Source organism: Camelus bactrianus, chromosome 16, assembly GCF_048773025.1.
Source record: "Camelus bactrianus isolate YW-2024 breed Bactrian camel chromosome 16, ASM4877302v1, whole genome shotgun sequence".
NCBI lineage: Eukaryota > Metazoa > Chordata > Mammalia > Artiodactyla > Camelidae > Camelus > Camelus bactrianus.
In genome coordinates, this window is record NC_133554.1 from 679,650 (window position 1) to 938,160 (window position 258,511).

Genomic DNA, 258,511 nt, shown 5'->3' on the forward strand with positions numbered 1-258,511 from the left:
TCCCCTCCTCCATCTCCCCTTCCCCCACCCTTCCTCCCTCTCCAGCGCCAGCCGCACCCTGCCCTTCCCCGCAGCTCCCTTACTCTTGCCCCTCCTGCACGCCTCCCCCGCCGCATTCTCTGCCACTTTGGTTCTGCAGCGGTGCCCTCCTTCCCACCCCTGACAACGCTGACCGCGGTCCAGTGGCCCTCAGCACCCATTGCCTCCTCTTCTCTGCCTCCCCAGACAGTGAGGCCGGGAAGCTGAGAACACGCTCCCGGTCCCTGGCCACTAGGTCCTGGGCATCCAGTGCGCAGGCCCTCTGAGGGAGGGGTTCCTCTCTGCCTGGACTCTGTTTGGCTGCTGCAGCCGCCTGGGCCCCAGGCTCCGGCTTCGAGAGTGTGGAGAGGCTGCTGTGGTGATGGCAGCTCCTGGCCTGGCTTGGGGAGCCCCTGCTTCCCCACTGTCTGGACTGTGGCAGAGCCGGAGGGTCCGTTCTGGAGCCTGGTTCCGCAGGCCAAGCGGCAGTGCTGCTGCCGTGGCTGTGTCAGTGAGGACCGGCGGGGTTCTGCTGTGGTGGCAAGCAGTCCCCGCAGCTCAGTGACCCTCAGCCCTGAAAGGCTCAGTAGTGGCGTTTCAGATGCAACGCCAGATCAGATCCCTCAGAGGGGGAATCAGTGGTTGCGCTGCATTAAAATTTAAAAGCTCTGCTCCTTGAAGACACTGTCAAGACAGTGAGAAGGGCAGAGAGGGAAAAAAGAAAGGAACGATTTCTCGCTCACACTGCACATCTGACCCAAGGGGCAGGGAGACACCGTGCATCAGAGCCACTCCAGGGCCCAGGCTAACCGGCTCAGTCTGAATGCAGGCGAGTGGGTCTGGGCAAAGGGAGAGGGAGGAATTGCAATGAACTCTTGCAGGTGCTTCCTGGAGGTGGTGTCCTCGCTTCTGCTCATATTTCGTTGGCCAGAGCAGGTCACCTGCCACCCCTGACTTCAAAGCGAGTGGGATGTTCTCACCACCTTGCCTAACGTCAGGAGGGGAACCAGAAACCCCATGATGGCCGCAGATGCCACATGGAACCCGGCCACACACACATGCACATGCGCACACACACGCCCCCTCAGCACACCCAACAGACTTGCCGGGCTGTTCCTCAGCTGTTGGGGACAAGGGCCCTCAATCTGGGGAGGGAATAATTTCCAAACCCATCAAATACTTTCTGAGAAACTACCCTGCTCGTAGGGCCAGGTTACAGCCCAGGCAGCCAGACTGAACCAAGCGGAAGGTATGCGTCTCCAGACCTCCCTCCCCGAGCTCCAGCGAAGGGTGGGGACTCGGCAGCCCCAGGCTTTGTGACCAGGTAAAAGCGGTGTAACTTACATACAGATTCATCAGCTTCTAGTGCAAGATTCTGTGAGTTTTGACAAATGTATGAAACCATGTAGCTACTACCCCTGTTATGACATACAACACTCACATCACCCCCAAAATGTTCCTCCATGCCTCCTTGGCTCCGCCTTCCCCCACCCCCGGTCCCTGGCAGCCGCTGGCTGGCTCTCTGCCGCTATGGTTTCAGCCCTCCGAGCACATCATGTAAGCAGAAGCACGGCGTGTAGCTGCGTGACGCAGCTCCTTTCCCTCGGGGCCGTGCGGCTGGGAGTCGCAGGAGCTTTGCGCATGGCCGTCACTGATTCCTTTTTACTGCTGAATACTATTTCATTGTAGGGGTGCATCACGTTCTGCTCCTCTGCTCATCAGTTGACGAGCATTTGGGTTGTTTTCAGTTTGGGGCAATTACGAATAAAACCACCACAAGCATATGTGCAGACATATGTTTCCATCTCTCGTGGGTAAACACCTAGGAGCGGAGCGACGGGATCGTATGGTAAGTGTATATTTAACTGTGCAAGGAACTGCCAGACTGTTTTCCAAAGTGACTGCACATTTCACATTCTCACAGCCACGTACGCGAGTCCCCGTTGTCCAAGGTCCCGTGTCCTCACCGGAAAGTGGTGTGACCCGTGTTTCAGCTCGTGGCCGCCCGGGGGCTGTGGCATCTGTCTGTCTGTTGGCTGGCCCTTCCCTGGTGCTGGGCATCATCCCGTGTGCTGGCCGCCCCTCCGTGCTTCTGCCTGGGGGACGTGTCTGCTCAGATCTTTGACTTCCCTTGATTAGGGTGTCTCCCAGCTGTGAGGTTTCTGGGCTCGTTTTGCCAAGCAGAGCATGTGGGCTGGTGGGGGGAGGAGGAGCAGAGCCACTGCGGACGGAGGGCAGGGGCACTGTCTGTTACCCACACCCTTTGTGACCCAGCTCTTGGGCCCCGTGCCTCCCCCACACCAGTCCCCAGGCTCGCTAGGCCTTTCCAGTGTGAAGATCTGTCGAGACGTCCTCGGCCTTGAGTACACCCCTTCCATCACCAGGCCGCGCGTCCAAGCCCTGGCCCACCTGGCCCCTGTGGACAGTCCTTGTCCCTCTTCCCCTTCCCATCACCAGCTGTGACCTGACAGCCCCCTCGCCTGGATCCCACACTGGGATCTGCCCCATGGAACCTGGGCCCCGGCTCAGGGCCTTTGCACGTGCCACGTGTTCCTCCCATGACTGTCCCTCCTTCCTCTGGCCTCTGCTCACAGGCCTCTCCCTGACCACCCATCGCGCTGGGCCCTGGACTCACTGTGCTCTTATCGGCTGACTTGTCCATCTCCCATCAGAGAAGGAGCCTCGATCACTGTGTGTCCCCAGGGCCTGGCCCACCATCAGCCCCCAATAAATATGTGTTGAGTGAAGAACTTTGCCGACCCGAGATTCGCATGAGGCTTACACAGATACCGGGAGTGACTGCCTTCACAGCCTGCTGTGTCCGCGGACGAGGAAGCTGCAGCTCAGGAAGGGGCACCCACCCAGGGCCGAGGTCAGCGCGGTAGACACCTGAGCCACACCCCGCCCACCCTGCCACAGGGCCAGCGACCCAGAGACACACGCAGCCCACAGCCGTTCACACGGTCACCACGGCATAGACTCACACACAGGATTCCATTCACACGCCCATGTGCACAGACGCAAGGTCCTGCACACCCAGGGATTCTGTCACACGCAGGGGCATAAACCACTCACACCCGCATCCCACACCCATAAGCCGATGCACCCACAGCCCAGGCCAAGGTGATTGACTGCTCAGGCCGCCAATGGCCCTCCATCACCATGGCAACAGACCGCTCCAGCTCGGCTGTGCACCACGGCGGGAAGGATGCAAGCAGTGTGCGTGGTGGCTGTGGCAGAGGCTTCCCAGAGCAGGAGCAGCCCAGCGTCCTTACAGATCCCTGGCACCAGCCCTTCCTGGGCACAGAGCAGCCCCCACAGCCATGTGTGGGTTCTGCACCTGTCATCCCCCTCAGGGACATGGCTCCTGCTCCCCAGGGTCTGTGTCGGGCATGGCATGGCCAGGAACTTCACACATGTTTCTCCCCCCAAGTCCTCGGTGTCCTCCCTGGATAAGTGCCGCCAGCGAACCCATTCTGCAGGCGACAAACTGAGGCTCAGAGAAGGAACGTCTCCAGCTCAGGGTCACACAGCAGAAGGCCAGCAGGGAGGAGAAGAGGACCACTGCCCTGGCTCTACCTCGGCCAGCTCGGCCTCCCCAGCAGCAGCCTGCTGTCCCCTCATCCCACCTCTGTGGCCAGGGTGAGTCTGCCCTTGTGGGCACTCTTGGAAGTGAGAGCCCCATCATGAGTGGCATTCAAACAGGAGCTATCAGAGTTGCTATGGAAAAGGACCAGGAATCCTGGGGAAAGGGTTTGGATGAGATGGCCTCCCATTACTCTATGAGTTGCAAATAACATAAAGTTATTTGGTGAACATAACTGGAAAGAAACTAGCTTTAGGAACAGCTGAATCCAGCTCTCAGACATTGCCAGAGCCTTGCTCTAGGTTTCCTTTTCTGTTGGGTTTGGGGTATTCTCAGCTCAGCTTTCCCCGGCCTGGGAGGCCCCCACAGCTCCAGGTTTATATCACACAAGCTTAGCGGCCCCCAGGAGCAAGCTCCATAAGTGTTTGTCAAGTGAATGCTAAAGCACGGGTAAGGTTTGAGTCCCAGCCTCGTCTCTGGGAGAGCGGCCCCTGCACCTGTGGGCGGGTCCTCTGCGTGGAACGAAGGCATCTCTGAAATGTCAGACAGTGGACGTGACATCTTCTACGCACCAGCTGTGTCCTGAGCGCTTTCCCAGCAGCCAGCTGGGTGGGGGCTTAGAACAGGATTTAAGTTGCTTTAAAGAAAGGAAGGAAGCAGGCTGTTTCTGGTGCACCTGGGGTTTCAGCGGGGTCTACACCGGGTACACACACCTGCTCCCCACCAAGGCAGGAGGGCTGCACACCTGTGGCCACGTCCCAGCACACGTGCACGCACACACGTGTGTGGACGCCCAGGCAGCCCTGCTCTGTGGGCTTTCTCCTCCCAGGCTCCCAGCAAGCGTTGGCGGTAACCACTTCCTGTTCCCTCTGGTCTAGGCCAGAGGGAACCTTGGCCTTCTCCAGGGACAGGGTCAGCTCCACCCCTACCATAGAGGAGCTGTGGAGAGGACGGCAGAGCCAGCAGCCCAGGCCAGGGCCGAGGGTCCAGCAGCTCTGGGCCTGGCTACCTCCCTCCCCTCTACCTGCCCCTGAGGGCCTGCAGGAGTGAACAGCACCCCTACACACTCACCCCCAGCTCTGGATGGGCAGTGGGCAGGGAGGGGGCCATAGCCCTGGCTGCGCCTCTCCCTCTGGAGGCTCCAGGCAGTGCCCGCGACCCCCTCTTCCCACAGCTGCCGCCTCCTGGCCGAGCTGCATCTCCCCATCTCTGCCCCCGTGTCACGTGGCCTCTCCCTGAGGGTGATGTCCCCTCTGCTCTCTCACAAGGACACTAGTGATGGCATCTTGGGCCCACCTGCACCACCCAGGACAACCTCCCCATCTCAGCGGGGAAAGACCCTTTTGCTGTTTATGTAAGTGACATCTGGGTTCCGGGGGTTGGGATGCAAGTGTCTCTGGGGGCAGTTTTCAGCCTGCCACTGCCAGCCATGTGGGATCCAAGCTGGACCCTGACACTCCATTTCCAGCTCCTGAAGCCGGCCCCGGCCTGGACCCGCCGTGTGACCGAGGGGGGCTGGCGCAGCGACAGGCCTTGGCTCACAGGACCTGGCTCGCAGAGGTGGACACAAGGGGACTGGGCCCAGGTCACCCAGCACCGGGCGGCAGAAGCAGGCCAAGCAGGTCCCTCTGGTGACTCAATCACCCATGTTCTTGGCGTCTCACCAGGGTCCCTGAAGCCAGGCTTTGAGCTGGGCCTGGAGGATGGACAGGATCTGGGGAGGAGGAGGAGGGCGGGTGGGTTCTGAGAGTTGAATGGACTGGTCGGACTCTTCCCAACTTCCTGAAGGAGGTGTTCTGGGGGGTGGGGGCCTACTGGGCAGATCCCTCCCCTGGGGCCCCAGCCCCTCTCAGCCATTTGGCCCAGACTCACTACAGCCAGGAGAGGGAGGGAGGCCGCCCATGTGCACCTGCTGCATTGAGCAAAGGGGAGACTGAGGTGGGGGTCAGGCTGACGACATGGCTCCCAGCCCCTCCCTGGGCAGGGGTCACCTCCTATCTGACACCGCGGGCCAGGAGTGAGCAGTCACCACGCTCTCCCGCCCACCAGGCCCCCAGCCCCATCTTGGCTGGAGGAGCTTATCACTGATGACTTTCCAGACAGAAATCGATAGAAAACGTTTTATCTCCTTCCCCAGGGGCAGCAGGCCTGAGAGCAGAGCCCGCTCTGTTACTATGACGACCCTCCCGGCAGTCCCCCTCCCTCCCCCTCCTTTGGCTTCCACTCCCTCCCCCCTCCCCCTGTTCCCCCTACTCCCCCAACCCCCCCACAGCTCTGGACAAGCATTCCCTCCCACCCTGAGCCTGGTGGCTGCAGTATTGCCAAATTGTGGGCCTGAGAGGGAGAGGTCTGGGGGCTCCCACACCTGACCTGGGGACCCTCAGCTTCCACGCCGTCTGGAGCCCAGCTTGGGCCTCGTCCCTGAGCCAGGCGCTGTCCTCAGTGTCTGTGGCCGCTCTCTGTCACGAAGCTCAGTTTCCCCACTGGACCATCCAAGGGAGACCAGATCCTCCCTGGCAGGCCCTGCGGGGTGCAGAGTGAGCCTGGACAGAGGTGAGGGAACAGCCTGTGAGGGGCTCAGAAAAGTAAGGGACCTGCACGGATGGAGTTGGGAAGGGGATGGATGGCCCTGGGATACGTGGGGGGTTAATACAAGCCAGGGAGGGACACGGGAAGGGAGCAACTGCTGAAACCAGGGCCAGGAGACAAGTTACAGAGGCTGCGACCGAGGGAGGGGCAAAGGGTCAGCTGGGCAGGACTCCACGACCCCCGGACCAGGGGGAGAGCGGGGGAGGGGGAGGGGGCTGCCCCACTGAGGGTGATGAGCCCAGGAAAGTCACCGTCACCAGCGCCGTAACTGAGCACTCGCCGCCTGCCAGGGTCTGGGTGCCCAGGGCTCGCTGCGCCGCGTCTCAGGCTCAGTCCTCCGGCCCTGAAGTTCTCATCACCCACGGTGGGGGGGGGGGGGGGAGGCGGAGCCCATACACAGAACCAGAACCGGGAGGTGGTGGGCAGGGGGCGGGTGTGGAACTGCTTTTATATAAACAAGGTAGAAACTGTTTGGGGACAGCTTTTGTGATACTTTTTTACTACTAAAAAGAAAAAAGGAAAGAAGATACATGTTCTATTAGTAGCTAAGCACTTTTATTTTCAGCACTGGTAATAACAAAAAACCTGGAAGGCCTGAAAGGGTGGCGAGTCTACCCCCCTGTTTAGGAAAGACGGGTGAACTGCAGACCCCTCCGGACGGAGCTCGCGCACTGAGAGCTCAGAGCTGGAAGGGCCTGTGACCCAGGGCTCGGCTGTACCGGTGAGGTTTGTATGCAGGGTGATCACTGAATTTTTTTAGTTGGGGTGGAGGTATTTAGGTTTATTCATTTATCTGGTTAATGGAGGTACCAGGGATTGAATTGCCCGGGACCTGAATCTCTTTTGTACCTTCTTGACCATGTTAAGTGCTTCGCCGTTAAAAATCGGGAGTCACTGGTCCTCCCCACCGTCCGCTAAAGCTGGCCTGAAGCACCAAGTCACATTCATCCACATACAGGGATCACTGCCCTGCAGCCAGCCCGAGTCCCCTCCAGCACATCCTGCCTCTGTCCCCACAGCCCCAAGGAGGGGAGCCTCCTCTCCCTTGAGGTGGTCCGAGTCTCTGAACTGCTCTAATGGTGGGAAAGTTCTTCCTCATCAAGAGCCAGAATGCTGGGGGGGAGGGGCGCAGAGCACAGCGGTAGAGCACAGGCTTGGCATGCACAAGGTCCTGGGTTCAATCCCCAGTTCCTCTATTAACAAATAAATTAATAAATAAACCTAATTACCTTCCCCCCACCAAAAAAAAAAAAAAAAAAAAAAAAAAGAGCCCCAGTGCTGCACCGGGTCCTGCCACCTGGAAACACACAACCAGCATGTTAGCACACAAGGCCAGGGTAGCCCTACAGATCTGTGAAGAAGTCATGCCCCTGCTCTCCTCATCCTAATTTCTCTTCTCCAGGTAAAGCAGCTTCAGTTCTCTTTGACACAAGTGACAGAAAACAAACTTAGACTGGTTTTTGCAAACAGGTCAATTTATTGGCTTGTGTGTAATTGAAAGTCCAGAGTGTCTGAGCTTCAGGCATAGCTGGATCCAGGTGCCCAGCTGGAGTCTCTGTGTGCGGTTCTGCACTGCTTTCCTATAAGACTGACTTTATTCTCAGGTCCACAACTAACCAGCTTAGCACCCCCTGGAGGTTCCAGCAATGCTCAAGGCTTCTAGCAAAACTGCCAGAGGGCTTGGATCATGTGGCCATCCTTGGACCCGTCACTGTGGCCAGGTAAATGAGGCACTTTGATTGATTAAACCAGAATCACACGAGCATCTCTGCAACCCAGAGGTCGTGTTGGTGGAGGCTGAACCACATGGGCTGAAAGTGGGAAGGAACAGCCCCCCTCCCCAGGAAAACCAAGGTGTTATTACCACCAAAAGCCAAAGTGTCTGAGGTGGAACAAAGGCTCTGTAACGGAGACACACAATGGCTGAGACGAGTGGAAATCCGCCCTTCCCTAACGTAACTCTGATGCAACCAGTCCTGGGCTGATCCAGCTAATTCTGACAACGGGGCCCCAGCAGCCGCACACTGGTTGTCCGTGTTGGCAGTAAAAGCTGTAAAAACACGACCACATTTGCTACTGTCCTGGCCACTTACAAACTTAGCTCCCGCTGCAACCTTCCCACCCAGTTTAGCGTCGGAATTTCTATCAGGTTCACTTACGCAAGTCGGCGACAGAGGCCTTCTTCACATCTTGCCAAAGTCGTAGAATTTCTCGAAGTTGCTGGGAGGGATGTCGGAGAACCCCTGGGTCCTGCACACGGCGGTGGACACGTCGAGGCCCTGTCCGGCTGCGTCAGTCCGCCTCAGGAACGAGAACCCCCAGCGTGAAGGACAACGTGGCGCTTCACAAAGTGACTGAACGTCCCCAGACTTAGCGGCCCGGAGAGCACAGGGCACATGGTGCAGACTGTGAGGAAGGAGTTAGTCCTCCAAGGTCCCAGGAAGGACGGTCAGAGGTTTCTGTGGGAAAACCATGCCGCCTCCAGTTAACTTTTCTGCATTCTAATTTATTAGCACGTTAACCTAAGAATTTGCCCATGAACCCATATTTTGTTGCCCGGAAAAATAAGAAGCAGGTACTTTCATAGCATCAGTGTCTTTTTTTTTTCAAAATCAAATTCCAGCTAAACTTGTTTCTTCAATGGCTTGATTCCCATTTGCAAGGGGATCTGTGGTCAAAGTGGCTTTTTTCTTGGGAGGATGAGGCCTCCAGCAGGGTTGGGAAGTCCACCCACGGAGGTGCAGCTAGAGACTCGCCAAGAAGCCCCTTTGCCTTCTGTTGGGTGAGGCCCCTGACAAGCCAGTCCCTGGGGTACAGGATTCTGTCTCCAGGTAGAGCACCCTTTCCCTGTCTTCCAGCCCGCGGGGCTCTCTCTGCCCCACCCCCTCCCGAGAAGGAGTCCTTGTCTCCTTTTGACCTATGAGAAAACCGAGGGGGAGTTCAAGGCCAAGGCTATTGATGCAGACACCTGGGGAGGTGGGGAGGATATCTCAAACTCCAATGCCTTGCGGGGGAGTCGGGTGATTCCACTATGAGCATAGCTAGCGGTGGGGCCGCAAAGATATGGATTCCTTAAAGGTATTTCAACTCCAAAATCTTTAAACACTATTCTGTGCTCCAGTCAAGGCAAGGCCGGCAGCCTGGATCATGGAGCTTCCAGTTTGGCCAACACTGTCTATTGGGTGTCCGTGTTGGGAGCAGGCCCACTCCCACCTTACCTCCTACCTGCATCCCGCCCAGGATGGCAAACAGGGTGTCAGCAAAAGTCTCCTGGCGGCCGGCTCTGCTGCCTGACCCCCGACTGTGGCCTGTCCTCCTCCGAGAAGCCCCTTGCCCGAAGCAGAGTGAGCACTTGCTCAGAAGCCTCCTCTGGCTATGTCTGGATATGCAGCCATCTGAAGAGGGCCCAGGATCACCCTCCAGAGCGCAGCTCACAGGCCACCTCCTCCAGGAAGCCTTCCCTGAATTCCTTGACAGGACTACGTCACTACACTTTGGGTTTGGGCTCCACAGTGTGTTTTTCAGAAATAGGTTTTACATCACAACCCAGAGCTTAACTCAGTGTCTGACCCACAGTGGCCACTCAATTCATATGCACGGGACAGAATAAACTCACCTGTTGTGTGACCTTGAGTGAGTGACTTACCTCTCTGAGCCTCGATTCTTTCATCTGTAAAATGAGTCATGATGAGGGAGCGTTAAGAGAAGGCATGGAGTGTGCTGCTGAACAATGGCTCACAAAGATATCCGGGTCCTCATCTCTAGAACCCATGAATGCTCCTTTATGTGGCAAAAAAAAAAAAAAAAAAAAGGAGGGGGCGGAGAGTCTTGCAGGTGTGATGAAATTAAGGCTCTTGAGATGGGAGAGTCTCCTGGATTCCAGGGGCCCTGAAGGAATCACAGGAACCTGTAAGAGAAGGCAAGAAGGTCAGGGAGGGAGCAGGGGATGTGACAACAGAAGCCATATTTCTTTGCCTTTTCTGGCTTCCAGAGGTCGCCAAGGGGTCACAAGGTACGAAATGCAGGTGGCCTCCAGAAGCTGGAACAGGCAGGACTCTCCCCGGGAGCCTTCAGAGGTGCAGCCCTGCTGACACCTTGACCTCAGCCCGTTGACGCTGGTTTGGGACATCCGACCACCAGAACTGTACAGAACAAATCCACGCTGCTGTAAGCCACTGAATCTGTGGTCACTTGTCACGGCTGCCCAAGGACGCCCATACACGCACACCGGCTGCTCCCAAAAGGCAGTTGTTAGTATCCTCCCCCAGGGAAGCCCCTCTTCTCGTGGCTGCTGAGGTGCCTGGTGCAGGTCTTGCCTAGGCCCTCCCCAGACACTGGACACGGCAGGGGCTAGAGGGCCCCAGATGTGTGAAGGGGACCGTCCCCACTCGTCTGGCCTGTGACCTGAAGCACCAACAGTATTCACAGCCTCCTGGCTCTGGGCTAAATGCTCCACACGCCTTTCCTCGTTCAGCCCTCGCGGAGACCCCAGGAAGGAGCTGCTATGATTACTCCCATCTTACAGACGGGACTGAAGCTTAGCAAGTGAACTGGTTTTTCCAAAGCCACCCAGCTGGGCACGGAGGAGCCGGACTTAGAAACCAGGTCTGTCTCCCCGAGAAGCTGTGCTTAAAACTAGCTTGAAACAATGCCGCTCACCCTCTGACCCCGCTTTTGTCTGGCCCTTAACATCACCCTGGGTGGTGGGTGGCTGAGCTGGTGGGAAGGGCTCTGGGTACAGGGCTCTATCATGTTAGCCTGAGACCCTGGACAGATGACCACCACTCTGTGCCTGTTTCCTCATGAACAAAATGTGACCGTCTGCCTCACAGAGGGGCTGTCAGGTCAAATGGACAATGTGTGGAGGGGTACAGTCCTGTCACAGAGCAAGGGCACCGTGTCCCCTGCACTGCCTTACCTTTCAGAGGAGGAAGCAGAGGTTCTGTAGGGGAACTTGCCCCCAGTCCAGGTCACCTGGGAGCTCTGACACCTTGACACCCCTCCTGCACTCATAGGACCAACAGACCCCAGAGGCTGGGTGGGAATGGGAGGCGTTCTGCCTGAGCTGTGCAGAGTGGAAGCCTTGGGGTGGCAGTTATCAGTGAGTCTGTAAGTTCACAGCAGGTTCATTCACTCATTCATTCAATATTCCTCTGCTTAAGCTCTGCCAACGGCCCTGGAATTGCATTCAGATTCCCCACCAGGCCCTGGAGCCCTGAAGACCTTGGCCCCCACATGGCTCTGCCCTCAGCATGTCCACTGCTCCACCAGTTGCTGGTTAGGCACCAAGCTCTCTCTTGCCTCAGGGCCTTTGCACTTGCTCTTGCCTTGGCCAGGAAGGGTCTTCCCAGCTCTACGTGGCAGGTTCCTTCCTGGCAGTCAGTTCCGCACTCACTGGGCCTCCTCCTCTCACACCCAGCTAAGTAGCCCCTATTCCTCACTTCACCTGCTAGTTTTCTTCCTAGCACTTATTACTCCCTGAAATTATCTTCTTTGTGTATGTAAGCGTTTGTTTGCTGCCTGTCTCTGCCCACCAGGATGCCAGCTCCATGACGGCAGGGACGACTTGTCTCTGCTGATTCTGCGCCCGGGAAGGGGCCAGTAAGTAAAGAAATCTATGCCCTTTGTGGTCGGCATGTTTCCCAGACTGTAAAGACGAGGTCACAGGGAGGGCTCGTGGTGGGTGAGGGTGGGAGCGTAGCCCAGGGACCCGGCCAGAGACTGCGAGGCCGTGGGGGCCGGTGCCAGTCCACGTCCTCCGCCAGAGGTTCCAGGCCCACCCCGACCTCGACCCGCGGCGTCCCCAAGCCCGCGAGTCCTTGGGGGCTCTCCGGGGTACCCCCCCCCCGGCAAAACCCCCTCCCCCAGGCTCGCGGGCGGGTGCGGGCCACCAGGGGGTGCTGTCGGGGCGCGCGGCCCACCTGGCGCCCGGGCGGCGAGCGAGCGCAGCCAGGCGGCCGGGAACTTTTCTCCTCGCGCTCTCGCTGCCTTCTCCCCCCGCGCGCCGCCCGCCGCCCGCTCTTCCTGCGCGGAGGGGACCGCATTTCTCCGCGGCCCCGCGACGCCAGCAGGCCCGGCGGTGCGCGGCCAGGGTCCGGTCCCCGCGCCCCGGGCGCCGCCCCCGCCCGCGGCTGCGCTCGCCAGGCGAGGTGCGGAGTGAGGCGCGGCCAGGGCGAGAGCGCGCGGAGCAGGCCTCCCTGCCCGCGGCCCGAGCGCCGGCGCGAGGAGGGGGCGCCGCGGCTCACCCTCCTTCCTGCCTGGCCGCGGGCCGGCCGGGCCGCCGCGCCCCGACCCCCATGGCCGCCCGGGCCTCCCGGCCGCGAAGTCGCAGCGCCAGACCCCGGGCTCCCGAGTGAGCGCGCGCCGAGGTGAGCAATGCGCGGCGGGGCGGGGGCGCGGGGGGCGCTGCCCGGGCGGGGCGGCGCGCGGCGGCCGGGGCGCGGGGGGCCGCGGGCAAGTCGCTTTGTGTGTAGGGTGCGCGAGGTCACCGGATGGGTGTCCGGGGAGCTGCGGGCTGGGGGCGCCCGGCGCGGCGGACGAAGGCCGAGGCGGGTGCGTGGCGTGGGGGCGCGAGGAGCCAGGCCCGCGCGCGCGGTGGCGCGGACCGTCGGCCGAGCGCGGGGTGGGGACGGGGGCATTCGCGCGGCGCTGGGGCCGGAGGCGAGCTTCGTGAGTGCGCCCCGGTGGAGGGCGGGGAGCCGACTTCTTCGTGGGGACTCGGGGCCTGGCGGGGCCGCGGCGTGGGAGCCAGGGCCTCGGGGGTCGGCGAGGGCCGTGCTGGGGGAGGGCGGCGCGCGGGTCTCTTGGACGTGCCCCCCGCGGTACCCTCACGCGGGCGGTGGCGCCCGGGCCTGTGCGCAGGCCGCGCGACCCGGCAGGAAGCGGTCCCGGAGGCCGGGGAGCTCCGGCGCGGACGGGCCTCGGGCGCGCGGGCCGCTCGGGGGTGACGTCACGGTGGGAGCTCCGGCCACGCGAGTCCGGTGTGCCCGGACAGCGGCGCGCCGGCCGGGGCCCTGGCCCCGCGCCCGGGAGGCAGGGGACCCGGGAGGAGGGCGCGGGGGCCGGGCGCAAGGCGGCGTCGCCAAGCGCGGCGGGGACGAGGGGGCGGCAGGACGCGGGGGTGACATTTGGAGACTTGGTCGCCGGGGGCGCCGAGGAGGGGCGGAGGGGAAGCGAAACACCAGTCAGGCCCGAGGCCGCGGAGGCCCCAGCTTCCTGGGGCGCCCGTTTTCCCAGTGCGCGGTTTCCCTTTTCGGGCTCTCGGTCTTCAAATCCACGCCGGGAGCCGGAGTGCGGCCCGAGCCGTGCCCTCCTCTGGGAGCTCCCGACTGGGGGGCGGGCTGGGGCTTCGGCCGAATGGAGACGCCGAGTGTAACAATGCGCTATTGGGGGGCTGGGGGGAGGGGAGGCCGCGCGCCTGAATGGCGACCCGGGCCCTGAGCTGCCCAGGGTTTCAGAGGCTCTGATTTAAGGACCCACGCAGGATCCGCACAGTTCCCTCCACCCAAAGTGCCACCTCCCCCCATTTGTCTTCCAACGCAGCAGCGTGTTGAGGCTTCAAGGGCATTACATCTGGTTGCAATCCAGTTTTCATGCCGCTGCTGGGCTGCTAAGATCTCGCGCTGACGTCAGAGCAGGGGAATTACTTCTTTTTATTTTATCTTTTTTTAGTTGTCTGCTGCCCTGGGAGGGGAGGTGGGGTGGGTGAGGCGGCTCTGATGTGGGGGCGCCAGCGCCAAGCTGGGGGCTCTGCTTCTGTCCCCTCAGCGCGCCGTCCCTTCAGACCTGGCTCTGCCCAGGGCCAGGCGCACCCCGGGGTAGGGGGTGGGGGCAGTCCTGCCGCAGACTCGGCGGAGGCCCCTCCCGACTGACCACACAGCTGTGTTTCCAGAGGCTTCCCTGGGACGTGGCCTCGGGATCTGGAAGTTGGAAGGAATCTTCTCGTTTCCCACCCCTCCCCCTCGACCACCGAGGGGAGTGTGGGCCCCAGGAGCGTCCAGGAGGGCATCCTCGGGAGAAGTGGCCTTTGGGGTAACACAGAGGAGTGGACACAGACATTCTGGTTTGGGGGAGGCTCAACCCTGAAACCCTGGCTAAGACTCTCACAAGCAAAAAGCCTTGAGGGACGGACAGTGTGTCTGGGGTGACCTGGGCCCCAGAAGCCTGGTGGAGGGACATTTCCCAACTGCCAGCTGCCCCTCTAACCTCCTGAGCAGAGGGAGGTCACCCGCTCTGAAACCATCTTTCTCTCCCTGGGGACCAGGAGGCCCCTGCAGGCGGGGGCCCCTGCTTATTCCTCCTTAGACCCTTAGACCCATGGCTTCCAAACTCTCACCTGTGACCGACGGTGAGAAATACACGTTAGGTCACAATTCCGTTCACGCCCAGGGTGTATAACTGAAACACTTGGTACACTTTAGTGAAATAACTTTTTACTGTTTTGTTCTCTCATCTGGCACTTTCTGTTCTAGTATGTTTGATTTTTTTTTTAATTGCTGGTTGTGACCCACTAAATTGGTTTGCTGTTCACTTACAGATACATGTGTCAAGTACACAAATACATGGTTTTACTTTGCCCCAGATGAGAACACACCTCAGGTCCCTCTTCCCTTTCCTGTTGCCTTGGCAAGGTCTACGGTGAGGTGCTCCCAGCTGACCTTGCTCTACTGTGTACCACCCTGTGCCTCAGTGTGCCTGTCTGTACAACAGGAGAACAGTGGGGCCTCATAAGACTGTGGTGTGGGTGTCATGTGTTAACCCACGCAGACCTGTGAAGCTGAGAGCAGTACTTATCCTGACACGTGCCAGCTGCCACTACCACCAGTTGTCACTGCTCTTTCCGTGGCAGTCCACATGTGCACCTCGTTGCTTTAACAGCGACCTGTGTCTTGCCTCCACTTCCGACTCGTGGCCCCACAGGCAGGGACCCAGTGGCGCTGTGCACGCAGGGCAGCATTCCCGTGGGAGTGGCCTGTGGCTCGCGGGCCCACCAGCTCTTTTCCAAGGGCCCACCGTTTCAAAGTCCTGTGCTTAATGCACCTGCCTCCAAGGTCACAGCCCAGTGGGGGACTGAGACCCTGGTGGTCCCCAGAGGGGACGAGTGGGAGCTCATGCCAGGTCTTGGCAAGATGCCGATCCTTGGGTGGAGGCCCTGGCTGGTGTTCGGGGGACCATGAGGGAAGGAGTGTCTGGCAGTGTCTTTGGCGAGACTTGTCCCCACGAAGAAGAGCAGAGGGAGACCAAGCTGGGGAGAAAGAGAGCCTGAGCTTTAGGACTCAGGGTTGAGTGTGTCCGGTCTTGGCCAGAGTTCCAGGCTTTGTGGAGATGGGGGCTTCATGGAAGAAGGCGCTTGGAGCAGGTGTTCAAGCCCAGGTGGGTAAGACTGAGGAGCGTTCCTGGCAGAGGGGACACGCCGGCGATTCTCTGGGAGCTGCAGTGGACATAGCCTGTGTCCCGTGTCCGAGGGGGAGGGATTGGCTGGGGAAGGTTGGTCGGGGGAGAGGCTGGTTGCTGCTGGGGCCTCCTCACTGGCCTCCCGGCCTCCATCGTGCCCCCTCCAGTATGGGCCACACTACAGAGTGATCTTTCTCAAGCACAGCAGTTACTTCCAGGAGCTCCTGCCGCCCTCGGAGTAAAGGTCCAGTCTGAAGTCCTTCCCATGCTGTGGGGGCCCTTTCTGGCCCTCCACCTGGTTTGCCCCCATGCAGGCCCCTTCCCCTCCAGCCACAGCAGAGCCTCCCTTCCCAGGATTCAGCCATGGGCCTTCCTGCCTCTGTGCATCTGCCTAAACTGTCCCTTCCACCTGGGATGCCCTTCCCTTCTCCCTGCCCCCTCCTCCTCTGATCTCCGTGGCAGAACTGAGTCATCTCCCTTTGTCTGTGGCTGAGGCAGAGCGTTTATCACGGAATTATCAGTAATTCTGTCGTATCTGTTCTCCACGGAGGCTCCAGCATCTCAGCCCCAGAGCTGCCTCCCTCCTGTCTGCAGCCCCAGCTCCGAGGGTGAGGCCTGGAGCACGGGGTGCTCAGAAGTCTTCCTGGCAGGAAGGGCCAGGCGAGGTGGGGCGGGCCAGCCCTGCGTTGTTTCTGGGGGCCCCTGTGGGATCTGGGCGGGTTCTTTGGGCGCTGCTGCTCCGGGATTTTGATCTGTCAGATCTTAGAGGAGACCAGTGAGGGGCCCAGCTCCCCCAGGCTCCTCCCGGGGGCGGATTGGGGGGAGTGGAGGAGAAACTGGCTGGTCCTGTTTCCCCGGGGATTGAGGCTGAGCTGTGCCCCGTGCCTGGGTGGGTCACTGGGATCCGAGACTGGAATGTGACACCAGGGTGGGTGCCAGGGGCGGGAGGCACAGACGGGGGCTCGGCTGCCAAAGGAGGGCTTTTGCTCTACTGGTTCTCGAATCGCTTGAGTAGTGTGTGTGGTGGTGGGACTGGGGGAGGGGGGGGGAGGGACGAGGAGGGGCAAGCTGGTGAAGAGAGAGACGTGGGAAAGAGGGAAAGTGAGCTGAGGAAGGACAGGCAGGAGGCGTCCAGGAGCACCAGGGCTCGGCTGTCCCCTCGCCCCACAGACACCCCCTTCCCGCTGTTTTCTTCCCTAGGCCCCAGGCTCACTGGGCCCCAGCGATGAGCGCATTTCGGCCTTCAGCTGCCTGCCAGGGGCCGGGTCCCCGAGCCCCACGGGTGAGGCCAACTCCCCTGGCAAGGTTAACTCTGCCTGGCACCAGGTGGGCATCAGACTTCAAGAAATAATTTCACCATCAACCGAAGCTGAGAAGGTTTTCTGATTGAGACCCTCAATTGCCAGAGGCCACCAGACCATGTTGGGGTGTCCTCAGGCAGGTACCCCAGCTCTCAGCCTGTTTATCATTTATCAGATAGTGAAGGTAACAGTACCTACTTCGCAGGTGACTTTTTAAGAGGATTTAATGAGACGATGCCTGTAAAGCACTCAGCTGTACTCGGTACATAGCGAAATGCTTAATAAATGTGCCTATTGGTAATAATGAGAATCTCAGAAAATGTAAATGGAAAGCTACCTGAAGGCTCTCCTATTGATGGGGAGGGCACAGCTCCTTAGAGATGTGAAGTTGTGGGCCTTCCATTAAGCCAGTGGGACAAAGAATTGCCACAGTGACTGGATAGACACCGAGGACCAGACAAGCTGAGCCACTGTAGCACAGTCACACAGCAGCGCAGGGCAGGGCGGGGGGAGCAGAGCTGGGTTTTAGTCAGGTGCTCTCCGATGCTTTGATGGTTCTCCCGGCAGCAAATGGTAACGTGGATCAGCACCGATACACAGCTGGGGTCACATGGGCCTGCCTTCTGGAAGCTTCTGGTCTGACAGGGAAAATGATATGTGTACATGATTACAATAAGAGGAAAAGAGGTCAAATAAAAACCACCTGTTCTGTTGGGGGGGTCATGTACTTGGGGGGCGATGCCAGGCCTCAGCAGTGGTTCTCAGTTGGGGGTGATGTTTGTCCCTCAGGGGACACTGGGCCTTGTCTGGAGTCATGTCTGGTTGTCTGCATGGGGGAGATGCACAGGACCCCCCCCCCCACCAAATATCTGGCCCCAGAGGTCAACAGTGCTGAGGGGGTTAAGCAGCCTCGCTCTGGAGAAACAGAGGTGGCCGCTAGGTCACCCTTTTGAAGCCTACAGTCTGGGAGGTGAGCAGACGGCAAAGAATGTGGACTTAATTGTGATTGTGTGAGGTGCAGCCAGAGGCGGCCTTGGGGGCGGTCTTCCAGGCGGGGGAGGGGGGCACAGCCCAAGCAAAAGCTCCGAAGCAGAAAGTCAGGTGTGGGGGGGTAAGGACAGACACCTGGTGTGTGTCTGTGGGGACAGCAGACAATGACCTGGCCTCACGGGCTTCCAGAGCCCAAGGCCGGAGGACCTCTCTGCTTTGCCTGGTTGGAGGGAACTGCAGCTCCCAGCATGCTCTCTCTGGGACTCTGAGCAGGGGTCCTGCCGAGGCCTGGGGGTGGGAGGGGGGTCCCAGCTCTGCCCCTCCTCTTATCTGTATCTGATAGGTGGGAAAGAGAAGCAGGAAAAAGATTGAGAAGAGGAAGAACAATATGTTCATTTCAAACACAGATGGGGGGGCGAGAGAAACCGCTTTTGGACACCTTTGAGAGGAGCACAGAAAATCCCCACCGTGGCCCGAAATAGCACTAGAAACAGACGTTTTGCCAAATCAGACTTAATTGAGTGGCTTTCTCTTCTTGAGTCCAGCAGGATGTGGATGGAGCTGGCTTTGTTCCCTTGGGGTGACACTGACCCCCAGGGCCCCCGCCCTGGCTAATTAAGCAGAGAGGCCCCGGTCTCCCGGGCAGGACGGGAGCCTGGGGAGCTCCGTCTGGCAGTCTTTGGCCTCAGCCTGAGCGTTCCAGAGGGCCAGAGATGGTGAGCGGGGGGTGCCTGGCAGCAGGGCCTGGTGGGTGAGAGCAGAGGTGGGAGAGGCCTGAGTCCTGGACTAAGTGAACGCCTGTCTCTCCGGTGCTGAGGGATGATGGAGAAAAGCCATCGTTTAATGAGTGCCTACTGTTGTGCTGGGTGCTGGGTGGTCCTCTCTAAGCCTTATTAATTAACTGTTGCATACAGATTATCAAGGAAACTGAAGCCCAGAGAGGTTAAGTGACCTGCTTGAGGTCACACAGCAACCAAGTGCAGAGCTGAGATTGGAAACCACCTCTTTTGGGCACCAGAGCCAGGCCCTGCCTGCTCCTCACTCACCTCACGTTGGTCAGTCATCAGTTCAGAGGATAATCTCTGGCCATGAAATGATAATGCAACCTGGTGGGAAGTTTTTACGGCTTGGAGTCAGAAGTGGACTTGAATTCTGTCTGACTGGGGGGCAGTTTTAGTCTCTGGAGCTTTCTCAATTGGCATCTTCTTTCTTCTGTTAAGTGGGCACAATCACACCTTTATCCGAGAGTTGCCATAAGGGTTAAACTCTGCGGTTGGGGACAGGAAGGCGAAGAGGGAAGAGGGAGCCCCAGGGAGGTTAGGACCTGCTCTGGGCCACCCAGCATGGCAGGGAGCAATAAAAGAGTCCTGGGTAGAGGGAACCAGGCCAGATTGTGGTATCTCTGTGCAGTATCAGTGTTGGGTTTCTTTGAACGGGGAGAGAGGTCAGCCCCCACTCTGCAGGTACAGAAGGTGGTGTGGAATGCGGGTGTTTATTTTTCTTTCCTTGTGAAAGCCCTGTTTCAGCTCAGGCTGATGGGGCTTTCAGAGGAACACTGCAGAGGTGTCTGCTATGGGAGAGGTCTGCCCAGCTGTCTGCCCCAGGTGGGCCCTGAGAGGGCATCTCCCAAGTAAGGCCCCCAGTGCAACCTGTAAGCCCTCATCCCAGAGACTGCCGTACCTGGGGCCCTCAGGAGTGAGGAGGGGTGAAGGCCATGAAACCAGGGCGTCCGTCTGCCTCCCCAAATTGTACCTTCCTGGCCCCATTCATCTGCTTACCTCCTGGCAGCCCGTGGGCTGCTGGGAAGTCAGGGGCAGCCTTCCTGATGAACAAAATAAGCCTTGCTCACAAAAGGAGAGGGGAGGTTGGCTGGACCTCTCTGGCTCTCTTCTCCCAGCCACTGGCTTTAGGCATCTCTCCTGCTCCACCAAGATGGCACCCCCCCCCCCCATCCTGAGAGGCAGTGAGGGGGCTGCAAAGCCCTTGTGGGCCACACCGCCCCAGCTGGGTGCCCCTGGCACTAAGGAGGTGAATTCAAGGATCGATGAGGTGGCCCAGAGGCAGGGAGTGCTGTGTGGCTGCCCCCTCCTTCCCTTCAGCAGGCTGGGAAGGCGGCTTAGAGAGGAAGCCAGGCCGGCAGGTAGCAGAGAAAGACATCGGATCCAGGGGGAGCAGCAGAGAAAGCAAACAAACAGGGCTTTGTGTGGCTGCAGATTGGCGGCTCAGAAGGGAAGCCGGCTGGGAGGGGAGGGGGAGGGGGAGGGGACCGGAGGCCCGGCCAGTGCTCTGGGCAGAGATAGGCGGCTGGACGAGCCCCGGCTGGGCGGCCAGGGAGCAAGGAGTGCCACTGTGTGTGGACAGGCGCCTGGAGTCAGCCTGGCCGAGTCCCAGCCCTGCCACTTCTCTCCTTCACACATCTGGGCGTTCTGGCCCACCTACTCGGGCAGAGCCACTCACACGCGGGACTGGGGAGACAGTCACCCCACCGACTGGCCCGGCCCCGTCAGTGCGAGCCCCCACCCCGCGGCGGAGGGCGCGGGCCAAGGAGGGGTCAGGGTCTGCCCGGGGAGCTGCCAGCTTGCGGGGGCCTGGGCAGCAGCCGAGCCGAGGGGTTCGCTCTGTCCAGCAGCAGACGGCTGGCGTGTGGGTGGGCAGAGGCCCCCTGCACTGGGGTGAAGAGGCCACCTTGCGGGGGTCAAATCCTGGAACCTAGCGGGGGAGCCCGGCTTCGGGGAGGGCTTGGTGGGAGCCGGCAGAGTAGACGTGCAGGCAGCTGCGTTATCGCCTGCGGGGCCATTTCCTCTTCTCCCTGACCTCAGGAGGGCAGACGCCCGCGCTTCCTGGCCTGCCCTCGCTCCCCGGCGGCGCCCCTACCTAGGCCGCGCCGGGGCCTCCGCGCGTCCGACAGGACGAGCCGACCGGGGCCGAGACCGCGGCGCGGGGAGGCCAGGGCGCGGGCGGGGCGGGCGCTGCGTCGCCATGGCAGCGCCCTCCCGGCGTGCTCCGCGCGGCGTGGAAGCCCAGCCCCTCGTAAAGCCTGCAGCTTCCGGGAACCGGGCGCGGGGCGGGGCTTCCGGGAGGGTCGGTCTCGGCCGGGTTCTTCTCCTCCGGGCCTCCCCACTCGAGGCTGCCTTCTCCCTCGGCTTTGCGGAGGGTCCGCCGCCTCTGCCGCTCCCGCTGGATCGGGCCGCTCGGTGCGGCGCTAGCCTGGGGGCTTGCGAGGGGCGGCTGTCCTCGGCCTTCCGCCGGCCTCGCCCGGGGCATGCGCACTGGGAGGGCGCCCCGCGGCAGCAGGAGGGACTCGGTCCTGAGCGTTTTGCTTTTAGTTAAGATCACCAGGTTATGAATGTGTTGATTTTAGGAAAACCTGAGGATAGCGGAAGACACGTAAAAAGCTGCTATAACTTCATCCTCAGGACATAGTCATTTTCAGCACTTTTTCTCTAAGCACGTGATAGACGTGATAAATGTAACAAGTATGAAATGTGGAGTCGCGCTGTAGGTTCGCTTTGCAAGGCACTTGGTGGTTTTAACAGCTTTTCCCCCTCACTATAAAAGGAGGACAGGCTTATTTTGGAAAATAAGACAGATTAAAGAAAAGCAATTCGCCCAAACTCCGTCTCCGGAGGCAGCCGCATTTGACCTGCCTTTGCCTCTGCCCCCTGTTGGTGAGGTGTTTCGCTTGTTTGGGGGCGCCACCGCTCCTGTGTATACCGCGTGATAGCCTGCTTTTCTCCCTTAATGTTGTGTGGCGTGCGCCTTCTTCCTGAGTCTGAGTCTGCAGAGAACTGGAACCGGTCCTGGGGAGAGCCTCAGAGGGAGGCGGCCTGGTGACTGCTTCCTAACTACGCTAGTCCCGTGGCCCATCTTCGGGTCTGTCTCCACGGCCTAGGAGCGGATTTCTGCTGCCCTGGGCTCCGTAGCCTCTCCCTGAGGGCGTGCGGGCCTGGTCCAGCACAACTGCCCTCTGCCCAGCTGCCTCTCAGGCCGAGCTGCCCTTGTCCCCGTTCGTCCCTGCTGCCAGGCCTTCTCTTCTCCCTCCTTCCTGCGCAGTTTGAGTCTAGCACATCCCAGCCCTGCGAGAAACAGGCTTTGGAAAATCACGGTTTCCAGGGACAGATTGGTGTTGAAAAGGCATCCAAAGCTTGGAGGAAAAAGCCCAAGAGGCCGGAGAGGGCAGGGCTCTGTCCCTGAGCAGCAGCTGGATTTAGTGCAGGGAAAATCACAGAATGCCCCTTTCCCTGGGAGTCACCCCCGGGCGGGGGGGCGGGGGAGGTACCAGACATCCTGCCCCGTGGGCCACCACCTGCCGCACCACCAAGTGCTCTCTGAAATGGAAAGATACAGGAGGGACCTGCTGCCAGCGGGCCTGTACATTGTATTCTCTTAGCAGGTTTATTCAATTATAAATTACTTAAGACCCGTTTCGCTTTACCTGGAGCAAGGAGGCCGCCAGGTGGGGCTGAGATTGATGCTCTGAACATGGTTTATTTATCATGGGGAATTTAACCAGGCAGCAAGGTGGGTCTGTGTCTGTGTGTGTCCGGGCTTGGGGGCCTGTGTGTATCCGACTTGTCTGTCCGTCTTAGGGGGGGTTCTGTACATGGAAGGGTGATGGTTTTTGCACGGCTGTTGTGTCCAGGCACGTGGGTGAGTCTTTGTGTGTGATGTGTGTGTGTCTGGGTTGGGGAGTGATTTGAGAGGTGGGTTTTGTGAGCACATCTTGGGTGCGCATATGTGTCATGGTATCCATGATGCAGGGAGAGGGGCACGCTCTCCTCTGTGTGTCTGCATTTGTGGGTGGGGACCTATGTGTGGCTGAGTGTCTGTTGTATGTATGTGGGTGTCCCGCGGTGCCAGGCCTATCTCCATGTGCATGTGGACTGTGGTGCAGGATTTTGTATGAGTGACAGAGGCAGTGGCCTCTTATCCCCGCAGCCCTGGGCACTAGGAGGAACTTTACGCTAGGTACATGTGAGTTCAGGGACCCCTGTGTGGCCGGGCCTCAGGCTCCAGGACGAACTGGCTTTGGGGACTGTCTTCCCACAGAACTGGGCCTTTCCTGCCCTGTGACTCAGACCAGAGGGAATGCTGGGGCCAAGGTGGCCCAGGCCCATGTTTCACGGATGGGAAACCGAGGTCCAAGGGCACATAGCCTGTTGGCGGCCAAGCCAGGACCCTGACACAGAGCGTGGCTCCGGCTCCAGGACTCTGCTCTGGGCCAGCCCCTCCCTGGGCCTCAGTTTCCTCTTTTGTTCCCAGCTACATTCCTCTCACACAGAGACCAGGGCACAGAGGAGGCAGGGGTTGGTCAGGGGTCACTCAGCAGGTTGAGTCTGGCTCAGAGGCAGGCAGGTGGCAGGAGCAGCAGGGGTGATGTGAAGACCCTGCTCTGGGCCTGAGTCCTGGCTCCAGGGCGACTCTGCACCCGGACATTGTCTCTGTCCCTTCCCTCGCTGCATCCCCTGAGCCCAGACCAGGGCAGGGGCATTTGGTTTTCCTCAGCCTTGTGACAGCCCTCAGCTCCCTCCCTGCAGCTAATTCGTCTGTCACTGCTTTCCTAATGAGGCTGCCGCCTGGCCCAGGACAGATGCCTTTGCAGGCCAGGGGGCAACTGAGGGGTGGGCTGGCCTCATGGTCAGGCTGGGAAGGGGGGCAAGCCCTCTGCTGCCTGCACCCCCAGCCATGGGGCCCTGGGGGCCACCCAGGCCCCTGAGCCCGCTGTGTGGGGCAGGGTGTGCCGGAGGCCATGGGGAGGCAGGAAAGCCCACAGCAGCACACGTTTTTCTTTGGCACTGAGATTATTTGTAGTAATTATACTTCGTCTGGCTGATAAGTATGCTTGCCGGCCTACTGTGTGCTGGGACGAGAACCCGCTACGATCTGGGTGTTTGTAGGCCCTGTCCTTGGGGAGCTGTGGCCACGGCAGGAAAGACGTGACAAGCTATTTGCGTCATGACACATTCATGTGTGAAATGCACGTTTATCGTGAGCCAAGACGAACTTGCAGAGTTTTTCTCGTGGAGAGTGGGGGTCCTGAGCCTAGGCAGTGGGCCACTCTGGGCTCTCGAAAGGCTCGCCCAGGACTTGAATGAGTCGGGAGACTCTGATTCTCACTGTGTGGCCCCAGGCCACTGCCCACCTTCTCTGGGCTCCTCCGAGGCTAGAAGTCTCCTTCTAGCTCCCTCACCTCTGAGTGGAACTCCGGCAGCCTGGGTCTCCTCTCAGGCTCTCTTGCCCTCCCTGCCAGGGCCCTCAAGACATCTGTCACCAACAACTTTGACTTTGGAATGCTGGAGGTGCGGCCCCGGGGGGCGCCAGGACCTGGTGCCCCCGCAGACCCCACCTGCCGTCTCCTCTCAGCCCTTTTGCTCTCACAGGAGGAAGCAGGGAAGAGGCAAGCAGAGCCTCGGGCCCTGCCCCCAGCAGAGGGAGGCGGGGGTCACCCTTCCCTCTGCCCTCCAGTGTGTCTGAGGCCTGGTGGCCACCAGGCGCTATGCTGTGCGTCGAACCAGCTGTCCTCCTGCGACCTCTGGTCCACAGACCCATTTTGAAGGCCTCACTCGGCCTCACCCTCGCCCTAGAGCGTGGTGACCAGTGTTTGGGGAAAAAATTAAAAAAAAAAAACTTTTCCTCGCTATAGGGCATTTATTGCCAGGGAGCAGTCCTGGGTAATTTCAGCCCAGCTCCAGTTTACAGCTCACCAGCATTATGGTCTGCCTCCCTCCAGGCCATGACTGGTGGCGCCTGAAGTCTCCCCCAGCCTCCTCCTAGTCATAGTCCCCACTCCTCCCTGCTGCCTCCCTGCCTGTCACACAGGGTGCTGTGGCTTCCTCGTTATGAGCCCGGCCTCTGGAGCCAGATGGCCCAGGTTCAAATTCTCCATGTCGTGACATTTCGGGTAAATCAGGTCTGTCTCCAAGACTCAGTTTCTTCCTCTGTAAAATGGGGAGCACCGTAGTAAGTACCCACTAGCCCCTGGAGTTGCCAGCGGGATCAAGTGAGAGAATACTGAAGTGCTTAGAACTGGCCTCAGTGTTGGCCGCTGCTGTGCCAGTGCTGAATAAATGAGCCACTGCAGGCTGAGGCCTGGCTCTGGCCCCCGTGCAGGGCCCTGTGTGAGTGACGTGCTCCTCCGGGCCTGTTTCCCCAGCTGTTTGTGGGAGAGAGACACCTGCCTTCTCTGTTAGACCAGACCCCAGCCCACCCCTCAGTCCCAGGTGGGCCCCCTGCGGCCAGGGCTTTTGTCATTGGGGTCCCCCACACCTGAGTCTGGGGGGACTCAGGTCTCAGCATCCCTGTGGGTCCTGCCGCCCTTGGAGCGCCTCCTCATTCTTAATGGTCGCAGACGTGGGTTCAGTTGTATCTGCCTGGCCGGGTGCTGTGGAAGCAGCTGCGCGTCCCCCGCCCAGCCTTAATTACCTGTCTCTGGTGCAGGGAAGTGGGGGGCCCCCTGAGCCTCTCCAGCTGCCCCGAGCTCCCGCTCACCCCCTCCCTTGAGTGCAGCGCTGGGTGTGGAGCCGGCGTGGAGGTTGGTGTCGTTGATTCACCGCACACCCAGCCTTCCAGCATGACCGGCCAGCTCTGGCTTGGCATTCAAGGCCCTGCAGGACCGCCTGCTGCCCATGGCCTGACCGGATGTCACCCTCTCTGCACCAGCAGTAAGGATGGTGGTCACTCACTGGGAGCACCTTCCACGTTGCCTCTCTGAGCCCATTGCCCTCTCTCTGCTCCACCTCCCTTGCCTTTCAGAAGCTCTTTCCTCCATCTGAACAAGGGCCTCAGGCCAGTTCTCTCTCTCCCACCCTTCCTGAAACCCATCCCTGCCCCTCCAGGGCTAGCCTCTGTCCTCCGTGGATGGTCTGGGCCCTCTGTTGGGGGTGGGGCAGCCCAGAGTGAGGGAGTTGGGGTGTGTCCCACCCCCAGACCCACAGTTCCTTGAGGCCAATCTGCTCCGACTGCCCTGCCCCTGCCTGGCACCTGGGGTGGCACTGGGGCCAGGCTGAGTGCTGCCCCACGCCCTCCGCTCTGGGTAGCCTTGAGGCTTAAGCTGTTCTCTGTAGGACCTGCCACTGCTCCTCCAGCCGGCTGCCAGGTGAGCCGCTGGGTGAGCCGCTGGGAGGGCCTGGTTAGAGGCCCACATCCCCTCTCCTGCAGAGAGAAGGAGAGGAGGGGAGAGGGAGGCTGGTCAGCAGTTTCTGCAAGACACCCTTCTCCCCCACCCCCCGACTTGCACCCTAGCCCCTCTGTTTGCGCTCTCCAGCCCCCTCCCCTCTGGTCTGCACCATCCACATCTCCTGGGGGGGTTCTAGCGTCCTTCCTCTGTGCCATCTCAGAGCCGGAAGCTCACAGGGTAATGCAGGGCCCTTCACAGACCCCCCACCCCGGCCCCGCCCTGTATGAGCAGGGCTGCAACAGGAGCAGGTCAGGCTGGGGCTCTGCCCTCCGATGTCACCTGTCTGGGTGGGTGGGCCTGGACAGGAGTACTTGGCTCTCATGTAAAAAGGGCCAATTGAGAGGAAGCAGGGAACATTTTTGAGCCCAGACGGGAAAGGTCAGGAGGGGCCGCTGTGCTCGGCCTGGAAGAAGGATGCAGTGAGCTAATCGGGCTGGGAACAGCCCTCCAGGCAGGGGACAGTTGGAGCAAAGGCCGGGGGCAGAATGTTGCCTGATTGTGGCGGGGAGTAAGGGACAGAAAGCGTGAGCTCACAGACCGTGTTGAGGCTGAGGCTGGAGGTGTGGGCAGAGGTCCCTGTGCCACCCAGCAACCTTCAGTGGCTCCCTGCTGCCCCGAGGGCCAGAACTGGTCCCTCTGAACTCAGCCCACATCATCTCAGGGCCTGGCCTGGCCTCCACCCCATCCCCTTTTCCAGCACAACCTTGGGCATTTATTGAGGGCCAACTGTGTGCGTGCAGCTGCCGGTGGCTCAGTGGCCATGGGGCCTGCTGGGTGGGCTTCTTCTGGTTTCCTGGGGTCCCAGCACACCTGGCCTGCAGCCAGAACTTGGCTCACTCCAGCCCGGTCCAGATGTCCTTGCAGACAAGATGGAGGGGAACGGGCAGGCGGCCAGGGGCGTCAGGCGGCATCCCAGCCAGGCGGACAGTCCTCCCTGATTGATGAGGTGGTGGAAGCCTGGAGGGAGGTCTCTAGCGGCGTGCCTCAGGGCTCTGCCCTGCCCATCTAGGGGAGGGATGAGGCCCCCATGGGTTGAGCACCTACTGTGTACCAGGCTCTGCGTGCAGCTCTTGGCGTCCGTAGCTTGTCGCTGCACCTCAGGTGGATGTGATGCCCACCTTGTCCTGCAGGTGGAGACGCAGAGGCTGGCGGGGTCATGCCATGTGCGAGGGTCACTCAGCCGCGGGAGGGGGTCTGTGCACCCTGCAAGCCTGAGTGTGTTCCCGCAGGCCTGGGCTGCTCCCACAAGGCAGGCGTGTTTCTACCAGACTGTGGGCTTGGGTGGGAGGTGGGCTGTGCCCTCTGCAGCTCTGTCTCTCGAGGTGGATGGCAGGTAGCAGGTGCTTAATAGATGCTTGTGGGCTGATGATTGGGGCAGGGAGCTATGCATAGGGTTCGTAGGTGATGGAAAATTCTGCCTCCTGTCTCCACCCCCAGCAGCTAGGGGGTGGGCAGCCATGGTTGGTGAAGGGACTTCTGGGCGGGGGGTGGGCTCAGAGGAGGCAGGGAAGGACGGCTGCCCTGGGCAGCTGGCCTGATGGGGCTGGCTGTGCTGTGAGCCGGGCATGCTCTTTGGGGCCTGGATGCTGGGGATCAGGTGCAGGTGGGGCTCTTTCTGACCAAGCTCCTGGCCGCGGGGCGTTTGGGAGGGACCACATGACAGACGCTCCTTCTCGTGACAGGCAGTGCCAGTCTGCACCCAGGACCTTTCTGGTGCGGGGACCCCTGTAACTCAGGAAATACATATCATGGTCTGGGGCTCAGGTTCCTGGGGGGTGGTGGGCAAAATAAATACCAGTAGCAATCATGACGGCCACCACATTTGTGTCAGGGGTCCCAGGACTCACCTGTGCTCCTCAGAACCCTGCTTTACAGATGAGCGAGTGGGGGCTCGGGGAGGTGAAGGTCACAGAGCAGAGCTGGATCTGACTCCTGGTGGGTCTGTTCTCAACACCACTGACCCCTTGTCTTTTGTTCCTCGACCCCCCTCCGCAGACACGCCATGTGGCTTCTCTGAAGGTCCTATGGTCTTGTTTTTTGAAGTCCTGGGGGTGGAACCTTGCAGTCGAGACTTACCTCCCTCCATCCCTGTTTGGCCTCCCTGATGGGGCTGCCCCCTGGGAACAGACAGTCTGCAGGTGTCGGCCACTCAGCTGGCTCCTCAGAGCCTGGCCCAGGCAGGCAGGGCCACAGGCTCACTGGCCAGGAACTGGACACTTCCTAGGTGGACCTGCCTGCAGGAATGCAGGGGTGTGCGACCACCCTCACTTCTCGAGGGCCCCGGTGGACACTGTGGATGCCTGGCACCCAGTGGGACAGTCAGGGCACAGTGGATAGACTTGTGATCTCATCATGGTCATGCACAGCCCCACGGTGTGGCCTTGGCCCCGTCACTCCGCCTTCTGGGCCTCAGTTTCTCTCTCAGTAAAAGCCGGGACTGTCCTCAAGGGTTCTGGCACTGGGGACATCTGGGGATGGGGCTTGGCAGAGCGAGGAAGCCCTTTCTGGTGGGGACCCCTCGGCCAGCCGCGAGGTGGGGAGCTGAGAGCCTGTGCCCACAGTGGGGTCCGCAGCAGGGTCCTTGAGGGCCTGGGGTCACACGACCTCAGTGTTGCTGCATCCAAGCCGTGTGGTCTTGGTGGGTTGCTTTCCTGGGCTTCATCGTCTGGAAGATGGGGGTGTTCGTAGCCTTGGCCCAGAACGATGCCATTAGCATTAGGTGAAATTCAACCTCAGGCCCTCAGCCCAGTGTCCAGGGCGCAGGAAGCACGAGGTCAGTGGCCTCTGCTGTTCGTGGTGGTGTTGGTGTCATCAGAGGTGGTGCTGGAGCTTTTGGCCCAGACCTCGTCCCCACAGGCCTGTGGCAGGGTCGGGCTTCCAGGATGGCTTGAGGTCGGGTGGGGCCGTGGGCCAGTGCTGGCCGTGGACGTGTCCCTCCCAGGCTGGGCACTGCGCTGCCGGGGCCGCCTGCCAGGCCTCCTTCCCTTGGCCCTGGTGTGACTGCTTGGTCAGCAGGACCTGCGGCGTGAACGAGAAGTAGACCTTTGTTGTTTTAAGCCCTTGAGACTTGGGGGTTTTGTTACAGCAGCGTAGCCTCGCCCACGCAGACTGATACAGCGTGGCTGTCATTGCCACGCTCCTCAGATGTGACCCCCACGGGGTTCCATGCAGGAGCTCCGTCAGCTGTGGAGGAGACCTGGCGAAGGACCCAGGACGCTACTGCTGACCTGTTTCCACAGTCGTTTTGCTTAGGCTCTCGCTCATGAATTCACCTTCTTGCTAACTGGTTTACATCATTCAGTCAGGAAGTGTCCCTTGAGCTCCTGTCTCCTTGGCCCGAGGGAGCCCGCAGAACGGTGGGGAGCTCAAGATCGTTCCGCAGAGCCCCAGCGCGCAGCCCAGACGGGACAGGCTGGCTCCCCTGAGGGCTCTGAGGGAGACGCGGAGAGGGACGCTGAGAGGGCGAGTGGGCATCAGATTTGCAGAGCTGGGCAACGGGTCCTGCTCCGGCAAAGGCTGAGAGGTGGCGAGAAGCCTGGGTAGCAGGGATGGGGCCAGGTAACAGCTGGAGGGAGGGAGGCCAGGCCGAGCATCCAGGTGGTCAAAGGCTAGACAGGGTCTGAGAAGGAAAGGCAGGCCCAGGGAGAGCCCAGGGCTGCATGGCCAGTGTCCTGGGGGAGCAGTGGGTGGATGGGGAGCGTTTGGGGGTCAACTTGGTCAGTACCTGAGCACGTCCAGGGGAGATGGCCAGGATGCAGGCTGGTCCGTGGATGGAAGGAAACTCAGGACCACCCTTCCCACCCAAGATCCAACTGCTGACTTGGGGGGAAACTGAGCTGGGACAGAGGGCCCGTGTTTCCTCCCTGTGCCGTCTCGGGGGGAAAAAGAATTGAAACTCCGGCAGGCAGACTGTCTTTAAAGGTTTCGCCCTTTGAGTGGGGCTTTCCTGTCTCAGGTAACAGATGTTTTATTTGTCGCTCACATTTTCTGAGCCTCTGCCTCAGGCCGGCGCTGTTCCGGGTGCACGTCAGTGAACACAGCAGAGGACCTGCCCCGGTAGAGCATCTGTTCCAGTGGGAGACAGTACCAGGGAGGAGGTTAGAAGGCGATACATGCAGTGAGAAAAAACAGTGCAGGGAAGGGGCTCAGGGGTCGGGGAGATGTTTGCAGTTTTAAACTGGGGAGTCAGGAAAGCCTCACCGAGGAGCTGACTAGAGGCAGTAGGTGGGCACTGGGGGTGTCTGGGCGAAGGGCACTGTAAGCGGGGGGGGGGGGGGGGGGGATGGCCGTGCAAAGGCCTTGAGGCAGGAATGTGCTTCACACATTGTAGAAACAGCTAAGGGGCTGGTGTGACTGGGCGGAGTGGGGGAGGGCGAAAGGCCGCCAGACCTGGGCAGGGCTTTGACCTACACTCTGAAGAGGGGTGGTGTTCCAGCTGCCCTGAGCACTTGAGGGGCCAGGCGGAGTGTGGATAGCAGGAGGAGGTTCCTGGAGTCTTCAAGCCCTGCCGCCTGACTCCGGCCTCGAAGCTGCAGCCCACCCATCTCCCAGAAGTAGAGGGGGGTGCCCTGCCCACTCAGGCCTTGCCCCCCTGCTGCCCCCTCCCCTCCCCCCAGCTTCCCTGCACCCTCTTTTCTGCTGCCTTTGCTCCGTCCCCCTAGGACCGCTCAGCCTGTGGATGTGGGTCCTCTCCGTGTGGAGGCTGGCCCCTCCGGGCAGAGAGCCCCTGATAAACTCTGGAAGGAAGCCAGGCCCCTGGTTTACAGCGGGAGTGCTCGCAGCCTGGATTGAAATGACACCACGTGGCTTTCACAGCCTCCTGCCCCCCCACCCCGGCTGCTCTCAGGGGCGAGGCCAGCGACCAGGTGGCATCCTGAACTCTGCGTGCTGCAGAGTGGGGTGTGGGCTTGGGTGGACGGGTCACCATCTCCCACATCTCGCACTATGTCTCCAGGCAGCTCTTTGCCTGTCATGCTCGAGACTCAGGGACATTCTGTGTCCCCACCTTTCAGTGGTGGCTGTCTCTACCCATGGTCCCCTCTTCATAACGGAGGGATTCCAGACGAGGTGAGGGCACAGCAGTGGCCAGTCTGGAGACCAGGCTCTGTCCGGGCTGGGCGCCAGCCAACTGATGGGAGCCAGTGGGGGTACGCCCACCGTTTCCCAGCTCTGCGGGGGGTGGAGGGGGGCCCTGCACTCCAGGCACTGAGGAGTGCTCCGGGCGGGCCGGAGCGCCCCTTATCCAGGTGGGAGACTGAGGCCCAGTGAGAAGGGACTCGCGTCAGGAGCGGAGCCGCAGCCTGCGGTCTCTCCCTGGGCCCCGCGGTGGCCCAGCGCCTGGCCCTGTGACGAGAGTGACCCTTTACAGACAGCCTGCGGGGCCAGCCCCTCCCCTCCGCCTGTGGGGGGCGGCGCGGGGGGGCGGGGTGCTGCTTTGGCCCGGGCTCCCTGCCTGGTTCTGTGTGGCACTTCCTCAGTCTCTCCCGCAGGCTCGGAAGCGCCCCTTCCCCGCCCCCAGGCGCCCGCCGCCCCCTCTGCTGCCTCCTCACCCAGGTCCCCAGGGGCTCTGGTTACCCTGCTCCGTGGCACCTCCCTCCCTTCCCGAGGCTGCCCAGCGTGCAGGCCGCTGTTGGGGGTTCCAGGCCTGGCCTGGAGCAGCGGCCACACACCCCTGGCTGCCCCCCAAGGTCTCCCTCCTGCACAGCCTGGGGTCTGCCCCCACCCCACTCCAGGCCCCTGGCCTCCCCTGGCCCTGGGCCCCCTCCTTTGGGCCAGGATGTGGCCTCCAGGCCTGACTGGGGAGATGGGCCCCTGCCCGAGCTCCGTGAACCCTAATGCCGGGTCCAAAGTGACATGTGTCAGCACACTGTCTGGGCAGCTGGCCTGGAGCTTTGCGCTGAACCTCAAGGGGCCCCCGAATAGCAGCCCCGTGCCTGGGACACACACACGTGTGGGTGCAGCTCCCCGGGGGTTGGAACCTGTTTATGGAGCCAGTGCCAGATCCTGGGGGAGTGGGGGCAGTTCTAAGAGCTGGTGTCTTAGGAGGAAATCCTCCCACCCCGTTCTCATCCCTGGACGCCAGCCCGCTGGGGCCGCACACACCCCCTCCACTGCTGCAGTCACGTCCACAGGCACCCACGCCCCTTCTCACACATACGGGCACGCCCTCCACCGTCAGCCTCCCCCCAAAACACAGAGCGGACCAGGGCACTGGGGCCACTGCACGTGCCACCACTCAGGCCCGGTGGCCACAGGAGGGCGACTCAGAGACCAGGTGTTCACTGACTCCTGGGGGGCTGTTCTGCTAACACTGTGCACAGAGACACAGACACCTATGCAGGGACACACGGGTGTGCGGGCACACAGCCGCAGCCAGGGGGTCCTCCCCGTTGCAGGGTGGGAATTTTTCCTCCTTGTCTCAGCGGCATCCTGTCCCCACCCTGAGAGCAAGAGTCTGCCCAGGGACCCTCCTCAGGGCCTGGCCCGGCTCTGTGAGTGAAGCCTGGCACTCCTGCCCGGGGAAGGCACAGCCCGCCTCTGTGCAGGAGGGAGGACTTCGGGTGGGAGGCCTGCTGGGCTGGCCCCGTCAGGGGTGGCTGGTGGCCTGTGATGGGCACAGCTTGCTCTGCCTGAGCCTCGGCCCCTGCCCGGCGAGACCTGGGAGCTGTGCCCTTGTCCCCTGTGCCTGCCAAGGACTTGTCCTCTTCTCACTTCGGAGGTGGGGAAACCAAGACAAGGAAGCAGGGAAGGGCTGCTTCAGGGACACGGCACACTTCCCCCAATGCCCTGCCTCATTTGAGGCAGACAGCCCCTTCAGAAGCCCATGATCCTGTAGGTGGAGGCCTTCAGGGCCATTTTCCACAGAGGCCCAGAGAGGGCAAGGGTCTTGCCCAAGGTCACACAGCAAGCCTGTGGCACAGCCAACCAGACTCCTACTCCAGAGCCCTGCCTGGGGGGGCCCCATGTGTGCGCGGGAGCGGGTGTTGAGGGGGGAGCAGGCGGGAGGCAAGGCTGGGTTTGCATCGAGCCTCCCGAGCCTCCCGTCTCCCCCTCCCCTACTCCCTTCTCTCCCTCACATGGGTTTGTTTGGAGAATGACTCACAGGAATGCAGCAAAATCCTGACGGATGAGAGAGCAGGGCTGCTGCACCCGGAAACCTCTCTCCTCTCCCCTCTTCTGGGTGGGGAGGTGGGGCTGGCGATCCGGGGAGCCCTGAGTGCAGATGGGGAGACTGAGGCCTGGGAGGACTCTGGACACTGCCCACTGAGCCCATCACTGGCGTGAAAACACACGCACGTGCACACACGCACACGCACACACACCCGGCTGCGGTAGCCCTTCCGGGCTCCAGCCTCTCCCCCTTGCCCCTCACCTCCCCCAGGTGTTCCATCTTGTGCTCCTGTGCAGCAGTACGTGTGATGCTGCACCTGGACCCCAGTGGACCGTTCCAGGCCCGAGTTGTTGTGGGTCCCTCCGGGGGGGGGCTGTTCACTCAGTCCCTTGATGACGCTTCCTGCTTCTCAGCGCCCTACTGTGTGCTGGGATCGGCCAGGGTTGGGGAGGCCTGGATGGAGGGGGTGCCCCCCAGCTCTGTCAGATGGGGGAGGTGAGTGTAGGGGGCCCAAGGGGGCAAGTGAGGCGCAGACCCTCTTTGCGGACGCAGTATGGAGGGGATGGAGGATGGAACTGGCAGGGTGATGGGGTGGGGGCTTGGTGAGCCTGGGGAGGAGCTGGCCTGAGCGCGAAGGGCGTGGGGTCAGCAGGGCCAGCGCAGGGAGTGGCCTCGGTGCCTGCTGACTTGGTCATGCGGCTGTGTGCTTCTCTGGAGGACCAGATCTGTTTCCAAGAGACGCCGGAATTTGAATTTGTCTGTGAACCTCTCGGCCCCGTGTGGTTGTCACCATGCGTGCCCACAGGCAGAGGGCCATCAGCTCACCACGTCTCCTCCTCTGCTCTGTGGGTGCTTGGATCTTGCGTTCGCTCCTTTTACGTTGCTAATTTTATTGGGAACAACCGAGATCCTCACTGAGCTGCAACTCTGTGCTAGGCTGTGCTAGGCTTGAGAGCAGGGCACCAAGTGACAGATGGAGCTGCCATTTTAGGGCAGGAGGAGCCAGGACAGAAAGGACGTCAGGTGACAAGTGTTCTGAAGAAGAAAGCAGAACCACAGGGAGAGAGTCAGGGGAAAAATCCAGCAGACACCTAGGAGCACGTTCTAGGTGGCAGGAACAGCCAGTGCAAAGGCCCTGTGGCAAGCCCAGGCTTGATGTGCGGTTGGAGCCGAGGGCGTGAGGGGGGTGGGTGGAGCTGAGGTCGAAGGTAGCAGAGGTCCAATTGCACTGGGGGTTGTGGGATGCGTAGAAGTGCGTGTAACTGTGAGGTGGAGCCATGGGGTGTTCTGAGGGCGTGTTGGGTGTGATCTGACTCGGGTTTTATGTAGCTGCTCCCTCTGGCTGCCTTAGGGCTAAGGGGGCAGAGGTGGGCACAGGGAGGCCAGGAAGAGGCAACTGCTCCACACAGCTGGCGAGCAGGCGACTGGGTGACTGCTGATGAGTCCTGGTTTCTTTTGGGGGGGGGTGACAACGTTCTGAAAATAGTGGCGATGGCTGCACCACTCTGTGTATACACCGACAAGTGCTACACAAGGGTGAATTTTACAGTGTATGGACTGTCTCTCCATCAAAAAGAAAATTCGGAGCATCCTAGGATTTCTGATCGAAACTGATGTACATAGAGAAGACCAGAAGGAAATGGTAGTGGTAGCTGTCCCAGGGCGAGGGGACCCTGGATTGTTTCCCTTTGTACTTTTTTTTTTTTTAATTGCTGCAAATGGCATTTTTTATTATTTTTTATGGCTGAGTAGTATTCTTCCTTTGTACTTTTGTGTGCTTTTCACTCTTTAAAATTAAAAGAAGGAATTTGCCCGTGCAAATTAAGTGCTTTGTGATAGGTGAGCAGGGGGAGGGAATCAACTGGAGGGCTGGGCACCTCTCTCCGGCCCCGTCGGGCACTGTCTGTAGGTCTGCAGGCTTTCACGTGGCGGCTCTGGTCTCCAGCTCTGACCTGGAGTTCCATGCCTGCTCACATGGCCTTGGTCAAGTCAAGCGACCGGGGATCTCCCCAGCCCTCCTCGGCCGCATCCAAGCTGCGCAAGCAGCATCTCCACCCAGAGACCCCTCTTCTGCTTGCACGCCCTCAGCCACGGGCTGCTCACCACCTCCTGGGCAGCTTGCACACTCCATTTCTGGGCAGCTGTGTCTGTGAGCAAGCTCTTCCTTATATGGAGGCGCAAACTCTGCCTTCCTGTTGCCTCTCCTCCTCCTCAGCTCCCTCTCTGAGCCCCAGGCCCTGGGCCTGTGGCGTGGGGCTCCCTGGGCTCCTCCCTGCCCCGCACTGGGCTCCTGGGAGGCTGTGACGGGCTTCAGGGCTAAGCAGCCCAGAGCTGGTGTCTGGGGCCATTCGGCTTTGGGAGGAAGTGTGGGTGGGCTTTGCCCCAGCAGTACAGCCACACAGAATTTCCAGATGCAATGTTCAGAGCATGGCCACGAGCTTGGAATTTGATACTGATCCCAGAGGTTGAAAGCTCAGCTCTCGGTAGACCAGGAGGGAACCATCGTCCCCAGAAGTAAAGCAGGCAGGTCCCACGCCGACTCCCAAGCACTGACTTCCCTGAGTCCACACAACCTGGGCCCTGCTGTTCTCCCACTTTAAAGGTGAAGAAACTGAGGCTGAGAAACGTGGCAGGAAGCAGGTGGGTGTGAGTCTCTGCCGTGGGTTTGGGGAGCGGCGTGGACTCGTCTGGGAGACCAGCAAACAGCCCCGCCAGCCCCCCCCAGAGCACTGCGGGGGGGCTGCCAGGGCACGTGCTGACCAAGGTGGTCGTCCAGTGAGGGGTCCTCACACCTGCCCCATCCGGGGGCTGTGTTGGGAGGGTGCTCCTGGTCTCCAGCTGTGAGCTCCTGGCTGGGCTCGGTGAGAGAGATCACAGCTGAGAAGCCTGTTTTCCAGCCCAGATCACCGCCCCGCCTCCCCGTGAGGTCAGCAGGAGCAGAGCACCATCCCTTTCCTCGGCTGTGGAAACCCGGCCCAGAGAGGCTGTGGAGCCGCCCAGGGACACACAGGCAGGCTGCGGCGGGGCTGGACTTGCACTGGGGGCAGGCAGGGGCAGCACCTTTCCTGGCTGCGGACGTGTGGGAGGGTGGGATGTGTGACTTCATCGCCCAGTAGCTCTCCAGGAGAGCCCATTAGGGCGTCTGAAGCCAGGGCTCGACTCCTCTGCCCTCCATACGTGAGCCCGGGCCAGACTGCTGAGTGGGGCCCTGGGCCTGACAGGTGGATAGGAGTGGCAGTGGTTCAGGCTGGACCCGAGGTCGCCTGGGCTGAGTGCCTTGCCCTCCTGCTCTCCAAGCCTCAGTTTTCACATCTCTAAGATGGGCTCAAGACACCCACCTCTAAGGATTGCTGTGGGGCGGGTTCCATGGGGATGTATCAGCCCCGGCTTGGCTCTGCGTGCCGTCCCCCAGCCCTATCACCTGGCTTCCATCCGGGAATTCTGGGATGAAGCCAAACCAGGAGGAGAAACACGAGACTGGTAACCTCCCCCTCCTCCCCCTCCCTTCCTCCCCCTCCCTTCCTCCCCTCTCCTTCCCTCCCCTCCTCCTCCCTCCTTCCCCCTCCCCCTCCCCGCTCCTTCTCCTCTTCCCTCCTTCTCCCCCACTCACAGCAGCTCCACAAACACCCCTCCCTGCCTTATGATCAGCAGTTTCTTCTCCATCCTTCCAGAAGTGATCTCTGCAGATTCGGGTACCCCTGAATTCAGGCTTCTGACTTCAGTGCTCCCCAGGCTTCACCTGCCCCAGGAGAAGCTGGGCACGTGTCTCTCTCATCCTGCAGCTGGGGCAGGGGACTGGGTCTCCCTTAGCAGGGAGGGAGTTGGCCACGTCATGCCAAAGACCAAGGGCACATCATAACCAGGCCAGGGCCAGGCAGGAGCTGCAGGGGACAAGGTCAGGAGGACTTCAGGGGTCCTCGCCTGCCTGGCTCTGGGGGCTGCAGGCCAGGAAGGTCTCTAGGGGCAGGATCCCTGGTGCCACCAAGCTGAGTGGGGGCAGAGGCCCTGGAGCTCTGAGCTGAGCTGGGAAGGGGCTGGAGGGGTCACTTGAGGAGTGGTTAGTCACCTTGAGGTAGAGATACCGATGAGCTTTGGAGTCAGGGGACAAATGACATGGAGGCAGGAGCCCGCCACCCAGGTGTGTGAGTCCGCGTGGCACCCCCCAGAGAGGGGTCTGTGCAGTGCCCTTGTGCACCTCCTCGGTGCACACACATGCACGCACGTGTCTGATTAGGGGTGTGTTTCCACATGTCCTGACCGCCTCCGACCTGCTGCGTGACGTGGCCAGGCCCTCTGTGAAATGGGGCACTGGCAGCTGCCCCGAGTTTGGGGGAGGGAGTAAGGCACACCCTCTTGCTGGGTTCCCTTGGTGGCAGGCAGAAGCAGCCCCTGGGGGCCCCGGGGAGGGCCAGGACGGCTTCACAGCCCCTCAAGAGAGGAGGTCTGCTGTTGCTCGTGGTGCCTGGCTGGGGGGCCCGGGGGCCCAGTGAGATGGGGCCGGGGTGGGGATAGTCTGGTGTGCACACATCTGCGTGCTGGCGTCTGCACCTTAGCATGCCAGGGTGTGTCTCTGCATGTCTATGTGCCCATGTCGGGGGCTGTGCCCTGGTGTCTGGCTGTGTGTGCTGCCCCAGGCCCGCCCCAGCCACCACAGGCCCTGAGACCCCAGGGTGGTCCACGGCGGGTTGACAGTGCTTCTTGCTGGGGCTGTGGGGTGTCCCTGAGCTGGGCTTTTCCTTCCTCCCCACATGGTCTCCGGAGGGTTGTGCCCACGAGAGGGGCCTCTGCCAGCATCAGGGTTCAGGCTCAGGCTGGGCCTGGGGTCAGAGGTCAGTCCACGGCAGGGCCAAATGTCAATCTTGGCTGGAGACTGTGGCTGGGGTCAGGAGTCCATTCACGGCAGAGGGCGGGGGTCAGCTTGGGGTGGGGTGCTCACACTGTGACTGGGCCGAGGGTCAGTTTGTGGCTGGTGCCAGGGGTCCATCTGCATTGGTGCGGAGGGCTGGTTAGCCCTCGGCCGCGCTGCCGCCCCCAGCCCCTAAGTGGGCCCTGCTGGGCGCCAGACAGGCAGGTGGCTGCCAGGAGCTGCTCCCACAGCCAAGTTAGGATCCTAGCCAGGCCAGAAGTGCCTGGAGAGGGTGGTCTTGGTCAGAGCAGGGAACCAAGGCACGTCCTCTGGACCCAGGGCCTCTCCGGAGAATGCGGAGCAGGAGAGGCTGCAGGCAGGCCCCTGCCCGCCCCTCTCCTCCCCTTCCCTCTGCTCCTGTATCTCCCCTCCTCCTTTTTCCGCCCCCGCCCTTCATCCCTCTTCCTGCCTGTCTGTCTGTCTTCCCTCTTCTTCCCATTCGTTCCCCACTGAGGTTTGCCTGCAGCCTCCAGCCCCTGCCTTCTGAATCCAGGGCCTTGTCCCTCCAAGCTCAGGGACACAGTCAGTGTCTTCAGGTGTGCTGGGCGCTGGGAAAGGAAGGTGATGTGAGGGTGGGGGTGCTTAGGGCTGCACTGGCCTGGGTCCCCCAGCAGATGAAGGCTGTGGGGGTTCCTGGCAGGGTGTGTGTGAGAGAGAGAGGTTAGAGACGTCTGGGCGAGGCCCCACACCCAGGGAAGGGGGTCCCCTAGCAGGTGGGTCAGCCCTGTCTGAGTCTGAAGCTATAGCTCCTTGCCTGCTGGCCTCCCACAGTCTGGAAAGGAAGGATGGACAGACAGATGGCAGAGAAACCACAGACAGCAGAGATCAGGGGTCATACAGGCCGAAGGCAGGCAGAGGAAGAACAGGGCTCGGCCTGACAGTCGGCAGGACTGGCGAGCGGACCCTGGCCCAGCCGTCCCCTGGGGCCACAGCCCAGCCCCGGCAGGAGAGGTGGACACTAGGCAGCCCCTCTGTCCCGGCTCTGCTGGAACCTAAATGGGGAGACCCCAGATCTTCCCACAGCCCTTGGGCCCTTGGGGTGGGTGGGGGTGCATACAAACTGAGAACGTGCCGAAAACGTAAGGGAACTCAGAGATTTATAATCCTGATCTCCCCGCACCACCCCCACCCCACTAAAACATTGAATTCTTTGCTTTCAGAGAAGAACACTTCTCGAGTGTTTTGCCCTCAGTCCGCATGGTGGCCCAGCTCTCGGGAAGTGCTGGGTGTGAGAGGTTTGGACGGGAACAGCAGGGCTGGAACGGTTGGCCCACGGGGCCTGGGGGCTGTTCTCTGCTGTCTCCCTGGGCCTCAAGGGGGGTTTCAGGCCCAGACGACCAAGGAGCGATGTGGGGGTGGGTCACGTTTGCTGGTCTACGAGAGCGGCAGGGGCCACGGGGACGGAAGTTCCGGGACCCTCGGAGGAGGCTGACCTGGACCCACTCGCTCATAAAAGGAAAACTGAGGCTCGGAGCAGGACCTTGACTTGTCCAGTCACCGGTGCACGACCCAGGCAGGCAGGGTGCCCGGCACGTCAGCCGAAAACGGCCTTTTCAGCAGCTGATGAACGGGATGGAGGTCACTACCTTGTCCCGGGGGCAGGGCCTTCTTTCCTGAGGTGCCCCCCCAGCCTGCCCCACGCGCTCACCTGGCTGAGGGGCCCCTCTCTCCTAGCTGCTCAGACCAAACATATCAGCTGATCCTGTTGGTGCTGCGTCCAAAATAAACCCAGAATCCAGTGCCTCCTTGGTGCTGCATGGGCTCCCCCCTGCCAGGCCACCCCACTCCCACCCTGGCCCCACCTGTGTTCTCTTCCCAGCAACCCGGGGGACGGTGGAGGGGCCTGAGGGCGGCCAGAGCACCGCAGGGACGCCTCACCTCACGCCTGGTGAAAGCTGTGGTCCTTACAAGGGGACAAGGGCTCGTGGGTGGCCCTGCCACTCCTCTGTCCCAGTCTCTTCCCACGCGCCCCGTTGCTCACTCCTCTCCTCGCCAGCCGCTGCACTCCGCCGTTCCTGGAAAGCTGACCCTGCTCCTGCCTCCAGGCCTTTGCTCCTGCTGGTCCCTCATTCCTCACGACTCTATCCCCAGAGCCGTGTGCGCACTCCCGCAGCCTTTCAGGTGCGGTTCCGTGACCTTCTGATGGGAAGACAGCCCTCCCACGACTGCTCCCAGCCCCCTCCCCGGCTTTATTTGCTTTGTCACAGCCCACCTTACCTACATGTCACGCACGATGTCACTCAGTTTCTTGACTGTCTCCGGACTGGAAGGAGTGGCAGCTCTGTCTCATCCCTTGCTCTGAATCCTCACACACAGAACAGTCCCTGGGACATAGCAGGTGCTCAGTAAACACTGGCCAAGCAGTTGGGCAAATACCTCTGCTGCATGCAGGCCGGGTGCTGGGGCCAGGTCAGCGGTCGACCTCAGTGAACCGGTCTGTGGAATGGGGAGGGTGACTGGTCTGAGGGAAAGATGGAAATTTGAAATTGCTGGCCCACTTCTGACCCCGGGCCTGGACACCTGCAGGCCTTCTGGCCTCTCCTCAGGAGAGCCATGGCACCCCAAGGCTAGGGGTTACCAGACCAGGGCTGAGCTTGAATGTGACTCTTGGGTCTCAGTGGCCCCCATCTGGCCTGGTTGGGGGTCCATGCCCCTCCTCTCTGCCTCTCGTACCCACCAGGGTGGAACCCCCTCTCTGGTGGCCTGTCAGTGAGCCCTGCTGACCACACTGCCTGCCTGGGGTCCCTGCCCTGGCTCCTGTTTATTATTTAACCCTGGGTGGCGTCTGGACACAGCCACCCTGCCCCAGGAAGCCTTGGCCCTTTGAGACCCTGAACCCCCCTCCCCTGGCCCACAGAACTCCCCCGCCAGGAGCCGGACTCACACGGTGGGCGGTAGAGTCAGACCCCTGGCTGGAGCAGGAGGTCTACAGACAGGCAGCCAGTCCCTCCGTGTGAATGGAAGGCCGGCTGGGCACTGGGTGCTGGGCGCTGCCGCCACCATCCCATGGAATCCTGCCACTAGGGTCTGATCTGATGGAACAAGCAAGGGGTTGGGGACCATGGAGGCCTGAGTCTCAATCTTGATGCTATCACTTTGCTTATTCATTTGCTAAGTGCATATCAGCGTTTCCTCCAGACCTGGCACTGAGACACACAGAGGGAGCAGGAACTTAGGTGGGGATCGTGTATGCTCAGAACCCGGCTTCTCTGAGCCCGGCAGATCCCGCCTTGGGGGCCGTGCAGCTCGGCGGTTGCTGTCCTCCTTTGGCAGATGTGAATCTGGATCCTCTGCCATGCCGAAAAAGGGCCCTGCTCCCCTTTGGGATATATCCCTCCACCACCTCGTTCCAGACTCTTAAGACGTGTGCTTGGAATCCAGAATCTACAAAGGGCCCTTGCTAAGTGACCTTGGATGAGTCATACACTCTGTCCTTGCCCTGCTGCTCTCACCGCCCCCCTCCATTGTTCTCCAGGGGGGCTGTGGGTGCAAAGAAGAGGAAGCCCTGGGCTGGCTGGGGTCAGGCTCACTCATTCACTCACAGATACTTACTAAATGTGTACCAGGCACCACTCCAGGGACGGAGGGTACGCCAGTGAGCAAACAGACAAAAACACCTACAAAAGAAGCACATCAGTGAGTTATATGGTGCATTAGATCATAAGGAAGAACACTCCAGGCAGAAGGACCAGTAAGTGCAAAGACCCTGAGGTGAGAACATAACTGGTGAATTGAAGGAACAGCCAGGAGACAGGTGGGGAGGGGCTGGGGGAGCTGACATTTTCCTTCTGATCTGGCTGAAACCAGGGAGGCCAGGGAGTCTGTGCCTGCCCCCTAGGGGAAGGAGGCACCCACTCCTGTCCTCGTTCTTCCACCTGCCACCTGGCCTTTGGGTGGCTGCCTGGAGGAGGTGGCCGAGTCAGGATGTGACAGGCACCATCTGAGGCTGAGGGTCAGGCAGCACTGTGACAGGGGTTATGAGTTCGTCTGTGGCCAGGTTGGTGGTCCCAGCAGGGACTGGGGCTCTTCGGTCGCATGGTGCGCACAGCGGGTGTCCCCTGGTCGACTCAGCAGCCTCAGGACAGAGTGCCCAAACTCCCAGGCCGGATAACTGAAGATAGATACTAAGCAGATGGAAAGCCTGGGGTCCACGGAGGAGCAGGGCTGCCCAGGGCCTGCTGGCTGAGAGTGGGTAGCTGCAGCTGGCCTCTCTTTTTGCCACATCCTTACCAGTGGAGCCCAGAGGGCAAGGTTAGGGTCCATTTCTGGGAGAGAGATCTGCTCTTGCCCCAGGTGGCCACACTCGGGCCTGGGCAGGCTGTAAGATGCTCTAGGCCGGCAGTTCCCAAGCCTGGCTGTGAGATGCTGATTCCGTGTGCAGAGGCTTGGGTGATTGGCTCGATGAGGTCTGGGCCCAAGCCCAGGGACCTGTTATTTGAGTCCCCAGTTGATACTTTACCAGTGGCAGATTTGGGAGTGACTGTTCTGGCCACTGGGGTCCTAGTGGCCTCCATGCCACCAGGTCCTGCACAGACTGCCCTCAGAGGCACAGCACCTGGAGGTACAGCGATCTTCTCGCAAGACCTCTTCTCACACCCCCTTCTTCCCCCATCCCACTGCTTGTAATCATGGCGGGGGTGGGGTGTAGGGTGTATGAAGACCGCAGTCTGGGGGTTAGTAGGTGGGGACAGGGGTCGGGCAGTCACTGAAGACTAAAACGGGAGTGACAGAGGTTGTGGGGGGCGCTCCTCCCCTCCTGCCAGAGGTGGGTGTGCCGAGGTGTGTGACATGGGCCGACTGGCGAGCCAGAGAAAGTGGACTGAGCCAACCCGGACACGTCAGCATGAGCCCTGGCGCGATAATCGGGTGGACGGACGATAGGCCAGGCACGTGTCTGGGTGGCAGGGTGGTGGAGGGAGAGGACGGATGAGTGAATGAATGGCTGCGTGGGCGGCGAGGGGCGGGCCAGCCGAGCGCTCAATCACAGCCCCAGGGCGCAGCGCCCGCCGGCTCCGCTCTGAGCCCCCCACCGTGGCCCGGCCCGGGGCGCGTAATTCCGCGTCCCCAGGACTCTGGGGCCGATCCGGCGGCGGCGCCGGGACTGGGGCGAGGAGGGGCCGCCCCTCGGCCGCCGGGGAACCGGAGGTGCGGTCCCGCCTCGAGGCCCCAGCCCCGCTCTTCTTTGTCTCGACCTGGTCCTCTGCTGTCTTCGGACCGCAACCCCCCTCTGCGGGCCGCCCTTGCCTCCCACCCTAGGCTGCTCCCGGATCTCCGAGTCTCAGTGCTCGCTGCCCCCAGCCCGTAGGCGTCTCCCCGGCCTGGCGGGGTCCTCTAGGACCGCGGGGCCGGCCAATGCCAGGATCTCCCAAGCCGCGTCTCTGGTGCGGAGGGGGCGCGGGATGCAGGCCCCCTGGTCTCCGCCTTCTCTCCTCCGCACCACCCGTCGCGCGGCGCCCCGACCCCAGCGCGGCCTGTTCGCGCCTCAAGCGGCTCTTCTGCGGCGGTGCGGTCCTCGACGCCACGCGGACCCCCCCCTCCAACGCCAGGCCCCGGCCCCGGCCCCGCCCCGGCCCCACACGCAGAACACAGCCCCCCCGCCGGCCCACAGCCCTTCATGGGCTCACCGCCCCTACAACCACAGCCCCACGCAAACGAGCCCCCGCAGAGTCCCGGCACCCCTCAGACACACTCAGGCCCACGCAGACACAATCCCATACGCACACACCCTCACGCAGACACAGCCCACACAGGCGCAGTCCCACAACCCCCTATAAACAATCTCACACAAACAACCCAACGCAGGCACCGCATCACTTGGTGCCTCCGAGCCCCAGAAACAACATTCACAAGCTCGCAGCAGACCCTCAAACCCCGTGACATTCACACAGAGGACAGGCTAGAAATACACAGCCACACTGATACACACACCGACCCATACGCGCAGCCAGGAGCTCACCCTCGGGCTCGTAAGTCACTGGGAAAATATTAAAGCGTTCCCTCCCTCCCCTTCCATCTCTGGCGCGCGCGCGCGCGCGCACGAAAACACTCACTGCCACCCGCCCCCCGCCCTGCAACCCCAGTCCCTAAGCGCCTCGGAGCCTCCTAGCCGGTGACCCCAAGCCCCTGCGGTGAGAGCCGCGGGAGCGTCTCCCGGGCGCCCCCTCCTCCCGCTCCCACTCCTCCCCCAGCCTCCTCCCTCCCTGCCCCCTCCGCCTCCTCCCCTCCCCCGCGTCTGGGGCGCGGGCTGCGCGCTGCCAAGCCCCCTCATCGCGCGCCCCTCCCCGCGCGCGCCCCGCGCCCGCATCGCGCTCGCCGAGTGGATGCGGCCACGGGGCGGTCTCTACCTCCTGTCCCCCGGCGGCCCGTGAATAATGGCTACTGAGGGCGCTCGTAGGGGCTGCTGAGAAGGAAACGCGGGGCACGAGAGACGCGGCGCGCGCGGGAGCGCGAGGGAGAAAGGAGCGAGCCCCCGGCCGCCGCGAGCGGCGGGAGGAGAGAAAGGAATCGTGCGAGCGCTCACATTTTTTTCTCCCAAGGATCTCATCCGGCCGCCGCGTTCTGGAAGAGAAGAGGGGAGAGCGCGCGCGAGCGAGAGAGGAGGAGGAGAGGCGGCGCGGGGAAGGGAGGCGGCGAGACGCGCAGCGCCGGCGCCCGGGAGACCCAGGAGGAGCCCGCAGGTATTGTTGGCGGCGGAGCTTTGTGTCTTCGGGGGCCGATCCGGGAGCTAGGGCTCCCGGTGCCGCCGGCGGGGGTCGCCGCCCGCCATCGGCACCCCTCCCGCCGCGCCGCGATCTTGGCTGGAGTTGCCGATCAGCCTGTTTGGGGTTTTCCACACCGGTTGAGGGAATCGGTCTCAGGAGAAGGAATTTCTTTCTTTTCTTTCTTTCTTTTTTTTTTTTTTTTTTTTGGTCGCAGTTTGGTTGTGCCAGGGATTCCCCCTCCCCTTTCCCCCACAATACATTGGTGAGGGGTCTTGGCGACACTGGCACTGGCAGAAGGCTGGGGGCTGAGATGGCGGGGCTAGTGGCCACGGACAGGAGGGGAGAGACGCCGGAGAAGGAAGGAGTTTTGCTCAAGTTCGCAGTCTGCGCCCCCGAGCTGGTCAGGCGGGGAGGGCCGCCCGCGCGCCCGGTCCTGCTCCGGGCAACCGGTGGGAAACTTCCCGAGAGCGCAGCCTCCCCGGGGACTCGGCGCCCCCGACGCCTCGGGCGCTTCCTCCGGCCGCCGCAGCCCCTCCTAGCAGCCCGCGAGCGCCGAGGTCGCGCTCTCCCCGCCCCCGCCTTCCTCCTCCCTCGGCGGCTTCCGGATCTGGACAGAGCAGGAGGAGCGGCTTCGAACACTTCCCCTGGAGACCCCTCCCCACTGGCCGCGACAGCCCCCCTGCCCTGCACCCCCGCCTCACGCGCGCCCCAGTGGCCAGGCTGACAATGAAACCTCGCGCCTGTGCGGTCGGCGGCCGAGGGCGGGGGGTCGTAGCTCGGTCTCTCAGGGGGTGCTGACCCGGGGCAGGGGGAGGGGGAGGGGGACTCCTTAGGGGGAGGGGCTTGTTTGGGTTAGAGACGTTGACGTCGGATGGGCTGGGCGCGGTGGAGGCCGGAGGCTTGGGTTCGGGGCCGGGGTCGTGGGTTCCAGCCTGTCTCGGGCTTGGTGATTGGCTGGGGACTCCAGGCACGTAGAGCCCCCCCCCCCGCAGCCTCCTCCCCTCCTGTACAATGCGGGCTTCAGAGGTGATCCGAGGGTGATGTGTGTGTGTGTGACGGAGTGTTTGTCTCCTGCGATCCACAGCAGACGCTGCTCCGTGACCCGGAGATCCGGACCCTCACTCCTCCCCTAGGGACTGGGGGAGGGGAGGAAGGTGGGTGGGAACTTCTCCTTTCCCGCCTGGACCCTGCGAGGGGAGTGCTAGCCCAGAGAATTTCTGAGGACCGCAGTCCTGAACTGGGGCTCAACTCAGTGGGGGCCACGGGGTCAGAGGTGTCTACACTTAGCACTGGCTCCCTTTGCTCCTTTTGGTGGGGAGGGGCGGAGCAGAAGGGGTCAAGGCTGGTTGGAATAGGGGGGAGAGACCGTGGAAATCTGCCTTAATTGGATTCCCAGGCAGCCACGGAGGGGGAGGTTGGGCGGCTAAAGGAGCTCCTGTCTCTTCCCCGGGTAGGGAGCCAGGCCCAGGGACCCCGAGGCAGCGCAGTCAGGTGAAGGAAATTCTACTTAAAGAGGGGGTGCCTGGGGGAGAGGGGGAAGCTGCTCTGTGGCTTGATCCAGGAGGAGGAAGAGTTAACCCTTCCCAGAAATCTGTCGGCCCCCACACAGCAGGACGCAGAGTGGACCCTTTGACGTGCTAACAGGGTGACGCTAGCTGATGGCACATTCTCACCCCACATGGCTCCCACCTGGCAGGGTAGTGCCTTATTCAGGCACCTGGGGAGGTGGAAATCTGAGCCTAGAGGTGCTGCAGCCAGGCAGTGGCCATGAGGCCCCAAGGGAAAAGGGGTTCCCTGCTAGAGCCTCGGGGGCTGGAAAGGGAAATGGCTGTGGCTGGGGGGGCACTTCTCCCCACTCCTCACCTGCAGCTGGAGGCCTGGGTGTTACGGGTGGGCTTCGGACCCATAGACTAGACTGAGGCCCTGGTGGCTGAGGGCAGGCCGGGATGAGGCTGCAGGGAGGCAGGGCTGAAACGGGCAGGGTTGATTTCCGCTCACTTGAGGGCCCATTAGGGCACGAGCCCCTTGGTGTAGTTACTGGTGGGGCTGCTTCCCTTCCCTGCGGTTTCCGTTTCCTGCAGGTGGGAGCTGTTCCCTGAGGACCTGGGGGCCTGGCACTCGGTGGGCGCTCAGCTTTGCCTGGACAGACATGGGAGTGAATGAATCAGTGATGAGTGAACACATAAATGAATGAAAGGGGAAAGTTTCTCAATTGGAGGCATTTAGTAATTTTTAATAGTCTTTTCAATGTATGTGTTTTAAAATAGGGTTAATGGAAAATCTGAAAAACAGAGAAAATTTTTTCTACTGCCAGCCTCGGCGGGCTGTGACAGTGTTAAGATTTTGCTGGCGTTCTCCGCAGTCTGCTTCGACTTGGTGGTTGGTTTGTGTGTTAGCGACCCCGGCGGCGGCATCCTCTATATTCAGACGTATATCCTGCTAACGGGAGCCTTTTCCTGTTTTGTAACCAACTCTTCATAATCACCGTGCTTAATGTTTTCAGGCTTTTCCAATTGGGTGGCTGCACCACCATTTACTTAAAATTCCCCTTTTGTTCCACGTTCTGGACGCCCCGGTGACAGCAAGGATGTGTCTGTGTAGGGGCTTGTTTGGGTGTTGAAGATGGTTTCCTTGGAATAGTGCTGCTCACGCCTGCAGTGGTTTTTTCCCTGATAAGTGGGACACTATTAGCCTTCCCCCCACAGTCTAGAACCTTCTATCAGAACTGAAAGTGCCTTGGCGATGAACCACCTGTCTGACCTAGCCCCCCTCCTTTGACAGAGAAGGAAACGGGAGCCCAGAGAGGGAAGTGAGTCCCGAGGTCACACAGCAGTCACTGGAAGCTGCTTGTAGCAGCCAGTAACAGACTGCTGGGCTGCCTTTTGGTTTCCACATCTGGGAAGAGCCCCCAGGGGTCTTTTGGGCTGACCTTGCCCGTTTCAGATGGGAGCTCTGAGACCTCAAAAGTGGACAGGCACACAGCTTGCCTCTAGTGTTACCACTGGAGTACCAGACCCTCGTGTGTCTGCACACAGGCCGTGTCCATGCTGTCCACGCCATCTGGGGCCACCCGAGAGGCTAGCCTGTGGTCGGCCAGCCACGGATTCCCTGTTGCCCCTCCTCACGACTCCCCCTTCTTCTTTGCCATCCCATTTTCCAGGAGGAAAAGCTGAGGAACCAAAGCAGGTGCAGAGGGTGGGATGGGACTGCAGATGTCAGAGGACCCCAGTGGGCCCCGGCCCCTGGGCCTCCACTGACTTACGCAGAGACCTAGCCCTGGGTCTGCTCAGGAGCTGGGGGCAGGTGCTGGAGCAGAAATCTGCCGTGGGGCGGTGGGGAAGGACCAGCCCCATCTCACACTCTCCCTCTGCTCTTAGCTTGACCCCAGGAGGCCCCTGGGGAGGAAGGGGAAAGAGGCAAGGGAAGGAGGAGAGGGGAGCAAAGGAAGGATGGGCCCAAAGACTGGGGGGGGGGACAGAGAGAGAAAGAAAGGGGTTAGTAGAGAGGGAGGGGAGGGCAGGAAGGAAGGAAGTGAGGAAAGGACCTGGTGGAAGTGAAAGGAGAGCAGCCCCACGCCCCTGGCCGCCCCGGCCTCGTGGGCACCCGGAGGGGGAGCTGGGGCATCGCTCCGGCGGGGGCGGGGCTGGGCATGGGCCTAGAGGCTCCAGACCAGGCGGGGGGAAGGGGGGGTGGACCTGGGTGGTGGCATCTCTGTTCAGGGGCTCCCCGTGTGGCAGGTGGCAGGGCACGCCCAGGTCAGAGGCCAGGGCCACGGGTGCGTGTTGGGGCCAAGTGACTGTGGCTCTGACTTCCCATCGCAAGAGAAGGACCTTCTGCTCCCCTCTCTGCCAGCACCCCGCTGGCCAGCAAGCTTGAGGGCAGCCCTCCGTGGGTGTGGCGTTTCTGTGGTGTCCCTGCGCTGGGACACACGTCTGTGTGTCTGGTCCTGTTTGAGTGTTCTTAGGGTCGGTGTGCCTGCCGGGCTGCTGCGTCTATGCTCACGGCTGTGTGCCCTGGCCCCATCTGTACTGTTTCTCGGGCCTGCGGGTGTGTGAACCTGTGTGTGCTGTGTCTTTGGGTCTCTGATCCCATGTGCGCGTTTCCCGGGGGAGAGCGTGCCCCCGAGTTGGGGCACGTGCATGTTTATCTGTGTGTGAGCACACTTCCCTCCTGATGGCCCCAGGAGGGATCCAGGCATCAGGCTTTTGTGCTGCTTTCAAGGTTGTGGCTGGGTGGGTGAAGGGGGGGCTGCCTTCAACTGGGGGGGGAGGCAAAAGAAAATCTTAAAAGACCGTCTTCCCTCTGGTCTCCAAGGAGATCAGCCTGTGAAATGATCCGCACGTTAATTAAAAACGATTATATCCTGATTGAGCCGTTCCTGCTCACATCCCCCAGCCAGGGTGAGGATGGGGCTGAGGCCAGAGGGTGCAGAATGGGGCAGGGTCCCTCTGCCAGGCACACCAGCTCAAGACCCAGCCCTCGGAAGGGAGCACACCTGGGGTGGGGGCAGGTGGTGAGGTGTTGGGGGTAGGTGCCCAAGGCAGATTTCAGCTTCTCCTTTGAGTTTTGCAGACACCCGGGCCCTGGTGGTGCTCTCTGAGGCTCCAGGAGGCTGAGGTCTGGAGCAGCCATCCTGTGAGCGTGGGCACTTCTGTGCTGCACCTCTGAGCCTTGGTGTGTGCATGTCTGGGTGGCAGCCGCCAGGCCCCATGGGTCCCCACGCATGTGCTGGGCGCTCAGCCTGTTTGCACAGATCCTGCGAGTCAGCATTTGTGGTTCTGGTTTTATGGAGACGTGATGTGCTTAAGGTCATGGAGCCAGAAGGTGGGGACCCCAGGCTGGACCCAGTCTCTGACCCCAAGTCTCAGACCCCCTTCCTAGCTCCCAGCTGCCTCTAGACTCCCATGATGAGGGGTCCTCCCTCTGTAGGACCCAAGGAGTCTCGGGCGCCCAAGGACTGGCCTTGTCACCCACACGGCACCCCTGAGGCTGTTCCTTCCACGGGTCAGAGCTGCACGGCCAGGAGGCTGTGCTGGCCATCCACATGCGTAGCGATGACACGCCAGCCTGGGGCAGCTCGGGTCCGAGTCGTGTTGTCTTCGTCAGCCTGGGCAGGGCCTGCTCCCTTCTCTCCCACTGTCCCCCAAGCTGGCTGATGACCACAGCAGACCAGCTACAGTGCCCTGTGGGGCCTGCTGGTCACTGTGTCCCCACACTCCTGGGTACATGAAGCAAGACCTTTCTGGGAAAGCCTGGGCCCCCGGTCAGCCCTGTGAGCCTGTAGTCATAGAACAGATAGTCACAACCATCAGGAACCAGTAACCCTCTGTCTACACCCTGGAATCGAGCATTGTTGTGGATACTCAGTGGGAGGTGCTCGCAAACCGGTTCACCTCGAGTTTGGGGCACCGACTGTCCAGAAGGTGGCCTGCTGCCCTGCCCCTTGTCCACACACTCAGTGACTGACGGGTTGTGTGCCCAGGCCAGCCCACCCAGGGGAGGGAGGGCAGCGGCCTCGAGCAGGGCTTCTCCGGCTTCCTTGAGCCCAGGTTCCCCTGCGTGCAGTGGGGAGCACAGCTTTCTCCTGACTGGGCTGTCGGGAAAGCAAGGAAAATCAGGGCAGGTTTGTTCAGACACCTGGCAGCTTCTGGGTGCACAGAGAGGCTCCTCAAGTGTTGGTCTGCACACCTGTCCGTTCGGGGCACCTGGGTTTGCTGGCTTCTGGGAGGGAGACACACTGTTCCCACTTCAGTGCTTTCGGGGAGATGGTCTGGGGTTGAGGGGACTGTTGTCTTGGTTGGAGCCTCCAGGGGACTAAGAAATTCATTGGACCCACCGGAAGCTACATTATCAAAGGTAGAGCGTCTGGGGAAAAGGAGGGGATATTCCTGCTGGACCAGGTCCCGCGTTCTTAGGGGAGCTTCTTAGGGGAGGGTTCTGGGGCCAGAAGTGGTGTCATGAGGTGTTAGAGGAGCTGATGGGACCAGAAGGTCCTTTGCCCGATCCCAGGGTCATCACTGGGAGAGAGAAAGGCCCTTTGCAGGGAAGCAGGCAGAGAGCCTGCCTGCCCCGGGGCTGCCAGACCCACATAGTATCTGACTTCCTGAAAACTACGACCTTCTTGCCTTTCCCAGGGCTTGAGGTGCCTCCTTTCTCCTCTGCTGAGGGCCGTAGCCCTGGAGGTCCTGGCTGCAGGGCGGGCTCGTGTCGGCACGAGGTGGGGTGGCCTGGCCTCGTGGGGGCAGCGGCCCCGCTCTGCTGGGGGCATGTGGGATGCAGCCTGGTTGCTGTCTCCCACCGTCTCAGGGACCAGGACTCAGATGTTTGCGTGACATCTTCTGGTTTGCATGTGTTGGCTCTTAATCCAGCAACCCACCAGGGGCCCCAGTTTGCAGCCTCCTGGCTTCATAGCAGTTACCCAGGGGTCCCTGTAACCGCCCTCTATGTCCGGCCTTGAACCTGGGTCTGCAAGCCCCCGTACCAGCCTCGTGCTTGTCTGCGCCCACCCCACCCTCGTTCGCCGTCTGAAAGGGGAGGGTGTGGGAGCAGAGGGCCCACACCCAGGCCTGCCCTACCCCCTGCACACTCACCAGCCGGGCTGGGTGGGCATCTGGTGGGCGCTGGGGTCACAGGTCAGGCCCATGTTCTTCAGATGTTTGCTGACAGGCCTGTGGGTCTGGCCCAGGGGAGGCACATCCAGGCCCTGCCCCCTGGAGAGTCAGGGTGGTCCTCCTGGAGGAGGGGAGGCATTTGGCAGCCGGAGGAAGCACCATGCAGCACACCTGGGGGCCTGGAGGCAGGAAAGGGCTAGGAGAGCTCTGGAGGTCAGACGGGGGAACAGGAGAGGCCCGGGTGGAGGCTGAAGCCGGTCTGGGCCTTGATTGCTGCAAAGGGTTTGTTCCGAAGATCCGGGCAGGGGAGGGTGCTCTCCTGCAGAGGCCCACAGGTGGCCCCCCGTGAGGAGAGACGCAGAACCCTGGTGTCCTTGGGCCGCCAGTTCTCCCTGCAGGGCCTGAGCTGGCTCGCGGAGAGCTCTGACCCCAACCCTAGCCCAGACATCCTGCCTCGCAGTCTCCCCGGCGCCCCCCCCACCCCCCACCCCGCGGAGCTGCTGTGTGGACCTGGGCGCCGCTCCCAGCTCCTGCTGAGCCAGGGGCGGATCACGCAGTCTCGCTGGGGAGGGAGGTGGTGGTCCTCGGGGACCAGTAATTAAAGCCCAGCAGATTGTAATTCCCTAAAAGAAAGCTCAGCACCGAGAGAGCGGAACGGGAGGGGCACCCAGAGCCCTGGGAGGGCAGGAGGAGGGGGCGGCAGGGTAGGGCCGGCAGGCAGAGGAAGGGGGCCTGGCGTCCTCCTGTTGCCAGCATCCTCTGCAAGATCTCCGGGCGCCCTGAGCGCTTAGTTATCCCCTGTCTTCAGACTTCCTTCGTGAGAGTCTCCTCTTATCCCCGTTTTACAGATGAAGAAACTGAGGCTTGGAGGAGTCGGGCCACGGTGGGTCAGGGCCCTCTGGGCGGGGATGACCCAGGGCGGTGTCCCAGGCGGGACAGGCCTTCCCACAGCACTCCTGACACTCCGGTGTTTGGGGTCCTCGGTCTGGGGAAGGGCAAGGGGAGCTGGACTCTGGGACCACACTGTGGTGACCAGGGGCATGTCGTTCACTGGCCCCCTTGCCGTGTGACGCCAGGTGGGCGTGGCCCCTCTCTGGGCATCGTCCCACCGTCCAGGGCTCAAGTTCTCTTGGGGTTGACCCATAGGGAAAATGACAGTGAGGGGAACTGACCTTGGGGACATGGTCCTCCCTCCTCCCCATCCTCCCTCATGCATCCTAGGGTCCCTCTGAGCCTCTCACGTGGGGATCTCTGCACTCACCCCCATCTGACAGCAGAGCACCCCAGCCTAGAAAGTCTCTTGAAAGTTAGACGTGCTTTCTGCAGTCCTGCCTTCACTCCCTGCCCCGCTTCACAGCCTCCCCATCTCTGAGCAGACCCCGTCCTGTCCTCCGTCCTCCCAGGAGGGGCTCGAGAACTCAGACCAGAGGCTGTCCGCCGATGAGGCCTTCAGATGGGCACTGTTTGGCCAGCACAGGGTTTTAAAATTAATACCGGATTTCACGTACAAATCCTGCTTTTTGCTTCTCCTAAAGCTGGCAGGTCACAGCGCAGGCAGAGCAGGGCGGGGTTCGGACAGGCCAGCCGCCGGGTTTGTCCCCCCACCTCCTCACACCTGGGTTCCCCTCCTGGCACCCCAGCTTTCGCTCATCTGGGCAGATCACGTCTTCGAAACTCATCTGTAAAGTGTCAAAGCTGAGGAACTCAGTCAAGCTGGGTCTTGAAGGTGTTTTCCAGAAATCCTCCAGGCAAGAAAAGAAAGGAAGGGTGCCCCAGGCAGGGCCTGCCTGGGGAGGAGGAGAGGTGCCCTCGACCCCTCGCTCCAGCCTCGCCCCCGCCCCCAGCCCCCGATGGAGGCCCCCGTGTTGTGGACGGGGCACTGGCCGCACAGAGGGGTGGGGGCGAGCGCCCTGGCGCCTGACTCTCAGTCCAGTGCCCGCTCGCATCTCAAAGACTGTAAAAGGGGCCGCTTTCCCTGTACGTTTGAAAAATGCCCTTTTAGTTAATATGCGGGAGGGATTTCCACGTTCTCGAACGTAACCTTTTGCTGAAGCGACAACATGCAATGAAGGGTCCCAGGAGAGTCGGTGTAATTTGGGCTGTGAGGGACAGAGAATACCAATGCAGAGGCCTCTCCAGAAAGCCTGCCGCCCCCGGCGAGCTGGGAGCCCGGGGCCCTGACGCCCGCGTCCCCCCCGTCTGCCACGGTTCATTCAGATGCCCCTTTGACTCTGGCTTTCCTCTCCTTCACCTTTTTGAGTGGGGGTCTGAGGTCCTAGAGGACAGGGCCTGCGTGGTGTCTCCAGGATGGGCAGGGTGGGGAGCCGGGGCTGGGGGTGGGGTGGGGAACAGGTGCCGAGGCCCCTTTTCTAGGCCAGGGCTGGCCAGTGGGCGTGGCAGACAACAAGGCCCACACGGAGGGAGGTTGAAGGGTGTGACCAAGGTCTTTTCGAGTCTGCCGTTGGCCCCAAAGGATCAGAAAAGGGGGCTTGGGAGGTTCCAGTTAATTGAGGCTGATTCTAAACCGAGAGGCTTAATAAATGGTAATTATCCCCTGTGGGAATGCGCCACAGCTAACCAGTGCCGCTGGGCCCCAGGACCATGGATCAGAGCCCCGAGCCCCTCCCACCCACCCAGGGGCTCTGAGAATGTCTGACCTGGTACTGTCGGCCACCCTCTGTGGGTCCAGGGCCTGGGGCTGCGTTGCACGCCCACCTGTGTGTCTGCACGTGGACCTGCACGGGGCACGTCTTTGTGCCTGTGTGTGCACACGTGACTGTGCTGGTACGGCCCACCCTGGCTCAGCGCCCTCCAGGCCCTTTCCCACAGAACAGCTGTCCCCTCACCTCTCACACCTGTCCAGGGACAGGGAGTACGGGATCTCGGTGTGAAGTCTCGGGACACTGGCTCTGTGGCTCCGGAGAGTCTTGTTGGGCGGTGTGAACAGAGGTGACTTAATAAAGTTTCAGTTCCACCCAAAGAGGAACTTTCTGTCATTGAGAAGCGGTCCGGAAGCAGCCAGGGCTGCTCTGCAGGAAGGGAGCACCCCGTCTCAGGAGGTATGCAAGCAGATCTCGAACGTGCGCCTTCCTCTCTTTTGTGGTCCCTTCTGAGCCCAGGGCCTGGCTGTGATTTCTCCAGTCGATGCACAGCAGTTACAGCCCGATTGGTTGGAGGGCCTGACAGAGGGCTTTTGCCCCTTGGTGTCCCCAACACCTGGCCTCTCTGGGCCCGGGAGCATGGGTGAGGGTGACAGTGTGTGTCCTGTGCACTGCGTGTGCGTGCGTGGCTCTGGGAGGTGGGAGGTGGGTGGGTGCTGCTGTGCGCTGTGCAGGTGTTGACTGAGGTGTGAGCACTGGGCTGGTGGACGTGTTTGCGGTGAGTTTGTGGTGTGGCTGTGTGTGTGTATGTGTGTGTGGAGGGGGTGGGTGTTGTGCCAAGGACCTTCCCACCTTTCCTGGTCCAGCCCTTCCCACCCAGGCCTCTCACTGCCCCTGCCCCCGGCAGCTCAGAGTTGCCCCAAATGCTGGCCATCCATGCTGCCCCTTCCAGGGACTGTGACACCTGCCAGCTCAGCTCTTATTTTATCCTTGCTCCTGGGACAGAGCAGGCCCTGCAGGTGGCTGAGAGGTCCCAGGGGGCCACAGGGACAGGGGAGGAAGTCGGGGAGCAAGGCTGCCTGGTCATGGCCCAGCCTCTCCCTGGGAGGTCCGGCAGGAAGTGGGTTCCTGAGTTTCTGCGGCGTCTGGGCCCGATAGGGAGACTTTGTGGATGTGCCCCGGGCATTTCCAGACACGAGCTGAGACGTTCCCAGAGGTGGCGTGCTTTTAGAAATGAAATGTGGCATTTCTGGAGACAGAAGGAGGATGTTTCTGGAGACGAGACGCAAAGCTCTTCGGAAGAAGGGGCATTTCTGAAGATGACGTGGGGGCACTTTGGGAGAGAGGGGAAGGCATGTTCTGCAGTAAGGAGGCGGCCTTTCTGGGTTCCAGACATGGTTGGAGATGAGCATTTCTGAAGATGGACTGTTTCTAGAGATAGACGGCAGCGCTTCTGGAAGTGGAGTGTTTGTGAAGATGATGCTGGAGTATTTCTGGACATAAAATAGGGCACTTCTGGATTCAAGGTATTTTTGGAGCCGAAATGGAACATCTCTGGAGATGGGTGTGATGTTTCTAGAAATGGCGCGTTTGGGGAGCTAAGGTGGGGCCTTTATAGAGAGCACGGACATTTCTGGAGGTGGATTATATTTGAAGATGAGAAGGGGATATTTCTGGACATAAGATGGAACACTCTGGATTAAACCCAGGATTTCTGGAGGGAAACGGGCCATTCTCAGAGAAGGGACATCTCTGGATGGGGGACGGGGCACTTCTGGAGACGGAGCTTTCTGGAGGCGAGGGCGGCGAGGCTGAGGCCGCCTGTGTGACGGTCTCTGAGGACGGGCCCAGGAGCATCTCCCACCTGTGACCCTTGTTTTGTGGGATGGGCCTGAGGCCCAGAGAGGGGGCTCCTGCCCAGGCCCACGCCTCCCTGAGGGAGGCCAGAGCCTTCCCGTCCTGCTCTTGGGGTCCCCAGCCCCCTCCAGTGGGGCCCCTGCGGCCTCCAGGCTCAGTGCAGAAACAGGCAGCGGCTGAACCGTCACACTGGATTTCATTCCGCTTCCTGGGAGTCGTCTGAGGCCTACTCCCCAGCCCCTCTGCAGGAGCCCCACCCTTTCTCATGCCCCCCAGGGACCCCCTACCTTGGAGCTGCCCTGAGGTTGACCAAGTTTCAGCAGAAGGTTTGGGTGTCCAAGGCTGAATATAGGGGAAGGCTGGGTCCCTGCTCCGGCTGGGCTGACTTCAGGGGTCCAGGGCCACCTCCCCCCAGGCCAGGGGAGCGGATTTTGAGGACTGCCACCACTTGAGCTGGCCTGGAGCCCTGGAGTAATTATTTCTCTTTCTTAATTGAAATTTCAGCCTCAGTGATCTGGCCTTGGGAGTGTGAGGCCGGCACCGAGACCCTGCGCCTGGCCGGGGTGGGGGTGGGCAGGGGGCCCCCACCCCCAGAAGGAGGGAGGCAGGCCTGGCTTCAGCCCCAGGGGGCAGATGGCTCCCCACACCCCCTGAATGCTGGTGGTGGGCAAGGGGCGGAGGGCTGCCGGTTGTGGGAAACTTCAGTGAAGGGGCTGAGCCCTTCACGCCAACAGTCTGGGGGAGGGTTGAGGGTGGAGGGGAGCTGGCCCGAAGCAGGTGTGGAATTGGGGCCACCTGTGCGGGGGGCTTCTGAGCCAGGGAGCAGGGTGAGTGGGCTGCCCAAGAACCCCACTCTGTGGGGTCTCAGGAACGCTGGCGGCTGTGACTCAGGCAGCATGCGACGATGGCCGGGGGCCCAGTTCCTGGTTCAAGGCTGGGTGAGGCGCTGGCCGGGTGGGGTGGGCTGGGGCTGTGGGGGGGGGGGGCGCGGTGTGCAGCTCAGGAGCCTGTTTTCCCAGCTGCGGTCCGGCTGGGCAGACACACGGACACACACACAAAAACACACACTCTCTCTCCACCTGGGTGGTCCCTGCTGCCTGGCAGGGCCTCCTGGGCCTGTTTGCTGGGGGGAACAGAGGACCCCAGGGGCCAGGAGGAAAGGGGGGGCAGGAAGCCATGGGCTCCAGACAGGGCTCCTTGGGAGGGGGCTCTGAGGTTCAGAGGCTGAATTTATTCAGACTCAGGCAGACTGGGGGAGCAGCCGTGGTCGGCCCAGCCCGGGTGCCTGCGGGCCCTCGTGGCCTCAGTCTTCTCCATCTGGGAAGTAGGGTGTGTGGCCAGTGTGGTGGGCGTTCCCAGGGTGGGGCTGCGGCTCCAGTGCCCCTCTCCATGAACACAGCAGCCCAGTGCCCTGCATGCAGTGGGGTGGTCAGTGTTATTTGGGGGCCGTTTTCCCAGCACCCAGAAATGCCATGCAGGGAGTTCTCGCCCCCCGGGTGGGCAGGTGCAGCACGGGAGGCCGGGGCCCATGGAGTGAGGGAGTGGCGGAGGCCAGGAGGCCACTGTGTCCTCCACTCACACCCGTGAAGTGCCCCCTGGAAGAGTCATTAGGACGACAGCCTTGCTCAGCAAGGCTCCCCTGACCCCGGCTCTAGAACCTCAGAGCCTGCCTTTGGGGGGTGCTGTGGCTGCCCTCCACTGGGGAGGGGACAGCGATGGCTGGACAGGAATGTTCAAGAAGGAGGTGCCAGTGGAAGTGCACCTTCCTGTGTGTTTGGGGAGGAGGGCAGGCTGGGAGCCAGGGGTGCAGAGAATCCAGGGGCTTTGGCCCCTCTGTTTGCAGAGCTGGGGGTGCTGCCCTGTCTCAGCCCCAGGCTGGCCTTCATCTCCCCCCCCCCCCGACCTCCAGCCGCCCCCCACAGCACCTCCCCTGCTCGGGGATTTTGAGGCCTTAAGCCACCACCTGCCCTGAGCTGGGCTCCTTCCTCCCTTCAGTGGGAGGCTGCCTGGGGTGGGCCCCAGGCGCCAGCCCGCCAGCCAGTCGACTGTTGAGCTGACCTCCTCACCTCGGGCCCAGACAGAGGGCAGCCCCTCCCTCAGCCACACAGAGCTGGCTGAGCAGACTCGACTCTCGCCCGCCATGGAGGGGGAGGGGAGCCTCCTGAAGCAGCCCCCAGGGGAGTCACGGGCTGAGCTGAAACCCCTTCCCAGGGGGCGGCCAGGGATCTGGCACCCATGCCCAGACGGCATGGGGACTGCTCCCCTGCAGGTCCGGGCCCCGTGCTGCGGGCTGGGACTCAGTGTGTCCGCCTGGAGCCTTGGGAGACCCTCCAGGACCTCCACACCGTGAGGGACTGTGCAGACACAGAACGCAGGCCTTCGGCGTCTGGGCCAGGGCCCCTGCCTGCCTTAGGCTGCTCCCATGGCCTCCTGGGGAGGATGCTGGCCAGGGGTCCCAGGTCCCTCTCCATCCAGAGAAACCCTGGGTCCTGGGGCTCAGCAACCTGCCCTCGTCCCCTGAACACTCCCAGGGCCCCTGGAGGACTAGAGTCACTGTCGCTCCTGTTTCTTGCCACACCGCTCCCCCATGGGAAAGTGGCTCCTTCACCGTCAGCTCTTGAGATGGCCAGATGGGGCACAGACCTGATACTGGGCCAGGGGTTTCCTACAGGTCATCGTGTAAGGCAGGCGAGCCAGGCAGGGAGTGAAAGAACTTGCCCCAGGCCACGTGGCCGCCAGGCTGGGATTCAAACAGCCTCTGCAGGTCAGAGCCGTTCTGGCTGGGCCTCCCTGGACCACCTGTCCCAGGTAGAGCGGTCCGGGCAGCACAGGCTGCGGGAGGGGCTGTTTTTTGTGTTTGTTTCTGACCCCATGCGGTCGCCCGCCCCAGCAGGCCCTGGGGTGAACCCCCATCTTGGTTTTCCCCAGAACAAAGCGGCCCTGCTAAACGTGCCACAGCGGAGGCTTCAATCAGAGCAGGTGGAAGGGAACTCCATCTGCCTTTTGTTACACGGGGAGGGAGTGAGGGGATGGATTTGCCCTTGAACAGGGAGAGAGGGACGGGGAGGGGCAGGGACGTGCGGGGGGCGGGGGCGGGGCAGACGTACCTGAGCCGACACCCACCCCTCCCCCACCCACATTAAGAGCGTGGTCACCATTTTAGCATTCAGCCCACACGCCTGCGCGCGCACGCGCGCGCGCGCTCACACACACGTCATTCCTGTCTTCCTCTACCGCCCTCTGAGGTCCCCTGTAAACCAGGAAGGTAGCCTCTGACCAGCAGGGAAAAAAGAAAGAGAAAAGGAGAGAGAGAGAAGGAGATTAGTGGAAGAAAATCCGACTCTGGAGTTACCTTAGTTACCAGCTCTAATGACTGGCGGGGCGGGCGCGGCCACCTTCCTGTGCAGGGGCCCCTCCCTCCCGGGCCCCTCCTTCACCCATTAACTAGACGGGGCCCTTGTTCCCGAGGTCCGCGGCAGACAGGGAGGACTCGGGGACTCTTCAACAAGAGAGAACTCCCTGGGCGGCTCTGAATGGTCGCTTTCTGTGTGACAGTGAGGGACCGTCCTCTCCCCTGCCCTGGCTTCCGCCTGGAGCCGCACGCCCGGGTCTCCAGATGGACGAGCTTGTTTCTCGGGAGCCCAGTCCCTTATTGTTCCTGCGTGCCCCCGACACCCTCAGCTGCTCAGAGGCCTCGGGTGCCTTTGCCTCTCGGGAAAGCAACAGTCTCCCCGAGATCATTCTAGAAAGGCATTATTAAACCTGGGGAGCGGGGCTCTGCACAGAGCCCCTGGTGCCTGCCTGTGCCCGGGAGCGGAGGCACGCTCTCCGTCCTGTCGGGGGTGCTGGGCCGGCCACCTTGGCCACAGCTCGTTGCCGTGGAGGGGCGTGGCAAGAGGGGGGCTGGCCACGGGGAGCTGACGGGAAAGGAGGCAGACGAGCAAACCCGTTTCATCAGACATTGCGTATCTTAGAAAAGCACATTTCAGCTCTTTTGGCTTTTGGCAAGCTGGTCCCAGCCTTTAATTTTCTAATAAAAAGGAATTACGTTTGCTGAAAAGGCAGTAACCAGCTCATGTCAGGGTCTCTCCTAGAGACCATAGTTCCCGTCCTGGGCGCCTGCCTGCTTGGGGTAGGCGGGGGGCTCCTGCGGCCATGGGCCACGCCGGACAGGGGCACGGGGCAGGGACGCTGGGCACATGGCCGGGGCAGGCAGTGCCTGTGCGCCCCAGCCTAGCTTCAGGCCAGCTCCAGGCACACCGCAGAGGCCCCAGGCCTCACAGCAGACGTTCAGTAAATATTTGTGGAATGAACGAATGAATGAGTTCTTGCTGGGGAGGCTGGCAGGCTCCTCTGAGGGGCAGACCTGGCTGAGCAGACGAGTGCACCTGCTCCTGCTCCCCAGAGTCTGAAGTCACCTCTCTGCAAGGACTTGCCAGCCCCGCACCCCCCACCCAAGCTCCTGGCACTGATTCACTAGAAATTTTGCCCTAAATCATATACTTAAAAAAAAAATGACGTGTATTTATTGTTTAAAACAAAAGACAAAATTGAAGTGTGAGAAGTGGGAAGCTCATGCTGCAGCCCCGTGCCGGAGTCCCCCGGAGTCACCCAGGCGGGGATGACCCTCGCTCTCCCTCCTGCAATCTGGCTGGGTTTCATTCCAGGGGACCCTTCCACACACACTGCTCCGCAGCCCCAAGGGCCCCCAGCACCGCCCCCATCTGCTGCCCAGCCTGGGGTGCCGGTAGCGCGGTCACTGCCTACGGAAGTGCCTATCTCTGCAGTGTGGGCACACGGACAGCTTCTCTGTTGCTTCGAGTACCTTCATTCCAGCCCCAGTTCTCAGCAGGCTCGTGTAGGCAGAGCCCTTGACACATGGTGGTCCTTGAGATTAGGAAGGAGTCTGCATTCAGTCCTGCGCCCCAGGCATTCCTTGTGTCCTTCTGCATGCCAGGCCTGAGGCCCAGGGACCGCACAGTTCCAGAGGGGCAAGGAGGCCCCAAGCAGCGTCCAGGAGCCCATCTGCACCGCCCCGCCCCGGCTCATCATGGCTGGGGCCCAGGCACCATCAGACTGGTTTATGGAACCAGAAGTGCCAGGGCATGTGGGCACAGGTCACACTGGGCCTTCCCTCGGGGCTGCTGCCTGAGCCCAGGTTGGACGCAGCCTCCCGCCCCACGTCCAGCGCCGGGTGCCAGGCCTCAGCTCCTCAGCCCCTGGACTCAGGAGCAGCCTGGGGCTTGTTTGTTTGGGCACTTGGGCAGAGACACACAAAAATGCCTGGCACACTGTCCCTGTCCTCAGCCAGCCTGAATCTGAGTCCCCAGGGTGGCCCTCAGGTCTGCTGACACCGACCAGGGCCCCGTCCACTCTGCAGTGCCCGGCTGGGCAGTGGGAGAGCCAGCGGGCTTGGTGCGGGGAGGGGAGATTGGACTGGGGAGGGACAGTGGGACCAGTTGCCCCTGTTCCCTGCACAGTTCTGGTCACGTGGTGTCTGAGAGACAGCGCACCTGCCTGAGTGACCGAGTGGACAGTGGCACTTGGACACAAGCTGACTCTGGGTCCCCTGTGCGCTGCAAGGCCGGTCCCTTTTTCTCCCTGACACCCAGCTTCGCTGGGGGAGGCCCAGGGGTGTCCCTGAGTTAAAATGCCCGCCCATCTGCCTGTTTCCAGCCTCCATCGGCTGCCCCGGGAGGTGGCCAAGCCGCTGGTAAACCCAGGGCACTGCACTGTAAGGCCAGAGCAGGCAATGGCCCCGGGGTGGCTGCAGCATGGTTTTCATTCAGAATGGTTTTTTTACTTTTAAAAGAAAGGGAATGATGGTTGTAAATAAAGAGGAAAAAGCAATAGAGGTAATAGGTCAGAGCCCCTCCCCCAGGCTTCCAGGGAGTCCTGGCCTTCAGTTTAATGCGGGGCTTTTGACTTTTGGCGTGGGGTGCGTTAGTATGGGTGTGTGCGCACACTCACCTACCTTGTGTGGACCCTGAGCATCTGGAGATGATGTGGACCTGGGGTGTGCCTTTAGGGGCGCCCTCGTCCTGCAGTGGGGACTGGTGGGAACTAGGGGGGAGCGGCTGTCTGTGATGGGGGCGGACTGCTCAGGCATGGGGGAACCTTGGGGAGTGAGGATCACAGAGGGGCACCTGAACGGGAGTCAGTTTGAGACCTGCAGACTCTAGGTCCCTGGAGGACTGCAGGGTCAGCCCCTCTGTGCCAAGCCCAGGAGAGCTCAGCCCTGGAGCTCGGTGAGGGCAGGCAGGCGATGTGGGCTCTGCTTTATTCTGAGTAATGGGAGCCTCAGCCAGTGTGAAGCAGGGCGGTGCCCAGGTCCATGTGGGTGAAAGCTGGGGCCAGCACAGCTGCAGGAAGGGGAGCGGCCTGGAGCCCCGAGGCGCCTGTGTGGGCCCGGGCAGACAGGCGGGGGGTTTGGGTGGCCTGGCCTGCGAGGCCTTCCTCCTGGGCTCGGCCGCTCTCAGCTCCCTGTCCCGGGCAGGATGCCCTCCACCTGTACCTGTCACCCCGCACGGTAGGGAGCAGCGGGTGAGGCCTTCGCACTGCCAAGTCGTCCTCCGGGGATGCTGGCGACGACTGAGCCTCCAGGTGTCCTGCCGGAGCCACTGCCCCCACCCGCCACCCTCTGACACTCAGCTGCTCCCCAGAAAGAAAGACCTTGTCACAAAGGGAGGGAGGGAGGGAGCGGACGCGCTTCCACGACAACGCAGCCCATCTGGGAGCCGTCTTTATTTTCCTGATTCAAGGAAACATCTGTTCCTGCCTCTCCTTTCAGAGCAAGGCAGGCGGCAGACCCAGGACCAGGGGCCCCGCCCGTCCCTGTGCTGGGCAGGAGGGCGGGGACCCTGGGCTGAGCCTGGAGCTCCGTTCTCTGCCTGACTCCCACCCACCCACCGCCGCCTGCTCGCCTGCTCTGACCCTCCGTGGACCTGCTCAGGTGCTCCTGCCACCCCCTTAAGATGTGTGTGGCTGTCACCGCCTCCCCAAGAATGGGCTCCTGGGCAAGCCCTGAGGCCGCCCCCAGGGTCACGTGTGTTAGTGACGGACCCCTCGCTATTCCTCACACACACACACAGGAGCCGTGGTTTTGAAAGATACGGCTGCCAAACAAGCTGCATTTATTACATAATGATTAATTCATCGCCCCATTTCTTATTAATCAAAGACATCCATAGCTGCCTGCCCAGGCTTTGGGCTGGGGGAGATGGCCAGCGGGGCCTCGGGCCGACAGCCTTCTGGCCCAGAGCAGGGCCCTGCTGGATTGGTGTCAGTGTGGCCTTGTTGGGGGCATTTACCCCTGAGGTTTCTAGAAGAAATGGAAACAGCTCAAGGACTGCCCCCCCATTGCCTCCAGAAGCCCCTGGGGCCACTTGGGATGTTTTATCTCCCCCTCTCCAGCCAGCCCTGAGCTCAGGATGGCCTCCTGGCACTTGGCCACTGGCTGACCGGCAGCTTGGCAGAGGATGAGGGAGTGGAGTGGGCCTGTCCCATCCCTGGAAGCTTCCATCCATGGCAGCCCAGGAAGGAGGGTGGGGGCCTGGGCTGAGGTCAGAGCTGCTCCAGGCACAGCTGGAGGGCAGCTGACAGGACTGCCTGGCAGACCAGTCCTGAGTACAGAGGCTGAGAATCTTGGGGTCCAGGGACATTTGAGATGCTTGTCCTCTCACCTCCCATGGGCAAGATAGATCAGGCCATCCACCCCTTCTTTCAATTTCTTTATCTGACACTGACTGTGTGGCTTTGCATCCACCAGGAAAGTCACACCCGAGTAGGGCTGGGGAAGATACACAGACAAGTCATTGCCGTCCCGTGTGGTGTCACGCCAGGGGTAGCCCAGGGAGTGAGGGACCAATAAGAAGGTGCTTAAGCCAAACCAGGGGATGTGGTCAGGGAAGGCTTCCTGGAGGAGGTGCTGCTGCAAGAAGATTGGTTGGTATTTTTTGGGTGGGGGTTACTTTTTAAATAACTACTTAGTGCCACGTGCCATTAGGTGCTTTTCACATAGGTTGTTTCGTTTGCACCAACAACCCTGTGAGGTAAGAAATAGCTTCCACGTGTTCTCAGTGAGTAAGCCACGGATCAGAGGGGAGGTTGCTTGGCCAGCTCACTCAGCCAGGTTTAGAATTCCAAGTGGTTCTTAAAAGATGATAGAAAAGATGTCACGGGATGGGAGGTGAGTCTGGCACGCCTGGCAGAAGAAACAGCGAATGCAAATGGTCTGAAGTGCTGGCGTGAGTAGAGGTGGGCTGGGGTCATGGAGAGCCCTGAATGCTGGCAGCAGAGCGCAAGGGAGCCAAGGCAGGTGTGTGAGTGAGGGAGTGATGTGGTCCCACTGCAAGTCACTGGGGCTCCAGCTCCCGGTCAGACCTCCCTGACCAGCACCCCCACCGCCTGGCCTCCTGGCGGCAGGCTCGCCTCCCAGATCTGGTGCCTCTTTTCCTGCTCCTCGCCTCAGGAGACAGCAGCCAGGCAGGCGTGGAGCATCAGGGACGTGCTTGTTACATCAGCCCCCGGGGACCTCCCAGACCTCCCCCAAAGCCTCCACTGCCCATCTCCCTGTCCAGAAGGAGGCTGAACGGTGGCCAGCGTCTGCCCGGCAGCAGAGTTCCCGCTCTTCACCAGCTTCCTGCGCTGCCTCCAGGGATGGCCTTGCCCGCCTCCCTGGAGAGCCAGCACTTCCGCTGCTGCCCCGTCACTCTCCTACCAGAGACGATGCTTCATGTCTAGCCCACGTGGCAGGAGCCCTGAGAGCAGCAGCTCTTCCTCCCCACCCCGGCCCCGGAGCCCCTGACGGCCTTGCTCACCTCCTGAGTCGATGTCCAGCTGCCCCCTCCCAAGTACCGTCGGGGACGAGAGGGCATCTGGGAGCACCACAGGTGGCGTTTTCTCCTCTGGGACCCAGAGAGGCCCTGTGGGAGGGGGCTGCTAGCGTCGCCTCCATTTTAAAGATGAGAAAACCGAGGCTCAGAGAGGGGAGGTGATGAACAGAGCCTACTGTGGCCCCATCTTTCCCTCTCTGGGTTCCAGGAAGTGGACCATGCCCCCTTGGGCTGAAGGACCGTTAGTAAACCCTGTGGCCTCCCCTTCTCTCTCCTGTCCTTCAGACCCCTTCCTGCCCCAGCCCTTGCCCTGAGCCTTGACTGAGGGCGGCCTTTGTTGACCCACAAGCTCCCCAAGGAAACCCCAGCACCCAGCACGGGGCAGGTGGATCCCAGAGGACCTCATGAGTGTCTACTGAAGAGTAAATGAGTGGATGGTAGGTGGGCCCCTGAGCTAGTTAAGGGAAGCTGGTTGCAGTAACAGACAAACCCTGACATTTCCACAAGTTTTAGTCAACACATGAGGCAGCAAGAGATTCTGGCCAGTGGGCAGCTTCTCCACTCAGTGATACGGCTCTCCTTCCCCTGTGACCGTGGCTTGGCCCCCATGCCCGGAGGGGTGCCTCACCACACTCACGTGACGTTGGCTAGAACTCAGTCATGTGACTACACCCAGTCTCAGGGAGGCTGAGAGATGCAGCCCAGCTGTGGCTCCAAGGCAAGGACAGTTTTGTTGACACCAAGCCTCCATCAGTGTAGTTTTCACAGCAACCTGAGAGGGGCATTACTACCACCCTTTTACAGACATGGCTGAGGCTCAGATGACCTGTTAGGGCCAGAGCTGACCCAGGGGCCCATGCTTCCTAAAGGCTGCCTGTCCAAAGTGTCCATGTAACACTCACCCACGTGGGCATTTAAAGAGGCAGGCCAGGGTGCAGAAGTGAAGTGTATCCAGGCTGAGCTACCGGTGCTGGCTTCCCTTCTTCCTGGTCTTGGGAGGGTTTGTCCTCAGGTGGGGGCGGGGGTACACCTCTGTCGTTTTAGCTGGCCATTTTTGGAGGGCTTCTGTTCCTCCCTACGCCACCCGCTCTGCCCGTGCCCGGCTGCTGTGCGTGGCAGGTAAGGCAGGACCGGCCCTCCCACACGGGGGCGCCCAAGTGCCCACTAACCATCGGCCCTCTAGTTCAGGTTGTGTCTTCCCTTCCCCTTGTGATTGACAAGTGCTTTCCTGCTCCCCTCTCTGCCACTTGGCAGCTGCCCCTTGCCCCTCACCCCATGGAGAGAAAGGACAGATGCCCCTGGGGAAGGCTGCAGGAGGGTGTGTGTCAGTGCTGTGACAAGGTAGCTCCAGGGAGTGGCGCTTCACCCAGCCAGGTAACAGGGCTTCCTGGAGGAGGTGACATCTGACTGGGCCTTTAAGGCTAAGGCAGAAGTCTGTCCGACAGAGATGGGAAGGGCTTGCCAGGCAGAGGGAACAGCTGGTGCAAAGACAGAGAGCCTGGCAACCTGGCTCTTGTCGCGGCCTCAGCGCCGCAGCACAGCCACACAGCTGATTGCTCTCCGCACATTAACCGTCCAAGTGTCATCTCCTGATGACGCCGGTTTAAAACTCCACACCCTGACCTTCCCCATTCTCCTTTCTCTTAGTCAGCTTCTACCGCCCTGCGGAATTCACTTAGGTTTTTGCGCACCCTCCCTGCCTCCCAGGGTAAGCCACCCGTGGGCAGGATTTTGTTTTGAATCTGTCCTGTTCCGTGGTGGATCCCAGCCGCTGAACACAGCAGGCGCTCAATAAATGTTGAATTAAGGAGCGAAGTCAGCCCTGGGCAAGATCTGACCCCATTTCTCAGTCGAGGGAGCGGGGGCGAGTGGGCTCTCCGGCCCCAGCTCTCCCGCCCGCGGGCGCGTCCCCGGCTGCGCGCGGGGCGGTGCGAGGGCGCGGGTAGTCATGGTTACGGCGCCGGCGACTGCGTGGGTTTCCGGCCTTTTGTGTTCGAGCGGGCCACGCCCCCGCCCGACAGCCGCTCCTGATTGGCCGGCGAGCTGCGGGGGCGGGGCGGTCTGGGCCAGGAAGTGGGCGGGGCGTGAGGACCCTCTGCGCGCGCGCGGCCGCGAGCAACCGGGCGCGTGCGCGGCTTGAAGGGGCGGGGCTTCTGGAAAGGCCGCTGAGGGGCGTGGTGGGGGCGGTGGGTGGCGCCCCGAACAAAGGCCTCCTCGGCCGGCAGCGGCTCTGGTAGTTTCTTCTGGTCTTCGGGGGTCTGGAAGTGAGAGGCCCGACTGGGCCAGCGGCCCCTAGTCCTGTTCCCCGCACTAGGTCACCCCTACCCCGCTGACCCCTCCCCGCCAGCCGGCTACCCCCTTCCTACCGCAGGGCTTTTGCACGTCCGTTCCTGGACACTCCCTTTCCTAGGACAATTCCTCACCCCTTCTCAAGAAACTTTCCGCACAGAGCGGCCTCTTGCAGTGGTACGCTATTTGTGCCTCCTCCCACAGAGGACTGAGCGCCATCGGGCAGGGTCCTCCTGTGGCCTGGCACACAGTAGGTGCTCAGTTTATATTGTTGAATGAACCGATTCATCATGTGGCCCCCAAGGACGCCTTGGCAGGCTGAGTGCTGGACTCTGGGACTTGGGAGAAAGGGAGACAGATGCCCCTTCACTCCCAGACACAGAAGAGCTTGTGTCCAAGGCCAGGCCGTGGGGTGAGTGTCTGGCCTGGACCCCAGGCCAGAGGAGCCTGGTCTGGTGTGTGCCGGTGGTGAATGGCCCACTGTGTTGGCCAGATGGGTAGCGCGGGCATGACACAGAAGTGGGCTGGCGAGGGCCACTCAGCAGGCGTCGGGGACAGAGACCCCGGGAGGCCTAGTGGCTCACTCGCTGTGCTCTTCCCTGGCTTGACAGAGTGGGGGTGACAAAACTCCACACCCCCTGTCCCCGCAGCACGCCCAGTTACACAGCTACACCGGGGTACACCTTTGGGGGCTTCAGTGGGCTTTGGGGGATATACACTGTTCCCCACCAACATCGAAAGAAAAAATGCACAGTAAAGCCAACAATAGCAAGGTATTAAATCAAAGCCTCGGGAGCTTTGGCGGGTGTGATAAACCACCCCAGGGTTTGCACCACAGCAGATTCCTGGGCTCCGGCCTCCATCAAGCCATGGGTCTTAAGGGATGCAACCCAGGAGTCTGCTTTTTTTCAAGCCTGTTTGGTTTTGATACTCAGAATTTTAAGTCCAGTTTTTGAGAAACAGAATGCCATATGTTTTTGCGTCCCCAGGCTCTAGTAAGACCCCTCTAGCATTCTCCATCCCAGACCCTGGGCCCAGATTCAGGTCTAGACTGCAGGGACTCTGCCCTGTGGGAACTGGGGAAGGGCTCTGCGCTCTCTGCAGAAAACTGCTTGTGCACACACTTTGCGTTTGATTTCAGGAGTTTCTCACACCTGGGCTGAGTGGTCTGAAAGGCAGAGTAGACCTGCTTGAGGAAAGGCTTCCATGCTGACACTCAGCTGAATCTAGGGACAAAGTGTACAGCTGTGCAGGTTGTACACTGCACAAGGGTTCCTGGCAGAAATCCTGTGCAGCCTGACACCTGGGATGTCTTTTCCTCTTTTGTGCAAAGGCATCATATGGCATGCCCCCAACCCCTGCCTTCATTTTCCCTCCTGGCTCTCAGGCCCACTCAAGTTAGTAGCATTAATGAAGTAACAGAGATCACGCACATCATTACTAATTAGCTGGTCTTCTGTAAAGTCCGTTTTTAAAGTCATGGATGACCCAGCAGCCCTCATCCACTAATGCTTTGTTCCTAGTGCTCCCAGACAGAGTCCTGGGTTTATACAGGCCTTGCTTGGGATTGGAAGATGGTCAGTGAAATTGAGCCTGTCTCAGCAGAGTGGGAGGAAGATGAATGGGGAGGGGTCGCACCTGCCGTGTAAATACAGATCCAGTTGACACGGGTCGGGTGATTCATTGAGTCCGTTTTATAGATCAGGAAAACTGAGCCTCTGAGAGGGCTGGTCATTTGGAGTGGACAAGGTCCGCCTGCCTGGGGTGACTTGATGAACAGAAGCTTTTGAGTGGGACAGGGAGGAGGCCAAGAAGGGGTGAGGGAGTAGCCACAGCCACACCCCACAATATGACCCATCGTGCAGCTGACACGTATGACCCACCTCCTGGTTAACCAGCTTTGGGATGGTTAGAGGCCTCCTCTGGGCTCACACAGCCTGGGCTTTCCTGTTTCGGTGCTGCCCCCCTGGTTTGGCAGGCCTGTGCCTGCATGGTCTCCCCCACGGCCTGGCAGCACCCCAGCACTGGACTGTGAGCCCTCCCCCCGGCGCCCAGCACCTGCTGTGACACAAAGCGATGTTGAGCAAACGAGTAATAAGCGACTGATTCAGTGGCTCGAGGACCCTGGCAGCGCTGCTCCTGGACCCACAGGTGATACCCTCAGGTGGGGCTGGGCTGGAGCAGAAGAAAGAACTGCAGGCCTGGGCAGCTGGCACTGGAGCCGCTTGGGGGGTGAGTCGGCGTTTCCTGTTCGCCAAGGCCCAGCCTGCTGGACCCACACCGACCTCCCGGCCGAGGGCCCAGCAGTCCAGCCGAAGGGCGGCAGCCGGACAGGGAGGCTCTGGGAGAACGGAGGCTGCAGGTGCCGGGCAGAGCTCTCCACGCTGGGGTCTCTTTCTGCCCGAGACCCTCAGACACTCAAAGGAGCGACGTCCTTGCCACCTACAGGCTGGGCACAGCCTCCTCAGGGAGCCCCGACTCTGGGGAATAAGGACATTGAGTACACCCGGGGCCCCTGACCCTTTAAAGCCCCCTGCAGGCTACTCTCTATGTTGCCATCAGCCAGGGTCCCCCACCAGGGGTGCCACCCCCAGGCCCCGGTCCCCTACTCAGCCATCCTGGCCTGGGCACAGCCCTCTGCCTCTTGGGCCCTGCACCCTTGGGTTAACTGAGCTGCTGTGGCACCTGGCGCCCAGCAGACCTGCTCCCCATGCTCTCATAAAGATACTAATTAGTGTGTCTCTTGGGGTGCCCCCCAGGCAGGGACCAGGTCCAATTCTGCAGTGTCCCCAGTATGTCCCCACAGGGCCTGGCTCAGAGGAGGGCCTTAGGGAGTGCCTGGCGACTGAATGAACAGATTTGTTCGTGTGCACGAGTGGGGACCTGGAGGAGCATTAGGGGGTTGGGGGGGGGGCGTCTGGCAGGGCAGTGCTCCTCCTCCAGCAGGCAGGGGGCCAGCCCCGCCCCAGAGGCCTCCTGGATGCCCGGGGCCTGGCAGCACAGGCCGGGGCTCCGCAGGCCCCAGGGCAGCAGCCCTCCACGCCCCCGTCCCTGCCAGGGCCGCCCTCCGTCTGGGGCACGCGTGGGCATTCCAGGGCCTGCTGGTGGGTCTGCGTGTCCTGGTCCCTTAAATGTCCAGCTCAGGGCCTGGCATAGGGGTTCCCAGGTGCCTGAGTACGGCGGCGGTGGTGCGAGCTGCTCGAGCAGGGGGGGAGGGTGGGGAGGGGGAGCCCACGACTACACCCATGCCGACCACCCCCGGTGACCCCTGCCCGAAGGCTGGTGGGGAGGGGCTCGGAGCACACCTACAGGGAGGATTCACTGCCTCGTTCCTCTGTCCATGCAGCTCCATACCCACTGATCGCCTACTGCGTGCTCAGGGCAGGGCGGTGATGGAGAGGGACAAGAACCTGCTAAGGAAGCAGGAGGGAGGGACCGGTGGGGGAGGTTGTGGAGGCCTCTCTCGGAGGAGGGGCTGCCCTCCCAGGCCTCAGTTTCCTCGCCTGTTGATAGGGGTGGTGTGCGCACGCGGTGAGTGCTGTTGTAACTGCTGTCACCCTTATAGCAGTGAGCCCACAGCCCTTGAGAGCCTGTGGCCCCAGAGCGTGTCGGTGGCGGGGCCGTCACTGTCCTGCCGACCCCATGGGTGCTTGTGGGGCCACACAGGCCGGTGCTGCATGCAGGGCCCCAGGAAACTTGGCCTGATCGCTGTCGCGGGACTAGGAGCGCAGGGAGGGCCCCACGTGCGTGGGGCGGGGGTCAGCCTGCCGCCCCGCTTCCTGCCCGGGTGCGGCCTGCTCTCCATGGAGGATCTTTCCCGGACTCAACAGCAACGGCCACTCGCAGCAGAAGGGAAGCGAGGACTTGCGTTTTGGCTCCCTCGAGCCTGTAATTGGCCCCACACAGCCCCCATCATGGGCACCCATCAGGGCCGCTTCCGGAGACTACTTGAGAGATGCCTGATCGCACTGAAGGGAGAAACAGGAATCCATCAAAACAACATGGGGTGGGGCAGGAGGGGCTCTCCCCCCTCAACCCGGACAGGGCAGCGTGGGCATCTTCAGTCCCCAGGGGCCTGGTGTCCTAGAGCCACGTGGCTCCACCACTCGGCCTTGGTTTCCCCATCTGGCCCAGGCGGCCGGGGATCAGCTCCCAGCTCACGCCTCTGGGCCTCCCCCTCGCCCCCACCCTCATCCTTCCCTTTCCAGAGACATTATAAATCAAACGGCTTAGAACGTAAGGCATCAAAAATTCTGAAACCTTCATCTATTATTAACGCTGACAGTAAATTCCCCTCCGAGCGTCTTACATAGCAACTGTTACCAAGACTTGCTGGTGGGGCTGCAGCTCCAGCCACCGCATCCCACAGCTCTGGGCAGGATGGCGGCCGGGGCCAAGCCTGTTCCCGGCCCGGCTGCCACCTGGGTGCCTGCCCGGCTCTCCCCGGGGTGGGAGGGAGCCCTTGACTGGGGAAGCAGTTGGCTTCCTGCTGAAAGGGGGTCCAGGCTGCTCCTGGGGAGCCTGTCCCAGGCTCCCGGCAAACCTCAGCTCCTGCTCGGGCAGAGGGAAGGGGCTCCAGGCCCTTCGGAGGCAGCGCCTGTGGTCAGGGATGGGATCCGGAGGCATGTGCTCCTTCCTGCCCCGGTGGAGGAGCCCCGTGGGACAGAGGACGGGAAAAGGCCTTGTAAACTGTAAAGGGCGGTGCAGATGTTGTTTACTGACTCGCCCACCTGTCAGCTAGACGCTCCTGAGTGCCTGTTTGTCTGCAGGCGGTATCTGGGCACTGGGGACTTAAAACAAAGACAAAAGGCCCAGTCCCTGTCGTGTCCGGTGCGGTAGGAGACAGATGCGTCAGCCCCTAATTGCATTGAGTGCAATAATCAGTGTGCGTATGAGGAGCAGGCTCGGGAAGGGGAGGGCGGAGAACAGGCCTGGGGGAGGCTGAGGGATCAGGAAGTCCTCTTCGCAGGGCCAGTGCCTGGGCAGGGGTTTGAGGGATGAATGGGGGCAGGTCTGCCTGTTGCAGACAGGGACTACCAGCGTGTGCAAAGGCCCAGGGGCATGAGGCAGCCCAGTGGGCAGATGGGCTGTAGGCTGACATGTTTTGTCAGGGGAGGGAACCTGCAGGTGGGAACAGGGGCCAGAAGGTATAAGGCCTTGGATACAAAGCTGGAGGGCGGTTGTCTCAGGACACTGAGGGGCCATGGCAGGTCTTAAACTGGGAGGAACAAAGTTGGGTTTGGATTTGCAGTAGAGCCACTGACATCATCTCTGATCCTAGTGTTTAGGGATCCTGGACTGGGGGGTAACAGACATCTACAAGCGCTGGTATCAGCCCTCATTGGCCTGGAGAGGGGAAGACACTTGCCCAGGTGGGAAGCAGGGGAGGGGAGGTGGCCGCTCTCTGCGAGCTGTTATTATGCACCTGCTGTGTGCCCAGCCCCATGTGGCATCCATGGACCTGCCCTGGGGACCTTGCCACCACGATGGGGGCCAGAGCCTACAGGGAACAGCATGGGCAGGGTGTGACCTCGGCTCCTGGGGCCACTGAGGGCAGGGTGTGGGTGGGGGTCTGCAGAAGCGATCAGGTCGCAGGGCCCACTCAAGAGGAGACCTGTCACTTGCTCTCTGCTGCCCAGGAAAGTGGGGCACAAACCGGGACGCGGAGTCAGCCAGCAAGTGGAAGAGTCGATTGGCAGACCTTCCCCCCGGTGACGAATCGTGTACGTTCACTGTGGGGAACTCAGCAAGTGGACAGCAGTCTCAGGAAAATACAGCCCGTGGGATCTCACCGGCTACCAACGACTGGGCCTCATTTTGCGTGCAGTTGTTCCGGAACCGGGCGAGGGCATACGTTGTTTTACTTAGCTTTTGGGGCGGGCTTGGGTGTGTGTACTCTCCCCCGTACACACTGTTTCAAGGCAGAAGCGGTGTGCTGTTCTTCCTCGTTCCCTTGGTGACCTGCATTTCTCGCTTAGTGCATTGGGAATAGCTCCTGTGTCCCCACACATCCAGGGGCACTCTGCCAAGGGCTGAACCACATGCAGGGGCCCGGCTGACCTAGAATGTCCAGCGCTTTTTCTCCGGCTGGAGGCCGTGGCTGTCCTGCTGCTGCCTGCGGCGCCCGGCACAGAGCTGGCACCCAGCAGGTGCTGCGGAAAGTGAGTGCTCCATCCCCCGAGGTGAGTGCGCAGAAGTGGGGTGGAACCCAGAGGGATGCCGTGATGTGGGTCTGGGTTGAGATCTGTGCTTACGAAGGGTGCCTGGTGATCAGGGTAGAGGGAGTAGGGTGTTCAGGGAGGGCTTCCTGGAGGAGGTGGTGGGAACATTACAGAAGGGGAATAATGCCTAACCTCCCAGCCAAAGAATATGGAGATTGACTCACGGGAGGAACAGTTTAGCAGCCAGGCAAGGCTGCAGATGGATGGCGATGGGGGGAGTTTGGGAGGGACGCCCGGCAGACAGCCCCCTTGCTGCAGCCCCCAAACCTCCTGGAGCTGCAAGCTCCAGGGAACACAGCTCCTTAAGGGTGAAGGGCACGTGTTTTGAAGTCAAACAGACCTGGGTTCACATCCCAACTCCTCTACTTCCTGGCTGTGTGACCTTGTTCTCTCTGTGCTCAGAGTCCTCATCTCTGCTTTGAAGATGGTAACAGCACTGGTGGTGTGTTGTGAGCTGAAGGAGACAACCCGCTTGCAGATGGCCTCAGCACGGCAGCACGGCGCCTGGCACACAGCGAGGACCCCGCTGCCGTGCTCACGCCACGGGGATGGCGCCAGAGTCCTCGCTGGTCTCTTAGGTCCCCCGGCTCATGTTGAGCCACCTGCTTCGGCCTCTGGAATCACACAGCACTGGTCCAGCCCACGTCAGTGGCTTTCCTGAGCACTTACTGTATGCCAGGCGCTGAGGCCGCGAGGTGGATCTGGAAGCTGCCAGCTCCCTGGGAGGCAGACAGCTGCAGATCCTGGTGGGCAGACTGATGGGCCGGGACAGTCGGCTGTTGGAAAGTCATGGAGAGAGAGAACCTGAAAGTAAGGCAGAGCGAGAGCGAGAGCTGGTAGGTGCAGATAGCTCCTGGCAGTTTACTGTTGCTGGGCGTGAGGTTTGGGAGCTGGGAGTTTGGGTGGGGGTCACCCCTGAATGCCAGGCTGGGAGATGGGAGACAGGCCACAGAGGGTGTCTGAGCAGGGGGCAGGGCTGGGAGTGAGGGAGGGGCAGGGGGTGGAGGAGGGTCCATGGGGCAGAGTGAGGAGACAGAGGGATGGCATGTGCAAAGGTCTGGCGGTTGGGCACAGCCTGTGGGAGAAGCCAGTGTGGGTGGAGTATGTGCAGGGACGGGGGCAGGGCCAGAGAGGATCGCCCTCACGTGGGTGGTGCAGGCCGAGCTCAGGGGCTCAGGCCGACCCGAGGGGGAGGTCTGCCCCTGGCAGTGGGGGTCCCCCCATCAAGGCGGAAGAGCGAGCCCCCAGCACGAGCATCCCTGTGTGACCTTGAGCAAGTCACCCACCCTCTCTGAGCTTCCAAGTTCTCCCACGCAGCACACAGAAGGTGAGATGCCTGCTCAGAGCCTTCCCAGCTGTGGCCACAGCCGTCACCTTTGCTCCCACACCTCTTGCTCTGGGTGGGGCCCTACGAGGGGCAGGTGGAGACGACGTGTGGAACCAAGAGCCCCCTGAACACAGGGTCCGTGGGGCCTGTGCTCCTTCAGCCCAGACCCCTGCCTGCGCTGCCCCGCTTCTGCCCTGTCCTGTCACCAGGGCTGGAAGCTAGACTGGGCGGAGGCTTCCCTAGGGCCCCCAGTGGTTGGCCACTCTGAAACCCTGCTGCCCTGGGAGGGCCCAGGGCCGTACTGAGCTGAGATCGTTCCTTCCTCACGTGGCCTCAAGCGGAGGCCTTTCTAGAAAAGATGTTCTTTCCCTGGGATTCCCATCTGTATCACCTAGAAAGGTTAGCTGGCGGCACCGTTTCTCCCGAGTGCCCCCAGATCCATCCTTGCACTCCCAAACTTCCCCAGTCATTAAGAGGCCCTTGGGGGGCGTGGCAGCCCTTAGAAACTAGGGAAGGGAGGATGGATGTAAGACAAACTGTGTTCTGAGCGTGCTGACCACTCTGCAGGTCTGGGAGGGTCCTAGAGATGGCCAGGTGTCCACAGCCTCCCAGGCTGCCCCTGGCTTTGTGGTCAAGGGCATGGGCTGCCTTTGAAGTCCCTCCCAAGCAGCTGGAGGTCAGTCCTGTGTGCCTTTACCCACCAGCATGTCCTGTGGGAGAGGACCATTGCCTGACTTCATGCCTGCCCGCGTGGAGCCTCTGACAGCAGGAGAGAGGATACAGGCTGGGGCTGTGGGGTCCACAGGAGGGAGAAGACAGCCCTGCCCAAGTGCCCAGGGAGCAGCAGGCGGCCGTCCTCCTGGGCAGGGCAGGGAGACGGATGCTGGGCAGAGGCACAAGGGCTCAGAACGTGAAGGAACCAGGTGCGTCTGAACAGTTGAGATGCTAACATGCCTGGAGCAGAGACTCCACGGAGCTCACGACCAGAGCTTGTCAGGGACCAGGCCATGGAGAGCCCTGAAAGCCCAGAGTAGGAGTCAGGACAGGCCGGGTGGGCTGCGTAACGGGCATCCCGGAAAGATCAGCACCTTGAAACAGGGCCTTTCCCTCACTGGTGCTGCCACAGGCCCCCTGGTAGCCGGCAGCAGCCTTCTGAGCACTGCCTGTCCCAGGGGGAGAGGGACAGAGGCACCCCGGCTCACTGAGCTTTTTCTTAAAGCAACACGTCTCTTTCACTCGGATTCCACTGACCGAAGCGGGCACGTGGCCATCCTGCCTTCTTGGGGTCGGGGGGACATGTGTGCCACCACTGACCGAGGAGAACAGGAATATTTGGAGGTGGGCTGACCTTGAACCCGTGGGCCATGGCTGGTTCCATCCTTCACTCGGAGCAGCGCGAGGAGCCTCAGGAGGCTGGAGTGGAGGAGGCTGAGGTCTCGTTGGCTTTACTTTGTAACTGTCCACGGATCGAGGGCAGAGAAGGGCAAGGGTCTTGGCTGCACAGCTGACAAGTCGCTGCAGGCTGGACACGCGTGAGTCTGACCAGCACACGCAGCCGCAGCCCCGTGTCCCCCGGCGTCCCTGGGTCCCCGAGGCCTTGCGCGTCAGCTTATGGACTTCATCCATGTGGTCTTGGGGGTCCAGCTCTCTGGCTCACCCGGGCCGTGTGTGGCCGGCATGGTCGTTTTCCTTGCCGTGTGGTTCACCCTCCACCTCTCAGGACGTCGGGGCAGCTTACAGTTTGAGGGCCCTACGACTGAGCCAGCGGGAGTGTCTGGGAACACCCAGGAATGCGGTGTGTCTGGAGGGGGAATTGCCGTGGTCTTGGGGGTATGAGACGGCCCCCTGGACACGGAGGGAGGCCTAGGCAGTGACCCAGGCAGGAGTGGGGAGGCGGAGGGTGGGCCAGGCCCTCAGCGCCCTCAGCCTCAGAAACGTCCCCAGTGCAGTCTCGTCTCCCCTGGGGCTTGGCCACATGTTGTCAGTGCTCCCAGAGTCCCGTAGAGCAGGGCCCAGGCAGGGGCTGCGTGTTCAGCCCCACACGGTGACACGCAGGCCTCACTGTGTGTGTCACACGGGGACAGCGCGGGCAGGAACGGTCATTGTCTTAATGCCTGGAGCTCATATCTGCTGGGTGCACGTGTGAGGGGCTCCCCGAGCGCACCTGAGTCGCGAGGAGACCTAGGCCCTTCAGGGGTCCACAGGAGGCTCCCTCACCCTGGGCATGGGGGACAAAGACATGGCCGGGGTCAGGGATCATGGGACCACCTCTTGGAGTGGCTTTATTTTTTAACTTAATGTTTTACTGAAGTGTTGTGTTCGTTTCTCGGGTGCAGTGTAGTGATTCAGTTACACGGATGTATCTTTTCGTACTCTTCTTCACCATAGGCTATTACAAGGTACCAGATACAAAACAGAGGAGCCAGGAGAGGGTGATTCTTTGCCAAAATGAAGCCAGGAGGACAGGGGGCTTCTGCTGTTGGAAATCTGGACTATTTGGGAACCTCACCTGGAGCCGACCCAGGCTCTGCGGCCGGCCCCTCACTCAGGACACCTTGGCGGGGCAGGGGCTGCGCCCTGGACCCCCTGCCGCGGGAAGGCCCAGCTCTCCGGCCGGGGCTGCAGTGCTGGTGGGTAACTCGCTCGGCACGGCCAGCCCTGGTCCTGCCAAAACCCCTTTACTCACCAGAGGGCCACAGCAATGCCCCCACTGAGACCTTCAGGCCCCCTGGTGCAGTGCACGGCCCCAGTCGCGAGCCCTAGCGGGTTGGTTGGTTTTAGGTTTTGTTTTCATAGACGTGGTTTGGGTCTTCTTTGGCTGGCCTCCCCAGCCCAGTGTCTGGGTAACCCAGGCACAGGGTGGTCCCCAAGACCCCCGCTCAGAGAAGCGGGCAAGGCGCCGAGGGAAGGGCATCTGGGGGAGCCAAGGGGGACGCTGGCCAGTCGTGGGAAGAAATGCATCTCTGTGGCAGACACATGTGGGGCTCTTTATGTAAACTGTCCCAGTGCCGCACAGGAAGAAGACAAATGAGGCTTTGATGTGAACTGCCGCCTCTCGGCCGCCGGGTGTGCTGTCACTCGGCCGGTTCTTAGTAAGCAGCTGTCAGCTCTTCTCAGGCCGCAGACTGGGGGCTCTCAGGCGGGAGGAGGCCAGCACTGTCTGCCAAAGGCCTGGCATCGGCCCGGGGTTGGGGGGCCTCAACCCAGCCCCACCTCCAAGGGGCTGAGGGGACCGTTGGCGGATTCCCTGGGCCTAGCACAGCGCCGGGACCTGCATTAGCCCGTGGGGTCTGCTGGGGCGACAGGCACGCGGATGGGCCCAGTGTGACGTGGTCCTGATCACTGCCCAGCAGCCACAGCGTGGCGGGGAACTGGGAGCGGCCGCCTGCCTTGGGCTGGGGAGCAGGTGCCAAGGAAGGTGCCCCAGGCAGGGAGTGCAGGGGCTTGGAGGCGGGAACTTTGGGTACTGGGAGATGGGGCCAGAAAGGGTGGCAGGGGCCAGCTGGGGGCCGGGGCATCCAGTGGGCTGTGAGCAGGAGAGGGTGGGGTGACTCGAGTTCCAGGGAGGCCTGGGGGACGTGGGAAGGACAGAGGGATGTGGGGACCAGTGGGGGCCAGGGTGGTGGTCCAGCAGGACAGCACTGCCAGTGGACACCAGCACCCGCTGGGACCTGCTTCCTAACCAGCCAGGGTGATGCCAAGCCTCCCGGAAGCCCTTCCCAGAGCCAGGCAGGGACGTCCTGAGCAGCCCTCCAACCCCTCAGCCACCCTGGGACTGGAGGCCCAGACCCGGCGCAGACCCGAGCTGTGGGCCTTGGGAAGGGATAAATCCCTGCGACGCCATTAACCAGAACTCAGTTCCACAGACCCTCGTTCCTCGTTCATCCCCGAAACTCCGAGCTGTCGGGCTTTTTAAAAACCTCACCCCACTGGAAAAAATAATAGAAAATAACACAGGATGTGGAAAAGAGAACAGAAGTTACCTCCAGGCCCCTTGGAGACACTGAGCTGGCGTCTTGTGTCTGCTAACTTTGCACTGCACCTTTTTATTACGCACCAGGTCTTGAACACTTGCCTGAGTCTTCGGAAACAGGGCTGCTGAGGGCTGGGATCTGGGGGTCCTGCTGTGCTGTGTGATCTCGCAGGCGTCGGGCACCCTCTCTGATCCTAGTTTCTGCACCTCTGTGGGTTCTCGGTGTCTTCCTGGCGTGTGGCTCAGCTGGAGCCCCCACCCCAGAGTCGCAGCCTGGACTGGGCATGCTCCTGCCCCCAGCCCTTTTCTGCCGCGCGATCCTCCTGGAGCCCCCCTTTCACTGCCTGTAGGGTCTGGTGGTGCTGACGGGTGGTTGACTTCATATGTACAAAGCACTCAGCACGGAGTGAGTGCTCAGGCGATAGGAACTATCCTCACTCTCACAGTCTTTGCGACCTGTGACCTCGTGGGTGTGACTTGCGGTCCCGGGCACGGAGTGGGGTGGGCCTGCACCCTGCGCGGCCACCCAAGCCTGCGCTCAGAGTGCCCGTGCTTGGTCGAATGCCGCTCTATTGCCGTCCCGAGACCAAGCTTTTGAGCAGGGGTCCCCATTTTCATTTTGCACTGGGCCCCTCAAATTCTGACGCTGGTGCTGCCCTAAACAGCAGGTCCGTCGGGTCGTCCGGCTCGCACGGGCACGTGGTTGTGCCGAGAGCCGCTGGTGAGGTGGAGGCGGGCCAGGACACCCCAGTCCCGGGAGATCAGTGTCCGGTGGGGCCAGTGCCCAGCCTAGGCTACGTGGAGGCTCAGCCAGGGGCTGTGTGCACGGTGGTTAAACCTGCCAGGGCAGAGGCCCTCTGAGTGGGATGCCAGCTGGGTGGGCAGGGCAGGGGGCTGCAGCCAGGCCCGCTGGGGAGACGCAGGACGACTGAGTGTGAGCCACAGGGCCGCAGCGCTGGCACCAGTGCCCCACGGGCGGCTTCCCTCCCGCCTCCTCAGGGCTCCAGTGCCCACCCACCCATGGGGGAGGTGGGGATCAGGCCACCTGACATCCAGAGGCTGGTCACAGGGCCAGGAGTGCTGACTCGGGGAAGGGTCCCCAGGACTTGGGCAGGCAGGCCGGGGCCTCTGGCTGCAAAGGCAGCTCAGCAGGAAGGAAAGGCGGAAATTTAAAAAGAGCAGAGAAGGAATGGCTCTGAGCCTTGGGGGCCGTGGGTCTCCCTGGAGGAGCAGGGCCTGGGGTCCAGGGGAGGCTCTGTCTTCCAAAGTCCTAGTCAGCATTGTGGGGTGACTCTGGCCTGGTGTAGGCCCCCGTCCCGGCCTGCCGCCCTGGGGACCCTGCCCCATGCTTTGAGGGGGAGTCGAGCCTCTGAGAGGCACCCGCCGTGGGCAGGTGCGCAGGAGGGACGGACTGTGGGTAAGGGGAAGAGCTGCTCTGGCCGAGGAGGTCAGGGGAGGCCCCCCGAGGTCCCCACTGCCTTGGATTTGACCCGCCTTGATGGGGAGGGCCCCCCAGAAGGTGCTAACCAGCCTGGGGCGGAGGAGGCAGCCCCTGCTGGGGCCACCTGAGTTCTGATCTGGACTGGAGAGGTGGGGGCGCGGGGCCTTGCAGAGGTCTGGCCGGATGGGGACTCAGGTAGGTGAAGGCAATGGGGAACCACTGAAGGCTTTTCAGCCGGGGAGCGCCTGGAGCAGAGCTTGGGAGAGGCTGTTACAGGCAGAGGCTGGGAGCCCAGCATGAGGTGACATGAAGCCAGATCCGGGCTGTGGTGGTGAGGACAGAGGGGGTGGTCAGAGAAAGGGGCCTGAGGCGGGAGGCCCTGAGGACTTGGGGGCTTCCTGCGAGACAGGCCACAGGGAAGCTAGGGCAGAGGGTGAGATCTGTGGAGAGGAGAGGGCCTCAGGGTGCCCTGGCTGCACTGGGCCCTCCGAGGCCCAGCGGGTGTGTCCTGTCTCCCCAGGGACAGGTGGGATGAGACTGGGATGGGATCGAGGGGGCTGGTGGCAGGGAGGCCATCCTGAGCCAGGGCTCTGGCCGAGGTCCTTGTCCACCTGCTGGGAGAGGACAGCCCTTCTCCCCAAGGGCGGTGGGGCTGCCAGGCCTCAAGGGCAAAGGCAGGCGGGGGCAGAGGAAGGAGCTATGGCTGGGAGCTTAATGGCCCCGAAAAAAAAACATAAAACTGGAGAATTATGGGGAGACATAAACAGAGCTGTCAGGCATTAGCTGCAGGGAGACGGCTCAGCCCGGGGAAGAGATGCCGGCGGCTGAGCTGGGATCCTTGCGTGAGCATAAAAAAGACAGAAGTTATAAAAGGAGGGAGATTAAGAAGACACTGCCTCCACGCTTGGGCTCCCCGGCCGACTCTTTTCTCACGCCCCAGCTAAGGCCCCAGCTGCACACTGACCCTGGGGCCTGGCCTGCGGGGCCTGGCGGGGCCGGGGCGGTGGGCGGCGGGGCAGGGGCCGGGGAGCCAGGCCCAAGGACGGAGGCGGCACCAGCGCTGACGATTTATGGGCGCTCACACACCCTGCCATCTTCGTTTTCTACATTGCTGCTGATGTCATTAGCTGAGCACTAATGGGCTTAAATTTCACCTTAAACCATCCCCACTGTCCTCACAGATGACAAACGTCCTGCTCTCTCCAGCGCTGCAGAGCTGCCAGGCGGGTTCAGCAGGCAGGCACCCCTCCCTCTTCACATGGCCCTGAGCCTGGGACACTTACAGGTCAGGGGGACTCCCAGGGGTCTGTGGGAGCCCCAAGTGGGAGCAGGGCCCAGGAAAGGGGGCTTCTGGTTGAGCTTTGGAGGCCCTGGAGGTCATGGCATGCGGAGACAGGAGCCGGGGTCCAGTGCCCCTGCCGTGCCCCAGTTTCCCAGCTCAGGCATCATAAGGGAGATAGCAGAGAGGCCCTGGAAATTACCTGCCTTATTCTTAGAAGGCTTGATAAGTCTTATGTTGGTCAGGCTGACAAAAGTAGCAGTGGCTTTGCTTGGGGCTGGAATTCCACCCAGCCAGCCAGCCATCCATCCACTCACTCATCCACCCATCCACTCACTCACCCACCCACCCATCCATTCACCACCCACCCACCCACCTATCCATTCACTCACCCACCCACTCACCCATCCACCTACCCACCCATCCATCCATCCATTTACTCACCCACTCATCCATCCATCCACTCACCCACCCACCCACCCAGCCATCCACTCACCCACCCACCCATCCATCCACCACCCACCCACCCACCTATCCATTCACTCACCCACCCACTCACCCATCCACCTACCCACCCACCTATCCATTCACTCACCTACCCACTCACCCATCCACCTACCCACCCATCCATCCATCCATTCACTCACCCACTCATCCATCCATCCACTCACCCACCCACCCGCTCATGCACCCACCCACCTCCCACTCACTCACCCACCCACCCCTCCACTCATCCACTCACTCACCCACCCCATCCACCCACCCACCCATCTACCCATTCACCCATCCATCCACCCATTCATCCATCCATCCTCCCACCCACTCACTCACCACCCACGCACCCAGCCATCCACTCACCCACCCACTCACCCATCCACCTACCCACCCATCCATTACTCACCCACTCATCCATCCATCCACTCACCCACCCACCCACCCAGCCATCCACTCACCCACCCACCCATCCATCCACCACCCACCCACCCACCTATCCATTCACTCACCCACCCACTCACCCATCCACCTACCCACCCATCCATTACTCACCCACTCATCCATCCATCCACTCACCCACCCACCCACCCAGCCATCCACTCAGCCACCCACCTATCCATTCACTCACCTACCCACTCACCCATCCACCTACCCACCCATCCATCCATCCATTCACTCACCCACTCATCCATCCATCCACTCACCCACTCATCCATCCATCCACTCACCTACCCACCCGCTCACGCACCCACCCACCCATCCACTCATCCACCCATTCATCCATCCATCCACTCACGCACCCATCCATCCACCACTCACCCATTTATTTGACAAATGTGAGGCCCACGACCCTGGGCTCACTCACATCCATCAAAGGCCCAATTAGCTACTCCTTTGCACCCCGTGAGAGAGAACAAGGGGTGATCTCTAAACGCAGCGTGTTTGGGAGACAGAATCCTCCTGTCGCTGGCTCTGCGGGTGGGCGGGGAAGTGACAGAGGAGCTCTGGGGGCCACGGGGGGTGTCGTGTGGACCCTGAGGATCAGGTTTACCTGGACATGAGGGGCCAAGAATGAAGACGGAGCTGCAGCAGGAGAAGTGCCAGGACGGGCTGCCTGGGGTTTCCCTCTAACGTCTGCCCGAGTCCCAGCCACGGCTCCACGGCCTCTGTTTCCAGGTGAGGGGCAGAGGGGCCGGCCAGGCCTTGTCCATCACCGAGGCTGGTCTGGGGGGCTGCGCTGGGGCCACCCCTCTCCCACGGGACTCTCACAGCTTCTCATCCCTTTGCTAGGAGCTGCATCCTACCCTCGCCCAGACAACAGTGCCAGGGAGGCCTCCACTGGGGGAGGCCACCGCTGCCCAGGCCTCAACGTCACACTGTCCCTGCAGTGAGACAGGGCGACGGAAGGCCTGAAGTAGGAGAGGGGAGGCTACAGACACAGGCCGGGGGAGTGGCCCTGAACCCGCATGCTCTGTGGCCCCCTTGCCCTTTCTGGGCCTCAGACGTGCTAAGGGCGTTGACCCCCCACCCAGCTCTGACATTCTGGGATCTCTGAACCAGACTCGGTGGTGGATGCACCTGGAGGCTCTGGTGAGGCAGGTCTGAAGGCAGTGGGTCAAGGCAGCACCTCCGGCCCGGGGTGGGTGGTGTCGCCAAGTGGGTTGGGAGCACGGCTCTGGAGAAACCCCAGCCGTGGGTGGGTTTGGGGCTGAGTCCCGCTGGTGCCCTGTCCTGGACACGTCAACTCTCACCCCTCCTGCTCGGCCCTCTGCCACCATGTTGTCTGGCTCATTCTTCTCTTTGGAGCAATCCTGCCCCCTCCTCGCTGGCCTCCTAGCCTCCACTCGTATGCCCTTCACCGATCCATTCCCCACCGCTGCAGGGCCTGGCCCTTCCTCACCCTCTGTGGCTCCCCGTTGCCCTCAGCACAAAGTCCATGTCGTCTTCAGGGCCCACGAGGCCTCACACCAGGTGGACCCTGTCCATTTGCCTTCTCTCGTCCCTCTTACTCAGCTTGCCAGCCAGGCCCACGTCCTCCTCGGCCTCTCTGCCGCTCGCCTGCCTCCGGGGGCCTCTCCTCTCTCCCTCACTAACTCTGGCGCCTCCCTTAGGTCTTTATGAAGGTGTTCCTCTGGGAAGCCCCCTCTGACCCCACGTTCCCACTCAGGTGTGCTTTAGGGCCCGTCCCCGTGCTTCGGCACTCCCCTACCTCCTCCAGGAGGCTCCGAAGCCCACGGCTGCCTCTGGCCGCCCCGTCCCTAGCACTTGGGGCGCACACAGCAGAGAATCGCAACTGCTTGGATGGTGGGTGGGTGGGTGGGTGTGAGGGCAGATGGGGGGCTGTGTGATCTGTGAGGGGAACCCATAGGCACCAGAAAGTGGGGCTCTGAACCCTGGGCAAGCCTGCCCCTCAGTGGGCCTCAATTTCTCTGTCTGTAAAATGGTCCACCCTGCCGGAGCAAAGGTGGAGGCCCAGAGGCAGTGGAATAGGTGCCCCAAGGACAGTGCGTGGGACAGAACAAGTTTTCCCCAGGGCCCTGCGGCCCTCCAAGACGCTTCTTCCCCGAGGGCACGCAGATGCCCACTGCTCTTGCTTGCGTCCAGGACCCATGCCCTAAGGAACAGACTTGGAGCCAGATGGGCTGAGTTCGAATCCAGGTGTTCGTGCGAACCAGAGATTCCCTTTGCCTCCAGGCCTTAACCGTGCTGTCTGTGACATGGGGGTGCTCATGTGATCCTTGGCAGTTTCTCTGGGGATTAAGAGGATGGGGCAGGAAAGAAGGCCCAGCACAAGGAGGGCACACAGGAAACAGGGGACTTGAAATCCCAGTGCCCGAGGGAGTTCCCTTTGCCCCGGTGCCTGCCACAAGAGTCACATCCAGCCACAGCCACGCACCCCTCCTGGAGTGTCCTAGCTGGGCCAGAGCTGCCTCCGGGAACTGAGTTTGAAGCTGGCCAGTCTTCACGGTAATAATATTGAGGCCTCCCATCATTTACCTGTCACCACACTTCTGCCCCTCATAAGCTGTGTGACTTTGGACAAGCACCTGACCTCTCTGTGCCTCTGCTGCCTCGTCTGTAAGAGAAGTTGAAGTTCATAGACTGCTTCTTAGAACAGGGCTGGGCACTGAGAATGAGCTGTGAGGGCGATGATGACAGAGCACTTTTATATCTGTCTTCTCATTGGCTGTTTGCTCAACCCTGTGAGCTGGGCACTTATCACTGGCCCTGTTATGGGTGAGGACATGGCGGCCCAGAGAGGTGGGGTGACACACCTGAGGTCACGCAGCGAGGCAGCAGCAACCTCGGTACTTGATGTTCTTTCCAAAGACAGAAGGTTCTGGTCTGAGCAGGGCAGCCCAGAGCAGGATGGACACAGGGGCCTTTCTGAGGCCTCCTTCCACGGGCCTGGGGCTGTGGGGGCCTCCAGACAGCTGGCCAAGTCTGCTCCGCCCAGCGTGCCGGCCACTGCCCGCCGGGCCCCTGTGCCAGGACGGCGTGTCCGCCCACCTGGGCAGGCACGAGCTGCTCGAGGCTGGCGCCGGGCCCCTGTCACTCCCAGGAGCTCCGCCCTCCCGGCCCCACTTCCGCAGCCAGCTCTGGGACCAGTCGGGGATTTTCCTGAACTTTCCCTCTGTTAGAAAAAACTATAAATATTTACCTTTTAGAAATAACAGTCTGCTTGTTAGGCCCTTCTTGGGCATTGTCCCTTGAAACACCACCTCCGAAGGGCGACTCTCACTCCTGTTCACGGCAGAGGAGTCAGGTCCATGAGCTGGAGGTGGTCCCCACCGGACGCGGCCCCAGTGTTCCCCGAGCCCTCCCTGTGGGCCACGCCCTCACAGCCCCGTCTCAGGGCACAGGGAAGCCCAGAGTGGCCTCGGCCTATAAATTCTATAACATGTGTTGCCTTTGTTCTGATGAGTGAAGGAAAGCACTGTGCTGGTAGAAATGCAGTGGGCAGTTGGGTGACCTACAGACCAGGAGCAGCCCCGGGGAGCCCTGGGCCCACCGTGTATGAAGGTCCCTGTCCCACCAGCTCAGGGCTTGACCCAGTCCTGGCTTGTGTATCCGACAGTGCTGTGCCGCAGGAGGTGAGGACACGGCCTCCACAGGCGTTCGGGTTTGGTCCCCCTACCTTGGGTGGGGCCTCAGTTTCGTCATCTGTAATAAGGGGGAGTGACCCCATCCCACCTACCGTCCATGGCAGGATGCAGTGGGGCTGGTCCTCGTCCCCTCCTCTTGATGGCCACTGGCCTTCTGCCGTCAGACAGCTGGAAAGTGGCCGTGCCAGATGGGCACCCGACACCAGGCGGCTCCTCACCCACCTGCAGAGCCCAGGGGGCGGAAATTCATCCAGACGGTTTAAGATCTTAAGTAGGTGGCACATGCTTGTCGGAGGGGGGGTGGGGGGGGGTGGAGGAGATCGAATACACTTTCCTCTTTTATACAGATACCTCTGCGCTGTCTGCACTGTGCTTTTCTCACCCAGCTTGGGGGCTGCACCCCATTAACAGCCAAAGCCCTTCCTGTCTCCTTCCCTGCTATACGGAGCCCCCAGATGTAGTCCCTCACCCCCGGGACGGACACCTGGGGGCTCCCTGCTCTTTCACGCCTGCAGGCGACGCTGCCGTTCACCCCCTTGTGCAGACGACCCCGGGCAGCAACGCTGGGGGCAGGGCTGCTGGGGCAGAGGGCACACCTAGTTTTTATTCAGGTCCGTGTGCCAAAAGCTCTCCAAGAGACTGTACTGGATTACCCGCCACCTCCCTGACCAGACCAGGGGCCGGCCAGGGAAACACAGCATGCTGTATCCACACCTGCCTCGGTGGTGCAGAAGCGGGCTGTTTCCTGAGGAGGTTTGCAGAGGCTGGGCGTATCTGCAGGCCCAGCCCCAGAGAACCAGAGTCCAGCCCTGCAGGCCCTGTGCCCCCGCCAAGGGTGTGACCCCAGGCGTCAGGTCTCCAGGTTCAGTGCTGTCATCTGTAAAAGGAGGGCAATCAGGGACCCACCCCCAGGACTGCTGTGAGGATGACGTTTGTAGGTGGAAGTGCTTATCAGGACAGCCCCTGGCCCGGGAGGCAGGAAGAGCTGTTTCCTGTTTGTATGGGTGAGCCCTCTGCCCCAGGACTGTGGCCCGTGCTTGGACCCCTGGAGGGGGTCGGGTCGGGGGGTGGAAGGGGTGGGAGCGGGAGGGCTGAGCCACAGCCTGGCCCTGGGTCTTGGACTGCCTTCCTCAGACAGGACAGGATGCGAACCCCCTCGCCGAGCCCGGCCTCTGGGACAAGGCAGGACCGGAGTCTCCGAGGGCTGAGTGCCTGCGGCCCAGTGTGGCCCACAGGCTGGCGGAGTCAGCCTCACCTGGGCGCTTGCTGGAAGTGCAGAAGCCCAGACCCTGTCCTGCACCCAGCAGGTCACACTCTCCATCTGAGACACCCACGGCAGTGGGTGAGAGACACCAAGGCTCCAGCCGGGAAGACAGCCCACCTGCCACGGGGGACAGGACGTGGTCCGTGGACAGACCTTAATCTCAGTCCCAGAAGCCCTCCCCTGCCCTGGGGGTGTCAGCCCTTATAAGGCCCTCCCTGAAGACCTCAGCTCACACTCAGCTCCCTGGGAGGCAGAGGCAGTGCAAGGGGTGGCCTTGTCCCGTCTGGACAGAACTGGAGCGCTGGGAGTTGCCACCTTTTAGGATGCCTCCCCCAGGCGCCAAGCACAGCATCTCCCACAGTCTCGTGGGAACCCTGTCAGTGTGGCCTTGGGAAGGGCAGGTTACAGGTAAGGACCATGAGGCTCAGAGATGGCAAGTGAATTGCCCAAGGCCACGCAGCAGATAGTGAGCAGAGCTGAGACTGGAACTCAGAGCTCTGGGGCATCAGGCCCCAGGTCTTTACATCAGGGTGGGGACGGGGTAGGGACCGGTGATAACTCCCTGTACCCCAGAGCTGCTTAGCCAGCCTCCACTGAGCCCTCACAATTGGCTGGCCTGGCCGGCGTGACACTGACATCTCTCTAGAACCCCCATCTCAGGGGCAGAAGATTGCCACTCTCCATGAGGTCACGGGCATCGCAGACCGACCAGGGGGTCTCCCCTGCAACTTTCCAGAACAGGGCTCTCCGGAGTCTGTAACGTGAGTTAGCTGTGTGCCGCTGGAAGAGGCTCTTCCCCTGATGCTGAGTGGTGGGAAGCCCAGGATGGGGGCCGAGGGGGAGGTCTGGAAGGGTCTGGTCTAGTTGGGAGGTGAGGCCCGAGGGGGCTGGGCCTGCAGCTGCAGGCAGAGAAAACAAGAGCCCAGAACACGGGCAGAAAGTACTCCATCCACCCTGGGAGGAAGCGTGCCGCTCAGACAGCTGGACACTGGGCTCAGACAGCTGCCCTCGCCTCGGTTCTGCTCTCAAGCACCTCCATGTTTCGTGGCTGTCTGGAGGAGGGGAAGTCGGCTGGGATGAGGCAGCAGCGGAAAACCAAAGGCAAATATTTTCCGTCCTGAGGAAAGTGGTCCCAGGCTGTCTCGGGATCAGCCGCTGGACCAGAACTCGTGGTCTGCTTTCCCTGAAGGCCAGTGCTGCTGGTCACCAGGCTACGTGTTTCGGGGGCTGGCCAGGACCCACCCCCACTCCCTCCCAGGGGAAGCTGGGGGCAGCGGGCGGTCCATCCCAGCCATGCCTGGAAACGGAAGCTCCCTTCCCAGCCGAGGGGCAGCAGGGGAGCCAGGTAGCCCCAGCTGTTCATCTGGAAGGGGTCCCCCCACCTGCCCAGAATCCAGCCTCAAGGTGGAGACCCTCTTTAATAACACAATAGGGGCCGTCTGTTGTTTGCTGGGGGCGGGGGGGGGGCTAGAATGGCCCGAAGCCACCAGGCCCTGAGTGAAGTGGCAATGTATTCATCACCCCAAGAGCTTCACACATTCAGAGAGTGCTGGTACAGGGCCCTGGGACATTACACTTGAGCTGCAGACGGGCCTTCAGGAGGGGCCTGGTACCTCGGGTGGCTGGGCCTTCGGGAGGAAGCTGGGGGCGAGGCTGGTGGTGGCGGCGGGCAGTGTGAGTTCTCTCTCCACCTCCCCGCCATGCCAACCCCTGTGCTTTTTTTTTCCTCCCGAAAAAAATCCAATTTTCTAAAACTTCCAAAGGAGCCAGTCAGGGCTTCACTGTCACCCATTGGCAGCTCATGCCCTTGAGCCTGGGGACACCTCCCCGGTGCCCAGCAGCTGGGAAGCAAAGCAAACATGCATGCACCACCCACAGGCCCACAGTGGAGAGGACTCCCACGGTGGCCCTGTCCCCACTCTGGAGCTCAGCTTCCACATCTGTGAAATGAGAGGTAATGTCACCTCCCAGAAGGGCAGTTTGAGGGCACCTTGGCCGTGGTAGGGCAGAGGGCAGGCTGTCCCATGCTGCTGCTGTTAGACCCACTCCAGCAGTCTGAGGGTCACTGGGAACTTCTGAGATGTGAGCAGGCCCAATGTATCTAGACTAGCTGGGGGCAGAAACCCCTGGAGAACCTCCCTCTGCTCTGCCAGGCCCTGCATGTGCTCAGGGCCCTCCTCCCCCCAAAGTGCCTTGCCTCCAGGCCAAGCTAGGCCCCCTGCTCCAGCCACTTGGCCCAAGGGTGTCACCAGACCAGCTGTCCTCACATCTGGATTACACCCCTCTCTCCCCCAGCCAGCCAGGCTTCTTACTTCTCTGTGGTAATTCTGGCCAGAGGCTGCTTCCTTGGGGTGGGGGCCCAGCCAACACCCACCGACACACACACACACACACACACACACACACACACACACACACACACACACACACACACACACACACACACACACACACACACACACACACACACACACACACACACACACACACACACACACACACACACACACACACACACACACACACACACACACACACACACACACACACACACACACACACACACACACACACACACACCCCCTACCCCTGCCCACCCTTCACCTAAGCTGGGGAGAGAAATCTGGCCCTGTTCCGGAACAGTCCATGTTCTTCGCTGCCACTGGGCTGGAAGGCCCTTTCCGGCTCTTCCCAGCCCAGTGCTCCCCCCAGGCCCCCCTGTTTTGCAGCGGTTTCTTTTGCCCCCGCGTCATTCAGGAGGGAGGTGGTCAGGGGTCTATGCCTGTGGGTCTCCAGGATTGGACCTGAGCAGAGTCTGGAAAATGTCAAGTGACTGAACCAGTCAAAGCCCCCAGGGGTTCCTGGGCTCAGCCAGCTCCTCTGCGCCCCCTCCTTTGGGGGGAAGGACAGGCTGGGGTTTGGGTGGGTGGCCTTTTGGAGGGCAGGATAATGGGAGTGGACGTGAACTTCCTGTGCCCCAGGCCCCTGAGGAAGGGGGCGGGGGTCGGAGCTGCTGGGCCTGTTGGGGAAGGGGCTGGGAGGGAGGGGTGGGGGAAGGGGCTGGGAGGGAGGGGTGGGTGAGGGGGCCCCAGGAGGGGGCCCCCGGTGCGCCCCTGGCCCAGGCACGGGCGGTTCTGCCTTGAAGTTGCTGGTGTGCAAGGCCGCTGCTGTTTAAATGGTGTGTTTGTTTGGAGTGGCTTAGGGAGGAGGCTGGGGATGGGGGAGGCAGCTCCCCACTTGGCGCCGCCGCTGCCGGAGGGTCCGTGTGTTAGAAGCTCCAGCTTCGTCGATGACTGAAGAAGGGTGGGCGTTGAAGAGAGAAGGGCGAGAACCAAAGGGGGGCTCGGAGCCCCGGCCGGGCCGCCCGGCGTTTGCGGAGGGAGAACCGAGCCGCCTCGCAGCCACGGCTAGCGCGGAGGGAGGCGAGGGGACGAGTGCGCCGGGCTCCCCGCCCCCACCCCAGCCGGTTCCAATATTTCGCAGAAAGGCACGCGGCTCCTAATCGGTCCTTTCCAGGCTGAGATTTAGCCGCGCGATGCCCGTGCAGGGGCGGGGGCCGCAGGCCGGGGGAGGCGCTCAGAGTCCGGAGCCGTCGAGCGAGGTAAGGAGCCCGCGTCCTCGGCTGCTGGGGAGGGCGGGCGGGCGCGCAAACCCGAGAGGCAGATACGGAAAGGGGGGCAGGTTAAAAATAACCCTCTCCGGCTGGGAAGCTCGCGCGCGCTCTCTCGCCTCGTTCGGTGCCAGAGGACTCCAGGGGAGGTGGCGTTGGGGAGAGCAGAGCGGGATTCCCCCTCCTCGGCGGGCGTAGTGCCCGCCTGCGCGCCGCGGCTGCACGTGTGCGGGGCCGCGCGCCCGACCCCCGCGCCGGCCCGGGGCGCCCCCTCCCCAGGACAGGGTGCAGCTGGCGGCGGCCCCGCCCGCACCCTCGCTCGGCGGAGGGAAGCGCTCCATTATTCATTATTTACGAGTGTTAATAGGTTTGAGGCGCGGGGAGGGGGCGCCCTGGCGCGGTGGGGGCTGAGGCACCGGAGCCTGGGGGTGGGCAGGGCCGGCGAGAGCCGAGCAGCCGGACAGCCGCGCCACCGCTAGGAGGGGTCTCCGCCTAGGCCCCGGTGCTCAGGGCGCACCTCTCCACCGGCGCTCGTGTAGCGCAGGGCGCCGGAAGGGGAGTGCGGGCCTTTGGTTTTGCCCGGCAGTGTCTGTCCTTCGCGTCCTCTCCCTTCCCAAGGCGCAGAGAAGGGGTGCGGGCGGTACGCCCCGCCTTGCGCGCCCCTCGTGGCCACCGCCGCGTCCCCGACGCAGCCCGGGCCTCATTTATCATCATCTTTGGTCAAGTGGAGTGTGCAAGGAACAGCTGCTTCACTCGGCTGACTTCCGAGGGCGGCTACAGCGGGAATCAGGGAGATGAATGATGGGGGCGGGGGGGGGCCCAGCCCCCGGGGTCCCAGCGCGGGCAGGAGGGAGGCGCTCAGCGTCCAGCACCGCCTCCGCCTCGTGGCGAGAAAAGCGCCCCTTCCTCGCTCCCGGCGCCTCCGATCGCGGGATCGTGGACCAGGGCGCCCCAGGAGGGACCGGCGCGGGAGGTGCCCCTCGCCGGCGGAGCACGGGCGGGCGCGCGGTTGGCGGAGCCCGAGGTCGCCGCGACCTTGCTGGGGTCAGCGGGTTGGGCGGCGGAGGCGGCGGCGCGGCGTCTTTGGTGGCGCTTTCCGGATTGGCGCAGAGGCCGGGAAACCGGGCGGGGGCGGGCAGGGGGAACTCAAATAGAAGGTGAAATTTTACCTGCCCCTGAGGGAGTCCTGCGGATTTTCTCCCGGCAGCGGCAGGCGCTCTGCCTTTGTCTTACACGGCTAAAACATCTGTTGCGGGGGCTGCGGGGGCGGGGGGCGGCGAGGCCGCAAACACCCTCGCACACCCTGCGCGGCTCCCCATCCCCCGCTCGGCCCGCGCCCAGCTCCCGCGCCGTGTTAACTCTGCTGGCACTGGGGCGCGCGCCCCCCAACCCCGCTCCTCGCGGTGCGTGGGATCCGCGGGGGCGGGGGCGAAAGGGTTAATGGCCTCGTCGCAGACCCTAATTGTCAGACCTGGGCCCCGCTTCGTTTCAATTACCCTAAGTAGAGACTGAATGCGCAATTAACGAAGTCAGCTTGCCAACTGGAAAGCCGGCCCGCTTTCACATTGAGCAGAATACTCCACCAGCTGACTCGGACTAAGCAATTTCCTCCTCTCTCCCCCTTTCTCTCTCTCTCCCTCTCTTCCAACCCCCTCCCTCTTTTTCTCTCTCCTTAATAATAAAATTATACCAAGCAGTTTGCGGTGTGGCAGGCGGCCAGAAAAGCGTTTCTTTAAACGCCGCCGTCTCACAATTAGGCAGCAAGAGGATTTGACACGCCGTGGCGGCCTGACAGGCGGCTTCCTCCCCTGGGGCTGGGGGGAGGGAGGGGGCGCCAATTCCCTGGCTCCCCGGGTGGAACGCATCTGGGAGGGGCTGTCAGGATGCTGCATGGACAGGGTGTCAGAGGCAGGGAAGGGAGGGGAGGTTCTGCCCAGGCTGGGAAGTGAGGGGGTCCCCTGACTCTTCTGGGAAGCTGGGTATCCAAGTGGAGGCCCTGGCCCCCCACTTTCGGTCCCCAGCTCCGGATTCATTTTCTGGTTGGCAGAGGGGTCCTCTGGGGTAGAGCTGCTGAGGGGTCTCAGCCCTGCTGGACCTCCTGGACAAGGTGCTGCCCTTTTCTGGGCTTCTGCAGGAGGAGGAGGCTTGACCTCCAGTGCGCTCTGCGGAAAGTGGCTTCTGGTGGCTCCCTGCCTGTAGCATCTGGCCCTGTTGGCCGGGAGGGGACAGAGTAGTGGCGTCCCCCATCAGAAACAAGCCAGAGACCCCTTCGAGCTTGGGCCACAGGCCAGTGAGCCCTGAGGAGTGGGGGAGAGTGGCCCTTCCCGAGAGCAGGATGCGGGCAGCTAACAAAAGGGGGTGACTTTGAAGGATGGCTGGGTATTGGCACCATGAGGACAGAAGGCATTTGACCCCTGGCTGCAGCTGCCAGGCCATCTGAGGTGGGGGAGGGGCAATGACCTTAGTCACCCCGCTTGCTCCGTCCTGCCTCCAGCCTCATGCAGGCTGCTCCTTCGTCTGATAGTTAGGTTCCCTCCTTCCAGCCTGCCCTGGCCCCCACCTCTCCCCACCTGGGTATCTCAGCACCGCAGTTGTCTGTGTGTCTGTCGGCCTCCGGAGGGCAAGAGCCATGCTGCTTTCTCCCCTGGACTCTCGGCCCCTGCGCAAACTGTAAGCGGAGTTTGACGGGCTCAGGCGCAAGAGGGACCGTGACCTGTGGGCAGTGGAGGGCTGAACATAAGCTTCCCTTCCTGGCTGGCTGTTGCATGTGTCCTGGCCTCACGGCCTGTCTCATCAACCTTGTCCCCAGGCTTTGCAGGTTAGGGCTGTGGTGAGGGTTGGGTAACGTGGCCTCACCCATCCCACCTGTCCGTCCATCCAGGCAGCATTTAATAGGCATCTGCTCAGGTCAGTTTCTAGGGTTAGGGCCTAGGACTCAACAAATGAAGCCCCTGCCCTCATCAGAGTGCATTCCAGTGAGGGAGCACTTGGAAACGGCTCATTAGACCATTAATTACGTAATTACTGCTGTGATGAGCGCCACTGGGGAGCCCTGCAGGGAATTGGCCAGTGGGGAGGTGGCAGGGCTTCATCCGTGCCTGGGGTAGAAGGTCTGGAGGAAGGGATGACCACTGCTGTGGGCCTCAGGCCTCCCGCCGCCCCATCTCTCTGCACCCTCTTCCCAAGGCTGCCGCACCCCACCTCCCTTAGGGCCCCCACTCGAGCCCACAGTCCTCATCCTTGGGCTTCACAGCTTAACTGGTTCATGCTGGTCCCAGGGCTTCTCCCAGAGGCCAGAGAAGGTTCTGGAAGCTCCTGTTCTCCTTCACCTGCCACAGCCGGGCCAAGGTCCATCTGCCCTGGACACCTGGGAGTTTGTGATCAAATACAGCCCACAGACCAGTTCTCTTGATCTCGGTGTTAAACTTTTTACTTGGTTGATAACACTTTTTAAATGAGAGGTTCCCTTTTCTGTAAAGTGCTCAGAGGCCCTGGTACCCTGGGCCCTCGTTCCCACAAGGCAGCACCTGCTGGAGTGGCTCACCTCCCTCTGTGTGTGCCTGCTGCCCAGTGTCTCACCTGCGGGGCCTAAGGGTGAGGAGGAGTTGCAGCCACGAGCCCCCCCCCCGCCCCCCGTTTGTGCTCTGTTCCTGCACCCACTATTCTGGGTATTTTCATAGGGTTGATGTGACATTTTATACATTCAAAGAGTGATTGTTCGGGGACTTGGAGGTATGGCTGTGAACAAAACAGGCAAAAGTCCCTGGTCTCATGGAACTTACTTTCTAAAGTGGAAGGGCCAGTAATAAAACCAGCTAGCTGTATATGGCTTATTACCTTGGAGCAGAAGTGGGGGTTGGGGGCAGAGTGAGTTTCAAACATACTGGTTAGTGACAGCTCTCTGAGAAGGTGACATAAGCAAAGGTTTGGAGCCCAGGGAGCCAGGGGAGCCATGTAGATTACCTGAGAATGGTATTCCCAGCAGAGGAAAGGCAGTGCAAAGGCCCTGAGGCTCAGGGAGGTGAAAGGCTTGCTTACTGCCACGAAGCGTGCGGCCAGCCACACCATCAGCTTGGCACCTTGGTGCACTTCCTCCTACTCAGGACGGCAAGGTGGGTGGAGCACACAGGGTGTCGAGGACAAGGCTGGGGTGAGAGGTTGGGCTCTCTTCTGGCCTTCTCTGCCTCCCCTCAAAGCCAGCAGACACTTACTGTGCAGTGGATGGGAACTTAGCACGTTACCCCACTCCAAGAAGTAGGGTCGCGGCTTCCTTCCTGGATGGGCACCTCAGGGAACTAGCACTGGTGCTCAGGTGGTGTCCCGGGCGGTGGTGCGGGCGGGGCGGGCCGTCCTTCTGTTGGGTTAGACCCTGGGGGGAGGCTTCCATTCCCGTGGCTCCTGAGGTCCCAGCTATCTCCACAGCGGGGTCCTTGGAGGAGGCTGCGTTGGTGAGCTTTGAGGGAAGGCTTTATAAACATCTGGAGAGTCCAGAAGCCTCACCCCCCATTCAGACATCCTCCCAGGAGCCCCAGGGCCCCTGCCTCACCTAGGCCTCACTTAGGAGCCTGGCTGTCCTCCTGCCCCTCTCACCCTACAGCTCGTCCCTTAACAGGCGGGGCCTCCAGCCTGTCCCCCAGGCCCTGCACAGGACAGTGTGTTGGACCTGTGGGGTTCTCCCGCTGGTGTCCGCGAGTAAGGACGGGTGTGCACCAAGTGTGTTGGGGGTGTTGCCCTTATGCGGCGGTCTTGGGAGGCCCCACTGCAGGGTGGTGGCTGCCTTGTTCTCTGGATGGTGCCCCTCTGCCCCACGCCAGCCTCTCCCTGTGCTTGGCCCGAGAACCCTACCCGTCCCAGAGGCCTGCGGGCACCCAGCTGTCTTGTCTGAGGGACTCCTTGGAAACCACCCCCCATTCAAGCCAGGCCCTTGAGACTCAAAGTAGACCCCACAGGACAGCAATAAATCTGACTCTTGATTTATCACTTTAATCAGAGTTTCCTAGTTATTATTCATCACCCACAGCAGATGGGGAGGCCCAAGGGGTCCCACCTTCTCCGCTCCTCCTGGGACACCCCCACCCCCAGCCTCCCAGTGCAGGTAACTTTCCCCTCCTTCCTTGTTCCCAGCCCTTGAGTGGGTTGGGTTTTTAAATTTTCTCCCTGCAGCTACAAATCAGGAAACCAGGTCATAAAACAACCTTGGGTAAGTGGGTGGGATGGAACCAGCGGCCCCAGAGCAGCTGCTGGGGAACAGAGCTTCCTCTCTGCCCCTCCCTCTCAGGCACCGCTTCCAGCCACAGCCTCCCAGCCTGGAGCCCTCAGGTTCCTGTGGGAGCTACTCGGCGCTGGCCCACGCTGGGCCCATCTCCCTGACCTCGGGGGCTGGAGAGGCTGGATGGGCCCCGATGACTGATCTCTGAGAAGGGGACAGCCCACAGCCAGGGACCACCGTGGCCCATGAGTAGACCCCCACGGTGGGTCTGACTCCTTGAATGGGGGACTAAGGTGGCTTCCCGTCTCCCAGGTGGTGGAGGGGAGCTGGGAGGTGCCCCGCTCCTTTCCTGCCAGAGTCTTCTTGCGGTCTTGCTCCAAGATGCCTTCTGAGGTGGGACTTCTGGGTGAGAAGATGTGGCCCCACGCGCATCAGAAGGAGCTTCCCTGTGGGCGGGCTCACACTCGGGTCCTGGTCCCCCTGAGCCGCCCCTCTCTCTGTCAGAGGGCAGAACAAGTGAGTCTGTGTGTGAACACGGTGGGAGCAGGCACCCCTGGCCACACTGCCTCTGCCCCCCCGGGGCCTGTGGCCCCTGCTGGGCTGGGGTGGGGAGCGCCGAGCAGAGCCGTGGGCCTCGCCTGCAGGAAGGGCTGGGCCCTGGTTCACCTGGGCTGCTGGCCTTGCAGGGGGTGTCTGGCTCATCACAGCCCCCCTTTCCGGTCCCCCCATTTCATGGCTGGGGGAGCAGTGAGACCCATCGCTGTGTAGGGATGTCCTGGGGCGTTGGATGTGCCGCCTGGACCCTGGCCCAGCCTTGTGCTGTTTCTCCCTGCCCCTGGCCTGCTCCCTGGCCCAGTGGCCTGGGAGGCCAGCTTCCAGGGGTCACCACAGGGGCACAGACGTCTCTGGCGCTTAGAGGACCGTGGAGACTGGCCTCTTCCTCCCTCCCTGCCGGTGGCCTTGACCAAGTGTCTGGGAGAAGGGGGAGGGGAAGCAGGGATGGGGAGGCCGGGCTGGACCGGGAGTCTTCTGAAGGTGTGTGAGCAGGTGTCTTCCCCTGACCCCCACCCCTTCTCCCTCCAGCAGAAGGCACAGAGGCCAAACCCTCAGCCTGGCCCCACCGCTGCTCCCTGCCCTCCACCTGGGTTCAAAGGTCGCCATCTCCCTGCCGAGGGTGCCCCTTTCTGCCCCCTTCCTGCCACTGCCCACCCCAGCTCTCTGCCTGCCTCCCTCCCTCCCTCCTGTCCTCTTTTAGTGGTCTTGGAAAGTAATCATAAGCATAGTAATTAATAACAACGGGGCCCATGGCAGGCCTGAGGCAGCTCCTAGAGAGGCAGAGCCCCACTGCCTCCTGGCAGAGCTGGTGGGCCGGGGCCTGGCTGGCTCCAGGAGGTGGTCGTGCCTTTGTGCCTGCACCCCCCCCACCTGGGGTTGGAGGGTGGTGCTGGGGTGAGCGTCTCTGCCTGCGTTCTTCGTCAGGCACTGGGCTTCTCGTGTTTTAATTGAACTGTCTTTTCTCAGAGATAGATGCCCTCAGCGCGTCCAGCTGCTCCTGTGTACTGGGAAGCCCGCTGTCATACGGCTCGGTGCAATTACAAGATGCAGCAGCTGGACTGATTAAACGGGGGGGGGGCAGTGGTCATAGCATTCTCTCTTCTTAAGTAATGTTTCTGGTAATGCATTTTGGAGAATGTGAAAAAAAATTTTTTTTAAGCTGTAGAAATGTTAATGATATCCACAGGACACTCAGCAGGAAATGAGAGCGGTCTGGGACTAATAAAAGCCGAAATGTAATTTGTGCAGATATACGAGGCGCAGCCTTCTGAACAGCCCCCAGTTTGTGAATCCCGGGCTCATAAACATGGCCGGGGAGGGCAGGGCAGGGCGCGGTGCCCTTGGGCTGGGGGCCTCTGCTGCCTTTGCCTTCCTGCAGGGGACACCTGAGCGGAGGTGGCCCCCACCTGCAGGACGGGGGCATGGGCACTGTGGGGGTGCCCGCGTGGGCCTGCCCGAGGTGGGAAGGGGGCCACCTGCCTGGGAGCCCCGAGCAGTCTGGCTTCCCTGCAGAGGTCACCTGGCAGGGAGCCACCGGGCCAGAGCCCAGAACCGAGCGCTGCCTCCAGCTCTGGGTCAGCGTGGCAGCAAGTACCTCATGTAGTTTGATCCAAGCCACCGGGATGGACTGAAGTGGGTCAGAAGGGCGGGCTCCTCCAAGCTGGGGTCCTGTGGTAAACTGGTCAGTCCCTCTCCGTGGACTGTGGTGCTTCCATCCCAGAGGCCGGGCCAGCTGACTTCCCCAGGCAGGGAGGTGGGCCTGGGCTGTGCTGCCAGGGCTCCTGGGGCTGGCCGACCGCCCCGGGCTGGCCCTGCACAGCTTGGTCCTCCTCCCTGGTCAGCACCCTGTCCCCCACCACAGGAGGAAGGCTTCAAGGTGCGATCGGGGTGAATGGGGGGCGGACCCCCTCCCTCCTCATGTGGCTCCTGTCCCCTCTCACGTCTGCAGGTCTGTCCTCCTTATCCCTGTCTCGTCCTCCTATAGCCCTGGAAGCTTGGACCCCATGGCTGGCCCCCCCATCCTCTTTGGGGTTGGGAACGGGCCCTGAAAAGGCCAGCTGTGTGTCCTCTTGGGGAGGTCTGGGAGGCGGTGTGAATCCTGCCACTCTGCCCCCGAAGGGCCCACCACCCCAGGGTCACTTCCTGACCCTGGATCCTGCTTTGGGGCAGGTTGGACCCCCACCTGGGCCCCTAAAATCATAAACAGATGGGCTCTCGGCCTGACTCTGGCCCTGCAGACTGGGGAGAGCCGAGCAGGAGGGCCGGGGCTGCCTCACGCGTGGAGAGTTTGCAGCTCCACCACCACCCCCACTCCCCTTAGCAGGCGCTGCCTCACTCTGGGCCACGTAGTCTGTTTACTCACCTACAATATCAAAAACCGGGGGCAGGTGCTGCCGTCCTGCGTTCCTGGGAGCCAGAGAAGCGGATGTTTTATCCCTGCAGTGGCTCGGCGGCCCCTAATCAAGGTCTGCTGGAAGGAACAGGTTCCAGGTGGCACGGCAGCGACAGAAAAGGTGCCTGCATGAGCGGCTCCTGGGGCGAGCCGTCCTCAGTCCGCAGCGCACCGGGTCACGCTTGAACACTGCCGCGCTGGGACTGGATTACAGGATCCAGCAGCCCCAGGGGACAGGGGAGCGGGAATTGCTCTGCTAAATGATTTGGAGCCTTGGGAAGGGGCCGAGGAGGGGGAGGAGCCAGTCGGGAGTGGGAGCAGCTCCCCAGTGACGGGGCAGCCAGGTGGCTCCTCCCTCCTAGGTGGCCGTCCGGGTCCCTGTCGGAGCTGGAATGGCAGAGCACACCTCCCTGACACAGGAGTTGTCAATGTGCACGGCCAGTGGGGAGGCTCAGGCTTAGGGGAGGGGGCCGGGCTGCAGGGAAGGAAATGGCCCGTCTCAATTGCTGTCCCTCTGCCCCTCCCCTCCCCGCCCGCCTGCCCGCCCTCTCCCCCTCTCTCTTCACAGATAACCCACCCGAGTCATGCAGTCTTTTCGAGAAAGGTGTGGTTTCCATGGCAAACAGCAGAACTACCAGCAGACCTCGCAGGAGCCGTCTCGCCTGGAGAACTGCAGGCAGCCGGGCCAGGCCGGGCTGAGCTGTGACCGGCAGCGGCTGCTGGCCAAGGACTATTACAGCCCGCAGCCCTACCCGGGCTACGAGGGCAGCGCAGGCACGCCCGCCAGCGCAGCCCGCGGCACCAAGGGCCTGCCCGCGCAGCAGGCCCTGCCCGGGCGGCCGGCCTTCCCGGGCTACAACGTGCAGGACAGCGGCCCCTTCCCCGGCCGCTACTCAGGCGAGGAGAGCTTGCAGGCCTGGGGGGCCCCCCAGCCGCCACCCCCCCAGCCACAGCCCCTGCCAGGTGGGGTGGGCAAGTATGACGAGAACCTGCTGAAAAAGACGGCGGTGCCGCCTGGCAGGCAGTACCCCGAGCAGGGCACCCAGCTGCCCTTCCGGACTCACTCCCTGCACGTCCAGCCGCAGCTGCCACAGCCCCTGGCCTATCCCAAGCTCCAGAGGCAGAAACTGCAGAACGATCTCGCCTCGCCTCTGCCCTTCCCCCAGGGCAGCCACTTTCCCCAGCACTCCCAGTCCTTTCCCACGTCCTCCACCTACTCCTCCCCCGGCCAGGCCGGGGGGCAGGGGTCCCATTCCTATAAGAGTTGCACAGCACCGTCCGCCCAGCCCCACGACAGGCCACTGACCGCCAGCTCCAGCCTGGCCCCAGGGCCGCGGGTCCAGAACCTTCATGCCTATCAGTCCGGCCGCCTCAGCTACGACCCGCAGAAGCAGCAGCAGCAAGCCCTGCAGAGCCGCCACCATGCCCAGGAGAGCCTGCACTACCAAACCCTCGCCAAGTACCAACACTACGGCCAGCAAGGCCCCGGCTTCTGCCAGCCGGACGCAGCGGTCAGGCCCCCGGAGCAGTACTACCAGACCTTTAGCCCCAGCTCTGGCCACTCGCCCGCGCGCTCCGTGGGCCGCTCCCCTTCCTACAGCTCCACCCCGTCGCCGCTCATGCCCAACCTGGAGAACTTCCCCTACAACCAGCAGCCGCTCAGCGCCGGGGCCTTCCCTGCTGGCCTCACCGACCACAGCCACTTCATGCCCCTGCTCAACCCCTCCCCGACAGACGCCGCCAGCTCCGTGGACGCCCAGGCCGGCAACTGCAAGGCCTTGCAGAAGGACAAGCTCCCTGAGACGCTCCTGTCAGATCTGAGCCTGCAGAGCCTCACGGCGCTGACCTCGCAGGTGGAGAGCATGTCCACCACGGTCCAGCAGCTGCTGCTCTCTCAGGCCACCGCGCCGCAGAAGAAGGGCGTCAAGCACCTGGCGTCCCGGACCCCGGAGCAGCACAAGAGCCAGCACTGCAGCCCCGAGGGCAGCGGCTACTCAGCCGAGCCGGTGGGCACGCCGCTGTCGGAGCCGCTGAGCAGCACGCCGCAGTCCAGCCACGCCGAGCCGCCCGAGACCGACTACCTGAGCGGCTCTGAGGACCCGCTGGAGCGCGGCTTCCTCTACTGCGGCCAGGCGCGCGGCAGCCCCGCCAGGGTCAACAGCAGCTGCAAGGCCAAGCCCGAGTCGGTGTCCACCTGCTCCGTGACCTCGCCCGACGACGTGTCCACCAAGTCCGACGACTCCCTCCAGAGTCTGCACAGCGGCCTGCCGCTCGGCAGCTTCTCCAGGCTCGTGGCCAGCGCACGGGACTGCCCGCGGCTGCTGCTCAGCGCCCTGGCGCAGGAGGACCTGGCCTCCGAGATCCTAGGGCTGCAGGAGGCCGTTGGCGAGAAGGCTGACAAGGTCTGGGCCGAGGCGCCCAGCCTGGCCAAGGATGCCTGCAAGCCACCCTTCTCGCTGGAGAACCACAGCGCCTGCCTGGACTCTGTGGCCAAGGCTGCATGGCCGAGGCCGGGGGAGCCAGAGGCCCTTCCTGGGTCCCTGCAGCTGGATAAGGGTGGGGGCGCCAAGGACTTCAGCCCGGGGCTGTTTGAAGACCCGTCTGTGGGCTTCGCCACCCCCGACCCCAAGAAGACCACCGGTCCCCTCTCCTTTGGCACCAAGCCCACCCTTGGGGCTGCCGCCTCCGACCCCACCACAGCGGCGTTTGACTGCTTTCCCGACACGACCACCGCCAGCTCGGCGGACAGCGCCAACCCCTTTGCCTGGCCCGAGGAGAACCTGGGGGACGCTTGTCCCCGGTGGGGGCTGCAGCCCGGTGAGCTCGCCAAGGGTCTGGAGCAGGGCGGGAAGGCCGCGGACGGCGTTGGCCAGGAGTCCGCCCATGAGGCTCCGGCCTGCCTGGGCTTCCAGGAGGAGGAGCCCCCGGGGGAGAAGGCCGTGGTGCCTCGGGACTCCAAGCAGGAGGAGGTGGGTGGGGTGAAGGAGGAGGCGGGCGGGCTGCTGCAGTGCCCCGAGGTGGGCAAGGCTGACCGGTGGCTGGAGGACAGCCGGCACTGCTGCTCCACTGCGGACTTCGGGGACCTCCCGCTGTTGCCGCCCACCGGCAGGAAGGAGGACCTGGAGGCGGAGGAGGAGTACTCCTCCCTGTGCGAGCTCCTGGGCAGCCCCGAGCGGAGGCCGGGCCTGCAGGACCCGCTGTCGCCCAAGGCCCCACTAATGTGCGGCAAGGAGGAGGTGGAGGAGGTGCTGGACCCCAAGGCCGGCTGGGGCTCCCCGTGCCCTCTCTCTGGGGACTCCGTCATCCTGCTGGGCCCCACTGTGGGCGCCGAATCCAAGGTCCAGAGCTGGTTTGAGTCCTCCCTGTCCCACATGAAGCCTGGGGAAGAAGGGCCTGATGGGGCGCTGGCTCCGGGGGCTTCCGCCACCCTGGCCCCCGACACCTCCCTGGCCCAGAAGCCAAACAAACCCGCTGTACCCGAGGCTCCCATCGCTAAGAAAGAGCCCGTGCCTCGTGGCAAAAGCTTGCGGAGCCGGCGGGTGCAGCGGGGGCTGCCTGAGGCTGAGGACTCCCCGTGCAGGGCGCCGGCGCTGCCCAAAGACCTGCTGCTCCCCGAGTCCTGCACGGGGCCCCCACAGGGACAGATGGAAGGGGCGGGAGCCCCAGGCCGAGGGGCCTCAGATGGACTCCCCAGGATGTGCACCCGCTCCTTCACGGCCCTGAGCGAGCCCCGCACACCCGGCCCCCCAGGCCTGCCCACTACCCCGGCACCCCCAGACAAACTGGGAGGCAAGCAGCGAGCCGCCTTCAAGTCGGGCAAGCGGGTGGGGAAGCCTTCTCCCAAGGCTGCATCCAGCCCCAGCAACCCAGCCGCCCTGCCTGTGGCCTCCGACAGCAGCCCCATGGGCTCTAAGACGAAGGAGACAGACTCGCCGGACACACCAGGCAAAGACCAGCGCCCCATGATCCTCCGGTCCCGCACGCGGACCCAGGAGGCCTTCCACTCCAAGCGGCGGCGGCCCTCGGAGAGCCGGCTCCCTGCCTGCCGCGCTGCCAAGAAGCTCCTGGCTAACAACCACCTGCCTGCCACGTTCAAGGCCGCCGGCAGCCCCCAGAAGGAAGGCAGGGTGGGCCAACGGGCCAGGGTCCCCAAGCCTGGAGCGGGCGGCAAGCTCTCTGATCGGCCCCTCCACACCCTCAAAAGGAAGTCGGCCTTCATGGCGCCCATTCCCACCAAGAAGCGGAACCTGGTCCTACGCAGCGGCGCTGGCAGCGACGGGAAGGAGGCGGGGGCCGAGGGCTCCCCCACCCTCTTCAAGAGGATGACCTCTCCCAAGAAGGCCAAGCCCACCAAGGGCGACGGTGAGCCCGCGGTGAAGCCGCTGCCCCCAGAGACCCCCGACGCCTGCCTGAAGCTGGCCTCGCGGGCGTCCTTCCAGGGGGCCATGAAGACCAAGGTGCTGCCGCCCCGGAAAGGCCGGGGCCTGAAGCTGGAGGCCATCGTGCAGAAGATCACCTCGCCCAGCCTGAAGAAGTTCGTGTGCAAAGCACCAGGGGCCCCACCCGGGAATCCTCTGAGTCCCTCCCTCCCTGAGAAGGGGCTCAAGAGTGCCGGGGGCAGCCCTCTGGGGGCAGAAGAAGGTCTCTTAAACGTGGGCACCGGGCAGAAGTTCCCGGCAACTTTGGGGGCTGACCTGTTATGCAGAAATCCGACCAACAGACCCTTAAAAGGCAAACTTGTGAACAGTAAGAAACTGTCCTCAACCGACTGTTTCAAAACTGAGGCCTTCATGTCCCCAGAGGCCCTGCTGCCTGGGGGCACTGCCCTGGCGCCTAAGAAGAGAAGCCGGAAAGGCCGGGCCGGAGCCCTCGGACCCCCCAAAGGCTCCCTGGAGAAGCGGCCCCATCTAGGCCCGGCTCTGCTCCTGACTCCCCGAGACAGAGCCAACGGCACGCCGGGTACCAGTGAGGACAGCTGTGGTGGAGGAGGCAAGAAGCCAAAGACAGAGGAGCTGGGCCTGGCCTCCCAGCCCCCCGAGGGCCGGCCCTGCCAGCCCCAGACGAGGGCGCAGAAGCAGCTGGGCCACGCCGGCTGCAGCGGCTATTCCAAGCGGAAGCGCCTGACGCGGGGCCGGGCCAAGAACGCCAGCTCCTCCCCCTGTAAGGGGCGTGCCAAGCGGCGGCGGCAGCAGCAAGTGCTGCCCCTGGATCCCGCAGAGCCTGAAATCCGCCTCAAGTACATTTCTTCCTGCAAGCGTCTGCGGGCAGACAGCCGCACCCCTGCCTTCTCGCCCTTCGTGCGGGTGGAGAAGCGGGACGCATTCACCACCGTGTGCACTGTTGTCAACTCCCCTGGAGAGGAGCCCAAACCCCACAGGAAGCCTTCCTCCTCCACTTCCTCTTCCTCATCCTCTTGCTCCTACTCCTTGGACGCGGCCGGGGCCTCCCTGGCCATGCTCCCTGGGGGCTCCGTCCTGCAGCCTCGGCCCTCCCTGCCCCTCTCCTCCACCATGCATCTGGGGCCCGTGGTTTCCAAGGCCCTGAGTACCTCTTGCCTTGTTTGCTGCCTCTGCCAAAACCCGGCCAACTTCAAGGACCTTGGGGACCTCTGTGGGCCCTACTATCCCGAACACTGCCTCCCCAAAAAGAAGCCAAAACTCAAGGAGAAGGTGCGGCCGGAGGGCACCTGCGAGGAGGCCTCGCTGCCTCTCGAGAGGACACTCAAAGGCCTCGAGTGCCCAGCTGCCACTGCTGCTGCCACCACCACTGGGAAGCCCCCCAGGCCTGACGGCCCGGCCGACCCAGCCAAGCAGGGCTCCCTGCGCACCAGCGCCCGGGGCCTGTCCCGGCGGCTGCAGAGTTGCTACTGCTGTGACGGTCGGGTGGATGGCGGCGAGGAGGCAGCCCTAGCCGACAAGAGCCGCAAGCATGAGTGCACCAAGGAGCCGCCGGCAGAACCTGGCGGGGACACCCAGGAGCACTGGGTGCACGAGGCCTGCGCCGTGTGGACGGGCGGGGTCTACCTGGTGGCCGGGAAGCTCTTTGGGCTGCAGGAGGCCATGAAGGTGGCCGTGGACATGGTAAGCAGCCAGCCCGGCTGGGTGGGGACCTCGGGTTCCGCAAGCAGGCAGTCCAGAGGCCGGCCGTCTCTGTAGCACTGTGGTTTTGGGCCAAACATACCTACAATCACAAATGAATATGGGGGAGGGAGGCATACCTCAGGCTGAGGTAAGACACACCCACCCACCCCTGTCCTGACCTCCCGCAGCAGCCCCCTCGCTGCCTGGCCAGCCCAGCACTCACCTTCCCCTCACCTGGCCCCTCTGCTCACGTCCTCAGCTGAGATACTGAGGCCCCAGAGGATGAGGGGCCCCAGAACTGAAGGTCCAGGCACCCACCAAGGCAGGTGTCCCCGCTCCGATGCCCACGGAGCACAGGGCCCTCAGCGGCAGGTGGTCCAGGACACTTTCCCGCAAGGCCCTAAAATGCACCCGGAGGAACTGCAGTGGCTGAGGTCTGAGCAGGAACTCGGGCCAGCTTCTTGGTTTGGATCCCAGCGCTGCCCCTGGATCACCGGTTTCCTCATCTCTAAAGTGGGCGTGACAGTCCCTGTGGAGGGGACTGGGGCTTAGGGGAGTGCACACCACACTGTTACAGCCAAGCCTGCCTGTCCAGTGCTCGACGGCCACCTGCCGGGACTGCGACAGTGGCCGCTAGACGGTGCTAGCCGTGTCGTCCCCAGCAGCGGGACTGTCACCCCATTACCACAGGGCTCTCCCCCCTCGGAGGTGTGCAGGGGCCAGAGTGAGCAGGCAGCCAGGAGGCCACTGCAGGCCCCTTGGTCCCAGCGGGAGGTGGTCAGCAGTGGGCGCCTGGGGCCGGGTGGGGGGACAGCCTCCTGGGGCTTGTGCTCCCACCCCCCAGACACACACTCAGGGCCACTGTGCGGCCCCACCAGGCTGCTGTGGAGTGATTCTGGGCACTGCGCAGCTCTCAGCCCACACCGCTCTGCGCCCACCCTGCCTGCACACCGGCTTCTCCTCCAGCCCCCGGCCTTGCTGACCAGCCCCAGGCCAGCAGGGGGGCCGCTGTGCCGCCCAGCCTTCTTCTCCCGCATCTGACTCTGCTGCCAGGACCTGGTTAGGGACCTCTCCATGCCCAGGTGCCCCTCCCCAGCCTCGCGGGACACCTGCCACTTCCATGCCCTCCCGGCCTGACTGCGGACCCCGGGCCCTGGAGCCCTCGCCCCCGTCCTCACTTACCTCTCCTGGCCTGCTGTCTCTGCCTCTCTCTCTCCCTCCCAGCAGGCTTGAAGCAGCTGCAGGTCTCTCTGGTCATTAAAGAATAACACCAATGCTCAGATCCGTTCAGGGGGCTGTTGCCCCAGTGCCATTCACCAGGAGGGGGGCTCCTATAAGCACCCAGGGTCTGCACCACATCCTCAGCTCCACACGCCCAGCTCTCAGCCAGCCCCCACCCCCATGCACACCCCAGCAGCATCCAGGCCCCCCGCCCCGCCGTCTGGGTAGGGGGCCAGCCTGGTCTTTCCCGAGCCGCCTACACAGCCTGTGTGGGGCTCTTTGATCTCCCGGACTACGAGGAAGTGGGGGTCCGGGTGACGCCTTGCTTTCCTGGGGTCACACAGCTGTTGCGCGCTGGAGCTGGCCCTCCGCTCGGTGCCCCGTCAGCCTGCTGTGCCGCTGCACCGTCCTCCCGAAATGGCGTAGCGGCCCCACGGCTGGGAGCACACCTGGGAAGGCCAGAACAGGGTAGGGGTGTTCACTGGTCCCCAGCGACACTTGGGTCAGAAGGGCCTCCCGGCCAGACTGGGCCAGCGCAGGGCCAGCAGCCCGGCAGGGCTCAGAGGGCCTGTGAAAGCAGTGCCACACCTGGAAGACGGCCTGAAGGACCGGCAGGGGCTGGGGCTCCCCAGGTCGTGGTTCAGTCCCTCCCCCCGACAGCCCAGGCCTCCCCCAGCCACCTGTCCCCACCGTGGCCCTTTCTGCCTTGGAGTTTGGTGGCAGCACACAGCCTCAGAGTCCCAGTTCCAATCCCAGCTCTGCTGAGGGTGTTCTGTGACCCCAGCAAGTCACTGCCTTCTGCACCTCAGGGCGCCCGGCTCAGCACCGTGGGGGTGCCTGGATGGCCTGACCCTGAACCCCTCCACGGTAGGGGCTGTGTCTGTACAGCCCCCCACCTCCCACCCTTCACACCTGCTCTCTGGAGGAGCAGAGCTGTGCAGGCCACAGGGGATACCCTCTTCCTTTTGTTTGCCCCACCTGGAAGCCCCCACACCACCTGCTGTCCCTGAGCCCTGCCGTCCCCAACTCCTGGAACTTCAGTCTGCCCAGAGTCTGCGTCCTCCCAGAACGACTGGGCCCCACCCCCATCTCACACCCAGGGGCAGCAGGGTGTCAGAAGGGCCTGAGGCCTCTCTCTGGCTCCGTCTCCATCCCTAAAATACCTGTGTCAGGGGTTTGGGAGCCTCAGTGCAGGCAGGCTGGCAAGAAGCCATCAGCGAGAGGAGCCCACTGTTTCTGTCACCATCAGAACACCTGAGGGCTGCCGCAGACTGGACACGTGGGTCCGGTCTGGGGGTGCCCTGCCTCACACCCTTTGTGGATCAGGAGGTGGGGACACTGGGCCGCAGATCCCCTAGAGCGCTCAGCCCCACCCAGAAGGCATCTTGTGAACACCTGGTGTTCTGGGATGTACCCTTGCCCCCAGCTTGCACTGCCCCACTCCAGCTGGTGCCAGGGGGCCCATTCCCAGCACTTCTCAGGCTAGCCCAGTAACGGGGGAGAAGTCTCACCCCTGGCCTCCCAGCTGCTGGGGGCAGTCCCCCTCGGTCCAGGGTCTGGGATGAAGCCCACCTGCACTCCAGCTGGGTTGCTGGGCTCAAAGCCCAGCCCAGCCACTAGGGGGCTGTGTGCCCTCAGGCGAGTTACTTGGCCTCTCTGAGCTCTCATTGCTAACCTGGGTAAAATAAACGCTAATGCCAACACCATAGGGTTGTTACGAGGTGGAGCCCCCCCCCCCACCGCGTGCCTGGCATGTCATGAGCTGTAGTAACTCGTGTCAGAGGCTCAGCCTCTGGGCGTGGGCCTGCCACCCTCTTGGCTTCCCTCCCTCACCTCACTCCCCACCGCACAGTGTGGCTGTGGTGCCGGGATCTGGGGGCCATCCTGTTCTCCGTCCACCTACAGACAGCTGGGCCCAACCTGGTGCAGCCCCCAAGCTCAGCAGACCACTGCGGGCGAGCTGCCGTGCCCTGTGGCCTGGGGCTTACGCGAGCGCTGTGTGCATGCCCCAGCTGTTGCCTCCTCCTGGGCCCTGGGTTGGGGGGGTCGGCCTGTCCCCAAGTCAAGCATCTGACTCTGGGTTCAGTGCTGCTTCTCACTCTGGCCTGGCGTGGGAGCCTTAGTTTCACTGTAAAGTGTGGTTCAGGAAAGCTACTCACCTCGAGGGCTGTAGGGGGAGCCACTGGGGGAGGGCAAGCTGGGCCCTGTGTACGGAAACCCCCGCGGCCATGGCTGCCAGCACCGCCAGGTGGAGGCTGGCCCGCAGTGCCTGTTACCTGCTGGGCACTGAGAGTTGCTCATTTAACCTTCATAAACGCTCAGTGAGGGAGGCGTGTCCCCACCATACAGACAAGGCAGGAAGACTGAGTCACGCAGTGCACGGCGTCCGAGCCGGGACGCACACACCCAGGTCTGAGACACCAAGACCCACATGCTTGTCCATGCAACGGTCACTTTCCCACCCCAGGAGAACCCCACCCAAGGTGCCAGCCCAGGGCTGCCATGGAAGCAGCCCTGCAGGCATGCACGTCCCACGCTGCACTTCCTTCCGCCACGTCTCTGGGCCCGTTTGGGAGGAAGGAGCAGGGGCAGAGCCAAGCGCCCAGCTGTAGACTCACTGGTCTTCCTTCTCTCCCAACCAGACTTGTTCCAGCTGCCAAGAAGCCGGGGCCACCATCGGGTGCTGCCACAAAGGATGCACCCACACATACCATTACCCGTGTGCCAGCGACGCAGGTAAGAGCCAGCCCGAGGGGTCAGGAAGGGTGGGGACTCTGGGTGCAGCTCCTCCAACTCAGCCCCCTTGGCCCCCGACTTCTACCTGCCGCTCCAGCAATTCCTCATCTTCCCATGTCTCTCTCAGCTGGGCCCTGTGCTGGGCAGTGCTGGTGATGTGGATGATCAGTGCCCAGCCACCCACTGGAGGGATGCCCAGAGGTGGGGGGGGGGTCTCAGGCCTCAGAGAGGAAGGGATACTGGGGCCGGGCCTTTGAAGCCTGAATAGGAGGTTCATTGGGCTGAGCAAAGGGGAAGGATATACTTCAGTAACAAAAACTGAGTGAGGTGGGAGGAGGTAAGATTCAAAGCAGACTCCTCCTGGCTACAGGGGAGAGCCACAGAAGGTTTTAAGCAGGGCGTTGTGTCTGGGGGCAGGAGCAGGCCTCCCCGTGTCTGCCCTCCTCTCCCCCGACTCACTCACTCACTCGTCCCACGGGCATTTATCAGGCACCTACCAGTACCAGGCACACAGAATACAGCTTCCCTGGGCCAGAGAGCCCGGAGCCCCACACCCTGGTGTGTGGGCTGGGCAGGTCCAGTCTGTCTCCACACTCAGTTCTCCACCTGTAAAACAGACGTTGTAATAATGTTTTCTTTCTGCAGCTGTTTGGAGCAAGAAGTGACATTCTGAACTCTACCCAGACAGTGCAGCCTGGTCCTATTTGGGGGCCGGCCCCTGTGACCTCTGCCCCCCACCCCCCGCCCTTACTCTCCCTTCTCTGGCCTGGAAGGGAGGTGAGGTTATCATAACCCCACCGCATGATGACAGAGCAGAGGCACCTCCCGGTGGGACCCCCACTCCCAGGGACCCCTCTGCTCAGCATCAGCCCCCACTGAGCTGCCCGCAGAAGCACACACGGGACTGAGTGATGACAGCACCTTGGCGAGGGCTGAGGTGCTGGCACCCTGCAGGGAGGGGGCAGTTGGAGCAGGATGCGGAGGTGCTCTCCAGTTCCATCTCCCACTCGGCAAGCAGTGTGAACCAGATTTTAACATGGACTTGGCCACTTCACCAGACACGTGGCCATACTCCCAGTAATAGCTGCCTCGAGCTGCCTCCTTCCTGCCGCAGTGATTACGTTGGTGCCCACTCTGCCAGCCCGGCCTCAGGCCCCTGTGCTGCCTCCAGGTGCTTCCTTACAGACAGGCTGCCTTACCTGCCACAGGGACAGAATAGAACCAGAGTGTGACTCCCTGTTAGGCGCCACATCTTGTGCTCCGTCCCCTCCAGTCTCCTGGGGGCTCATGTCTGAGTGAGACAGGCAGGAAAACCATGATCCTTGCCCAAAGTTACAGAGACCAGACAAGGAGGAGAGTGTGCTGTGGGAGAGATTCATCTTGAGTTGGGAGGGAATCCAGGAGGACTTCTAGGAGGAGGTGGCATTGGAGCCAGTCCTCAAGAAATCAGGGAGGTGGGCAGCCGCTAGTTTGTGGTGGGACATATACACCAGGCTTGGAGCAACAAGCTCTGCTTCCAGTGAAGGCTTTTAAGGACTCCCCATGTAACAGGGGCCTCTGTAGAGCCGCCGGGACTGGGACAGGGAGAGGGCCTAGAGCGGGGCACTGCAGTCATGGGAGAGAAGGTTGCTGGTGCATCCCAGAGGCTTCCAGGCCCCGGAAGCATGGGCTGTGATGTGAGGGATGAGAAGGACGTGCCCAGCTTCCCCTAGCGGAGGAGCAGGTCCGGGACCCAGCTCCCCCAGCGGAGGAGCAGGTCCAGGGCAGAATGCAGTGATAGTGTACTAGCAACTGGCCCTTCCAGGCTTAGACCCCAACCTCCATGATCTCTTCCAGGGGTGCAGGTCTGCTGTCAGCTCTGCTGAGCTGGGTGACCCAGGGCCCCGGCTGGGCCAGCTCCTCTCCGCTCAGTATGGTCTCTCCCCAACCAGCAGGCCCGGGCTCAGGACCAGCTGCACAGCTGGCCACACCGAGCCCTGCGTCCAGCCCAGATGGGCAGCGTGAGGGGCACAAGCTGGCTCCCTCCTTCTCGGGAGGGCCTGTGGAGCCACGTGGCACAGGACAGGGCTGTGCGGGGCCAGGGCAGGTAGTCCCACCGTGCGGCTCCCTCTGGGGTTGAACTTGAGGTGTCTGCCCAAGGGTTTGAGGAGGTACCACTGTGGGGAGTGGGTATGGGTGGGTGGAGCCCTGGGCACCCAAGGAACAGCAGCCACAAAAGGTGGGAGAACTGGGAAGCCCAGGGCCCAAGGTAGCGGTTGGCTATGGCCTGGGAGCAGAGAGGGGACAGGAAGAACCTAGGGAGTAGGCGGGGCTGGCCCCCTGTGGGCACCTTGCACCTGCCCAACCCGGGGTCTGGAAGCAGAGATCTGTGGGGGGCTGTACAGGTGTCTGGGCTGGGCCCTCAGGCCCCGGGTCACCAGACCTGCCCAGGCCCACTAACCCCCCCACACTGAAAGGCAGAGCCTCTCAGCCCTCAGGTCCCAGGGCCACTTTGTCAGCTGGGTCCCGGTTCCCCAGGTGCAGACATGGGGGGTGGGGGTTGCACTACCCACCCTTCCTCCCCACCTCCAGTGTGGATGCTGGGCTGCAGAGCAGGATGGTTCTGGAGCCACTCCTTCCCACCCTTCACTTCCGGAGCCCCTTGCCCTTGGCTGTGGGACCTGCAGGGGTGGGAGCATTGAGTGCACAGCGGGCTGGGGGGTTACGCCCAGTGCTGTTTGGAAAGTGTGAGCTCGACCCTGGAACCGCGTCTGACTCGCCTGAGCGGGCGAAAGGGAGCGCACGGTCTGCCTCAGAGACCCACCGGCAGTTCTCAGGCCTGAGCCCCAGCTCTGGCGGGAGGTGGGTAGCCAAGAGGGGAGACAGCTCTGGAGACTCCCCAGCCCTGCTCCCCTCCTGCTCTGCCTATGGCCACCGCTGCCCTGGTGCTGCGGACCACGGTGTGAGCAGGAGAAGGACTCAATTGGCTATTTGTGGGTTTCGAGTTTGTTCAGACCAGTGGCCAGCATCCCCTGGGGAGGCAGGGGATGAGCCCAGAAGGGGACCAGCGGGTGGTGTGTGGAGAGTCCAGGGGAAAGTCAGGGCCTCCCTAGGTGGCAGCAGGCAGGGGACTGAGCCATGAAGGCCCCCCACCCCCAGCCATCCTCTGCTCACCAGGTGGGCAGAACCCCGCGCACTCAGACTTGTGCTAACATTCGCTCAGACCTGGGACCTCCATCCCCTCCTTGCCCCTGCCTGCATGCTCAGGTCAGCCTGCCCCTTAGGGCCTCACAGGAACGACCTCACAACGCACGCACGCACGCACGCACACACCTGGGGCTGGAGTCTAGCCTGGGACTGCACCAGTCCGTCAACATGGGTTCATTGAGCACCCCTGGGTGTCAAGGCCTCCTTGGGGCTGGGCTGGGAGCTTGCCCTGCAGTGGGGCAGAGACCACTAGGAGGGAGTGACCAGTGTGGTCCAGCAAAGTGTGGCTCAGGAGGTTGGGGGTGGGGGGTGAGACTGCGGAGTCCGGGGAGGCCTCGTAAGGAAAAGGGGTGTTCCAGGGAGGAGGGGAGGCGAGAGCCAAGGACAATCAGGCCTGTGGGGCTGGAGGGCAGGTGGAGTTCGTATACTGTTGGATTTCAAGCAGGGTCTGACTTACTCTTCGGAAAGAACCCAGCAGCCTAGGGCCTGTGGGCGGTGGGCCCTCTTCCCAGCTGGATAGGACGCTGTCCTGACCGCTAAACTTCTCTTTGCTCACAGGTTGCATCTTCATCGAAGAGAACTTTTCTTTGAAATGCCCCAAACATAAGGTGGGTGATCACGAGCCTTCCCCCGGGGCGGGGGCCGGGCCGTCGGCCCGTGCGGGCCGGGACTACTTAAAGACCGGCAGGTGCTGGGGGCGGGGCCGTCCCAGGTGGGGGCCGGGAGGAAGGAAGAGCCGCCGACGGGGCGGGCCTGGAGGAGGGAGCCCCTCCTACTCCCACGCCATCCACAGCGGGCGGCCGCGGCTCTCCTCTTCCCTGCAGAGGCTGCCGTTGTAACCCACCCACCCCACGGCCGGAGAAGCCGCCGGAGCCCGCCCGCCACCGAGGAGCGGAGTCGCCTGCCCAGCCCCCGGGCCTTTGAGCTGCGCCCTGCGCGGGTCCAGAGCCGATCCCTGATCCGGACCCCGGATCTCGGATCTGGCCGCCTCGGGCTGCGGCGAGTGGTCCCGGCTTGGAAAGGAAACATGTTTCGGATCCGTCTGCTCCCGGAACCGGACAACACAGGGCTTTCTCGTCCCCATCCCCCGGCCCTGCTTGGAGAGGGGGAGCCGGGCCAGAGTGGGGGGTGGACGGCGTCTAGTCTGGGGACACGCTTCATCCCTGAAAATTCCGGGACGACGTGGTGCACATTCCACGTGGGTCGGTCGTGGCACGCAGCCGGGCACCCTGGGGTGGAGTGGGGTCCGAAGAACCAGGGAAGAGGCTGTTCCTCCTTGAACGAGGCTGGGGGCGGGGGCCGCCGAAGCCTCTCCGGAGAGGGCGAGGCCGGCGCAGGAGGGGCTGGAGGCTGTATGCCCTAACCGATCTGCCTCGGCCAGAACCTCCGTGCTGGTCGGGCAGGGCCGAGAGTCTGGGTCCCATGCTCAGGGGATGCAGGCTCCCCGGGCGTGGGCGGGACTGGCCCCTACTGGCTTGGTCGTCCCCCTTCCAGGCCGCCCCTTCCCCAGAGCGCAAGAGTCTCGACCAGAGTGCACCCCCGGCAGACGCGTTACCGTCCCTCTGCACGACCACCCGCCTCCAGGGACCGCAGCGTCACTCACACGGGAGTGGAGACAGCGCCAGATCCACGTACACACCTGTGTGCCCCTCTATATATATGTCACATAGAATGTATATATGTTGGGAACATGCTCGCTTCTCCGTGTGTCATGCGCCCCTCAGCAAGGGGCCCTGCGGAGAAGGGGGCTCCAGCGATGCCCCCTTCCCCACGCAGCCACCACCGCCCGGGCCACTGCCCGCCGGTTTGTCCGCCTGTCCGTCCGTGTCCTCAGCTCTGTCCACGCTTCGATAGGCCTGACGCAGCCCCAGCCCGGGGCCGCCCTAGCAACTTCCTGTACATATGACTGTAAAATGGTGAACGTGTGTATTATATCCAGCCTCGTTATACAGTGTATATATATGTATACATATACATATATATAATATATATGAAGACTGTAAATGTTAAGACGACTAGTGTTCTTATTAGTATATTGCTTCACACTGAAGATTGTGTGTATCGAGCTGTTTCTAAAAGATGTTTATTTTCCTTAAGAGTAAAAAAACAGTCATTGCATTCAGAAAAAAAAAGTCAATAAAGATACGACGATTGTTTTGGAATTCTGCAGCCAGTGGATTCTGACCAGATTGTCCTGGGGGGGGGCGGGGCTTCAGGGAAAGGGTGGGATGGAGGGTGGGGTTCTGGGGACAGGAATGGGGAGTCAGGGATTCTAAGTTACTGCAGGAACAGAACAGAAGCCCTGCTGCCCAGGCTATACCCACGTGGCCACAGGTGAGCAGAGACAGCTGCCCAGGGGACAGGGGTCTGGGAGGGGAGACTGACACCCCAGACACACAGGGAGACCCAGATTGTAGCTCCTCCTGTCAACAGATCCCCAAGAACACAGTGTCCCCCCATGCCACCCTGGGATCTGAAGGGGTAGAAGCTGGGAGAGGCAGCAAGAAGGAACAGCTGAGACCATCCGGGCCCTAGGAGTTACAATATGATACAGCCCAAATCTGTGGCCCAGTGATCAGTGGGGTCTGGGTCAACTAGAGGTCGAGCGGCCTGGCCTCCCATAACATCTCAAGGGGGGAAATTTTGTCCCATATAGCAGGCGGGCATGGGAAGCCTTTGTCTGGGTGCTGGGGGTAGGGAGGGCCCATAGGATCCCCTCTAGTCAGTACATAACCCCTTCTCAAAGGAGCAAAACCCAGATTATAAATAATTTCATGTTTTATTCTCTGTACAAAACTTCTCAACCTAAGAAAATAAAGTCTGCGAAAGGCAAAGTAATACTGCGCCCCTGAGGCCAGGAGGCTGGCGCGCCCCGACCTGCACTCTGCGCCGGTCTGTCTCCCCGTAAGGGAGAGAGGCGCGGGGGGGGGGGGCGCCCTGCTGGCGGGGAAGGCCAGATCCGGCCTTCGGCTCAGTGAAACGCACCCCTATCTTCGCTCTGCACGGAGCGGGAAAGCCTCGGAGCAGGTGACACCCAGCGGCGGCCCGGCAATCCCCCGTCCGGCCACCAGAGGCCAGCACCATCCTGGCCGCCGCTCGTCGAGTAGGGTCGCGGGCTGGGCAGGCTCCCACGTCAGGTGCGGAAGTCCCCGAGGGTCTCCATCCCCCGCCCTGGACCGTGCAGACCGCGGGCGAACCGTGGGCCTCGGGGTCTTCGGCGCTGCCCTCGGCCGTCGAGACGGGGCGCTGGCCGCCGGCAGGGGTCTAGCTGGACGTCACGGTGGTCCCGCCGCCCAGGCGCATGAGCATCTGCTGGCAGTCGTGCAGCAACCGGCGGTCGCCGAGCTTCTCGAGCGTGCGCGCCGCCTCGGCCAGCATGCCCACGCGCTGCCCCGGCGCCGACAGGAAGCCGGGCGGCAGGTAACAGGAGGCCAACAGCAAGGCCTCGGCGTGCTCCCGCCGCGTGGGCCGGGGCTCCAGCTCGGCTGCTGCGCCTGCGCACGCGCACAGGGGCACGTCAGGGGCGGGGCCGCGTCGGGGGTGGGGCTCGGCCCGGCCCCGCCCCCGTCAGCCTGACCTCTCCCGCCCCCCAGCAGAGCACAGACTGAGACCCGCGCGCACAGTCGCGTGTCCACTAAGGTCAGTGGTCTCCGGTGAGCCGTCCCATCCCTCCGTCCCCGTCTGTCTTACACAGCCTCCCTCTGCAGCCTTCAAGTGGCCTGGGGCCTTCCCCGCCTGGGCGGTCGGCCCTTCTCACCTCCTTTGCCGCAGGGGCCCGTCCTCCTCCTCAGACTGCGGTCCAGCAGCTGGTGTGTCCGCGCGGGGCTGGCCCCTGCCATCAGTCGGGCCGTGGCCTCGTGTAGGAACACCTGGGCAGGAGGAGCCAGGCGAGGTTCTGGCCAGGCCCCCACTCCTGCCTCACGCCTCCAGTCCCCACTGCAAGCCCAGGGGCCCCGGCACTCACCCTCCGCATGGCAGGCCGGAAGCTCTGCGCCAGACGCCTCAGGCCGCTCAAGTCCCGCTGGAAGCCGTGCAGCTCAAGGGTAGAGGCCTGGGCCCCACCGCCCGGGCCCTGCGAGGCCTGGGCAGGTGTGGGTGGCTTCTGCCTCTGCCACAGGCTGGTGCGCGCCACAAGGAGCAGGTCACACAGGAGCAGCTGCATGGCCTGGGGGTGACGGGCAGAGCAGGGCAGGGGTCAGGGGCTCCAGCTCAGGGAGGGAAGAGTGGGGGCCCGCGGTGCCAGGGGCCGGCCCCGGGCTGCACTGCCGAGGCACTGCACCCGCCTCACACGTGCAATGCAACAGCAATGCACCGCGGGGCCGCCCGCTCTCCAGGCCCCCACGCCCCCACCTGCCTAGGGAGCAGCCTCCAAGGAGGGCCCTGCCACTGCGCTCATCCCGACCCCACCAGGGTAGGGGCACCTGCTCCCCCCTGGGCTCGAACCTTAGCCAGCAAGCGAGGTCAGCTGGGTTCCCCGTTCTGTGCTGTTGGGCTGACCCTGCAGTCTGCAGCCCAAGGGGAACGACCAGCCAGGCCCCCAGCCCCACCCCTCACCTTGTCAATGGAGCTGCCGGCTGGTGTGGCAGCCAGGCTGTCCTGCAGGTAGCCACTGGCCTTCTCACACATGGCCAGGCTGGCTGGGCCAGACTCCACCTTCCCGCGGCCCAGGAGGGCCCGGGCAGCCTTGAAGGAATGCAGAGCCGCCCTGGGCAGGGGTCTCCTGTTGGGGCCAAGGCAGAGGTGTGGTGGTCAGACCAGACCTCCAGCCCTCACTAAGCTGCCTTTGTCCTCGTTGTGGCTTCGTGGGAAGAAAATGGTGGGGACCCCAACCACACCAAACAAAGACTGGCAGGAGCGGCACACTCACTCGGACTCCTGCAGGGCGCGGGGCAGGTGCTCCACCAGCGGGTACAGCCGCTCGGCCGCCTCTGCATCCCGCCGCAGCCAGTGGGTCACCACAGCTGTCAGTGAGGCCCACCACTTGGCCACTGGGTCTGTGCCTGCAGGGACAGGGGGTGGGAGGGGTCCCTGAAACTCGGCCACAGAGCACCCGAGGCCAAGCTACTGTGGAGCTGGGGCTGAGGGAGATTCACAGCCTTGGGGGCTGGGGGCTCACCGGTGGTGGTGGCGGGCATGCTGGAGCTGACGGAGAAGCTGCAGGAAGGGGCCTCAGCCGCATCGGAGCAGCTGTTCAACAGCTGCAGGTACCCGAGGGCATCCGAGAACTCCCTGTGGCAGGAGAGGACAGGTCCTCTTCAGGACACTGGCCCTCCTCACCTCCCCCCACAGCACAGCCTGACTTCCTGGCTCCACAAAGTGCTGCTGTCTCCCGCTGCTGGGCCAAGGGGGAAGCTGAGACCCAGAGAAGAACTGGGGTGCACCTGAGGCCACGCAGTGAGTGAACAGCAGCCCAGCTCTCGCCACCTACATGGGTGCCTGACAGAGCCTTTCCCCAATGCCAGGGTCAGGGCCTCTGGCCTAGTGAGGCACACAGGGCTGCTCACCTGTCCCCATCAGCCGATCCAGGGCCAGGGCTGGGCTGGGCCACACAATTCAGTGCTCGTTCCAAGAGATGTTCGCGAAATAGCTGAGTCACCTGAGCCAGGGGGTCCGCTGTGGGGAGGAGTGGGTGAGTGGGGCAGCGGGAAGGGGCCCTACCCCTCCTGGGCCCTTTCCTGGGCATGGGTGGGCTTGGCTCTGAGACAGATGAAAGCTGGTGGATTAATACTCCATCCCTGCCCTCGGACAGGATAGCTTGTCTTGGACACACACCCTTCCCTGACCCCATCACTGCACAGCTATATTGCCCGGGAGCACCTCCCAGTCCAACCACCTGCTCCCAAATCCCTGTCTTCCTGTTTGCCTCTGAAGAGCCCCAGCTGAGACAGAGCCAGGAAGGCCTCCCCATCCCTACAGCCCCCGTGGCAACAGCAGATGGCGGAGCTATAGACAGTGTGGGCAGGGGCAGCAGAGATTCAGGGGACCAGGGACTGGACAGGAATGGGACTGGGGGAGGAAGGATGGGGCCAAGGAAAGGGGAAGGGGGGCAGAGGGGGAGAAGGCACCTGGGTTCCCAGCCATGCTGTACAGGCTGTCCCGTGGGGCACTGCACACGGCCCAGTCCCCGTCCACGAAGAAACGGTGGCCCACGGGGTGGCAAAGCCACTGCATGGCAAGCGGCACCAAGCCCCTCTGTGCCAGGCAGGCCTGGCGGGCACTCCTCAGGAAGAGGCGCTGTGGGAGAAGGGTGGGCTGTCACACCAGGATGAACCCTGGGCTGAGACCCCCGCCGGAGGGCAGCCCTCCCTCGGACCAACTGCTTATCCTGGCAGCTCTTCGCTAGAGAGCCATCGGCCCTGTCCCTGCCAGCCCATCACCCACTCACAGTCAGAAAATGCAAGGCCCGTGGGAGGCTGGTCTTGACCCTCAGTGCGGCGGCCACGTAGATTTCAGCCAGCGTGGCCACGGACACGGCGTCCCCCGCACACTCCGCCAGGTTCAGGGCACTCAGCGCCAGGTGGGTGGCAGCAAGGTGCCCGCCTGGGTACTTCCCTGGAAGACAGGAGGGTGTGAGGCCCGGCAGGCGCAGCGGCGACGGGCGCCCTGGGCCCAGCCCTCACCCGCGTACCCACGGCGTGCAGCTGGTGCAGCTTGTGGTAGACCAAGGCGGCGTCGCGGGAGCTGGCACGGGCATCCGCCTGCAGAGCCCCGTCTCTCCGCAGGCCCCCGGCCCGGCTGGCCAGCCAGCGGCCCACCCAGAGACGCTGCAGCAGGTGGCGAACGAGGCTCCAGAGCAGGCTGCAGGCCAGGTCCAGGTGGGAGGTGGGCAGGGGCCGGCCGAGCGCCCGCAGGGCCAGCCACAGCTGCTGGGCAGCCTGGGCAAAGTCCCCCTGGGGATCAGGTTCTTGGGTTAGAAAGGTGGCGCCAGAGCCTCTCCACACATGCCACCCCTCCAGCCCTGAAGAGCACTCCACCTGGGGCTCTCCCTGTGACACCAGTGTCCCCGGAAGCGTGAGCTGGGCCCCAGGGGTCAGTGGGGGTCAGAGAAGTAGACTAGAATGGGTGGACGGGGCAGATGCATGCTGGGCCCAGCACCCCCCGACACACGGCCTGGGGTCCCTGCCCCGCCCACCCCCACCCCTGGGCGCAGCCACTTACCCGGGCCAGGTCCAGGTCTGCCTGCTTGCGGTGTCTCCAGAAGCGCACGGAGGGGCCCGAGTGGGGCCGCGTGACTGGCTCTCCATAGACAAAGAGAAGTGCCAAGGAGAGCAGCACCAGCAGCCCGTTCACCAGCCAAACCAGCGGGGGCAGCAGCCACAGGGCCCAGCCAGGGCCATCTGGGGGCAGACAGGGGCTGCAGACATGGCTCCCAGCAACCCCAGAGTCCTGAGCCCACAGGCCTAGGGTCTGCATCCCAAGACCCCTTCCCACCTTTCTCCCAGAGACGCCCCAGCTGGCTTTCCTACCTCTGCCCTCGGCGCCCAGCGTGCTGCGCCTCGGACCATGGGAGATGCCGGTGGCATCGGAGGGGCCAGGGGGTCCCCGGCTGCTCAGCAGGGAGGCCAAGGGGTTGCAGGAGAGGCAGAGGAAGACGAGGGCACACAGGGCCAGGCGGGAGCGGTCCAGCATGCCCTGGCTGTATGGGGACGGTGGCTGCTCAGGCTTCACCTGCTGGGGTGGGCAGAGCAGTGAGACCGGGGCTGGAGTGGCCCAGAGAGCTCGGCTCAGGGAAGGAGGGATCACGCTTCACCTGGCCTTACTGTGGGACCCCACACGGCTCCAGGCCTCAGTTTCTCTGTCTATAAACTGGGAGGTGGGACGTGTTAGGAGCCTGATCCAGTCCTGTGGCCCAGAGGATATCGCGGGGTGACAGGAAGGGGGCAACACTGTGGGACCCAACCTGGCTGTCCTCAATGACCGGGCTGTCAGGCTCTGAGTCACTGCTACTGCCACCACTGCTACTGCCCCTGCTGCCAAGGGACACGGGGCTGCTCTGGGAAGGTGAGCCGGCGTCTGAGGGTGGTGGGCTCAGAGTGTCCACCACCTCTGGCTTCATGCCCTCCATGGGCACGTCTGCGTGTCCTCCACTGCCACATGCCGACACCAGGTCCTTCAGAGATTCTGTAGACCAGAAAGGAGCAGGCTAAAAGCTACATGCTCTAGCACACCCCAAATCAGAGCTCAGGGCCTGGGGGCAGCTGGGAGTTGGCCTAGCTCCTGAAGGCCAGTTGAAGGCCAAAGAAGGGGTGAAAGGCCCTTGTAGGGTCAGAGGTTAAGGAGAGACCAGGGATGGGACAGGGCCGGAAGCAGGACCAGAGCCAAGGGAGCAGGGAAGCTGGGACTCACTGCTTTTGTGGGCAGCAGTGCGCAGACTCAGGTTCTCCTGCTTGAGTTTCTGGTTGCTCTGCTGCAGGAAGCGGATGTAGTCGATGGCCTTGCGCAAGATAGCAGATTTATTCAGCTGCAGGAGGAAGAGGGAGATAGCACAGGTGGCCAGTCAGGGCAGACAAGTGGGCACCTAAGCAAAAGGGGCAGGGCTGTTTTGCAACATGGCTGCCTCAGGACCTTTGCACCTGCTATTCCTTCCATGTGGAATGTTACTTCCCTAGTGGAACCTACCTCCCAGGAAGGGCATGAGGATTAATAGGTAAAACACAAAGAGCAGCACCTGGCTAACTGCTGTCCTCCTCGCCACCATCTCCGCACCTCACCTCCTGTGTTACGTCACCCATGTGGTGCCTTCCCTGACCACCCAAGTCAGATTTACAACTCTCACCATCCCTCGCTCTGCTTCACTTTCCTTCCTCCAGCGGGCACACCCTAATGCTTACCTGCCCTGACTGCTGGCACCCCTGGCACCCCCCCTGGAGCCACAGCAGGGTTTCTGTGTGTCTGCCACTGAACCCCCAGTGCCCAGAAGAGCCCATGGTGCACAGGGCCTTGACGAAGCCTGGCTGAACAAACGGGGCTCCCGGGCCAGAGAAGTCGGAAGGCGCAGGCCCTGCCTGTCCGGTTCAGCCCACCCTTCTCCTCCTTCCAGGGCTGCCAGGTGGGTGGCCCCGCCCGCACCTTGGCCTCTGTGCCCACCACCAGGTCCTTGAGCTCAGCGATCTTGTCGTTGATGGAAGAGCGGTAGCGCTTCTCAATTGCATTGTGTGCTGTGCGTTTCTCACCACGGCTCTGGGCCAAACCCTGGGCCTTGCCTCCGGCTGCCAGGCGGTTGATGGGCAGCTTGTCGGTATCCACTACCAGCGGCACTGTCGCCAGGATGGTTCCACCGCTCACGAGGGTCTGCAAGGCCAGACGCAGTTAGCAGGCAGGCATGCAGGCCTGCAGACCCCAGGCCCCCACCCTGCCCGGGCCGCCCACTTGCCGCCCACCTGAAGGGGTGCTGCCTGCATGGCTGTGCCGGGGGCCAGGGAGCCGATGCCCGCCGCCTTCACGGAGGCTCCCACGTCTGCTTTCATGGTCGTCAGGAGCAGTGAGTCTGCTTTGATGAAGTGAGGCTGCAGCAGGACCTAAGGATGGGTGAGGCCTCAGCAGTGGGCTGCGGGTCTGGGCCCAGGGCTGCCACCTCCCTGATGCCTGGCTAGACCTCCTCACCGGGACCTGCTGGATCTGTGAGGTCACCGTGGTGGTTCCTGGAGCCGCCATGGGCGTGGCTGTGGCTGTCAACATCTGCTGGGGGGCCGCACTCTGGACCTGGGTGTGCAAGGAGACAGGCGGGACTGCCGGAAGGGGAGCCAGCGGTGGACCAGGCAGCGGCTGCGAGGTACTCCCTGGAGGGGTCCCTGCAGAGGTAAAGCTGGGGCTGCGGACATCGGCCACCCTAACCTGCTTTTAACCCGCCCCTTGGGTCCTTACCACCACGGGACCTTGGGTGAGTCATTGCCCTCTGTGGCCTCCGATTCCCATCTGGACAGCCCCTGCCTGGGGCTCTGATGCAAGTGTGTAAGCCACCCCCGCCACCCCAGGAGAGTGGGAGGCAGTGCTTCACCCAGCAACTCGGGCGCTGGCACACACTCCTAGTAGGGCACCTCAGACAGCAGGGCAGAGACCCGGTTCTAAGGCCCGCACACTCCTCTACCGACCACCGCAGACCCTTCTCCCTGGATCCTGCTGCCCCCCTCCCTCCGCACGCCCCCTTACCTGTGGAGAAGCCTCCAGGAGGGCTGGGATAGCCCAGCACAGGGGCAGAGCTGAACTGCGGTGGGGCTGGGGCTGGAAGGCTCTGGGGCAGGAGGGCCGCAGGCAGGGGCTGTGGGGCGGAGGCCTGCAGGATGCTCAGCGGTAGTGGCTCCTCCTTGACCCCAGGCCCAGGGGAGAAGGCAGGCCCGGATGGGTACATCTTCAGTGGGGCGGGTGCAGGCTGGGGAGGGGACAAGGGCGGGGGTGTGGCCTGGGCCCCCACCAGGAAGCCTTCAAGAGGGGAGTTCATGGTGGAAGGAGGTGGGGACAGGCTGCCCAGGGAGCTGGCGTCGGGACTGGTAGAGTCTGTGCCCCCTGCGCCGCCTCCAGCATAGGGAGGGTCGAACAGGCCTGGGAAGTCGCTATCCTGGTTGTTGATGAGCTGGAGCATGTCTGAGGAGAGAGAAGCTGGGTGAGCAGCGGCCAAGAGGGTGGCCCAGCTGCACCCCGCCCTCGCCCCAACCACCCAGGGATACACGTGGGAGCAACATCATGAGCCCAAGCTTGGGCACTAGTGACACCGGAGCATTGCCTGGTGCCTCAGACAGCCTTGCAGCACTGGACAAGGTCAGCTCCAGGCAGGGGAGGCCCCCTGAGGCCTACCAATTTGCCCATTGCTGAGGCTAAGGCAGACCTGGGGCCCAGACCCACCACTGCCGACTTGGCAACTGCCTTCGCCAACCCATTTCTCTGTGGAATAGACCGAGGCTTGGGGCACAGCCAGGCACTGGCCACATGTGTGCCAAGCAGTGTGTCCCTGTGTGTTCTGGGCACAAGCCCAGATCCTGTCTGCAGCCAAGTGGCCTCGGGACTGACCATTCAGGCTTCGGTTTCCTCTCTACAAAAGCAAATGCTGTCTGTCCTGACTCTCTGCTCCTCGTACAGACTGGGACAAGCTCCCTGCTGCAGCCCCAGCCTGGCCACAGGCCCTCTCCCCCAGCTGGCGACTCACAGCCTGACTGGGTCAGCCTGGGGCCCTCTAACCCACTGAGGGAGCCACTCACTGGGTCAAAGTGCCCTGCAGGACCGGTGAGCAAACCTGCGGGACCCAGCCTGAGCTTCTGGCTCTGCCCACCCCGCCATGAGGAGCTCCCTCTCACTGGTCCTCAGTTTCCTCATCTGTACAACAAAAAAGGTTAGACCCTTCTTGGCAGGGCTGCTGGGCAGGCAGTGGCACGGACAGGGGATTCAGCATTGCTTGACTCCTTCCCACTGACAGGTGCCCAGGCAGGAAAGTTCCTGGAGGGGTCCTCCCTGTGGCCTCCAACAGCATGAGATCGGGGAACCAGGCTCAGCCCTGCTGGGTCCTTGAATAGAAACCCTTTGCGGGCCCTCCAGGTTCACACAGGGAGCACAGGCATAGAGGATTTCCACTTGCAGGACCTCCCTCAGCTCAGTGTTCATGAGCCCCCCTGACACATGGAGAGACTGAGGCTCCGAAAGAAAGACTGGCTGAACCCAGGGTTCCTGCTGTCTGTCTGGTAAGCCCAGGATGCGCCTCCAGAAGGGGGCCCCAGGAGACAGAGGACAACTGGCCCTCTTCCCTGCAGAGCAGAGGATGTGGGGAAGCCACCCCGTTACTCTGGAGGTTAAGGTGGGGGTAACTACTGAGGCTGGGGAGGGGTCCACCAGCTCCCCTGAGAGCCAGGAGCGGTTACACCTCCCCTCAGGAACTGGCCCTTTTCCTTTTTGGAGTTCCCAGGGGCACTGGGGATGGGGACCCCGCGGCGGAGATGGAAGCTCTGTGATAAAGGGGATCCTCCAAAAAAATACCTTCGAACGTGCAATCCATGGCTCCGCGGCCCGCGGCCCGCACCCCTCGGGGCGTCCAGGCGGCTGGTCTCCGCGCGCGGACTTCACCTGCCCAGCCCGCCGACTTCACCTGCCCGGCCCGCCGCGCTTTAAAGCCGCGGAGCGCCCGGAGCGCCCGCCGCCGGCCCCGCCCCCGCCCCGGCCCCGCCCCGCCGGCCGGCCACGCCCTCCAGGGGCCGCGGGCCGGGCATGGGGTGAGCGCGCGCGGCCAATCAGCGCCGCGCCACCGCCTCCTGGGGCCCCGCCTCAGCCCCGCCCCGCCCCCACGGCGAGAGGCTCGGGTTGCGCCCGCGACGCGGAATCGGACCGGGGTTACTCGCGGACGCCAGTCCTTAACCCGCTCCGCGCCGACGTCCGCTGGGGTTACTGGCGGTCACGTTCCCCCAGCTTCCCCCACCTCCGTTAGCACCTCCGAGAGGTGCGGCGGAGCGGGCGTGGGGCCGGGCCGGGCCGCCCCAGCACTCCGCAGCGAAATCAATGGCTCGCTGACACCCTGAGCGGGGCTCAACCGCGCTAAGCCTCAGTTCGCCCCCGGAAAATGGGATAAGCACATGTCCCTGGCATCCACGGGGACAAGAAAACGGGATAATGAGTGCGGCGCTCAGTGCCAGCAGGCGCTTCATTAAGCTCGGGGCTGCCTGGCTGTGGGTGTGGGGACCGTCCCCTCCTGGGGCAGCCCGGCATGGGGCCTTGCCCCACCCCATGGAACCGGCCAGCCGGGTAAGCAGGTAAGTGCCAGAGTGAGGTAGGGAAACCCCTAACCCGAAGTGCACAACCAGACAGTAACAACAAGAGTTGACTCCACACAGGTGTCCCTTTGCAGAGGGGGCTGGGTCTGGCATGGGGGGTCTGGCTTACTTTCTCACTGTAGAGGAGGGTAGGGGGAGGCCAAGAGGGAACCCAATTCCTGGGACAGAAGCTGAGGAAGCCCTGGGGTGACAGGCTCCGGGGGTCTTTGAAGGGGTACCTGGGCTTATCTCCCCTTCCGTGTAAGGTTAAAGTTGAACACCCAGACACAGATGAACAGAGCTTAGCCAGCAGCCCAGGTTGCCAACTTGGGCTTTTGTGGTCAAGCAAACTCCCAGACCCAGGCCAGCCTCCCTCTCCTGGTCTCCTGCAGCCTTGGTGGCCAACTGAGCAGGTGGTCTGGGGGAGCTGGAGACCCGGCCGGCCCCGGTGGCTCTCCTTCTCCAGGAGGCTGGACAGTGACCAACCTCCTCTTCCCCTGACACCCACTCCCCCTTTGCCTGAGTCCTTCTGTGGCCTTGCAGGTGTGCCAAGGGCAACAGACCTCTCCCCTGATATCACCACCTCCCTCTCCTCAGCCAGGGGTGCTCACGCCCTCCCTCACCCCCAAAAAACAAACACGGCATTGCTGTTGGAAAGGCCTTGACCTCATCTGTGTAACTTGAGACTGGAAGACACTGAGGCCCGAATTCAAACCTCATGGCAATGTCCCCTCCTCACTATGACCCCAGTGTTTAAGCCAGAACGCAGCAGGTCAGATCCCGCCTGAGACTGCAGGGCAGGGCCCAGGGCTGGCTGCCCCCTCCCCACCCATCCTTCTCTGCCCTTCTCTCCCCTCTTGCTCTTTTGTTTCTCATTTCTCACATCACTGTGCTCTGCCCCATCCTACCCAGACTGAGCAGGCAGGGGGTCAGGAAAGGCTTCCAGAGGAGGGCTGGCCTGAGAGACACAATCTAAGCTAAGAAACAGCAGGTAAGAGGTACCTGGAGGCATGTGGAGGGACCAGCCACCCCCTGACCTTCCTGACCGGCCCCCATGTCACTCTCCCCTGGAGCCAGATCTGCCCACCAATTTCTGCAGAAGCTGGGTGCCACGGCTAAGAGCTGGGGTGGCCAGTGGAGAGCCAGCCCCACAGCCAAGGGGATGGCCTTCCCTCCACCACCACTTGCTGTGTAATGCCAGGCAGGTCACTCCCGTTCTCTGAGCCTTCACCCCTGGCCTTGGAGTGTGGCATTTTAGGAGGTGAGAGAGGCGCCCAGAGTGCACAATTTAAGGATGCTCCCCTCCTGCCTCACCCCAGTCCCTGAGAGCCAAGACAGTGGGTCTGAAAGGCTGGCTGGGGCTCCCAAAGTGTGGCCCATTCTCTCAGCTTCCCGCACAAGGGAGACTCAGAAGGCCGGATGGCTCCTGTGTGCACGCTGTGAACACATGGAAGAACAGAGGCGCAGGCTCGGCCTCAGTGGGCCCCCTGGCCTCCCACCCCATCTCTCACCTCCCCTGCCCCTCCTCAGCCTGTCTTCCTTCTTTTCCTCTCCTGCCCTGATTCTATCAGGACCCTGACAGGAAACCTGAAACCTCCTCCTGCCTTCCCTGGCTCTGCCTTCAAACCTCCCTCCGAAGGCAGATGTGGGGCACCTTTTATTCTCTGGCCTGTTTATTCTGTAAGGCCCTGATGGAAATCCTGGGAGAGCCCCACACCAGGAACCTGCAGGAGCCCAGCTCTGACCATCACAGAAGCCTACGGCCCATCCAACCTTCATGAGGCCTCAAACCCCAACAAACTCTGCTTGCATGCCTCCTGGGACAGGGAGCTCACCACCTACCCTACACAGCCTGGTCCATGAAGCCCAGATCTGTTTCTCTGACAATATCTACTGCCCTTTCCTAAGTGTCTACTGTGTGTCAGGCCTGTGCCAGGCCCCGGGGTGCAGGAACATAGCATGGAGACCTCCCTCATGGAGCTTATGTTCCAGTGACAGAGACCAATGGTCTGCAAACACTTGGCGTGATGGAGGTGCAGTGGTGACGAGCACCATGAAGGAACTGAGGCAGTCAGGGCAGGCCTCTTTGAGGAGGTGACATCTGAGTATGAAATGAGGGCATGGGCCAGGAGGGAGGAAAGATGTCCTGGGCAGAAGGAAAAGCAAGTGCAAAGACCCTGAGGTAGGAGGATGCTTGGTGTAATGTTGGGACAGCAAGGAGGCCAGTGTGGCTGGAACAGAGGGAACCAAGCGGGTGGGAGTCGGAGAGGCAGCCAAGAGCTGGAATTCCAACCCACGTTTGTCTGTCTCCTGAGCCAAGGACACCAATTCTCAGGAAATGGGCAGGAAAGGGATTTCCAAAGTGTCCCATGCAAGCAGGTCACAAAATTTGCACAGCTGTGAAAACTGGCCAGCGGCGCGAAGCGGCAGCACGGCTCCGCCTCTGTCCCCCGGTGGAGGGCACAGGACAGCGAGGGGGAGCTGGGCTGCACCCAGCCTGCCACCCATCCCTGCTGCTCCCACTGGCACACCCTCAAGCCTCCCGAGGACCCAGGTTGCAGGTCCACATGTCCTCAGCCGGTGCTGTGAGCAACAGGGGCACAGGCTGCCCTCTGTGTGTGCAGGGCTACCCAGGGTGCGCGCAAGTACTGGCTCTTCTTGGAATGGGATGGCCCATGGCCGGGGCCCCAGGTGTACCTGGGCGTGAGCCCTCCGCATGGACAAGGACACTAAGGCTCAGAGGGCCCCACAGCTGCCAAGTGGAGAATCTGGGTCACAAACCCAGGCCTGCCAATGCCCGAGCCCATGCCCCTCGGCCCTGGCTCGAAGGCTCAGCCAGCAGCAGTCTCCCCTCAGAGGCCTTCCTAATCATCACTGTCAGGGGACTGTCAGGGCAGGGCCAAGGCCGGGGCCAGCTCTGTGACCACAGGGCCGAGCACAGAAGGGACCAGATGGAGGGGTGTACAGGCTGCCAGCCCCAGCCCTGCTGGTCTCTGCCACCTGAGTCCACTTTCAGAGCACTGCTCACTGCTGAATGTCGCCGCCACCCTGCCCTGTTCGCCTAGGAGGTTCCCTCTGCCAGGAAGTCCCTTCCCACTCTCTTTTGTCGACCTGCAAAGTCCTATTCCTCTCTTAAAACTTGCTCCAGTGTCACCTTCTCAGATGCTCCTCTCATCTTTACTAGTCCACACCCCAGCTCCCCCTCACACAGGCCAAGTGACCCTGAACATGGCCATTCAACAAAATGCTGGCCAGCACCACTTCCAACACGGTGTTCCCCCACGTGGGCTCGGGGCACATTCTCCTTCTGGCGTCTGAAAAACAACCCAGGGGCTTGAAGCAGTGGCAACGTGGGGGAGTCCGCTCCTGCCGAGCCCCATTCCTGGTCTAAACAGTGCTGTGCGTTTCTTTACACAAATACCTCTTTCCCCCTTTTGGATTGCTCCTCCGCAGCTGTTTTAAACCTGAAGTGTGTGTGTTGATTCAAAGGCAGCACGCTAGTTTAGAGCTGCCGGGCTGCTCTCTGGAAAAATAAGCCCCTTTACAACCTTTCCTGCAGCATGTCTCGTTTCCTGAGAGCAGCACCAGCACTGTGTTTTATTATTTTTATTTACCTTTGGTCGCTTTCCTTAGTTCTCACCACTGTGTGACTGGAACTTGAAAGGTGCTGTAATTTGCATTCCCAAGGCTGCCTGGAGGCATTTTGTGCAGCAAACCATCAGCTATGGCCAGAGACTGAGGAACACCTGCTCTGCTCTGACCCTGCTCCCCCAGCTAGAAACACCTTTTCCAGGAGGTTCTCTGCCTGAACAGCAGTCCCTGCCGGGCACCAGGGCCCCCACTGGCTTTACCCAGCCCCACCTTGTCTCCCATGCAGAGAATCACCAAATGGTGGATGCTCAGAACTTGGAACTGCAGCCCAGAACATCCCAGAAACTTCCCAACACAGGCTCTTCCAACACTGTCAACATCCGTTTAGCTAAACGTGTTGGGTAGCAGGTCCTGGTTAGGTGACGATGGTCCTAACTGCACTGGCTGAGGGCCTACTGTGTGTCCTGACCTAAATGAGCTCATCTGATGCCCACAATTCCAGGAAGCCAGTTCTACTATTACTCCAGGGACACGATGAGAACCTGAGGGTCAGAGAGGTTAAGCCACTCGTCCACGGTCACACAGCAGGGGCAGACCTGGAAGGCCCCTGGGCTCCAGCCTTCCAGCCGCAGGGGGGATGGGGACCCCAGAGCCCCAGGAGGGCAGGCCTAGGGTGTGACTGGGAGGGACAGGCTTGCTAGGAGAAACCTAGGAGTTAGCTGGGGGGGCCTAAACAGGGTTCCAGGTCAGAATTGGCCTCTCCAGGCCACACACTCTCCCGGGCGGGGAGGGGGATAGACCCCCAGGCCTGTCCCATCTCCCACCATGTCCTGAGCCCAGCAAGGCAGCCACACACCTGGAGCCAGCCTCAAAGAGCTCCTCCCTAGGAGCCCCACGCCCATTTTGAAGGCGCTCCCCTCCCCTGACACAATCCCCCTGTGGGGCCACATGAGACATGGGTCTCACAGCCCAGTCAGATCCCGGGGTCAGAGGGCACATCCACAGGCCTGTGGCTGGCAAGAGACACAGACTGAGACACTTCCTCTGGCTGGCACAGCCGTTCCCACCGGGCCGCACTTATCAGGGTGCAAAGTCCAGACCCCAGGCCTCTGCCTGGCGGTGACCCCTGCCTGGGGTTGATGAGGTCCCTCAGGATGTTTGTGTCCAGTGAGGTGACCATCGGGCAGGAGGTCACTCCCAGCCACCTGCCGCCTGCCTCCCCAGACCACTCCCAGCCCACTCCTCCCCGTCCCCCAAGAGGCGTGAGGGCCAAAAGGCAGCCAGTCTTACAGCCTCCATCTCCAAGTCTCCGCGTCCGGGGTGGCCTGCTGCCGATCAGAGAGGGCATTGCAGGGAGGGCCCTCTGCTTTTGGCTCCTGGGTCAGGCAGGCCAGTACCAAAAGGCAGGAAAAGGAGCGGAAACCGGGACATGTCCGCTGGAAGAGGCCTCTCTCAGGTTCTGCCCGAGGGCTTCCAGGAGGGGGCATGACACCAGGGCAGAGTGCGTCTGGGTGGGGAGGGCCTGTGCCGTGGGACCTGGGGGGGACCCTCACAGGAGGCAGGCTTGCTGAGATGAGGGGACTTTATCTTGGGGGCACTGGGGAACCATGGTGGTCAGGGGCCTGAGGAGCCACGTGCTGGAGCCGGGAGCTGGGCAGTAAGGAGTCAAGCTGTGTCTTCTAAAGACGACCGATGTTTTGTGGGACCAGGGAGAGATATGGGCATGAGAAACCATGGGGAGACGTGTGGCAGAATGTTGCTCCTCCGCAGCTGTTTTAAACCTGAAGTGTGTGTGTTGATTCAAAGGCAGCACGGGTGGCTGCCACCAGGGTGGCCTGGACGCTAGGAGGTAAGGCCTGTGGTTGATGCCAGAACCAGGGACATGGGCAGCTGTCTAGCTCGTCAGACACCTGGGGTGTGAAGACAGTGTGAACACCAGGAGCCCAGGCAGAGGAGATGCCAGCGGTGCTGCCACCAGAGCCCAGGGCCACCCCTCAGCCAGGCCTGCCCCATGGGGGATGTGGCCACTGTGACCAGCCTGCCACTGCCACTTGCCTCTTCCACACCAAGAAGCACATGCCAGATCTGATGAGCTAACCAGCAGGGAGGTGAAGACTGCCACAGAATTAACAATAAACCCAGACACTTGTGCAGGGCCACTCCCACATATCCTCCACCCACAGCCACGAGGGGCCTCAAAGCAAGAGCAAGAAAGGCGGCCGAGAGGAGACGGAGCTCACCAGAGGTCACAGTGCACTGGGGCCAGGCGAGGGCCTTCAGCCACCGAACCCAGGATTCCCGGTGAAAGCTCTGCCTGGAGATCTGGTCACCTGACAGAGGGTGTGGCTGAGAAAGACACATGGGCCTCGTGGGGCTCAAGGCCCTTGGCTGGCTCCCAGATGCCAGCCCTAAGTCTCATGACTCAAAGGCGCTGGGATGCGGAGGCAGCTACATGACCTCAACCCATCTATGCCACGCTCCCAGGCCCCCAGCATACTCCCACATGGGGGCATCCTGCTAGGTTCTCTGTTCTATTGTACATCCCTCCCCCCCACCCCTACACATACACATACAGTTTTAAGAGCCCAGTTAAGAGCTGTGGGCTCTGGAGTCCACAGCCTGGGTTTGAATTCTGGCTCTGCCGTGTTCTGGCTGTGTGACCTGGGGCAAGTCATTTAACCTCTCTGTGCCTCAAGACCTTCGTCTGTAAGATGAAAATCTTATATCTACATACTTGGGGTTGTTGGGCGGACTCAATGGTCAGCACAATGCCTGGCATACAGTAAGTGCTCAATTAGTGTTCCCTACTCATGCTGGGACCTTCCACCACAACAGCCAGAAGGACCTTCTGGCATGTAATTCAAGTATGGCACTGTCCTGCCCCACCCACCCTCTAGGATCCCCACTGCCTCCAGGATCCAGTCCAGCTCCCCATCCTGGCACTCCAGGTCTGCCTCACCCTCCTCTCAACCCTCATTCCTCCTGGGACCTGGAGACTCTTGGCCCCGCCAGCTGGGTTAATCTGCAAGGCTGCAGTAGGGCAGGAGTGGGTGGCTTAGATGGGTCTGTTTTGCTAACCCAAGGGTGGCCACAGGCTCCATGGACAAGTCCACCCCCATCCAGGTTGTGGGAGGTTTGACTCCCCTGCTCTTGGCCTGTTTCCCCACCAACCCAGTGTAACTGAGCCAGCGTTGCTGAAACTGGATAGCAACCATGGAGGCAAGTTGCTGGGGGCTTGGATTCCCCATCAACAAGTGGAGCAACAGCCTCCTAACAGGTCCCTGTTGCACAGTCGCCCCCAAATCCCTTCTCTATAGAACAACCGGAGTGGTGCTTCCACGATGTACGCCGGCCGGGCAGCTGCTCCCTCCGTTCCCTTGGCCAACAAGGGGTCCGCTTCCTCCTGCGCATCTCCAACTCCGCCAGGCCCTCTGCGGGGAGACAGCCTTCCCAGCAGGTTCTGGGGCTGACTCTCAGGTCTCACCCCACCGCTCTACCCGAAGTTGTCCCCCCCGCCCCCGCGCCGACACAAGATGTAACTAAATATCCGTGGGGTTTCCTAGGGATTTTTATGCTTCCAAGAAATGGGGAGCCCAGGTCTGTCGGTGAACCCCCAGTGCCTAGGACGGGGCCTGGTATTCAGTAGATGCTCAATAAATGTGTGCCAAAACGATACCCGGCGCGGGCTACGAAAACCGGACCCTGGAGGGCAGGGACTGGAGAACGCCCGGGCGCGTGCGCAAGAGCTCCTGCGCGGAGCTGAACTCTCGAGCCGGAGGGAATGACCGTGAGTAACCTCGGCTGACGTCACGGCTGGAGCAGGGGCGGGGACTCGGCGGCGCCCGGGTTCCAAGCTCTCGCCGCAGCCGCCGCCAGGCTGAGGACTTACTGGGCGCGGGGCGCGGGCCGAGACGCCCAAAGGGGCACGAGCCCGGCCCCGAGCCACCAAGGGCCCGGCGCGGCCCGAGACACCAGGGCGGGCGCGAGAGGCTCCGCGCAGACAGGACAGCGAGGCCCGCAGCGCCCGGCCCAGAGACGCGGGGCGCCCCGCGCACACAGCACGGAGCCCGCGCCCCGCTACTGCGCCCATCGCCCTTGTTCCGCGCCCGCACCCCGCGCCCCCGCGCCGCCTCGGGAGACAAAGGCCGGCGCCGCCTGTGCGCCCCACTCGTGCGGAGCCCAGCGGCCCTGACGCACCTTCGATGTCGGTCAGCAGCGCCGCGTCCAGCTCGCATGGCTCGGCCAGCGCCTGCTCCAAGGCCGCCTCGCTGAAGGGCGGCTCTTCCATGGCGCAGTCGCCTCCTCCGGGAGGTCCGCCGGGCCCGCCGCTGCCGCTCTGAGTGTCCGCTTCCCGCCCTGGCCTCGGTGGGGCCCGGCGCCCGCGAAAAGTTCCTCGGAAACTGGGTTCCCTTCCCTGGCGGCGGCTCTCCGGGGCGGGCGGGGCGGGCGGGGCGGGGCGGGGCCTTGGGGAGGCCCCGCCCCCGGGTGGACGGTCCCACCCCACCTGGAGAGAGCCGGGACCGGCTCCGGGTCTGGCTTGTACACCTTTCCGGCCGGCTCCTGCATCCGAGTGCCTCTCCAGCACCAAACAACGGGGCCGAGTGTTAGCCCCAGGAGTGGGTCCGTCCCACAGGTCTCTGACTTGGAGTGGGGGTGGGGGGTGAACAGACAAACCTCACTCCCGCGATGTGGCTCTTTAAAAGATGGACCGGTCCAAGTTATAGCTCTGAGGCCAGCTGTGTAGCCTCGGGCCAGTTACATCACCACTCTGTGCCTCAGTTTCCCCAGCTGTAACTGGGGCTTAATGCCTCTGCCTAGGCTGGCTGGGACATTACTGATCACCGCCGGGCTGGGCCTGTGAGATGGGCCTCCTCGGAGGGGATAGTCCAGGCGGAGCCTGGAGAAGGCTGACTTAATCTGGTTTCTTGGTTTCCACAGCTGAGTCTGGATCACAGAGGGGCTTGGGGGCCTAGTCCAGTTGCTGAGGGTGGGCCAACCTCCATACCCAGGAGCACAGGCGGACTCCACAGAGCCAACCTGCCACTCAGGGGCAACAACAGGGCCGACCCCAGGGCTGTCTGCCCCCCATCATGGTGCCGGTCCCTAGGAGCAGCTGGGATGAGGAAAAGGCAGACTGTGCTTCAGATCTGGGCTACCTAGCCTTGGATCATGTCAGGCTGGGTCCAGGTCAGAGGACGCAGCCAGGCTGGGGAGAGGTCCAGCCTGTCCAGCAACATTCAGGGACTGAAAGTGGTAAGGCAGTGAGCTCCCTGTCCCTGTCGGTATGCAAGCAGAGAGAGGCACCCTCGGTGGAGGGCAGCCAAGGAGACAGGCCTGGATCCCCAGACCTGCCTAGCCCGCCCCCTCACCCCTCAGTTAGTCCAGCCATCCTCAGCACTGCCTTGCTCAGACTCCAGATATAGCCTGTGTGGCCACGCCCTCTGAGGCAGTAAAATTAGTGGTGCACTTTGGAAGGGGGATGTCCAGGCCAAGAGATGCCTTGGAGGCCCAAGTCCCTGGGGCTCAGCCTGGACATGCAGGGCTCTTTGTTTCCCTCCTGGAAGTGGCTGCTGTGGAAAATTACCCAGAACAGGGGTGGCCAGGACCCAGGGTGGGGGTGGGAGTCTCCAAACCATATCTGCTCCCTAAATGGTCCTGCTTAGGGATCCCCCAGGGCCTGGCCCTTCAGATAAACTTTTGCTGGGGAACAGAGGGATCCCACTTCTCCTCAACCCCCCGACCAGGCCCCACCACCCCATGTAGGAGCCAAGCACCCAGGAGGCCTTGGGAATCTGGTGACCTCCCTGAAAATTCCAACATCCTTCCTGGGGAGAGGAAGCCTGAAGATCACTTTCTTCTAGTCAGGAGGCCAGTCCAGGTTTTCACCTGCTTGCTGTGTGACCTACAACCACTTACTTCACCTTTCTGAGTCTCTGTAAAATGAGAACACTCCTTCCTGCGGTCACTCTGCAGAGGCAGCAGTGTGTGTGTTGGAGTCATGGTCACAATAGACTTGCCTCACTGTCCTTTAGCGGAGTTTACCGCGTATGTCAAGAGCACTCTCAGTCAATATGCACGCATAACTGCGGGGGTGGGGGGGTGGGGGTGGTGAAGCCAGGACAACGGAGACCTGCAGCCCAGACTAGAAGCCAGCCAGGTCCAGTGAAGCCTGGCTGAAGCCCCCACCCCGGCCACCCCGCGTCGGGCACAGTCGTGGGAGCGGGGAGGGGGTCTTGGCCGCCAAAGACACAACACTTCGCTGCACAGCCTGAGACCAGAAGGGTATTCGTCCAGGTGAGGGTGGGGGGAGCAGGCTGGGGGCTGCTCTTCGATTCTTCGGTTCTGTTCCCCCGGGAAGCCGCTTCTCTTGGTGGCCCCTCCCCTCAAGGAGCCCCTCAAGGGTCCCGCCAGGGCCGGGCGCGTGCCACGTTAACCTCTTACTCCCCAAGAGGACAGCCGCCCCATTTCACAGGTAAGGAGAGCGAGGCCGTGAGGACGTGTGCGCGGTAGAGCAGCAGGCGCGCCGGGTGGGGCGTGGTGCGGACGAGTCCCGCCCCGGCCCGCGACGCAGCCAATGGGCGCGCTGCCCCGAGTGGGGTGACGCAGCGTCAGCGCCCAGCGCCCAGCGGCCGGGTCACGTGCGCCGCGGGACTGACCCGGGCGCCCCGCCCGGAGGCCTGGCCCGAGCCCGCGTTCCGCCAGGTTCCCGGCCGGCCTAGTCTCCTGTTCCGGCTGGGGGGCCCGGCTCGCATCTGCCTCTTCCCGCCCTGGGCGTCCAAAGGGCGTAGAGGCATCTTCTGTGGGTTCAGAGGCGTTTCAGGCAGATGTCCAGCGCGGTCATGTTCTCAATGCCTGAGCTCAGGGGTGGGTGGCGGGCCAGGCACGGGAGTTGCCAGGGCTGCCGGCACTGGGCATTGCCTAGCAAGCTGCTCAGCCCCCTCCCACTCCCGGAGCCCCCCTGCCACCCGCCTGGCCATTTGTCCTTCATTCTGCAGTAGCTCGTGGCTGAGGAGGCCAGGCAGCACAGAGCTGGGGGGGAGCAGTGGGTTCCCTCGACTTCTGTCTGGGCATCATGGAACCAGATGGCTGCTGACGTGGATGGTTCTGGTCCTGGGTGACCCTGTATTCTCATTCCCGTTTGATCTCTGCTGTGTGCTGGGCAAGCCGTTTCTAGCCCTCTCTGAGCCTCTCTGGTCAGCTGTTCCAATCAAGAGTCACTCAGTAGACCCTCCACAGAAGGTCTGCTGCACAATGAGAGTGGGGCTTCATCTGACACCTGCGGGCCAGATCCAGGTCTACACGGGTTCTGATTCTGAGTTCATTATCAAATGTAGATTTTTACCTGTAGGCTGGATTTCTGGCTTTTCTTGAAACATGGGACTTTTGAGCAGCAGTGAGTGACAGCCGGCAACAGCAGGAGCCTGTGAGCTTCCCAGTCCCTTCCGTTCCTGGGATCCACCCAGGCAGGCCCCTGGAGCCAGTGGGCTAACTCCCCATGACCCCATTTCACACATCAGGAGCTCAGGGACCTGCCCCAGGCCTGCAGCCCCAGGCAGGGGAGGGGTGGGGAGGCAACGGTGTGTCCCACAGAGTTGGATTTCTGAGTGCTGAGGGCCTGGGCCTGGAGCCCATTCAGACCCTCTGAAGGCCACTGTGCAAGAGCTGGAAGGGGTTCCTCTGCCGCAAATGGCACTTCTGGGTGAGTCATGCCTGGTTAAGGCCTCTGGTCTGCCCACCCCGGCCCGAGGACCCCAAAGAGACCCTCTCCTTGGAAAAGAGGCAGGTTGCAGAGACTTTTCTTCGGGTGTGTCATCAGGGAACTGGCAGGCAGGGGGCCGTGAGCCATGAGAGGGCCCACGGTGCTACCACTCTGCCCCACCACCCCCCTCTCTGGAAAACAGCCCCACTGGGCGCTACCGGAGGGAGGCGGCCCAGGGCTGGGGAGGGAGCACTGGAAGAGGGGTCCAGAAGCTTGTCTCTGTCCAAGCCTGTGCCCCAGGTGTGCCCATCCACACTGCAGTGACCAGCTACTGTGTGTGCCTCCCCGGCTCAGCTTCCTTGTGCTCACAGTCTGGTTTCCCAGGGCACGTTCTGGGACTTCTGGTGGAACCACTGGGAAAGCAGCAGCTCTCTGTGCTCGTAGGATGTCAGCCTGGGGCTGGTGGAAGAGGCAACCCAGAGGAAGAGAGGCAGATTCCTAACTGCGTCCCAGGCGCCTGGAGCCAGCGGTACCGGAACCTGCAACACCTGAACCTCCTTGGCTACGTAACCCAATAAATGCCTCTTCCTGATTAAATCAAACATCTTTCTGCCACAACCAAGGAAGTTCCAACAGGCATGCCCTCTCTAACTGAGGGGTCTGGGCCACAGACTACCCTTATCTTGAACAAAGAAGTCCTGACACTGCCTAACTACTCCAGCATTTCCCAAACTTCTTTCTCCACTGACCGGGCCTTTTTAGAAGTGGCTGTTCATGTATGAGAGAAATGCATCTTGGCAAGGGCCCACCAGGGACCTTGAGGCCCCTCCCCCATGGCTGTCCTGCCCGGAGTACTCTCCCAGCCCTGCTGGCCTTGAGCCAGAGGATGCAGGACAGCCAAATGGCGACAGGCAGGGGGTGGGGGGCTCCTAGGGCAGGGGCGGCTCAGCGCCTGGGCGTGGGGGAGGGAGTGAGCTGCCCGGCTGCTCCGTCCAGCAGGGCCCTCTCGGCCTCTGCTTAGAGAACTGGCATGCCCTGTGGACAGTCACAGCCCATGCAACAGAGATCACACAGGAACGGTCTGTTTGTTTGTTTATTGTGGAGTATTTCACATGCAGGGTCCCAAACTAGAGAGACACTATCTGGCAGCAGAGGCAGCGGATGGGCGGCCGCTCTGGTGCCGCTGACCCGCCCTCCAGACCGGCCCCGCCCGCAGAGACACAGGACAGTGACGGAGCGCTAGGCTGGGGGCGGCCGGACAGCAAACCTGAGAACCCTCACAAATTAAGTGCAAACTTGAGGAAATAAATATCCATCTCCCGTCCTCCAAGAGCGCCTGGAGCGGCGTGGTGACACTCCAGGTTGAAAGCTGTCCCTGGGCGCCCCAAGCACAGGAAGGGTGGGAGCTGGGCACCAGGAGAGGTGGGCACTGCGGGGGCGTCTTCTGGGCCCACACACACAGCCTGGGTGGTGAAGCTGGCTCTTCCCCCGTAGGGGACCCACAAAGGGACCAGAGTCCTGACAGCAGGCAGGGCAGAGACTCACAGGCCGGCGGAGGGCGCGGGGCTCCTGGAAGCTCTCCCTTGCTGGCTTGAGCCCCCTCCAACTATCCAGAAGGCTGTGCCTGACTGAGTTAGAAGTGTGCAGAGGCCAAGTGGGGGTGCAGTGGCAGGAAGGAGGAAGAGCCCGAGTGTGGGTACCCAGCCACCCAGCCCTCATCCCCACCCTCCTGCTGAGGCCCTGAGTGACAGCGCAGGCCCCACGCCTCCCTAGGCCCCCCTGCTCTGCACTCCTGGGTGAGGAGGGGATGGGTGGTGAGCCAGGGCCTGGTCCAGGGCAGACAGCACGGTCGCTCACACAGAGGGGCTGACAAACAGACTGACAGGAGGACAGACAATGGACGACAGTCCCCTTTCCCTCCAGCGTGGCCAGCAACACACCGCTCAGCTCTGCGGCCCCTTGTCCCGCCGACAAGGAGGTCAATCGGGTCTCGGCTGGGCCCAGCCCGCTCGGCCTGCTCGGTGCCTGGGGGCCCCGGCGGGGGCTGCTCTGGGGCAGGCTGGCCAAAGGCCCACCGGTGCCCCGAGTGGAACTGCACACAGTGCATCTGCTGCTGCCCACCGGCCAGAAAGGCAGACGGGAGATGATTAGTTTTCACACCTCAGCACACAAAGAACACAGAAAAGGTTAAACACATCCTCAAGAAAATATTTTGACAAAATAAATATTTTAACCTATAATCAGGTATAATTAGTGCTTATAAGGAATCCCAGCGATGATTTAGTGTAATTAAGAACACACTGTATCGGTGATCCCTAACACTGGAGGGGAGGCTGGTGGCTCTGAGGGTCTCCTTCTCCCAGGCGGGAGGCTCTGGCCAGGGGTCCGAGGCAGGCAGCCTCATGGCCACGCGCCCCAGACAGAAGGGAAGGGTACCAGCACGAGGGCCCAGGGCACCTATGGCCTCAGGACAGGAAGGGCTGAAGCACCTGTCAAGGGCATCTCAGCCTCCAGGTTGGGGCTTAGCCCTTCAAGGGGCAGCAGGCCGGCTCCTCCCTCAGTGGACGCCAGGCTTAGCTCAGGGGTGCCGCGGCTCTGCAGGACAGACCACCTGAGGCCCAGCTGCCTCCCCACAGGCTGGCAAGGTACCCGCTCGCACAGACACGCCCTCCAGACTGTGCCAAAGGGCTGGGCACACAGGCCATCCCAGCCCCTTTCTCTGCAGCCGGCATCAGGCCAGCCGACTTCAGACGTCTTAGCATCCAAGCTGGCCTCAGGGCCCTGCCCTTGGGAAATGCTGAGGAGGGAGGTGCAGGCTGACCAGGAGCAGGGCTGGGGATGGTGCAGGCCTGGCAGGTGCTGCCGGGGGCAGGGCTGGGGTCAGGCCACCTGAGCGCCAAGAAGAAGCTTTCTGGGCGTCCTCTGAGGACTAGAGAGTGAGGGTCCCAGCCAGACCCCGAGCGTCCCCTCTGGAGGAGTCTGCAAGGTGCCAGGCTGAGTGTGGGTTCTGGCGTGGGCAGGGCTGCACCCTCCACCGCAACTGCCCTGTTGGTGCCGCACACAGCCCTTCAGCCTCATCCTAAATGCTTCCCTGGAGCCTGCGTGTCAGGCCCAGCCTTGTCTGCCAGGTTGGGTCGCCAGGTAAGCAAGGCTGACCACACCACAGGCCAGGAACAGCCAGAGTCGGCTAAATTTTGCCCCTATGCTCGGGCGGCATGTGCTGAATGCTGACCCGGGGCCAGGGGCCCCCAGGCTGGAGTAAAGCAGCTGAGGCAGCCACTGCCCTGCCGGGCAACAGCACAGGGCCGGGGGGGGGGGGGGCTGGACCAGTGCCTGCCCCCGCCAGAGAGGGAGACGGTGACACAGTGAGGACCCAGGATGTGAGGGGGTGGGGCGGAGGTGATCAGGCTGTCAGGACAGCCTGCAGGGGAGGCTAAGGCCCACATGCAGGAGAGTGCAGGGGCCTTCTTCGAGAGAGGCCGCTAGGTCACTGGGATCTCTGCCTGGTGCAAACCCCCTGCCGCTGTGCCTGGGAGGCGGTGGCACAGAGGCTGACACAGGCCAGGCTGAAGCACATTCACAAACACAAAGCTCCCAAGCAGGCCAGAGCCAGCCCTCCCAGTGCCTGCCCCCCCATGGACTGGCCGACCGCACGGGGCCTGCAGTGTGGTCACCCAGGCAGAGCTGACCAGCCAGGGGCCCGCCAGCCAGAGTGACGCGCTGCCCTCCCACTCTCCTCACACCAGGAGCTTGCGGGCCCGGGGGGACCCCTTGGTCCCAGGCTCGGCTCCTGAGCCGGCTTGGACGTGGGCCTGGGCAAGCAGCTCAATGAGAGACCCCTCCCGAGAGCGCCCCCCAGAGCCTTCTAAAGTGCAACACTCTCCAGGGAACAGCAGTCCAGAGAGGGAGACCCACCCTTTCTGGGACAGAGGTGGGGTGGTGCAGGGGAGCTTCTAGGGTGGGGGAGCCGGGGGGAACTGCTGAGCCAAGCAGGGGCCTAGGGGTGAGGGAAGGGGCTGGGGTCTGACCCCTTTCTCTGGGCAGGTGGCAGAGGAAGGGCTCAGGAACAGTCCCAAAGGGACTCCCTTGCTGCCAGCTCTTCCTGGAAGGAAACACAGAGGGTGCTCCTGGGTGGGAGAGGCAGAGGGCGAGAGCGAGGGGCTGTGGCTGCACTGACACGGTCCCATCGCCCACAGAGAAGGTGGCTAAAGCTGGCCCTGACTGGTGGGAGGCCTGGGAGCAAACACAGTGGCGTTTCCATGGAGACACCAGGACCAAGTCGGGGGCTGGGGATGGGGGGGTGGGGCTGGTGGGGACAGGGAGCCAGAGGTGACCTGCCACCTGGGGAGCCCGACCACAGGACAGCTCACAGGGCGAAGAGGGCATCCTCTGAGCGCTCTGGCTTCTTCCTGCCGGAGGGGTTTGAGGCTGGGGCCGGGGCCTCCGCTGGGGGAGAGGGGAGGTTGGGAACCATTTCGGCAGCTTTAGCCCTTTCTTCAAGGAATTTATCGAACTCTGCAATACAAAATAAGGCCGGGCTGGGATTGGTCGGGGCTCGGCCCCATCGAGGGTACAACAGTCACCTCCCACCTGCTCCCCACAGAGGACCCAACCGCCCCGCTCCCCAGCCCGCCACTGCCAGGGAAACACAGAGTGGGCCACAAGCTAGTGGGGTGGGGTGGGACGGGGCAGTTATGATTCCTGCCCCACCACTGACCTGAAGCTCTTCCATGGTCCAGACCAGCACTGGGAGAGCTGGAGGGGTTGTTCCCCCTTAAACTTGGCAGGAAACATGCACCCACCCCCCTCACCCACCAAGCAGGTCTCTGTGCCCACATAGGGTCTGACCAGGTGGCCTGGCAGAGTTGGGGGGGCAATGGGAGGACAGAGGGGTGAGAGGAGGTGGGGTGGGGGGCCGTCCCAGGGACATCCCTCCCAGACCCATCTGCTGCCTCCACTGCTGACTGCATGGCACGTGTCTTGCAGGTAGACTGGGCATTCGGGGGCAGGGACAGACTGGCCAGGGGTGTAGGTCTGGGGTCATGCAGACCTGGGAGGGCAATCTGTACCCACTGTTCACCAGCCCTGTGACACCTCCGCCCTCAGCACAAGGCCTGGGTGGGACGGAGCCGAGGAGCCCTAGAGGGGAGGCCCACCCAGGCCGGCAGGGGACAGCCTGGAGACAGAGCAGCAAAATGAGGGGATGTTGGGGAGGCGCCGCTGCCAGGCCTACCTTCGCTGGTGACGCCCTCCTCCAGGTCATCGCCCCTCTGTGGGAGGAGCAGAGAGAGGGCATTAAGGCCCGCCCGCCCTGCTGCCTTCCCCGACAGCCAGCGGCACCCCCAGGGCGCGAAGCTTCCTGCTTCCTGTCCCCAGGGTTCTGTGTGAGCAGGCACTGTTCGACTTACTGGAGAAACAGAAACTTTGATTTGAAAAAACAAAAACAACAACAACAAAAAAGCAGCATAGGTTCTAGGTTTTGGTCCTCCAGAAGGGCCAGAAAGAAAAATCCAAAATGAGGTGCAGGCTGGTTGTCCGGCTGTGCCCAGGGCCCACCAGGTGCCCCTCCACTCAGCGTCCCCTCTCAGCCAGCCGGCAGCTGCAGGGCGCTGGGAGGTCACTGTCCGCACCAGCAGCTGGGAACCGCGTGAGGCCTGGAAGGGCCAGAGCTGTGGAGCCCACAGCACAGGGCCTGGCCCTGGTGGTGCTCGGGCACAGGAAGGAGGCCGTTCGGCCAGGGCCTCCTAGGAGCTGCACCGGCCTCCTCCTTGGCCCCGATTCTGTCACCCGGGAGGCTCTGGAATCTCTTAACAATGAGAGTGGATCAGACTGGATTTTGTTTGGGGAACGTGGGGGCCACTGGGAACTCTGCGGAGACGGTGTTGGGTAAGTGGACACTGCTCTGGGTGAGGCAAGGAGGTCGGGCTTCCTTCCTGGCTCTGCCACTGACTCGCTGTGTGGCCAGCTGGGAGATCTCTGCCCTGGACCGTGGGTCCCCTCTGTGAGGTGAGGGCCTTGGCCTCCCAGCCATGCTTCTGGGAGAGGAGCAGTTCCTTTTCAGACATTCCCTTGGGAAAGACACAATGGGGCACCTCTTCCCCCCGGCCGGGCACCGCGTGGCTGCTCACAGGGCAGTGTCTTCGGAAAGCCCGGCCTTCTGGGGAGCTAGCCTGGAGCAGCAGGAGGCCCTGACCGAGGTCTGCTGTCCTGGTGTGAGGTGAGGCTGTCAGCAGCCACGGCCAGCCAGGCCGACCCTGTGGTTAAGAGCTGCTCTGCTCTGGGGACAGGGACTCCAGGTCTCAGGGGGTCTGACCAGCCATGGCCTTGGACAGGCACTTCCCCTCCCAGAGCCATTTCCTCTCCAGCCCCGCCAACAGCCCAGTGGCCCCTGCACAGAGTGCTTTGTGGGGCACGGAGCGGGACCGGCCACTGCAGCCCTCCTCTCTCAGGACCCGCTGCCATTTGCAGATGCATGAGGTCCTAACCTTCCTGCCCATCTGTGGGGATAAAGACCATGGTCTCTGGGGCCATTAAATCCAAGGTATCAGGAGATGCTGGGGAGGGGGTGACAGTGAATTTAAACACACGTTCGCTCATCTCTGTGTGTATTTCACAATGAAAAGGAAAAAAAGGCTCTGTGTATGTTTCACAATCGAAAGAAAAACATCCCCAAAAACCCAAAATAAAACCAAAAAAAAAAAAAAAATCCACACACACACAAAACCAAAACCAAAACCAAAACCAAAATACAAAAAACTCAAAAATCAAAAAACAAAAAAACCCAAGCACACACCCCCGAGACTGTCGAGTAACGGGAGAAGTGCGCCGTGCAGGCAGCAGGACCGAGGCCCGAAGCCCAGCTCTGGGTCCCACCAGCCTCGTGGCGGGCAGCTCGGCGATGCCTGAGCAGGTGCTGACCACCTTGGAGGGCACCTGCCCGGCCCCCCTCCTCCGCCACCCGGGGAGTGGCCCCCGTGCCGACCCCTGAGGCCTGTCCTCAGAGGCGCCTCAGCCTCGCCACTCCCCACGCGAGATAGAAAAGTCGAGTCTCACCAGGTCCGTCCTGAGCCACACCTCAATGTCGTCCATGACAGAGGGCTGCGCCACGGGGACCTGCGCAGGCGGCAAGCGGCGGGCAGGCAGCCACAGCGGGCGGGGGAGACAGAACACCGACACGTCAGTCGTCAAGCAGCCCAGACGGAACCACAGGTACACAGAGCAGAGCAGGCGGGCAGAGCGGGCTGGGCGCACAGGCACGTGTGGGAGGGCAGGGCGGAGCGTGCTGGCTGCTAGAAGCAGGGCTGGCGGGGCGCTGGGGAGGGAGGCGCAGTACGCATTCTTCAAGTGGACAACTTTTTGACTCAGCCCGGGGCCACAGAGCAGCCTTCAGTCCAGGAACACGCTGCGCCTGCTGGCTGGCCCCGACGGGAGGGGTCTGCCCAGGGAGGGGTGGTGCCCAGGGGCCTGGGGCACTTCTGAGTGGGGAGAGCACCCAGGCCCGGTATGGCCTGGCCAACAGAGGCAGGCACCTTCTGCTACCAACAGACACACGGTGATATCAAGGCCTCTGGTGGCCAAAGGGACCGCAGGGCCTGGTGATCTCTGTGTCTCTCTAGTGGAACCATCAGGAAGCCGCCCTGAGTTCGGCAGCCTCCTCTCGCCCCAGCTTCCAACGCGCCAGCATCAAAGACCAGAAGTTCAACAGAAAGCCGGGGGAGCGGTTGGCGGGGTAACCGGCTTCTGAGCAAAGGAGGACGCCCTCGTGGTGGCTGGGCCCTGTCCACGCCTGGGCCACCCGCCCAGGGCCTGAGAACGCATCTGGCTAGAACAGTTCGGCTGCTGTCAGATGTAACGAGATAATAATGTGATAAGAATTAAAATAACCTTCAACCCCCTCAAAGCCCCATAAACGAAATGCTGGCTCCCAGCCTAGAGAAACGGGCTGACCATGCTTCGGCCAAGTGACCTGTGTCCTCACCTAGGCTGGGTCTGGGTAGTACCTCTGGGGGCTCACTCACAAGCCCACTCTTTCTAGAAAAATTGCCAGCATGTGTCTATAGCTGGCTCACCCAACACCACAATCTAGGGGAGGAATCAAGTTAAAATACACAGTGAGAAGACTGCCCTCGTGTTCGCCAAGTCTAGCAAGTAACAGGACCTCAGCCAGGAGAGCAGAGAGCTGGGGGCACAGCCCCGCCTGACGCAGCCTCCCTGGAGCAGGAACCTGACCCGAGGGTCTGGGCCAGCTGGGCGGGAGTCTACTAGCCAGGCCGCAGACCCCTCCTCTGCCCAGCGTGAGCACTCCACAGAGGTTCAAGCCAACCTCGATCAGATCAGGAAGAATCTACACTGCCTTTTTATTTCTTTGACCAACTGGGGACTTTACAATGTTGAAATGAAAACACATCAAGGAGTTCAAACCACCCTAAAACGACCCCTGGGCACAAGGGAAGTCAGTCCTCCCTCTGGAGGGCACACACGCCGCTGGGCAGCCCGACCCCATCAAACAGGAAGCAGCAGGCTCGCCGGGCACGATCTGCCAGGTTTAGGCTTGCTGGCAGGGCTTCTGCCCGACACGCTCCTGTGACAGGAAATGCCAACTTTCGTTATCTTGATGCTTCTAAGCCAGGGCGCTGGCCTCTGGGAGGGTGCCTGCCACGTCACCAAGTTCTCTGAACCAAGCGTGGAAAGTCAGTGCATCTCCGCAGAAGAACCGTGCCGACACCAGCTGCCAGAGCAGAGACCCCACGGCCATGGGCCTCAGCCCGCCTGGGAGGAACCCCCCCAGGGGTCCACGGCTACAAAGCTTTTGACAAAAGACACTAGGGCTCATGGGCCTTAAGCCTTCGGGTTCTACTCAGCACTCTTTGTTACTGTTCATATTAGGTCCCAGGGAGCTGCCCTGGCTTCCTCCTCCGGGTGAATCTTGAGAGCCAGCTTGCTCATAAATAAACACTGACATTCGAGAAGCTCCTCACCCCTCAGAGCACCCCCCAAGCTGGATGGCGGGAGCCCTCTGGTTCCCTCTCCTCTGCTTCTCCCAGAGAGCCGTGTGTCTGTGTGAGAGCGCGGCCCAGGGTCATGCTCAGGAACGCCGGGTGTGGGGCGGAGAGGGGGGCCTCAATCTCCTCTCCTGGGACACAGGGTGGTGGCACCCACTACTCATGACCCCGAATCCCTGCATTCCAGGGAAACCAGGGGTGTCAGAGCTACTGGAACTGACCCTGGACAGACTGCCAGAGGGCCTGACCTCAGGCGTGGATCACGTGGAGCTGGGCTGCGGGCAGCAGGAAGGCGCATGAGACACAGGGATGGGCTGGCCACAGTGACTGCCCTTAACCCCGGGGCTCCCAAGCCGCCTGCCTGATAATCAAAGCGGGACACCATACTAGGGCAAAGTTCCCACCACGGGGGCATCAGACGCACACCAGACACACACGCTGCCCGGGAAACAGGAGCCACGGAAACCGTGAGGGAGGAGGAAGCACCCAGGCCAGCTGACGGGAGGGGAGGGAGATGCCTGAATGAACAAGCCTCTCCCTGGAGGAGACGGCGCTGGACATTGTCACTCTGTCACTGCCCCCAGTCCTGGACATGTCCCCAGGCTCCGGAGAGGCCTCAGTGTTCTCAGCCGTCAGAGGAGGGCCGGCCCAGCTGACCCCTGAGAGGCCAGGTGAGCCCTGGTGTGAGCATCAACTTGGGCAAGGGGTCTGATGGAGAGCTTGAGTTGGAGCAAGGAGACGGAAAGGGGAAAAGATGCGAAGAGAGAAAAATGAAGGCAGCTGGTGTGGGGACGCCTGATGATGAAGACCCGTGCCTAGACTACCTCCCCTGAGCACAGGCTGGCGGGGCTGGCTGAGTGGGGGCCGTGGCCAGGAGCACGCAGGGGAAGCCAGCTGTGGCCGTGGCCGTGGCCATGGCCGGGCTGTCCACTGACCTGCACGGGCTGCAGGCGGGCAGCTCTACTTAGGGGGCAGTAGGGCCGCCTGCCCAAAGGGGAACGTGCTGCCACGGGGCCAGCCACAGCCGGTGCCCTCTGCAGCCTCAGGCTTGCTGTGTCTGGGGGTCTTCCAGGCCTGAGTAGGGGGCGCCCACCCCACCCCAAACCCGGGCACCGGTGGAAGCAGACTTTCACTAACCCACTTCTGTCCTGTTGGAATTAATGCTCGTTCATAGCAGGTTGTTTTCCCAGCTGCACCCTGCACGTGGGAGACAGCCTTCTCTGCCTGCCAGACAGGAGAGGCAAGCACAGCCAGGCGGCCCAGGCAGGCTGCTGGAGCAGTGCTCAGGGCCTCCTCCGCAGGAAAGGGGCCCAGGGCCGGACTCACCCCCCCCCCACTCCGCTTCTCCCACAAGGACACCTAGCTGTCTGTTTCCGGCGTGGCAGGAGCAAGTGCTGAGCTTGGGGTCCCGAGCCCCCCCTACAATGCTCCACCCTCCCCAACATGAGGGAGAATCTAAAAGCCCTGTGTTCTCACGCAACAGTCCAAAAAGTTTCCAAGTAAAGAATCTGTACATGGGAGACTTGGGGAGACAGGGTTTCTAGTTATGGGAAGTAAGGCAAAGCAATTAATATACACTGTTTAAAAGGGAGAAACGCTGCAGTCAGACAGGAGACACCAGGTTAGCTGTTAGTCGGCTTGATCCTGAAGCCGGGGACTGGAGCTCCGGGCGGGGCAGGGCGGGGGCGGGTGCCACCCCGCTGCCGAGCCCCACGCAGGGCGGTCGGTGGGCAGTATCCTGTTTTGCAGGATTAAGAGGCACAAGGACACATGGCTAGACCCTCCCAATTTGGACAGTGCAGGGGACACGGTCTCCAGGACTCCTGCTCTAAGGCCACCCACACACGTGGGCCAGAGCCCCCGTCTGTCCCTGAAGAAACAAACGCAGGGCCGGGCCAGCCTCGCCTCTGAACGGCCTTGGGGTCTGGGACAGCAAGTGCCAGGCTGCCTGCTGCCAGGGGGTGGGGGAGACGCCTCCCGCTACCGGGTGTGGCTGTGCGAGGTCACCAGTTCCAAGCTGGGCAGACACCTGGGCCCGTGGTTCTGGCGGCCCTGCGGCCCACATCCTTGAGCGCCGGCCACACCTAGTTTAGGCAGGTGACTCCTGTGCGGCCTGCAATCCTGTAACACCCTCCCCCTGGCCACAGCCCACGTGGTCCCTGGGGGTCAGTCGTGCTTCCTCCTCGTGTGTGCAGTGTCTCCCCCCATCCACCCAGAGGCCTACTCTGCACTGGTTTTATCTTTCCTTCTCTGCATCCTCGCCGCTCCAGCCCCGCCAGGCACACAGCCCTCTGGTCTCTAGGTCAGAGGCACTCAGCGAGGCTGTGGCTTCATCAGAGGGGAAATCCTCACTCCAGCGCAGGCAGCCTGGGACGAGTGACCCTCCCGGACACAGACTCAGGGCCACCTGATCACGAGGCAGGACAGACCCTCCCAGGGCTCTGAGCCGCGAAGGCTGTATGAGGCAACCGCGTTTATGATATCCAGCGCCCCTGGCTGGGTCATCTTCTTTTTCTGTTCCTATTGTGTTTGTGTGTTTCTTTAAGAGGTTTCAGATCCTTCTGGGGGACACAGTGGGTACAAATAATTACGTTATAAAACCCCATCAGCCTAGGACTGCCAAGGTCACAGGCTGGAGAGGACTTCTCCTCCCAAGCCAAAGCCACAATAACTTGTGCTCATCCTGGAAAAGTGAATACTTCCCAGAGCTCCAGAGACAGTAAAAGGGGGAGGGCCCTCCCCTCACTCCTGCAGCTGCCGGAACCTCGGCAGAAAGCTGGGGGTGGGAGGGTTCTGGAGCTGGAGTCCGTGGCTGAAGGAGACGGACAGGAGGGAGCGGCCTTGTACTGTCTGACTCGTGAGGGCTGAGTAGGCGACAGGGATGCACTGGGTGGACAGGGCCGGCGCAGCCAGCAACCTCTCACCATTCCGCGGGCCCGGAGCCAGCTGTCTAAGGGCTCCAGGTCAGAGTCCCCGTCTTCACCTTTCTTCTGGGCCGAGGGCAGAAAAGTCCCAGAAAGAAAAGTCAGGCCAGACCCGCGTGAAAGAAGGTCCGAGCACATGGTGGGGACAGGAGGGCCTCCGTCAGAGCCCGTCCCTTGTCACGTGAGAAGCCGCAACCCAGTGCCCCCCGCGCCGTCCCCTACCCCCACCCGGACAAAAGAAGAGCTCAGTGACCAGGAGTCCCAGAAGGGTGACACGCACTCACGCCAACATTTCCGCACTCTGGGACATCTCAGCCGGGTCCCAGGAGGCTGGTCCCAGGAGGCCGGCCCCGGCTGCTACTCAGGATCGGGGCTCTCGGGGTCACCAGAGGGTCGACTTCAGAGAACCAGCTTTTACAAAATCACGTCTACTTTCTTCTAACTTATTTCTGCCTTTTTCCCCTCTTCTTCCTCCTTCTCAGTTACCTGTGTGTTCTTTTTCCAAACTTTGAACTTCAGTGCTGGATTTGGGGATACTGCCCTTTTTTAAATGATGTGGGTATTTAAAGGTAAGACTATGGATCTGACGGTCCTGTGGAGATGTGGTTACACAACTTTTTCCCCTTTACTGTGTTCTTAGTCTCTCCCTTGGTCCAGTTTTCATTTCCAGGTCAGCGTGGTTCAGGATATGGAACATGATAACCTGAAGTCCAGGCCTGAGGACGCAGGTGAGTCAGTGGACATGCACACAGACACACGGACACACACACACACACACACACACACACACACACACACAGCCCACACTCACCCCCGCTCCCCAGATCACCCCCTTGAGCAGCCTGCCTCCTGTCAGGTGGAGACGCTGAAGACAGGCAGGTGGGCCAGGCCAGGCGCCCAGGGGTGAAGGCGGAAGTGGCCGCATTCCTGAGCCTGGAGCCCAGGCCTGTACGCAGGCAGCAGAGGTGCAGCAGAACACAGTGGGAGTGGCGGGAGGAGACCCTGCAGGCAGTGGGGGGGAGGGGCCGGCCTGGCACCCTCTCAGTTGGAGGGAGCGCGTCCCCAGTAATGGGGTCACATTACTGGACCAGACCAGGACCCCGGCCACCACGCAGGTTTGGGGGGCCGGGTCTCGGGAGTCGTGCGGAGGGCTGGCTCTTCCGTGCCCCCTGGTGGCCAGTGCAGACAAAGGGCCGCTTGGCCCTCACGCAGCCAGCTGAGCCACCAGGGCCCTGGGGACCAGGAGTCCCTCCCACAGGGCGAGGTTTCTCACAGGGACCAGACCGCAGCCCTGCTGCCCGCCCGGGCCAATTGGACAGGGGCCGGGAGGCCAAGGCCTGGCCTTCAGGACACCGACCCCTCTGGTGGACAGATGATCACTGCCCCTTTCTGTCTTGGGGAGGGGTGCAGGGGAGCTGGCAGCTGTTACAGGGCCAACATACATTCACTCACTCGCTGCCACACACGTTTCTCAGGCAAAGAGGGAACCATCTCAGGAGAAGCATTAAGGCACAAACCCTCTTCCTTCGGTGAGATGCAACCTCACAGATCCGTGACTGCGTTTTGGCTCCAACAAGCACCATCCACCACCTCCAAGCACCTCCACCTTCAGCGCGGCTCTTTCCAGACATGGAGCTTCCCAGAGCGCCCTCCCCACCACCACCTGTCCCTTCCACCCTCTGGCCCTGCTCCCCAAACCCGCCCAGACCATCAGCTACTTCTAATAGGGCCCTGCCTCGCCAGGCCCATGACAGAAGACTGGCAGGGGCCGGCAGGGACCACGCAGGATCCCGTCTGCGTCAGGGCCGTCCCTGCCAGGCACGGCCCACCCAGGGCGCCGCAGCCTTTGGGGAGAGGCCCTGCGCCCTGGGAACTCGGAGCCACCACAGGAGGAAGGGCAGGGACTCCCGGTCGCACCTCCTGGGGAAGCAGCCCTGCCTGCGGCCGCTCACCCAGTACCCCTAGCCTGACAGCCTCTGGGCCCAATTCCTCCTGGGTGTCATGGGAAAGCGGACACGGGCGTGTGGGGGTTGGCAAGGGCTGGATGAGCTAACACAGCTGTCATCCTGGTCTGCCCTCCCTGCACTCCAGCTTCTGCCTGACTATCCAGCCAGCTTCCCCCCACCCTGCAGGACTCCAGGCAGAAAAACAGATTAAAGACCTACCACTTCGGAGCTCTGTTTCCGACTGTCTAGTGCAGAGGCAAGTCCTCCGACAGCCTGGGGGTCCTCGTAGGTGGCCCTGGAGATGAAGCAGCACCGGCAGGAAGGTCACAGGGGACGGGCAGTGACTTGCAGTCACTTCCCGTCTACAGCCCCTTCCTCCTTCCTCACAAGCACTCAGCACAATGCTGCCCATGGCCTCAGTGTTTCAGCCGTAGCTGAAGCCAGAGGCCAGGGTTTGAGCACAGGTTCAGCCAGCCCTCCCTCCAGGGTCGGGACTCTGCACCTCACTGTCCCTCTTCTAAGTAACAGCACGGGCATCTCTACGGTGCAACGGCAGGATGGCAGAAGTGCCCTGACACTGCTTAGCGGGAGGGGCTAGACAGAGGAAAGGCGGTTTTAATCCTTGTTTTAAAAGCACAGCCTGAGCAACATCTGACAAGGAAGCTGGTCTCAGGGTCTGGGGTCGGGTCTGTTGTCTTCCGCTCCCCAACTTCCTCCGCTGGATCACTCTGAAAGCAGCTTTTGCTGAAGGGCGCATGAGGCCCTGGGTCTCTGGTCCACCGCTGAGTCCTGAGCACGGGGCTCAGAGACCTCCATGTGTCAAGACATTGGGTCCCTGGGGAGGTGGGGAACAGTGTCCCTCACCTGCCTTTAGGCTGGACAGAAAGCTCAAAGCAGGTTCCAGAGAGCTGCAGGGGCTGTGGATTCTGGATTCGACTCCCCCACGTCCACATGGCTCACGGTGCTCAGAGCTGCTGTCGGGGAAGCCCTGCCTGCACCCCCGGGGGCCCTGGCTCCCGGCAGACGAGGTCACGAGGCAGCAGAGAGAACAGCAGAGCCCCCTCCACTCCTGTGACTGGCGGGGGAGCCGCGACACATGCCCCACAGTGGAGTGCTGGCCCCCATTCCACGTCGCGCCTACCGACAAGTCCCAACAGCCAGAGTTTAGAGTTCTCAGAGGTCCTGGACCCGGCAAACAAAAGGCCTCTCGTGCTAGTGTGGGGCCAGACGGGGGTCAATCCCCCCCAGGGTCTCCCGAGAGCCTTCGACAGGGTCCCCACATACGTCTTGCGTTGCTCAGCCAAGGAGCTCCCTCTCGTCTGGGCAAACATGTCAAAGCTGTCCCGGGGGTCGCACTGCTGCAGGGAACTGAGGGTGCCGCTGACGCTCTCTGTCCCCAGGTCTGTGACAAGAGAACGGGGGTGGGGTGGGGTGGCAGGAACGAATGTGGATCTGATGTGGTGAAGGGCCACCCAGGCGGGGTGAAATTCTGGGGGGAGGGGGCAGAAGAGAGAGGGGAGAGCCATGGACCCCCAAGCCGCTCAGGAACCAGCGGGGGTAAGAAGGCAGGCCCACAGGCTCCGGCCTCCCCAGGGCACTCCGGGTGGCTGGTCACAGCTGAGGACGTGGTCGTTTATTTGTCAAGTATTCCACAGGCGCCTGTGCATTCAGAGCCTAACCCTGCCTGGACCAGAGTGAATCTGATGTGGCTCTCGGCCTCCAGGGTACCCAGGGTCAGGGAACAGACGGAGACAAGAACTTAGCTGGAGGCACTGGAGAGGCTGGAAGCTGCCACAGCACCAGGGGCCTGGGCTGCATGCGGGTGAGGGGTAAGGGGTGCAGGGCCGGGGAGCCCAGGGTGTGGTGTGATTGGGGCTCACAGAGAGCCACAGAGGATGAGGCCTCAAACACCAGGTAAAGGAGCTGATGGAAAAACACTCGACTTTTTAAAGAGAGGAGGCAGCAGAATTCAATGTGAATTTTAAGAATTAAACCTGGTGGCCACGTGCTGGGTGGGCTGAGAGCAGGGAAATCTGTGGCTACAGACATGAGATACCGAGAAGCCAGAATTACAGTAACTGACAGGGCGCTAAATAAAAGCTCAATTCAACTGAAATGAAATGAAAGTAGAAATACAGATAATAAGAAAAAAAAAAAACAGACAAGCAGGGTAGAGGACAGATTTTGAGAGGGTCATGCTCATTAATTATTTCAAAACCGCAGCTTTATTTTTATAGATTGGCACCATCCCGTGAGTGTAAGACCTCAAGTCGCGCCCACACTTTGAAGGCAATGACCTGTGGAAAAGCAGCATCTCCGTTTCAGGCTCCAGAGGATGCAGCACTTTTGCTGATGCTGCTTCGAGGACGGCAAACCCCTTCCTGCTTCTGCGCACAGCTGACACCACCAGGCAGCCAGAGCATGTTGCCCAAGCCCTGATGTGGCCTCGGCACCCTTCCTGGACCCGCGTGTCTAGCACCCAATGAACTGAAACCTACTTGCCACCCTTGGCCTGACTGACACTGAGGAGGAAATCACTTCAACCACAGGGAATATTCCAGATACAACACGGCCGCCACCTTTCTTTAAGAAGCAAGCAGCTTCCCGTTCCTTGGGCCCGCCCCCACCCCGGCTTTCCAACACAGGTTTAAACTTTAAGTTTGGGGGAAGAAGTTTTGAAGCGAAGCTGGGCCTGGAAACAGGCTTCCCCACGGACCCCCCACAGGGCTCTCTCAGGCCTTGCACAGAGAGAAGGGCTGGAGACACTCACCCAAGCCCGCCAGCTGGGAGGAGAGGGAAGACGGGGGCGCCGTGCTCCCTACGGCGGGGCTCACCACGGCTGGAGACCCCGGCCCCAGGTCTATGAGGTTGTCCTCTGCCACTTCACTCAGCGCCTGTCAGGGCAGGCGGGCCTGGCATGAGCAAGCCCAGCCCACAGGCCACCCCCGCACCCTAGCGAGGTGAGGCTGCCTCAGTCACCAGGACAGGGAGGTCCCGGGAGCTGTCACCCTCCCGCCAGGGACGTGCCGCCAGCGCCTCGTGGGACCCCATCACCAGAGCCTGCTCTTCCATCGCCCAAATACTTTCACCCGTGCTAGAGAAACCGGAGGTGAGGCCAAACCAAGGCGGGTGTCCTGGCCCCAGAGGCGAGAGTCCTGAAGGAATACTCACCCCATTGCTGGCATTCTGTGCGGATCGGCCCGACCTGTACCGCTCGAACCTGACGGAGAAGGGAGGGCAGAGTGAGGGGGGACGGAAGCCCAGGACACGGCACCGTGATGCTCCCTGGCCCCAGGAGCTTCTGGAGACCGAGGGCAGGAGGCCAGCAGAGACCCAGCTCCAGGAAAGGAGACCAACCAGGCCCACCTCCTTCGCTGTGCCTGCCACCCCATGGGGATCCCTGGAGCAGGTGTCAGCTGGCACATCCAGGCGGCCAGCAGAAGCTCCCCCCGCCACCCCTCGCAGCCCGGGCCGTGTGCTCCTCTGACCTGGAGGGGAGGCTGGGGTCCCTCTGAGGGTGAGGCAGGCACTGCAGCCCCTGGGGTTCTCCAGCTGGGGTTCTGCTGAGACCCCTGCTCAACATCAGTCTGCACCCTCGCTGGGGTCAGTGCCTGCTGAGGGGGACCCCAGGGGGGGACACCTGGGTGATGCCTGCGGGGCTGTGCTTTGTCCTCAGTGTCTAAAGGAGCAAGTGCCCAAAGGGCCCCTGAGACTTTCCAAGGCTGGAGCACCTCCCCAGCCCTCTGTGACGGACAAGCGGTCTCAACAGAGGCCCCCTGGCCCCGGCTCTGCTTGAACTGTGACACTGGGGCCGAAAATGCCCGCGCCAGAAGGGCCTCGTGGCTCTAGCAGGTGAAAGGCAGCCCATTCAGGGCGGAGGAACTGGACCGCCCCGCAAGACCACAGGTGCTGGTGTCTGCTCCTGTTCCCCCACGGGCTGGGACGGCTAAATCCTTACACCGAGGTCTCTTCATCCATCAGACAGACACCGGCCACCCACCCCAACCGCCGCAGTCGAAGCTGAGAAAAGCCCAGAGTTGTGGCAGCCTTGGCCAAGTCACCCTCCAAGGCCCCAGAGGTGAGCATCTGGAATGCCAGGACAGCAGCCACCAGCCGGCAGCCCTGAGAGGGGGTGCCCGGACCTGGCCCACGGGAGGAGAAGGCTGGCCTGGTGGGGCGCTTTCAGGGGCGGCCGCCCATCAGAGCGACCGGTGGAACCTGCCTGGTGTCAACCCGCCCCCGGGAACACTGCCCGGGCCACATGGGGAAGGGAAAGGTACATATATGTTTGCTGCCTCGAACCCAAAAAGGCTTTGGCTGCAGGAGAGCGAGAGTGACTGTGTTCCCGCAGCAGCACCCTGACATCTGGCCTGCACCCCGCCTGCCTCTGAACATCCAGAGAAGGGAGAGATTGCTCTTTCCAAAAGCGGGTAAGAGCAAATCTTCTTCCCTCGGTGGAGACTTTCCCTGTCAGTCCTTTTCCCGCGCAGAGGCCCGTCAGAGGCGCAGGCGCAGGAGCTGCAGCCGGTGCCCGGTCCTCCCTCCCGGGGGGACGGCCTGCAGCTCACGGAGCAAGGTCTGACCCGCGACCCCGTCTCCTGGGCTACTCCCCCACCCCCGCCCCCGGCCTCCCCGCCGCCCCGCCCCTGCCGCCCGAGCACCGCCCCCACCCCGTCGCCCCACCCCCGCCCCGCCCACCTCTCGTAGCGGAGGAAGACGTTGTTGAGGTCGTCGTTGACGTGCAGCAGCTCCTCCGTGACCTCCTCGTTGCACACGCGGGAGATGAGCTCCACGATGCGCTGCTGCATGGCGCGGCAGGTCCTGTGCAGCTCCTAGGGGACAAGCGCCTGCTACCCCCACGCTTCCGCCTGCCTCCGCGTGCTCTCCAAAGACGTGTGCTCACTCGGAGAAGCCACCAAAGGGGTCGTCCACAAAGCCAGGTGTGCGAGAGGCAGGTGGAAGCCCCCTCCCCGCCTCCCCCGGCCGAGGCTTGGCTTCCTCCGGAGACAGACGCCGCGGGCGCAGAGCATGTCTGTTCAAACCGTCTTCAAAGCCTGAGGACGTGAACCTGCACCTGCTTTTCCTCCTCCACAAAAGCCCCCAGGCCTTCCTGGCACTTGGGACAGGCTGGCCTCATCCTCTGCGAACCATAGCGCATCTCAGGTGTTTTCTGGGGTTGCCAACGAACACACCGACTCCCCAGCCGCCCCAGACCGCCCAGGGCGCCTACGCCTCCAGAAAGGGAAGACCGGTCCAGCCCACCCCAAACAGCAGAAGCCCCACGCCCCGAGCCAGAGGAGAACCAGGCCGACCCTCCGCAGGCTGCACACACCTGAAGCTCCCACCTGAAGCAGGAGAGGGAAGGGCTGGGCCTGGCCTCCCTGTGGGCACGGGCCCTGTGGCAGGCAGCAGGCAACTGTGACTGATCATTAGCTGTTTGGGCCTCTCTCCCAGAGCGGGATGAGGGGCCAGGGCTGGGAAGAGGTGACGCTCTGCCCGGGCTCCCCAGCAGCCAGGGTGGGTCTGCTTCCGTGTGTGCTGAACACCGTGTGTAAACACCACAGCTTCTCTTGTGGAGGAAGGGCTCCGTGACTTTCCCGAATGTTTGGGAAGCGCTAGGTGATTTCGGAAGCCTTGCCCGGAGGCGGGATGACACCCGAGGGCCCAGCACGTGGCCTCCTGCCTGTGGCCTTCGGCTGGGGTGCTGGGCAGGACCGCCTGGACCAGCACCCAGGGGCCCCCCCAGGAGCTTTGCCGAAACACAGGCCTGGGGGGTCTCATCATGAATCAGGGGTCTCTACAGAAAGTTTTACCTTCTCCTTGCTTCAACCTTTCAAGTTACTGTCTTTCAAAAATATTAAACAGGAAGGAAAAAAAGAGACGGAATAGAGAGGAGGACCAGAGTGTGAAGATTCCTGCCGACCCCGCCACCCACCGGCTGACCACATGGCCTCCACACGGCCGGCTCAGCGGGGAGACCCTCCCCTGCCTCCCGCCACCTCTGCACACCCAGCTGGGCTTCTTCTCCTGGTCCCGAGACACTGGGAGCCATAGCCGGCCCAGCTCCCCCTCCACCTGGCAACAGCTGGGGCAGGAACTTCCCAGACACAGAAGGTCTCAGCCTGGCCTCCCTGCGTCTGGTTCTCAACGAAGGGGAGACCAGCTGGTCACCGCTCTGTGCACAAGCCCTCCATTCCTCAGAGCATCTTACAGAATAGCCTCTTTTCTAGTCTAATAAATCCCAGTGCTTTTATCTTTTCTCCAAGGGACGTTCTCATCCCCACCTTGCAAAACCATCTTCTCATCTTCCTAACAGTTCTCCTCTGAACCCTCTCCAGGTTCTAAGGGGAGGAGTGAGGTCCTGAGGACCTGTCTTCTACAGCTGCAAAGGGGAGGGAGCAAGAGAACGTCTTTGCTGAAGAGAAAGGGGACGAACGGGCTAAACACGCAGGATAAATGAGATTTCTCTAGAGAGAATGGTGCCATCATTCTGGTTTTTGTTGAAGTGAGACGCAAGAGGCAAGAGGGGACCACCTGCCACCCGAGAGACAACATGGGCCAGGGCTTCTTCCAGGGCACGAGGGGTGGCCAGGAATGGATGCCCATGTTGGGCATGGCTGGCTCAGGTAGTGAGTAAAGACACAGCTGGAGAGGAATCTGGGAGCAGCCGAGGGCACCGACAGTGGCACCGCGATCTTTACAGATGCCGAAAGCTGGACTCCCAGGCGCAGCTAAGGGCGAGAACTCCAGCCCCCAGGGAGGCAGTCTCAAATTTCAGGCAGGACCCAGTGCCCACACCCACGACGAGGAAGACGAGGCTGAACAGCTGGCGAGGGAGGTGGACGGTCTTCAGTGGATGGAAGTTCTCGGTTTCCCAGCGCTGCCTCCTGCTGAGAACCCCCTGGCTGACCCGTGGGGACGATGCCAACAGCCAGGCTAGCACCATGTAGAGACTGGGCCGTGGGAGGGGCTGGTGGCCACTGGCTAGTATTAAGGACCCACCACATGACAGAGTAATTTGTTTTCTGCTGCAGGTCAAGCAGACAGACCAGGGCAGAGTCCCAGGAGGCAGACTTCAGCTCCGTGTGTGGAAGGGGAGCAGCTTGTGGTCACAGTGGCTTCGACAGCTGCGCCCACACTGTAGCTCATTCATCAGACGATGCCCAGTCCTTCCACGGTGAGAGATCACCCCAGGCTCCGAGGTGAGGTGACCTGCCTAATGTAAGGACATGAACCCAGGGGCGCCTAAGCTGTGGCTCTTCCTGCCTGCTTGTGCTGCTTCCCAAAGTCTATTCCGTGTGGAGACAGACATGCTTCCAGGGAATGACAGGATGTTAAGAAGAGGCAGGCAGTTGGGGAGGCAGCACAAGGAGGAGCTGGACCAGCTGCCGGGCGGGTCCCCCCAGCTCAGAGGGAAGCCTCCACCTTCCCAGGGACGTCCCACCACACTGTCCCGGGGGACTCAGTGCCCCCTCGCCCACCCTGCCCAGTGTTCCTGCCGCTCTGCAGACTGCAGGCCAGGCCACCCCTGGAAGCACTGTGCAGTGGCAGGAAGCCGCGGCAACGGGCATCCTTGCCGACACCTCCAATCTCCCCTCCACACTTCTTCTGCCTCTTGCCCAGCAATTTACACTCAAGTTGGGAGCCGCTTCTGACGGTGTGACCACTTGGGATGGTGACAAATGCATTTGCTTCCACAGCCCCGGCCAGCACTGCGAGCCTGGCCAGCTTCTACCCCAAGCGATCTGGCCGCTCTCCAGCTCGACAGAGGGGTCCTCAGGGCACAGTCGGACCCTGTCCCTTTCCAAGCAGATCGTGGCATTTTTCCCAAGCGGAAGCTTGCTGTTCGGTGCTGCCCCGAGTGACCCCTGGGAAACCCCACCTGGCCAGCTGCCGACTGTGGAGGGAAGGAGGCCGATGTCGAGAATGATGGAGGAGCGAGGCCAGCGGCCTGAAGAGCCGTGTCTGTTCACATCGAGCTGCCCACCCCTGAGCCTCCCAGGCCGGAAGGACAGCCTCCCACTGGCGCCCAGCACTGCCCTCCCTCTGACTTATACGACAGCATGAGGGTGGATCGGCTTGGAGTCGGAACAAAACAGAGGGAAGGGAAATGTCATGGGAAGCAACCTATTTTTGAAAACTGTGAGCTGAGACCAGGGGATCAGGTTCCGTTTGTCTTGGCTGACGGGCTTGTGTACACACACACGCACACATGTGCATGCACACGTACACAGGGGTGCCTGCTGTCTGGGTGGCTTGGGCCGTCTGCCGCACACTGGCTTTGTTCTGCTCCCCCTGCGGCCAGGAGCTCAGCTCCGTCCACTGCAAACCCCTGTCAGCAGGAGCTCTGATGCTGACACAGCACAGAGCTGCCTCCAGAGGCCCGCTGGGTTTCTGGACTCTCTGGGGACGCATCTCAGATTCCTGTGCCTCGAGGGATGCCTGGAAGAGCCCCTGCGGGCCAGGGATGGAGGCTGATGCGGTAGCGATGGATGATGTCTTGCCGGGTGCCCCAGAGTGTGGCACCTGCACACGGGACTTGCCCCAGCCTGGCTGTGGCTGGGAGGCCCTCCTCGTGGTGGGAGATGGGCTGCCTGCTGTGAACATCTCTGGACCAGGGACCACGGCCCACACATCCCTGGGCTCTCTCTGTGTGTGGGGTGGGGGTGGGGGTGGGGGTAGGGGGTGCCCAGGGCAGGCCTCCGCCCACCCTCATCCCCTGAGGTGCAGACAAGCAGCAGGGACCCGCCCAGCCCCTGGGAGGGGGCGGGGCAAGCCTGAAGCAGAGTGCAGTGTGGCCCTCAGGGGACAGAGCCAGGCAGCCCTGCCATGCCCACCTGCCCCACCTCCTGCTGGAGACAGCCCCAGGCCTCCCAGAACCCTCTCCCCCTCCAGAAGGTCACTGCTTCTGAGGGCAGTGCCACTGCCACTTCCCACAGACGCCGGAGTGTCTGAGCCAGGGTTGGGGATAGTTCTGGGTCTGGCGGACCCAGAAGCGGGGCCTGGGGCAGGATCCCCGCAGGCCAGCCTTGCTCCTGGGCCCTTTTGTGCCAGGTTTCTGGGTCTGCAGGGCGTCCCGTTAGCTACGGAGCCTCAGGAACCACGATGTGGGCAATCATCCTGGGAACCCGCAGCGCCAGGAAAAGGAAAGGGTCCCCTGCTTTACCCCACGCTCAGGGAAGGCTGAAGGTCCCTCACACATTTGTGACGTAACGTTGGGTGAACAGAGATGTGCAAAATCGAGCACGGGATATCATCTCACCCACATTTGAAATAAACATGGGAAAGCATCGTAAAGAAAAGATGTGCTTATCTGTGGACCCTGGGACTAAAGAAGATTATTATTTTCTTCTTTGACTTCCTTTTTCTTTCAAAAGGCATGTATTCTGCAACTGGCACTTTCTAATCAGCACAAAGTGTTTTGTTTTGTTTTGTTTTGTTTAGAACAGAGGTACTGGGGATTGAACCCAGGACCTCACGCATGCTAAGCATATTCTCTACCACTGAGCTACTCCTACGCCCCCAAAAACTGTGTTCAAGGACAATAAAGAAGAGAGCCTGGGACTGGACTCTGAGGGCCCCCAGGGCTGTGGGGCCGAGTGTGGGTCACATGGGCTCAACCCCTCTCGAGGACAGCACCCCAACCCCACCCCACCTCCCACCTCCCTGCGTGCCCCTGGCCCGGAGCTTCCACGAGACGAGGCCCCTCACCTGCAGCAGCTCCAGATCGGACGAGTCCTCCTGCCCAGGGACCATTTCTGTCAACATCTCAGACATGACTTTTGTGTTTCCTCGAACAACATCCAGTTCGCTGCGCAGCCTGGCGATCTGTTGGGGCCAGGGAGGAAGGCCGGGGGAGGCCAGTGAGCCTGCGCCTGGCGGGACACGGCCTCACTCCGCCTGCCCGTGAGGGTGAGGGCAGCTGGCAAAGACCTGACTGGGGGACCAGGCTGCCACTGCGGCTGCTGCCGGGGACGTGGGGGAGAGGGGCTCTCCCACTGTGGGGCCTGCAGCAGGAAGTGGACCTCTCAGGCCCTGTCTCTGTGCGTTCACATGGTGGACGGTGTGGCCCCCAAGGTCCCTGTGGGGCGGGACCCTCGTCCAGGAACCTTGTGGTTGCAGACTCCAGCCGGGAGTCTAGGATCTCTGATGGCTGGCCAGCATGAACCACTTACTTCTGGCAGAAGACACCCCACCGGCTCCCTACCAAGGGATCCATGCCCCGACCTGCTCTCAGGAGACTGAGGCTCGGTGTCTATGTCCCCTGGGAGGAGCAGAGCTGGTGTCTAGCTCAGGCCTGACTCCCCAGCCCACCTCCTGCCCAACCATGGCCCTCCTTGGAGCTGGCAGCAGGGAAACGTGCACGTGCTCTGTTAACCAGCACAATCGCTTGACCCCTCTGTGTTTTATTTTTTTCATTTTCTTAATGGTGGTACCAGGACTGACCCACTGACCCCCGTGGCAGAGTGGTCTGCCCCTCAGCTGCCCCCAGACCTCTCTGTTCAAATGCGGTTCCATAAGAATTACTTGTCACAAATGTTAAATAAGAATTAAAAAAATATAAACTTTGGGGTTTTTTTTTCTAAGTCTGACCAATTCTCAAGTTTTTACTAATGGAAATTCTCTAGATTCATCTAAAGACAATTATTCAGACTCATCTAAAAAAAATCCAGTTTGAGGCTGAGGCAGCCCTGCCCCCGAGGACACAGCTCAGGGCTGGGGCTGGGGCGGGACCGGCCCCCCGAGGACACAGCTCAGGGAGGTGGGCAGCGTCTGGGGTGAAGCAGGACTACCCTTCCTGAAGGCTCCGTGCCGGCCTCTGCCTCCACAGCCCAGGCTGACCTCGCACAGGAAGATGTAGACGTCTCTGCGGGACACCCGGGGCGCTCATGACTCAGCTCCATCTCTGGGCTCTGGGGCTCATCCTCCACCTGCCCTGCCCCAGACCTACCTCCAGACCTGCCCTTGCCCCAGCCTCCAAGCCATCCACCTGCCGCTCCCAGAGCACACGCCCCACCCCTCCTTGCCCCGGGCCATGCCCCGCCCCCTGCAAGGCACCTCAGCAGTGCCGCCCCCCAGGCTGCCCCCACTCTGGGCTCATGCAGCACTCGGGCCCTGCTCCCACCTCGGAGTGACCACGCTGTCACTCGACGGCAAGCCACCAGGAGAGAGGCCAGGCCCTGACACCCATGTCACTGACACCTAGCACAGTGCCCTGTGTCCTCGGAGTAGAAGGCGCACAGTCGGCCTGCTCACCTGTGACCCAGAAGTGTGTACGTACCTGCTCTGAATTGGCTGTGATGGGGCCAGTCACACTCAGAGCCGGGGCCTGAGGCGCAGAGTAGGAGCCGGCACTCGTCTTCGGCTGCGACTGGGACCTGGGCATGGTGGCAGCTGGGTCCACCTCCGGGACGCTCTGTGCGGCAACAGCAAAGCCTTCTGTTCACCGGGCCTCCCACCCACCGCTGGCCTGACACCTACCCGGCACTCCCCTCCCGGGGCTGCACGTCCCACCCGGCCATCTGCAGAGCCCAGGTCACAGTCCCACTGCTAGGACCACCTCAGAATCCGAGTGGAGGGGCTGCTATGAAGTTTTGCTAGTCAGGAATCCTTACTTGGTGACAAAAGATGACTTTTTGGCCTTTACAAGGAGACTAGTACAAACAGTAATTACACAACTTACCGAATGCTGTTCGTACACAGAGCACTGCTCTGTGTCAGCCGGTGCTCTGGAGGGCTCACCCCAAAACAAGACTTGGGAAGTGCAATTCCCTGCATGGCTCTGTCCTTCCCGCCCTCCCCACTTCAGAGATGGCAAACGGCCAGCCCATGGCGGGCGAGCGGGGCGGGTGCTTCCCAGACCCCAAGCTGCCGGCCTCCCCACGAGAGGATGGACAGCCCTGCCTGTGCACCATTCACTTTGAAGCAGGGCTGCAGCGATGTGAGCGAGGCTGTGGGAGGCCTGAGCGGGCTCTCCCCAGGCTTTGAATCCCGAGGCTGATGGGATTCAAGGGTGTCTGGATTGGTGCTGACCCTCTCAGCTCAAATGGAAGTTTGCGTCCATTTGAGCTGCACGGTGAAACGCCTGGAAGGTGCCCCTTGCCCTGTGGCCGGGGATGCTGTGAGGGCACCCGCACACCAGACCCGGCTCTGAAGGGCAGTGTGGAGGCCCTCCCAGGATGGCTCTGCCAAGCAGACATTTCCCTGAGAGTAACTGCACCGACTCGTCTTTATCTTCTTCCAGAGTCGGGGAGCAACGGTGGGGGGGGCACTCCCGCCACGTAACCGCCTGCCAGCTGTCTCGCTCCTGCACTGCACACCCCCACCCCAGCTCCACTATTAAAAAGAAACACCCTGGAGCTTCAAGAAAGCTGGTGAGAAGCCGAACAGTTCAAACGGGGCGGCCGCAGGGGGCCCGTGACAGGCGCTGGGGAGGCTCACCCGCTGCGGGGTGTGTATAGGAGACAGCGCGTCCAGGTCTGCGGTGGGGAACTCCACCCCCTTCCGCTTCAGCTCCTCGTACGTGTGCACGACGCCCGTGAGGTCGGGGCTGCTCCGAAAGGCATCGGCCCATGCCTGGGGGGAAAGGGGGCCGGTGAGGGAGCGCCTGGGGGGCACAGTGTTCTGACAAGCCTCCACACCATCCTGCACGTGGCGCTTCCCTGAGAGGAGCCGGGAAGCAGCACCTTGGCACCCAGGCTCAGCCTGCAGAGCAGAGCATCCCGATCCCAGGAGATTAACGCCTGGCAACATCGGATTGGAGGGCCTGCGAGGCTGTGCCGGCAGGACGTGTGAGGGCAGGAGCAGGCGGCCTCCACCCTCTGCTCAGCCCAGCAGGAGGAGCCCCGGGCAGACAGAGCAGATGAGTCAGCCAGAGCGGAGACGCCCGCCCGTCCGACGGGCAAGGTGACTGCCCACAGCACCTGCCTCCATGCCCGCAAGGAAAAGCCCACCGGAAAGCGTGCCCACTAGGTCCCTAAATAAAACAACAGAGAGGAGAGAACAAACACTCCCACAGACGGCCACTTGTCGATCCATGAAACTGCTAACATCTTTAAAAAATTCTGTTCTTCGGAAGTTACAGGACGTATCGAAAAAAGCTGTGCATCCCAAGGGCCCCCACCACATGCCCAGAGGAGAGGGCGGCGCAGCTCCTGCAGTTCTGCCGCTGTCACAGGTGTGGCTGCCTCCCGCCTCCCTGGGCACAGACACCCTGCCTCTAAGCAGCGGACCACCTGACGTGACAAGGTCAGTTTCCAAAAAGCCTCGTTCACCCGCTCCTCCTGCTTCAGCATCTCACCACAGACCCTGCCGTAGGCCGGCTTCCCTGGTCCACCTGTCCAACCTGCCCACCCGGGGCTGAACGCCACGGCAGGACAGCCCTCCTGGCCGACCCCTCTTCCTGGATGGGCCCCAGGGGAGCGCCCAGAGCCCCACCCTCCACCAGCTGCGCCCCCCAACCCAAGATCCAGCTGAGTCCCGCGACCACAGCTCCAAAATGTGCCAGCATTTCATTTAGGGTCTAAACTTTGGAGTCTAAGACCAGTTTCCCGGCCCGCTGTGGGAGGCTGGGGAGAAAAAGCGTGACAGAAGCTTCCTGCTTTTCTTTCTTCTTTTCTCCCCCTCCCTTTATTTCTATGGGGCGACAAAGAGCTCAAGGGGACCCTGGGGAGCCTGCCTTGTCAGGACAGACGCCCCCTTGGCCCGGGCAGCCGGAGTTGGCATCTGTCATTTAACCGACCAGGCAGCGGTGGTTAACGGCCTCCCTCCACTCCTGTTCCCGTTCGGGACCCCTGTGCCGTCCGGTGCGGGGCTGTCAGCGGACCGTGCACTCCCTGCTGAAGGCTATGATGCGGGGGAAGCAGAGATGCCGCCATGGGCCTCCGGCTCCTTCCTGGGACGGTGCCCACAGCTGGGCCCTGGCCTCTGCCGGGCTGGGTCTCGCCTGGCATAGAGGAGGCAGTTCGTCCGCGTTTGTCCAGTCAGGCTGAACACGTTCTCATGGTTACTCAGCGTCCTAACCGTCCAGCTTCAGGAGCAGAGGAGGACGGCCACACGGGCTGAGGTGGCAGTGACAACATGGGAGCCCCCTAGACTGCTGGCCCGGCTGAGAGTCAAGGCTGTACTCCAGGGCCGGGCCTCTGCTGGCCCGGTCGTCCCTGGTCCCCGACCTGAAGCCAGGGAGTGGCAGACGGGTGCTGGCAAGCTGCCCGTTGGAAAGCAGAGGGTCCGTCCGGGAGCGAGCGGTCAGCAGTGGAGCGTCCACCCCGCTGCCCAGTCCCTCCCCCTTCCTGCCTGAGCCCCGGAGTCAGGGGCTGGGAGACCCAGAGGAAGTTCCGAGGGGAGAGAGTCGTGCTTTCGTCCTTGGCCTGCACACCAAAGCCCACACTAAAACCTCATGCAAATGTGCACCACTTACTTCCCTGCTCCTCAAGTTTCAAATCATCAAATTTCAGATCAATAAGTAATTGCTGACTTAAACTAGGGGTTCTGTTCTTTGGACGAAAAGAGGCTCTGGCATGTCCTGCTGATGCTCTGGGACCAGACTTCCGTCCCCAGAGTCGGGGTCTCCGGGCACTGCCCTCCCCAGGATCTCCGCGGGCCCGGCCGCCTGGTCCCCACCACCCCTTCTTCACGCTGTTGGCGAACTGCACTCATCCTTCGTTACGGGTAACAGTGACCTCCTGACCACGGCTCTATGCTCCAGACCGCGCAGGTTTGTGCAGACGTGCCCAGAGACTGCAGGCGTTTGCCCACCCAGGCTGTGGGGCAGCCTTTCAGGCAAAGGGCGCAGGAGAAACAACAGCCAGAGCCCGCAGCTGCCCGGCTCCCCAGCCCCATGCCTCAGCCCGGGGTCCCCCCTCCCCTCAGCTCCCACGGGCCCTGGTCTCTCCTCTCCACGGCACAGCCCTTGTCGGCAGGGGCTGAGAGACAGTCACCGCGCCCCACCACCTGCAGGACACAGCGCAGCCTCCTCTCCTGCCTGCGACACCTGCACCCCTCAGCACACCAGGGCCTGGCTCCACGTTCCTCCACACCCTCCGCTCTCCTCGGGAAGGTCTGCAGCTGAATCCCCTGCTCCTGAGGCTGGAACTCCCTCTGACCAACGGAACACGACAGAAACCGTGACACGTGGCTCCACAATGCGGCCCTAAAAGGCGCTGCAGCGTCACCCACACTCTGGGCACCTGCTGCCATGTTACGAGGACACTCAAGAGACCACATGGTGAGACACTCAGGCCTCCTGCCAACAGCCTTGTGGGGGGCCCCCTGGGTGTGGCTCCTCTGGCCGTGGCCGGGCCTTCAGATGAGGCAGCCCGGACGACGCCCTGACGCAACCTCAGGAGAACCACCCAGCAGAGCTGTTCCTGGACACCTGCTCCCTGGACGCTAAGAGACGATACACGTTTGCTGCGGAAGTGCTGAGTTTGGGGCCGTCCATCACAGAGCCAGCGACAATGGACGCGTCCCGAGTGCCGGCCGCCCTCTGGGGGTGGAGGGCCTCTACCCACACTGCTCTCTGCCTGCCCTCCTGCCCTCTGCCCTCCCACCCAGCTGGTCAGCCTACAGGGGCCAAGAGAAGCGCCACGTCCTCAGGGAACCCTGACCACCCCGCCCCGCCCTGTGGTGCGGCCCCTGCACGTGCCTCTGCACAGCTCCTCCCACTGCACGGCGGCCCTGGTGGCTCAGAGGCCTGTCCCCTGTGGGCAGCGAGGGCCAGGCGCCCAGAAAACACCAGCAGTGGCCTGTCACCTGGCTGGACAGCCACCGCTGAGGGCTTTACCCCAGTGGGGTAATGATAGAAAGTCAGAATGTCTCAGGGACAGACTGAGAGTTCAAAATTTGTAGGTACTGACAGGCGTATGCAGAATAGACAAACAAGATTATACTGTGTAGCACAGGGAAATACATACAAGATCTCGTGGTAGCTCACAGCGAAAAAGAACGTGGCAACGAATGTCTGTACGTTCATGTGTAACTGAAAAATTGTGCCCGACACTGGAATTTGACCCAATGCTGTAAACTGACTATAACTCAATAAAAAAAAGTTTAAAAAAAAAAGAATGTCTCAACAGGGATTTAAACCCAGAAGCCTCCATTCTTTCCTCCAAATGATGGGAAAGCGTGAGGACCCTCTGAGAGGAGGCCACACCTGAGCAGCCTCCGCATGGGACGCGGCCGAGCCACCCACCTGGATGAGGGCAAGCACCTTGTCCTGTACGATGGTGGGGGGGTTGTTCTTGGGGGAGATGGTCTTGACCAGAACGCTGTCGATGAAATCTCGGTTGGCCACGAGGACGTGGAAGCGGTGGCCACAGTTCTTCACGCACGTCTCCAGCACCTGACGCGGGAGGAACGGAGAGAGGGGTCAGCACCGGGAGTCCCTCCCAGGAGCAGCTGGTTCTCGGCACCCCCTCCTCCTCCTGGAGGCCATTCCGACGTCTCCTCCGGAGTCAGACCCAGAGGGCACAGGCGTCCCCACATGGCCTCATCCAGGAAGACAGTGGCTCCTTGCTGACTGGGGTACCAGCTCTGCACAAGGAGGAGGCTGGTGCTTCAGTGGGGCCAACATGAGCGTTTAAGTCCTGGCTCCAGGCCTCCCTACATGAGGGAGCAAACACACTCTCACGCCCCACGGCCCCCACACCTGCTGCTGCAGCCACGGCAGCAGGCCAAGGATCCTCACCCCGGTGTGGTCGGTGCGCCGCGAAGGCCCACGTTCAATTCAGACCCTGCCCCTCCGCCCTTCCCTGGAAAAGTAAGTTACACAGGCCTCAGCCACACAGGAAAGTGAGGCGCTCGTGGGTCCTGGCCGGACGGCCGGTGTGGACTCGCAGCTCGGGCCCACGGCTTTCTGCCTGAAGGGCCCAGGGCCGTCTGTCTGAGCCAGCTTCTCCGGCTGAAAGTGGGGCCTGTGCCCCGAGGCAGGACTGCAGTCAGGGTGCGAGTGTGTCTGCAACACAGGCCTGCTGTCCTCACAGCCCGGTGCGGGGGGGGGGGGTCCTGGGATCCAGGGGGACCACTGGACGGAGCCTCGGGCCTCGCAGGCGGCTCTCTGCAAATCCAGCCCCAGGCTGGCACCGCCAATGCCACGTCCCCTAGTGGGGACTGCCTCCGGGGAACGACGTCACCAGCAAAGGGGACACTGCTGACAGCTCCACATATCCTCTGCCCAAACTAGCTGACCATTGGTGACCTGGGGAGCCATTCCTCGGGGCTGGGGTCACACGATGGGGCTCTACCTGGGCAAAGCAGGGCCACGTAAATCCCTAACAGTGACGCAACTGAAGGAGACCTCACGGCTGACCCGGGAGAGACTCTCACATTGCATGTGATTTCACTCCATCCTCAGCACTCATGAATTCTCTTTAAGTAGAGGTTGTCATCCCGTTTTTTTAGAGTTAAGAGGCTTGGAAAGCTGGAGAAACTGGTGTCGGTACAAATGCTGGTTGGACCAAAAATAGGAGGGGGCCTCCTCGGAGCCGCACCAGGCATAGGGCCTGCCCTCCTCCTCCTCTGACAGGCAACCTTTGCTCGATTCCTGTTGCCTCACGTGGTCCCTGAAACACCCCGGACAGTTAGTGGGGCCACAGAGCCAGCAGAGCCAGAGATGCAAAGCCCCCCACAGCTGGCAAGGCCCACTGCAGGCTGCTCGGGGGAAAGGCAGCTCTGCCCCTGCAGCTGCAGGGTCTGGGACGTGGTGGGAATTTTCCGGAATGGAGTCATGCTCGCAGAGTAGTCAAGGGACGCCTCCAAGCAATCAGAAATACAGGAAAGCCTGAGTAGGCAGCCCCTCAGAGCCCCGAGCAGCTCCTGTCTGGGAAAACCCAGGCAGTCTTGGTGGGGACAGATGCGGAGTCAGGAAAGCCCCACCAGAAGCGGGGGCAGTGAGATCAACTGACAGGGAGAACGAAGACCCAGGCGGAAGAGCGGTGCCAGCAGACATGTGCCCGCGAGTGCCAGGCTGGGCCTGCAGTGGAGGAAAAACGGGTCTGCACGTCTCACGGGTCTCCCAAAGGCATCGTGGGATTTGCAGCAAAGACCTGACCACGTTGAAATAAACATATACTTAGGAATAAATCTAACCAAGATGAAAGATCTGTGTTCTGAAAATTACCAGACATTGATAGAAGAAATTAAAGAAGACAAAAGTAAATGGAAAGGAATCCCACATTCTTGGGTCAGAAGGATTAATACTGTTAAAATGTCCACAGTACCCAAAGCCATCCACAGATTTCACAGAAACAGAAAAAAAATCCTAAAACTCGTAAGAAACTATAAACGGCCCCGAACAGCCAAAACAATCCTGAGAAAGAGAAACAAAGCTGGAAGCAGCACACGTTCTGATTTCAAACTACATTACAAAGTTATAGGAATCAAAACAGTGTGCCGGTGACATAAAAACAGACAAACAGACCGGTGGAACAGAACTAAATAGGGCCTAGAAATAAAACCTCACACATATGGTCAACCAACATTTGCCAAGGGAGCCCAGAATACGCAGTGGAGGAAAACAGTCTCTTCACCAAATGATGTTGGGAAAACTAGACATTCGCACGCAGAAGAATGAAGCTGGACCCCTCTCTGATAGCTCTCACAAAAATGAACTCGAAATGGATGAAGGACTTAAAGGTAAGACCTGAAACTATCAAACCCCTAGAAGAAAATGTAGGGAAAGGCTCCCTGACTTGGGTCTTGGCAGCGGTTTTCTGTATTTGACACCCAACGCACCAGCGATAAAAACACGAACAAGTGGGGCTCCGTCAAACTAAAAGGCTTCTGCACAGCACAGGAAACAGTCGGCAGAATAAAAAGACAACCTACGGAACGGGAGAGAGCATTTGCAAACCATCTGTCTGATGGGGGGTTAGCATCCCAAATACACTAGGAACTCATACAACTCAACAGCAAAAACACAAAGCGTCTGGTTTAAAAGCGGGCAAAGGACTTAAACAGATATTTCTCCAAAGAAGCACACACGTGGCCAACAGGTCCAGGAAGAGCCGCTCAGCGTCACTGCTCATCACTACAACCGTACAATTAGGACCCGGCCAGCAGCACGGGCTGCGCGGCGCCCCTCGGCGCTGCAGGAGGAGGCGGCAAAGGCAGAGCCCCTCCAGAGAGGTCTCCACCCGGCGCGGTTACCGCGAAGTTGGATGCGGTTCAGAGACCAGGAAAACCGCCGGCGTGTTCATAGTTCACTGCCTGGTGATGACTGTTTTCATCAGTCCATTCTGGGCATCACTCTGGGCTGAATGAAAGCTGCGGTTCAGATTCTGAGGGAAAAAACAAGCCTTCTACCCCTGCTCCTCAGCTGGTCTTTTCCCCCTTTCTTATTCAAACCCCAATCCCCGGCAGAGAGCTCCCCTATTAGTCTTGGGTTTTCACTTGGGGGGAAAATCCAAACGGCTTCTCTGCTTTAAAAGGAGCAAGTTACAGCTGCTTTGGGTAAGTCGTTCACTCTCCAAGCCGACAGATCAGTCCACCTGCTGGCCTGTTCCAGCTTCTACGACAGGAGCTCACTGCGGCCTGGTGTTCGCCACATCTGAAAGGATGTTCGCTTCCAAGACAGAAATCACACCTGAAGTCGTCTGTCTCCATTTTCTGACTTTTTAAGGAAGGGCAAAAATCTGGCCTGTTCCTTCCCGAAAGGAGGAGCTCGGCTGACTTCCCCAAGAACCTGCGTGGTGACGTTCAGTTTTGACCCCACAATCCAGTCTGGCACCCCAGGAACTGTGAGGTCTGGGCAACCCTCTGGGCCCCTCTGAGCCAGTTTCTTCATCTGCCAAAGGGGATGAGGAACCTGTTCTGGAAGGTTAGTGGGAGCACCTGCGTTAGCGCCTGGGCAGGTACTTGGTGGGAGTCAGCGTTGCCGTCATAAGGAAGCGGCGGCCTTGGTGCCTCAGGGCAGGCTGGGGCCGCAAGGGGCCCCACCCAGGCCTGGGGCTTCTCTGCCCTGGGCTTCTGTCCTGGGCGAGGCTGCCCACACCTCATCTTCTGCTGGAGGTATTTACCAGGTGAAGGCCCCCGTTTCAGAGGGTGGACCAGCCCAGGGCACCAGCAGAAGGCACTGCCAGCCTCCAGCAGCGCACACACCCAGCCACCCGCCGCCGCGCTGCCCGGGCTGTGCCTCCCAGACGCCCTCCCGCCGGCTGTGGGCAGCACTCACGGTCAGCGCCAGCATCACTTCTCGGTAGTTCCGGTTCCCGTTGAGCCGCTTCTTCAGGGCTCGGATGGCATCCTTTGGCCTGGAGGAGAGGACCGATTACAATCCTTGCAAATCCCACTTTGGGGCCCCTTCCTACCGAGTCACGCCCATTCATGTCAGCCAGGCCGGCACAGGTATCTGCCGCAGCTTGTCTGCAGGTGCGGGAGGCTGGAAACAGACCCGACGTCCGTCCACGTGAACCAGGTCAAAGTAAACCACGTCCACCGCACAGCAGGACACTGCGCGGCTGCAGGAAAGAACAAAGGCACTCCTCGGGCATCTGAGACACGGCGGGCAGCGTCTGCAGGGCCGGGCAGAGCCACACAAGGACCGCGGCAGACAGCAGGTCACTGCGACGCCCTGCCCGGGCAGCCCGGGAGGAGACTGCGGCCCCAGGGCAGGGCGCCGGGCGGCTATCCACTGCATCGCCTTTTGCAGCCCTTTGAGTTCTGCAGCACCCGCAGGCACCACTCACTCAAAACAGGGCTAGCCCGCCCCGGGCTGGGCTCCCTGCAGGGAAAGGAGCGAGCGGCTGGGCCTGGAGGTCAGCCTGCCTGGCTCCTGGAACACCTTTCTCCCTGAGAAGCCTGAGTAAGTCCCCTCAAAACCTAAGGAGCTGGGTGTTCTGAGGTAATGGAGAGAACTGGCTGCGCTTCACAAGCTGCCTGCTCGGCTCGCGGGACGGCTCTTCCTGAAGCCCGGGTACCGCTGCGAGGGTGGGTCCCCGCCAGCCCAATAAGGGTGCCTGTTAGGTGCAGCCCTTGTGTCTAACATCTTATTTATTTACTTCTAAGCCGGGAGTCAACAAAGTTGTGGGGCTAGGAGCGACCTCTGGCATGAGGCCCTTGCCCCGCCGACCCGTCACCCCTCTGGGGGCCCGCTCTTTGCCTCCACAAGGGGGGCTCCAGCCTTCCCCCAACTGACACATCAGTGTGAGTATGAGCTGGGTCTTTCCAAAGCTGAAGGTTCGTACGTCAGGGGCCTCCTGCTGCTGCAGTTCTGAAATAGTTACTATCTATTTACCAGACAACAAAGTCCCTTCCCAAAGTGTGTGAGGAAGGTGCAGGAGGGGAGGGGAGAGGCGCCGCTGACCAGCCCAACTCAGACAGAGACTCGCGGCAGCAAGGCGAGGCTCCTGGAGGAAACTTAAGGCCCGGGCCACTTACTTCCCACCCCCGACCTGAAGCAGGGCTGCCTGGCAGGAATCCCTGGCTCCCGAGGGGAAGGGCTGACGGGGCGCGGGTCCCTGATCTCCGAACAGGGAGGCTGAGTCCTGCAAATGCGGAACTTGACAAGCTCTTGGCTGAGGATTCTGGGGACTTGAGCCAGTGAAAGTCAGCAGCTGCAGGCCAGGGGAGCACGGCTTGATTTCTTCTCTCTCTCCTGACCCAAGGCTGCCATCCCTCAGTCCTGGCTCATCCCTCTACTCTTGAACTTCCACGAAGCAGAAGAATGGGAAGGGTTCCAGGGGCTGCGATCACGGACAGGGCAGGGCGCTTAGGGCTCTCCAGGGTGGGGGGTGATGGCAGTGGAGGGAACCGGAGCCGGCGGGCTCCCGGGTGGAGTGAGAATGAACCCCTCCCCCTGAGGAGCTGCTGCCTGAGAGTGACTGGGGGAGCACAGAGCAAGTGTTCCTCTCCCTCCCCGGGGGAGAGGCTGCAGAGAGGAGGCCAACGTTCTGCTGGAGAAGCGCACAGTTTTGAGCAGCAGATCAGACAGGAGGAGGGCTGGGGACACTGGAGAGGAGAGACGGAGCGGGAGGGGTTAGCCTGGCAGCTCCTGGAGGAAAGGTCGGGGCCTCCGATCCGGCCCCTGGGCCATCTCCAGCCTCCCGAAAGCCTCCTCGGACCCCACACTCAGAAGAGACCTTCTTTCCAATGCTACTGAACCGCCTTGTCTTTCGGATCCAGAACTGCACCCCCCCCACCCAGGGAGGGCACGGCTGTGCCCCCTCCACCACCCTGAACACCTCCCTGCCCCCCACAGTGGTCACCCTGCTCCACTGCATCTACCTGGGGCTACTCCTCTGGGCCCCTGCAGCTTGGAGGCTGGGGCACAAGGATTCGGGGAGCTGGGGAAGGTGCCAGGTGATCCTAAAAATGACCAGGTAGGGACCCTCACCAGAGCCTCCTCAGAATCAACTGGGGAGCGTTTACCAAATCCACGTACCAAATGCCTGGGCCCTAATTACGTAGACCTGGGTGAGGCCCTGTTACTGGCCCTGTTACTCAGCCAGGCACTCCAGTTCATGACAAGGAACCAGGACACGAGCAACAGCCACACAGGGGCCCGGCTGGAGGCAACCTGAACCCTGGGCATTCGGGACAGCCCACCAGGACCACGGCCTCCCAGACACAACACTCCAAACAACCAACCGAAGGGCAGACACAGCTTGGGCGGCTGGGCCCCGGTCAGCCAGGCTAGCCTCCTGCCTTGGCCCTTCCCAACTGCACTGAGACCTTTGGCCAGTGACCAAACCACTCTGAGCCTCAGTTTCCCCCACATTAAAACGGCTGCCCCTTGGCTTGAGGGTGGAGCCCAGGGCTCAGCAGGGGCTCAGGGGGCTACAGGGCAAGGGCATTCATGACATGAGCAACCTACCGTTGGGGCCCGTTTTATAAATGAGGGGACAGATGCGGGAGGCAGACCCGCACAGGGTCACCCAGGCTGGTGGCGCCAGGCCCCTGATCCCACTGTCCAGCCTGTCCACTCTCCTCCCTGCCACCCCCACCTCGCCTGGCCAAGCCCGCATGGGCTGCAGCCCTCCACCTGGATGTCACCTTCTCCAGGAAGCCCTGCGCCGGGCTCTCCCGAGCTGCACCCGGCCCTCGTGGAGCACTTGCTGCACAGGGTTGTGCCCACCTTCACCTGCCTGTCCTGCTCCTCAGACAGCTCCCCAGGGCTGCATCCACATACTCACCCACCCAACAGGTGTCTGTCAAGAACCGTCCCAGTGCTGGGAGTGCAACAAACTGAACAAAGCAGATTCCCGGCCGCACAGAGATCACGGGCGGGGCTGACAGCGCAGGCCAGGACCCTCCATGGGGTAGGGCAGGAGCCCGGCCACTGTGAGAGGCTCCTCCCCGTGGAAGGACGTGTGTCCCTCAACCTCCCCGCTCTGTCCCAGGACCCGTGCTGGGAAGTCCTCCGGGCAGCACCGTCACACTTCAGCCCCGCTGCCCTCACGCCCTGTCCTGGGCCCACCTGAGCAAGGCCTTCCCTGACGGCAGTTTACAGGGGCCCGCCCAGCTCAGCCCCCCACAGCGTGGTCACCTGCTGCCCCAGCTGTGTTCTAAGTGTCCTGTTTAGGGGCCGCCTCCCCACTCTGGACCGTCAGCTCCTGGTCACTGCGCCGTCTCGGACAGGGGCCTGGCCTGAGACAGGCACCCAGTAAGGACTCGCTGCATGAAAGCAGAACCAGCCTGCAGAGGCAGGTCCCCAGTTTACACACGGCCAGGCCGGTCAACACAGCGCCACGGGGCAAGGCCAGGGTTGCCCCCATCTGGAGGTGGTTTAAGAGAGGGTGGTGTGGACAGAGCATCAAACAGTGGCCAGTGTGGAAGCAACGTAAACGCCACATCGCAGTGGTGCAGCAGAGGATACAGACCCGGCAGCGCAGGGATGCAGGGGCGGCTGGGGGTTAACTCTCACCTCCCCATTCCCCACTCCCGTGGGCCCCCTCACCCTGGGCCCCCTCCCGTCCAGCAGGGCAGACGCAGCCCCAGGTCTGTGAAGGGGCAGGAGGAGGCGGGGTCTGGCTGCAAAGACAGATGACCACTGGGGGCCGAGTAACCTAGCAGCCTCATTTTCACTTGTGATTAAAAGCAGGTCATTCAAAGAGGTGGTCACCGCTCTACATCAAGCAGCGCCTTTGGGGAGCTGGGCAGGGAGGTGGACGGAAGAGGACAGAAAATGCAGGGTCTTGGCTCATCAGTGCTGAAGCAAACAGACTAGAAACGGAACACGGCGTGCAGCCCGAGCCCCGCAGGCCCGGTGGGCAGTGAGTGCGGGAGCTGACCCGCCCTGGGGTGGGGTGCGGGGCCCACGCACCCTTCCTCCGTCTCGTTGATGATGTCGCAGATCTCCATGTTCAGCGTCCAGTCCTCGCTCTGCAGGGAGCCATCTGTGGCCTTTTCTGTGAATTCAGAAAGGAAACTGGTTGACATTTCTCCTGGAGCAAGGGGCCCTGGCAGGGGGCCGGAGGGACCAGACCCACCACATCCTCCCCGCAAGCAGGTGGGCAGCGCCAGCAGCAGCGCGGGGCGACTCGCTCTGGGACAGGACGCGGTGGGGGCGGGGGCCTGCGTGACCCTGTCCCAACTCCCAAGAGCTGGAGCTCTCAGAAGAGAACACAAGGGGAGAGCGTTGTGACACTGGGTGTGGCCATGGCTTCACGGCTGTGACACCGAGGGTCCAGGCCACACCAGAAAACAACGGCAGACTGGGCTGCGGAAGGGCTAAACCTCCTCCGCATCAAAGGACACAGTCGACAGAGCAAGACGGCAGCCTGCAGAGTCAGAGGACGTCTGTGCAGGGATGAGGAGTCAGCAGCCTTCCCAGCAAAGTAAGAGCCCTCACCATCCAATGGCAAACCCCACCTGAACGGGGCGAAAGCCCTGAACAGACGTCCCTCCAGAAAGGTGCACAAATGGCCAACACGCCCACAGCAGAAACGCTGAGTGTCACTAATCATTAGGGAAGTGCAAATCAAACCACAGTGAGACAGCACCTCCCACCCACGAGGACGGCTGCTGTCAAAGAACCAGAAAGTGGCAAGCGCTGGCAAGGCTGCGGGGAACCTGGAGCCCTCGTGCATGCTTGGTGGGAATGTGAGATGAGGCAGCCCTCGTGGGAAATGGGACAGCGTCCTCAAAAAGTTAACAAGAGAACAGTCATACGATTGAGCAATTCCACTCTTGGGTACATACCCAAGAGCTGAAAGCGGGATCTCAGGGAGATTCTCACGCCCATGTTCACAGCAGCACTACTGTCGCTAGCCAGAGGTGGAAGCAGCCCAAGCGTCCACCCCCAGGTGAGCAGATGCACAATGTGGTGTGCACGTGCCGTGGAATATTACTCGGCCTTGAAAAGGACAGGAATTCTGACACCTGCTACAACAAGAGTGAACCTTGAGGACATTACACTGAGTGAAATAAGCCAGACACAGAAAGACAAGCGCTGCATGACTCCACTTATCTGAGCTTTCCTAAGCAGTCAATTCATAGAGAGGAAGAAGAATCATGGCTGCCAGGGATTTTTTGTCTAAGGAGGACAGTTTCAGTTTCACAAGATGAAAAAGGTCTAGAGAATGGCTGCATAACAATGTGACTGTATTAACACCCAAAATGGTGAAGGCGGCAGGTTTTGTTACGTGTATTATAACACAATTTATAAACAAATTTTAAGTGCCTCTAAGGTAGGCGCTAGTCTCTCCCACATTTAGAAAAAAGCAAAGAGGCTCAGAAAGGTTGGGTCCTTGGCTGGGATCACACAGCTGAGTTGGTGGCACCAACGTCTGATTTCAGAAGCCTGGGCATTGGTGGACACGGCCCAGCTGTGAGCACAGGTGGGGTTCGGACAGGACACCGATGTCTTAGATGAATTCCAAGCCTGCCCCACCCCAACTGTGCGGCTCGCGAGAGAGGCACCATCACCACCCTTCTAACAAAAGCTTCACACAGCCCACACTTCCACTGACACGCAAGCAGTGAAACACGTGGCCTCTGCACAGGCTGCAAGTGGCCCTGTTTCACTGGACGCAACCACGGACAAGTAACACTTGTTTCGTACACAGCACCCCAGAACTCACACATCCAAACAGCCCGTGCGTGCAAGCAGTGGCCTCACACTCCCCAGGTTTAACTGCTACTCAAAACGTGAGCCACGGCCTCCAGGCTGCACACAAGAAACCTCACTGCTGTGATTTTTACAGAAACGATGTATCATCAGCTTTTGCACCCTTGGCACCCAAAGGCTCTTTCTTTACCCACTGAAGGAGAAAAAACACCCACAAGGGTGAGAGGCTGCCTCAGATGAACCCATGTGTGCAGCGGGCTGGGCCCAGTGCCGGGGGCCCTTAACCAGAGCCAGAGCCGCTGCTCCCCACCCCAGGGCAGGAGCAGAAATTGGAGGAGATGGGCAGCCAGGGTGGGAGGGGCGGGGAGGGCCAGGTTCCACAGGCAGAATGGCTCAAAGCATGGTCCAGTCCAGAGGAGACAGGCTGAGGGCCGAGCAATCACCTGGAACCCAGCAGCGGCGAGCGCCCCACAGTCCTGGACGTGCCCGGCGGCCTCCTGAGCTTCCGCCCGTGGTGAGGGGGCCTGGCCGCCAGCCCCTGCTCTCTCGGCTCTCTGAACAGCCCTCCGCTTCGAGGTGTCCACTCCCAGGGCAGGTGACTCCCTGCAGGGGTCACACCCAGCAGAGGCTGTCCGCAGCCACCAACCCAGTAGCCTCCTAACAGGACTATCTGTGACCCTTCGGAGCCAGCAAATGGACAGGCCTGCCGGCCCAAGGGCCACCCTCCGCTGGCAGTCTGCCGCCACAGCACGGGGACAGGGGGTCGCCCAGACCTGGGGCAGAAACTGCGACTGCACTTCGGCGGGGCCACAGAGGGAACAGGAAAGCAGTGAAGCCTCATTCCAAGTTCGGTGCAGCAGCGGAACCCAGTAACCTGACACCCGCTCCCCCTCTGATGGTACCGGCAAGGGCTCAAAGGCCCGACTTGTCCTCGGGGTCAGCGCTCTCCATTCAGTTACTGGGACTCTGGGTTTTCAAGCTAAAAGATATAGACTCGTTTTGATTATAAAGAACCAGCCCCAAAAGAATGCTTCTTTCTTCTCATCTTGCTGGAAACGCCACGTAAACCATCTGCGGGTGTTCGGCTGAGGCAGACGAGGGAGGCGAGCCTGACAAAGGGGCTGGGACCAGTTCTTATTTTTCTCTCCTGGTAAGAGAATTCCCACAATGGGACCAAAGTTGGGTCTAATCGTCCAGCAGCTGCGGCTACTCACATGGGTCCCTCACTTGGTCCTGTCCCCAGGCCAGAGGATGCAACGTTCAGTCTCATTTCGTTTATCACAGAAATTGTCAAAACCTAAGATAAATCCTGGTGCAACAGCAGAAACACATGCTCCAGGGAGCAGCGGGCAAGTCGTTCCCGGCAGCCGGCCCTTGGGACGGATAAAGGTCAAAGCACCGGTGACCCAGGCAGCGAAGTGCTGACCTTTCAGAGGTCTCTGATGATATGCTGATGGCCAGGGGCTGGGCTGGGCTGGGCTAGGCTGGGCTGGGTAGGGCTGGCCTGAGCAGGGCAGAGCAGGGCTGGGCTGAGCAGGGCAGAACAGGACAGAGCAGGGCTGAGCAAGGCTGGGCAGAGCAAGGCTGGGCTGGGCAGGGCTGGGCAGAGCACAGCAGGGCAGGGCAGAGCAGGGCACGGCTGGACTGGGCTGGGCAGGGCAGAGCACGGCTGGGCAGGGTTAGGCGGGGCTGAGCTGGACAGACACAGCTCCCATTAAGCCTGCAGCATGAGAGAGCACGTCCTCCTGATGCTGTTGCCATGGCATTTTCTCCATTCAGAAAAGGCTGCCTCCTGCCTGGCTCAGGCTGTGGGCCAGGCTGCCCTGAAGGCCGGCCTTGACAGCAATGTCAGTGCTCTCTCTCGGCCAGTTCCCCCCACACCCAACTCTCCCAGGCCGTCTGAAATCTGAGGCAGTCCTGCGGGGAGGAGCCTCGCGGTCCAGCGGCGTGGCTCCCGCTGCTGCTTGCCCCACTTTGATGTTAAATATAGTGACTTCAGAAGCAGTCAGCAGCAGAAGGCACAAGAGGGCTGGCTTGAGCATTTTGCATTCAGCAACATCCTTTTGGTGGGAATGGAGAAACGCAGCCACATTTCCTGCCTCCCCCACAGTCCAGAGTGAGGGAAGAAGCCTGGAGGCGGCTTCCTGCTGGGCGCGGAGAGGGGAGGGGCCGGGGTCTGAATGGGCAGGATGCTCATCTGGCGACATGCCCCAGCAATGTGAGGCGAACCTTTGGGATTACTGGGTGCAAGGGAGGCAGGTGGGCACAGAGCAGCCAGGTGGAAAGAAAGGTCAATCCCAGCACTGCTCAGAGCCACCACTGTCTCCTGCTCCAAGTCCTGCCTGCTCTGTGAACGCGGGCTGCAGCGGCTCCCCCTCCACCAGAGAGACGGGCATGAACAGGTGCGAACGCCACGCCTCTCCCCACTTGGGCAGAAAAAGGGCTGCGAGGAACACAGACTACACCTCGCTGGCCTGCAGGCTACCGAGCTAGCTTCCTTGGTAACTTGAAGGCAAAATAAAACCCCAAGGTCCCCGTGCCATGTACTGGAGACTGGCAGCCTGAGGTGTGCCCCGCACCGTCCTTGGCCCGAGGACAGGGAGACAGAGAACAGCCATAAAATTCTGAGCGGCTGGGCCCCCAGGCCCTGGTGTCATGGAACCCAGGGGGGAGGAGTGATGGCACCCCCCCACCCCGAAAGACAACACCGACCTCTTCAAACAGAGCACACAGGACTAGAGAAGCCAGAAAAAAGGAGCCAGAGATGGTGTGAAGTCCTGAGGGCCCCACTCTCCCCTGCAGCTAGAGAGGGCGCAGGGCCAGAGAGACGGGGAGTCATAGGCTGCTGAATCCCAACCTTGGCTGCAGGTAGGAATCACCAGGACGCTTTCATTTAAAAATCCTCCTGCCTGGGTCCAGCCCCGTGCCTTCCCATCGGAGCTGGTGGGCACGAGGCAGGTTCTACCTGCTCTACCAGCTCCAGGTGGTTCGGGTCCTGCCCCGGCAGGAACCATGACGCAGCCGTCCAGCCACTGGCCAGCCAGGGCTGGGCGCTGGGACGCAGCAGCGGGAGGGCAGCCCGAGGCCCAGGGAGGACGGGGCGCCGCGTGGCCCCGGCTCGGTCCCCGCCCGGCCAGTCACCCTGAGCCTCGGACCTGCTTCCCTTGCCCTCCTGGGTGCTGTTTCCTGTCCAACAGGGTGACAGGGCCACATGGGCGCCGAGCCCCAGCCCTCTAGTCCCCACTGCGCGAGGACACTGGCCTATGCGTACTTTTTCTTGTTTTGGTGACTTTTCTTATTGTAGTAAAATAGACATAAATAGACACAATGTGAAATTGACCATTTTTGTCATTTTTAAGTGTACGGTCCAGTGGTATTAAGCACCTGGCACTGTTGGGCAGCCAACACCCTTGGCATCTCCAGAAGGTTCTCATTGTCCCAAACTGAGATCCTGTCCCTGCTAGACACTCCCCCGCCCCTCCCCCCACGCCCGGACCCCACCCTTCCACTGTCTGTCCCTGTGGGCTTGACTCCTCTAAGTTCCTCGTACGAGCAGAACCACAAAGCACTTGCTACAGATGGGAATGAAGCCTGTGTACCGTCCATTATCGTGTGTAATCAGTAAGTGATTTAATACCCTCTTAAAAAAAAACGGCGGGATTTTGATCGGGGCTGCACTGAATCTGCAGACCACTTCGGGGAGTACGGTCATCTTAAAGGCATGAAGTCTTTGAGCCGTGAGCATGGGATATCTTTCCACTTGCTTCTGCCCCCTTTGACTCCCTTCAGCAGTGTTTCACGGGGTCCAGAGCGCGAGCCCTTCACCTCTTTGGGCAGTTCCTAGGGACTTCACTCTTTCTGAAGCTGTTGTAAATGACGCTGGTTTCTTCGTTTCCTTTTCGGATTGTTCGTTGTTAACATACAGAAACACAGCTGATTTTTGAGTGTTGATTTCATATCCTGCAGCCTTGCTAGCTCTGTTTATTAGTTCTAAGAGTTTTTCTCATTTTTTTTTAATGAAGTCTTCGGTGTTCTCGGCATAAAGGTCATGTCATCCGTGAACAGAAGTAACCCTACTTCTTCCTCTCCCGTTCGGACGCCTTCTCCTTTTCCCGCCTGACTGCTCTGGCTGGAACTTCCAATGCTGTGCTGCACAGAAGCGGTGAGAGCGGGCATCTCTGGCTGACGTACAGCTTTACCAGGCCCCCTCAGACGCTGGCAGCAAAGAAAGGGGAAGAGAAGACCCAGGTGAGCAGAGTCCTCACTTCATGGACAAGGAGGTTCTCAGCTGGAGTGTAAGGGCAGGGCCCACAGCCAGGTCTAGAGGGCTCCAGCACCTCTGCGTCCGGCCCCGAGAAGGCCGCCAGACCGCTCTGGTCTGCGGAGCCTTTGCTCCACCTACCTGCCCTGCTGAGTGCCAGTCCCAGAGCCTCCGCAGAGGTGATCCCAAGGGAGCCATCAGACAGGTACGGCCCGTGCAAGAGCCAACCTCTCAGGGCCATTCTAACGCTGTTCTGAGAGGTGCTTCCCATCTGACCGGCCTGACGAGCTGTGAGGCCATCCCCAGCTCCCCACCTGCACCGGGAGCTGCGGGGCAGGCGGCACATCTTCGAGTCCACGAGCGTTTGGCCTTGCTGCCGCGAAGGGGCAGCTATAAACCCTCTGGGGCCCTGGGTGGCCTGGAGGGGTCAAAGCTGGGCGCCCAGCTGTCCCCGTGGGCTCCCTTTGGACTAAGAAGCAGAAGTGGGCATCATGGTGGAGACGGGGCAGGGCACTGAACCCCTACTTGAGTGGGTCCAAACTTCAGCCCGTTACCACATGACCCCAGGGCAGAAACGTGACCTCCTCAAGGCTCTTCATCTGTAAAACACGGCAGTGACAGCATTTTTTCTCCCACAGCTGTGGTGAGCAAACTCAGCAAGAAGCAGAGCGCCTGAGCCCTGCCTCCAGGGGCCGGTCCCCCCCTCCCCCTCCCCTCCCCCCACCTCCCTACCCCTTCCCTCCAATTCCCGTGTCACCACTGCCACCTACAGGTAAGCAGCCGCCCGCAAGCAACACCCAGCCGACCCGAGGGGCCGCAGCAACCCAGCCTTTCTGATTTCTGGGTTTCTGGGCCCGGACAGGCTCCCCTTCCAGAAGGAAGCCCCCCAAGGGCTTGGCCCACTGCAGGGTGGAGGAACAGCCAGGCCAATTTCCAGGGATCCGAATGGGCCAGCTCCGAGGGGTCCTAGTGAACAGCTGGAAGATTCCTCAAGAGTCACTCAAAGCCAAAGTCACCTCTGGAAACAGGGCCTACGAGGCAGGGGGATGGAGCCGCTGCCACCTCCACCCTGGCCACGTCTCCCCTCAAAGCTGCCACGGAACCACTGACCTCCAGTCCCACAGACCGGCCCAGAAGGGGATGAGAACCAGTGTCGGCTGGGCCAGGCTCCTGACGGACAGTATCTTACTCAACGCCCTCCCCGCCTAGCCCAGCGGCCCCTTCTCAGAGGAAAGAAAGCAAACCCGAAAGGCGACGAGCCCAGCAGGGCACGGCCAGCAGGTCGCAGCACCGCCAACACCGTGGCCGAGACCACCCCGGTGCACGTGGCCTGGGACCCCGACAGCCCCAGACAGGGCCGGGGCGAAGAGGACCCCAGCCTCAAGAGCAGAAGGCCCGGGCTCCTGGACGCAGCCCAGCCTCCTGGCTCTGCGGGTGAAGGCTACAGGTCTGGGCTAAGAAGTGTGAAGAGGGCATGGGGTCAAGGGTCAAGTGCAGTCAGGTGTGGGGTCAGCCTCTTCCCTTGTGGTTGCTCTTTTTTCCATGAATAAACTTTCAACATCAGAATAACTTTAGACTTACTGACAAGTTGCAAAGATCGTCCAAGGGCCTGCACGTGCCCTTCTCCCGGTTCCTGCTAATGCCCACGTCTTGCATAACCGCTGTCCATTTGTCCAAGCTGGACAATGAACCCTGGCACGGTGCCAGCTACACTCCAGGCTTCACTCGGATTTCTCCAGTTTCTCCACTAACGCCCTTCTTTGTCCAGGACGGAACCTGGACGCCACCCTGCACTGTGGTTTCTCCTCTTGCCAACCTTCTGTCTTCTCTAAAGGCTGACAAATTCACAAACTCACCACTTACTCTCCCGCCTGGAAAGCTCAGTTCCAGAGGGCAGCCCTGTCCGAGCCACGATTCCACGCCCGGCCCAGTGAGCACCCCACGTCCTCCCACTCCCCAAACGAAGGAGCCCCTCAGGCCGGCCCGGCAGCAGAGGAAACAGGTGGGTGCAGCCACACAGGCTCCAGGCTGCTGACCCAGGTCTTTCTCAACTGGGATTCCCTGGACGGGGGGGGGGGGGGGGGGGGGCAGCTTTCAAGTTCCCGGGGAGCAGCCGCGGGGGTGCTGTTGTTCCTCATCTGTACTTGACGGGGTGAACGTGCATGCGGGCGAGGGGCTGGGTGGCTCGGGCAGCGGGGTGCAGGGCTGCGCGGGGGCCGGGTCCAGGTTGGGGAGACGGTGCCAGCGGGTCCCAGGCTGCTCTGACAGCCAGGTGGTGGGCCTGCCGATGGCAAGGTGAAAGGCCCCTGGCTCCTGGGGGACACACTGCGGATCTCTCCTCTCCCATGCGCACCCCGAGGGGAGAGGAAGCTGGGCCTGCGGAGGGGAAAATGCAAAGCGTCGAAGGCTCCCCAGCTCCACCTCAACCTGACCTGAGGCCCCTCCCCGCTGGGCACCAGCTGGAGGCACAGAAAGACAAGCCAGGTGGAGGCCTTGCCCCTCAGGGAGGCCACCAGGCAGGACACCTGCGAACAGGACACCAGCACAATGTGACGGGTCGTGACCGGAGTGCGTGGGAAACAGGAAGGTGGAGGGGGACGAGTCAGTGGACGTGCCAAAGCCACCTTCTGCTGTGTGGAAGGAGTGACGAGCCACGCGGTCCCCAGGGAGCAGCAGCGGAGGACGGGCTGCAGCAGGAAGCGGGGGGGCGAGGACGCAGGTCGGGCCCAGTCCCTGTCACCCAGCTCCAGGCACACCTCTCCCACTCCCCCACTTGGCTTGGTCACCCGTGGAGTCAGCCCCGCCTCATCACAGGGAGTCGTGAGGGCCCCATGAATCAGTGACGCCGAACAGGAGACAGGGAGCCTGGCATCCACACGTGTCCAAGAAACAGGATGCAGTTCTTAACGTACAGAGCACTCTGCAGACGGGACCCGCGGGCCGCCTTCTGGGGGGGGGGCAGAGGGTGGGGGCCCCTCGAAGTCCCTGCCAGGGGGTGGGCACATGAGACCAGGGCCGGGCCGGGCCGCACGTGGCCAGCCAGGTGCTGATCGGCTACAGGACTAGCTGGGACCGCTGGCATCACAGGAGTGAGGCTGAAAAGGAGAGTCTCCTCTGGGCCTGGAAGAGCAACTACGAGATTCCGCGCCTGGAGGAGGAGCCCCGGAAGTTCCCTGGGCTCACTCTGCCCCGCTCCTGGGAGTGTCCCTCAGAAGTGGGGTGGGAGGGACAGCCTCCTTGACAGCACTGCAGGCACCTGTGGGGACAAGCGGGAACAACCACCTGAGTGAGGCTCCAACTGTAGCTGGTTTCCCCTCCAGAGGCCACGTCTCAGCAACTCGTAATAGAAAACAGCCACGTCAAAACGATGGACCTGGAGTCTTACTCTTCAGTTGACACACACGTCTCCGAGAACGATGCCCGCTGCTGGGAGGTTACAGGCAAAGCAGAACGTTCCAGTCCTGAAGGTCGCGTACGTTTAGGAACCTTTGGGAAGCAAGAGCCATCCAGGGCATGCTGGGAAAGGCTGCTGTCCTCTGACCTAACCGTCTCTTTAGGGTTCTTGGCTTAAAGGGCTATTTCAAAGCAAAAAGCCACGCAGCCTGGCAATTCCGCTGCTCGGTACGCCCAGGGACTCGAAGATGTCTTTCCCCACCGCAGCAGTGCTCAGACCAGCCGCAATTCTGAAACAACCCAATGCCCATCGAACAGCGGACAGAGAAACAAGACACAGTCTAGCCGTGCAGAGGAACAGTATTTGGCAATAAAGAGGAATGAAATTCAGAGACGCGCTATGACGTGGGCGAACCCTGAAGGCATCATGCCCAGTGAGGAAGCCACTCACAAAAGGATAACTCGGACATGACACCACTTACACGGGGAGCTGGGGCGGACAAATTCACGGAGACACAGGGTAGGCGGGGGCTGCCAGGGTCCGGGGGACGGGGCGTGAGCATTTAAGGGGCACAGGGTTGCAGTCTGGGAAGATGGAAGAGTTCTGGGTAGGAACAGTGGCGACAGCTGCACCACCACATGCATGTACTCGGTGCCACTGAACCGCACATTTAAAAATGGTTAAAATGACACATTTTATGTTATGCATATTTTACCACAGTTTCTCAAATGGGAAAAACAACAACAGAGGTTGGATGAGTCCACTGATAGGAAATGTCCAGCCAGGCGAATCTACAGAGACAGAAAGTGGTGGAGTGGCCGCCTGGGGTTGGGGCGCAGCGACGGCTAACGGGCACAGAACGAGCAGAGGCCCTGACGCGGCGGACTGCGGCAGCAGCCGCGCGACCCTGCCCGAGTGCCAGAAACCACTGAGCTGCAGGCTTTGAATGGGTGAGTGGTGTAGCATGCAAACTGTATCTCAGAAAAGCTGTAAAAACAAGGCGGGGAGCTACACACAGGACCGTACATGCTCAATGCACTATTATTTAAAATCCTTAAAACTTCCCAAAGATGAGGTAAAAAAGTGGTGGCTAAGTAAACGATGGCGTATATACCAACTAGATACCATAGAGCCGTTACAAGCAATCATTATTAAAACCACACAGGAACTTTTTGCAATGGTGTAGAGAACACAAGACATAAAACTATTTTTAAAGAAGGATGCATATGCATAATGCCTGGAAGAGAAATGGAAAAGGCAAAAATAATCAGGATGTTGAAATACTTGGCTCAGAGGCAAATCTTCACTTTTCCTGGTCCTGCTATTTTGTAAGGAAGCGAGGCGGCGACGGTGCCGCAAACAGCTAAGAAATAAAACAGCAAACCCGCAACCAGAGCGACACTCAGCTGTTTAGTTCTTCCCGCAAGACGAGCCCAGCCCAGGGCGAGTCTGTCCTGGACACGAGGGAGCCTCGTGCTGACGACAAAGTCCGCTCTCCCGCGGGATGAAAGCCTCCGACCTGGCATCTCTCCAAGGGCATCTTCGTCCCGCCCAGGCCCCCCAGTGCGTGCCCCTTGTCCCAGAGCGGGTCACCCTTGACTTGGGTGTTTCTGCCACCTGCAGGGCACCCAGGCGGGGGGGGGGAGGACCAGAGGGAGGACCAGCAGTGTGGGCCGGCGCAGAGGGTGCAGGCAGAAGGCGCACGGGACCTGTGTTCCAAAGCCAAGCCCCGCAGGGTTCTGGACCGTCTGCGCAGCCGCTGCGATCCGTCCACATGAAAACATCCAGGATACCAAGAGCGAGAACAAACAGGGAGCGTCCACGGACACGGAGCCGTGGTCTGGAACAGGAGGAAGGGGCCCAGCCCGGGGGTGCATTCCCACTGGCACAGCGTCCAGAGCTTGCGGACTCCCCACACAAGTTATGTAGCTGACGGCTGTGTGACTTTCTGCAGAGCTGAGTGGGTCACCCTGAGCGAGGCCAAGCAAAGCCTGCAAGCAGGATGATCCCCGTTCATCTGGGAGCCGGCATCTCCCCACATCCTGGAGCGGTTACTGGAGGAAAACACACCGTCTCTATCCAGCATCTTCGGCCCCGAAGGCTGCGCACCCTGGGCTTCACTCTTGGCAGGTGGAGCCAGGTGCCCCCGAGGAAGCCGGAGTGGTGGGCAGCCAGCCCCGCCCCCCCCCATAGGCAGCACCAACCACGCCAGCAAGGGGCAGAGGCCAGAGAGAGGCCAGGACCCACGGGCAAGTGCCCTGCTCAGGGCAGAGCCCCAGCCTCACGGGATGCGTCCAGGGAAGCCTTCCCAAGAGAACAGGCTGGTGCAGACAACCATTCGGCCTCCCAAGAATGGCCACAGAAAACACGGAGAAATCTTAAACTTTCAGCTGGATGACCAGGTGTTTCATGACATTATAAGTTAATTTTTAAGATGTGCTGATAGAGCTGTAGTTATCACTTTTTTTGAAATTTTTACTTTATTTTTTGGAGGGGAGTTCCTTAGGTCTATTCATTTATTATTAGATTTTTTTTTTTTAATGGAGGGACTGGAGACCGTACCCAGGACCTCGTGCGCGCTAAGCACGCGCTCCACCACTGAGCTACACCCTCCGCGGCTGTGGTTATACTTTTTAAGATCCCTATCCTTTAGAAATACACACTTCGGTACTTCTATTCTGTCATGTCGGGGCTTTAGCACAAAACAATCCAGGACAGGAAAAGTGTGGGCTGCAGATCAACCAAAGCTGCCCTGACTGTAACTGTTGAAACTCACCCCTAAATACATGGGAGTTCAGCATAATGGCCTTTCTCCTTTTGTAGATGTTTGACACTTTCCATAAGAAGAAGGAAAGACATAAAACCATTGATAACTTTGACCCAGCAACACGCCCCTAAGGAAGTAAGTTGGGGGAGGGGAGCGCTGATTCTGCGAAGATGCCTAATTGAGAAAAGCTCTGTTGTTCTCTCGACAAATCCCAGCAAATGAGAGGATGGCTGAGCACCAGGGTACATCAGTAAGGCAGGAAATGTACGTGGCTTTTGAAAATGACAAATCCCTCGGCCTGGTCGCTGAGTGGAAATCAGTGCAGGAATGCTAAGCGAAGCCAGGCGGCATAAAGCGTTCCGTGCACACTAATCCCCCGAGGCTGGAACGCAGGCCTTCCCCTCTCACTCCGTGGCTGCTCCCCAACGCCCGAGTGCACACCACCTTCGCTGAATTAACTGCGCTCCCCTGGGACCCACGGCCTCCCTCACTGACTCTCCTGCAGCCTGGTGGCCCCGCACGGACCTGCTGCCCCTGGGAGACCAAGGACTCTGCAGCACACAGCCGGTGTTCAGACATGCTCCCCGATCTGAACGGAGCAGCAAGGGCTGCTGCCCAGGCTCAGGCTGTGATGGGCTCCGTCCTGCTCACACCCACAGGGACCAGTCAGGAAAGGCGTCCCTGGTGGGACCAGGGGGCAGGGCTCCCATCCCTGGGTCACAGAGTGCCCTGCGACCTGGGCCCAGGAAGCGTGCCGGGAAAAACGAGCCTAGCGACTTCCGGTCCAGATCTTCCCTGGACCGCAGGGAAAAGCCTCATTCTGTGTTTGTGAGCTGGTCCCCAACGCACACCCCCGGGGCGGCGTGGAAGGCAAAGCCGAGGGCTGCCTCGGAACCGGTGCAGCCCAGCACCCGGGCTGGGAGGACCAGCACTGCCCCCACACAGTGTCAGTGCCTTCTCCTGAAAAGAGCCAAAAACCGATCCAGGTGGTTCTAGGGAGTGAGTGCTGTGAAGACAGAAGAAAAGGTGGCGGGTCGTGTGAGGGACATGACTTCAGACCTGGCAGGGCCAGGAGGGTCGCAGAGCCCCACAGCAGACATGCCTGTAGCCCCTTCCTCAAATTCGGTGACTCCTGAGGTTCCCAAGGACTGACTCCAACCCTTGTGCAAGAGGTAAATGCCCCTCCTAGCAACCTCCTGCCGGCAGCTCATCAAAATGCAAGAAAGCTTTAGTCACTCACTATCCTGTCCCAGCCCCTCACTGCCGTTCCCTGCGACAGTGCAAGAAAGTCTACATTTCTTCTTAGCAGGCATTAAAACACACTTAAAGGATATAACCTGCCTGTTTCCAGAAGGAATTTTCAGTAGTTTTTAACAATAATTTATCCCCAAGGCAAATTAGATAAAATGAAATGAAGACTAGAAACCACACTGAATGAAAGATGACATTTTTCACCAAGAAACAGACAGATAAGACAGTTACCACAAGTAGACACTAAATCAGGCCTGAGCTTCCCAGCAGCCAGGGCAAAAAGGTAAATACAAATCGTTCCACCAACCTCACTCTCTGAACAAAGGCAGAATGAGCCGCACTCCACTAGGAGGGGGAATATTTCTTCATGACATTAAGGGAGTGAGTCTGAGATGAATTTATGGCAGCTGTTCTTACACTAAGGAGCAAGGAGTTTCACATGAGATACAAAACGTCCCACCTTCCCCATCTGTCCTGTCACTCTCCTGGCTTTGTCCCCCTCGTCCCAGCCCCCACCTCCACGAGGAACCACACATTTCAATCAAGCAGGACTCCTCTTCATTCCCAGAATACACCCCAGCCTTCTCAAACTTCTCTCTCCTCACCTGAAACTCTCCGATCCAGCCTCCTCCACAGAGACTTCCCCAGTTCTCCCGGTCAGAGAGGCCTCCTCCCACCGAGCCCCTCAGACAGTGCCACACCAGACCCAAGGAGGAAAGCCACACAGACTCCGGACTGCCCGAGTCAGGCTGACCTCAGCCCACATTGCTTCTGCTATTTACTGGCTGGGTGATCCTGCACAAGTAACTAAAGCCCTCTGAACCTCAGTCTCCACGTCTGTGGGATGGGAATAGCAACATCTCAACTGCAAAGCTTTTGCGAGAAGTCAGTGAACATCTTTGAAGGCCTGTCGTTTCAAAAGCAGAGGATGAGACCAAGAGTTTATGAGTCCACCTTTTAACAGCCCTGCCAGGAGCCGCACACCCGTCGTCTCCAGGGGCTAACACAGTGCGGTGATGCTCTCCCCAGACCGCGGTGCAAAGCTGTGTCCAACAGCTCCAAACCATCCCTTCTGGAAGGTTCCTTCACGAGCAGGGTGACGCGGGGCAGTGGGAAAGCCAGGCCTCCCTGGGCTGGGAGGAGGTGGGGGCGTGGGGGGAGTACTTTGGAACCAGACAGTGCTAGGTGCAAGTTCCACTTAAAAACATTGGGATAAGGTGTTTAACTTCCTCAGGTCTCAGTGTTCCCATATATAAAGTGGGGACAGCAGTATTCAGGAGTATGGAAATGATTTTCCTGTGCATCAGAATCATTTGGAGAGTTTGTTAAAAATACGGTATGTGATTGTGGTTACCGGGGGAAAGGAGGTGGGAAGGGATAAATTGGGAGTTTGAGAATTGCAAATATTAACTACTATATATAAAAACAGATGGAAAACAAATTTCTTCTGTATAGCACAGGGAACTGCATTCAATATCTTGTAATAACCTTAAATGAAAAAGAATATGAAAACGTCTCTACGTATGTATCTGCATGACTGGGACATTGTTCTGTACACCAAAAATGGACACATTGTAACTGACTATACTTCAATTAAAAAAAAAAAAGAAAAAAAATACAGATATAGGAGTCCCATCCCCTAAGATTCTGTTTCAGTGCGTTTAATGTGGGCCCAGAAATCTGTGGGGATTTAAATTATTTTTCATTTTTAATTACACAATATGTAAATACGTTTCCCCTGTAAAATATTAAAACATTACCTTATCAGTTATGATTGCATTCAGCTGCAAGCAATTAAAAACTTCACACTTGCGTAAACAGATGGGGTTAGTCTCCTCACGGCACAAGGAGAACTCTGGGAGCAGGCGGTACAGAGCTGCGGCACCCCCCGGAGTCCTAGGCAGGACGTGAGGTCCCAGGCAGCACCCAGAGTCCCAAGCAGGATGCAGGGCCCCAGGCAGCCCCTGGGGTCCCAGGCAGGACATGGAGTCCCAGGCAACACCCAGAGTCCCAAGCAGGACTCAGGGTCCCAGGCAGCCCCCAGGGTCCCAGGCAGGACGTGGGGTCCCAGGCAGGACATGGGGTCCCAGGCAGCCCCCAGGGTCCCAGGGAGGACGTGGGGTCCCAGGCAGCCCCCAGAGTCCCAGGCAGGATGCAGGGTCTCAGGCAGACCCTGGGGTCCCAGGAAGGATGTGGGGTCCCAGGCAGGACATGGGGTCCCAGGCAGCCCACGGGGTCCCAGGCAGGATGTGGGCCTCTATCTTGCTGCCTTGCAGCTGCTGTCCCCGTCACTGCAGGGCGCTGCGACTCCAGCAGGCGGAGTCCATGCGTCAGGCAGGAAGAAGGCACGAGGGCCAGAAGGCTTTGCCCTTCTGCGGATGAAGGGGGCTCGCCTGCTCAGAGGCCAGACCTGTGCCCTCTGGCCACACACAGCTGCAGGGGAGACTGTGAAAGAGAAAGTTCCAGCTGGGCCCGGAGCTGCCCAAGGTCAAGGAGAAGTGGGCAGCATCCACCAGTTACAAGGGGCACGTCCCTTGGCCCTTCCCCTGCCCATACACCCTGGCCCCTGGGCGTGTGGCCTGATGGGCCCACGCTGAGGACAGGCGCTGCACCGACAGCGGCCAGGCCGCGTTCAGAGCTGGCTTGTTTCACGGGCTCGGCCGAGCTGGCAATCACAGGTGTCTGAGGAGCACTGACCCCTCCCGCCCTCCCCACAAACCACAGAAAAACCTGGTCTCCCTTATTACAGCCACATCTCCAGTTCGGCCCTGCCCAGCACACGACACTGGGCTGCAGAAAACTGCTGGCTTGTTTTAAAAATCAAAGCCATCCTTCAAAGGATGATGACCTGAAGACATTTAAAGAATGCGACCAGGACCCCAAAACTGGTTGGAGCCACAAGGTCCCGACTTAGGTGGTTGCCCGGAAAGGCCTGCCGGCGCCCCATGGACACACACGGCCCCTGGGTGAGGAGGAAAGCGGACGCTGGGCAAGTGGCGATCACACATTAAGTGGGGAAAAAAATCAAGACAGAAACAGTCCCATAGCTTCACACTAGCCAGCAAACACCCACGCGAAGGAAAAAGGCCCGGAGAGCGAGCCCAGCATGGGGCAGGGGTATGACTCCTCAGGGTGAGAACCGCCATGTCTGAGTCCGTTTGGGTTTTGTCGGGGAGGAGGGTAACTTTCCAAATCTTTCTGCGAATTATTTGTGTTTCTTTGGTAACCAGATTTATGATTTCTAAGCCTGTTAACCTCTACAGTCACCAGGAATCGTGGAATAGTTTCTGGAAGGCCCCTAGGCGGTCAGCTCAGCCAACTCTCCGCCCCACCTTATCTGGTCTAGGGGTGAAATTCAACGTCAAAGACGGAGGGCTTCAGCCCCAGCAAGGGCACGGCCATGCACACAGGCACCGTGACGGGGCCGCGCTGTGATGGCGGCGCCTCGACCGTCTGAGACCGGTCAGATTAACGGGGAAAACACCCAGAGTGAGACGCAGGCTCAAGCTCCTGTGGGTTTCTAACCGAGATGCTGCAGAGAGAGACGCGGGCCATCGTCAGCCTCCCGTGCTGCCTCTGCCCCCAGCACACACTGGAGCTCGGGGGGAACTGGAACGCACGAGGCCACCGCTCAGTCAGGAAGAAAAGCTCCTCCCATCGGGGTGCGCTCCTGGCAAGCCTCTGCCTGCAGCTTCCGCGGCAAGCTTCTGTGGCTATCAAAACAGCAAGCTAATAAAAGTCGCAACACAGAAGACCTACAAGTGGGATGCCGTTAACGTTGGGGAGGCGGCAGAACCGTGAGTCGGGCCTGAGTGGTAACTTCACGCTGAAGGTCCTGTCCTCTCTCACCTTCTCCATCCCAGCAAATGCTCACGGGCGGCCTGCTGAGCTGTGCTTTCAGAGGCCCAGACTCAGGGCCAGCGTGAGGAGGCCTGGAGAGGGCAGAGGGCAGTGGGCCTTAGTGCTGGGGCCTTAGTGCTGGTGTCAGCACCCAGGGCATCCATCACCTCCCCTCGCTAGGTCTCCAAAAGCTCTGATGTGGAGCTGAATCCTGCGTCTGCCCCACCATCCTGACATCTGCAACGAGGGTGCCTTAATGCTCCGGGACCCGTTAGGACACACGGAGCCAAGTCACACATGAAGACATCTGGGTGGCAAATCAACTTAAAAATATCCAACCTCAGCAGGAATGAAAGAAACGTAAGTTTAAACGAAATGCACTATCTCCCATCAATTTAGCAAAGCCTGCGAGGAACCCCTCTTATGCGAGGGTCCTAACTGGCCTCACAGCCTCCTTCCAGCCCTGTCTAGTCTGTGCTCCACCCCACAGCCAGGTGACCTTCCAGCATGAAAGTCTCCTCACGTCCCCGGTCTGCTTCAAGCCCCCCTAGTTTCTCCTGCTGTTATGGAAAGTCCAGGCTGTCACCAGGCCTCGCCCGACGTCCTGCTCCCCAGCCCCAGCTCCCCCAGGTCCACGCGCACCGGCAGCTCTGGGCATCGGTCCCTTCGTCTCTGCCTGGAAATATAGGTAGCATCTCCCCACTACACCCATCTGCTTCCACTCCAGTTAACAACCAGCAGCTTCAGAAGTGGCCTAAAAACCCTCTTCAAGGAAACCGTCCCCAACCCCATCCCACACGCTAACCCTCCACCGGGACCCTCCACAGGTCCCGTAAAGGCTGAGATGACACAAGGCAGTATCAAGCTTTTGGAGCGAGAACCTTTTGACGTGGTGATTCTACTTAAAGGAATTTATTACAAGTAAATAACCTACAAGGCAAAGATTCAAGCCCCACCAGGGTTTATCGCTGAGTTGTAACAGCAAGGAAAAAAATAAAACCACCCGTATGTCCACCACTGAGGCAGTGGTGGAGTACACCACCATACGTCCACACGCTGGAGCAGCATGTGGTCATGTGCACGTGGTACCTACATGCTGGTTCTTAACTTAAAATGCTTGTTACGTTAAGTAAAAGAAAAAACCCACAACACAAAATGGTATTCACAGCGTCATCTCTGTGAAGACAAACGCACCAATAATCCAGGAAGTAAGCGGGCCGCAGTGTCTGCAGCAGCAGAGACCTCCGGGTCGCACGGCGATGAGTACTTTTCTCTACTTCTCTAGATCTCTTGTCTTCAAACTTTGAAGGAGGAAAAAAAGGCTTAAGAGCCCGAACTTGCCCTCTTCAGTTCTCCCACCAGGCTCTCAAGCTGCCTGGATCACGCGGGGTCAGACAGGGTGTGCGGGCCTCCCAGGACCCGTCCCCCTGGGCTCCCCAGGACCCGTCCCCCTGGGCTCCCCAGGCCCACAGCACGTGGTGGCAAATGGAGAGCACCCCAGGAGGAGCCGCCGAGGTCCGGAGGCCTTGTGGGGGTGCAGGAAGAGGGCTGGTCACGGCCTGAGCATGAACACGCCCTTCGCGTCCTTGTTCTGCGCTCTGACGGCCACACACTCACCCGCGTGGCTTCCTCGCCTGCGGAATCAGGAACAGGGACCCTCCCGGGGCAGGTGTGCAGAGTGAGGCGGGAAGCTGGCGCCCACTGACCAGGGCGGGGTGGGCCTTTCGGAGCGCGGGGCGGTGGGGACCGACGGGGCGGCCAGGCGGGGAGCGGGGCAGGCCGGGGTTTGAGTTCCGGGGCTCTGTCACATCACCTGGAAATTTTGCGTTCCTAGCAATTTTATAGCTGGAACGGGTGAATCCACCCAGTCCACTCCTATCTCAGCTGACTGGGGAATAAACCTCCCCCGACGACCAGGGAACCTCACTGGGCCCAGGGGTTCGCCTCCTTCCACTGAAACTTCGTCTGAAATGGCTGGTGTGACCACTTTTATTTGAGCGGCCTTGCCCATCCTGCTCTGTCCCCTCGCCGCGCGTGCTGACTGCACTGACGGCAGGAGCAGGAAGGTGGCCGGGGGACAGGGCAGCAAGGGAGCCGCTGCACACAGTCACCAGCCTCTCGAAGACAGCACTGGATGGACGTCAGACAAGGCAGGACCCCGTGCCCCTGGCCTGCCTGACCCAAGACTGGAATGCTCTTTTTCTAGAGGCCGGAGAGCCTGGTTCAGGAAAGAATTAGCCGTAACGAAGGTGGGGGCCGTGGGGGGTCAGACCTGGGCTCAGACTCCTGGCTCCGCAATTCATTCATCCCAAGAGCTCAAGTACATCATCTAATGTTGGTTTTAAGCCTCTGTTGCTTCATTTGTAAAATGGAGATAATAGCTAATACTTTGCGGGACTGCCCTGAGAATCAGAAATAACATATTGAAAGGACGTTTATTATAAAAGCTACCGTGGACCAAGCTGATCACGTGCTGGTATACACTGTCTCATTTAAACCTTAAAACCACCCTACAAGGGGGCTGTCACTGCCCCCATTTTTAAAGACAAGGACATGGAGGCCCAGACTAGGCGATGTGCCCCAAAGTCACGGTGGTGAGTGTGGGGCTGAGAACGGGGGTCGTCTGACCCCAGGCTGTGCTCTCGGGGCCACCACAGCGCAGGCCTGTCACGGCCGGTCGTGAAGAGAAGGCAGCTGTCAGGGTTCTGGCAACGCCTCCACTGGCTTGCTCACAGCAGCCCTGGGCCGAGGGTGCCGCCATCCCAGCGCACAGGCGAGAAGGCTGCGGCTCAGACAGGGCAGGCTCCTCCTGGAGTTCAACCAAAAGCCCTGCTCTTTGAGACACACTTCAGAATTACACGAGGCCTGGGGTCAGCTCCAAACCAGAGAGGCGGGGAGGCCGTGACAGAGCAGCCTTGGCTGGCCAGAGGGTGAGGGGGGCGGAGGCGGAGTCACGGGCCGCAGCAGCTCGTTATTGCGTTTTCCCTGCTCTTGCTTCTGTTTGAAGCTCTAATAAAGAGTAAAACAAAATCCCTCCCAGTCTCCTGGAGCCCGTGCGAGGTGGACGAGGGGCTCAGACCAGGTGTGTTCCGTCCTCCAGTTCTGAGCCCGCGCCCCACTCACCATAATCACTCCACCCTCCTCCCTCCTCCCTCCTGAGGGTCCAGCCCCGCCAGGGGTTCGGGAGCAAGGTGGCCTCCACTGAGCGCCAGGGCCCCGGCTGCTGCAGGGGGCTGGGGAGGGTGAGCTGGGCAGCCTGGACAGTGCTGGGCCGTCTCAGCAGGGACGCGGGACTGGGCCGCGGAGAAGCTCTGGGCGATCGGAAGGAGGATGTGGGAATGAAACAGGGGAGGAGGGCCGGGTGGGCCGGGTGCCCTCTCGGCTGGCTCTCGGGGTCGGGACCTCTCCACCGCTGGCATCACTTCTGCAGCCCCTCTTCCATGTCCCTGGATGACCTTCCCTGAACAGAACCAGTCACATGGTCCCCCACGTGTTAAAAACCTCCCAAGCTCCCCTCAACTCCAGGCAGCGTCTGTATCTGTCAGCCTGACTCCCAGGGTGACTCACTACTGGCCCTCGCTGCCCACACCTGCTCCAGGTCCCCCATGGACGCCCAGAACTGCGCCCAGCTGTCTCTTCTGCAAGGTCCTCACTTCCCAGCCCAACCCCCGCCCTCCCGTAGGACAGCGGCAGGGCCACCTCCTCACTCTGCCCTAGCACAGCGCATGCCCGCTGTTATCGGGGCCCCCACACGGCTCTTGTTTCTGTCTGCCTCCTGATGGGAATGTGGGCTCTGGGGCCAGGAGAGGCCCCCGTGTGGCTCCCCAGCAGCACAGCTGGCCCTTGTCACTAGTGTGACTTTAAACCTGCGGCCCTCGGTGGGCAGGCTTCACAGGGGCTGTGCCTGCCCCCACAGGGCAGCGAAGTGGCTGCCCGGTGAGTGGACAGGTGAGGACGGCAGGACGCGGGGCGGAGGGCTCCCTTCACGTGCCCAGAAGGCCCTGGCTCCCGCAGGCTGAAAATGCCACACCGGTCTCCAGTTGAAGGCTCCAGACAAATGGAAAAGGACGGCGACAGCCTGGCGCTCCCGTGACCTCCGGGTCTGCGAACCAAAAGAACAGCTATGATCCACGGGATCAGACTCTGACTTCGAAGCAAAGAAAGGTCACAGAATGAACCGACGCAGACCATCTGCTCCTGCGTGGGGACTGAGACGTGTATTCATTATTTTCCCCGTGAAGATCTCGGCACCAACACAATGATTTTTATTTAACTTAGAATAAAACCACGTCCCCAGTGTGGAGGGGTGAGCGCAGAACACAAACAAGCCCAGGCACCTCTCAGGACAGAGGCACCACGCTTCAGTGTTAGACTCTTAGCGACAAGGCCGGGTGGGGGTGGGACACAAGCTCTCGGGGACGCTCTGGGAGGCGTCTGCGAGCTCTCCGGCGGGGGAACAGGGCCGCGTCCGAGGCATCTCTCCGCCTGCATCTTTCATGGGCCGGCTGCTCCTGGGAGTCCCAGCTCCGCGCTCGACGTGACGGCAGATGCTGCCGCCCCATGGCAATCCTTCATCCTCGGGGGCCAATGGGAACGCCCGGCTCCCCATTAATCAAGGCCGTGGACGCCGAAATAGCTCGTCTGACCTTTGCAAATACCAAAGGGTGGATTTAAAGCAGAAAAAGGTAATTCGAGAGTCTTTAACTTTCCTTTCAAAGATGATTTCACGTCATGAGCCAAGAAATGGTGCCTCCAGGATGAACATGGCTAAAAATGGGGCAGAAACGGTCCACCTGGAAGCGAGGGCGGCCAGCAGCATCTCACACACATGCATTCCACGATGGATTACTTATCTCTCGGCACGGGACTGACGACGGCGTGGCACTGGGAAGGAACAGGCTGTGCAAGTGCGCGACAAACACGGACTCCGCCAGAGGAGAGAGGGTGGGTTCTGCCACAGGCCCGCGCTCAGGAGGCCCGCGTCAAGCGACATCACGTACATGCCCGTCTTCTCTCTCTGGCTCGTACATCTTACTTGATGTTGACATTTCAGGAGCAGAAGTGACGTCTCAATTCTCCATGGAGGTTTTCTTTGCCTGGCTCTAACTCAGCACCACACAACACGAGATCCCCAGTCACCCTTCTGCTGTGGAGGACTTTGGGGTTTTCCACTTAAAAAAGAGGAATTACAGAAAACTCGGAGGACAGACACGGAAGCCACTCCCCTAAGCACGCCGCCGCCACGGCCCTAATTCAGTTTTTTCCTAACAGCCTTATTGAGATAGAATCCACACCCCTTGAAGCTCCCCTTTCAGTGCACAATTCAGTGGGCTTCAGCAGCCACCACCAGGCCTCAGTAACCATGACCGCTCTAATTCCAGAACCTTCATCACCCCAGAAAGAAGCCCGGCCCCACTGAAGTCACTTCCCAGCCCTCACCCCAGGCCCCGCACACGCACCGGCCTGGCCTGCACTCGGCGCAGCAGTGGGATCGCAGGACACGCAGCGTTTGTGTCTGGCTTCTTTCACGGCGCGTTGTGCTTTCCCCTAATTCAACGTTTATTCATACTCCGTTTGGACTCCTTTCTACTTGGATCTTACACATTTAAAGTGCCATCCTTGGCTAACTTTATAAAGTCAAGCCTGAGCTTTCCTGAATGCGTTACTGGCGATTCGCTGGTACCGAGGGTCCGAAGTGGAAGGAGGCCTGGCTTGCTCTCTAAGCCAGTAGATTGTACTGGTTGAATATTCATGGGCAGTGCCTAGGGGCTAGGGGGACGGGGCTGGGGAGAGCACTGCTGGCTCTCAGGACAACCGCACAGACAGCGTACCACCTGCCCCGGGGGCGAAGAACCTCAGTGTTAAACCGGAACAGCTGGCCACCACCCCAGAGCTCTGTCTGGCCAGTGTTATGGGCTAAACTGTGGGCCCCACAAACCCACATGCTGAATGTGACTGCACTTGGAGGGAGGCTCCCTGAAGAAGTGAGCAAGGTCAGATGAGGCCGTTAAACAGGAGGCCCTCACACACCTGACTGCTGTCTTTGCGGGAGGAACCTGGACACCAGGGACAGCGGGAGGCAGGCAAACAGAAGCAGGCGGCCGTCGGCGCGACAAGGAGAGGCCCCAAGAGAAACCAGCCGCCAACACCTTGACCTGGGACACCGGCCCCCAAAGCTGTGAGGGGTCAGCGCTGTTGTTTGCTGTTTGCCCGGTCTGCGGTCTTCTACTGCCACACCCCGTGAAACACCTCATTTCGTGCCCCGACACACACTTTAAAATGCAGGACTATTAGACCCATTTTACAGGTGAGTCTGCGGCTCAAACTGATGTTTGTCTGATTTCAAAGGTTTTGTTCTGTCCAGAAAGCACACATGGTAACTTGCTTTTAGTTTTCTGCAGCACCAGGGGTCAGACTGTTGAAATAAACAATGGAGGGAGGGTAGAGTTCAGGGGTAGAGCGGTGCTTAGCATGCACGAGGTCCTGGGTTCAATCCACAGTGCTGCCATTAAAACAAATAATTCTAAAATAAACAAAAATTTTTTTAAACACTTGTATGTACTCTTCCCAGTATATACCACCCAAATTCATAGTTCCTTCATTTCAGAAATGGTTACGAGGGAGGACAGAACTTTCAGTGAGTCAAGTGCTTTACTTGCATTGTCCAGTTTGAGCTTCAAACAAGCCCCTGGGGCATGGAGTTGTCCCGAGGCTCAGAGACAGGGAGAGTCTGGCCCTGCGGAGCAGAGCCACACTTCATCCCCCGACTGCCCACTGTGGACACCAGGACAGACGCCCCCAGTCCCTGCCCTGGGGGGCGTGGAGCCCAGCAGGGAAAGGCCCCGGCTCTCCAGCCAGCCCACAGAGAGCTCCAAGCAAATGAGAAAAAGGTGCTCCAGAGTAGAAAGCGCAGGGTGGGAGGCCCTCCAGGAGGGCCCAGCTCCGCAGGATGGAGGCCCTGGTGCGGGGGCGGGCTCTGGGAGCTCCCAGGGAGCTGGAAGCGCTGGGCTACAAAGCGCCTGTTCACCCCTGCAAACTTCACTTGGCATCAATCCAAAGTAACAAAAACGCAATGAAACAGAAAAGAGGTCATTCCGGGGGGATCCCGTTGTCATTCCAGGCTCCGTCAAGGCTGGCTGTCTCATCAGCACAAGAGCAGCAGGACTGGGGCCGAGGCAGGAGAGGGGGTGGGGGGGGGACGCAGCTCTGGCTTCTGGGCACCCCGCCCACCTCGGGCGCTCTCCTGCCCTGGCCTCTGTCAGCACAGCCCCCTCCCGAGAGGCGGGGCTCAGAGGCCACCTCACTCAGACACAGCCTCCTGCTAAAAGAGCCTCCGCTGTCCTCACCCAGGGAACCCGCGACTGCAGAGTGAGGCTTCGAGCTGAGGGGAGGGGGTGCGTGTGGCGACTGCGACATCCAGGAAACCCAGGCCGAGCCCGTGTGCAGGGAAGGCACGTGAATCCGCACGTCTCGGAGATGCCCTTCGTCAGGGAGCCAGGACCCCCACAGCCAAACAGCACCCCCTCCCAGGGGTGCACTGCCGTGATGGGGGTGAGGGCGGGTGCTCCTGGCTCTGCTGCGGAGGGTCTGGCATCTCTATAAAGCTTCAAATGCTACCGTCTGGCCCAGGTTTTCACCCCTAGGAACTTAACCCACAGAAATGTGTACACGCAGACACGCTGCCACGGCACTGTTTAAGGACAATCCCCCACTCCAGGAGAAAGGCTGCATGAAAGGTGTGTCACCCAGGGAAAGATCAGCAGATGAAAGCGAGGCATAAAGGCGGATCAGTCGGACCCTGCTACACCAGAGGCTTCGTGGAGCCAGGACCACGCTGAGCAGCCGACAGGGTCCCGGGGGGCAGGGAGGGGGCCTGGCATTCTAGGTAGACCTCTGTCTGCGTTGCCTCATTTTCAATTCTTAATTTTTAAAAGAATTTTGGCGGAGAGGTAATTAGGTTTGTTTGTTTGCTTGTTTGTTTATTTAATGGAGGTACTGGGGATTGAACCCACGACCCTGTGTTGTCTGAGTTTTTAAATGAGAATGTGTATGTACGCCGCTTTCACTTCATACGTTTCTCACGGTGTAATTTTTAGGACCCAAGAGAAGGTGGCCCCGGGCGTGGGGAGGCCCTGCGGTGAGGAGGCCCCTCCGACCCAGACGTGGCTCCCCCCTCTGCCCCCAGGAGGGCCCACTCCTCTCTCGCAGAGGCCAGGCCCCATGGGCTGGCCCCCCTTCCCCACCTCCAACCTGCCCCCGGTGGGGCTCTGAGGCGGGCACCATCTCACCCCAAGCCCATCAAGTTTTGAAACTGAAGGCCCCTTGGGACGCTCCAACATGGGTGACCCTGGAGGACATCAGCCAGTCACAAAGGACGAACCCTGCAGGATTCCACACGCATGAGGTCCCCAGGGTCGTCAAACCCACGGAGATAGAAAGTAGGATGGTGGTGCCAGGGGTGAGGGGAGAGGAGTTGCCGTTTCACAGGGACAGTCTCAGCCCTGTAAGATGAGGAACATTCTGGAGAAGGACGGGGGTGGTGGCTGCACCTGAGTGTGCAACCAGTGGACAAGAGACAGGACATGACACCCACAACTACAGAAACAGCCCCCAGGATGGCCTCCCTGAGTCCTCAGGAGTCACGCGCCGCAGGCCGCACGGCAGCCCCGGGCCGAGGGCCTCGCTGCTCACCCACAGCAGCTCAGGGGCCAGCAGGTCCCCAGACCACACGACCTCTCAGGACGGCAGCGGGGAAAAGAAGGCCTGGTGGAAGGAGGCAGGAGGCGTCCTCAAACACTTCTGGTGTTGAACCCAAAGGAGCACCCCCTGCGCGACTCAGGTGACAGGAGACCTGAGGGCACGCAGAAGCAGCCTGGGCGACGGGCTGAGCGGGGCAGGGCTGGGGCTGAAGGGAGGGAAGGGGCAGGAGAGGACGTCCCAGGTCACCCGGGCAGCGCGGGGGCGTCCCCGCTCAGACGCCCGCATCTCACTACGAGCACGCGCACCCCAGTAAGAAGTACACGAGGAGGCAAAGGTATAAATTACACACACACACACACACAACACACACTCGTGAATCGGTTCAAAAGACAGTCAAATCTCCTAAGGAGGGTAAAGGCCGGAAGAAAAACTCAAAGCCGCTCTGACCCAGGCCTTAAGCTTCGGGTGCAGAAATGAACTTGAGATGCTGTTGCTGCCCTTGTCCCAGGAGTAACCAGGGGATGTGACCACCCAGAGCCCGGCCCCTGAGGCTTGCAGGGGAGCAGGGACACCCCAAGACAAGTCTGTGAACTGACTGCACCGGCCAGAACACCGGGGTTTAGCCACGTCCTGGGAGTAGGTGGACTGCGTGCGACTGACAGTCTCCAGGCCAGTTTCCTAACGTCCCAGCGGCTGGCATCCGGGTCAGGGAGGATGCTGTATAGGTGACTCACTGGGGACTTGGCACAGTGTCCGCTATGATGCAGGAAGAAACGGACACGTGACGTTCATCCCCCGGCCCAGCACGCAGTCCTGAACCCCGGGACACCCAGAGCCAGGAGTGTCTTGTGTGCTAACGGGGTGACGGGGGGGCTGGGCCCAGACACCACCAAGGCCGTAAACAGGAGTAAGGTGTTTTCCCATTTTGGGAGCCGTTCCAGCCAATTACCAAACGGGGCGGAGTCATGGGAACCCCCAATTCACAGCCACTGCCACCTGTGAGAACTCGGGCAGTTAGGTCAGAACAGGATTGCAGGACACCGGTTGGCGTCACAGTTGGCTGGTGTCCAGAAAAACTCACACATTCGGTGTCAGGAGTATTGTCAGGGGGAAAACAGCACGTGCCTGACCTCTCTGGGCCTCGGGTTCCCCATCTGCAACGGGGAGGGCTGCGGACCCAGTGCCACTAAGCCCCCCAGCTAGAATTCACTGATGCCTTCAACTACCGGCTCAAGAACTTCCAGAGCTCATGGGTGGGACTCTCACTCTGGAAAGCCACCAGCATATTCCGCTTTCCAACACCAGGCGACACCACTTGTCGGGCCTCCTGCTCCACTTGGATGACAATGTGCCAGGGGCAGGAGAGGACGTCTGTGATGTCTCCTCTGAGGCGCAGCAAGGAGCCCAGCGGCTCCCTGTCCCGCGGCCGGGCCCGGCCCCAGCAGACTCGCAGCCCGGCATGCTGACGTGCAGGAGGCGGTGTCTCCATCACAGTCCATTTTAACCCAAAACCTGAAACAGGATTTTTGACGTGCCTCCCGGACTACAAGGCCTGTGCCTCATTCACGATGAAAACAGCAGTTGGTCACGTCTGGAAAGCAAACTGGTCACCTGGAGCCCTCAGCATCTGTTTAAGCCCCTGCTGTCTGCTTCCAGCCCTGCAGCTCTGAAGCACACCCAGAAAGAAACACACGCAGGTCTAACTCTGCCCAGGGCTGCAGTGTGCATAAGAAAGCACACCTTTCCCCAGAGTCTCAGAACCGGGGTCGGGTAGGGGATACGGAGGGACACCATGTACTGAGCTACACTTGGAGGACAGGAACCAGCTGAGCAGCGTAGAGCTTGGAGGCAGATCTGAATCTGAGGCAACTACCACCCAGATTTTCAGCCACCAAGTTCACTCACTCAGTTCCGCAAATAATGATTGAATTCTCTCCCGGTTTCGTGGTTAGGGGCACTGGCTCTGGTGTCCCCAGACCTGGGTTCAGATCCATCCTGGGCCCCTGTTAGCCACAGGCCTCCGGAAAGGTTCCTACCCTCCAACCTGGGTGTCTACTCTGTAAATGTGAGTGATGGCAGGGCTGTCGCGGGCCTTGGAGGGGACAATGCCATGAACTCGGGCCTTAACCGAGCACCTGCAGGGCAGCCACGTGCACCAGCACTGCCAGCCCCGCCCCGTGTCTTCAGGGCCCACGTGGGACTCCCCTGAAAACAAGGCAGAACACCAAAGGCACAGGGATGCACTGGGCCCCCCAAAGGGCCCGGTCAACAGAGCCGAAAGGCGACCCCCAGAGAAGCAGTGTTGGCAAACCTCATCCCCAACGAGGGATTAACATCCAAACGCAGAGAGAACTCCTAGCGCAGCAGCCAAGCACGGCAACCTGGTTCTAACGTGTGCAAAGGGCTTGAACGGACGCTTCTCCACAGACACACAAACGGCCAACACGCACGTGAGAGGGCGAGACAGCACGTCACACCCACGGGACGGCCCCTACCAAAGAGAAGCCAAGGACGAGTGCCGGCAAGGACGAGGAGGCCCTGGGCCCGTGCACTGCTCGCGGGACGCAGAACGCTGCAGCGCTGCGGGCAGCAGTGTGGTGGCTCTTCCTCAAAACACCAGGAATGGAGTGAGTTTGTGAGCCAGTCAGTGCACCCCTGGGAATGTGAAAAAGGCCTGAAAGCAAGGGCGTGAGAACAAACATGGGATATCTGCACACTCCTGTTTATGGCAGCGCTATTCCCACAGCCAAAAGGTGGAAGCAACACCAGCGTCCACAGATGGACCGCACAACACCCCGACGGCGCAGCCTGAGTGAGATGAGGGGGCGCACAGCCCGGCCGCCATGGTTCTCCTCCTCAGCTCTGAGAGGTGGATGCTCAGAAATAAGACTGACAGAAAGGAACCCTTGGAGTGAACAGCCAGGCAGGGCAGACTCCGGCATGGGCCCCGAAGGTCACAGGGAGCCAGGAGGGGCACAGTCTCCCCCGAGGAAGATGAGGCAACAAGCCCGGCCAGACACGAGATAAACACCAACAGGAGACAGCAGGCAAGGGGACAGCAGGTGTGAGCGCAGGACCCTACGGGGACTGCAATATCCTCCTGCTGGTCGTCACACAAGATGGAGGGCGAGGGAGGAGCCAAGCACTATCTGGACAACATACTGAGCTCAGAGAGGAGCTTCTGCATCGCAAACAGGGTGGTCTAGGAAGGCTGCCTGGAGGAGGGGACGAGTGCTGACAACACAGCAGGTGTGGTCACTGGACGGACAAGATCAAAGAGTCCTCTAGCTCAGGAAGACTGGAGGAACACGAGAGAGGCACTCAAGCTGAGACTGGGTTTTAAAAGGCCCGTGTTCCAGCCACAGCAAGCTGGGTCAGCTAAACAAAGTCCGCATGTTATTTATACCTTTTCAGACTGCTAGGTGAGCCTAAGACGTCTGAGAGATTCACCTGCTAGGTGGAGAGCAATGTGCTTAACTGCTGCCCCCGGGCCTGCATTTATACCCCCTTCCTCACCTGATACCCACTGCCCCCAAAAGCAGGCGTGTCACACAGAAATGTGCTCACAAAGGCTGCACCGCCAAGCATGAGAAAGTGGGGGTGGGGTTCCTCTTATTCCCCGGGCTCCGTGAAATGCCGAGAATCTCAATGAGCTTGGGAGAAAGCACGTCACAGTGATTCCTCTCTTCTTCGCATTTTTGTACATTTGCTAAGTTTTCTACATGAGCACGCGTTGTTTTTTAAAAGCAGAGGTCTATGGGAATTTGTAGGAGCCCCATAGCCCCCTCTAAGCAGTGGCGCCCCTCCTCGCACTCGGCAGCCAGCAGCCAGGCTCTGAGGAGCAGGCTGACCAGTGGGGACATGCATTTTACAACCTGTCCCAGCACCTCCTCACCTCTGACCCGGCCTCACAGAGGGGGACTCCCCCCAGGGCTTCAGGGGAGTGGTGCTGCCTGGGGCTGGCCTCCCACAGGACCCCCATTCTGCACAGGTGGGGGCTTGGATGGCAAGAGAGAAGAACGGCCTTTTGGTGGCTGCCAAGGGGCAGTGTCCCTGCCTCTGAACAACATCTGCGCCACTCCCCTCCCCAGACTCTTTCTCGGCTCCCCAGTGCGGACGATGAAAGAGCCCGAACCCCTGGCCGCACCTGCAGCCCTCCTCGGTCAGGCCTGGTGCCTGTCCGCCCGGCCTCTCACAGCTGCCCGGGCTGCGCGTCGGCCCCCAACCCCGACCCCGACCCCCAGCCTCTGCTCCAGCTGCTGTCTCTGCCCAGACAGCCCTCAAGACCCCCGTCCACCTCTGCCCTCATCGCCCTCGCCCCAGGCTAAGGGCGGCACAGCCTCACAGCACAGGCTCCGGCGGGAACGCTGGGCTCCAACTCCCGCTGCCGTGGCCCTCTCACTGCCTCAGGGTCCGCGTCTGCAGAGTGGAGACAGTGACAGAACCCGACTTGGTGCTGCTGTGACAATTAAAGGCCCACAGGACGCACAGGGTGCCACCTCAGCCTGGGGCACGCGCTAACACAGCCCTGAGCGCCAAAAGAGCAAAACCCTGTTACTACCGCCACTGAGGCCAGCCCTTCTGTCACGGTCTCCTTCCCCGTCTGTCTGTCCACTCTCACACCAACCCTCTCTCCCTCATCTGATTTAGGTCCTTGTCTCCAGCCCCTTTCTAGACCGAACGTCCCGGCAAATACTTCACTCGGGAAACACAGAGAGACAACACAGAGCCCCTGCGTGAAGGAATGAATTCTAAATAATCACACTTACAGTCTGTCCAGAAGAAACCCACATTTCACGTTTGAAGAAACACGGAAATGAAGCAGACTTTTCATCTAGAGCAACAGACCTCACAGTGGGGTCTCTGGCCCGCAGCGCCAGCAGCCTCGGGCCCCAGCGGCCGGCCGCACAGAGGGCTGCGCCCCAGCCTACAGCCACCCACCCCAACCTGTGCTCCAATGAGCCCCCCGGGTCCCGATGACCCTGACTGGCGGAGCCTGCCGCACAAGACACTCATGGAAGCACAGGGTGAGCCCGGGTCAGGAGCGTGTTCTTGGCTTACCTCCAGCTTTGACTTTGCACAAGTCCCTTGACATGAGTCCTTTGCACGAGTCCCTCCTGGAGCCTCAACTTTCTCAGAAGCGGCAGAACAATAATCACACTCAGATAATTAAGGGATGTGAGGGTTAAACGAGCGCCGGTTCCCAGTCTGCAGACTACAGGTGCTTACCAGTTGTAAGTTCCTGTCCAGGCTCTGCCTCCCTCTCAGGGCTGGGAAGACTAAATAAACACTGAAGCAAAGGGGCCAGTGAGTTGTCATGGCAACCGGAGGGCCGGACTAAACTAACTACTCCTGGAACAAGCCGGGCTGCCCACGGCCTTGGCGGGGAGGGGGGCCCCAGGAAGCAGTGTAGGTCCAACACCTCCCAGTCCTGCACGGAACCGTGAGGAGAACCGATGGTACCCCCTGCCTCCCTCAACTGTCTGGTCAGAATTTGCCAACTACTCACCGACCATCTCCTCCCAATGAATCTAAACTTTACTCCTGAAAAGGACCTGAAAACATTCTCCAGGCCACACAAGGAGAGTGGTCAGCATGTGCAGCGCGTCCTGAGCTGGCTCGGGAACGCCCCACGTGACAGCCTTCAAGACAGAGCCCCTTGGAGACTTGCTTCAGAGACTCAGGACGAACAAGCCAGCGGCTCCTGTCCTCACACCACCTACCACTTGTCCTCCCTGACCATGGGCTCCACTCAGGAACCACCTTCCAGGGCACCAGGCAGACCCCAAGTTTGACCCGCAGCGCCAGGAGCACACGCCCGAGGCCCAGGCCTGAGGCAGAGTGATCGCTGCTCTACCCACCCCCGGACTGCAGCTCAGGGCCCTTCGGTGGGAGCCTTACTGATCCTGGAGGCTCCCTACCAGTAGCTTTTAATACTTGAGTGCCGGAGGGCGGAATTATTTAGGCCCACACCCCAGGCGGCTATGGAGGAAAATGAGGTCCAGCAAGACATAAAGTCACCGTCAGCTGAAGACTGTGTCTTCAATGCCAGCCACCAGGACAGGGCTTCATCCTGGGCCCAAACCCTTCCTGCCCTGCTCCCCGCAGCCACTCTGTTCCACTCAGACAGGGGACCCCTCCCTGACTCCTTTTCTGTCCCCAGGCACAGGTCCACTTCTCTCACCAACAGCCCTGAGACTCAAAGAAGTCAGGCCCCAGCTCCTGTGACATCTACGGACCCCTGACAGTACTGACAGTCCCCACGAGGCGGCTGAGTGCCAGGTCCGGGTGGCCTTCTGCGGTCAGCCCTGTCCCCATGCATCTGTTCCCTCCTGACAACATCCATTCCGACAGCTATGAGATGCTGGCTCCCTCTTACCAGAGAGCAGTCCTTTCACTACTCTGGGCCTCAGTCTCCTCGTCTCTAAAATGGGAAGGACGATAAAAGCTACTTCACAGAGCAGCCGGAAGGAGCTGCAAGGCCGCTTCATGCAAGGACAGCCCCTGCTGTTAATCACTCGTTCCACTGTTGTTTAATTTCTGTTCCCCTCCCTCCCACCAACCCCTGGCACATACTTTTAAAAGAACACTGACAACACTGAATGTCGTGAGAACCACTTTCACACTTCGTCACAACAGCACAGACGATACATTAGAACCTCATTCTGTCCTCTAATCATTTGTCTCAACTGAACTAAACTGTGAAGATACCTGGGTCTTGCCTGCTGACCAATGGGCAGTGAGGAGGCTCCCTTCTCTTGTGGCCAAGTGTCTTTTCTAAGGGATGGTGGACGCTGGGGCCTGGAAGGGCATTTTCCTCCACTGTGCACAGACAGGCCCGCTGTCCCGTGTACCCTCTCCAGACACAAGATTCATGCCACCTTCATCATTCTGTTAACAGTGGTGACGGTGACAACATCCTTAGCCTGTGTTCCAGGCCCGATGCTAAGAGTTTACATCCGTCATCTCACTGAAGCCCACACTACTCTGTGAGTGCAAATCAATGCCCACCCTGCTCTCTGTGCAAACGAAGGCTCAGGAGGGTTGCACAATTTTCTGGAGTCCCACAGTTGAACTGGGCAAGGGAACATTCAACTCCAGTCCTCCTGAGAGAATCATGCTCCTTCCACTTGCTCTATCCCTGTATACCCCTTATACTTGTATATTTTAAACTCCCCTTTCACTTACACCCCTCATCAACTACTTAGCACTTCAAAGGGGTAGAGCTTCCTACTGTAAAGGAAACAGAGAAGAAAAAAAATTCCCCCAAGTTTACCGGCTCCCTCTTACAGCTGGCTGGAATTCAACACTCAACTGAGAAATGAGTTTCTGGAATATGGATGCAGTGATAGAGCACCTGAGGAAGAAGGAGGGAGGGTGGGAATCTCAAGGGACACAGCAGTCACAAAAGTGCGCAAAGCCTCTTTCAACATTTTTTTTTTTTAAATGGAGGGACTGGGGATTGAACCCAGGACCTTGTGGATGCTAAGCATGCACTCTACCATTGAGCTACACCCTCCCCGCTCAAAAGACTCTTCCAGGGCCCAGTGTACATCACCCCTTATCAGAGACCCTACATAAAGAAAAGAAAGGCTCCCAAATGCCAGTGAGCCAATGGGAGAGGCCTCGATAACTTCACAGGCCCCACTAAAGGCTAAAAAGCAAGCCGTAAATTTATAAGCAAAGCCAGAAATAAATAAATCACTCCTGCCCAATCCAGCCAGGCCCATAAGGACACCAAAGGTCCCTGCTCATAAGACGCGTTACCAGTCCTTCCACCGCCCAGGAAGAACCCAGTTTTAAAAAGAAACAATCCACCTTCCTGACAGATCACACCTGGCATGAGCTCTTGCCTTGCGTGAAAAGGCAAGTTGCTTTTTCAGCAAGGAAACTCCACAGGGCGGCCCCTCTGGTGTTTCTGCACCTGCATCTCGGCCTCCCTGGACCCGGGACGCGGAGCATCCCTCTGTCGGCCACCAAAAGACGTCAGCTCTGGCCGGTTTAAGAGAGAGGAGAGCCAGTCGAAGGAACGTCAGAACCCCGCCTCGGACGACGGGAAACTTCAGCGCCGGCAGGGCAGTGACTCGCACAAGGTCACAGGGAGAGTCGGCGGCAAGGCCCCGCTGACGTCCGGCTTCCGGGCTCCGGGCCGGGGCTCTCGTCGGGACGGGCACGGCCGCCCTCCTCCCGGGGGCGGTGCAGGCGGGTCCCCGACCGTTCCCCCAGGAACCCGCCGGCCTCCCGCTCCCAGCCGAGGGGGCTCCGACGGGCAGGCCCGGGGCAGGGAGCTCGGCCGGGGCCCGAGGCGGCCGGCCCCGCGGAGGGAGGACGGAGGGAGGAGGGCCGGCGCGGCCCGGCGGGGCTGAAGGGCTGGGCCCCGCTGCGCAGGGACGCGCGGAGCATCGCTGGGCCTCGGGGCGCCGCCGTGAGGGGCCCAGGCGCCCGCCCCGCCGCCCGCGCGGCCTTACCGAGGCACTGCCCCACCGGGGTGCTGAACGGGTTCCCCAGGAGGAACTCCATCACGGGCGGACGGCTAGGCAGCGGCCCGCGCCCGTCAGCCTCCGGCTCTCTGCGTCCCTCGCCGCGCTCCCGGCCTGACTGACACTTGCCCCCGCCCCACCCTAGGGAACGCCAGATCCGGCCCCCTGGACCCGCCCCCGCCGCGTTCTTATTGGGCCACGCCTTCCCTTCCCTCTTCCGATTGGCCCCCACACCTCCCTTAGTGAGGCCCCACCCACCCCGCAGCGTCCGATTGGGCGGGGCTGCTAGCTAGGCCACAGGAATCTCTATCACCTCCCCTGGCCCGCCTTCGAACGAGAGTCTCTGTATTTTGATTCATCGACGTATTGGTCTCTCGAGCGAGTCCTTACTGTCACTGGACAAGGGACGAGTCAGTCACTCAAGTAGTAGTGGGGAGGGGGAGGGGCTAGTGAGATGCCTACCCATACAAAGTGCCGATTGGACAAACATTTGTTTTCTCTTCCGCTGGTTGGTGCTGGGAGGCTTTCCCCGCCCAGAAATGTGATCACGTGGCCGTCAACTTTCACCCAGGATGTCTACCAGCTGACTTCCCCTTAGCAACGAAATGCGGCTCTAGGTTCCCCTAGCAACCTGGCGGAGCGCTAGCAGCCCGCGGCCGACGGTGCTGGAGACGCTGAGAGCCTGGGGCCCAGAGGTTGCAGGAGGACCAGCGAGGGCGGCGCTCTGACCTTTTCCCGGAGGAGCCCGCCGGCCTGTCCCACCTGGAGGAGGACGTCCAGGCCCCCTGGCAGCCACCTCTCGGACACACGCGGGTGCCGACTTTCGGGCCTCGCGGGGAGAGGAGCTGAGGACGCTTTTACTCCGGGCGCAGACCCCCAAGAGACCTCTGAAAGCCCATCTCCGCCTCCGGACAAGGAGAGGTACCCGGCCCACCGATACCTCTTCAAGAGGGCATCACTGACCCTCCGTCTGACCTCTCAGCTGTCGTTAACTTGTTGCCATGTGAAGGGTTTTGGCTTGGAGCGTGGACACCGAGTCCATGTCCGCCTCTTGTCGGCAGCTCCCTTCCGGGGCTCAGTTTCCCTGTCTGGGAAGTTAGGGCAGCAGGGCTGCCTTCTCCAGAGCGGACCTGTAATTCAATAATGCGTGTGCACCAGCACGCAGTGAGCACTCGGTCAATGGTTGGTTTTCTCTTATTAATTCTGGGCCAGTAGGGGCTGTATTTTTCAGGTCCAGTTGATCCTAAATTCTTGTTTCACAGGGCAATTCTGGATCTGGTTCTCCGTGAGGAGACTACTCCATTGACTCCCAGCTGCTTTCCCGCCTTCTACAGGAGCATTCTTGTCAGGCAAGTCAACAGGAACCCCAGCTGGGTGGTAAACTATTGATAAAGTCCCCTTAGGGGAGGAGTGTTCAGGCCTCGCCCTGACCCTGAACAGCCTTGAAGAACAATGATGGTCCACAGTGCCTGGGCAGAGTCGAATCCTGCTTCTGCGGTAGACTCTATGCGTCACCTTGGGCTAGTTGACCTTTCCGACTAGCTTCTGTTTTCTTATCGGAAAACTGCAGGCGGTTGGTCCTTTGTATAAGTTCAGTCCAAGGCCTCTCAGAGCCACCACCCTAGCACCTCTTCTCAGAACAGCAGCAGAGTGAGCTTCTCAATGTTGAAGTCTGATTACGTCCCTGCCCTTGTTAAGCCCCAGGAGCTTCCCGGGGGTCATAGGATAACAACAACAGTCCTGTAGGCCTCTCCAGCCTCACATTGCTTCAACCACAGTGCAACCCGACTCCTCCTGTGTCCCTAGGGCCCTCAGTGTGCAAACCCTCTTCCTTCTCTCTGGCTCATCCTCCAGGTCTCAGCTGGGTCCCTAATGTGCACTGTCACAGTTCCTCACATGATAAACTTGTCATGGTTCATAATTAAAGATTTGTGTGATTGATTCAGGTCTGAAACAGAGAGAAGATCTGTTTTATTCCCAGCCTGTAGTGACCCCTCATTACACATACGGGAGTTAAATAAAAGATCTTAAGCAAATGCAGGGGTGAGGAACTGTCCATCTTTCACAGATGGGAAATCAAAGGCTTCCCCAGTGAACTAAGAGGTGAAGTTAGTTGCCAAAGGATGCATGGTCAGAATCCACGCCCCCTGCCCAAGTGTGCTTAACCAAGAGTGTGCATAACAGCTCTTCCACGTGACTGTTGGGCCCAACTGAAAGCAAGCTTGACCTGTCACAGGGGCCAGGCCTTGGTGGACTGGGACTGGCAAGAAGTCAGCCAAAGCTTTGAAATAAGAATTAAGAACCATTTCCCAAAGCACAGCACTTTTCTTTAAAAAAAAGGACAAACACTTTCAGGCAACATCTGCCAAATACAGCACATAGAAATTTCCCCAAAGACAAATTGTTGCCAAGTTATGGGAAATCTTAGGAAAAGATTGTTTCAAGAGAGTGGGGCGATGGAGAGAGGTAGGCGGAGGACTGGAAGCATCTTTGGGAGTTGCATTGATCACCCTAAGGAGATGGAGCTAGTGTGGAGAGACTGGAGAGAACAGGATAGAAGGCGCCGGAGGAGGAGGGGGAAGGGGAGGCTGTGCCTCCTCTGGGGCAGGAGGAAAGGACACGCCACAGTTACAGACACTGGCGCAGTTGATCAGGGACATTCTGGAAACAGAATACTCACATTTGCATAAGCTGCATTGCAAGGGGTGGGGGTGGGGGAGGGCAGTGGGGCAGTGAGACCAGGTGGCAGGGCTGCCAGGCCCACCCAGTTTGCAGTGGACGCCATCAGCCCAATGCCAGGAGTCTCTCCAGCAGCACTCAGTGGGATAAGACACAGAACTCAGGGGCTGCCTAGCCTCAGGGACCAGCAGAACAGAGAGGCCTGGCTGCTGGGGACACAGGGGGGTACAAAGGCAGTCGGTGAACCCACAGGGCGGTGGGGACAGGCTGGGCAGCAGAGGAAGGGCTGAGTCTGTAGAGGGTCTGGGAGGCAGAGTCGGGGCATTTCCAGTAAATCACACCCTCCTGCAGGGTCCAGCTCTTCCGGGTGCTCTCTCTAATGGGGCTGGTAAAGATGGAACCAGGTCAGGGTGCCCAGGCTCCCCAGGACTGGGACTCTTGTGCCCACAAGTGACCCACTCCACACACCCCCTTTGCCTCAGTGTCTCAGCCAAATCCCTTGGCAACAGGCGCCTAGTGGGGTGAGTTTAAGGAAGACAGGGCTGAATGTGCGAAGTCAGGACAGTCCCAGGGGCCTGAGATTTGGGACCTGTGTCAGTCTGTCCATCCTTCATCTCTTTTCCTCGATGTGTATTCCCATATCTGCTTCTGTCTGTCCGCCTTGACCCCCTCTCACTCTCACTTGACCGAATGCCTGGCCTGCCCCTGGCTCAAGCAGCGGTTCTGAGGGCACCTTCATCCTGCGGCTCCAGGAAGGACCAGCTCCAGTCAGCATCCACCAGCATCCCCCACCACAGCTGCTCACAGACACGGCTGCCTGCAGGCAGTGATGTGCTCAGGGACGGGGCGCCATGGCTGGTTGGCCCGGCTGGAGCCGCCAAGGATCATTGTTAGGGGTTGTTGTCAAGAAACCTCCAAGGGAGAGGGAGGCGTGGAAATTCAGAGGCCGAGATGGGCACGGCTGCGAGGACAGCTGAGCTCTGGAGGCTGAGGAGATGGGTGTGTACGCCAGGGCCAGGGGCACAGCTGTGTTATGGAGCCAGGGGATGCTCTCTTGTGGGTCGGCACCAGGTGGGACACTGCTGGGGCCCTGGAGCAGCCCCAGTACCGCAGCCAAGGGTTGGGGTGCCGCCTTCAGAGTGTCTGTGGCCGCCATGCCGCCCCACGATGGCGTGCAAAGACGCCAGGAGACCCGTCCTCCAAAGGAGGCAGGAGACGCGGCCTAGGGACAGACGTGGTGTTTTCCAGGGAGGATGCACCAGCTGTGCGACATGGAACCCAGGGTGATGGACGACGACATGCTGAAGCTGGCTGTGGGGGAGCAGGGCCCACGGGACGAGGCCGGGCAGCTGGCCAAGCAGGAGGGCATCCTCTTCAAAGACGTTCTGTCGCTGCAGCTGGACTTCCAGAGTGTGTATTCCGGGCGGGGCGGGCGCCAGGTGGGGTCGGTGGTCCGGGGTGGCCTTCGGCCCTGCCTGGGTTAGAAGGTGTAGGGCCAGCACAGACGGCTTGAAAACGAGATACTGAGTGTTGGTAGCACGTGAACACCTACAGCACCCCCACCTCCGAGTAAGAACAAGAAAGGGGCAAATTCTCCCACTCCAACTCTAGGAGAACTCCGAAGGCCACGCTGTCTCCACCACATCTCCACCCTGGCTCCTGGGAGCAGGGTCCCCAGCGGGGGAACCTAGGAGGGTGGTCCCATGGGTCAGGCTGCAGGGCGAGGACATGCTGGGGAGCAGCTTCAGAGAAGGGGTTGGAAACAGCAGGGACAGGGGCCCCCCAGTCCCCTTCTGTGAGACGGGGTGGCTGCAGCCCCATTCTGGGCACTGGGTGGGAGGACGAGACAAGGTAACAGAGGCCTGGCTTGCTCAAGGAGGGGGCGCAGGAGGAAGCGGGAGAGGTGGGCAGAGGTCCTGTCCCTGCTCTGTCCCGGGCCTCCACGTCAGCCTGCCGGGTCATCCAGTTGACAGCAAGGACATCCTAAGTCAGAGCTGGGGACTCGGCGGTGCCCAGGGCAGGCCCGGAGTTGCAGAGTGGGGAGGGCCCTGCGCCTCAGCCCCCTCGGCGTGAGAGGGCCAAGGGGCACAGAGCGGGTGTCCGGGCGCTCCCTGCTTCCCTGGCCCCACCTGCCGCTCGGGTGCCGTTTCTCAGGCACTGTGATGCCAGGTGCTGTTCTGAGCACCAGGGCGTCAGCTGTGAACAAGACAACCTGTCCTCGTGCCGCTCACCGTCTGGGGAGGGGGACACAGAAGATAAAGAAGGAAAATACAGTGTGTCCAAGAGGTCCCGTGTGCCCTGGAGAAAAATAAGCAAGGAGAGGAGAAAAGGGGAGTTGGGGTGTGGTGTTTTGTTGGGGGGTCAGAGGCCCCACCAAGAAGGTGACAGTTGAGCAAAAACTAGGAGGAGGTGAGGACAGGAGCCACGTGGGGATCCGGGGAAGGCGGTCCAGGCAGAGGGAACAGCCAGCCAGGCCTCTGAAGCACGGGCGTTGGGGGTGGCTGGTGTCACTCCAGGAAACCCGGCTCAGCGAGCTGGGGACAGATGCCATCTCACCTGGCCCCGCAACCGGGGCCCTGGGTCACGGAGCCGCTGTCCACCGGCCCGGGGAGGGCAGCGGCACTCTAAGTGAATGCTGAAAACGCTGCCCGAGTGTGTGCTTGTTAAAAGCAATTTTTTTAACCCCTTTCACTTTTATATTATTTCAGTTCTTTTAATAAGCATAGTCTCATTTTATAAGTTTTGGATATCATTACAAAAGCAAATATAGAAAAAAGGGACAGGTGAACAGCAGAGCTCTGGGGCTTCTAGGAAAACTGGACACGCTCAGGGCTGCCTGCCTGGCTCAGCGGCCATGGCCTCAGGCACTCGGTGACACTGGGAAGCTGTCTCCGCCATGTGAGCAATTTATCCCCTCCCCATGTGCAGACACCTGGGCCCCGTCTTTCTGTCCCTCGTGTGCCTGCAGGTGTTCCTTTGGGTATATACACCGCAGGTCTTTGCAAACAGAATCCAAGTAGAGAAACTGCAGGGTCAAAGGGCACAGTATTTCTGTCCACGAGGCCAAGCACCCTCCAAACTGCTCAACTAGCTGCCTGGCCGCCCTGAGGCCTTGATTCTATTTGTCACCCTGCGGAAGGAAGGAGGGGCCCTGCCTGTGCCCTGTGTCCTGAGCCCAGGCGTTCCGAGGGCAGCTGAGTGAATCCCTGACCAGACGGCCAGTCCCTTGCACCCTGTGGTGTGCCCATGAGCCACCGGGACCGCAGCACCGACGGGGACTCGGAGCTCCGCAGTGCTGGCCCACACATCCAGGGCCCCCGCACACTTCTGGGACATGGGGAGCTCTGGGGCCTGTCACATGGTTAGCATTGGTCATCCAGCCCCCAGACGCTGGTGCTGAAATCCCGACCCTGACCCTGACCAGAAGCAGCACAGCGTGTGCCCTGTTGTTTCAGACATCCTGCGCATAGACAACCTCTGGCAGTTTGAGAACTTGCGGAAGCTGCAGCTGGACAACAACACCATCGAGAAGATCGAGGGCCTGGAGAAGCTCACTCGCCTGGTCTGGCTGGGTGAGGCCCTGGCGTCCCCCACAGCCCACCGTGAGCCCCGGTGTCCCCCTAGTCCACTGTGAGCCTCGCTCCCCTGGTCTGGCTGGGTGAGGCCCCGGCGTCCCCCCAAGTCCACGGTGATGCCCACCAAGCCTGCCCCCAGCAAGGTTCTGGCTCAGCTTAGCCCTGGCAGCAGGAGCTCCCTCTGTTGGGAGCAAGGAAGCTGCTCTCAGAAAGCCTGGGCCTGTGCTGGGACAGCCCAGGCGGAACATTCTGCTCCCACCTGTCAAATGTCCCATCGTGGGAGGGGGTCAAGGGAGCAGCCTGGGCTCCTGGTTACCCTAGACTCAGGCTGACAGATAACCGTGGGCCCCAGATCACACCAGCAGTAACCATCTCAGCGCTAGTGTGCACTGACGACTCTGCCTGCTAAGCTGGGCCTGTGTGCTTCCTGTGTGAGGTCCCCTGACCTACCCAGCAACCCCACTGTAGAGAGGAGCACACTGAGGTCACAGCAGGCAGCGGGCCAGGAGCTCCCAGCACTTCGTCTCATTTAGCCCTCACAGCAGTCCTCGGGGGCTCCGAGAGGCCAGGGCATGCGCCCCGAGCTCCATGACCCAGAAGCAGCAGGGCTGGGACAGACCCATACCTGTCTGACCCCAAAGCCCACGTTCAGTCCCTCCTGCCAGGCTGCTTCCCATTAACGGGCAGCCTGGGGCATCGGTGCGCCTCCCAGTTTACAGAACACCCCCAGCTCCGATGTACGGCCGCCAGCCCACAGCAGCCCCACAGGCTACCACGTCACAGACCCAGAGGATGAGAGGCTGAGGGCCTCAGAGCTGAGTGTACCTGCGGCAGAGGCCGACCGCAGCCAGGGCTCCTGGCAGCTCTGCCCAGGACAGCCCCTCCCAGAAACCCACTGAGGCTGAGTCCTGGGCTTGGCCCACCTGCATCAACAGAAGACAGAGGAGAGGGTGCTGGATCAGCCCGGACCCTAAGCCACAACCCTTCTGAATGCCAGGCTTTTAGGCAAGCTGTCTCTCAGACATAAAACCGGGCCCACGGGTCCCCATGAGGTGCCCCTGTGACGCCCAATGTCCTGTGCCATTGGGTGGAGAGCCGAAGGGGAAAGTTCTGGTAAGAGGTCAGGCAACCCCCTCAGAGAGCCAGCAGCCCACCTTTGTCCAGCTCTGGCACTAGTCACCCAGGGAGGGTGGGGTCCCTGGGATGCAGGAGTCGGGGTAGGGAGAGGGTGCTGGATGGTTCAGCACAGCACCCCCGGCACACACAGGCCCTGCTGGTGGCCCCCTGCAGCCAGCCATCCCAGGGCTAAGGGTGAGCCGCAGCCAGCTAATACAGACCCCCAAAAGCTGAATGCTCACATCTCGTCCCAACTTTACATTCAGGGATGTCCTATTGGGAGCTTGAAATTGGCCACAGTGGGAGTATTTACAACAAAGGATTTAGCAAGCACTACAGATCGGGGCCTTTCCCAGCACACCTGCAAAGATTGCAGCCAGGCTGCGCAGAGGGAAAGGAAGGGGCAGGCGTGGTGTTGGCAGACTCCGGTGCGGGTCCCAGCCTGTTTTGTACAAGTTACTTCACCCTCTGAACCTCAGTTTCTTTATATGCTGTGGATCTTGGGCACACCACCAGGCCTCTTTGAATCCTCGTTTCCTTGTCCATAAGGTGCAGGTGGTGACACCTGTGCTGTGAGGATTGAATGAGGAAATGCACTGGGAGGACCTGGCATGGGGGAAGGACAATAAATTGTCAGGCCCCACTGTTGGCAGGTGAGCATCCCCTGATGTGACAAGGAGGCTAAATTTAGGTGTGAATAAACTGACTTCCTGAATCACCTTTAAATGTGACAGCTTATCTGAACACTCATGAAAAGTTCCCAGTCTGGGCCTCTGGGCCACGGGTGTTCAGGACAGGGTGGCAGCCCCAACCCCAACCAAGCCCCCAAACCTGCAGCGGGGAGAGAGCAGTTTTATTCCCAAAGATGTGACTTGAGCTAGAGAAGGTCTGACGTCTCAGCTGGGGTTGGGGCTGGGGTTTTGGGTGGGGGTGGGGGCAAGCCAGCAGTGGCACAGCTGGAAGGGAACTGTCACCCCCACCCCAAGATGCACTGCTCTGACCTGCCAGTGAGTTTCTACCCCAGAACAGGGCAGCGTAGACCTGAATCCCGGCCCGGAAGCTGAGCGGCCAAGCTGGCGAGGGCACGGAGCTGCGGGGGGACGGTCACCCCCAACCCAGGCCCAGACCCCACGGCCCTCTTCCGCAGACCTGTCCTTCAACAACATTGAGACCATAGAGGGGCTGGACACGCTGGTGAACCTGGAGGACCTGAGCCTGTTCAACAACCGAATCGCCAAGATCGACTCTCTGGACGCCCTGGTCAAGCTGCAGGTTCTGTCCCTGGGCAACAACCGGATTGGAAACCTGATGAACGTGAGCGCGGGGCCGGCGGGCGTGGCCAGTGGGCGTGGCCAGTGGGCGGGCGTGGCCTGGAGCGGGGCCGGCGGACAGGGCTGGGTTGAGGGCGTGGCCGGCGGGCCGAGGCTGAGCTTCCAGACCCTCCCTTTTTCCTGGAGCAGCCGGAAATCCAGGTTGGATGACATTTAGACACTATTCTAACCCATGAGAGCCCATCTGTGGGTCCCAGTGTGTGCCTCTGCCTCGGTGGAGTCTCCCCTTCCCTGCGCCCCACACTCTCTCGCCCCACAAACGTTTGCTGAGGGGGGATCTATTGGCCTGAGGCCTCTGGCCTGTGCTCAGTGGGCACAGAGACAGAAGGTCCCTCGGGGGTGCCCAGCAGACACCCTAATCAAGACGCAAGGAGACAAGACGCCACCCCGGGTGCCAGGGGTGTGTGTGCTGGGGGTGGGCAGAAGTCACTGGTCACTGGGTGAAGGCGGGCTTCCCCTGCACACCCCACAACAGGTCTGCAGCAGCGAGCTGGGGGTGTGGCAGCGTCTGTAAGGGTCCTGTGTCAGAGGTGACTTTTCCAGACAGCTCCTGGGCAGGACCATGCTGGGACCTGCTCCCCCAGCTGCCGGTCAGTCCTGGGGGCTTCCAGCACCTTTCAAGCTCCTTTCCCCCTTGGGTCAGTCATGTGGCTTGGGGGCCACACCCAAGCTGCACACCCTGAGCCTCGAGCCTGCTGGCCTCAGTTTCCTCATCTGTAAAATGAAGATAATGGCTGTGACCCACCTGCCAGGGATTGACTGAGGTGATGCACTTCAAGGCACTTCACTCAGAGTCTGAGGCAACCCTGCTGTGGGTGCCCCTCCCCTGACCTTGGCCGTTCTCCCATCCCTATCCCCCTTTCCGGGGGTTGCTGGGTGCCAGGTGGTCCCCCATGAATACGGGAGAAACAGGTGGAGAGAGGAAGGAAGAAGCTGCCAGCGGTCCTGAGATCAGATCTCAGTGCTCTGAGACCCCTGGACCTCGTCACCTAATCAGGTGACTTGACCCAGAGAGCCCTGACTTAACCTACAAGCCTGAGCGTCTCTGGTGGTAGCCCTTATCTGCACAGTGTCTCTGACATCTAATGACAGACTTTCTTATTTATTTCCTAAGCTTGCTTTAATACCTGTTTATTGCACTAAAAACAAGCAGGCATTTGGGCAGAACTCAGGGCACGCAAGGAGGAGCCCCACTCCCGACCTTCGTCCCTGCGTCCCCTTCCAGAGGCCATAGCTGCTTCTCAATTGCACGTGTGTCTTTCCAGGCATCTCGTGGCTTAAATGTTTTGCATGATTGTCATGTGCGACCAGATGCCCTCTCGGCGCCTGCCTCTGGTTGGCCCCGGTCCTCCCAAGTTGGCAGTCCCCCTTATGTCTGACGTTCTGGGGGGGACTTTCCCAGCCCCCTGCGAGGGTGGACGCTGAGGTAGTTTCCAATCTCTTGCCGGCACATGCAGGCTTTAACAATGCCCTTAACAGGCACTGGACAAGCCCATCCGTAAGATACGTTCCGAGAGAACTGCTGGGTCTGAGGGCGTGTGCCCTTGTTATTTTGACAGATCTTGCCAATTGCCCTCTGCAGAAGTGGGACCATTTATAAACCCACCAGCAGTTACCAGAAGGCCTGTCCCCCTCACCATCCACAACACCCTTTGTCATCAGACCTTTCTCTCCTTGATGATCTAAAAGATGAAAAATGGAATCTCATTGGAAGAGCTCTTAAAACTTAAATCACATCCCGACACCCCCACTCGATGTACACTGAGAACCCCAGTGACTTCCAGTCCTTCAGACAAGACTCAAACTCTTGGCAGCAGCCTCTGAGGTCTTAGGTCTTGTTTTGCCCCACCCTTCCCCAACCAGCTGCAGCCTCCCTGGCCTTGCTGGGCTCTTTCCTGCCTCAGGGCCTTTGCTTGTGCTATTTTTGCTTCTGGGAATACACTCGCCCCTGCTGTTCCTTGGCTGCTCCCTCAGGCCTCAGAGACCCGAGCCCTACCTGAAAACTTCCCGTCATTGTCTCTCGTGCCCCCTCTTTGAGTTCTTGTAGCACTTACGCTGAACAGTAATGATTTTACTTACTTTTTAAAACAGTCTGGCTCCCTGCCTTTAGAATGTAAGCTCTTGCTCTAAAGGCTTTGTTTCCTCTTGTTTCCCCAAAGTCCAGCACGTGTCTGAGGCCTGGCAGGTGCCTAACGATGCTTGTTGAACGAATAAACAAATGACAAAGAAATTGTCCAGAACAGCTCGTGAGGTTTCTTCTCTCCTCTTTTGCGTAGCACAGGAGATGCTGTCAAATGAAACTCTAGTGGTCTTATTGGCCTGCCCCGTTTTGCTAAGAACAGAGCAAAGGGAGAATAAACAGCGGCTGGTGGACCTCCCACCAGCTGGTCCAGGCTAACTTAGATCAGGTTCCATGTAACTAAGAGCTTCGGGCCTCACAGCACTTTGCAGCTGGAAGAGGCCTCCCCTGTGAGAGTGGTGGTGGTGAGCACAGCCGGGCCGTCTGCAGAGGGGCTGGGGGCCTCTTCTCAGTGATGGTCCCTGCACACACAGTGCCCTCGGCCTCATTCTACAGGTAGGGAAGTTGAGGCTCCCGGCTGGGAGGCGGCTGGCCCGGGGCCCACAGTGAGGGTGTGAGCCCAGGCCTGCTGACCCAAGACCTCGGTCCTGCCATCCAGCCCGGGGCCCCAGCCCCCCTCCCCCGTCCCTGCACCCAGCGCTGGTGGAGGCTGGAGGAGGCGGGCGGTGTCTCTCCCCTCCTCCTGCAGATCATCTACCTGCGGCGGTTCAAGGACCTGCGGACGCTGAGCCTCGCAGGGAACCCCATCGCCGCGGCGGAGGATTACAGGATGTTCATTTGTGCCTACCTTCCCGACCTTGTGTACCTGGACTTCCGGCGCATCGACGACCACACGGCAAGTGTCTCCCTCTGGTGTCCCAGCTCCGCGGCTCAGTCTTCAGGCCCCGGGTGTCAGGGAAAGGGGGAGAGATCAGGGCGCTGCGTTCACGGGAGAGAGCAAGGGCGGCCCCTGCTAGACCTGCGTCTGTCGGGCGATTCCTGCAGGATCCCCCGCCCGCCTGTGTTGCTTCCCCTCTCCCCCTGGTCCTTCGCTAGTCCCCCTAGACTCAGAATCTGAGCACCACGCACACCGCCCCCCATCCGCGGCTGGAAAGGCCCAGCACGGCCGAGGCCAGCGAGGCTGGGAGGGACCCCATGTCCCCTGGGAATGATGCCCTTCCTGCTCCCCCAACAGAAGGAGCTGGCGGAGGTGAAGCACCAGTACAGCACAGATGAGCTGAAGCACCAGGAGAACCTGATGCAGGCCCGGCTGGAAGATGAGCAGGCCCGGCGGGAGGAGCTGGAGGAGCACAAGGTTGGGGGGAACGCTGGCAGGAGGACCCGGCTCCCCACCCTTCCCTGCCCCACCAGGGTCATGGGGCCAATGCTGTCTTTTGATTGCAAATATGCTGCCCAGCGTAACCTGGCTCTGGTGGAGCCAGCCAGTCCCCGCCTCCCTCTGCCCGACTGCCCCCGGGCTCCTCCAGCACGCGGGGCAGAGACACTGCGCCTAGCAATCTATCAGAGTAGCCCCTTCCCTTAAGACCCCTGGGAGGTCTGCCACGGCCTCCCCATGGCCCTCCCTCCAGCCGGACGGGGCCAGCCCCATTCAGTTTTCTGCCTCTGGACCTTCCCCGCCCAGCCTTCCTCGAGGGCCAGGCGCCCACAGCCCGGTGCCCAGCACAGGGCCCCGCCCAGGGAGCCCCCGTGTCTCTGATGCAGGCTGCCTTCGTGGAGAACCTGAACGGCTCCTTCCTGTTCGACAGCATGTACGCCGAGGACGTGGAGGGCAGCAAGCTGGCGAGCCTGCCCGGCGTGGCCGAGCTCATGGAGACATATCCTTCCAGGCCCCGGGGAGGCCCTTCCACTCTGGGCCCCGGTTCCCCACCCTCGGGGCAGTGATGGGCTGAGCTGCCGGGGGACACGCCGAGTGTCTGGTCGGCGGGGCCCAGGGTGCCGAGCTGGAGACTGACGGAGGTGTCTGTGGCGTAATCCCCATTCCCCACATTTACCAGTCCCTGCTGCACGCTTGGCATCCAGGATTTATAACTTCCTCAACCCGCCGCTAGACGGATCCTGTCTTGTAGCTGGGGACACTCAGCTTGGAGAGGGTGGCTTGTCAGGGCCCCACAGTTCGGAGCTGTGGGCTGAGAACCTGGTCCTCTCTCCCAGAGGACGCCACCAGCACCTGCCACCGATTGCAGCTACGCTGCGGGCTGAGGGACCAGGACAGACTCAGGATGGGCAGCAAGTCACAGTGGCCGGGGAGAGAAACCTGCTCCTAAGCACCACTGCTCCTGAGATACCGGTGGTGGGGGCTGCCCTCCTGGCCTGTCTGTCACCCGCAGCTGGGTCACTTGGACAGAGGTGCCCCAGAGACAAAACACTGCCCAGCTTCCGGCCCCTTCCGGCCCCTCCCGGTCCCTCCGAGTCTCCCCTCTGCTCCGTTGCCTCCTCCCTCAAGGCAGCTCCGGGTCCTGAACCCCTCAGCCTGAGGTTGCCCCACCGCGTTATTCTCCAAATCCCAACCCAGGAGCTACCTCCACCCTCGTCTGCACCCCCCACCAGCCTACCTGTCTCCTGCCCCCAGCAGCTGCGAGCTTCCTTGACAGCCACACACCTACAAGGACAAGTTCGTCATCATCTGCCTGAACATCTTCGAGTACGGCCTGAAGCAGCAGGAGAAGCGGAAAGCGGAGCTCGACACCTTCAACGAGCGTGTCCAAGAGGCCGTCCAGGAGAACCAGGCACAGGGCAGACACAGGACTGCCGAGTTCGAGGAGAAGCACTTGCTGGTAGGCTTCCCCCCCATCCCCCGCCTCCTGCCGCAGACACCCACCTGCCATCGGCCTGGCCCCTGCACCTTGGGGACCCGAGACCCAGGGGCACAGTCCCCACTTACAGAGGTCACGCGCTCAGCGCAGAGCCAAGCTTGGGCTCCCGCCGGTACCACCCAGCCATGCTGGGTCACTCTGTTGACACTGTGTCTGGTGGCCAAGTCCCCAGGCCCCTCGTTAGTGAGTGGCTGGTCCTGGGGGCCGGGCTCGGACCCACGTGCTTTCCAGCCCATGGGCACCCACTCATCCCAGAGGGACCTACATCTGCTCACCCCCCGGGGTGCTGTGTGGGCCTCTCCCCTGTGTGTCTGCTCCGGGCCTCCAATCAGAGCCTCCCGAGTCGCCAGTCCCACTGTGAGCCTGGACCTCGCAGACACCACCTAATCCCAGGCTTTGTGAAGCCCAGGCAGGCTCTCTGCCCCTGCACCTGAGGAAACAGGAGTTTAGAGAATGGAAGAGGCTCACTCAAGGTCACACAGTGACTCAGACAGACCCCAGTTCAGGTCCCGCTGACTCTGAAGCCATCACTCCTCTCCAGGCCCAGTAAGACATCGTGCTGATGCACCAGCGAGCAGGGCGTCTGCTCCGACGGCCTACAGGCATGGAGGGGGCAGAGCTGACACTGGAACTTGGGCAGCCCAACTCCAGCATCCAAGTTCTTACCCACAAAACCACATTGCCACCTGTCACTACAGTAATTATAGTTACTCTTAGGTGTGGATTCCTAAAACACAGCTTTTGTCCCCAGAGTTTAAGTACCATCCGTGGTGAGTCCGAGCTGACCGACATTGAGACAAAGATAGCAGATCAGAGAGAGGACATCGCTGAGCTCTCCAATGCGCTCATGACGCTGGAGATGCAGCTGGTGGAGCAGCTGGAGGTGAGCGGGTCCCCGGGCACCGGTGCAACGTGGAGGCTCATTTGCAGGAACCCGCGCGCCAGCTGCGGCCTTCCCGGGCGCTCCCTGCTGGAAACGTCGTGTGGCTCCCGGGCCGGGCTATAGCGTCCCTGCTCATCAGTCTGGGGTTTGCTTCCAATGCTTTCCAGTCACTGATATCACAAGTGGTCCTTGTGCAGCAGGAGAGGTGAGCTCATGTCTCTGGAATGTTCTCCCCATTGGGGAAGAGCCCAGACCTTCAGCTAGAAGAGGCTTTTTTTTAATTAGACCCAAGGTGCTGTGCAGGTGCTCGAAAACCAGCGGACCCAGCTCTGGACCCCAGTCAGGGATGAAACCAAGGCTCCCCACGCTGAGCACAGGAGCCCGCGACTGAGCACAGGAGCCCAAGACTGCTGCCTGAAGCCCCGGGCGGCCAGCCTGGCTGGTGGCTCAAGTCTGCAGCGTGGTGATGACCTGACCCTCCCCGCGCTGCGGCGGCTGGGCCCAGAGGCAGCACCTCATCAGTGGCTCCTGTGTCAACGACATGTCAGCCACATCACAGGCCAGATGCTCGCCCCGCCAGGGAGGCTCCGGCTCTGCAGAAGGCTGCCACAGGGCGCCGGGAGGCTCAGGCAGCAGCGGCTCCCAGTCGAGCAGGGAGAGCTCCTTTTCAACATCAAAATTCCCCAGGATGCACAGCCAGCCATACTTGTATTACCAGCAGCCAAAAAGCTACTACATTATTTTTAGCAATCCTATATTTATTCATTACAAGAGTGTTGAGAAAAATGTAAGACTGGCTCGCCTTCAGACGGCCCTGACTCATGGACGGTCTGAGCCCTGTAGTCTGCGGTGGGTCAGGGCCTGACCATCCTGCAGGCTCACCAGGTGGCAGCCACCACCATGGCGTAGGGGAGCCCGGCTGAGCGCTGGGATGCCGCAGTGCAGGGGTGCCCTCGAGGAGGGAGGCGGGAGCCCTGCTGGCAGCCACACGTGCGTCTAGGGGAACAGCCAGCATTACCAAGAGTTTCCTCTCCACCAGGCACCTTGCCAAGCATTTTGGGTGAAGACCCCATTTATGCTTCACTGCAACCTCCTGAGACATGAACTGTGCAAAGGAAACCCATTTTATAGATGAAGACATCAAGGCCCCAGGAAGTTAGCCAACATTCCCAGAGTTCACACGGTGGTGGAGCTGGCAGGCAGCCTAGCTCTTAGCAACTCCCTCCTGTTTCTCTGGAGGTGAGGGAGGCAGATGCCACTGAGAAGCCCAGAGGAAGGGGAAGCTCTGTGTGCGTGTTGTGTGGGGACGACCAAGACAGGTGTTCCTGCAGAGACAGCAGTGCGTGCAAAGGCCTGGAGAAGGCACTGCACTAAACCTCCAGGGTGCTGAGCGAGGCACAATGGCTGGAGAGTAACGGCTGTGGAGAGCGGTCAGGACACAGCGTGCACCTGGTATGGTCGGGGGGGTGTCTTTACCCTTAAGGTCTGCAGTCAGAGGAGGTGCCCGCTAAGTTGTAAGGAGCAGCTTCTGCTTTGGCGCTAGGTCAATGGAGTTCGTGTCTGAATATACATGACAGCTGTGTTCTTTATTGTTTCCAGGAGACTATAAACATGTTTGAAAGGAACATTGTCGATCTGGTGGAACTCTTTATTGAAAATGTCCAAAGCCTATATCCTTTCCTCGGTGACCCTCCTGGGGAGGTGCTGTGGGCCCAGGGGGCTCTCCTGGCCTGGCCAGTGTCCCCGGCCTCCAGTAGGCTGGGGGAGGCACCTGCACGTGTAACAAAAGGCCCAGAGGGGAGTGCACCTGCACCGGCTAAGCAGGATGCGCCTTCCTGGTGGCCACGGTGGGGTGTCGAGCCTGCCAGTGCCCCAGACGTGCTGGCAGAGACAGCAACAAATCGGCATTTCATCACCAGACCTCGCTTTTTACCAGAAGTGCCTGTGCCCCGTTTGATTTACGGAAGATCTATATCTGTACCAAGAGGAGATTAGCAGGATCCTCTTTAGAGGGAATCTCTACCTTTGAAGAAGAAACCTCCAGGTTTTCACCAAGGAAATAGCCCACCTTCAGAGGATGGAGGTTTGACAACCAGTTGGAAAGTTCAAGGATAGCTTCCTGACCCTCAGCACAACAGCGCCTGGTTAGAGTGGACTCTAACTAGTTACTAGAGTGGCTCTGTGGGCCACTGTTCGCAGCAGAAGTTCTGGCATGTTTGTTCCCAAATGCCTGACCTCACCAGAAGACCAGACCCCAGACTCCCCCCGGCCCCTGTGCTGCAGGTGCACATGCCCTGGGGGAGGGCCGGCCTTGGTGCTGAAGACACTGACAAATCATTTATAACGAGGTCGATGGTCAGGTTAGAGGCCGACATTTGGGGCGTGACCAACCTTCTGCCACGGGAAGTCAGGGCCCTAAAGTTCACCCTAGAAGTCACCCCAGTCCTGCCCTCCTGGGCCCAGAGTCCCACAGGGACACAGAGGTATGAAGGCAGCTACCTGAGGAAGGTCCACTAGGTGAGGACCTGGGGGTGGGCCAGAGGGACCGGCTGGGAACGTGGGAGGACATCCAGGCCCAGAGAATGGGGAGCGGTGGTTTTAAGAGGGGGTCTTTGGGTCACAACAGAGGGCGGGGAGCGCGCAGAAAGGGCTGGAGGGGAGATACGGCGGCGAGGAGGGACCCCGAGGGGTGTGAGGCAGGTGTGGCGGTGAAGAGAGGATGCCCGGGGGCCCTCGGGCTCCGCCCAGCACAGGGGAGGGGAGCCCAGCCTGCTCGCTCGACCCTGGTCACGGCTTAACTCACGCCGCACAATGGCTCAGTGCCGGGACCTAGAGAACCACCACCACGAGAAGCTCCTGGAGATCGCCATCAACATCTTGGAGAAGATAGTCAAGGGTGAGCTGGACGAGGACCTGCCAGACGACGTGCGCGCGGTGAGCGCGACTGGCGTGGGCGGGGTTGTGTCCTGGTGGGCGTGGCCGTGGCGGGGCGGGCGGGGAGACGCATCCCCCTCCAGCCTCGGTTTCCTCATCTGCGAAGGGACAGTAACCCCCTTTGCAGGGCGGTCGGCGGGTGAAGGAAGCTAACAAATGAGGCATCTGTGGGCACTAGGGGGCCCAGCTAGGGAGCTGTGATAACCGAGTGCTTTCAACTTACCCACAGGCTGGCTTCCAAAAGCTCACTTCTGTGGGGCTTCCGGCACTTCCTAAGAGAGACCACTACAAATAGAGGTTAAGGCCTGAGGCTTCCCCGAAGGCCATCTCAGCCCCCGAGTCTGGCTGGCGAGCAGCACTGCTGGGGTCTCTGACCACCCCCCCAGTGATGAATGGCTGTGGTCGCAGTCAGCTCCGCCCACGTCTGCTCGCTCGCTTGTGGGGCTCGGGGTCTCCCACGCTGGGGGCCAGCAGCAGGTGTGCTGTGTCTCTGGGAAGGGTGCCTGCTCTCCTTCCTTCACCATACACTACCCCGTTCTCACCTCCCTCCACCTCCACGTCCCACCAAGTCAAGCTCCCAGCACCTTTTGCGGGCCCACTGGCCTTCCTGCCCTCCTCCACGAGGTCAGACACTTTGAAAGCCCAAACTGCATCCCAAGCTTTGCACAACACACCCTGGTGGCTTCCCAGGGCTCCTGGAGTAATTCGTCACCGTGGTCCCAGACAGTGGTGCCCGCCACCCTTGTTTGCTCCTCTCAGCGCTGTTCTGGGCGCAGACACGCCCTTCCGCCAGGCCTAGCTCCTCATCATTAGACCTCAGCTCAAACGTCAGCTCTTTGGGGAGCCTTCCCTCATCACCTTCCGGAACACCCACCGTCTCCCCATCACAGTCCAGGCTGTCGTGTTTATGTTGATTTGCTCATAGGACTGTTCACACCGACACAGTAAGACAGGCGCCACTGAGGCTCCCTTTCACAGAAGAGGAAACTGAGGCACAGAGATGAGAGTCACCAGCCCACTGACACCCAGCGAGCGTCTCAGTGGTGGAGCTTGAACACGGCAGCCTAGAGCAGGACAGGTGTTCAGATGAGGGACTAGGGCCCCTGGTTTCTGCTTCTGTTATCGACAAGCACGTCGTAACAAGTCACGCTGACGACACCGCTCTGAACAGCCCTCACTTGCAGTTTCCCCCAAATGCACTTGACTGAAGAATACTTTTCGCAGAGATACTAACATCTCAAGATTCCACAGGCCATACTTTGGAGACGATTAGGTAACCACTCCTGAGGACAGACAAACCCACCCACACCCTCTCGACAACACCCTCGGGTCCTTGGTGACACCTGACTCAGGCGTGAACACCTGGAACCTGGTGGGGGTTGCCTCGCACATCACTGTACACAGCAGGGAACCAGGTGCGAACAAGGGGGCAGGGGCCCACGGGGAGCCCTGGTCCCCCTAGGTCTACATGAGGGGCAGTGGAGGGACCCATCGGTTTGTGGGGCCTTCTGTCCCCAGAGCAGCCCGAGCCCCGGGCTTCCCACCCGACGGGCAGATCTCAGGTAGGTCGGACCTGAGAACCACGGTCAGGACACCCAGAGCAGCCATCTGCCTCCTCCCTGGAAAGCTCGCTCCCAGACTCGAGGACTGCCCAGTGGCCGCTGGCCTCTGCCACGCTGGGGTGTGTGGTCCCAAAGACAAGCTGATGGGCCGTGAGGCAGCGACTGGTTCACGGCCTGCCTCTGTGCTCAGGGCAGGGCCCTAGTCCTCACGGGCTCCTTCCCACTCCCAGCTCTTTGTCGACAAAGACACGATTGTTAATGCGGTCGGGGCATCCCACGACATGCACCTGCTGAAGATCGACAACCGGGAGGACGAGCTGGTGACCCGGGTCAACTCTTGGTGCACACACCTGGTGGACAAGGTGAGCGAGCGCACTTCCTCAGCAGGACGGAGGGGAGGGCACGGCTGCCGACACCAGCCCGGAGGCTGGGAGAGAGGGACAGACAGACGGACAGGGCCATTTCAGGAACTGCTTCTCCCTAGACGGACTCAGTAAGAGGTTCTTGAGTCCTCTGCCTGATGGGTGCCGGGCCGTGGTCTCTCCCCTCAGATTCACAAGGACGAGATGACAAGGAATCGCAGGCGCGTAAAGGAGATTAACCAGTACGGGGACCACGTGCAGGGTGAGCTGGACAGCCTGGAGTGTGGTGACATCCTGGACTAGTGCTGCGGCCATGCCAGCCTTCCCCACAAGAGGGGACGTGCAGATGCACAGAGAAATAAAGGATTGGGTCACCTTTCTTCTTCTTTAAAAAAGTAACCGGCATTCATGTCCACGTTTGGGCAGCTGGTGCCAGCTCAGAGCGATGTCCCAGGGCCAGGCTCCCAGCCATCCTGCCGCACCCAGGGCAGGAGGCCGCTGGCTGCTGGGGGGCAGAATGACGTGCACTCAGCCCCTGTCCCAGTCAGCCCACCCAGGTGGAAGCCGCAGGGATGCGAGACCCTTTGGAGAGCACAGCCAGGTGTCATCCATCATCCGTGAAGTGGGGACGTGACGGTACCTCCTCTGAGCACAGTCAGAGGGTGGGGAGAGGGGTGCTGGGCAAGGATGGGGGGGCCTGCGAGCCTGGGCGCCTGAAACTCACAGACCCCTCCCGCTCCACCCTGGGCCCAGGCACCAGGAGAGCCTGCCTGCCACCTGGAGCCCTGCAAGTAAGTGGCTCCCTGAGCAGGAAGAGTGCACATCAGGTGGCCTTACTCAGGCTTTTAACCCAGGAACAACAAATATTTTCTATTTTCAAGAGTAAATCCTTTTTTCCTGAAACAGCAAAAAAATACAAACAGCTTGGACCAAAAATGACTCACTTTGAAAAGACTGATTAAAAACCAGGAAATAAAAAGCCTCAGGGCCGAGGGCCACCATTTCCCTGGTAGGAGGGCCCCGCCACGCCGGGGACACCAGGACCTGCCCAGAGGCCGGCTGTGTGGCCTTGGGAAGCCCAGATGCAATGGGAAAAGCGAGACAAGGGAAAACTGGGCTCCACACGTTTCCGGGCGAGAAACGTTTAATAAAATCAGAGTCCTTCGTACACGCGTGCCGGGCTCGGCCTGAGCTGCTCCCGGCTGCAGGGTGTCGGGGTGGCACGGTGCGGGGACCACAGGGTCAGCCGCTGGCCTGCAGGAGCTTGTGCTTGACCGTCGTGCTCTCGGAGCAGAGGTGGACAAAGAGGGTGCCGGCGGCTGTGCGGGCCCGCAGCTCCTGCCGCTCGTAGTCGTGTGCCCACTCGATGCTGCCCCACTTCTGGATCTGAGGGGAGGACAAGACAGTGATGGTGGAGCCATGCCCAACCCCCAGAGCAGGGCCGAGGGGAGCAGGCTCCGACCACGCCCAAATGCAGGGACACGCGGGGCAGCAGCAGGTGACCACTCGCCAGTGGGCAGAGCAGCACCCGGACCACATGTGCACCTCCCTCCCCGGGCCTGACGTGCCCACGAGGAGGGGGCACAAGGCGGCCTGTAGAACGTCGTCCTCCATGAGCTGCCTGGCCAGGCTGGGCTGCACGTGTCCCCCAGGTATGGGGACAAAGCAACCAACCAGGGCCACGTGGCCACGTCAGCTGACTGCTGGGGAGCCCGGCACTGCAGGGGCCCCTCAGTCTGCATGGCAGGCAGGGCTGCAGACTCTCCTTCCAGAACCAGATGGAGGACCCTGGACATCAGTATGGCTGTTAGTGTGACTCCAGCCCATCCCACGGGCTCCTCCCAGGAAGGCGGATCCATGCCACACAAGCGGCCTGCATTTCTGGGTGGCCCAGGGCATCTGGGCGGCTGCGCTGCGTCATCTGAGGAGCACTTTGCCCTCTCAGAGACCTGCTCACGCGGATGGACGCTGAGGTTCAGAGAGTGAGGGCTGGGCTTGGGTCCTGCAGCCCAGAGTGGAGCCCAGAGGAGAACCAGGCCTCCTGCCCCTTGCCCACCACAGGTCACCCTCCTCCCACACACCCACTTCTACTGTCCAGAGAGAAGCAGTTTCTGCCCTGACATTGTTCCGAGCAGATAACTACATGAACTAGGAAAACCCTGTCCTTACAGAAAGGCTTGTATCAGAGCAGAAGCCAGCGTGTCACATGTTGGAGGAGGACCAAAAGGGGGCTGCACCAAACACTGCAGCGCTGAGTGAAAACGCACACGCCAGGGTAGCGAAGCCTGATTAATTCTGAGCCCAGGAAATCAGAACTCGACTACACACAGCAGCCGCCGTGCGCTCCTCCAGCCAGCGACCCGCGCTGCGTGCACGGCGGGGGTGAAGGCTGAGCCTGAGAGCGCAGACGTGGCTCCGGACCATTTTAGCCTCCCCCAACCCCATCCTGCAGTTGTACCCAAACCACCTGGAACCGCCACACCTCGCCTCCAGCACCTTCTGGGGGTGCGGCCAGCCTGGGTGTCCCCCTGTGTGAGATGGGGAAGCCGCAGCCACAGTGACCAGGTGGAGAGAGGAGGCACGGCCATGAGGGAGGGCGGACACAGTGGGGCGTCACGTTACTTGACGCTACCTCTCTGGGCCCTCTGACTTTGGTTTCCAAACGAACACGAAAGCCACACAGGCCCGGGGCACCCAGAAACACTTCCGTCAGTCTGAGCGGGAGGGAGAGGCGGCCCCGGAGCCCGACCCGCACCTGGTACTCCTCCTCCAGGCGCGACAGCAGCACGGCCTGCTCCACTGTCAGGTGCCGGTCGAGCAGGCCCAAGGTCAGCACTATGGACTTGAGCTGGGTCACTACAAACTCAATCCCTGCAGGGACACAAGCCGGGTCAGACCCAGAGCACCCCCCACGCCGACACAGGGCGGGTGCCAGACCCGTCCCTGCGAGCCCCTGAGCCCCAGTGCAGTGCGGGGCCCCAGGCCAGGGAGAAGTCCTTCCCCACGTTCCCAGCAAGAGAGCCGCTTCCCCATGGGGGTCCCTCCTCTGCCCCTGCCTGGAGTGGGCGCCCTGCCGGCCACCATCCCGGCCCAGCAGAGCACCACATCCTCCCGGGAGGGCGTGAGCCCGCGGAGCCCGCAGACTGGGTGAGAGGCTGACATTACAAGTCCCTGCCCCCCCCCCGCCCCCTCTCCCTGGGTCCCGCACAGCCTTGCCCGTCTGCACGCCCTCCCCGGCCCACAGGCAGCACCACATACCCTGCAGGGCCCACATGCTGTAAGAGGCCAGGTGGCTGGCCAGCACCTCCCGAGTCCGGGCTGGGATGCTGGGCCCCAGGATGCTGGTGGAGGAGCCAATCTCCACGCTGTACCTGAGAGAAGAGGCCATGAGTGCAGTCCTGCTGGGCAGCAGCTTTTGCCCGGAGGCAAAGCCCCAACCCTCTGAGCACACGTGTGCCCTGCAGGGCATGTGGCCCAGGGGCCAATCTCGGGGATTCTGGGAACAACTGCCCGTGTGGTCAGTGGCCTCCGACCTCGTAGTTTCCTTCCCCCCGAGAGCAAAGCCAGACAAGAAAGGCCTGGATGAAGGCAGGCTGGCAAGTCAGGAACAGGGTCACCTGTAGCTGCTGCCTGAGACTCCAACCTATTTGCCTGAATGTCCAGCAACACCGAGGGCTACCTGCTTTTTAAACCTTCTAAGAAAGTGTTCCACGTTTGAGCCATGAAAGGTTTAAGATACTGTTTTCCTTACAAGACTGTCTGCACTGTCCCGTGCCTGTTAGTCACTGTCACGTGTTACCAAGGCTCTACTGCACACGAGGCGCTGTCTGGTCCGGGACGGGAGCCGGCTTTGAGAGCGATACATTTTTAAGAACCATCGTAACTGCATAAACGCAGGAAAACATAATGGAGTAAGCAGGTTTTGTAATTTCCTTTCATGTATCACTGGTTTTTTCCATCGGCTTAGAGTGTTCTCCCTGAAATTTCTAATAGATCAAACGGAACACTGGAAGTGGCCCCATCTCTCTGTAAAACGTGAAGACGAGAAATCTCAGCTGCCACCAAGCTGACGATTCTGCACCGCAGCAAAGACCTCCAGGCAGCTGAACTACCGATTTATCTCACCGGACTCTGAGGGGACGTCGCAGCCTCCAGTCCTTGGGTTTTATCCGACCCTGCAGCGCAGGGCTTGCCCGTTACTATAAGCCAGAGGATGCCGACACGTCGTGGGCACTCAGGAGCTGTGTACAGGGGAAAACCAGTCCACCTACGCTGACGGAGGGCCCTGGTCAAGGCGGCACGTGCTGGGAGCCCTTCCCGACCCCCTGGAATGACACGGACTGAACCGGGCTGGAGTGCCCGCCCTGCCGTCCTACCTCCTCTCGGCCCACTCTGCCACCGGGTCCCACTCGCGCCTCTGCAGCTCCGCCAGCGCCTCCGGCTCCTCCACCCTGTAGCTGATGCAGCAAAGTCACCTTCATTCACACAGAAGCACAATCCCTTCCCAGGGACAGACAGGAAGCCCACGAAGGCAGCAGCACAGAGCCGCTGCACCCCACCCCACCAAGCGGTGGGTCTTCAGGTCTGGCCTGGGGGCCTGGGGGCCTGGGGCCTGTGGGGAGGCCCGCCTTCAGCCCAGCAGGACTTATGGAACCTGCCCTCTGGGTGGAGACCAGCTCTGCCTGGGGCTTTGGAGCCTGAGTTTGAGACGCACTGTCCAGCTGTGCACAGGCCAGGCTGCGGCACCAGGCCCAACGCCGGCATAGCCCTGGGGCCGCCCCGCCAAGAGGCCGCGCCCGGCCACGAACCACCTTGCCTGCCTGCACCTCCTGAGCCCACCTGCCTCCCCACCACAGATGTGGGTGCCTGACGCCCCGATGCAGGCTGAGCCATCGTTCTGACCAGGAGACGAGACGGGGTCAGCCACGGGGAGCTGGGCTGCAAGGCTTCCTGGGATGCAGACCCAGTGGGCACTGGGAAGGCCCATCTGGTGCGAGCAGAAGTGGAACGAGGGGTCACGACTGTGCTGGGGGTCGGGCTGCCCAGGGATGAGGGCCCCCGGGGCAGAGGGAGACGCTCAAATTTAACCACTGTCAGAGATCCAGGACAGCTTCCAAGAGACCCCGCCCTTTCCCTGAGCTGGGCTGAACAGGGTGTGCCCGGCAACCAAGTGGTCCCTGACACAAACAGGACAGACTTGCCAGGAGCATCTATGCCCCCTTGGCCCCAGTGCTGATGTCAGGGCACCCGTGAGAGGACCTAGAGCGTTCGGGCAGCAGACATGGAACTGCTCAGCCACGTCACTGACCCTTCAACTTCCCGTCAGCATCACTGACCCATCAGCTAAAGAACACAGGTGCGAGGCGGGGTTCCCTAAGTGGAGGAGGCCAGCTCCTGAATACAACAGGGGACCACCTGCATCCAGCTGACAAGTGGCGACCAGGACGTCTATGTGACAACGTGCGGGGACAGGAGTCCAGGGTCGGAGGCCCCACTGGGCAAGGCACGTGACCCCGGAGCCTGGACCTGTCAGCTGCCGCGCTGTGGAAGAGGAGGCCCGGGGCCCTGGCACCAGTGCTGCCCGCGAGCCCTCCTTCCAGGATCTGCAGAGCAGCTAGGTGTGGAGGAGAGAACGCTTGGACAGAGGGAGCAGACAGCCCGACGGACTCACTCAGACCCCAGGGAGGCGCCCATACGGCCATTACCAGATGGTGTCCGTGTCCAGGAACTTGACAGCCGCCCGGATCAGCTGGTCCTTGTCTCGCTGGGTCGGGTTGTCCAGAGCCGTGTTGCACAGCGTGGTCTACATCAGAGGCAGAGGGCCAGTCAGCACCACTGGTCAGGCAGAAGCACTGCATCCTGAGGACGCTCGCTGCACAGCACAGCCAGGGCCCGGCGGCAGGAACCGCTCGGTCCCCCTGCACCAGGCTCCGTGCCAGACTCAGGGCTACAGGGGCCTCCTGGCACCGACTCGCCAGCCCCAGGATCAGTGAGACCCCCGAGGTCTCAGGCCCTCCACCACCAGGCTCTGCACGTTTAACTCCAGCCTCGCAACAACGCTTTCCGGGAGGTACTGTGATCGTAACATTCAGAATGTAGAACCCAGGCTCAGAGGTCAAGTTCAGAAAATGAGCGTTGAGACACCACTGGAACTCACATCTGAGCAGCCGACTCCCCGATCCCTCAGGGAGCAGGGGGATGAACCAGCCACACCAGGGGCCAGACCGTTTCCCCAGAAGTGCCTTGTTGACTGCAGCTCCTCTGACAAAGACTGCATGTCATCAGAGGCTAGGGAGAGGCCGCGTGGGCCGGGGAGGGGCTGAGGAAGCCCGCCTAGTCTGCGTGTCCCGGCCGAGCTGATGGAGAGCCGGCCTGTGTGGGGACCACTGCCCACCTTTCACGGTGGGGAGCCCTGGCTGAGAAGGGGCAGCAACTTCCCCAAGGTTACCACTTGGAAGCTGCAGAGCCGGGGCCCCAGTTTAGTGACCCCTTCCCTGCCCGCTCTTGGAGCACCTCGCTCAGTGAGCTGCCTGCGTGTGGACCAGGGCCTGGCTCCATGGGGAGCGGCCCCCACGGCCACAGATCTGCACCGAACCCCAGGCCAGGGGTGGGCTCTGGGCTGGGAGGGGGCAGACAGCCACCGCGGTAACACAACCACAACCACAGAGCGTGTGAGAGCTGCTGGGACACAGGAGGAGAGTGGGGCAGCGGGAGACGTGTCCGGGGCCTGGGAGGAGTCAGGCCAGAGGGCGGTGTGCCTGGAACCCCAACCTGGGGGCCGGATCCGAGTTGGGAAAGGGGCCTCGGCTTCTGCAGGGTGCTGGCTTTGTTACCAGGTGCATGGTGTAGGGCCTGATGGTGTCCTGCTGAGAGTCCCACTCGGTGGCCACTGCCACGGCGAGGGCCTCGCTGGGGACAGTGAAGATCTTGGCTCCGGGAGTTCGCAGCTTCCTGTGGTCTAAGTTGATCTCAAAGCCACCTTGAAAGATCAGACGAAAACCTGTCAGGGGTTGTTAGTGGAATCGAGTGACCATTGCTATACTTAATTACTTGAACCGGTATAGACAAGGCGCCAAGTCCCTTCACCGTGGGCTTCCAGAACCATAGCCGGCAGATGCGCGAAAGGGAAGCTCACCAAGGAACCGGTGGAGACCAGAAATATTCCCACCCGTTCACAGAAGAACACAGAAAGAGAAGTGGTCAGAATTTCAGACACTCACCTTCACCCTGTGCGATGCTGACGTTCTGATAAAACCTCTTCCTTTCTGTTGGAAAGATTTTTCAAAAAGCCAGTTTATAATACTGTGGCAACAGCCCAGGAAGTGACGAGAGCAGCCTGGATCACTGCTGCTAATGCTGACTGACGGATTTCCACATCGCCATTCAAGGTCTGCCCCACTCCACGGCTTCTGACTAAAGGGGAGGAACCATTCACTGTCCAGGGACAACAGAGCAACAGGTCCCGCCGGCCCCCAAGCCCAGCAACAGGGACCACACAGCATCACGAAGCTGCAGACTGACCACCTGACACTTCCTGCCTCAACTTCTCAGCACGTCCCCCGCGACCCGCTGCGTGCTCCAGTCTAGCGTCTGAGTGGGACAGCACCAGAGACCCACCCCGGGCAGGAATCCGACGGCTCTAAGGCTCGTGTGGAAAGCTAGCGTGTGCGTGCGTGTGTCCATGTGTGTCCACGTGGGTGGTGCACACGCAGTAAGCAGAGATCCCAGGAGCATCTCCCACCCCCCCATCCAGTTAATTACCCTGACTAACCAGCTCGCCTGCGTATCAACAGACACTTCAAACGTTTCTTTTCAGAAAGGGGGAAATTGGGGTCCTGTGTTTTCTTCTGAAAACAACAAGTACAATCACACGTGAGCATTAACCACACTCCCCCTCTCACCTGGAGGGATTAAAAACCAAGCGTGCCTCATATGGAAGTGTGCAGATTCCTCCAACTGGGCACATCCAGGAAGCTACAAAGCCTAAACCAGCCTCCACCACCCGAGAGAAACGCGAACCTCCTTCCTGCCTTCGCTTGTCCCTGTCCCTGAATACAAGTGTCCCTTGTATTCACTGGGCACTAAACACCTTCAGTGTCCCTGACGAAAGTCACTTATTGGAAGTAACGACGCAGCACACGACGAAGGAAGAGTTTTTAATGGTTTTTAATGCTTTTTGGTTTCCTTTAACACACATACAAAAGGTCAAACTTAAAAGTTTATTAATTCAACTAGACTACGAAAATCAGGGGAACTTGGTTTGCGTGTGGGGGGCAGGGAGAGTGGTGGTCATGGAGACAGGGTATCTGGTCTTACTCCAAACATGTATTCTTCTGTTTTCCAACCTCAGGTTCTTCATGTACCTCATTTGCTGTCATTAACACTCACACAAAGAGGCCACAATTACATCTCCACAATTGCACATACTAAACTAAGGCTCAAATTACTTTCCCACAAAAAAACTCGTGTGCCTACTATGTGGCAAGTGCTGGTCCAGGTACTTGGGGTAAAACAGTGAACAAAACAGACAAAAATCCCCATCTTCGTGGAGCCAGAATTTATTTTTAAAGGGACCTGATCTGACCACTGAGACGACGCAGTTATAACCTCAGCAGAATTTACCACCTCTGTGTGAGACCATAATGGTGATTTTCTCGAACATCCGACACCAAAATAGGAGGCTTACCCGGCCCTGCTGCCCTTAAGTGTCCCACCTCAGCATGCCATCGCGGTCCACGCAGGTGGCAGGTAAGACATGCAGCTGGAGGCCCCTGTCTGTCTGGAGGCCTGGATGGAGGCGGCCAGCCTGCGCAGTTACGTCCAGAGCCAGACAGGCAGGAAGTGGGAGGGGATCTGAAGCTCTGACTCACCACCATGGGAAGGATCCGCCCCGGCGGCTGCAGTGCCAGCGGAGAGCCTTCCAGCACCTGGCACGACACGGCCCTGGGAGGTGGGGCCTTGGGCAGCACAGGCAGGACCTCCCAAAGCCGCCAGGGCGGCGTGGTCCCCCCCAGGGAAGCCTCCCTGCCCTTGGCCCTGCACCGCCGCCCGGCCAGGCCCACCTCCGCACCTGAGGACGGGAGGGCGGCCAAGCGGGCCCGCGTGCAGGCGGTTTTTAGGCTCTGCTGCTCGGATGGCGCTCTTCTGTCCTGGCACAAACCTGATGGTGCTGATCTCCTCAAAGCTGCCCCTGCCCTCGAGACACCTGCTGCCTGGGGGGACGACGGACCAGCACACGATAAAGTGACCAGGATGGCCAAAGTGCGAGGACTGCTTTAGACACGCCCCAGGGCAGCCCTCTCTCGCCTGGGCCAAAGGAAGGCCTCCAGGCACTGGGTCACCTGAGCTCTGCAGGAGGGACTGAACTGCACCTGTGGCTTCAGAAGGGAGTGTGTGCCCCTTCCAGCAGGAAGGAACTGTTTACAGGGGGCTGCCAGCCTCAGGGCAGCAGGGTTCCAGAGAGCCAGAAAGGCAGCTCCCGCAGAGGATATCAGAGCAGCCCAGGGGCCCCAGCAAGGGGCAGAGGGAGCCGGGCCAGGGGCTCACAAAGGCAACCAGAACAGGACTTGGAAAGTTCATTCAGTGTTGCCAAAAATATCAGGACAGACGGGTTTTGCCTGGACCCTCAAAGGTCCTGGGTCACAGAAGACACGTCACGAGACCACCAGGACCCTCAGTGAGCGCGGAGCAGTCCCCCAGAACTCGGGTCTGCTCTGAGCTCAAGCACCCGCTTGACAGAACATCTGTTTCCGTGGCAAAAACACACTTGCTGCTTTCTAAGTGACAGTTTTAAGGACTCTGTGGATACAGAGAAATGGGTTCGTGAAAAAGCACTGAATTTTAAAAGCTGGCCGGAAGAAAACAGGCTGTGAAACCAGAGAACATCGAAAACCTGCTCAAGGGAAGAGGACTGAAGTGGAAATTAGTGTCCACTGGGTCCTTCTTCCTGCGAGGTTGCCTCAATCCATACTCAGAAATCGACAGTTTTCTCTCACTCCCCCACTCCTCCTCCTGCCCCAGGCCTCCTGGACCAGTGAGGGACCCTTCCACCAGCCTCAGTTTTCGGGCTGCAACCCCTAGCGCGCACCGGGCAGAGGAAGCGCCTTCTCCTTCCCAACAGCGCCACCTGGCGGGCCTCCGGCCTGCAAGCTACATCCCGAGTCAGGGCATCCCTCCGCACAAACCTGGGGCGGCTCAGACCAACCGTTTCCAAGGATCAAAGCTCCTCCGACCGACTACACCAAGAACTCTTGCAACTCAGGAATAAAAAGACAGCCTAACGGAGAAGCGGTCAAAGGATCCGAACAGACACTGCTCCAGAGAAAATGCACAAATGTCCAAACAGCACATGAGAAAATGCTGGACACCATTTGTCGTCAGGGAAATGCACACCAAAACCAGGAGACACCACCGCACATGCAGTAGGATGGCTGTCATCACAAAGACACATCCGGGGAAATCAGGACCTTTGTGCCTTGCTGGGGGAAGTGTGAGATGGTGCAGCCACCCTGGAAAGCAGTGTGGCAGTCCCTCAGAGAGTCAGTAACCGTGTGATCCAGCATTCTACTCTTCCGTGCGATCTGTGAGAAATGAAAAAATACACCCACGTAAAAACCTGTCCTCAGGTGTTTACGGCAGCATTCAGAATGGCCGAAACATGAAGACCACCCAAAGGTTCATTGATGGATGAACGGGTAAGTGAAATGTGCATCCACACAATGGAGTATTAGTCACCTATGAAAAAGAACGGAGCGGCAATACATGCCACCACTGGGGTAAAGCCTGAAAAGCTAGGTGAAAGAAAGTCAGCCCCAAGACCACATTCTATTTATAGGAAATGTCCAAACTAGGGAAGTCTACAGAGACAGAAAACAAAGTAGTGGTTGTCTAGGGCTGGGGAGGCTGGGGGGTACTCGGAGGGTGACAGTTAAAGGGCACGGGGATTCCTGTGGGGTGACCAAAGTCTTCTAGAACTGACGGCTGCACAACCCTGCGAGTATACTAAACACCACTGAACTGTATGCTTCAAAGAGTGAATTGTAAGTAAACCAAAACTCAACAAAGCTGCTAAAAAATTCTCCAGGCCAAATGTGTCTGCTGCAGCAAAGAACACAGGCGGGCTGAACGACCAGACACACCTCCTTCCGAACCGCTCGAGCACCCGGAGCAGGGGTTGGGACACTCTGCGGAGAGCCAGACCAAGTATTTTATTTTAGGCCACTCCCAAGGAGCCAAGTTCAATCTGCTTGCCTCTCCAAGTCTTCATGGAGAAGGCGCACTTGGGTTTAACCTCCCCCTCCTCCAAAACTCACAGCCGCTCAGACCATAAAAGTCTTCGCAGAGACTCAAGGCCGGGGTGCACCTCGCGCCCACAGCTCTCCACTCTTCTGCCCATCCTCACTTCCCTCCATATGTGGCTACCACCGGCCTAAGCTAAAAAGTCTGCAGTAGAAAGGAACGGGGCAGATCAGTGCCACCACAGTGGGGAGTGGCATCCACCAACCTAAACGAACCTTCTGCTTGTGCCAACTTAAGGGAATTCCTGACTGTGTCCCCTTCACTCATATGTGCCTCCCCGGGGCATCATAAAGGACAAACAACACTCAATCCATCACACAGACACTACACGCCAAATGTGGGCGTGGGGGTTCCCCACCCATCATCTCCACCAGCTGGGTGTCCTACAATCAACTCAATTCTGACGCTGTCCACCTGGAGACAGTGTTGAATCCCACAGGTTAAGGGCTCAGTCCGACAAGCCTAATTTCCTACAGGATTAATTTGCTACAGCAGTTCACAGAACTCAGGAATAACAGTTTACTTACCAGATTACCAGCTTATTATAAAAGGATACAACTCAGGAACAGCCAGATGGAAGAGACACGTGGGGCAAGGCAGGGAGGAAAGAGAGTTTCCATGCTCTCTCTGGGCACACCACCCTCCCCGCAGCTCCATGTGCTCACTAACCTAGACATTCTCCCAACTCTGTAGTTCAGGGATTTTATGGAGGCCTCATTACACAGAAACAATCAATTAAATCATAGGTAATTAGTGATCAAGTCAATCTCCAGCCCATCTCCCTCCCCAGAGGTCAGGCACTTGGGCTGAAAGTTCCAACCGCTGTGGTTGATTCCCCTGGCAAAAGTCACCGCATTAACACAAACTCAGGTGTGGCTGAAATGGGCTGTTATAAGTAATAAGACACATCTTTCATCTTTCATCCTGGAGCTATTTCAGGACAAAGACCAAATGTTTTAACAAAAGGTTCTCCCGTGACTTTACCTCTTCGTAAATGACGAGGGTTTTAGGAGATGTGTGCCTGGAACCAGAAAATACGTACACCTCCTACTATGAATCACAACCTCACAGGTGCCCCTCTTTCATCCTCCTTCCTGGCTCCTCGTGGACCTCCAGGCCCTCTGCCTGGCCCTGGCACGTGAAACCTCCCCTGCTGCATCCAGCCCTCTTCCCCATTTGCATAAAATCATGGAACTTGCCTCAGAGGCAACCTAGTCCTTCAACACAGAGGAAAATCAGGGCCGAAGGAAGCAGTCACGTGCCAAGATCGCACAGTGCCTGTTTGGCCAGCGTCAGACCCCAGGTTTGTGCTTCTGCCCCAGCGCCAAACCACCTGTGAAGTTCCAGATTTCCTAACGCAGGCAGTGTCACAGCAAGGTCCCTCATACCTGCTGTCACCTCAATGTGTTCCAGCTGCCAACACTCTTCCTCCTCCTCTACTCTGAACTGTGACTCATCTGTCAAGACTCAGCCCAAACATCCTGTCACCCAAGACTTTTCTAGACGCTCAACACCCCCAAGATGGGAGTAAGCGCTTCTCTGTACACCTCTGATCACAGGATATTATAGGTTATTGTTTAATCGGATAGTATAAGCTTCTTCACTGGACAGTGGACATCACCTGGGTGGAAGCCATGTGTGTCTCCAAGATCACGGTGCCTCCTGCCCTCAGCGGATACACCAATTGAATGGAAGGCGAGTGTTACTACTCTTCACTCAGGGAGTCACTCCCACTCATCTCTGATGAGGCTTTCATGAAAAAGCCACTACCTTCTTCTATGCCTCATCAGAGTCAGAAGTGGAGGAAGGGGCACGAACCCCACAAACCTCTCCAAGTCTGCTCTTTGACCTTGGCGCAATCCTGGTCCAGAAACCGAATTTCCTTGCCCGAAAGCAAGGATGACATCTAACTTCCTTACAGGGCTGAAGAAAGCCGCACGTGACAAATGACACTTGACTGTGCCCTGCGGCGGTCCCTGCCCTTGCGGGGGCTTCCCTTCTGATCTGCGACCTGTCTCAGCCACCGCCACCCTGCACGGCCGACCCCTCCGCCCGGTTCGGCCTTGGCCTCCCTCACCTGCCGGGGGCGCGTAGGCCCGGGCAGGGGTCGAGGGGCTCGGCCCCGACCCCTCGGAAGCGGTGAAACTGCCCCGGGGCCGGTTCAGAAGGCGGCGCCCTGCGTCCCGCAGCCGGAGGCAGCTCCTCCACATCGCGCGGGGGCCTGGAAGGACAACCGCGTGAGAGCTGAGCGCGGGAAACACAGGATAGAAGGGCCGCACGCAGCGTCTCACCGGCCGCCGGCGTCCTCAGCCTCCCTGGGCGCCGCCATGTTGCGCGAGACACTCACGGCGCGCCGTCACTCGCGCCCCTCGCACGCCGCAGCCAATCAGCGTCACAAACGCCCGGGCCCCGCCCCCGCGCCGCGCCTCGGGACGAAGACTACAAGTCCCAGAGGGCCGGGCGCCCGCCACGTGCTGTCTCCGCCGGCCAATGGGCGGAAGCGCCGCGCCAGCCTGCTCCCGCCCCGCGGCGCGCCCGAGCCAATCGGAAGGGGTGTGTGTGCGAGCGCAGGCGGGGAGGGGGTTCGCTCAGGACCCGGAGGCCGCGCTCGCAGGTCCCGGGGTCCCGGTGGCGGCCGGAGCGCCTGGTCCGCAGGCGGCGGGCGGGTGGACCCCTCCCGCCCCACGCGCGCGCCGGCCTCCGCCCCGGCCGCCCTCCTTGGCTCCCACGCGGCGGCGGCGGTTCCTCCCCCTCCCCCAGCCCTGGCTCCCGGGGACCCCGCGATGCCGGTCCGCACCGAGTGTCCCCCGCCGGCCGGTGCCTCGGCTGCGTCCGCAGCCTCGCTCATCCCGCCGCCGCCCATCAACACCCAGCAGCCCGGCGTGGCCACCAGCCTGCTCTACAGCGGCTCCAAGTTCCGCGGCCACCAGAAGAGCAAGGGGAACTCGTACGACGTGGAGGTGGTGCTGCAGGTGAGCGCCGGCTGGGATCTGGGTCGCGGCCGGGGGCCGGGGGCGAGGCGGCCGGGCCTCTCGCGGCGCCCACGGGCCGGGCCGCGCCGCACCGCTCCGCGCCGCCGACTCCTCGAGCCCGAGGCCGCGGACAGGCCTTGCCGCGGGCCTGCCGCCGGCCTCCCCACGACCTGCCCGCCCCCGGGCCTGCCCTCTCTTGGCGCACCCCAGTCCCTGGGGCCCAAGCCGGCCACCGACCGCTGGTGTCCGGAAGCCCCCGTGACCGGCCTCCTCAGACCTGGATCCTTCCTCCCTGTGGCCTGTCGCCCAGGACCAGTCCTCCCTCCGGCCCTACTGGACCCTGAAGCGCTCTCCCACTGGTTTCTCCTGACTCGGGACCTTCCCAGGCTTGAGACGTGCCTCCTGCCCCCAACCCTCTCCTGGCTCCCAGAAAGCCTCAGGCCCTGGGGCCGCCTCCTACTCCTGGGATTTCCTCCTTGGGAGGGCTTCATCAGCCCCCTCCCTCCGTGAGCCTCTGAGCCTGAGAGCCCCTGCCCACCACTGACTCCTGCGCCACAGGCCGGGCACCCACGTCCTGGATGGGCTCCTCACTGTCTGTTAGGAGCTGGCCTTCCAGCCCCTGTACCCCAGTCTCTTCCTGGCCCAGGCACGGCTTGGGTCTCACCCCCTGGCCTACCCCATCCTCTTCACACTCCAGCTGCTCAGTCCCTGTCTTCTCAGTCCAACTACCTAGACCTCCTGTCCCATATCTGCGTTTGCCTCCTTTCTGGCTCCAGGGGACCTTCTTCCCGTGTTCTTAACTTTTACTTACACGGCCAGGGCTTCCTTCCAGTATCCTGTCCCCAGAAATCTAACTCACCCAGTTGTATTTCTCATACAGTATTTCCTTCCCATGTCCACCCGCCTCCCCCCAATTTGAGCTGGATTTCCAAGAACCTGCTGCCAGCCCCTGATGGCTCGGAACTGCAGCTTCACCTGTCCTGGCCCTTTCCTGCACCACACGCCCCTCAAGCAGATGGTGGCACACTTGACATTTTTCCCAGCCAAAGGAGATGTGCAGTGGTGAATGCTCCCTTTTCTCTCCCTTCCTAGAGAACTGCTCCTCCTCTGTGCTCCCCTGGCCTGCCTCAGGACCCCCTCCATTTTTCCCTTGGTTCTTAGCCTGATACCCCACTTCCTAGATGGTTCCCCAAAGTCCCTCCAAACATCTGTCTCCTTAAAAGGCCTTCCAGAAGCTTTGCAGTCCAATGTGCTGCCTTCTGCTCCCACGTGTGAGGACAGAAAGAGAACGTGTCTTTTCCTTAGGTTGGCCCTTTGTCCTTTAATGATCTTAAATCTTCAAGGTTTGCTCGTTGTTGAGCATTCATTAGACTTTTTTTCTTACTGGTTTTTGGAAATAAATAATTTTCCCTTATTTTGATTTGGAAAATTGTATTTCCACGTTAATTGTATCTTTGGTCTATAAACTTAAATTTCTATCATGAGCCTTGTTAGTGACTGTAACTGGAAAACCGCTGTGGCTGAGTTCTTTCAGTCTTCATAGTTACACGCCTGATGTGGCGAGCCCCCTTTTGCTTCAAATGTGAGAATTTAGTAGGAAGGTACAGGCTTTTTTTTTTTTTTTCCCCAACCAATCATAACATTCTAGAAGTGAGATCCCCAGTGTGGGTCATGTTGGGAATGATCCTGAATTTGTGCCCATCGTTGAATTGGATGGTTTCTGACAGGGTTGGGGACAAACGGCAGGGTAGCCAGGTGTCACAGAGGGGGAGGTCACTCTCTGTCGTTCGCGTGTTGTTTCTGAATTCCTGTCAGGTGCCAGTGTCCTCGTGAGCTCCTGGCTGTGGGGGTTGGGTTGGTGCATGACTGGTTTGTCCCAGGGCGGCCCAGAGCGGAGACCTGGCTGATGGCACGAGGCCACTTTGAATGGGTGTCTCGTGGCGGGGCGGGGCCACGCCCAGGAGTGCTGCCCTGTGTCTGGGCTGGTGAGCACCTTGGCCATCGTGGAGGCGGTCGGAAGCATGTGAACTTCCCCATCATCTGGTTTTTCAGCCAGGACTGGTTCCTTGGACTCAGTCTTCCTAGAACACGTCTGCCTTTTGTGACTCCACCTCTTTCTTGCTTTCCCTCTATTTTCCACAACGGCTTGGTTGAGATCTGATTCGTGCATAGCATACAGCCCACCCATTCAACGTACACAATTCAGTAGTTTTTAGTACAGACACACAGTTGTGTAACCATCACTGTGATCTAATTTTAGAACATCTTCATCATCCCCCAGAGAAACTCCATATCCCTTAGCTGCCACACCCTCCAGCCCGAGGCAGCCACTCACTTTTACCCCAAGACTTGCCTCTTCCGGACTTTGCCTGCCGATGGAACCCTGCAGCAGTGTGACCTTGTGTCCAGTGCCCATCGGGCCCAGTGTTCCCAGGTTCCGCCACATGGTGGCAGGCGCCAGCGCGTCATCCCTTGTTACTGTTGCCTAATAGCGCGGGGCGGGGGGGCAGCTTGTTGTTTATCCGTTGATTGGGACGGGTATTTGGTTGTTTCCACTTTTGGGTGACTGTGAATCACGCGGCTGTGAACATTCACTACGAGTGTTGGTGTACACATACGTCGTTTCTCTTGGGTATCTCCCTCCGAGTGGAACCCTGGGTCACGTGGTAATTCAGGGCTCACTGTTCTGAGGAACCGCCAGACAGATTTCCAGTGTCTGTACCGTCAGGCTTTCCCGCTGGCAGTGTGTGAGGGTGCTGGTTTCTCCGCGTCCTCGGCCCTCTTTTTGGTGGTAGCTGTCTTGCTGGCGTGAGGTGGTAGCTCACGGTGGTTTGGGCCTGAGCTTCCCTGATGGCCCGTGGCGCTGGGCATCTCTTCCCGTGCTTCCGGAGCACTTTCTTTTTCTGGCAATTCCACTTTAAAGCGTTCTTCAGACCTTGACGAGCGGCTGCCCGGGTCTTTTTCTTGCTACTGTGAGTCCTCTACCATCCAAGAAGCCAAGACGGAAACGAAGGTCCAGTTGCTGTGAAAGGCATGCTCCAAAGAGCAGCTGCTGGACACAGCTGCGCTGTAAGACCCGCTTGCTCAGTGCTTGCCTCGCCCCCCTTCTCACGGAGGGGCTGGTGCGGCGTCCGTTGAAAACCCTGTGCCCCGCGGTGTGTCTGAGTCCCCAGCCGTCGTCACGATCAGCTTGGGCGGAGCTGGGCGACACGTGGTGGGGTGGAGGCCAGGCCGGGATTCTGACTCTTGAGCTGTGATAATCTGGCAAACGTTGGCCAATTCACGGTTTGATTTTTAATCTTGTTAGCGAGTATCCCTGCCACCTGATCCCCTTTCCACAGCTGTGAAACCCCAAACCATATTGAGTCCAGCGAGACCTGCACACGTGGGACTGAAGGCCTCAGGGTAGAGCTCTGTGTTCTTCACACACGTTCTTTGCTGAGCCCTGTAATGCAGACGGTCCGAGGCCAGCGTCGGGAGGTGAGGACGTTGCGGGGTCTGGGCGGAGACCTCTGTCCCCACACTGGATGGTGGGGCCACTTCGCTGAAGCCCGCTGGCTTTGGTGCTGACCTCAGCTGGCTGGCTGGCTTCACCACAGTTTAAAGGTTCGCCTGAGTATGTGATTTATGGTGTGCTGGAGAAGTTGAGTCCCCAGATCTGAGAAATGCCAGAGACTTTCCTGGCTTCTTAAACGCGGCCTCGCTCAGCGCTGAGCCTCAGCGGCTGCAGGGCCAGCGCGCTGCCTCCTGCCTCGTCCCGGGGCTGCTCCGTGAGGGGCCCGGTCGTCGGGACGTCTGAAGTCTGCCCACTTGGGATGAGTCAGTGCAGGCTGGGGAAATGCACTGGTGAGGGCGCATTCAGCTGCGGGTAACCGTACCCGTCCCACGACAGCGTGAAGGCCGGGGGGCCCATTGCTTCCAACGGCCTGTTCCTTGCATCTTCCCGGGCTGTCTTCTGGGCATTCTCGGGCTGTTCCAGTGCCTTATCGCTGGAGGCCCAGGACTGGGCAGTGCGGGGAACAGATGGAGGGGACCCGGAAGGTTCGCGCACACATCTGATTGGCCTGAACCTGTGACTTGCAAGGGCTCGGGGTGCGCGCTTGCCTGGGTCCTTCCGGGCTGCCGGTCTTTCGGGGCGGAACTGGGCCCTGCCGGCTGGAGGAGGAGGTTGGGGGATGGGTGGGTGTGGGGCAGTGTCTCAGCAGCCAGCAATTGGTGGCCCCTAAGCGTCACAGCCCACGTGCCTTCCACCCCCTTTATTTGATTCGAGGCTCCTGATTCTTCTGGTCAGGGGCACACACTCCCGTCTACAAGATGGGCTCCTAACTGGTATGCATACCACTGAAGTCTTCGTAAGAGGCCCTTTCTGATGTCCTGGTTCACAAAGAAATGCTGCGGGCTGGTCCGGGCGTAGGCTGGGTGGACTTGCTCAGCCCCTGGGGCCATGAGGAGGCCATGCAGAGACCAGGTGGGGGCCCCTGTGCTGAAGGGCACGCAGGGTGTCCCCCTGAGGGAGCTGGAGGATCCTGGGGTCAGCGTGCTCGTCCTTGCAGGCTCGAGGGGCGGGAATGGCCGACCTCCTGGCTCCCGCACCTGCTGGACACACCCAGTGCGTGCCTAGCGCCTCCTGTTTGTGACGGGCTGTGTATCATCTCCCTGCAGCACGTGGACACGGGGAACTCGTACCTGTGTGGCTACCTGAAGATCAAGGGCCTCACCGAGGTAAGCGTGCACCTGGCAGGCGGCCTGGCGGCCGGCCCACTCGCCCTGCCCCTCCCGGCCCCTTGACCTGTGGGTTCTCTCTGGTCAGTTTCCTCGTCCGTAAGTGGGAATTCCAAGTGCCTGCTCCGTCCCCAGGGGCACAGCATCCGTGAGCGGTCACTGTGCTGGATGCTCGCCAAGGCACTGAGCGTCCTCAGTCTGGAGCCCTCATTTCCGTCTCCCCTGTTCCACTGGCTCCCTCCTTCTCCACTAGGAGTTTGACAATTTCCCATGAAGTTTGTGGTTGAGACAAAAAGCTGTCTCTTCCCACCTCAAGAAACAGCCAGCCAGGCAGGGGTAGAAAATGACAGCGAAATGCAGGGCTCTCACCGTCGCAGGACCGTGAGAACAGCAGGCTGAGCTGCGTGCGGCCGACGAGGTACTGCCTGAGCGGAGCGCGCACACAGCCAATGGCACGAGGAAACCAGCACGGTTTGTAACATGGAATGTTGGCGCTGATTCCAAAACTGGTCATTCTGGTCTTAGGAAGCCTCACGGAAATGGCTAAGTAGCATGAAAAGTCCGCCAACCACGGACAGAGATGCTGTGACCCTTCCATCGGGAGCTTGTGGCCCTGGTGAAGGCGGTGTGGACACCCGGCTCCGGGGGGAGGCGGTGCTGGCACAGCCCCTCCCGCCCGCACGCCGAGCGGGGTCCGCTGTGGCACTGAGGCCGCTCCAGGCTGGCAAGCGGCGGCCATCTCCTGCACCTTTGTCCTGCCCAAGCCGCAAGAGTCTTTGAATTCATCTTTTTTAGAACTTTTTTTAGCACCTTTACTGAGATGTAGTTCACATCCCTGACAGCTCACCCATTTAAACATACAATTCATGGGCTTTTGGCTCAGGCACAGCGTTGTATGGCCCCCTGATAATTTTCTAAATAATAACTCTAACATGGGGTCACTTGATAACCTGTGAAATGCAGAGAAGGGTGGTGAGTCTTTGAGTGGCTTTACACCTGTTGTAAAACACAGGTGACCACTTGCGTTTGCTCCTCCGTTTACAGTTGTTAAAATAGCAGACGTGAGTGGCCGGGGTCTTGGTCCTTAGTTGCGATACAGAAGTGTGGAAAACGAACTGTTCAGGTGCCTCCTACCTGCCTCATGTCCACCAACAAGCATGGTGTTTGAAGTTGGTGTGCCCTCTGGACATTAAATCCCAGAATTGTGCAGGAGTGGGTGTCAAATAGTATCCTCTTTGTGATCCCAGGCCGGCCACTAGGAGGAACAGGGACATGCATGCGGAGGCCCCACCCTGGGGGTCATGGCCAGGCCCCCCGTCACCCCTAAACAGGTTGGGGGGCTCCTGAGGTTGTGCTCGGTTTGCTTGGAATGGGGGAGACAGGTCACAGGGGGTCACAGGTGTTCATTCTGACCGACTCCTGGCACTGCCAGCCCCTGCTCTGCTAGGTGGGGGTGCCGTGTTCCGCTGGTCTCTCTGCCTTGCTGGCCAGTTGAACATTAATCCTCCCGGAAGACAGGTCTTCATGGAAAGCCAGACCCGCCTCCAGCCAGTTTTTGTGACAACTTGATCACTATTCTTGTCTCTCATGGAAGTCTTGAAAAAATATGAAGGTTCAAAACTCAGGAAAGCAACACGCTGTATGTGGCTTTTAATTTAACATCTCAGGTCAGGTGCTGACTTATAGAGAACTTTTCCCCATAGCAGTCCTTCCTAAAACAGATCAGTATGATTTAGTTTATACCTTTAAAATCTGGTTTCCACCCAGGAACTTTTCTCCTCTTTAATTCTGTGTATGTAAGTATCTGTTCCTGGATCCCTGCGACAGAGGGGTGAGGAGGTGGCGGTCCTGGGGGGATGATAAGTCTGTACTGTTCCAGAGCCCACTGCCATGAGGACAGACTGCCCGGTGGGGCCAGAAAGCACCTCTGCTGTCGTGGCAGTAGTGGCCGTGCTCCCCCGGGAGGACCCCACGCTCCCTGGCGGGCCAAGCCGGGAGAAATGGCAAAGCCATCGGAACAGATTTGTTTAACCGGGAGGGGCATACGTAGAGGGTGAAGAGGAAAGCGGACCTCTGTGGTCCTGGGGCAGCACCCAGGCTGGTAGGCTGCACGGGGGCCACGTGGTTGGTTTTTCCAAATGCAGAGAAACTGTAAACCTTGCACAGTGTTGACTTTTCCTTCCGTTCATTGTTTTCACATCTGTGGTGCCGTCTCATTAGCAGATGAACAGGTGGCCTGATGGACAGGAGGGTCCCGTACACCTGGTCAAGGGGGTGGCTCCTTTATTTCCCAGTGGTTGTGGCTTCCCAGGGCAGACAGTTTCAGAATGTTTCCCCAGCCGTGAGTGGTCTCGGCTCCTGTGATAGAATTAAACGTTTGCCTAGTATATCAAGGTATTCTGCCACCACCACCCCCAAAACCCAAAGGCTGGTGCACAGGGGACAGGGACGGAGCCAGCTGGAGGCGTGGTGGCTGGGCCATGGTGCAAGGGAGGCGGGGCTGTGATCTGGGAGCCTCTCTGGGTGTCCTCCTTGGAAAATAAAACCTACAGTTACTGTCTGCTTCGTACGTGAGGATATTCAGAAATGACTTGTCCGTCAATACAGAACAGGTGTGTCAGGGGATGTTCTCTGCTTCTGGCCGAGTCCTTGGAGCCCAGGAGACCCCCCCACCCGCATCCATGGCTACTGGACCCAGCTCTGGTCTGGCTGGTCGCTCAGCAGTGTGATCATTTTTTCACAGTTTTGGGAAGAAGTTAAAGCCAGGGAGGTTTTTCCTTTGTGAATGGTGGAAACTGTTTGACACCTTGTGTTGATATTTGGGTTTTTACCGTAGGAATATCCAACCCTCACGACCTTCTTTGAAGGAGAAATAATCAGCAAAAAACACCCTTTCTTAACTCGAAAGTGGGACGCAGACGAGGATGTGGACCGGAAGCACTGGGTGAGTGACTCTGCTCTGGGCCCTCGGGTCCGGTCCCCTGTCCCACCCGCCCACCTGTCCCTCTCTCACTTCTCTGCTCTGCTCATGGGAGCCCGCACCGCCCGGGGCGGCCTCTCACAGTAGGGTTGGCCAGGATGGAGATACAGTTCCTGCCCTGACTCTGACAGCACAGCTTAAGTGCAGCCAGGATGCCCCTGAAACCCCCAGCTGTCGAGTGGGGCCATGTGCTCACCCAGTGGTGGGCACGTCGAGGCAGCTGGGGCCCCTCTGCTCAGGGTCATGCAAGTCTTGTGTCTAAGAATCCACTTCTCAGCCTGTCCTTACAGCCCTTGGGCTTAGTTGCTGTGGTGATGGTGAGTTTTGGTTTCACACTGAGGATGTTCAGTGTGCTCGCCCCGAACCCAGCAGCCTGACGCATCAGTAGTGAAGGTCCTAGAACAAATCACGCTCCCTGCCCTCACAGCCAGCCGTTTGTGCTCTCTTGAGACCAGGCTGACCCGCGTCTGACTGGACCTCCCTGCAGATCAGCTGCTTTCTTACTAAAGTTCTCCCTTGAGTTAGGAAAGGAACATCTATCAAATGATCGAATTTAAACTTGAGCTTTTAAGAATGTGTTTGGAAAGCTACGTGCTTTGACCATTGTAGGAAACAGACCCTGAAAGGTAGACAGTCATCTGTGGCTCGGTAACTGGACAGAGCGAACAGGATCCAGTGTCCAGAGGAGTGGGGAGCCGGGGGAGCCCCAGGGCCTTCCTCTCCTGCACAGCCTGTCTGCCAGCCAGCCTGGTCCTGCAAAGCAGGGTCTGTGCGGCCAGTGAAAACCCGTTTGAGGCGGAATTGGCGGCAGAGGAAGTACCTGGAATGCAGCCCTTAATTTTCCACCGACTCTCACTGGAAACAGCCGGACTCTGGCCTTCTTAGGCTGGACTGAACTCTTTTGAGTGAGAGAGAGACTGAGGCGGCCCCCCTGGGCCCGGCCGCTGGGCCGAGGCGCTTTCCTCCCACCGCTCCACAGCCTGGAGCTTCCTGCTGCGCGCCCATGCTGAGTTTTAAATGTTTGAAAAAATTAAAGCAGGAGGGAAAAAAAATCACCTGTAATGACAAACACCTGAAACCGCAACAGGCGTTAACCTTTTCCTAAACGTCTTCGGATACAAGTCCTTTTTTAAAAACAAACACATGCCCGTACGGTGCAGCTCCCTAGCAGCCTTTTCTGGTCGCTGCTCCGCTCGTGGCCACGCGCCTCGGTGCCGTGTCCGGGCCCGCTTTGCCGCTCCCCTCTGGCACCGCAGGCCGGTTCTTATGGCCCCAGTGCGCCTTCAGCACTGCCCACTTGGACACCCCCTCACCGGCCGCCCCGCTTTGTCTGCCCAGGGACGGTGCCCGAGCAGAGGCCCCCACCGCAGCCACTTCCGTCCTGCGGCCTTTCCCCGGGCGTCCCCTGGGCAGGCATGGGGCCCGGAGCTGGACACCCCTGTCCATGGTCCTCATTCTCTGTTTTCTGTTTTCAGGGCAAGTTTCTGGCCTTTTATCAGTATGCAAAGTCATTTAATTCAGATGACTTTGACTATGAGGCGCTGAAGAACGGGGATTACGTCTTCATGAGGTGGAAGGTAGGCCCCGGCGGGCTCCCTGGGAGCTCTGCCAACCAAACCCGCTAAAAGAAGAGCCCCGTGAGCTTCTACTTTAAAGTTAATGGTAAAAACTGCAGTTTCAGAGGTTGGGGAAGGGAAGGAGAGTTGTTTGGTCTCAGGAATCTCTCAGGGTGACGCCCCTGTGGGCCTCCTGGGGTCCCTGACCTCGCCCCCCGGGAGGGCTGGCTCCACCACAGGTGAGTTCTGATCAAGGTAGCACCGTTCTGACTGCTGCTGGGGTCTCCCCTGCCCTCTACTGGCCTCACCCCTGGCCAGCAGAAGTGACCCTCGGCTCTTGGGGTGACTGGGAACCCGGTGATGGTTCCTGGGGTCGGGCAGAAGGTGCTGCTCCGGCCATCCTTCCCTGGGCTCTGGGAGAGGGAAGCGAGGCCTCGGCGCCTCCTACTGGCTGCTGACAGGCCTGGCGGGCTCAGGAGCGGCGCCAGAGCGTGAGCACAGGCAGGGCTGAAGCACAGGGGTCACGCCCCCAGCAGGTCCAGGCAGACCCTGCGATGTGGGGCCTTGGAGCAGCCTGCAGCTCCTGACCCCCGTCTGCCTGCAGGAGCAGTTCCTGGTTCCCGACCACACGATCAAAGACATCAGCGGTGCCTCCTTCGCCGGCTTCTACTACATCTGCTTCCAGAAGTCGGCGGCCTCCATCGAGGGCTACTATTACCACAGGAGCTCCGAGTGGTAAGAGCCCGCCCCGGCCCCTGCTCCTGGAGGAGGCCTCTTGGTGGCTTGCATGAGGGTCACTCCTGTCCACACGGCAGAGCAGGCGAGATGACAAAATGAAGTCCTGGGTAAAGGAACTCATCGCAAAACACTTTCCAGCAGCAAATATTTTCTGCTACGTTCATCTCAATCTCACTGGTTCTGTATTTATTCTTCCCAAATTTTAAGATCCCTCAGGGGACAGTGGGAACTTTGCCGTCAGCAGCCTTTTTAATCTTGTGGCCACCTGACTGCGGCCAGGTGACCGAGGGTCCGGAGTCCCTGGTCCTCTGTGTGCTGCCTGTGGGCTGGCGTTGGCCCTCTGGGGACTCTCCTGGCCCCTCGCTGCTGTGTGAGCCCGAGTCATACCTGCAGGGGGTCCTACCGTCAACGCCTGACTTCCTCTCAGAGCGTAGGGACACTTTCTCACAGTGTCTTCACCCATGGTGGCTTGTGAGGGCCGCCGCCGGGGCTGACTCAGTTTTCCTGGTCAGTGGGAGCAAAGGGCAGCCCCAGCTTCTCTGAGACCCGCGCTTACTAAGGTTTCAATAACGGCTTGGTTTACGAATGAGGTTTTTAAAACTTTTCATGTCGTTTTTCAAACAACAGCTTTATTGAGATGTTCACATACCAAAGGATTCACTTGTGTTTAGTGTGCTGTTCAGTGGGCTTTTGTGTTAGCAAAGTTGTGCAGCCGTCACCACTGGTTTAGAAAATTTTGTCCCCACAGGAGGACACCCCGTTCCCCTTAGCCGTCCCCCAGCTCCTCATCCCTCCCAGTCCGGGCGACCACTGGCCCTCCCCGTGTGTAGACGTGTCCGTCCCGGGCGTTCACGTGGGTGGAACCGTGCCCGGCGTGACTCGTGGTTCCGGGCCTGCGTCTCCCAGGGAGCGTCGTGCTTTGCAGGCCCCGTGTTGTGGCGGCTGTGAGTACTTTGTGTTTTGGTTGGTTGGTTGGTTTTTTTAATTTTTAGTTTTTGTGTGTATGTGTGTGCATATTTTTATTGCAGTGTAGTCAGTTTACAACGTTGTGTCAGTTTATGGTGCTTTGTCCTCATTGCTGAGATGTCTCCTGCCAGGTCGGGTGGAGCCGCTTTGCCATCACCATCGTCGTTGGTGGCCGGCACGCAGGGGGCTCCCGCCTCGCGGCCGCCGTGAACAACACTGCTGCCAACATGGGGGTGTTTAAGTGCCTTCTTCCGACTCCTGGGGGGAAATCGCTGGGTCACGGGGCAGTTCCATATTTGGCTTTGTCAGGAGCCCTTCTCCACAGCAGCTGCACCTTTGTACATTCCCACCAATGATGCGCGAGGGTCGTGGTTTCTCCCGTTTGTCCACGTCTGCCTGGCACTTCCCACGTCGTTGCGGTTGTAGCCATCCCTGTGGATGTGAAGGGCCGTCTTCTGGTGGCTCATGCATCATCCTTTCCTGATGATGATGATTTTGGGCGAGAGAGAAACTCCTTTTCCCTGTGCACCAGCAGGGGAGAGCTGACGCCCACACTGTCAACCCTGAGTGTCCCCACGCGGGGAGCATCCTGGCCTCAGTCTCTCCATTGTTGCTAGACCCCCCTGGGCACCGGTCCCCTCAGAGCCCTGTGACGGTCCCAAAGTCTAGTCGCTGTGTCTGGGGAGGTGGGGAAGGCGTGTGGAGCCCCCTGAGGTCGAGGGTCTGCTGTGACGTTACCTTTCCCAGGCTGTCTCTGGGCCCCGGGAGAACTGGGAGCTGCCTGCGTCACCCAGAAGCCCCGAGAACAGCAGGGCAGAGGGCGGGCGGCCGGAGCCAGCAGCCCCTCGTCTTCTCAGGCAGACTCACAGCTTCAGGATGGGAGCAAGGCCTTCCTTCCAGCAGCGCGTTCTGGGTGCAGGTCAGGAGGATGAGCCAAAGGCGCAGCACAGAGCCAGGCTCGGCCCGCCACCCTAGTCCAGGCTGGGGTCTGCCGGCGCTGCAGCTCACCGAGGTGCTCGCACCCTTGGTTGGTTTTCAGACGTTCAGGCCTCTGCCTTTCCTCCCGCAGGTACCAGTCGCTTAACCTAACTCACGTCCCTGAACACAGCGCACCCATCTACGAGTTCCGGTGACAGCGGTTCGGAGCAACAGCCGAGCAAACCGCACTTGGCGAAAAAGAGCTTTGCCAGGAAAGTCGTGCAGCTGCCGGAACCAGGAGAGTGTGTGTTCCTGTTTCTTTGCGAGCAGACTCGCATCAGAGCATGAATGTTCACCCACGGCGTCCAGGAGCGCGGCGGGTGGCACAGGGGCCACCTCCGAGCCTCCTCCCTCTCGCTGGCAGCTTGGTCTTAAGCTGTGTTTAAGCTACCTTCAACGCACTTTTCCTTCCTGCACAGCTAACTTCTGTATCACTGAAATGCCCCTTCCTTCTTCCACCCTGGCCTCCAGCCGACCGGCAGGTCGGCCCCCGGCGCCCTTGGCCTTGGCGCTCAGGGGTCCCCACCCAGGCCCCTGCCCCACTTGCTTAGCCGGTAGCTGAAGAGAAGGCAGCCCCAGCCCTGTGCCCCCGAGTGCTGCTCAGGGAGCAGGCTGGTCGCCTGGCAGGCTTGGGCGCTGCCAGCGCTATGACATCCGGGCCGAGCTGGCGGCTGGCAGGTGTCCCGGGCCTGCCGTCAGGGCCACAGAGCCTGAGGCTTCCAGGTCCCCGGTCCTGCCTACTCAGCACGTTTGCTCCAAACTTTTGAACTTGAGGGCAATATTAAACTTTAAAAAAAAGTTTTTTATTACAGAATAATTTTTATGGTCCCTTTAACAGGGATCCTACGGCAGATGCACAACTATTCAGAATTACATTTTATCGTTTTCACATTGAAAACAGCAAATGTCGACTTAGCAGTTTTATACCTGTATCTGTATGTAAATGCGTGTTGAATCAACCAGCAGTTGGGAGCTGCCCATCGTGGTGCAGCGGCTGTGCGGCAGGCGTGGGCCGTGTGCTCCACCTGGGAGCCAGAGGCCGGTTTAGCTTTTGCACAACTCCTCTTGCTACTCAAGACAGCAGTGCTTTGTGGCGACCTTCTCCAGCGGGCACAGGGGCCGCCGCTCTCATAAGACAGCAGGTCTGAGGTGTCAGGACGTGGGGGCTGGAGCACGGACACACTCGGGCAGCTCGAGGCTCACGTGCCAAAGTGTGTGTGTGTGTGTGTGCACGCGTGTGCGCCTGTGCACGTGTGGCTGCTGTGTTTTGTTTAAATGTTTAAAAAGTTCAAGAGGGTGGCATCCGCTGTAGCCTGCAGCTGCGGGCAGGGCTCGGGGGACTGGCGTTTGCCGGTGGTTTACGCGAGACTTAACAACCCGAGAGGGAGAGCTCTAACAGCCAGGGAGGTCGCGAGGTCGCGTGTCTGCGGGCGGAGAGAGCGCGCGGAGCCCTGTGGTCCCCGGGGTGGCCAGAGTGACTGCATCGCCATCCGTGCTGTATGTGCCTGAGGTTAAGCGCCAGGAGAGGCCTTAAAGGAGGGCACAGGGGAGAGTGGTGGTGGGCGTCCCCTCCCTGTGGCCCTGGGCTCCCTGCAGAGGTGCAGCCAGCCCACTTGGTAAGCCCAAAAAAGGTGGAAAGGTGATTCATGTCCATCTCCAGGGGTGAGTGAGAAACGTTTTCCTGATTGTGAAACTCCCAAAGGCAGCAGGCTGGCTGGCTCCAGTCAAACCCAGTGGGTTGCCAGGCAGTGGGGAGACGCCCTGCGGCAGCGTCAGTCCCGGGACAGGGGACCGGCTTCCTTCCACCCCAGCTCGCGCCCAGGCCCTGATACCGCCTGCATCTGTGCCATGCGGGACACTGAGGGCGAGGTCACCCCACAGCTGCCAGGGTCATGTTTGTTACCCCAAGGGGGCGGTCAGTGGGCAGAGAAGGGGTTGGCAGTTGGCTCGGGCCCACCACCCGGGTGGGCCAGGCTCTGTCGGGGGCCTGCTTGCGTCCTTGCTGACCCGGCCTTGGGGTGCAGTGGGCTGTGGGGGACGGAGAAGTGGCCCCTTCAGTAGCTCTTGGTCGCACCTGTGATGAAGGCTGGTTCTCACAGTAACCTGTCTGTCGGGATGGGAGGAACCCCCAGACAAGCCGCCCGACTTCTCTTTTTCTCAGTTCTCGAAGGAGCTTGGGCAGTCATCCCCCCGTGGTTATTCTTTCCTGAACTTCTCGGTCGTTCACACGCCTCTGGCACCGTGTGCAGTGTTTCTGGCTGGTGCTCATATTCGTCAGTAAGAAGTTAGTGCAGATCGCAGATTTTCTACCGTCTTCCTCCACCCTGTCCCAAGGACCGGGCTCTGACTCCTCTGCTCAGAAAGCTTCCACTCCGCAGCCCCGGCCTCGCCTCCCCTGTGTGGAGCCACCGCTTCCCACCCACCCACCTCTCAGACTTGACAGCATCTCGGCTGCGGCCCCAGCGTCACTGAGCGACGCCTCACCCGGGATGGAAGGTCTGTAGGTTCTGCCGGCTCGTCGGCTTCACAGCCTCCAGGGGAGCAAAGGGGTCTTTCAGTGTCTTTTGCTTCAGAAACAGGGAATTTATATTCTAAGGCCTTGAATTGATTTTGTTTTCCTCATAAAATAGTCTGATAAGCTAATTTTTAAAAAGAAATGCCATTGAGTACGTGCATTGTGGTTTAAAATTACTAATGGGCTCCAAGAGAAAAATAATACTTGATTTTCAACCTTACATGTTTTTAAAAATTAGATTTGAATGGGCGAAAAGTGTGACTATTTTGTTTCTTTAGGGAGGACTTGTGGGAAGGGTTTGCAGGTTTGGATGGGAGAGGTATTTTGCAGAGCTATCCATGTCCAAATAATTTTTTAAAAATAATAAAGGTATTTAAGCAGCAAGTCTGTCCTATTTGTAAATCCAAACAGTTCTGTGACAAGGACCCAGCCCGCTTTCTGGCCCCGTGTTTGGAGGCCCCATGGGCCGCACTGAGCCGGCCAGGCCCCTCTGGGAACCGGTGTGTCCTCACCCTGTTGTCATCTGCTTTGCGCTTCTGTTTGAGCTCTGTTTGATTAATTTCTGTGTTTCTTCAGAAATATAGAAGCATTTCTTTTTGCATGTGTGCAGGACTGATACCATCACACGACACACACATAATGTGCAGGTGGGGCTGTCTGCTCACCGTTTGCTCCACTGTTTGGCGCTGGCCCAGGCGTTGCCGATGGGCTGGTCCTGGGGGTGCCGGGGAACGCCCGAGTCCCTGAGTGGCTGCACCAGCACTGAGCATCGTCCTGAAGCCAGGTGTCAGCGGCCGGGGCACTCTAAGAGGCCGCGGGCCCTCGTCCAGCCCACTGGGCTTGATTTTCATTTCGACAAACCATCCTGACTAGCGGCGGGACGCCTGGGCCTTACTTGTAGCAGTAGGTTTAGGGACCATCTCCCAGGCAGTGCCACAGCACGGCTGGACACACTGTTTGAATTTTTGAGGAAATGTTTATAGTGTTGAAAAGATTTAAATTTTAAGCAGGTTGAAACGGTAAGAGAGTTTCTACCCCTTTCAGGGCAAAGCCCCAGGGGGCATGAAGCATCCTCCAGGCTCTCCTTGGCTGAACGATTAGAATCACGAGCCCTCTTCTCCTGAGATGTGGTGTCAGGAGAGGGGAGACGCTCCCAGCACTGGACTGTGGGCTGCAGCCCCTTCACTGGCAGGTCTGCAGGGAGAAGCCTGGGTTCTCAGTCCCAGCTCTGCCCTCCATCCTAACATGACCTCTTGTGCATCATGCGGACTCTGAGTCCACGTCCTGACCTGGGAAGTGGGAAGAAGAGCCTCCTCCTGGTCTGAGAAGCCCAGGCGCACCTCGCAGGCTACACACCTGCTGCCACATACGTTGGATGTGGTGTTGAGTGACAGCCATCACAGAAAGGGCAAGGCAGCACTGGGGCACTGGGAAGGCCAGACGGGATGGGGTGTGGTGGCTGAGAAGATGGTCCGGTGACATCTGAGCAAGGACCTGGAGGTGGGGGAGCGAGCCACGCATTGCTGGCAGGACTGCAGGAGTGAGGGCAGAGCTGATGGCGGGTTATCACTAATCATCAGAGAAATGCAAATCAAAACCACAATGAGGAATCACCTCACACCAGTCAGAATGTCCATCATCAAAAGTCTACAAATAATGAACGCTGGAGAGGGTGTGGAGCAAAGGGAACCCTCCTACACTGTTGGTGGGAATGTAGTTTGCTGCAGCCACTATGGAGAACAGTATGGAGATTCCTTAAAAAACTAAAAATAATTACCATATGATCCAGCAATCCCCCTCCTGGGT

The 258,511-nt window shown here is 60.7% G+C and overlaps 7 protein-coding genes and 3 long non-coding RNA genes across 31 annotated transcripts; 5 read left to right on the forward strand and 5 right to left on the reverse strand.

Annotated features, from left to right (window-relative positions):
- Positions 1-6,547: 6,547 nt before the first annotated feature.
- On the reverse strand, positions 6,548-12,552 carry LOC123612897 (uncharacterized). 2 transcript variants are annotated; one of them, XR_012499330.1, is made up of 4 exons: positions 12,439-12,552; positions 9,840-10,100; positions 8,353-8,652; positions 6,548-8,243 (listed from the first exon to the last, which is right to left on the reverse strand). It is a non-coding gene; the product is annotated as an uncharacterized LOC123612897 (long non-coding RNA). The 2 variants fall into 2 exon arrangements; XR_006720174.2 differs by lacking the exon at positions 12,439-12,552 and having other exon boundaries at positions 6,549-8,243; positions 9,840-12,000.
- Positions 12,434-114,219, forward strand: RAI1 (retinoic acid induced 1). 4 transcript variants are annotated; one of them, XM_074341960.1, is made up of 6 exons: positions 97,722-98,390; positions 98,830-98,955; positions 99,403-104,914; positions 108,778-108,871; positions 112,616-112,665; positions 112,882-114,219. In XM_074341960.1, the coding sequence occupies exons 3-6, from the start codon at positions 99,419-99,421 to the stop codon at positions 112,894-112,896; spliced, it is 5,655 nt and encodes a 1,884-aa protein (XP_074198061.1). In that variant the 5' UTR covers positions 97,722-98,390; positions 98,830-98,955; positions 99,403-99,418; the 3' UTR covers positions 112,897-114,219. The 4 variants fall into 4 exon arrangements, with proteins under 4 accessions (XP_074198062.1, XP_074198063.1, XP_074198060.1 ...); XM_074341961.1 differs by lacking the exons at positions 97,722-98,390; positions 98,830-98,955 and adding an exon at positions 12,434-12,561; XM_074341962.1 differs by lacking the exons at positions 97,722-98,390; positions 98,830-98,955; positions 112,616-112,665; positions 112,882-114,219 and adding exons at positions 12,729-12,745; positions 44,607-44,747; positions 109,517-109,668.
- On the reverse strand, positions 39,393-43,981 carry LOC123612958 (uncharacterized). The gene is made up of 3 exons (XR_012499329.1): positions 39,949-43,981; positions 39,719-39,781; positions 39,393-39,630 (listed from the first exon to the last, which is right to left on the reverse strand). It is a non-coding gene; the product is annotated as an uncharacterized LOC123612958 (long non-coding RNA).
- LOC141573545 (uncharacterized) lies at positions 81,246-90,104 on the forward strand. 2 transcript variants are annotated; one of them, XM_074341975.1, is made up of 2 exons: positions 81,246-82,874; positions 85,909-90,104. In XM_074341975.1, the coding sequence occupies exon 1, from the start codon at positions 81,309-81,311 to the stop codon at positions 82,527-82,529; it is 1,221 nt and encodes a 406-aa protein (XP_074198076.1). In that variant the 5' UTR covers positions 81,246-81,308; the 3' UTR covers positions 82,530-82,874; positions 85,909-90,104. The 2 variants fall into 2 exon arrangements, with proteins under 2 accessions (XP_074198076.1, XP_074198075.1); XM_074341974.1 differs by lacking the exon at positions 85,909-90,104 and adding an exon at positions 82,989-85,372.
- A 598-nt stretch (positions 114,220-114,817) lies between the features above and the next one.
- SREBF1 (sterol regulatory element binding transcription factor 1) lies at positions 114,818-132,812 on the reverse strand. Of its 5 annotated transcripts, XM_074341967.1 has the most exons (20): positions 132,574-132,812; positions 124,019-124,105; positions 122,207-122,638; positions 121,661-121,848; positions 121,438-121,575; positions 121,127-121,348; positions 120,404-120,518; positions 119,958-120,178; positions 119,524-119,725; positions 119,216-119,394; positions 118,686-118,947; positions 118,443-118,609; positions 118,123-118,291; positions 117,562-117,670; positions 117,174-117,286; positions 116,925-117,057; positions 116,612-116,777; positions 116,022-116,222; positions 115,815-115,926; positions 114,818-115,551 (listed from the first exon to the last, which is right to left on the reverse strand). In XM_074341967.1, the coding sequence occupies exons 1-20, from the start codon at positions 132,662-132,664 to the stop codon at positions 115,322-115,324; spliced, it is 3,537 nt and encodes a 1,178-aa protein (XP_074198068.1). In that variant the 5' UTR covers positions 132,665-132,812; the 3' UTR covers positions 114,818-115,321. The 5 variants fall into 5 exon arrangements, with proteins under 5 accessions (XP_074198068.1, XP_074198065.1, XP_074198064.1 ...); XM_074341964.1 differs by lacking the exon at positions 124,019-124,105; XM_074341963.1 differs by lacking the exon at positions 124,019-124,105 and having other exon boundaries at positions 119,524-119,728.
- Positions 132,813-138,808: 5,996 nt separating this feature from the next.
- TOM1L2 (target of myb1 like 2 membrane trafficking protein) lies at positions 138,809-208,792 on the reverse strand. Of its 5 annotated transcripts, none has more exons than XM_074341973.1 (16): positions 208,634-208,792; positions 174,207-174,291; positions 170,118-170,196; positions 166,140-166,289; positions 162,389-162,523; positions 161,229-161,363; positions 159,659-159,775; positions 154,646-154,779; positions 153,119-153,167; positions 152,718-152,841; positions 151,232-151,349; positions 150,170-150,242; positions 148,002-148,091; positions 143,129-143,188; positions 141,309-141,345; positions 138,809-140,590 (listed from the first exon to the last, which is right to left on the reverse strand). In XM_074341973.1, exons 1-16 carry the CDS (start codon positions 208,683-208,685, stop codon positions 140,442-140,444), a joined length of 1,587 nt encoding a protein of 528 aa, XP_074198074.1. In that variant the 5' UTR covers positions 208,686-208,792; the 3' UTR covers positions 138,809-140,441. The 5 variants fall into 5 exon arrangements, with proteins under 5 accessions (XP_074198074.1, XP_074198071.1, XP_074198070.1 ...); XM_074341970.1 differs by having other exon boundaries at positions 148,002-148,064; positions 150,167-150,242; XM_074341969.1 differs by having other exon boundaries at positions 148,002-148,067; positions 150,167-150,242.
- On the forward strand, positions 154,122-157,784 carry LOC123613080 (uncharacterized). 2 transcript variants are annotated; one of them, XR_012499331.1, is made up of 3 exons: positions 154,122-154,377; positions 156,982-157,149; positions 157,648-157,784. It is a non-coding gene; the product is annotated as an uncharacterized LOC123613080 (long non-coding RNA). The 2 variants fall into 2 exon arrangements; XR_006720418.2 differs by lacking the exon at positions 154,122-154,377 and adding an exon at positions 156,693-156,893.
- A 3,364-nt stretch (positions 208,793-212,156) lies between the features above and the next one.
- DRC3 (dynein regulatory complex subunit 3) lies at positions 212,157-228,379 on the forward strand. Of its 5 annotated transcripts, none has more exons than XM_074341978.1 (12): positions 212,161-212,734; positions 214,780-214,896; positions 217,040-217,329; positions 220,115-220,261; positions 220,601-220,720; positions 221,172-221,238; positions 222,022-222,200; positions 222,991-223,122; positions 224,722-224,792; positions 225,933-226,056; positions 227,849-227,980; positions 228,170-228,379. In XM_074341978.1, the coding sequence occupies exons 1-12, from the start codon at positions 212,578-212,580 to the stop codon at positions 228,281-228,283; spliced, it is 1,650 nt and encodes a 549-aa protein (XP_074198079.1). In that variant the 5' UTR covers positions 212,161-212,577; the 3' UTR covers positions 228,284-228,379. The 5 variants fall into 5 exon arrangements, 4 of the variants coding, with proteins under 4 accessions (XP_074198081.1, XP_074198079.1, XP_074198078.1 ...); XM_074341977.1 differs by having other exon boundaries at positions 212,164-212,734; positions 221,128-221,238; positions 222,024-222,200; XM_074341979.1 differs by having other exon boundaries at positions 212,168-212,734; positions 217,163-217,329; positions 221,128-221,238; positions 222,024-222,200.
- A 727-nt stretch (positions 228,380-229,106) lies between these two features.
- ATPAF2 (ATP synthase mitochondrial F1 complex assembly factor 2) lies at positions 229,107-241,644 on the reverse strand. 3 transcript variants are annotated; one of them, XM_074341986.1, is made up of 9 exons: positions 241,570-241,644; positions 241,356-241,499; positions 235,201-235,245; positions 234,814-234,959; positions 233,686-233,783; positions 232,357-232,437; positions 231,239-231,351; positions 230,736-230,851; positions 229,107-229,366 (listed from the first exon to the last, which is right to left on the reverse strand). In XM_074341986.1, the coding sequence occupies exons 2-9, from the start codon at positions 241,486-241,488 to the stop codon at positions 229,223-229,225; spliced, it is 876 nt and encodes a 291-aa protein (XP_074198087.1). In that variant the 5' UTR covers positions 241,489-241,499; positions 241,570-241,644; the 3' UTR covers positions 229,107-229,222. The 3 variants fall into 3 exon arrangements, with proteins under 3 accessions (XP_074198087.1, XP_074198086.1, XP_074198088.1); XM_074341985.1 differs by lacking the exon at positions 241,570-241,644 and adding an exon at positions 236,667-238,560 and having other exon boundaries at positions 241,356-241,497; XM_074341987.1 differs by lacking the exon at positions 235,201-235,245 and having other exon boundaries at positions 241,356-241,638.
- Positions 241,645-241,808: 164 nt separating this feature from the next.
- GID4 (GID complex subunit 4 homolog) lies at positions 241,809-256,618 on the forward strand. Of its 2 annotated transcripts, XR_012499333.1 has the most exons (7): positions 241,809-242,250; positions 246,913-246,972; positions 249,809-249,916; positions 251,428-251,529; positions 252,113-252,243; positions 252,995-253,190; positions 254,282-256,618. XR_012499333.1 is itself a non-coding variant. In XM_074341984.1 (6 exons), the coding sequence occupies exons 1-6, from the start codon at positions 242,062-242,064 to the stop codon at positions 254,343-254,345; spliced, it is 654 nt and encodes a 217-aa protein (XP_074198085.1). In that variant the 5' UTR covers positions 241,811-242,061; the 3' UTR covers positions 254,346-256,618. The 2 variants fall into 2 exon arrangements, 1 of the variants encoding a protein (XP_074198085.1); XM_074341984.1 differs by lacking the exon at positions 252,995-253,190 and having other exon boundaries at positions 241,811-242,250.
- The last annotated feature ends 1,893 nt before the right edge of the window (positions 256,619-258,511 follow it).

What these genes read in the sequence shown, in the direction of transcription:
- TOM1L2 (XM_074341973.1), bottom strand. Translation starts at nt 208,685, where the DNA reads ATGGAGTTCCTCCTGGGGAACCCGTTCAGCACCCCGGTGGGGCAGTGC. An exon ending in CCCGGTGGGGCAGTGCCTCG is followed by an intron (nt 174,292 to 208,633) that starts GTAAGGCCGCGC and finishes CTGAATTCACAG; the next exon opens with AAAAGGCCACAGATGGCTCC. An exon ending in TCACAGCCAATTCAGAGCAG is followed by an intron (nt 159,776 to 161,228) that starts GTACGTACACAC and finishes TGGCCCCAACAG; the next exon opens with ATCGCCAGGCTGCGCAGCGA.
- DRC3 (XM_074341977.1), top strand. Translation starts at nt 212,578, where the DNA reads ATGCACCAGCTGTGCGACATGGAACCCAGGGTGATGGACGACGACATG. An exon ending in CACTCGCCTGGTCTGGCTGG is followed by an intron (nt 214,897 to 217,039) that starts GTGAGGCCCTGG and finishes TTTCTACCCCAG; the next exon opens with AACAGGGCAGCGTAGACCTG. An exon ending in AGGAGCTGGAGGAGCACAAG is followed by an intron (nt 220,721 to 221,127) that starts GTTGGGGGGAAC and finishes TCTCTGATGCAG; the next exon opens with GCTGCCTTCGTGGAGAACCT.
- RAI1 (XM_074341961.1), top strand. Translation starts at nt 99,419, where the DNA reads ATGCAGTCTTTTCGAGAAAGGTGTGGTTTCCATGGCAAACAGCAGAAC. An exon ending in TGAAGGTGGCCGTGGACATG is followed by an intron (nt 104,915 to 108,777) that starts GTAAGCAGCCAG and finishes TCTCCCAACCAG; the next exon opens with ACTTGTTCCAGCTGCCAAGA. An exon ending in CCCGTGTGCCAGCGACGCAG is followed by an intron (nt 108,872 to 112,615) that starts GTAAGAGCCAGC and finishes CTTTGCTCACAG; the next exon opens with GTTGCATCTTCATCGAAGAG.
- LOC141573545 (XM_074341975.1), top strand. Translation starts at nt 81,309, where the DNA reads ATGCGGAGACAGGAGCCGGGGTCCAGTGCCCCTGCCGTGCCCCAGTTT.
- ATPAF2 (XM_074341985.1), bottom strand. Translation starts at nt 236,856, where the DNA reads ATGGTGGTGAGTCAGAGCTTCAGATCCCCTCCCACTTCCTGCCTGTCT. An exon ending in CTTAAGGGCAGCAGGGCCGG is followed by an intron (nt 235,246 to 236,666) that starts GTAAGCCTCCTA and finishes TCTTTCCAACAG; the next exon opens with AAAGGAAGAGGTTTTATCAG. An exon ending in GGCCCTACACCATGCACCTG is followed by an intron (nt 233,784 to 234,813) that starts GTAACAAAGCCA and finishes CCTCTGATGTAG; the next exon opens with ACCACGCTGTGCAACACGGC.
- SREBF1 (XM_074341967.1), bottom strand. Translation starts at nt 132,664, where the DNA reads ATGGAAGAGCCGCCCTTCAGCGAGGCGGCCTTGGAGCAGGCGCTGGCC. An exon ending in CGGTCATTGAGGACAGCCAG is followed by an intron (nt 119,726 to 119,957) that starts GTTGGGTCCCAC and finishes CCACCCCAGCAG; the next exon opens with GTGAAGCCTGAGCAGCCACC. An exon ending in CATGCCCGCCACCACCACCG is followed by an intron (nt 117,058 to 117,173) that starts GTGAGCCCCCAG and finishes CTGTCCCTGCAG; the next exon opens with GCACAGACCCAGTGGCCAAG.
- GID4 (XM_074341984.1), top strand. Translation starts at nt 242,062, where the DNA reads ATGCCGGTCCGCACCGAGTGTCCCCCGCCGGCCGGTGCCTCGGCTGCG. An exon ending in ACGTCTTCATGAGGTGGAAG is followed by an intron (nt 251,530 to 252,112) that starts GTAGGCCCCGGC and finishes GTCTGCCTGCAG; the next exon opens with GAGCAGTTCCTGGTTCCCGA. An exon ending in TACCACAGGAGCTCCGAGTG is followed by an intron (nt 252,244 to 254,281) that starts GTAAGAGCCCGC and finishes TTCCTCCCGCAG; the next exon opens with GTACCAGTCGCTTAACCTAA.